This window comes from Hemicordylus capensis, chromosome 1 (genome assembly GCF_027244095.1).
Source record: "Hemicordylus capensis ecotype Gifberg chromosome 1, rHemCap1.1.pri, whole genome shotgun sequence".
Taxonomy (NCBI): Eukaryota; Metazoa; Chordata; class Lepidosauria; order Squamata; family Cordylidae; genus Hemicordylus; species Hemicordylus capensis.
In genome coordinates this window covers 28351212-28639569 of record NC_069657.1, presented here as the reverse complement: position 1 = coordinate 28639569, position 288358 = coordinate 28351212, and the positions used below count along the sequence as shown (strand labels likewise).

Sequence of the window (288358 nt, the reverse complement as noted above, 5' to 3'; positions counted from 1 at the left end):
AGTGGATAATGCAGAACTCATGGCTGGCCCTCATTAGGGGTGCCAAAGTCACTTTGAATTTCTTAATTTAGAAAAGATTTCTCCTTTTCTGTCCTTATGATAATTATGAGGAGGGCATAGAAGAGAGGGGATGTGAACACATCCTTCTCCAAATCCAGGGACAGTTATTTATGATCCACTGCTGGATCAGACTAAAGATCTGTTTAGTCCTGCTTTTACTTGTCATAGTGACCAACCAGGAGACTCTGTGAAGCTCTCAGACAACTAGAGCATGAGGCTCGGCCATCCTCTCTGATATTCAGAGGCATATGGCTGACATCTTGCTAATGAAACACTGTTCTGTGAGATGCACCAGTGCTGTGGAAAGGATCAACTAACTCAGAACCAGCACTTGCATGGGAAGGGGTGGTGAAATTGGATGACCTCCCCTTCAGCTGGAAGTTCTCCATGTCACCCAAAAATATGTCCCTGAGGGTGGAGCAGCTGCCAGAGACATATTTTGGGGTAACACAGGGCTTCCCGGAGAAGGGGAGGCCATTGAAATTCAACCAACCCCTACAAACGCCCGTGTTGTGTAACTCTGGAACACCTATGCAACATAGTGCATCTCACAAAAGCACTGGTGCTCTCTTAATTATTCTGTCAGCCACTGCCTCTGAACATGGAGTTTCCATTTGGCCATCTTGGGGAATGATTATTGACAGAACTATGTCCATGACATTGTTTAATCTCTTTTTAAAAGCCCTCTAAGCTAGTGGACATTGTCACATTGTGTACTGAATTCTGTTAAGCTAATGATATGTTGTAGGAAGTCATTTTTGCCTGTCCTAAACACCTGCCACCCAACTTCATTGGGTAACCCCACTTCCAAACATCATGAGAGAAGGAAAACATACTTTCTCATAGGGGAAAAAGGCATTTACACTATCTAATATGATCAGCATTGCCAATCCACACTGATCACCTATTAAACAGTAGAGAGGAAGAAGTGGCTGATGTACTCTTTCCAAACACTCCAACCCTTAATCCAGGGGTTCTCCAACTTGGCCCCCCATATCTTGTTGAACTATAACTCCCATCATCCATTCCAGCTGGGGATGATGGGAGTTGTAGTCAAACAACATCTGGGGACCCAGGTTGGAGAGCCCCGCCCTTCATCACTGTAGCTGCCCTTTCTGAAACTTCCAGATCAATTATCTGCTTTTAAAAATGGGGCAGGTTGTACAAGGCAGCAAGATAATACTGAGGATCCCCCTAGATGCAATCATTTCACTCGTGAGTTAAAAACACATTAGTCCATGTCATTCACAGCAGTTACTGCAGGTAGAGCAATTTTGTGCAGGTGGCCCAGTGCTGCAGGTGCCTGTATCCAGTGGAAGTTGTTAAAAAGTGCCATAGTAAGCTCTCCAGATGTAAAGATGCTTCCCATATTATATTCTTAAAATATGTGGATATATTCTCATGAGTCACTCCTGCATTTCATCATACATGCAAATGTAATAAATAGTGACATTGGATCAAAGGAGTATTGTACAAAACCTGGCCCTCTTCTGGCTTCCCAGACACTGGCGTCCCTTATTTAGGACATTGGTCCACAACACTAGAGATGTATTTTTTTGCAATTCAGAGCTGCATACCACATGTCGATTATTATCCACAGTTGGCTTAATTGAACATATATGTTCCCCACTCAGAAATGCAGCTAACTCTTCTATGCAGTAGAATGAACTACCATTATGCATTGCATGCATTTTGTTCTCAATGGTTGACTTAATTGCACATCCATTTGCGCATCCAGTCAGCCTTCTTCTTCAGATCCCACAATAATATTCTCAAGCCTGCTGCCTGCTTGAGACATTTATCCATAATAACAAATATGTTGTTTTTACATCAGAGGCAAAGACTCAGACATCTGATTCTTGCACTAAACCTGCATCAAACTCATTCAACGAGAACAGCCGTGAATACAGAACTCTGAAGAAGCTTCTCTACGACCTCAGTTGTAATTCTAGCAGCACATCTCTTGCTGGTAAGAACACATACAAGTTGCAACCACAGAATGCCCATATGAAGGTTCCAAAAGTAGATTTTTCTCTTCCTGTCAGTCAGTGAACTCATGCTCAGATCAGCATGCATGAACAGTTGTTCACGTATTTGGGTGAATGCAGGTACAGCAGTATACTTTCTGTCTGCATCCTACATTTCAGAGGAACATAGGAAGCTGCCATATACAGAGTCAGACCATTGGTCCATCTAGCTCATTGGCTACAAAGACTGGCAGCAGCTTCTCCCAGGTTGCAGGCAGGGATCTCTCTCAGCCCTATCTTGGAGATACCAGGGAGGAAACTTGGAACCTAGATGCGCTTCCCAGAGTGGCTCCATCCCCTAAGGAGAATATCTTACAGTGCTCATACATCAAGTCTCCCATTCACATGCAACCAGGGTGGACCCTGCTTAGCTAAGGGGACAAGTCATGCTTGCTACCACAAGACAAGCACTCTGTGGGTGCTGGGAATCTACCTTAGCATCCCTTCCCTTCTTGCTGCCATTCACCCAGACCTGTGTGTAGGCCACACTCAGGAGAATCAGCAAGTAGTACTGACCTGAAGAGCTCTCCTCATTTTCAGTGCCCTGTCCACAGGTCATGAACATGGGGGCAGGGCTGTTCCTCATTCTGGCAGTGAATATTCACACATTTTCTGTGGGTGGGTGGCTGGGGCCAGAATTACCAGTGATGGCACTGGTGACGTTTTTCTTAAACAATGTGATGGCATGGTTTTTCAGGCAATGCTGGAAGTGCTAGAAAACTTCCTGGTGGCCAGCTCCATTCTTTAACTCAGTATATAGTGGGGAAAGACCCTAAGTAGGAACATAACATCATTTCAGAGGGCATTCTGGGTAAAAGACATAGCAGCTGCAAGGAATTGGCCAGCAGAAAAACCTCCAGCACTTCCAGCTACTGTCTCTCCTTGTCACCTGATCCTATGGAGCTGGTGCATGTCCTGAATCGGGGGCTGGGGGCTGTGATAGGTTGGATGTGGGCTAATAAACTGAAACTGAGTCCAGACAAGATGGAGGTAATGTTGGTCAGTAGGACAGCCAGTCGGGATGAGGAGATCTTACCGGTTCTGGATGAGGTTGCACTCCTCTTGAAAGAGCAAGTACGCAGGTTGGGGGTATTGCTGGACCCGGCTCTGCTTTTGGAAGCTCAGGTGGTGGCGGTGGCAAGGGGTGCCTTTGCACAGCTTCAGCTAGTGTGCCAGCTGCATCCCTTTCTCGAGAAGGCAGATCTGGCCAAAGTTACCCATGTCTTAGTCATGTCATGGCTGAATTACTGTAATGCACTCTACGTGGGGCTGCTCTTGAAGAATATCCGGAAACTGCAGCTAGTGCAAAATGCAGCAGCTAGGGTTTTATCTGGAGCTGTCCAGTGGGAGCACATCACACTCATTTTGAAAGAGATGTACTGGCTACCAGTTTGTTTCCAGGTCCAATTCAAAGTGCTGTTTTTGACCTTTAAAGTCCTTAACAGTTTGGGCCTGGGATACCTGAGGGACTGCCTGCTCCCAAGGGTTACTGCCCACTTGACGAGGTCATCTGAAGGGGCTCTGCTCTGGGTGCCGACAATGAGGGAGGCTCGGTTGTCATGCATGCGGGACAGGGCCTTCTCTGTTGCTGCCCCCAGACTCTGGAATGCTCTCCCGGGGGCTATAAGCTCTTCAGTCTCCATCACAGCTTTTAGAAAGCATGTTAAATCATGGCTTTTCGCCCAGGTTTTTATTTGATTGTCTCTGCTGCTGCACTTTGTACTCTGTATTGCTTTTATGCTTTTTAAATTTTTAATCAGATTTGTTTTATATTTTTAGCTTAATATTTTAATTATGTCTTTTTTGAAATCTTGTTTTTAAATTTTTGCTGCAAACAGCCTTGGGATTGTTTTAATGAAAGGCGGCATATAAATTTAACAATAAATAAATAAACAAACAAACTACCACGCCACCAACTGAGCAAACAGCTGGGCATCAGAGGGCAGACTGATAGGTACAAGTCAGAAAAGCTAGAGCTCCAAAAAAGAAAGAAAGAAAGAAAGAAAAGAAAGGAAAGGAAACACATTGTAAGATCTTAACAAAATGCAAGGGCACACCTAGGTAATTGTGGTGCCCAGACCTGAAGGTCTTCATACGCCCCCCAAAAAAGAAAAAGGTTTTTAGAGCAAACCTTTGTCCTGGGGGCCCTCCTGCACTCTCGCCCTGCTGCTGCCTGTTCCCTCCGCTGTCCCAGCCACCATGCCTCTCCTTGTCATTTTCATGGCCATTTCACAGCTGCCATGTGCGCTGCTGCGGGGTGGGGCACGTAAGATGAGCAGACCTCGGCCTCACCTGTGTGGCAGTGGTTGCAGAGGCTAGTGGGTCCATCCGCCTGGGCCTTCAGTGCCTGCACAGTGGGACATCACGGGCTTGCGACTGTTCAATACTTCCACTGCACAGGGGCTAAGGCCCAGACGGACGGGCCCACCAGTTGACAGTTGGCACTGGCCAAAGACAGTCAAAATTTAAGCTTTTCTTTTCTTTTCTTTTTAAAAAGAAAGCTGGAAATCTGAAGAAAATGATAGGAAGAATCCAAATCTAGAATAGATTGGAAGTGAATCAGACACACAATTCGATTTGGACCCAAATCTAGTCAATGGACCACAGGGGTGATTTGTTCTGTCTCCAAATCACCTGAATCAGCTAGATTCAGATACAAATCGATTTGTACCCACATTGATTTGCACATCTCTAGCCATCACTGGCTCCCAGCCTTGCAATAAACAACACCACTCGAAGCCAATTTGTGCTCCGTTTACTCTTGCATTAAGGACCACAGCCTTTAATCCCAATTTTATGTGGTTTGTTTCTGATGTGAAAATTTGCAAAAAGAAATTTTTGTCAAAGTTATTTTTATGACTTGTTCCAGTCTATGCAAGTTAGTCATGTCTTGGAAGGAAATTCTTTCCTTTAAATAGTAGGTTGTTGACTTATTTGCTCCATATGTCTTCTCACAATTAAAAATAACTTCAATGCCATAATGTCCCAATTAAAATCAGAGGCAAAACCATGACTAACTTTCCTGGGAGTATTATTTGATCCTTTGATGCTACTTAACATGTTGCTATTGCCACTCAACCACTGGAACTAACTTGGTCTCCTTTAAAATATTATCTTAAGCCAAAATCCAAGTCACCTGTAGTGAGAATGGTGGAGTGAAAATGATTGAAGGAAGAAGTGCAGAGAAAGGCTAGCAAAATGATCAGGGGGTTGGAGCTAGCAAGATGATCAGGGGATTGGAGACATTGAAGACTACAATGTCTGAGCCTTTTTAGGACAGATAAGTGGGGGAGGAATAATAGAGCTGTATAAAATTATGCATGGTGTGGATAAAGTGGACAGAGAACGGTTTCCCTCTCTATCTCATAATATTAGAACCCAGGATCATCCATTGTAGATTAATGCTGGGAGATTTAGGACAGACAAAAGGTAGTGCTTCTTTACACAGTGTATTGTTAAACTGTGAGATTCACTGCTGCCGGATGTGGTGATGGCCACCAATCTAGATGGTTTTAATAGGGGATTAGACAAATTCTAATCTCCTAGGATTAGATAGGGCTATCAATGGCTACTAGCCTGGATAGCTGTATATTTCATCAGGATCAGAGGGGGCATGCCCCTAAACACCAGGTGCTAGGGAAGGAGCTAGGGAGGGAGTGGGTAGTTTCCCTCTTTCCCCCATTTGCGGGCTTCCCAAGTGCACCTGGTTGGCTGCTGCATGAGGCAGGATGCTGGACTGGATGGACCTCGGCCTGATCCAGCAGGGCTGTTCTTATGATCTTAAGGAAATTGTATCCTTCTGACTCCCTACTGCACTCTAATGGTCTACAGAGGATGATCAAATGACAGGCAGATGCAACAGTGATAACAATGGAACAAGCATGCTATGATTTATTTAACTTAGCTCTATGTATTCTGATAGTGGCTGGCTTACCAGATGCCTCAGCTTTAAGGCATTCCACAAGATAGACATTATAATAACCATATACAGTGGGTTGCATCCAGACAAGCTCTCAATCAGTGTCCGCACCTTCCATGGAGAAAAGCAGCATTACACTTGCCCAGGAACCCCTTGCTTGAGCACAACATTCCTTCTCTTCATGGAAGGAGCTCCCATTGACAGGCTATCAACCTGCAGAAGATACAGATGTCAATAAGGCCGGGTTCAGACATAATGTGAAAACAGAGTTAAATGGAACAGAGCTGGAACTCCAGTGTGTCCGAATTCGTGCAACCGCAGTTTCAGGCTGAAAGCGACCAGCAGAAGATATAGATGTCACACAGTGTACACAGTTACAATGCCACTGGGCACTTCCTACCCCCACGCTGGTGCCCTATGTAACAACTGTCCTCCCTGACCACAAGTACAGAATATGAGGTGCCAGCATTCCTAATATTGGAGAAGATGTCTCCCCAGGTACAGCATTAATTATTTCAGAGAGTTTTTGTTTTGTGTGTGTGCGTAATCCTTATTTCAGTTGTTTTGCTTTATTTATACATTAGCTCGGCCGGGTGCAGAGCATCTGTGCCTCTGGCCAGCCCACCCACCGCCCCTGCCTTTTTCTCCCACCCCCCGCCGGCCCGGCTAGCTGGCCTGCTTCTCCCCCCGCCTGCCAGCCCTCCACCTCCTCCTGCCTGCCCAACTCCCGGCAGAAGCCACCTTCTCCCACTGGCTGGGCCAGCCTACTGCTGCCTCCTGCTGGCTGGCCTGGCCTGCTGCCTCTTCCTCCTCCCAGCAGATAGGCTGGCCTGCTGCTGCCACCTTCTCCTGGTGGCCGGGCCACCACCTCCTGCCAGCCCGCCGCCACCACCACCTCCTGCAGCTGCCAGCCAGTATCCCTATTTGCCCTCTCGTCCCCGTCACTATACCATCCGCAGCTGCTCGTGAATTCTCATGAGAGCTGCCACACATGGGATTAGCAACTGGTACATCTAGGAGAATTAAATATATAGATATTTGAGTTATTTTTTCCAGCTCGCAACACCCATGACAGCACTCAAAGTGATATACAAAGATGAGAACATTACTACAGCCAACTGCTTGGACCTACAGAATTATGACGCTTTCTCCTCCAACTCTTTCTACTCAAACAGTGGGGCATTGTTGCCTCCCCATTTCTGCTGCTCTCTGACATGCCCCAACCCCCTGGCAAAGCTGCTCTTGAAGGTCAGAGACCTCCCAGAATGGCACAGAATGTGACATGGGAGAGCTGTGGCTAGAATTGGCAGAAACTGGTGAACCCCACCTTGCTCAAGTGCCTTCCATGCATGTAAAGAGCTCTGGATCCCACTCATTATTTAAAACATGAATGAAAGAAAACAAAGCAACATCAAGAAAACCATCTGGGAATGGTAGCTCAGTGGAAGAGCATTTGCTTTGCATGCAGAAGGTCTCAGGTTCAATCCCTGGCAGCATCTCCAGGTAGGGCTGGGAAAGCTCCTGCCCAAAACCTTGAAGAACTGCTGCCAGTCAGAGTAGACCAGGGGTAGGCAACCTTTGGCACTCTAGTTGTTGCTGAACAACAATCAATACATTGTGGCTGGGGATGATGGGAGTTGTAGTTCAACAATAACTGGAATGTCAAAGGTTGCCTACACTTGGTTAGGATTAGGATGGTACTGTCCAATTGTCATCCCTGTGTACACAATACTGAGCTATTTTTAATTTAATTTAATTTATTTATTTAACATATTGGTAAACAGCCCAAAATGCAAGTCTCTGGGTGGTTTACAACAAAACAACAAAAGCAAGTAAAAAGGTTAAAACATTACAACAATTTCAAACTTTTAAAACTATTAAAAATCATCAAACTATTAAAACAGTATCTAATGAAAAGCCTGGGTGAACAAATGTGTCTTGACTGCCTTTTTAAAAGTTGTATGAGATGGGGAGGCTAGATAGAGCAATGGTCTGACTCAGTGTTAGACAGCTTCATATGATTCTATGATTCTTCATCAATCATTTAGACCAGTGTTAGCATACACATTCTGGAATAATCTGCAAAGGTCTTTAAAGGTAAAGTAAAGTGTGCCGTCAAGTTGACTCCTGACACCCACAGAGCCCTGTGGTTTTCTTTAGCAGGATACAGGAGGGGTTTACCATTGCCTCCTTCCACACAGTATGAGATGATGCCTTTCAGCATCTTCCTATATCACTGCTGCCTGATATAGTACCAGCAGGGATTCAAACCGGCAACCTTCTGCTAATTAAGGATGTGCAGAAGTAAAGTAAAGTTGTGCCATCAAGTTGGTGTCAACTCCTGGCAACCACAGAGCCCTGTGGTTTTCTTTGGTAGAAAACAGGAGGGGTTTACCACTGCCATCTCCTGCAAGGTATGAGATGATGCCTTTCAGTATTTTCCTATATCACTACTGCCCAGTACAGGTGTTTCCCATAGTCTGGGAAGGAAACATACCAGCGGGGATTCAAACCAGCAACCTCTTGCTTCCTAGGCTAGTTACTTCCCCGCTGCGCCAGTAGGTGGCAGTCATTTAGACCAGTGTTAGCACACACATTCTGCAATACTCTGCAGAGGCCTACACAGTATAGAAATTAAGGATGTGCAGAAACCTCCTGGGAAACTTTTGTCTTATAGAAACTCATTTGGCTCCCCTTAACAAAATCCAAGGAATTTTCTTCAGATTTCACTTTGTGAGCAAAGCTGGTGCCAACCCTAATAAAAGGATTTTACTTCTGATGAAAAGCAGCTAAATGGTTTCTGTTGCCTATAAGGGCTGTCCTGTTGATTCCATATCCCTCTGCCGCAACAGGCATGCCCCCTCCACTGACGTGAATAAGGCAGATTGTTCATGCGAGAGGTTCAAGACACAGGCTATGGATGCAATGTACACACTGAAGAACAAACAAGGTTTTGGATCAGCTACAACTTTTAAAAAATCACTTTAAAGTGTAATTATTTCAGAATGACAGATTTTTAACCCCCAAGATAGCTGCATTTTACTGGAGGAAAAATCATTTGCATGTATCACTTATAATAATCTCCAACTACTAACTTTAAAATGCAGTATTTTGATAAAAGCTGTGTTTTGTCATTTTGGGGGAAAAATGGATACCTTGATTAGTTGCTCCCAGAGTGTGCAAGATTTTTAGTATTATTATGGCTCTGCAGCCTGATATTGTGCACGTTTCCTCAGGAGTAATTCCCATTATATTCAGTGGACCTTCCCATGCACACTGGTGAGTGTGCATAGGGTTGCAGATTTAGTTGTGTCAAATCTTCCTCATCGCACTGAGCTCTGTTATCTCCCAGGAGATTTGATGGCACATGAATCTGCATACATAAACCCCATCAGCCAAAATGCCATCTCACGTTCTTTGTCTGCAGTCCCATCTGACACCAGCTGCTACCAAGCTCCTAAATTCCTTTGCTGTGTTCTTCTGCTCCCTACCTTGCTTGAGCAACATAGGAAGGCCACATTTACATGTAATGTGGCGTTCAGTGGACCCACAGTTCAACTCCCCACCCTCGTTCTCCTGTCTGAATTTGGAGGTCACAGAGAGTGATCTAACTGCAGTAAGCGAGACTACAGAGGGGAGGGGAAATGGGCGGTGTGTGGACTTTCTTCCAGCATGAAGGACAGCCCACACAGCCAATCGGCCAAAGGGAGGGAGGAGCTTCCTCCCTGAACTCCAGCTACAGCAAATGCAACCTGCAGTTATGAATTTGGATAACATACAGGCTGCACTAAACCTCGGGTTGGGGACTACTACTACTACAACAACTATTTATATACCGCTCTTCAACCAAGTTCTCAAAGAGGATTACATAGATATAAATAAATAAATAAGATGGCACCCTGTTCCCAAAGGGCTCAAAATCCAAAAAGAAACATAGGATAGACACCAGCAACAACCACTGGAGGAATGCTGAGCTGGGGTTGGATAGGCCCATTTGCTCTTCCCCTGCTAAATAAAGAGAATCACCACTTTAAAAAAGGTGCTGCTTTGCTCAGTTAGCAGGGGAGACAAACTACAACCTGAAGGTTCACAATGGAGTAAAAAAAAGACAACTGAGGGTCGGTCACCGCACAGAACTGGAGTTGCCAGCATTAGGATGACACGATGAGGAAACTCCTGCCCCATAAAACTCCAGTTCCACCTTACATGTGAATGGGCCTATGTCTAATGGAGAGGGCACAGACCCTGACACACAGGATCTGCAAACTGGAGCAGCATTGTTATGTTCAGTGACAATGAGTGTGCAGTGTTCACTTGTACAGATCTGTACACACATTATGTCCAATGCAGATGCAACAATACAATTCCTATCTGTACTATGGTGTATTTTAAAAATAAATGCAGGTACAAGTCATTCACACAAAAACATGTAAATACAGCATTGTAGTCCCGTTCAGATATGAAAGCAAGCAAGCAAGCAAGCAAGCAAGCAAGCAAGCAAGAAAGAAAGCAAGAAAGCAAGAAAGAAAGAAAGAAAGAAAGAAAGAAAGAAAGAAAGAGACGCTGTACAGCATCCCAAGGGTGTGTGAGTAAGCCCTGCCCTGGTATTAGTGCACTGAGAAACCTCACACCACTACACTCTCCACACTTATGGCATCTGAAGTGGCAAATGCCATAACCATGATGGCAGTTATATTATGTTATGTTATTCAAGTCTGGCCATAAGCATCACTGCATAATAGGGCTCGTCACACATTACAGTGTATGCATGGAAAGGTATCTGTGGCTCTCGCTCTGCGGTAGGGTTTGTAGAATCTCAAAATGTTAGAGCTGGAAGGCACCTTGAAGGTCCTCAAGTCCAACCCTCTGTTCAGTGCAGGAAACTGCTGCAGCATCCTTGACTGTTGGCTGTCCAGCCTCTGTTTGAAAACCTCCAGTGAAGGAGAGCCTACGATTGCATGAGGCAGACTGTTCTACTGGCTTGCTTTGCACACAGAAGGTCCCATGTTCAGTCCCTGGCATCTCCAGGTACAACTGGGGAAATCCCTGGTCTGAAATCCTGTAGGGCTGCTGCAGTCAGCAGATGGACCAATGGCAGTAGAAGGCAGATTTATATGTTCACAAAAATAGAGGGACCGACTGAAACTGGATCACGCAAATGGCCAGTGAGCATACATGGTGCTCGCAGAGGGCCGAAACTCTGCAGAAGGGTTTCTCTGCAGAGGGCCAAAGCTGAACTTGCCTAGGGAGCTTTCAGCAGTGGTAAATAATTACCTATTCTAATCAGTTTTACTACCATTGCCACCCTTGAATTGGGCCCAAACTGGCCGCTCCTGGTTTAGTTCGACCTCGAACCAAACCAGGACCGGCTCAGGTCGAGGTTGAGCATTCAAGCTGAGCCGGTTCAAGCTCGAGTCAGCTCACACACACACCCTTACTGAGCAACGGCCCCATCCCCCCAAATGACATACATGTCCCAAGTGTGGCACTGACCACATCAAGATCTGCTTAACTTTAGCAAGCTGGCTGTGTCATGTGCCCTTATCCCATGCTCTGGCACCCATCTGGGATCATGCAAATGGTGGCAAATATAATCACATTGACCTATATTATGCGTGGCCACCTTAAGTGGTGCAGTGGGGAAATGCTTGACTAACAAGCAGAAGGTTGCTGGTTCGAATCCCCAATGGTACTATACCAGGTAGCAATGCTATAGGAAGATGCTGAAAGGCATAATTTCATACTGCATGGGAGGAGGCAATGGTAACACCCCCCACTATATTCTATCAAAGAAAACCACAGGGCTCTGTGGGCTCCAAGAGTTGAAATCGACTCAATGGCTAGGTGGCCAGATTTGGCTTTAAAAAAGCCAAATTCTGGCTTATGGCCCATTTGACCCACGAGTATACCCCTTAGGTTCTGGCAACTCTGCTCAATGGCACACTTTACCTTTATATTCTGCACTGGTGCCTTGTCCTGGGCCAGCATAGCAATGATAACTCTTCTTCCTGTACATTGCTAGAATCCATAGGATTCAACAACAAAGCCAGCTTGTCTTTTTAGATGCTCCTGCAGCATGTAGGAACATCAGAAGCTCAGATTTCCTTTTCCCTTTTGCAAATTCCACATTATGTCTACATGTAACTTCTTTCAATAACCCTTTTTATAGGGACTGCACTTCCTGATGCCGCGTGTGTGTGGCGGGGAGTGGGTGTGTAGATATGTAGGTGCTGTACAGAAGGGAATGCTCAGTGCTCCCACACCATGCATACTTCACCAAGCAGATGTCTGTCAGTTCTGATGGCACCAGTCACTTGTGTGAGGAGAACTGAATTCAGGCATTCCTTCGTCCCCACCAAGAAGTTCTCCCTGTTGTCAAAACGTATAGCACTACACTCATTTAGTGGTGTTGGGGAAGTATATCCTTCTTGTATAACAGCAAGTTTGTAGCTTGCAAAGTTCTCCTGGATAGGGACCATTCTCCCTCCATATGTGGCTTTCTGACGGTTTGTGCATACATCTTTCATGCTCATTGTTTAGATGCTGTTATGAGGCACATGCTTTAGTAACAAGGGATCCCAGCTGTTACAACATGTCTCCTGAGGTAAATCCCAGCCCTGTGAAGAAACAAGTCATGTGGTATGGAGTTCTTGTCAGGGAAGTAGTTATCTGCAAAGGCAATTTTTTCTCCCCACCCCAGAAAGTACCATTTAATAACCTCTTCTGCATAGAAATGGTGCCACTCTGGAGAAACATGTTTTTACTAAGAGTCTCAGAGGTCTCGAACGAAAAGCTTGAGATCATTACTAGAAACTTCATGTTTTCTAGGCACACAGGCTTTTCTTCCTCAAAAGAGTTTCTGCTGCTTTTGCACCTGTTGAACTTAAAACCCACTCACCAGCTGTGCTGACGTCAGATTCACATGATGACAACAAATCAAGGCGTGCTGCGTTCATGAACTGCAGGATTTTAGTGCGAATTATCTGAAGGTTGATAATTCCATGCAAAAAATTATTTCCCCCAAATTGTGCCAATGTTCACATTAGCTTCAAGCAAATTAATTTTTGATTTCATTTTCAAAACAGGCAGAAGAATGTATGCTTGCCTCTTGCCTCTTCTAAAAATGCCTTCCCTAGTACGCCTTCTTTACACTGATGTTTAAACTTTAAGCTGTCTGATTTTTCAGGTCTTTTTAAAAAAGCATCCAGGGGGAGCTAGGGAGTAACAGATTTGCTTTTTCTAACGATGAATAAGGAAATATGGATATAGATAAGAATGAAAGGCACTGGTAGTTTTTGTTTTATTTTCACCCCTGCCATAGGAACTTTTTAAAAATTAGAAATTGGTCAGACATTCTCAGAGTGGCAGAGAGCTTGCCAAGGTCACTGCCAAGGACAAAGGAATCAATTAGTATGCAGATCAGAACCAAGGAGTTCAAAGGTATTGTTCAGATTCAATCACATTAGCCAGGCCAGTAATGAACAAACGGCATGACCTTAATCATGGAGTCTAAACCACTCATTGGAAGAAAGTGTGTGTGTGAGAGAGGGGGGGACGGATTTAGCAAAGGGGGAGAAATCTTTTTTTAAAGAGATTTTTGTGCAATTAGCCATCACTCAAAAAAAACTTATTTTATGGGAGTGTTTTATTTGAAAGGTCCAGTTTCCTAAGTTGAACTCGTACTTTCAGAAGGAGCGTCCCCATTATAGTCAGGTGATTTGGCTCTTTTAATGATTGTGCACATATGTTTGCTAATAAAGAGTATGCTGGAGGATGCAGAGCTAACCTCTTGCGTTTTGTGACTGAAAAGCGTCTTTCTGAGTGCAGCTCGTTTTCCTTGAAAGTGATGCAGCAGGAGCGTATTTTCAGTTTCGTTGCCCTCCTTCTTTGCGTTTCCTCTTCCTTTGTGTTTTCACTCCTTGCTGTCTTCTCAGATGAATGATTTGTGGTCATATGAGAGCATCCTGTAAATATAAACATGGATAGAGTCGTACTCAGAGAATGTGGGTTAAGTACCGAGCAACCAAATTCTTTGCCAGATTTCTTAAGTATAGTTATGTGTGCGAATATAACAAATCTACAACCAAAGGGGGGTATGTTTGCATTCATATGTGCTGGCATCAACAATCAAGCAGTTAGCACTGTACTGAAATTTTGACTCAGGCTATGGCTAGAATATGCTACGGTTTCTTACATTAATGATGGGTTTTCTTCTTCCCCTATGATAGTGTCTTTTCTCAGGTGAAGTCTGAGTTTTCTGTACCTCCATATTTCCAGTCCATAAGTATTTGTGATATGTGAAAATACAAATCAATGTTTTGCATCCCACTCAGCATTTCTGCTGAGAAAATATGAGTGACACCTTTCTTTAGCAAGACAGATCCTACAAGTTGTTGTGTTTATTAGTATATGCAATAACATGTACATTCTCTGATGATCTCCTGCTAACATTATGTTAGCAATTACTTTCTAGAATAGATTATTGAGGAAAGCTGCCATTTTTGTTGGGGAAAGGTCTGTAGACATCATTTCATTGCTCTGTAAATGAAACGTGATATATGAGTAAGGGGTTTCACTTTTTAAAAATCTAGGTTTATTTCCCCCCCTCCTGTTATTTATTTATTTATTTATTTATTTAGGAGGTAGTTCATCCTATCTTACTAAATGTGTGATGTATAATTTAAAAAAGAAAGTATTCTAGGCTAGAATGCACCCGGGGGGTTTGTGAATGTTGGGGGAGGAACACTTATTATACAGTACACTAACATATTGAGACAGTATTTCAGATTTTATACTTAGGTATCATCAAAATACAGGATATCTCACCCATGAAGGGTGATTATCTCTCATGAAAAGAGGAAATGAGTTATTAAGGTATTTTTCAGGAGTAAAACAAAGATAATCTTCATTAGCGTAAGGAGCAATCTCTCCCCCATCCCACATGGAATACTGTTTCGTTTTAAAGAAGGACCCTAATGTGGTTAAAGGATTCCTCTTTGAAACTTTGAGACAATTATAAAACATCGATTTGATGTTATTTTTGTTTAAATAACCACAATAATAGTAACATTAGCAATAATTATGATGATAACGATGGCGATTATGTAACTAGCAATCCCCAAAAGAACAAGAAAAACTATATGATGCTTTTTAAGAGAAATACTTTATAAAAGTGAAAAAGATTCCCCCCTCCTATTTAAATCAACACATGCTACTGATGCTGAATTTCTATACAATTATTCAGCTAGTCAATAGGTCTTCTTTGATCACATTATGATGATGCTTCTGGTGGATTTCAGAGTAAGACAGGCTTCCCCTCTCTTTCTCTCTCCCCCCACCCACCCACACTAAACAAGGTCATCTTTCTCCCCCCCCCACTTTTTTTTAAAAACGAGGACTAGAAGTTCCTAGTACAAGATTAAGTTCTAACCGTGTTATAAAAGTAAGTGCTTTTCTCTATAATAAAAGGTGTTTAAAAGGTTCGCTACAGCTTTAAACAGAATTACAATTTACTTCTTTTCAAGTGTCCAGGCCATAAATTCTTCTCAATTCCCTCTCTCTCTCCTTGTCGGAATTAATGAGATCAGATTTGATCAGGGCAGTGATGTGTTCAGAGCCAAATCACACAACAGCGCGCGTGCGGTAATGGAATTTGCATCTAATGCATACATAAATCAAACATCTTTCTGGACATTTTCATATGCATAATGTCATTTCATCCAGTTCTCTCTGTGCGGGGGGGGGGATATTTCTCTCTCTCTCTCTCTTTCTGAGAGAATGACTTTCTTTAATGCTTTCATTTTATTTTCGCTGACTACAATTCCAGAGAACGCGCTCAGTCGGAGAATCTTTCGGGGTGCGGTTGACAGTTCCTTTTCCAAGAGGGGTCCTTCACATTTATCATGCCTCTTCCTTGGGGGCTTTGTTATGCAAATGTGGCTGAAATTGATAATTCCAAAGTGCTTCATTTCGGGTTCCTTGGCGGTTGGAGATGGTAGATAAAAAGAAACTGACAAGACACACTGATTGCCCTCAATGCTTGTAACTCTCTTGCTAACAAGGCTCGATATTGTTAAAAATTCCTATTGTTATCAGGGTGGCAGTTCCATTATGCAGCCCTTGCAAATTTCTGATTTGAATATTAACCCTTTAATCACCCCTCTCCCCTCCCCCAACCCTGAAACCGCTTGCTATATATAAAAGACAAAAAAATTTTCCTTAACTAAAACAAGACATATTATTATTCTCTTATTGGTGAACATATGTGCTACATTATCCCTTCCCTTTAATCGCTCCCACCCTATCCAAGATAAGCCTGAATATTTCATAACTAAACATTTTTTAAAGAATTGGAAAGGGACCTATGCATCTAAGAAACCAGAATGTATAGCAGCAATAGACTGAATATCCTCTACTGTGAATATTACAAGGTTTGGGGAATAGAGGGAGACTTTCCATAGAAGGATACAGTTGGAAAAATAAATGAAGAGATAAATAAATAAATTTAAACACTTGTAAGGGAACAGATAGATAACTCCTGTTATTATTAATTGAGTGTACAATTGCACTTTCTTTTCTTTTTCAATTTTGGTTAACTGCAGCAAGGTGATGCTGCAAATCTCTCTTTACTTTGGATGATGAGATATTTTTACACGGTATTTAGTAACAAATCTAAGACTTGAGCCCAGCAAGTAAGCCACAATTGTAGTTGTTTCTAAATCGAATTCTGATGAGGAATACACAGTGAGACGTACACTTTTATAAATCAGTACTACTTGTCAGTTGGTATATTATACAAACTTTTAAAAAAGTATCCTACAGAGCTCAAGATTTCTGGAGAGGCAATCCGGCACATGTTGCTATCTGTGTTATCGTTTTGTCAGTGTTTTTAAATGGGTGTTGTTTTTTGCATGATACCTAGAAAATCCAGTAAAGGTCTGTATAGTTCCAGTCCGCATTAACACTGGCAGGCACTACAGATGGTTGATCTCGAAGAATGACGTATTGGAGTAAGGAAACCAAAACACAAGTAACCGTTGAGAACGAAGAGGCACCTTCTAAAAACCCAAACAGTCTTTTTACATATTTGCTGTTATGTTTCCAAATAAGTTGAATCCCGCCCCCCACCCCGGTTTTCCCAAATGCACATCAGCCATGTGTCTTTGAAATTATCTTAGTGAATTTTGATTTATCATCATTTTTTTCTGGAAAAAAAAGAACCCACAATGGTTAGCGTTACAAAGCATTACTAGAAATGTTGGTGAGGTTTATTGTGCCTCTGCAAAACAAAATACAAAACAGACAGTATGTAGATTATTGCTAACATCAGGCAATTGGAACCATCTAACGTCTCTGTGCAGTTACCAGGATGATGCAGCCCCACAGGCGCCTGTCAAAAGCACATCAACGTTTTCCCACCTTCTTCATTCTAAAGTCTCACAGAGCTGTGCCTGCCAAATTACAGTAAATAAAAAGCCACTTGCTTAACAATCCCTTCTTTGCGACTGAACCGAGGCTCTCTCTCTGTCTGCCCTTATTAGAAGAGCTCTTGTGATATTGGACTAACTCTTGGGTAGCTCAGGATCATGTTTTACTTTCATTTCTAGGTATGTTAGCAGATTAAACATTTGTCACCATGCCCACTGTACATTTGTTCAGTTTCCTGTGTTGGTTTTGTTTTTACCTTATTGGAAAACAGACTGTTAAATTTTAATGCTCTTGTACTCTCATTCTGCTCACAAAATGGATATCTTTCTCTCAACCACCCCCCAGCCCTACCACCCTTTCCTTAGTTCAGAAATAGATTCCGCTACAACTGTTTGCTGAAGATTCATCATTTGGTTCTATCATTTATCCTGTCCATTAGACTCACCACTGTTGGTGCATTTTCCCATTGATTTACATATTTATGTCAAGTACTGTTATTTATGCTCTGTGATATTAACATCACTACTTGTACCATTAAGATCATTAGCAATGCTAGCTAGACTCAGCTACTCGGCTAGTAATAGGAGTTAGTAGGTCTCGCCTGTACAAGGATTATAGCAGCGCTCAGTAGTGAATCAAGATGAGTTTTAGTGTCAATAATTATTTAAATGAAATCATCCTAACCACTTTGCCAAAAGGATCAAACGTGTCTGATGTTTTCCCCTGCTAAAAGTTCTTCTTATTCCTTCCCAATAAAAGAAAAATCTTACCTCTTGACAATATAAGAATGATCTATTCGCAGATAGCCAAAGTATGATAAAGATGGGAAAATTGGAGTTTTTCATCTTTTCACTCAGAGTTACATGGATGAACAACATCCTAATAGCTAATTGGTAGACATTTCCAAAACTATGTTCATAAGTACTCATATTCCTTTCAAAAAGAAAATTCGAAATCTCAGCCATGCTTTGCATTGCTAAACCAAATTTGTGACACTGTACAGGAGCATATATAAGAATTATTATATATAATTCTTGCCATGACAAAATCAACAATGACATTGATTTAGCAATTCCTTCTATTTCTAAGATGAAGAAAAGAATTTTTCTGTGAGAATAAAGTATTAACATGTTTGCAGATGGCCCAATATCCAAATTATGGCAATTGTGGGATTTTTGCTTTTTAGTATTGACATGTTTTCAGTGGCAACAGCATGGCATCCCAAAATGTACAGCATGTTTGTTAGTATGTAAGTACACATGAGTTGTTTGTGCAGTTAATCAGTGCTTACATTATTATATAGTAGAGGCTGCATGATTTTCCCTCCCATATCTTTTCTGAGTTAAGCATTCATGGACAGTATAGGCAATGTACCCTAGAATCTTCAAGGCCATCAGACTTCGCACCTGATAGTATTCTATTATTGAAGAACATTATTGAAGGCTGCATTTATGATGTACTTATTCTAAAACAACAACAACAACAAAAACACAAAGTACTTTCTGCATACTTGGTAGACCACCTTTTTATATATAGTGAAAAATTATTTGCATATGGATACCAGAGCTCATTGAGAGGGGAGGGAGCCCTCATGATTGCCGGCTCCAAGATGGAGCCGGTGGGGGCTGGGGAGTTCGGGGGCCACGCGGCCCCCAGAAGCCCCAGTATGCCCTGTGTGAGTGTGCAGGACATATTGGGGAGACCCCAGGAGCTGGGAGGCAGCTTTTCACCTCCCCTCTGGGGGTCTACTCGTGAGTAGGCACAGCACGAAGGGGTTTGGAGGCAGGGGTTCTTGAGTGGGTTACCCGATTTTTTCCTAGCCCGATTTTTCCCGTTTGTGGGAATAGCCCCAAGGATTCAGAGGTCAGGAAATAGGTGCCAAACTCTGCACTGTTTCCTGAGAGAATTGGACTACATGTAGCCCAAATCTTTGGGCTGACTTAATGTATAAGTTTAATGTCACAGCACCAAAAGGAGTTATTATTATTTGCATTTTTCAGTGTCCAAAGCACTTCATACATGTTGTTCAGTCATTACTATAATAATCCTGTAAAGTAAGTCATACTATCATCCTATATTGGAGACGGGGAACTGAGACTGAGAGATGGCAGCTTCCCTAACCTGCTTAGTGAATTCATGGCTAAGGTGTAAGCAGAGTCTTTTTGTGCACAGCTCGGTCTCTTAAAACTGGAATAGACATAGCAGTGTATGACTGCTGATGAAAACAACCTTTTCCCTTTCTTCCTTCAAACCATTTGGTAGGGGTCGCCTCATATCATGCTATTATGATGTTCTGCATTCCCCCATATTAGAGATGTGCACTAAACCAACTCTTCCAATTCTTCCAAATTCGAATCAAATTCCAAAAATTCATTTTGAATTTGTATCAAATTCGAATCTGGTCCGAAAATTCAATTTGAATTCAAATTGATTTGGCCTGTTTTGGCACTTTTTTTAACCAATCATTTGGATGGGTTTTTTTTTAAAGGTGCCAAACAGCTCTAGAACTGAAGTAGAATTGAATTTCAAAAATTTGATTTCAATGTGAATCAAATTTAAGAGGCGATTTGATTCTAATTTGAATCACTCAAATCACTCAGATCACTCAAATCACTCAGATTTGAGTCAAATTGGTTCAAAATTGACTCAATTTGCACATCCCTAACCACTGGTAGCCAGTGTCATGGAGAATGAGGGGAGGATATGGAACATCATGACATGAGGCAAATGAAAGGGAAGAGGGGAATTAGAAGACATGTCTAGTTTGGCACTTAGTTACTATGTTCACGGATGGAGCTGGGATTTTTGGCACCCTAGGCAAAGTTGGATCCCTCCCACCCAGCTGAGAAATGTGGAGCCCTGGCTTTAATTTGAGCCGCATAGGCTGCTCATTCACTGGGATGGGAGACAGTTTGAGATGGGAGAGAGAGCAGAGCAAAGTAATGCAAGGTTGGCTTTCCTTACTCAATGGTTTTCCCCACCACCCCCCACTTCAGCTCTGGGGAAGACAGAGAGTGGGCAGTCCCATTCCACTAGGAATGGGAGTTCTACTTGTTGAACCTCTTCCAGCAAGTCAGACATGTCTGTGGTTCCTTGGAGAGGGAAAGGGAGGAATGCAGTGCCCCCCACCCAAGAATTGGTGTCCTGGGTGACTACCTAGGTTTGCCTAGTGGATGGCCCAGCCCTGACCATACACATTTGCTCTCGTGTTAATAGACCAATATATCAATACCTCAGCATAGTTAAATATAAACAGTGATATGTTCTGTACAAGTTAGTTGTAAATGAAACTTGAAAGTTTCATATCAGTTTCATTTCATGAGAAATTATCAACTACATCTGCGTTCAGTAGACATGATCTATACTAAGTTAGTCATGACCAATTTCCATTGGGTGACTTCCTAATAGCTTTTTCTAACAAAAGCACATGCATATCACTCGTGCCAGTGCATCTGAAGCACAGGTGCTCCTGTGCAAGAGTGAGAAAAATTTCACTGTGTTCCCCTTGCTTTAGAAGCCCTTTTTGATCTGTGGAACCATGTCCCTGAGGGCTGTGGAATTTAGATTGTGACCCCTTTGGGAACAGTGAACCATCAAATCTATATGTCTGTCTATCTATCTATCTATCTATCTATCTAAATTGCGTTGAGAACTTTTGTGGAAAAGTGGTATATAAATATTCATAATAGTTTCCCATGTCAAAAGGCACTTCTGGAGCAAGGGGAATATGGGAAAAATAGTTGTGCTCTTGCACAAGTGCACCTGTGCTTTGGAAACACAGGGGCTAGCACTGAGTGTGTGCTTTTGTTGGCAGCACATATTGAGGCTATTCTCACGAGCAGCCAAGTATAGGCTTAAGCAGCCAAGCCTGGGCTTGGCTGCTTGTGAGAACTGCTGGGGTTGACGCAGATCCCAGTGGTGCTGCGGTGCTAAGCCCAGCACTGAAGCCCAGTTCTTGGCCGAGGTTAAGTGTGCAAATGCGGCCATAACCAGGCTCGTGCTGACACAGAGATGGGCCCCTAGAGCACCCCCCCCAAAAAAATCCCCCAGTGCACTTCACTTGATGTGCAGTGCACTGTGGGATTCTTGGGATGAGTCCCAGCCTCTGTTTACTTGCATTGCCAGGAGCAGTGCAGATAGTTACCCGTGTTGCTCCCAGCAGCACTGGTTGTGTGGGAGTGCAGCGCCGGCTTGCGTACCACAAGGGCTCAGAGTGGTCATCTGTGGGAAGTTAGGTTGAACCCTGCCTTCCTCCCTACAGCCGTGTGAAAAGCTCCGATCGCTTTACCTAGGATGCCAGCCACTGAAATTAATAGGATGCAAGTTAATCATGTCTAAGTGGTCTCATTTATTTCAATGCTGTGTAATCATGATTAATTTAATCTTGATCCTGCCCACTGTTTGTCTGGTATAGAAGTTCATAAGGATATATTTCTAGAATTATATTTCACCAATAATGAAGTATTCAAAAATTGGGATCGCTGCTCATTTTGCAAACCAAGGGTTATCTTTTACATAAATAGGCCGGGAACTATAATCTCATTCAGCTAGTTCTGTGCACCAAAGTGTATGGGCTTGTGTTGCTTGTGTTGTACATGTTGCTTCCAGGTGGTCATCCCTCCAGGCACTGACCAGGCCTAGACCTGCTTAGCTTTTAAACTCTGGATGGACTATGTGCTCTTAGAACATATAGTGCATTTTTCTCTTCTTTGGACCATATAATTTATATTTCCCTTCCCTTGTTCACTTCTTTTAAAAGTGTATTGTTGGGATATTGTTTTATTTTATTCATTTAGTGAGTGCAGTTATATATCACCCTATACAAAATGTCCTTGGACAGTTCCCAATATAAAAACCATTAAAACATTAACATAATTAAAGCAATTTAAAATGCAATAAAAACTCTAAAAAATGAAACTTTTAAACTATAAACGAAAAGCCTGATTAAACAGGTATGTTTTTAGTTCCTTCTTAAAAACATTCAGCGAAGGGGAAACTCTAATTTCATTAGGAAGCTGGTTCCAGAGTCCTGGGGCAGCTCTAGAAAAGGCCTGGTTTTGAGTCGCCACCAACCAAGCTGGTGGCAACTTCAACCAGACCTCCCCAGATTATCTTGATAGGCGGTGGGGTTCACAAAGAAGAAGGCGTTCTCTTAAATACCTCTGACCCAAGCCGTTAAGGGTTTTATAGGTAATAACCAGCACTTTGTATTCCTCCAAGAAACTTATTGGCAGCCAGTGTAGTTCTTTCAGAATGGGTATAATATGATTTCTTGGCTGCTGCATTCTGTACTAACTCTCAGTATTCAGAACAGGGGCGTAGCAAGGTTGGAGTGGGCCCAGAGACGAGATTTTAAAATGCCCCCCCCCCTCAAAGTCCAGGGCCTCCGCACAGCCCAGGCCCCCAAGGGTTTAAGTCTGATATTCCAAAATAAGTATGCTGCCTGGAAATACATTTCTCTGAATACACACACGCACATGTCACAATATATAGTGATATACATTGAGTACTATACATTTGTTTTACTTTTAATGCCTAGAACACACTAGAAAGATGAATGATTAAAATGGCCCCCTCGGTGCAGATTAGCAAAGGAGACTTTCAACCATGCAGGGTGAGCCTATGTTTGTTTTCTCAGAATTCTGAACAAATTCAGTCAAGTTCGATTCCAGGAGGTTTTTCTCAGGAGGCTTTTAAAGCCCTTTAACACACACCTCCTCTGGAATGGAGGTGCTGCATTCACATGTTGGCCAGATTTACCCTGAAGTCCCTGCAAGTTATTGGGGAGCAGTTCACACACAAGAAAAATAAAATAAAAGCACCACACATGCTTCACAGTTCTCACTCAGACCTTCTGGGTTGCAAAACAACTTGAACATAAGTGCATTTATAAATGAATGAATGAATGAATAAAATAAATATAATACTGTTTCTTCCAGAAGTTTTTGTAATTTTCTGCCATGAAACAAGCCACTTATAGGACTTTTTAGATAGTTTTTTTTAAGCCAGCAAATTTCCCAAGCTGTTTAAAAATAAATATTCAGAGACTTCTCAGTCCCTCCCCCCCACCCCCCATATCAAAGCCCTATGGCAAGCAGATGCCTATATATCCAGGGGGGGGGGGAGGTAACCACAAAAAGGAGTTCACACTCTACCTGGCAAATGCTGGGTTGGGCAGGGCAGCAAGGGGTCTTCTGCTGCAGAGAGCAGTGGTGGCCACTCTGGCTGCCTCCTCCTTCCTGGCTGGCTTGGGCCCTACTGGAGTTCAGGCTTCACAGAGGCCTATACCAGACCTCCGTGGAAGCCCCGCCCACCCGCCGATCAGCTGAGAGGCGGGAGAAAAAGAGCTCTTTGCAGCTTGTCTGCTGCCTCCATTGCTGGCCAGGAGAACAAGCAGGAGAGACGGTGAACAGGGCAAGTGGCTGAGGGGCCTTGGGGCTGGGCAGGGGGCAATGGGGAGTCATGTGAGGTGCCTCTGGGGGGCCCCTCCAGGCAGTGGGGCCCCCAGACAACTGTCTCCCCTTGCCCGATAGTTGTTACGCGCCTGATTCAGAATTCTGCCAAGGAGTCACTGGCCAGCATCCTGACTAATGAAGCACCAGTGTAGCAGTGTTATGTGCCAGATGAAGGTTACTGCAGAGCATGCAGCCAGTGGGGGCGGGGGAGATCTCCCCTTCCTTCTGCAGCTGCCTGAATCACCTGAAAATATGTCCAAGAGGCCCAATGACATCATTTTGAGTAGCAGGGCTGTCCTTAGGGTACGGCAAGCAGGGCGACCGCCGCAGGCCCCGCTCTTTTAACCCCCATTAGAATTAACTGTACGGGGGCCACACACTCACTGATTTGCCCCAGGCCCCGCACCCTGCCAGGGCTCTCTAAGGACAGCTTTGTATGGGTAGAACAGGAAGTTGTGGAAGGAAGGGGAGCCTGCTTGCCCACTCAACCCACATGTGCTTCCACAGTCTTCGTCTTCGCTAGGGATGTGCACAAACTGCTCAGGCAGCCTCAAGTGGGGGTGGGGATCAGTTCCTTTAAGAACCAGGTAAGCAGGTCCTTACCTGCTCCTCCGCCAGCTTTTCCAGGTGTGGTGCTCGCTTTTCAAAAGGCTGCAGCAGCCTGCACATGGTGTTGGCATGTACCTGTGCTTGCTTGACCCTTGCCCTTCATGGCTTATTAAATCTGGTAGGGATGAAATTTTTATCTGGGTTCAGCAGGTTCTAAATGCCTCATTGAGAGAGGGAGTGGTCCAAGCTCTATTGAAGAAAGCTATTATTCAACCATTCCTAAAGAAACCCAGTCTGGATCCAGAGGATGTAAACAACTATTGGCCTGTGGTCAATATTCCCTTCCTGGGCAAGGTGCTTGGGTGTGTTGTGGCTGACCAGCTCCAGACATGGCTCCATTTCAATCAGGCTTTAGGCCCAGCTTTGAAACAGAAACAGAAACTGCTTTGGTCATCCTGTGGGATGATCTGTGTAGAGAGAGACGGGGGAGTGCAACCCTATTAATTCTCTTGGACCTCTCAGCAGATTTTGATACCATCGAACATGGTATGCTTTTGGATAGACTAGCCAAGTTGGGTGTGGGAGGCACTGTTTGGAGGTAGTTTTGCTCCTACCTTGAGGCCCATTCCCAAAAGGTGGTGTTAGGGGACTACTGCTCAACCCCTTGGCAGTTATGCTATGGGGTCCAACAGGTTTCCATTCTTTCCCCTGTGCTGTTTAGCATCTACATGAAACTGCTTGGAGAGGTTATCCAGACATTTGGCCTGAGGTATCATCAATATGCAGGTGACACTCGGTTGTATCTCTCTATTTCATCAGACACAGGTGAGGCAGTGACTATCCTGAATTGATACTTGGATGCAGTAATGGATTGGATAAGGGTGAATAAGCTGAGACTCAATCCAGATGAGACAGAAGTACTGTTGGTAGGTGGTTCCTCTGCTTGGGGGAATGATGTTCAGCCTGTTCTAGATGGGGTTGTACTCCCCCTGTAGGAGCAGGTTCACAGTCTGGGGGTGCTAATTGATCCAGCATTCTTACTAGAGGCTCAAGTGGCTTCTGTGGCTTGGAGTGCCTTTTATGAGCTTCAGCTGATACACCAACCATGACCGATAGAGATAGCTTGGCCACAGTTTTTCATACTCTGGTTAATCTTAACTTTTCTCTTTAAAATCACTGCAATGTTTTATATGTGGGGCTGCCTTTGAAAACAGTCCAGAAACTGCAGCTGGTACAAAACAGGGCTGCAAGATTATTAACTGGGACTGGATGTTTTGAACATATTACGAAGTAAGGCAGGTGGAGGATACTAGGGAAAGGGGCTTTCCGGTGGTTGCACCTCATTTATGGTACAGCCTCCCCAGTGAGGTTCACCTGGCACCATCACTTTGTCCTTTTAGATGCCAGGTGAAGACCTTTCTGTTCACTCAGGCTTTTAAAAACTGATTTTTAAAAACCAAGTTTTTAAATTGTGTTATTTTTTGGGAGGGGTGTTGTGATTTGATGTGTTTTATTTGTTTTTATTGGATATTTAATATTGTGTTGTGAGCTGCCCAGAGACCAATTTGTTATGGGAAGGCTAACAAATAAAGTTTATTATTATTTACTATTATTCTCCAGCCAGTCACCAATAGTCAGAGATTTGAGGAGCTCTAGGCCTGCATCTGCAGGAGGGCCAAAGTTATGCAGCTTTGCAGTAGACAAATATCTTCTGCACGAAGGAGCAGTAGCTCGGCTGGATAGCAAACGGGGGTCTTTTCCAGCCCTACCTGAAGATGCCAGGACCCCAGGTGCTCTGCTCTGAGCTGCTACCAATCCCTCAACCCAGAAAGAATGACTTTTGGTATTGTCGTGGCCAGAATACCTCTTTGAGCTTATTCTCAGCCACAGCAATAAAGAGCGAAGCTACCCTCTGCTTGCAGTGGCCTCATTTCTTGTGGGTGCAGACCTCATCCCACAGCAGCCTGACATGCGCACACAAAGCCCCCATTAGAGTGAAGCAGGCCTGTGATGTCCCTTCATGTGCAGCGTGTAAAGGTACATAAATGTCCCTGCTTGTTGGCATTTAATTTACCAGTTGCCTCTGTAGTGGAGCCCTGGCAGATTCAGCTTGAATCTGAAAGACAAGCTGTCATCCTGAGAGTCTGCTGCCTACTGCTGAAATTGAGAGACTTGGCAGATATGCAAACGGTAACTGGGTTTGAGTTGTTTTGATTACAAGTTAAACAGAAAATCATTGGCAGGGCCAATATAAATCTGCAGAGGGGTTTGTGGGGTTTTTTTGGCCATAATTTGCGGAGGCATTTTGATGGCTTCGGCAGGCCTCTGTAGTACCTTCTCGAGTGCATCTCCAAGAAGGTCCATCTTCATACCCAGTCTTAATATGAACATGATGTTAGGGACAGGAGCAAATGTTTGAAATGCTTTTATTTTCTGGGTTCACTAGCATAAATCACATTCACTGTTGTCAACACAATTTTGATGTATGAACTGTTTGTACATTAGAACCCCATGGGAACAAAACCAGAAATTCCCAATGAAGTAAAGTTCTTAGCTCTGTTCAGACATGTTGCACAAGTGTACAGATGTCCGTACATTCATACATGTTTTTTGTGTAAATGACTGTACCTGTGTTCATTTTAAAAGGGAACCTTGGTATAGTCCCCACAATTGTATGGTACAGATAGGAAGTGTGCTGCTGTACCTGTGATCAACATAATGTGTGAATAAGTGTACAGTCTGAACCTGTGTACACTATACACACATATGAGTGCTGAACATAACATGTTAATAGGACTCTTAAGATATATTAAACTGCTCTCAATTTTATATAAGCCCTGTTCACACAATGAGGCTGTTCCCACAATCACTGGAAAGCAGGCTAAGGGAGTTTTTGATCGTCTGCTTTTTGATCGCCTGCAAGGAGAGTGGGCTAAACCTGCTCCCTCAGCAGACCCGGAAGAATCTCTTCTCACGGATCATGAGAAGAGCTTCATTATGTTGTTCAAGTATACACAAGTCTATTCACAGGTACATGTTTCTGTATTAATGACTATACCTGTGTTCATTTTAAAGTACCCTCAGTTGCATGGTACAGACAGGAAGTGAATGACTGTACCTGTGTAGTGATTGTACCTGTATACGCTGTACACTTGTTATACAAGTGTTGAATATAACCAAGCCTATTCTCATGAGCACTCTAACCCGCACTGATCCCAGCGCTGCCCGCCCACCTAACCTACTTTTGACCCCGGCCTTTAGCGGAGGTTTAAGGGTTCAAGTGCACCCTTAACTCTGGTGCCAGGGGTGTGTGCGTGCGCTTGGGCTGCTTGAAGCCTGAGCATGCACAGAGCCAGGCACCTAGAGTGTCCAGCTCATGGGGGTATTCCTCAATGCAACATGCACACCACACAGTGCATTGTGCAATATATGGAGGCTGGGATGCATTGTTCTGGCCTCTGAAGATCTGCGCTCTCAGGAGCAGCATGGATTGTGTGGGTGTGTGGTGGTGCACTGAAGAATGGAACCATCTGGGAGAAGATAGGTTCATACATGCCTTCACCTGCATGCACCTTCCCACCCACCCTCCTGGTCATGTGAATAGCCCTAATAGGTGAATAAGGCTATAATCTGTCCACCACATGCCATTTCCCTAAATATGCAAGTGTTTATTATTCCCTCTGTAGTGTTTGTTGTGTCCCACTTGCTATATCCAAATAATATATTCCTGGCTGGTGGGACATGTCTACGAGTACCATTAGTCTGAACCTGAATTTCTCCCAAACTGACTTCAGGTGAGCAAACATTTGAGGTACACCTACAGTTAGCCATATTGCAACATTGCTGTATCCCTTACTTAGACTGTGCTATAGCAATTCTGTAGATCAGGGGTGGGTTCAGGGGAGAAAACAGAATGCATATTTGAGTCATTCCTATTTTTCCTGTCTAGCAGGTTTTAGGGGGGAAAAATGTTTGTAAAGCTGGCACTATAGAGCAAGAATATATTTATGTACAGAAGCCCCAATATCTGCAATAGGAAAGGCTACAGCCCCTTATTAGAATGCTGAAAATCTGCAGAACTAAAGTTCTTGGAAAGAACCCAGACGTAAGGGATGTATGGCTTCGTTCTCTGTACCCACTTATAGCTGCTGTTTCTGCTTTGAAAAGACAGATCTGAAGGCAGAACAAATGGAATTTCGCCAGTGCCCAGTATCTTTCCAAGTCAATCTGAAACAACTTTATTGCATCCAAGGTAATAAGTTTTGCAATTAGCACTAGCTCAATTACCTCCCCCCGCTCTTCTCCAGAAAAGTAAAACCATATAACAGTCAGGGGGGGAAATGTGGCTTTGTTTGAAAATTGGGCTGCTTTTTCTCAAGTAACCAGTGTCCTCATCCCTGTTCCAATAAGGATATATACTGACAGCAGCTATCTATATCAGCAGTGAAAACCTGTGTGTGATGTTGTACACCTCAATCCTGTTGATTTCTTTGGGCATTATGTGCATGCAAATGTGTGTGGGACCACAGCTATGAGAAATAAATAGTAAGATTTTTCATGAGTTTCCCCCCAAATAAGTTTCATTCACCCAGTTCCTTTTTGCCTTCATCCTCTATTTTGAATGCTTTCGTTCAGCTATGAAAATTGACTAAGGAATCCCCAAGCCATGTCTGCTACCTTTTATACATCTGCCCCTCTGCCTAGCAGGTTGATTGCAGTTTTTAGAGACCATTTACACATGCCAAATCTTGCTGGAAATAATATACTTTACTACTACTCCTTTCTCACAATGCAAATATTCCCATGCAATGCAGATCTTATTTTTCCAGATACACATGATGTTGATATATGGCCCAGAAGAGAAGATGGATTGTTAGATATAATATCCTAAGTGCTTAAAAGTCGTCCCCCCCCCCCGCCCCCCAGAGCGGATTTAACATGGGAAATTGTCAGGTAGATTAATTTTACAGGCTGCTTTTATGGGTGTAACATTTCAAGACGAGAAAGCCATGCTCCTGAATTTTAGTTTTGGCTGATTTCATAGGCATCTTTTTTATTACATTAAAGTTAAAATTTAATTATCTTTCCCCCTTTGATTCTTTATTTAGTTTTGGGATCTAATGGGTAGCAAAAATATATGTGCAATTTTTCATTGCATACATACACACATAACTAATTGATCCTTTATTAAAGTTGCTGTCACTTATGACAAGAATTCAAAAGTTCAGTTTTTGTCTGTTTCTTCAACTGGATCAGAGAGTTGAAGAACCCTACGTCAGCTGCTAACTTTCAACAAGATTTGCTTTAATTCACAAGATCTGGCTTCCACATACTTATTTGTGCCACATGCTGATCAAATAGTTCCTACAACAGCTTTCCTTATGTAGACAAGACTTCCAAGAGCAACATTTATAGGGGGCAGCGGGGGGACCTGTCTTTTCACAATGTATTGAGAGAGCAGTGTGTATGCTTATACTCTGGATGTCATAAAAAGAAGCATGTTTAGCTATGTTTCTGAATTATCCTTAATACAGATTCACAACACGCACTATAGGTACTGTGTGTGGTGAATGTCTATGAACAATAGTACATATTTGTGTATTATGCACTCTGCTGTATTTCTGAAACATTCTCTAGAATGCATAGCAGCTCCTTATGAAAAGTGGCTTTTATGCATGCATCAAGGTTGCTTTTTAAATCTCAGTGCTTCTGTCATTTGCAGTTTTGTTTTCTTCGACAGTACTGCATGAACCTAGCCCATACTATGGATTAATCACACACAAAATTGCTTGGTTAAAAAATGATTTTTTAAAAAAAAAATCAAAGTAAGTGGGGTTTTTTGGGGGGGGGGCACTTCAAAAACAGTCTTTTAAAAAATGTATATAGTGATGCCTGAAGAATAACATCACAAATAGATATGTCCAGCCTCTTATCTTCCTTTTTCCTGAGATTTATGTCTTTAAAAGCTTAGTCTTTGTGATCTAAATACTGAGAAAGTCTTGGATACTTCTTTGCTCTCTGTTATAATAAAGACATGATCTGGAACATAGTGACATGGCTAGGAAACTCTACCAAATAAGGACTTCCTAAACAGCAATAAGGTTGCATCAATTAGGCAAGCAAAAGTTTCTAGTGATTTATATCTCTTGGATCTTACAGAGGGGCGGGGGAATGGACTAAATAGAAGAATTAGGATATAAAAAGCAGACATTAACTAATGTCTTTTCTAAGGATCATTGTGTGCCATTAATAGACATTATTTTTGCTGTATTTTTCTTAGGAAGATATTATTAAGCATGCCGTTTTAATTTTAAAATATACATCCATTGTATTTCCCTTTCTCCCTATTGGTGCAGTTTTGTAGGAAGTGTTGGATTGATTAAGCATTTGAATATTTTTTAGCATCTTTAACTATTTATATGGTGCAAGAAAAAAGGTGTCAAAGCAAGGTAATCGAAAAATAGGAAAATGGCTATGACAAAAAGAAGTAATTGCTTTTTTCCACTGAAAGGATCCAGTGTGTGGCATTGTTTGAAGAAACAATCCAAATACTGTTTTGTTCGCTATGGATTTTTTAAAGCATTACAATTAGTTTCGATGCTGTGCCACTCATTAAGCTTTTATGTATACTATGTTGAGAGAATACTTAAAAAGCAATAAAGCATTCTGTTGCAAAATATACTTTTACCACTTGTCAAACATCATACAATCCATATTGGTGAGATCTCTTTTTGCTGGGGAATCCGATGATATCTTGCCAAATTATTAGAAACTAAATCAAGCCCCTTCCACCGCAATACTTCAATAATATCTTAGCTCTGATTAACACAGCTGTGCTCAAAAGTGGAGATTAGATATATAAACAACAATGTTATATTAGACATATTAACAACCCTTGCTAATTGAGCAACGAAGCACCTTTTAAAGTGGCGATTCTCTTATATTTAGCAGGGGAAGAGCAATTTGCCTTATCCGACCCCAGCACAGCATCCCTCCAGTGGCTGTTTCTGGTGTCTACCTTATGTTTCTTTTTAGATTGTAAGCTCTTTGGGGACAGGGGACCATCTTATTTGTGTATTGTTTATTTGTCTATGTAAACCACATTGAGAATTTTGGTTGAAGAGTGGTAGTAGTAGTAGTAGTAGTAATGTATATTTTTTCATGCAATGTGCTAAAGAGCATAAGAACATCCCTGCTGGATCAGGCCCAAGGGCTATCTAGTCCTGTTTCACACAGCATCCTGTTTCACACAATGGTTCACCAGTTGCCTCTGAGAAGCCCACAGGCAAGAGGTGAGGGCATGCCCTCTCTCCTGCTGTTGCTCCCCTGCAACTGCTATTTAGAGGCATCTTACCTCTTAGGCTGGAGCCACCAGACAAGTGGCCATTGATAGACTTGTTCTCCATGAATTTGTCTGCCCCTTTTAAAGCCATCCAAGCTAGTGGCCATCACCATATCCCATGGCAGATCATTCCATAGATTATTTATGTGCTGTGTGGATACTCCTTTTTGTTGGTCCTAAATTTGCCAGCCTTCATTTTCATGGGATGAGCTCTGGTTCCAGTGTTGTGAGAGAGGGAGAAAAATTTATCTCTGTCCACTCTTTCTACTCCATGCATAATTTTATACAACTCTATCATGTCTCCCCATAGTCACCTCATTTTCAAATTTAAAAGTTCCTAAAGAAGGAGCTCTCCTACTTATGCCCTCTTTTGCACCTTTTCCAGTTCAACCATGCCCTTCTTAAGATATGCTGTCATAATTGTATATAGTATTCCAAATGTGGCCGCAACATAGTTTTGTATAAGGGTATGATAATATTACTAGTATTTTTCAGCCCGTTATAATAACGGGCGCTAGATTCCCCCCCCCTTTATTCCTTCTTCCTCCGCCCCCTCGCCACCTGATTAAGGGCCAAATCGGCCGAAACAATTGCCACCGCTGCCGCCGACTGCCCGCCCTCCCAGCTTCCCGAGTCCTCCTCTCCGCCCCCCCCCCCCATGATTAAGGGCCAAATCGGCCCATACAATTGCCGCCACGGCCACCACCGCCGACCACCCGCCTGCCCTCTCAGCAGCCCGAGTCCTCCTCCCCCGCCGCCTCTTCCCTGGCTTCGCTTCTTCGCGGCGGCCGCTTCTGGCCGCCCAACATGGCCGCCTGGTGCTGGCGGTCGTATCTCCCTCGGCGTGTTCTGGGCATGCACTCCGCGCATGCCCAGAACAGCCAAGGGAGACACAGACACACGCCACGGACGGACACCAAGGCTTTTATTATAGAGGATCATTTTAATTTTCATTCTCCTTCCTACTCATCCCTAGCATGGAATTTGCCTTTTTCTCAGCTGCCGCGCAATGCGTCAACACTTTCAAAAAGCTGCCCACCACAACCTCAAGATCTTTCTGCTGGTCAGTCACCAACAGATCAGATCCAATCAGCCTATATGAGAAGTTGAGGTTTTTGTCCCAATATGCATCACTTTACACTTGCTTACATTGAACTGCATTTGCCATTTTGTCACCCACTTACCCAGTTTGGAGAGATCCTTTTGGAGCTCCTCACAATCCATTTTGGATTTCACTACCCTAAATAGTTTAGTGTCATCTGCAAATTTGGCCACTTCAATGGTTACCCCAACTTCTTGATCATTTATGAACAAGTTCAGTGATACCAGCACAGATCTTTGAGGGACCCCACTTCTTACTTCCCTCCATTATGAAAACTATCCATTTATTCCTACCCTCTGTTTCCTGTCCTTCAACCAGTTACCAATCCACACATGAACCTTTGGTGGGAAACTTTGTCAAAAGCTTTTTGGAAGTCCAAGTATACTCTGTCAACCAGTTCACCTTTATCCTCCTGCCTGTTGACATTCTCAAAGCATTCCAAAATGAAGTAAGTCTTGCTCTTACAGAAGCCATGCCAGTTCTCCTTCAGCAAGGCATGTTCTTGCTGAAGGAGAATCCCCCCGCTTCCCATCACTTTACCTGGCAGATCCCTTTCGTTTCCCAGATCCCCCCAGATCCCTGTTTGAAAATCAGAGTTACATTGGCTGCTTTTCAGTCCTGTGGTACAGAGCCTGATTGTAGGGATGTTACATATTTTTGCTAGGAGACCAGCAATTTCACATTTGAGTTTCTTTAGAACTCTTGGGTGGATGCCATCATGGCCCTGGCGATTAGTTAATTTTTAATTTTTCAATACAGTTTAGAAATCTTTTCTTGTCACCTCAAATTGGTCCAGTTCTTCAGCCTCCAAGCTTGAGAAACTCAGTTCCAGAGCAGATATATGGTCAGAATCCTCTGTTGTGAAAACAGATGCAAATAATTCATTCAGGTTATCTGCAATCTCCTTATCCTCCTTAATAATGCCCATCATGCTCTCATCATGTAAGGGGCCAAATGACTCCCTGGCAGGTTTTCTGATTCTGATATATTTAAATAGGTCTTTGTTATTCCTGGTTGTAAATCTGTTAGCTTGGCTCACCCAACAGAATTTACAACCCTCTTCAGCACTCCCCCTGTGAGTTAACAGAAAGTAGCAGCAAAGCTACACAAAGAAAAATAAAAGGCTCACAAAGAAAATAGTAAATGAATTAAGTCCCCCTGAACTGAACTATGTAACCCCCTCTAACAATAACTGAGTAATAACTGAAAAGAAAACACAGAGTGAATAATGAAAGAGCGAAGGACACCAGAAACAAGGAATTAACAGAACAAAGCAGGAAAGCATAAACAAGGGAAACTGGAATTCAGGAAAGTTAGGAATTCAGAATAGCACACGGACTGCGGTCAGTGACGTTGCTAACAGCATCTGAGCAATTGACAGACTGCTAAATATATATGGTTCAAGACAACCAGCAGCCAATCAGGCTTCCCTGAGTCAGGACTTCTGCTTCCTCTCTTGTTATCTCCTGCGCCTGCATGACTCCCACTGAGCTTGCCTCTTGAGACGTCTTCTCAAGACAGGTGAAATCCCAGGCTCCTCCTCATCAGAAATCATGTCTGGCAGCTGCTCCGAATCCTCAGCTCCAGAGTCTGGTCTCCCTGCCTAAACCTGTTGCTGTGCCTCTGAGCTCTCACTAGCAGGCAAATCCTCCTGCTCTGACTCTTCTGAGTCAGATGTTTGAGCCATGACATTCCCCTTGACACTTCTTGCTATATGCTCCCCAAACTCTCTTTTTGCATCCCTTATTGTCTCCTTGCATTTCTTTTGCCAGAGTTTATGCTCCTTTCTCTTCACTTCATTTGGGCAAGACTTCCATTTTCTGAAGGACTTCCATTTTCTTCATGGCTGACAAGATGACGAAGATTGCTCAGAGTAGTTCCACTGAAATTAAAATGGCCTGACTTGTCCTCTTAGTTTCAATGGGATTACTTTGAGTAATTTTCTTCAGCATGTCAGCCAAAATCTCTCATACAATCAGATTTACAGAGACACAAGTTTGGGGCAATAAAGAAATATGTTGAATAGATAATAATAAAATAAATAAATCACCTCTGCATAATGTATAGGCAGACAGGTAGATTCACACACATGATTTGGAGATGATGGTGTGAGATATTTTTGCATCAACACACACACACGCAAACACGTGTGTGTGTGTAAGTGAAAGAGAGGGAAAGAGAGATCCATGGGTGATGGAGGTCTCATAATCCAAATAACGATGAAACTCAAAGGAAATATAGATATTAAAAATTTAAGATAGGGCCAGGTTTTTTCTAGAGCAGCTCAGAGGCTCTGGAACAAACTCCCTGTTACTATAAGCACTTCCCCATCTCTGGCAGCTTTTAGAAGAGCACTCAAGACACAACTATTTCATCAAGCCTTTTGATAAGCTATAAGTTGGTTTTTATTGTTGTTCTGCTGTTCCTTTAAAAGGTTGTTTTAAATTTTTAACTATTTTAACATTCGGTTTTAATTCTGGTTCTATCGTTTATTTTGTAAACTGCAAGGAGACATCTGTATAAGATAGTATATAAGTGTAATAAAAAAAGATAGAGAGAGAGAGAGAGAGATATTTTTAAATTAATACATTAATTAAATATGTTTTTTTCTTGGTTAACAGCCCTCCATACTTGCCAGCAAATTGCTTTTGAAACTGAGTCAAAATGTGTTTTGTGATATAGCATGAGATTCAGCTATTTCAATGAAAGAAATGGCAACAATTCCATTTGGGTTGCCAGAAGTTCTTTGCATGAGCCAAGCAGCTCTTTGGAGCCTAACAATACAGCTAACGTACATGTCTGGAATGTGGCGGCTGTTGACATTCGCATGTGAAAAGTGGACAATTTCAGTTGAATCCTGTACATGTCCAAAAATGGATATATGTTTCCACCTTTTAGAGATACACTGGTATCTGCTGACACTCACATTTAAGTGACTGTCAACATTTGCTAGAGTATCTCTGAGTTTTCAGACATTTCCAAGGTTTGTTTGGGATCGTTAACACTTTTATGCAAAATTTATGACATGCAGTTTTATTTATTCATCCATTTATTTCATTTCATTTTTACAATAATATCCCACTCTTCCTCTGAGGAGCCCAGAGTGGTACACTTGGCTATGTTTATCCTCACAACAACCCTGTGAGGTAGGTTAGGCTGAGAAATAAGTTACTGGCCCGGAGTGATCCATTGGGTTTCATGGCTGAATGGGGATTTGAGATCACGTCTCCCCAGCAGTGTTCCTTCTAACAGGGATTCCCAGATGTTGTTGACTACAGCTCCCAGCATCCCCAGCTGTAATGGCCTTTGGCTGGGGATTATGGGAGTTGTAGTCAACAATATGTGGAAATCCCTGTTAGACTGCTCCCTATTCTTAGTCCAGCACTGTATTTCTGTATTTATTTATTTATTCAATTTCTATACTGCCCTTCCAAAAATGGCTCAGGGCGGTTTACACAGAGAAATAATAAATAAATAAGATGGCTCCCTGTCCCCAAAGGGCTCACAATCTAAAAAGAAACATAAGATAGACACCAGCAACAATCACTGGAGGTCCTGTGCTGGGGGTGGATAGGGCTAGTTACTCTCCCCCTGCTAAATAAAGAGAATCACCACGTTAAAAGGTGCCTCTTTGCCAAGTTAGCAGGGGTTATAGCAATAGCACTTACATTTATATACCGCTCTATAGCTGGAAGCTCTCTAAGCGGTTTACAATGATTTAGCATATTGCCCCCCAACATTCTGGGTACTCATTTTACCGACCTCGGAAGGATGGAAGGCTGAGTCAACCTTGAGCCCCTGGTCAGGATCGAACTTGTAACCTTCTGGTTACAGGGCGGCAGTTTTACCACTGCGCCACCAGGGGCTCATATGTACAGCATGTCCACATTACACACTATTAACTCTTGCACCTCATTTTGCCCCTAAGTTATTTCATTTGGTTTCATGTCAAGTACTAACGCCACCTAATTGCACAGTGGGAAATGACTAGCAAACATGAGGTTGCCAGTTCGAATCCCCGCTGGTATGTTTCGCAGACTATGGGAATCACCTATATCGGGCAGCAGTGATATAGGAAGATGCTGAAAGGCATCATCTCATACTGCGTGGGAGATGGCAATGGTAAACCCCTCCTATATTCTACCAAAAGAAAAACCACAGGGTTCTGTGGGCGCCAGGGGTCGACACCGACTCAGTGGCACACTTTACCTGACTTTTTAAAACAGACACTTCAACAAAAAACTAGGAAACTTTTGAATGTGTATGTATTAAGTATAAAACATTTTGGTTTTGCATTATCAGAAAAGCAGGAGGAGTATACTTTACCCAAAACGGGGAGGGGAAGAAACATCATCAAAGGATGCCATGTATTTATTTTATTTTCTTTTCTTCAAATGTGCTTATATACATAAATAGGGAAGTCTGAAAAATGAGCTAACATGCACTTAAATTCTGAACCTCTCCTGACTGGAATTATCCAGCACACAGTTAAATGTGCTTAAAGCCATTGAAATTAATACATTTAGCATGCTTAATTCCGTGCTGGAGTTTACTACTAATTTCATTAAGATTAACAATAATTCCTAGATAGTTTCCCCAATATCCCAATAGTGTGGTCATAGCCTAGCCTATTTCTTTCACCTATGACTGTTAGATGAGTACAAAATAAGTTGCTCTCCCCTCTGAAAGAGGAGACATGAAATACTTAAAAAGTAAATAAGCTTTAATTAAATGTCATTGTCTAGCATTAATCTTTATTGCTCTTTTCCCAATGGAAATAAGAGTGGGTATTCCATTTGTTTTGATTATGGATGCATTTTAACAGAATCTCTTTTTTCTGTATTGATGTGTTCTTCAAGAGAGGGGAGTATTTGAGTGAACCACTAACCATTAGGAAGATGACTGTACATTAATTTTGAAGATTTTTTATTTTTTTTTAAAAAAAAAATACTTTGTGTAGAACAAGGATGAACATTTTGGTACAGCTCAATATTATACACAAGGCTTAAAGAATAACCCTGCCATAGAGAGTAAAGTTATTTACTCCTAGATTTTTGAATATGTGTATTTTAAATAACACGTTTCCACAAGTAGCATTTGATAAGAGTTCAAATGCTGCCCTATACCATTTCCAGTCCATAATTAGAGAGCTGGTGTAGTGCAGTAGCTAAGAGACAGAGCCACAAATTAGGAAAACCTCAGATGAACTTTCACCTCTGCCATGAATTTACTAGGTGGAATTAGGCAAGCCACTTCCTCTCTCAGCTTCATCTCTCCAGTAGCAATGTGAGAGAAATAATAGTGGTTGACATCCAGACTAAGTAAGTGCTGGTGCTGTGTGAGAAGCTGTGGCACTCCTGATGAGTTCCTGACTTGTGCAGAACTGCCACTCACACAATAGCAAATTTTGATATTGACCTCCTCTTCCTCCAGAAATGTTCTATGCCACAAAAATATATCCCTGGGGGCTGTGTGACCACACAAAAATATGTCCCAGAGGACTGTGTGACCTTCAGGGACATATTTTTGTGTAGTAAAATAGCATTTCCAGGGGAGGTGAAGTACATCAAAATGTGTTCCCTCCCCATGGGCAATCACCACTGCTGAGATAGTCAAAGCCACTGGGAGCACCACTGCTTATCATGTACCACTAGTGTTTTTTTAGTCTGGATATCAGCCACTGATATGTATGCTGTAAAGAGTACATCACGATAATGCATGAGAAGCACTTGCACACTCAAAAACTCTGTCCAAATTATAATTTTGGGGTCCATTGGTCCTGAAAAGGGGAGCACAAAAAACTACATAAAGTCAACGATACGTTTGGCACAAAGTCAGGATTGTGAAAACTATGACGGGTTTGTATAGGGACACACAAACATATCCTTAGGGGACTCTTCATGCACCCCAGCAAGCCTAACATGTTTTGTATGAACCATACCTACATGCACATATCAATGGGTAAATCCCATCCAAGTGATCTCCACCCTTTTGCAGTAGAAAAATTGAGTGGGTTGGTGTCAGATGCTGCTGGAGCTAGCTCTGGGATTGACTCCCCTGTGCAGCGAGCTATAGGTTGGAGCATCTCCCTAGACAGGAAAGGGTTCCCTGCCAGTGGAATGAGGCAATTCACCCAGGAAGGCTCTCATCTATAGAAATATCTATAGTGTTTCCTGTTAAGGCTGAGGCTTAAGCAAAGTGTACAGCTTTCAGTCTGCCTCATGCAGTGGTGGGCTCTTCTTCTGAAGAGGTTTCAATTGATTGAATAGCCTTCTGTGGGGAAGGTAACCAGTGTGTGTGTGTGTGTGTGTGTGTGTGTGTGTGTGTGTGCAAGGCCATTCTACCTGCCTTGCCGGGACTTACCAACTGGCCCCTCTGCCTCCTGTGGAAATTCCAGCCCAGACAGGGAGCAGCCTGATTGTCTGTTTGTCTGTTGCCAAGTTCCAGCTGGCTGGCTGCCAGCCTCCCAGATTGTTGAACTGAACCACCTGTCGCTTGGCCTGGGAGCTGCTTGTGGGAGGATTGGCTTTTGGGGCTTGAAGGCTTAAAAACAAGGAGGCTCGCCAAAGGTGTAGCCATTGGCGTGGCCATTGGTCCACCTGTAGGCGGCCGTCAAAGCCAGCCACCAAAGGGGACCGGCCTTTGGGGCCGGGCCTTCGAGGGTGGGACTTGGGGGGGGGGGGTTGGGTTCAATTGTGCCAGGCCTTTCTGCAGGTATGTGTCTGGGCTCTCTTGAGTTGGATGGTGCTGGGGGTGTGCCTGACAGTTTGGGGGCAGCTATTACTGTAGTGGTGGGGAATAGAAGAATTGGTGCTGGCAGAGTAGCTGGCTATTACAGGGGAAGGGAAACCAGTAATTTAGTAACTGTTTCCACTTCCAGCTGCTTTGTCAACTCTCAGGCCTTGGAGAGCAGCTCCAACGACCCACAGAGTCTGGCCTTGCTCCTTTGCAATGCCAGGTCAGTTCAGAATAAGATCGAAATTGTCCACGAATTGATCATGAATGAGGGAGCTGACCTGGCATGTATAACTGAGACCTGGTTGGGGGAGGCAAGTGGTCCAGTGTGGGCTCAGCTTCTCCCTCCAGATTACTCTGTCATGGAGCAGGCTAGGGAAAGTGGGCGGGGAGTGGGTGGGTGGAGTGGCTGTGGTCCATAAGAATACCCTCTCTTTCACCAGAGCCCTTGTGAGACAGTTGACTTCTATTGAGTGCATATTTTTGAGGCTGGGAACAAGGGATAGATTGGGGATTCTGTTGGTATACTGTCCACCCTGCTGCCCAATTGACTTCCTAACTGAGCAGATGGAGCTGGTCATGGAGTTGGTGTTGGAATCTCCCAGACCTTTGGTGCTGGGGGACTTCAATATCCACTTTGGGGCTGGCTTGTCTGGTGCGGCTCGGGAGTTCATAGCGGCCATGACAACTATTGGCCTATCCCTATTATTATTATTATTAGTAGTAGTATTAGTATTATTACTACTACTAATTCAATTTCTATACTGTCCTTCCAAAAATGGCTCAAGACGGTTTACACAGAGAAATAATAAATAAGTAAGGTGGCTCCCTGTCCCAAAAGGCCTCATAATCTAAAAAGAAACACAAGACAGACACCAGCAACAGTCACTGGAAGTACTGTGCTGGAGGTGAATAGGGCCAGTTACTCTCCCCCTGCTAAATGAAGAGAATCACCACATTAGAAGGTGCCTCTTTGCCAAGTTAGCAAGGGACTGTTTCTGAACAGATTGGTTTTCTGTTTCTGAACATATTAGTTTCTGAACAAACTCATGTTGCCGGCCACACACTTGATTTGGCCTTTTGTTTGGATCAAGGGGGTGTTCCATGGGTGGGGGATCTGGTGGGTTCCCCATTGCCATGGATGGACCACTACCTGGTTAAGGTTGGATTCACAGCCACAATCCACCCCTGCAGGGGTGGTGGACCTATTAGGATGGTCCACCCAAAAAGGCTGCTGGACCCAGTAGGATTTCAAAAGGCCTTGGAGGATTTTGATGTTGGTGCGGCTGGTGATTCTGTTGCTGTCCTGGTGGGAACCTGGAACAGGGAACTCAACAGGGAAGTAGACATGACTGCTCCTAGCATCTCTTCCAACCTGCTTAAAAAATGGCCCCTTGGTATACTGAGGAGGTGGGGGCTGCAGCAGTTGGGTAGGCGACTAGAATGCAAGTGGAGGAGAACTCAGTTTGAATCTGACAGGATGCAGCATGTGACCCATTTCAAGATTTATGCAATAGCGGTGCATGCAGCAAAAATGTTATTTTGGTCTGCGCGCATTGCAACTGCAGGTTCGCGCTCAGCAGAGCTATCCTGGGTTGTGAAGAGTTTAGTCTCTGCTCCTTCTACTTCAAATCAGTCCCCAGGGTTGTTCTGCTGTGATGCTTTTAATAGGTTATTCGCGAAAAAAATCTCCTGTATTTGGGCCGACTTGGACTCCACTATTTCTGCAAGGTCAATGGAGGAGGTGACTAGCAGTCCCTCTTGCAGTATTAGATTGGATCAGTTTCAATCTGTGACTCCTGAGGATGTGAACAAGCTGCTTGAGGAGGTGTGGCCTACCACCTGTTCTCTGGTTCCTTGCCCGACTTGGCTGCTTCTATCTAGCAGGGAGATTGTTGGAGGTGGCATAGTTAATACCATAAATGTATTGCTGAGGGAGGGTAGGGTGCCTCCTTGTCTGAAGGAGGCAATGGTTAGACCACTCTTAAAGAAGCCTTCCCTGGACCCCTTAGTGATGGATAGTTACAGGCCAATCTCCAATCTCCCTTGGTTAAGCAAGGAGATTGAGAGGATAGTGGCCAACCAGCTCCAGGCAGTCTTGGAGGAAACTGATTATCTAGACCCATTTCAAACTGGCTTTAGAGCTGGCTATGGGGCTGAGACAGCCTTAGTCGGCCTGATGGATGACCTTAACTGGGGAACCAACAGAGGGAGTGTGACTCTGCTGGTTCTTCTTGGCAGCACTCAACCACTGGGTTGGTTTGGTTAGGAGGTTTGGTGCTGGGTGTTATCAGTTTGATGATGACACCCAAATCTACTTCTCCTTTTCATCTTCAGGAAATGGCACTCATTCTCTAAATGCCTGCCTACAGGCAGTAATGGGCTGGATGAGGGATAACAAACTGAAGCTGAATCCAAGCAAGACAGAGGTGCTCATTGTAGGGGCTCAGAATCTGAGTGGTAAGTTAGATCTTGCTGTGCTGGATGGGGTTACACTCCCACGGAAGGAGCAGGTGCGCAGCTTGGGAGTACTCCTGGACCCAGGCCTCACCCTGGTATCTCAGGTGGGGGCCATGGCCAGGAGTGCTTTCTATCAGCTTCAGCTGATTAGACACCTGTGCCCATTCCTTGAAGAGGATGACCTCAAAACAGTGGTGCATCAGCTTGTAACCTCCAGGCTTGACTATTGCAATGTGCTCTATGTGGGGCTGCCTTTGTACATAGTTCAGTAACTTAAGTTAGTTCAAAATGCGGTAGCCAGATTGGTCTCTGGGACAACCCGGAGAGACCATATTATGCCTGTCTTGAAACGGTTACATTGGCTGCTGATATGTTTCTGGGCAAAATACAAAGTGCTGGTTATAACCTTTAAAGCCCTGAACAGCTTAGGTCCGAATTATCTTAGAGAGCACCTTCTTCTGCATGATCCCCACCACATTTTAAGCTCATCTGAGGAGGTCCGTCTCCAGTTACCAGTTACAGTTTGGTGTCGACTCAGAGGTGGGCCTTCTCTGTAGCTGCTCCTAGGCTGTGGAATGCACTCCCAGCAGAAATCCGTAATTTTGAGTTCATTACTGTCTTTCAGGAGAGCATTAAAACCTATCTGTTTGGCCTGGCCTTCCAGGGTTTTCAAACTGTTGTAAACTATTTTAGATTGTTTTAAATGATTGCCCTGGTTTTCCAGGGTTTTTAACTGTTTGAAAGTTTAATTGGTTTTATTCTGTTTTTCTAGTTTTGATTTTAATTGTTTACTGGTTTTAATTGTTTTTATTCTGTTGTGAACCACCATGGACCATTTTTGGAAGAGCGGTATATAAATCAAATTAATAAATTAATAAATAAGAAATAAGAATCTGTTTCAATTTCCTGCACTGAGCAAAGGGATTCCCAAGATCCTTTCTGACTGCAATATTCTCTCCCTCCCTCCCTACCTCCCTTCATCACAGATAGCAATATTGATTGCCTGTCGGTACTGCAGTCGCCAGCTAGTTTAGAATCAGCATGACTTTGTCATCAGTTGTCAAATCTTATAATGACAGGGCAACGTAGAGTGCAAGGGTGCACTGGCGCAGTGAGAAAGTTAGAAAGTCCTAACAGAACTTCTCAAATAACTGCAACAGTGCAGTAGGGAAGCAGCAATTTTTGACACCCTCCCCTTCCCAGACTATGGGAAACACCTATATCGTGCAGCAGTGATATAGGAAGATGCTGAAAGGCATCATCTCATACTGTGTGGGAGATGGCAATGGTAAACTCCTCCAGTATTCTACCAAAAGACAACCACAGGGCTCTGTGGTCACCAGGAGTCGACACCAGCTCAAAGACACAGATTACCTTTACCCCTTCCCAAGGAAGCCCTCTGTACCACCCATAAGTATGTTTCTGAGAGTTGTACAATCCTCGGGGGGAATTTTTTTTTAAGTGGCACAGAAGGCTGCCTAGGGAAGGGGAGCCATCAAAAAATGCCCCTTCCCTCCAGTGCAGTTAGTTGGGAAGTTTTGTTAGGCTGCCCTCTCTCTGCATAGGTTCATCTTTGCTCTATACATCATCCAATGTGTGGAAATTGGGTGTACATGATTCTGCTTCCCTCTCCACATGTCAGAGCAGGACTCCTCTTGCAGCAGACATAAGGGAATTATACTCCCACCACCACGTCAGATTTGAAGCCCAGAAAATTCCCATACAAATATATCCTTCATCAGATGATACTTCTGTTGCTCACAGAAAGGGATCTTAGTAGCTACTGCTATTTCTGCCTAGAAAGATCTCTGGCTATACATTGCCTTTGTTTTCTCTTAAACTTGCCTTCCATCCTCCTAGATAGCATGATCAATTTGTTCTTGGACAGAAATGCTAAACCAGTTCAGCAAACTGAACAGAATGTTCTTTGTGCAAACAAATGAAGTGTTAATGCTACTTTTAGATATCGATTCTTCTTAGTGATTGTACTTTTTATCCCACTGCCATATAACATATCTGTCAGTCAAACACACATCTCTTCATCTCTTCTATCTTTATCTGATACAAAAAAATGCAATTGTTTCAGAGACAGATTCAAATAGAAATTTCACTGTACCTCAGATCGCTGTTACCACAACCCAGTAGTTAGAAGTGCTGCCATGCCACGGAAGCTGATTTTCACAGGGTAGAAACATAATGGCTGCTATCCAGCCTAATGCTGCACTAGTGCAACCATGTTGCACAAGTGCAAGGATGTTGCACTAGCTAGTTCATTTCATTCATCGGCCAGACAAAACTAGCTCAATACTGTCTACACAGACTAGCAGCAGCTTCTCGAAGGTTGCAGGCAGGAGTCTCTCTCAGACCGATCTGCAGAGGCGAATTAATGCATAGGCAAAGTAAGTACTTTGCAAAGTTATAGGAGTGGCACTGGTAAATCCTGATGGTTGGGGAAGGGCTGCTCTGCACTCTTCATTCTGCACTGCACAGCGGCTCTTTTAAAAAGGTAATTTTTAAAAAGACGAAGAACGCCCCACCCCCTGCATCCCTGCTGAAGGGGAATCCATCTCTGGGGACAGAGGGGGCCGCAAGTCTTTCATTGCCTAAGGGCGGCACAAAGCTTAATTCGCCCCTGCCTATCTGGAGATGCCAGGGAGGGAACTTGGGTCTTTCTGCATGCAAACATACATGCTCTTCTCAGAGTGGCCCCATCCCTTGAGGAATACCTTACAGTGCTCACAGGTAGTCTCCCATTCAAATGCAAGCCAGAGCAGACCCTGCTTAGCAAAGGGAACAATTCATGCTTGCTACCACAAGACCAGGTCTCCTCCCAGGGTGAGCTTGAGCAACCTGTGGCATGCTTTCTGCTGTGAAGTCTCTTCCTCAGTGCATTGATGTTGCAGGTAATGATGTTATATAATAATGATATCCTTGTTGCACAAGCGCCACACTCACGCAAGCTGGGTCATGACCCAGGCCACACAGGGTCCCACTGTGCCGGGAAATAGGCCCAGAAACAGCCAAAGGCACTTGATGGAGCGATTTTTTACAAGAAGGAAGGCTGGCAGGGGGAGGGGGGAACTCCATGTACCCCACTGGCACCTGGGAGAAGCCCCCTGGAGGGGGTAAGTTAAAAAGGGTTTTTTTAAAAAAAAGTTCAATGAACCCCCTTGAACTGAAGCAAAGCGGGGGGTTTCGATGGGAGGCAAAACCAAACTGGCCTGGTCCGGTTCAGTTCAGTTTGAACTCAAACTGAACCAGGCCAGGCAGGGGTGTATCTAGGGTAGGGCAAGCAGGGCACGTGCCCCGGGCCCCACTTGAAGGGGGACGCTATTTTGTAAAATTAAAAAAAAAATTAAATGGTTTTTCAAAAACAAAATGGCCACCACACATGCTCAAATGGTTGCTGCAAGGCTCTAGAGGCCAGTGGGGGGAGGGGAGACCTTTGCAGACACCCCCCCAAACAGCCTTTAGGAAGCCCCCCAAAGGGGCTACAGGTAAAAAAATTTTTTTAAAAAAATATATAAGACACTGTACACATATTCAGATTGGCACTATGTACAGAGAATCAGGGCTTGTGAATACTGAGCTGAAGCTTATGAGCTAGGATTGTATTCATTTGCTCTTACTTTGCTTCTTGTGATAAGTGAGTTAAATGTGATGTCTTGCTAATATGGCTGTTAATGGTGAGTTTGTCTTTGAATCAGTGTGAAATCTTTAGTATGAAGGCCCACTGGGAGTTTCTTGCTCTCTTTCTCTCATTTTAACTGTCTTTCTGAAAGACTAGAATATATTACAAGCTGTGACACAGTTTACTCTGCATATCCTTTCATTATTTTCAGACTATCTGGGAAAAGTCAAATTCTCCATTTGTTTTTAAAACTTATGTAATAGTGATGCTACAATGCATAGTAGAAAATTAGACAGGCACTTCTGTTTAGTTTTCCAAGTACAACTCCACATAGTATTTGGGTATTTCATGAGCCCCAGAATACTGAAATTTGTTGTTTTCCAGCATTTTTTGGTCTGGCTAAGTCCACTGCTAAATGGTTTTTGAAATATTAATAGATTAACGAGCCTGACTTGTATTTTTCAGCTGATATTATGGTAAAGTTATCTGAAAGATGAGTGTCATATGTTTGGACAGGGGGCGCAATTTCAGTGTTTGCCCTAGGCACTATTTTCCCTAGATACGCCTCTGAGTGGTGTTTTTTTGGACACCCCTACCTTCTTGCGTGGATGCATATTTGTTCAGTAGTGCCAGGCCTGCGCACAATCAAAATTTTTGGATCTGGTCAGATCAGACCTGACTTAGCCAAATTGTCAGGAGGGACTGACTTGATCCCCTCTGCCAAACTGTTGGATTAGGTCGAATTGGAAATCTAGCCATTTTTAGACATTCTAACTGAGAATGTTTGGCTTCTCTTTCACAGCTTCTCCTTCATGGGATTGCCTGTCCCAAAGATGTGTTTTCAAGGCTTTTTAAAAGGCTACCAAGAGTGTTAATCCTCTTATCTCTGCAGGGAGCATGTTCCAAAGCTCAGGCGTGGCTACAGAAAGTTTTCTTATCAGTATGCTCTTATTGTGAGGAAAAGAATTTGAGGACACTTTGGATGGCGAGATGGGCATGGCAAGATTTAAGGGTAAGCAATACCCAGACATCATTTTTGGGGGTTGCTGGCTATTTCAGTTATCCTTACTTTTAAAACACTTTTGGGGGTCATTCAAAGCTTTTTTTAAAGGTACAACAGCAAAGAAAAATTAATAAACCAAACAACAGTCAGTCATGCAAGAATATGGCATGGACAGTTTTATAGAACCAAATTTATTGTCTTTTATGACAATGATAAATTGTGCATGCAGCTCATGCATCAAAGCTGAAAAGGAGGCTGAAATGCAATATAAAATAAGGTATTCGAAAGCTGACTAAATGGAAAGATGCTGAAGACGTTCCTTACCTAGGGTACCATTTGGGCTTGGCCAATGCCAATGGAATCACTGGCAAAGGAACTCTGAAAAACAGAGTTAGTGGATAGGGATGTGCAAAATGTTTCAAGATTGAAAGAAAGGGACTGTTTCAAACTCAGCACAAAACAACCTCATTCTGAGGTCACCTGCTTGCCCATTTCTTTTGTGGGTTGGGTGGTACGTAGGTAGGTAAAGTTTTGTTCTGTCAAAGCAACTGTGTCTACCATTGTTTTGATGAAACGTTTTGGCCATCTGTATTTCGTTACAAGCTGTATACATGATTCTGAGCTCTCTGAAGGAGAGCTGAGCTATACACATTAGATAGATAGATAGGCAGGTAGGTAGGTAGGTAGACCCTGTTCACACAACAGTGCTCATCCTCAGTACCTGCTGCTGCAATTCAGTTTTCACAACAGACTAGATCTCACTTTTTCAAACGTTAAATACAAGTTTTATTGCAAAAATAAACACCTCAATGTCAGGAGCTGCTGATACCATCAGCCTTTTTGCAGTTCATACACCCACAGAGAAGACCAAGATGCTGAATTAAGACGTAACAGGAAACCTTCACCTCTGGTTTCCTTGGTTGCACGTCTGAATTCCGGAAGCCAGAGTTTAATGCGAGAAGGGACCCATGGTTTCCCTCCCTGAACTCCACTCTGAATCTTCAGTTAAGAGTGAAGTTCGAGTGCCTCCAACTCAAGTTCTGTGGCACCAGAGTTATATCTGAATTCTGGCACCACAGTGACCCGGAGTTGAGGGAGGAAACTCCTCCCTCACTCCAGCCTGATTGGCTGTGCGGGCTGTCCTTCTGTCAAGAAAGAAGCCCGCACAGCGAGATCCCCTGCCTCTCTGCAGTCTCACTGACTGCAGAGAGGCAGCTCTCCTGCATGTCCTAAAGCGGATGGGAGAGTGGAGGGAGGGGCGCAGAACCACAGGTCCATTGGACCTGCAGTTCCGTGTTATGTCTGAAGGGGGCCCAAGAGTTCTTCCCAGACTCCTCTGATTTATAAACCCCAGCTTTCATTGTTAGTCTTTCACTCCCCACAGCACTGTTAGATGCACTTTATTTCATGTACAATTAATGGGCATACAGTGGAAGGTGAGGAGTGGCAGGCTCCACCTCCTGTTGTACACACATCCATTTCATTCATGGAGGACAAGCCTGTCATCTGATAAACAGGAGATAAACTCTAGATAAGCAGACCCACATCCACAGTTGTACTTCATTGATTATATCCTACAATAGTTTCTCCTCTGTACTGAGTGCATTCTTTGGGGAGGGGACAAGCAGAGAGCAGCAGAAAAAGCCCATAGATACTAACTGTGTGGAAAATTTGTTACAGACAAATATCAATTAAAGTTCACAGATCCAATCTCTTGAACAATGGCTACATAGCTGGGATGGGTTGTATTATGGCTGTGATTTGTAAGTGTCCAGCAATTTTCCAAAAGAGTGTGCTTCATGGAGCTGAAAGAAATGATTTGCCTAAAAAATTATGAATACTCCTTCTTGCCTGCAGAACCCCTTAATTCCCGTTACACATGTCAGCATATTATGACTATGTGCTGTCAAATTCTAATGATGAAAATTTCATTTTTCTACCTTTTCACGCTGAGTTTGAGAACTATAGTTTGGAAATAATTCCCCAACTAAATTCCTTCTCCAGATGCTAAACACAGATATTCTGGTCTCTCTTTTTCTCTCTGTCCCTCTCCACCCCCCCCCCACCCAAGTTGTGAATATATATTTATTATATTCTTGAATATTTTGGTTCTCACTCTAAAATGAGTGGTAAGGGAGTTGGGGACACCTTTCCCCCCCGAATTGCCGGTCATTTCTTAAAGACATGAACTGATTTGACAACAGATATATTTTATCATGAATATCTACAGATATCTTATTTATTTATTTGATTTCTATACTGCCCTATCCATCCAAAGGCTCTGGGCAATATATTAGAGCTATCTGTTGATTAAAATATTTTAGACGATCATTCATCAAGCAGTTACTTGATTAATTAAAGTTTATTAATTTAGTTCAAGAAATTTTCATCTCATCCAAACATCATCATAGGGGTATCTTTTTGAAGAACACATGAGATAGCACAATTTAATAAACAAAAGCTAACACTCTTTGTTAGAGGGGAAGGCCATGAATGTTTTCTTCTTTTACTCCCCACTACATTATCACACAGAAAGTCCCATCCAGCAGCCTTGTGCTGGGGGGTGGGTCTTTGTCCCACCCCTCTCACCTGACTACCATAAGTGCAGCCCTTATTGGGCAAAGTTGCTTGGGAGTCATGGCTGGTGAGCTGTTAGTGTCTGCCACGCCTCCTCTCCTCAGTTTGTTTCCTGGCGGCTTCTAGGAAGGAGCTCCTATGAGTGGCTTCTTCCTTGCCTTGGGCTTGAGGCCCAAACCAACCAGGGAACGAGCAGGGCAGCAGAGAGGGAGATGTAACGTCATCGGGGGACAGAGTGGAGGAACAGCGATGTGCAGCTCGACTACAGTTGCAGCCAAGAGCGGCTTTCGGCAGCAGCATTGCTGCTGGATCTGAGCATGGGCCGTTGGCTCTTACGGAGTGGGGTTGGAATCGTCAGCACCAGCTGGGAGGGGAGGCCAGGATCCCAGCGGCTTTAGCTGCATGCTGTCCGGTCTTCTGGCCCACTGTTTGAGGCTTTCTTTGTGACTCTCTGGGAGGAGGTGACCTTGAGTGGCCTGTTTTTGCTGCCACTGTGGCAGGCCTGGTGTTTGTGGCTGTGGGGCCGAGGAGGGGCCTGTGCAGCTGCAGGGACGTAGGCCACACCGTTTACATGCTCGCTGCCCCCTTCTCCCCCCTCTTATATTTTTCCAGCCTGGTGGGCTATTTTAGAGGGGCCTAATGAGGTTGCTGGCATAGTTGGGTGGTTTGGGGCTTCTGGCCCTGGCCTTGCCTTATATCATTGGGGTAGTTTTGTGATTTTCAGCCTGTTCATTCTCTTTGGTTTTGGTGGCTTTGGATTGTAGCTATGCCACCTAAGAAAGTCACCAGCAAAAAGAAGGGTCAGCCCATCAAACCCCCCAGGAGATCTACTCCTCAGTCATCTTCCTCTGATGAGGATGGCATTGATATGAGCCAAATTTGTCCACTGATTCAGCAAATGGAAGCCCTTGAGAGGCTGAAGAAGGCCCCACTGGGGCAGAAGGCTGGGGCAGAAGGTGGGTATCCTATGTGTGTGGTTCCTTCACTACAGTACTCACTCTATCATCTACTGCCAGCCACCAAACATAAAATACTCAGGAGGGAATATGTGGACATATTTAGTGTGCTATTTCGGGATCCCGAACCAAAGACAAAGGGGAGGTGATTCGGCGAAGGAGCAGGAGGTACTCAAGTGCAAGCCAGTCGAGAGGATGTGGAACAACTGGCTTTCTGGGTTCACTATCTACATGGGGGTGGTTCTCCATGAGCAGCCAGCCAGGCGCTTCACGCTAGTAATATATTTAGACATCATCCATCGCGTGGCCATAGATTTTGCAGGCATCTCCTGGGCCCACTACGATAAGAATTTCAACATGAGACCCCATCCTTCCGTGGGATGCCCCCTTACATGAGCTATGGCTGCTGATTATGTCCCTGTCCCAGCCAGTGGGTGGTGATTGGGCCAATAGCAGCCACCTTCTGTCAAAGGCATGTGGTTCCTCCAGTGCTTCTGGTGCTGGCCAGCAGTGGGTTCAACCCCACCTGGTATACTGGGAATTCCAGAATGCACGTGTGTGTGTGTGTGTGTGTGTGTGTGTGTGTGTGTGTGTGTGTGTGCGCTGTTCCAGGTCCCCCGGCCGCTTCTGCCACACATGTGGCTGCTGTGGCACCAAAAACCCCAGCTCTACCTTTAACAGGGCAAAGGGCTGGACTTCTGGGTTCCAAGGTCACCGATCCAAGCAGAAGAAGGGCAACCCTCCTTCCCCGTCTCCAGGAAAAGGGTCCCAGCCCAATTAAGGTGGATGTGCTGGCCAGGCTACTGGCAAGTTATGCTGGTTATCCTGATTACCCGGCAGCTAGTTATTTGTTACATGGTTTCAGGGAGCATTTTAGGATTCCTTCGTCTTCAAGGCATGAGCCCTTTGTGTGCAACCTGCGGTCTGTAGTAGGTATGGAGGAGGTGGTACGTAGAAGGATTGCTAAGGAGGAGTCAGCTGGTAGGGTGCTGGGGCTCTTCGACTCCTTCCCAATCTTCACTTGTGTGTGTCACCACTGGGGGTAGTGCTGAAGAAGGCACTGGGTGGGTTTCGCCAGATCCATCAACTGTCTTATCCCAAGGGATCCTCATTAAACAACAGTATCCCAGAGTACCTTGGCTCTGTGCATTATATACATCCTTTGACGAGGCAGTGAGGATAGTAGGCAGGGTGTGGTCCCAGGGCTCTGCTTGCAAAGTGTGACATAGAGTCCACCTTTTGTCTGCTGCCAGTCCTGTCCATCCCCTCGAGTTTGAGCTTCTTGGCTTTGCCTTCAAGGGTAAGTTTTACCTTGACAGGGCACATCCTATAGGGTGCTCTGTCTCCTGTGCTGCTTTCAAGGTTTTTAGCATGTTTTTAGAATGGGCACTCAGGAGAAAGGCAGGCTAAATATTCACAGCACATTTCTTAGATGATTTTCTTTTCATTGGGCCCCAAGCACCTGGTCTACAGTATGTCATCAGCTTCTTAGTACCTTCATTCTGTTGACAGAGGAGTTAGGCATTCTGCTGGCCAAAGGTAAGACTGAGAGACCTGACACCTGTCTGTCCTTTTGGGGCATCGAACTGGACACTGCGACAGGATACATCAGTCTCCCCGAGGGTACGCTTCAGGTACTTAGAGAGCTTATTGGGACCCTGGTTGCTGTCAGGAAGACCACACTCAGGGAGCTTCAGGTAGTTATTGGACATCTTAACTTTGCATGCAGGGTGGTAGCCCTGGGAGAGCCTTCTTGAGGCACCTCTGCGATGCAGTCGCTGGAGTCTCTCTCCCCCATCATAGGGTTTGGGTCACTGAGGGCATGTGCTGACCTGGCTGTGTGGGCATCATTTTTGAAGGGCTTTAATGGGGTTTCATCCAGGAGAGGCCCTCTTTGCCCACTGGAGATTGTTGAAGAGAAGGGCTTGTGCATATCAGAAGGGAGCTGATACTGGGGACTAAAGACCCTCCTAAGATTACTCAGGGAGGCTGAGCCCTCAAAGATAATTATGCATAGCTAATTAAATAAATAGGTAAGCTTGCCTCAACCAGTGCTGGATAATTGATGTTGTCTGGGAAGCAAAGTAGTTTCTAATATAGTAGTAACACATATGTGCATGCACACACACACGAACACACACATACCCTAAACAAAAACTAAACTCCAAGTGGTTAAATTGTCATCTGATGGTCCAGTAATAAATAAAGAAATTTAGAATACCATATTTTGTTTTGTTCTCCTCTTCCTTTTCTGGAGCAAATAATATGGGTTAGCTTTATCATACTGGTCCAACTCCAGAAAAGAGACTGTTCCAGAATTGTGTTCTATAACTGTGCTTTCATTTTTACTTTGATCAATTACATGTTTTTAGATTTCTTCCCTTTTTTATTCAATGGTATGTACAATTGTAATAAACTCATTCTAAGAATATTGATTGTGAGCCTGCTTTCTTCATAAAATAAGCAGATGTAAACATGGACCTGAAAAGTAGACAGCAATCATAATCTCTGACCGCCTTGAGCCCTCGCACCTTAAAATAACATTTTGGGGGTCCCTGGGCTTGTGTTGAACAAAGCGAAGACAAATGGAAATGTTCCTGTTCTTTCAAGTGGGGAAGATAACCTTGCCACTGGAAACTATTTTTTTCCATCCTCCTTGAAAGGGGAATTTGTTAACACAACATTCAATAATAACAGCCCAGCACTAATATTAGGACACTGCAAATACTTTCCCAAAGAAAATATTATTGATCCACCTGCTATTATGCTAGATGCTGAAACACTGTATGTAAAGCAAAGGAAACTAGATTCCAATTTAAGTCATTAATAGATTGGTTTCAAAATTTATGTTACACGTGTCCAACAAGTCAAGAATAAAAGCATGTAAAAGGCTCGGTAGTCTGTATTGAATTACTCATTCTTGCCACAGTAAAAGCCGTTAGCTAGAGATTGGCCAAAGCATTTTAAATATCTCATTATATATATGTCATTGTTCAAAGTGTCCCTAAATGGGATTAAACAATAGTCACTCAAGAATTTCCTGCAATGTCTGTTTCCAACCTCACCTTGACTTAAATTAAGGCTAATGATATGTTTTCAGTGTAAGGTAAAAGAAGGATTTTCCTTGAATGACTTTCCAACATTTTGAAATCTAATTCATTAGAAGCACTTCTGTCAAATGATTACTTATTCTATCTCATTGTCTTAGAGGATTTAACTCTAAAACACACATGTTTGATATGAACTTAATGACCATTTTATAAACGAAACCCAAGTGAGCCAGTGATCGCTGGCAAATTCCTGTTTGTGCTTGGAATTAAAAATAATGCCAAGTGGGGCTTTTCAAAGAGAGCTGCTTGCGCTCACTGTTATTTTTAGTTCTCCTACATCTGTACATATTCATTTGCCTTTAAGACTCATGGGTAGAATAAAGATGGTATCATCAGGGGAGGCGGGGAAGAGCCTCCACTTTCCCCACAGTTGTGCAATGTGATTAAATTCATTAGAACTGTGCATTTGGAAAAACATGGTCAATTTCCAGAGCCACTTCTATTTAAATAATAATAATTTACAAGTAGAAAAGCCATATTATTTATTTATTATTTATTTATTACATTTATAAACCTCCCCATCCAGAGGTTCTGGGTGGTGTACAACTAGTTAAAAAAAAACCATAAAAACAAACATCATTTAAAACACACTAATTAAAACAATATAAAAATAATTTCAACACAATTTAAAACCAATTAAAATACTTTAAAACAATTTTAAAACCTTGGAAGCCCAGGCCAAAGAAGTAAGTCTTTAGGGCTCTCTTAAAGACCAACAGCTAGCCTAAACTGTGGATATCTGCTGGGAGTGCATCCATAGGCCAGGAGCAGGTACAGATAAGGCCTGGTTCTGAGTCGCCATCAGATGTACTGGTGGTAAGTGGAGATGGACTTGTGGCGGGGGGGGGACTTGTGGCGGGGGGGGACTTGCCCTCATTCTGTATTTTTCTTGCCTTCTGGGAATTTTTGGGGGATGTCTTTTACCAATGTTGTTAGTCACCTCATACATCTACACGTGTGCACACCCTTTAGGTTTTAGGGCATAAACCCTTTAGGTTTTAGGGGCATAGCAAGGTTGGCAGGGGCCCCAGGGCAAAAGGTGTAGGTGGGACCCTCATCCCTCCCACCACCCCACCTTCTTCTTCAGAAAGGCAGGACAGGGAGAAAAAAGAGCAAGCTGCCGCTCAGATGGTGGGCTCCCTCTCCCTCAGGGGCCATTTGCTCCCCCTGCCCCGCAATTCAATTATAGCAATGCTGCTGGAACCAGTTCAGATTAGATGCTGGCCAGAATTCGTGACCAGGATGGGATCACGTTGAGAGGTTCAAACAGAGTTTTGGAGCATATGTAGATAAATACCTACAAATGTGATTAAGAGCTGCCCCAACACCACGTCGGGACACCCTCCAGTGACATCAGGGTAGACATGTTTTCAATGCAACCCTATCCTGATCATGTGTTGCATGTGGAATCTCATCAGAACCAGCCCTGTGCCCTCCTTTGGTCTCTAAAAGTCACATCTCACAGCTGGGAGGATGTGGTTGATGGGGGTTGTTGCATTTTATGCTAAGTGAATTGATATGCAAATGCATATGGAGTTCAAATGCTTGTGTACACCTTCCCTTCCATGTGCCCAAATAATCTGTTCAAGATAGTCAATATTGCTGGCTCTGTTTGAGCTGGGGTATTCTACACTGGGTTGGTTTGGATGATACTTTTGCATCCAGATGATGAGGGATGATGACTTCAGGTGAGTGTAACTGAGGGTTACCTTGTCGTCCGAACTGGGCCTTAGAGTCAATGAGGTCATTACAGTCCAAGGGAACCTTCCTATTCCAGGTCTGCTCAGGCTGTAAGATGTTGTTTTGGGTATTCCTCCTTTCTCGACTCCAATGGTGCATGGTGATCACCAATGACAACAATGATACTCCATCTCTCAAATCTTCCTGCTGTGACCTACTGATGTGAGGAAAAGACTTAGGTCATATTAAACCAGTTCTGAAATTCAACCAATGCATCAATGGAGAATAGGTGGAAAGGCTCCCCTCCCTTTCCACCAGTTTAGGATGAGAAAAAAATATTGTCCTTGGTCTTACTGGTGACTAGTGAATCCTTCATTGCCAGAAATCGTGAGTTGGCAGGGTCCCATCACAGTGTGGGGGTCATATGCTGACTAGTGTCACGCTCATGGAAGGACATTTCACTCATACTTTGAGGGAAAGGATTATTCTTGTTGATCCCCTGTTCCCTTTGCTGACCCCTGAAAATATGGCCCTAAGGGTTGAAGGAACTTCAGGGACATATTTTCTGGGGGCATCAGAGGGAAGAGGAGATTGGTGAAAATTGCCCCTCCCCTCCATGCACAAGTGAAATGTCCTTCTACACATGACACTTGTCAGTATGGAGCAGCAGCTTGGGAAACTGGAACTGTAGTTTGGGGGAGCGCTGTCCCCTTAAGTGGGCACAGCCATGCCTGCCACTGATTGTTTGTGATTCCAAAACAATGCAGCCAGCCTGCCTCTCCTCATGCTTCCTCTCATCTAAGAGGTGAAGGGATATTCTCCCCCATCTTGAGGCAGCTGAAGAGCATTATTTGTGCATTGTGATGTTGCATGCATGGACTACACACTGTCCTGACTTTCTAAGTTTGGTTACAGTGAAACTCTTCTGAGCTGAAGAAAAGAAGTTTATATTGTTTATTTTAGAATCCAGAGATACTGAACATAATGTGCTTCTGTGTTGGCTCAGTCACCTGAAATGTTCCTTGCATGACAGGCTTATGATAGATGGATGTCAGAAATTCCCTTATCTGGATCTCTCATTTGACAGCATGGCAGATTCTGCTACTTTGGGGTCTTTGAAGAAATGTCTTGCTCTGGAAGGCTAGCAGAAGATTACTGTTGTAGCTGTGTACTGAATCTCCAGTAGTGCCAGAAGGTCACTCAAAACGACCAATGCTCCCACTTTGTCTCTGAAGTGTGAATGGTGTAACTTACACACAGATTCATGACAGAACATCTCTCATGTGTGCACTAGCTGCATTTAAGGCTCAACTGCAAGAAATTACTTAAGGTTGTATTTGTGTGTGTGTGTGAGTGTCCCATTTTGGGTGTTTTTCCATACAGTACTTGTGAGCATATATGTGTATTTTTCGATTATTTTGTTGATAATATCACACTAGCTGTATTTAAGACTCAACTGCAAGAAATTACTTCAGGTTATATTTAATGATGTTGTTCATTCATCAACTTTGGCGCATCTTTGTTCATTCGTCATCTCCTTTGGTGCAAAATGATGAATGAACTTAGAAAGAGTCCACTCTCATTTCCCACCAAAGAATCTACTCTCAAAACACCTCAAACATTGAAAACAACAAAATTCAAAATTCAACAACAAGTACCCCATGGACGTGGTTTGGGGGGTGATTGGCAACCTATGTGCACTACACCACAACCTGCTCTGGGCCACTCTGGTGCCCCCCAAGTGGAGTTATGGGGCTGCTGAAATCACCATTATTACCTATGGGGGAAAAGCTTAAAGACGTGTGAACTTCATTTTTTTTTTAACCACCAGTTTCACCAATTTCTTTGAAATCTGGGTGGTAGCTGGCACCCATTGGGGCACTACCACCTGACCCACTCTTCTGGCCCCGGAACCCCTTTTCTGTCCCAAATCTGCCACCAAGACACACCAACTTCAAAAAAATTGTTAAAAACCAGCCCTTTGCCCAATTTCTTTGAAATCTACCACCCACCATAATCCACTCTTGGCCACCCTGGTGCCCTCCATGTGGAGTTATAAGGCTGCTGAAATCCCCATTATTCCCTATGGGGAAAAGCTTAAAGGTGTGTGAATTTCAAAAAATTGTTAAGCATCACCCCTTTGTCTAATTTCTTTGAAATTTGGATGGTAGCTTCCACCCATTGGGCACTATCACCCACCCCATTATTTTGCTCCTGAAACCCATTTTTTTTGCCCCAAATCTATTTGGATTCATATTCAGAAAATTTGGGTACAAATAGAATCTGGGGTGATTGGGGGGGCAAATTCGGACCCAAAACAAATCAGGGGTGATTTGGTCTGGGTACAAATTGAATTTAAAAAAATTGATTCATGCAAATCATGGTTATCAGCTGACATGCTCTGGTGTTCTGCCATTTTAAAAGTTTCTTTCTGTAGCTCAGCCTAAGTTCTGGTCAATAGAATATTTATAATTTGGAAGAAAAATGTATATATTATCTACATGAATATTGAAAACCGAAACATCCTGGAAGCCCAGAGGATTTTGCGGTTTTTACTGCACAGGTTTAGTCATCCTTCCTTGGTGATGATGACCAGACTTTGGTATGTCAGTATAGCCTTATATTTGATGGTACTATTTTGGCAGGCTCTGACTCATTCTAATTATCACCTGTTCTCTTTTGCCCACAACAGTTGGAACATTACAAGATGTTTTGCAAGTCTAAAATGTAATTGGGATTTATTTTGGAGGAAGGAGTGGGAACAAGATTGTCAGTAAAAGGTCACATGTAGTCTTCACTGTTAATGTCCATAAGCTATCAAGCAGGTGACAGTTCCCTTTTATGAGTCAGCATTACATATCGAAAGCTCACTGGACCCGTCTGCCATTGAGATTAGAATTACTTCAGTCTTTTAAAAGCATATGCATGATTACAATGGAAAAGTCTGACAATATAAAGAACCAATTGTGCATAAATAAGGGGGTTTGGCTGGCTGTAGATTTTGAGCAAATGTTATCTCTGTGCATATTTCAATATTGGGATTAGTGTGGTTAGAAAGTCAGACTACAAGTGGAGAGACCTGGACTCAGATCCACACCTAGTCATGAGTTAGCATCTAGCTACCTCATAGTGGATACTGAGCATATAACTGTCCCTGAATTGAGCTTCTCAGGGTAAAAAACTGTGTCAGATAGAGGTGATGAGAGATGATGTCTGAAAAAATAAAAACTGTCTGAAAAAATAAAATATTTACAAATCAGCAGGATCAGATGGCATCCACCCGAGAATATCTAAACAATTCAAATATGAAATTGCCAACCTCTTTGCAAAAACAAACGAACAAAAAACAACAACTTATCCCTACAATCAGGCTCTGCACCAGGGGACTGGAAAGTAGCCAATGTAACACCAATTTTCAAAAAGGGATCCAGGGTCAAGCGCGGAAATTATAGGCCAGTTAGCTTAACCTTTGTTCCAGACAAATTGATGGAAAGCATTCTCAAAGATAAAATTGTTACGCATATAGAAGAACAAGCCCTGCTGAAGGAGAACCAGCATGGCTTCTGCAAAGATAAATTTTGCCTCACCAAACTTTTGGAGTTCTTTGAGAGTGTCAACAGGCATGTGGATAGAGGTGATCCACTTGACATAATATACCTGGATTTTTAAAAAGCTTTTGACAAAGTTCCTCTCCAAAGACTCTTGAGAAAACTTAGCAGTCATGGGATAAAGGAACAGGTTCATGTGTGGATTGGTAACTGGTTGAAGGACAAGAAACAAAGGGTAGGTATAAATGGAAAGTTTCACAATGGAGTAAGAAGTGTGGTTCCCCAAGGTTCCATACTGGGACCAGTGCTCTTTAATTTGTTCATAAATAATCTAGAAGTTGGGATAAGCAGTGAAGAGGCCTAATCTGCAGATGACACTAAACTGAAATCCAAAGCAGATTGTGAGGGGCTCCAAAAAGATCTCTCTAAACTGGGGGAGTGGGGGACAAAATGGCAAATGCGGTTCAAAGTTAGCAAGTGTAAAGTGATGCATTTTGGGGCAAAAAAAAACCAACCACATATACCCTGATGGGGTCTAAGCAGTTGGTGACTGACCAGGAGAGAGATATTGGTGTCGTGGCCAATGGCTTGTTCAAAGTATCAACACAATGTGCGGCAGCTGTGAAAAAGGCCAATTCCATGCTTGGAATAAGAAAATAATTGGAATAATTAGAAAATAAAACTGCTAATATAATGCCATTATACAAATCTATGGTATGGCCACATTTTGAGTACTGTGTACAGTTCTGGTCACCATACCTCAAAAAGGATGTTATAGAACTGGAGAAGTTGCAAGAGGGTTACCAAGATGATCAGGGTCCCAGAGCACCTTCCTTATGAGGTCAAGCTATACTCGGGGCTTTTTAGTTTAGAAGGAGGATGACTGAGGGGTGACATGATGAAGGTGTATAAAATTATGCATGTTGTGAAGAGAGTGGAGAGAGAGAGAATTTTCCTTCCTCTTGCCTAACTCCAGAACCAAGGGTCAACCCATGAAACTGATTGCCAAGAACATTAGGACCAACAAAAGGAAGTACTTTTTCACACAACACATAATTAACCTATGGAATTCTCTTCCACAAGGTGTGGTGACAGCCACTAGCCTGGATGGCTTTAATAAAGGCTCAGATAAATTCATGGAAGACAAGTCTATCAGTGGCTTCTAGTCTCAATAGCTATAGGCCACGTTCAGGCTCAGAGGCAAGATGCCTCCAAATACCAGTTGCGGGGGAGCAACAGCAGGAGAGAAGGCCTGACCTCTGCTCTTGCCTGTGGGCTCCCCAGAGGCATCTGGTGGCCACTGTGAAACAGGATGCTGGACTAGATGGGCCTTAGGCCTGATCCAGCAAGGTTGTTCTTATGTCATGGACTGATCACTACTTGGAAGGATTAATTTTACCCAAAAAGGATTCTATGAACATAAGAAGCACCCTGCTTGATCAGGCCAAGACCAGCATCCAGTTTCCCACAGTGGCCCCCATGATAAGAACATAAAAACAGCCCTGCTGGATCAGGCCCAAGGCCCATCTAGTCCAGCATCCTGTTTCACACAGAGGCCCACCAGATCCCGCTGGAAGCCTACAGGCAGGAGTTGAGGGCATGCCCTCTCTCCTGCTGTTACTCCCCTGCAACTAGTACTCAGAGGCATCCTGCCTTTGAGTCTGGAGGTGGCCTGTAGCCCTCCAACTAGTAGCCAATGATAGACCTCTCCTCCATGAAGTTATCCAAACCCATCTTAAAGCCATCCAGATTGTTGGCTCTCACCACATCTCGTGGCAGATAATTCCACAAGGTGCTTATGCACTGTGTGAAAAAGTACTTCCGTTTGTTGGTCCTAGATTTCCTGGCAATCAATTTCATGGGATGACCCCTGGTTCTAGTGTTATGGGAGAGGGAGAAGAATTTCTCTCTATCCACTTTCTCCACACCTTGCATGATTTTATAGACCTCTATCATGTCTCCCAGGTGTTGTAGCCTTGCCTCATAAGAAGGTGCTCTAGGCCCCTGATCATCTTGGTTGCCCTCTTCTGCACCTTTCCCAGTTCTGCAATGTCCTTTTCAGATGATGCCTCTGGAAAGCACCCAAGCAGGAGATGAAAGCATGTCCACTTTCCTGATGTTCCTCTGCAACTACTATTCAGAGGCATCCTACTGGAATTTCAGTAAAATGCAAGAGTGAAGAAGACTTTATAATATCTTAGAGAGTGCTGCCTTCTGCATGATCCTCACCGTACATTAAGGTCATCTGAGGAGGTCCATTTCCAGTTACCACGGGTTCATCTGGTGGCAACTCAGAGGCGGGCCTTCTCTGTAGCTGCTCCTGGGCTATGGAGTGCACTCCTGGCATAAATCTGTAATTTGAGTTCATTATTGTCTTTCAGGAGAGCCCTTAAAACCTGGCCTGGCCTTCCAGGGTTTTTCAATTGTAAATTGTTGTAAATTGTTTTAATTGTTTGCCTTGGTCTTCCAGGGTTTTTAACCGTTTGAATGTTTAATTGGTTTTATTCTGTTTTTCTAGTTTTGATTTTAATTGTTAACTGGTTTTAATTGTTTTATTTTGTTGTGAACTGCCCTGAGCCATTTTTGGAAGGGCAGTATATAAATTGAATAAACAAACTAACTAACAATGGTCTGTCCTTAGAGGTTTATGGTTTGGGATGGTTTCCTGGAGGCGCTGGGTGGCTTTTTGATACCTTAGGCTGGTAATCATATAAAATTAGCCTTGGACCATATCGCTGGGCTGAGTTAGGCTATGAGGTTAAAAATATGTTATTGATTATTGCCCCACAGTTCTAGAATTTTTCCTGGAGCCTCACCAAAGCTTGAAGATTTGAAGCCTTTTTCTTTTCAGTTTAATAGCCAGCATTAAGCCAGCTTGGGAGTGGGGGGTGGGATACAAGTATACTGCTTGTGTTTTGGGTATTTTATTTAGAGGGTGGATATGCGCAAATAAATATATTCCAAAGGGCTTTGCATGGTGTGAAAGAGGGCTTATTTATTCCTGTAGTTCCGGAATTAAATCTCATTTTTTTATACATGGTATAGTAGGTAGTTTGTTGGACTCTACCAACTATACCAGGCCTGCTCAACTTCGGCCCTCCTGCAGATGTTGGCCTACAACTCCCATAATCCATGGCTATTGGCCCCTGTGGCTGGGGCTTATGGGAGTTGTAGTCCAAAAACAGCTGGGGGGCCTAAGCTGAGCAGGCCTGCACTATACCATGGATAAAAATCTCCATTCAGTCATCAAACTCACTGGCTCGGTCTGGGTCAGTTACTTATCTCTCAGCCTAACCTACCTCACAGGCTGCTTGTGGGGGTAAATATAACCATGTGCACTGCTCTTGTTTCCTTGGAGGAAAAACGCATAAATAAATATTCCACAAAGCAACTAACAAAATTATTTTTAAAAAAACACTCAGCAAAATAATAGCAGCAACTAAAAATAAACAATGAGTAGAACAGCAGATTAAAAGGACAAAAGGCTGATGAGTATGCAACCTTAAAACAGCAATTTTCCAGTTAAAGTGGCAGGGGGAGGCAGAGATCATAAGACACCATTAGATGCCATTAAAACCCTGAGAGAACAGATCAGACTTCTCCTGGCACATCTGTCTTTGGGTGCCACCACTTCATCTGGTGGCGACCTGGGATCAGGCCTTCTCTGTTGTTGCCCCCACTTGTGGAGTGTGTACCCCATGAATATAAGAGGATTGTCTTCTCTAGAGATCTTCAAGAGAGCCTTAAAAACCCATCTTTTTAGCCTGGCTTTTAATGATATTTAGTTTTAATTGTAATTTTAATCTGCTTTTAATTGGTTTGTTATTTTAATTGTTAGGTATTTCTGGTTTTAGTGTAAACCTATTGTGGCCACTTTGGGAAGAGTGGTATATAAATCAAATGAATGAATGAATGAATGAATGATAGCAAGAAAGACACCAAGTGAACATGCTTAGGGATAGGGGTGTGCACAAAACTGGTTCACCTGGTTTGGTTCGAGTCCAAACCAAACTGGACTCAAACCGAACCAGGCATGTTCAGCTTTGTGCCCCTGAACAAACCCAACTTGGCTCAGCTCGAATTTGAGCTGGATCAGGAGTACTAAAGGTTGGTTTTTTAACAATTAGACACTCGCTGCTGGGTCCGGAGGCCCTGGGGGGTGCTGCCACAGCCATGGCGGGTTGCAGATCTCTACCATTTACCTCTTCCCTCACCAGCCTTCCCCCGATATATCTAGATCTAAATCTATTAAAAAGTTTAGAAGCCCCGAATTGACCCCAAGGTAGTTCGAGGGGTTTAGCTTGGCCTCGAGCCGAACCAAGCCCAGTCCACCATCAAACCTGTTCAATGGTGAACTGACTCGACCTCGAGTCGGTTCTCACATCCCTACTTAGGGAGGGTGGAAAACCCTCTCTCTAGTAGTCACCCACAAAAAGTCATCATTGAAAGGCCCCTGAGGAATATCTTAGCTGATGGGCAGGTTCACGCTTGATAAAACAGTTCTTTAGATACCAGTTTCAAAGGCCAAAACTAGCAATTTGAATTGAGCCCAGGGTCAGACAGACAGGCACTGGAGATCTTTTAACACTAGCCGGGAATTTCCTGGACCTTCTTTCATGGCACTCCCAATAGTCTCCTGTAAAATCCCCAGCCAAGTCTTCACCTACTTGGTTTAAGCATCTCCCCAGCTTTGGGTGCTCCAAAGCACCATCCACTTGATGTTGCAGTCATCAAGTGAGGGTGATATTGGAAAATTGAGAAATCAACCTCAATTTTCACAAGCAGTCAGGTACCACATGCTTCCTGGCTTGAAAACATTTCACAGCGTGCCTCATTCTCTTTCCATAATGATCTGACCAAGCATTTCTTTCCTTAACATTTCACCACAATGGTTTTATGATGAACTATCTATTAATGCTCAAGAAAAAACACATTTGAAGAAAATATGTGCATGTTTCCTGTGGCAAATCATCCACTTAGGCATTATAGATTATGCCAAATGATTTGAGAATGAACCACCCAAAATATTTTGTGCATAGCTGATCATGAAGCCAGTTGATCACATCCCCAATTAACCTAAACAGACCTGCATATGATGCATCCCATAATGGGATGATTCTCACAATCAACAAAAATCGGGCTAGCAGAGGCTAGCCTGATTTTTGTTGACCATAAGAACCACCGGGTTCGCAGCTGAGCCTGGTGGTTCTTGAGCGGGTAACCCACTCGAGAACCCCGCTAAAAAGCAGGTTTGTGGAGCGAGCGCTCCAGCAAACCTGCTTTTTAGGATCGTGAGTAGCCGTGGCGCGCCTCCGTGCCGTGCCTACTCATGGGTAGACCCCCGGCCGGAAGGCGAAAAGCTGCCTCCTGGCTCCGGGGGTCTCCCCAGTATGCCCTGCATGCTCGCGCAGGGCATACTGGGGCTTGTGGGGGCCGCGTGGCCCCTGCTCCACCCACCCACCACCGACTCCGTCACAGAGCCAGCCATCGTGTGGGTGGTCAATCCAGTCGCCCAGGGCTCCCTGCCTGCTCGTGAGCGGGGAGAACGGGCTTAGCCCGCTCTTCCCGCTCACTGCCCCAAACCGGGTCTCATTGATTGTGATACCCGGTCCAATATCTTTTACTACTGAACCAGAGGCTATTCTCTTGTTGCAGAACAATAACATAATACTTGCCCACTGCACGTAGTTACATGAATCAGCCTTTTTAGGGTAATCTTTTATTTTCTTTTGTTTTATTTATATGTTTAGGTGACTCAAGAACAAAATCCAACTCTTTGTTAGATTTTGGCTGCAAGCTAGTTACATTATATTAAAAATGAATAGACCAAGATTTCAATGGCCCAGTAGGAGCTGCACATGGTACAACCTATATGCAGCCCTTTGAACCCTGTACACAGGTTGACTCTTACCTCTCAGCCTAACCTACCTCCCAAGGTCATGAAAATAAACATAACCATATATCTGGGCTTCTTGGATGAAGAGTGGGATGTAAATGAAAAAATAAAATAAAAATAAAATAAACTGGCCCTATCCAACCACAGCACAACATCCCTCCAGTGGTCGTTGCTGATGTCTACTTTATGTTTCTTTTTAGCCCGTGAGCCCTTTTTGACAAGGAACCATCTTGTTCATTGTTTATTTATTTTCTTTGTAAACCCCTTTGAAACCTACTTTTGTTGAAAAGCGGTATATAAATAGTTGTAGTAGTGGTAGCAGTAGTTCTTGCCAGAGGAACCAATGACGCTGAATAGAATTGAAGGAGGGAAGTACAGTCTATGTCAGGGCTTCTTAACCTTGGGCCCCCAGCTGTTGTCGGACTACAACTCCCAGAATCCTCAGCTACAATGGCTTTTGCTTGGAGATTATGGGAGTTGTAGTCCAATAACATCTGGGGGCCCAAGGTTAAGAAACCCTGGTCTAAGTCATTTCAAGAGAGGCTTCTTGGAAATGGAACTTCAGGAGCATTGACTCTTGGCATCTTTTATCCTAATGACCACTAGGGCATTAGGAGCAGTGACAGTGAGGAAAGGTCTTCCTCTTTGTTTCACTCTCATTGTCTCTTTGTCTGAACTGGCTTTCTATGATTGGTGGTCTGATATTCTCAAGGCCTGTTACTCCGTCCTTCTTACTCCCAGACTGCTTCTTCCTCTCTGCTCTGCTGTGGACTCCATTAGCCATGTGGCTTCTTTCTCTCTGTCTCTCTCCTCTCTACTATGAAGACAGAAAGCTCAGACACACAGCCTTTTCTATCCACGAATGTAACTTCCCCGATAAATACTTGTGTTTGGATCTTAATTCCACCTAATGGCACAGAGGGAAATGGCTTGACTACCAAGCCAGAGGTTGCCGGTCTGAATTCCTGCTGGTATGTTCCCCAAATTATGGGAAACACCTATATCGGGCAGCTGAAAGGTGCTGAAAGGCATAATCTCATACTGTACGGGAGGAATCAATGGTAAACCGCTCCTGTATTCTACCAAAAGACAACCACAGTGCTCTGTGGTTTCCAGAAGTTGACAGCAACTTAATAGCAACTCAACAGAACACTTTACTTTACTTTGGATCTTAAACAACTGTCTCAAGCGACTCTTTAATGAGTTCAACTTTTACTGCTCACACTGGCTCTATTATAATTGGGGTTAGTCAACACGCCTCCTCCAACAGCTTCTACCCCACCAAAACCTCTAGCTTTGATCCAAATATCAAAACTGGAGAATATTCAGTGGAGCCCTGTTTACAATTTTTGTTTTGTTTTGCGTGCATCCATCTCCCAACTTTATGTAAGAATCAATAAAGCTAACTCCATAAATTGTTGACGCTCACCCTTTCTTGAGCAAAAGCTTTCCCTGTATCCAGCCATTCATATTCTCTGCGACTCTTTGCAATGCTGCAAGAAACTCCTCTTCATCATGGCTGCAATTATCATTATGACTTCAAACCACTAGTACAGGAAGTCATATTATGGCCCTTGAGAATAGAAAGCTATAGCCTTTGGCATGTTGTTCCAGTCCACTGGCAACCTAACTAGACAGTTTTAATTTCCGCATAAAATCCATATTCCAAATCTTATGGAGAGGCAAGGCAAATTTTATTTCTTAAAGTCGTCTTCCTCCCATGGAAAGCATTAAAGAATGTGTCTTTTCAGTTGTCCCTTTTTCCCTTCCTTCACATCTGTGATTTTTTTTAATGTCTATGTTAAAAAAAGGCCTTGTTAATTCTATTGTGGCAATATGCACTGAAGGAACTAACCCATCATGATCTCCAAAGTGAAGAAGGCAATTCAAATGAGATCTGATAAAGAGTTAGAGAGGTAAACTCAGCACAGCACCCTTCTGAGCTTTAAACATTGTTTCTTCGAAGGAATAAATTTGCTTTGCAAGGTCTGGTATTTCTCAATCGTCCGCTACATGGTGACAAAACCTAAAGAGGGAGTCAGATGTGTGCAGATACAGTGCTGGAGAATTTAAGTTAAATCTGTAATTTTCTTCTCCCCCCCCCCCCAACCACATTTCCTCAGAGAAATTAGCTATTCTATTCACTGCATAAATTTTCAGGTTTTGCTAGCACGACACTGAGGGTGTTGAATTTTTTATGACAAAAATGCTGTAATAATTGTTGAACAGATGTAAGTGTTGAAGAGTGGGCTCTGGCAGACCTCATGAAACCTCTATTAGCAATTTAACCCTGTCGACACAACAGTGCAAGAGGGAAGGGAAAGGAGGTGTTTCATTCAGGTGCCAAGGAGGACAAGCGAAGGGCTCTTCCAGGTAGAGAAAACAAGTTTTCGTTCTTCGTTCTTTGTGAGAATAAATTTTACGGAGATGAGAGAAGAATGTGAGACTGTGGTAGACAGAAGATGCTTCTGTTACAATTATTTGGACTTGAATGGTAGAGTGTTGGAGGTAGTAAAGCATTTTTCACAAGTCGCACTAAGAATATCTTTTGATCGGGAATGCATCACTTATGCGTATTGCTAATGCAGCTACTTTAATGCAGCTAGAAAAAGGCAGAGACCCACTTTTAAAATCAAATGAACATTTTAATCAGTGTGGGCTTTAAAGTCTATTTACTAGGGCTGTGCATCATGTCGGCTCCGATGAGCATGTTAAATCTGATTGTCAGGCATTACTGGATGAAGTTCCACCATGACAGCCAGAGCCCCAACGGTCAGAACTCCAACAAGACAGCTACTGTTGGACCATGCCTGTTGCATCCCACTTCCCCTGCCCTCTTTCCCACTCCTTTACATGAAATCAGGTGGCGGGCAGGAGACAATATTTGTGATGTCCTCTTCCTTGCCTTCCAGTGCAGCTTATGTGTAAAAGGCATGGGTTTATTTCGTTTAAATTCCTCTTAGCTCCTGCAAGTAGTGCTGGGGATTATGGGAATTCCAGGGTTTTTGGAGATTCATAGGTTAAAAACAAAATATAACTATGCATCTTACAATCCCCAGTGCACAGGTTCAGCACCACGGGGAGCAGAGCAGTGAGTGGGATCTTTTCCTTTCCTTTTTTCAAAAGGGGAGCAGGTCCTTACCTGCTCTCCAGTGCTGTATGCAGCTTCTTGCTGTGGCAGCCCAAGAACCCATGCACGGTGCCATTTGCACGGTCAGCAACACCACGGTGCCAGTGTATGTGCGGATGCCATGTGCGTGCTGGTGCTGTGCACGGGTACTTGGGACAAGCGCTGCCACAGCAGGAAGCTGCATGCGGCTCCTTTTTAAAAAAAAAAAAATGATCTCACTCTCTGCTCCCCTCCCTGTGGTGCTAAACTGGTGTGGACCTCGTCTGAACCGATTCAGCAATTCAGCACCAAACCTGTGTATCAACCGAGGATCATGCACATCCCTACTGCTTAGCTTCAGCAACGTGGCTGTATCATGTGCCCTTAGATCATGCTCTGAACCATGCTGATCAGGAAGCCACAGCCAAACATGCCCTCTCCAATTATGTGTACCTGTATGATGTATTTGTTTATAAAAACATGGTTGTCACATTCAGTGAATCTCTAAACAAAAATCTAGATGTACACCTAAAAATGTAATGCTTGAAGAGGCTCAGTTGGATTCCAACAGGTGGTTTGCTGCAGCAATTGGTCCCTGAAATTATCATACAAATTATGCCCATGCCCAACAAATACATAAAAACACCCATACATTCATCCAAATCTACCTTGTGTCTGGGCTGCCACAGGAAACCTGGAAATGAGGGAACTGAATGTGGCATCTTGTAGCAGCATCTGGTTCTTTTCAGGAAGAAACATTATTAGACCCATGACTATAGATGGCTGAAAAGGTCACTTAGAGGCAGCTAAGTCTATTTTGCCAGTTCCAAAGGAATTGGCATCTCCATTACTAGTCTTGGTAGCTGTAAATTTCAATCAGGATCAGAGGTAGCATGTCTCTAAACACCAGGTACCATGTCCCTAAACAGCAACAGGAAGGGCTGGTTGCTCTCTTCCCCTCACTTGTGGATTTCCCAGGTGCACCTGGTTGGCCAGGGCATGAGACAGGATGCTGGACTGGAATGGCCTTTGGCCTGATCCAGGAGGGCTTTTCTTATGTTCTGATGACCTCAAAAGCCAGGAGACTGAATATGTAAGCATATTGACATGGCATACTTTTATTGGTTGTATCCCAGTGTAAGTATTATGGCTTTCCCCAAAGAATCTGAGGAGCTGTAATTTGTTGGAGATGCTGAGAAGCCTTTATAAGAACCACTCTTTTAAAGAACCTCTTCACCTCTGACAAAATAATAGTTCCCAAGTAATAACTATTAAACCAGTTAAAGGCTGTAACACAGATACATTCTTTGTTTCAGGTATTAAATAGACCATTTTGTTACAATTCTTAACTGAAACATGCATACAACTTCCAGGTCATGGATTTTTATGTAAATGTATAAAAAATAACATTCAAAGTAGCCCTCAGAAATGCCAGATTATATGTCAGAGGGCCAAGAAGAAGGAAAATAATATATGAACTTGGTAGAATGCGGATTGTATACCTTTTTGGTCTTGATCTCCACACCTGCCAAAGTGAAATGATGACTTCTGGAATGGTGTAGACATACATGGATCCTAGATTTGCATCTCAAAGACATAGACACATAGGGAAACTTCTCTTTATTTAGTGCCTACAGAGAAATATGCCATCAGGGATTTGCATGGTGGTTGCATGTCCACCAAATGATGAAAGTGTGCCAATTCCTCAGAATCAAACAATGAAAAGGAAAGGAAAAAGAAAAATGGCATCCAATAAGAAAGGTGGTAGTGACAGCCCATCAGCAACAGACCTAGTGGCAACTCCAAAGCTGCCAAGAGAACTGCCTGAGGAGTCTGCTACAGAGACAGATGTCATTGCTAGAAGAAAATCTTCCATAGCTTTGTTTGCAATGAGTGAAAGAGAAGGAAGAAAAAAACAATACTTTGAATATATTTTTAAATAAAACTTGGGTCTAGCTGTATTTTTAAATAGAGTAATTGAATTAGGAGAGCTTTTTCTCAAAAATAAAAGAAGAAAAAAGAACCACTCTTTTGATAAACTGATGCTTGTACAGTTCAGCCCAGTCCTTTCTCATATGTTTCATGAACTTGACTTAATGTGGATGCAGTTGGTTTGGTCTTGAAAGATGGCACCATTTTTTGAAACATGGCACTTTAGGCTTCTGCCTGTGAAATGTGCTATCATATGCCAGGTATTCCATGAGTGGGGACTCTTGTTATTTCCCCATTGTCATGGACACACCACCATCTGGTAGGGATGTACACAAGCCAGTTGGGCGCCTCCTTTGGGACATGCTGAACTTGCTCAGGTGCTTGCAGCTCAACCAGTTTGGCAGGGCAGGGTGCGATTTGCTTAAGAGGCAGGCAAGCAGGTCCTTACCTGCTCCATAGGTGCCCTGCCACTTTTCTGAGCATGGCACTCATGCTCAGGGGCATAGCAAGGCTGGAGTGGGCCCAGAGACAAGATTTTAAAATGGGCTCCCTCCTCACTGAAGCTCAGCTCATGAAGTAAAGAAATCTTAAATGAGGCTGAATAGTGGTAACAAAAAGCATAGTAAATTTTTTATACACACACACACACACACACACACACACACACACACACACACTCATAAACCTATGTGCCACAATAGAACATCATCCTAAATTATTTTTAAAAAGGTTTTGTAAATTGTGGACGATGCAAGTCATTTAATGTCATTTAAGTCCAGGGCCTCCACACCTCCTGGGGCTCCCCAAATCCTCTTTAGTGTGTCCTGGGTGGTGTGGTTTGTGCCCTCAAGAAATTATGTGGTAAAAAAATGATGCTTAACTTGCAGTGTGTGTGTGGGGGGGGTGTCCTCCAAAGGCCTTTAGGTCCAGTCTCCAAAATTACCCAGGTGCACCTCTGCCTGCAGCATTCCTTCCTGCAGCCCCTATTGGCATCAGCACTCACATGGTCAGTGCACACGTGCACCCCCTCCCCCCATGCTGCCCCAGGGAGTGAACAAAGTGTTTGTGCACATCCCTACCGGTTACCCACTGTGATTCTTTTCATTATTATTTTTCTTGACATAATTTCTCATATTTGAGCTGAACTGGATTTCAGCCCAGTTAGGGCAGAGTCTCTTATGGAGGTATCCAGCAATTCCTTTTATGTAGTTAGACTGGATCACTTTCAGTTTGTGACTCCTGAGGATGTGAACAAGCTGCTTTGGACTGTGCATTCTGTCACCTTTTCTCTTGACCCTTACCCAACTTGGCTTATTTTATCTAACAATTCAGATTTTCAGAGAAAGTCTGGTAAACATAATAAATGCTTCTCTTTAGGAGGAAAGGGTGCCTCCTTGTCTTAAGGAGACAGTCATTCAACCATACTTAGTGGTGGGGGGACTACATTGGACCCCCCAGAGTTAGGCACCTATAGGCCCATCTCTAATCTCCCATGGTTGGGCAAAGTAATGGTGGCCTCAGCTCCAGGCAGACTTGGAGGGAACTCATTATCTAGACCCATTTCAAATTGGCTTTCAAGAAGGCTATGTGATTGTGACTGCCATGGTTGGCCTGATGAATGATCTCCAATTAGGTATTGACAGAGAGCGTGTGACGCTGTTGATCTTTTTGGATCTCTCGGCAGCTTTCAATACTATCAACCATGATATCCATCTGGGTAGCTTGAGGGAAGTGGGATTAGGCAGTATTGAGGTTTACAGAGGTTCCATCCCTAACTCTCAGGTAGATTCCAGATGGTGTCACTTGGAGACTGTTGCTCTGTAAAATGAGAGTTACTGTATGGAGTTCCACAAGGCACCATACTGTCGCCAATGCTTTTTAACATCTACATGAAACTGCTGGGGGCAGAGGCGTAACTATAGGGGAGGGCAGGGGGGCACGTGCCCCGGGCGCCATCTTTTCTGGTCACGTGGGGGGCCATGACTAATTTTTTTTTAATTTTTAAAAATTTTTTGTTAATACAAATGTTTCCTGCTCAGTGCAGCAGTGCTACAGCAGTCAAGGGAGCGCGTCGGTGCCCCCTTCCCCATGAGCGGTCCCTTCCGTGCCGCTTGCGCCCCCCCCCCCGCATTGCTTTGCTGGTGCCTGGAGGCCAGTCAGTGGCCTGGCTTGGCAGCGGCGGCGGGCGCTTGTGAGGAAAAACCTAAGTATAATGCAGTATGGGGGGGGCGGTGGGACGCGGTGGGGGGGCGCCATTTCAGTGCTTGCCCCGGGCGCCGATTTCCCTAGTTACGCCTCTGGCTGGGGGAGTTCGTCAGGAGATCTGGTGCAGGGTGTTCTCAATATGCTGATGACAAGCAAATCTATTTCTCCCTGTCAACTACATCAGGAAATGGCATAACTTCCCTAAATGCCTGCTTAGAGGAAGTAATGGGCTGGATGAGGGATAACAAACTGAGGCTGAAAACGGAGGCACTGATTGTAGGGGGTCAGAACTTGAGAGATGGTTTAGATCTGTCTACTCTGGGTGGGGTTACACACACACACCCTAAAAGAAAAAGTACATAGCTTGGGAGTGCTTCTGGATTCAAAACTCCCTCTAGTTTCTCAAGTTGAGGCAATGGCCAGGAGCTCTTTTTATCATTTGTAGCCAACTACACTCATTTCTGGAGGTAAATGGCCTTAAAACTATGGTACATATGCTGGTAACCTCCAGGCTTGACTACTGTAATATATACTCTATGTGGGTCTGCCTTTGTACATGGTCTGGAAAGTACAATTGATACAGAATGCAGCAGCCAGACTGGTCTGTGGGACAACCCGACGAGACCGTATTACCCTTATTTTAAAAGAACTACACAGGTTGCCGATATGTTTCCAAGCAAAATACAAAGTGCTGGTTATTAGCTATAAAGCCCTCAACAAGTTGGGTCCAGGGTATTTAAGAGAGCACCTTCTTTGTCATGAGCCTTTTCGGAAGGGCGGTATAAAAATCAAATAAATAAATAAATAAATAAATAAATAAATTAACCCTGTCGCCTATTAAGATCATATGGAGAGGTTGGTTATGGTTGCCACCAGCTCATCTGGTGGCGGCTCAGGATTGGGCCTTCTGTATAGCTCCCTCATGGTTTTGGAATGCACCCCCTGTCAAAACAAGATCTTCCCCATCTTTGATTGCTTTTTAAAAGACCCTCAAGAAAAACCTGTTTTCTCAGGCTATTAATTGAAATTAATTCCACACTGTTTAATTGTTTTAATCTTTTGAAATTTTCTTAACTGTTTTACTCTGAGAAATTGTTTTAATTGTTTTTATTCTGTGAAAGTGTTTTAATTGTTCTTATTTTGTTTTATATTGTATCTGGGTTTATCTACACTGTCAAGAGATATATCAGACGGTATATAAATATAATAAACAAGTTATATAATAAGCCTGTACTGAAATTTCTTTTTTTTACTTTTCTTTTACTTTCTTTTGAAAAGGTGGCACCACATTTTCGTTGCATTTTATGTGATTTTCTCAAGATATTCAGCAATTTTGAATCCTTTTTACATGTTCCCCCATCCCCACTTTCAACTTGGAAGATGTACAGACAATTTCTTGAACTAAGTACATATTCAACATCCCAATGCAATTTGAACTATAAAGTCCTTCTCTAGGGGAAGACTGTGAAACAATGATAAAGCACTAGTTAAACTTGTTACAAATGGCTACCAATACACACGTGCCCCATTTGCACATAAATCATTTGCCCCCATTACTAATTGACTTTATCGGCTTCTGTGACCCATGTGGTTTTTTTAAAATGGGTGTCCATGAAGTCATTGCTTCTGATGCAGCATCAACAAATGTCATCAACAAATCCTGTAGATTACTACAGCCAGTTAGGTAAACTAGTTGTAAAGGCAAATGATATTGACAACACTGAGGGCAAAGGAAAAGGAAAGGATGCCAAGAAGAGCAGCATTGAAGCAAAGCAAATATGTTTGCAACAAATGCTAAAGTTCATTTTAAAAAATCATTTATTTATTTATTTATTTATTTCTATACTGCCCAAAACGCAAGTTCTCTGGGCGGTTTACAAAACAATAAAAACAGCCAATAAAAGATTCAAACATTTCAACAATTAAAATTAAAAAGTTAAAACTATTAAAACAGGTGCTGAGCGGGGAGAGCAGGCTAAGCCTGCTCTCCCCACACACAAGCATGACTGGAGCCCTGGGCGGCTGGATCAGCCTCCCACATGATTGCCAGCTCTGTGACAGAGCCGGCAGGGGCTGGGGAGAGCAGGGGCCTATCGGCCCCCGCAAGCTCCAGCATGCCCTGCACAAGCACGTAGGGCATGCTGGCGAGACCCCCAGTTCCAGGAGACGGCTTTTCGCCTCCCCTCCGGGGGTTTCCTCATAACTAGGCACGGAGCTGCACTGCGGCTACTCACAATCTTCCAAACCGTTCTCTCCGCAAACCTGGTTTTAGGGCAGGGGTTCTTGAGTGGGTTACCTGCTCTAGAACCACCGGGCTCACAGCCGAGCCCGGTGGTTCTCACGATCACAGAAAATGATCAGGAGGCTAGCCTGATTTTCTGCAATTGTGAGAATAGCCCCAGTATCTAATTAAAAGCCTGGGTGAACAAATGCGTCTTGACTGACCTTTTAAAAGTTTTATGAGATGGGGAGGCTCTTATTTCAGCAGGAAGTGTCTTCCAAAGCCTCAGGGCTGCAATGGAGAAGGCCTGTCCTCCATTGCTGTAATTGGTGATTTGGAAGGATATGATGGTCGGTGGTATCAAAGAGTCACTGAGAAGTCCAGGAAAATTAAAAAAGAGAAAAGGTAGTTAGCAACTCCTCTTGAAATGTTAAGGAATTACCCCCACAATCACCCGGATTTGTTTTAAAACCCTTCAGAAACTTCAAATTTTGCTCTAACTTCTTTTAAGAGAATGTTCAGATCAACATTTTATTGGGGGTTTTTTTTAGGGATGTGCAAAAAATTTCGGGCACAGAACAATCTGTGCCCGAAATGAACAATTTCGGGTGATTCGGGGCCGAACCGAATCACCCCCGATGTCCCCCGATATTTTTCGGGCACAAGCCGAATCACCCGAATTTCGGACCTGAAAAATTCGGGTGATTCAGGTCATGGTTGATTTTTGGTGATTTTTTTGAAGTTTTAGTTACTTTGGGGCAATTTGGGGGCATAGCATGGGATCTGGGCAAAAGGAGTGGGGTGGGGTGGTAGTGCCTAATGGGTGCAGGCTACCACCCCAATTTCAGGGGGATTGGGCAAAGGGCTGATTTTTGGTAAATTTCTGAAATTTTCATGTCTTTGGGGCAGATTGGGGCAGAAAGTGGGGCCTGGGGCAGAATAGTGGGGTGGAGTGGTAGTGCCTAATGGGTGGAGGCTACCACCCCAATTTCAGGGGGTTTGGACAAAGCAGTGATTTTTTGAGATTTTTTGAAGTTTTAGTGACTTTGGGGCAGTTTGGGGGCAGAAAGTGGATCTGCCCCAAAAGAGTGGGGTGGGGTGGTAGTGCCTAATGGGTGGAGGCTACCACCCCAATTTCAGGGGGATTGGGCAGAGGGCTGATTTTTTGGGAATATTTGAAGTTTGGGTGTCTTTGGGGCAGATTGGGGGCAGAAAGTGGATCTGCCCCAAAGGAGTGGGGTGGGCTGGTAGATAGTGCCTAATGGGTGGAGGCTATCACCCATCCCCAATTTAAGAGTGATTGGGCAGAGGGGTGAATTTTGGTGAATTTATTTCTATGAGGTTTGTCTTCATAAGGTGAAGTGTGCTAAATTGATTACTTCCTCATATTATTCATAGTAATAGAGAGTGTGAAAAAGTAAAAGTGGGGTCATGAGAGTTGTTTAATTGAAAAAAAAATCTCATTTGCTATGATAGAATGAGAATTCACACCTCAGAGAAAACTTCTGAGGTGTGAATTCTCATTGTATCATAGCAAATGAGATTTTTTTTCAATTAGACAACTCTCATGACCCCACTTTCACTTTTTCACACTCTCTATTACTATGAATAATATGAGGAAGTAATCAATTTAGCACACTTCACCTTATGAAGACAAACCTCATAGAAATAAATTCACCAAAATTCACCCCTCTGCCCAATCATTCTTAAATTGGGGATGGGTGGTAGCCTCCAGCCATTAGGCACTATCTACCAGCCCACCCCACTCCTTTGGGGCAGATCCACTTTCTGCCCCCAATCTGCCCCAAAGACACCCAAACTTCAAATATTCCCAAAAAATCAGCCCTCTGCCCAATCCCCCTGAAATTGGGGTGGTAGCCTCCACCCATTAGGCACTACCACCCCACCCCACTCTTTTGGGGCAGATCCACTTTCTGCCCCCAAACTGCCCCAAAGTCACTAAAACTTCAAAAAATCTCAAAAAATCACTGCTTTGTCCAAACCCCCTGAAATTGGGGTGGTAGCCTCCACCCATTAGGCACTACCACTCCACCCCACTATTCTGCCCCAGGCCCCACTTTCTGCCCCAATCTGCCCCAAAGACATGAAAATTTCAGAAATTTACCAAAAATCAGCCCTTTGCCCAATCCCCCTGAAATTGGGGTGGTAGCCTGCACCCATTAGGCACTACCACCCCACCCCACTCCTTTTGCCCAGATTCCATGCTATGCCCCCGAACTGCCCCAAAGTCACTAAAACTTCAAAAATTCACCAAAAATCAGGACTTTGCCCAATCCCCCTGAAATTGGGGTGGTATACTCTACCCATTGGGCACTACCACCCCACCCCAAAACTTTGCCCCTGGGATCCTTTTTACCCCCCAAATCGATTCAGATTCAGATTCGGATTAAATCCGAATCCGAACCGAATCAAGGGTGATTCGGGTGACCCAGATTCGGGCACAAAACAGAACAGGGGTGATTCGGTTCGGGTCCGAGCCAAATCACCCAAAACCCCAAATTGCACACCCCTAGTTTTTTTAGCGACAGTGGGTTTGGGTTTTTTAAGATTTGTGTTATTTTTAGATTGGTATTCTGTCTTTTGCCTTACGCCCCAAGGAGGCTAATAAGGTGCATTAAAATTCAAAGCAATAGAAAAACGGTAAGACACCATAAAAATCAGCACAGCACCAACAGAGACCATAAAAACCACACAAAGATGCAAACTAAAAGGCAGTCGCAGTCTGCCCTCAAAGTCCCACCCTTGCATCATTGGCCTAATGAACCTTATGGGTCTTTAGTAGACCCATAACAGTAACAGTTGACAGTAATTTATTATTTTTATTAATTGATGCATTTTTATTTTCATATTGTTAGCCATGTCAGATGTGATAACGCAGGATATAAATTCGTATTGTTAGCCATGTCAGATTTTTGTATTGTTAGCCATGTCAGATCTGATAAGGCGGGATATACATTCCTATAATAAATAAATAAAAACACCTGTGTGTTTCCCTTTAAGTGTTGCAAGATACACCTCAGGAGTGGGGAGTGGCAATCTACCCTTTGCATGGAACTAGGCTGAATCATAACTCTCAGATGAGGAGTGAAAACTGGTTATGTTTTGTTGATTTGTTATTTCAACAAATCAATAATATGCTCTTGAATTGTTAAAACTAGCTTCCTGTACCTTAAGCTAAATAATAACAATATACATTTCTATTGTGTTTTCCCTATGCCCTCATGTACATTGCAAGTGTTTATTAAGGCTGTTCACACACGCAACCAAGACTGGGCTAAGAAAGCCAACTCCGATCTTGGCTGCATGTGAGAACCTCCTGCCTGCAGAGCCAGCCTCCTATATGAGGTTAAGGGAGCAAACACTCCCTTAGCTCCATCTGATCGTGTGCAGCACTAGCTGCTTTCAGCTGATGCTGCAACGCTGACAGGTGTCCACCCATTGCTGGGGGCATTCTTACAATGCACCACATACTCATGCGATGCATTGTGAACATTGTGGGGGGGGGGGGGCTGGGATGACGCATCCCTACCCCTGTACCTCTGTGCTGTAGTGGGAAGCTATAGAGCATCTGGGTGTGCAGGATTGTGCACCCCAACACTTCCAGAACCGGCATCAACTGCAGGAAAGGCAAACTTCTGCTGCCTGCCCTACTGCTCGCCCAGATGCCTTCTCACACGATCATGAGAAAGGGCTCATAGTGTGATAATGAGGTCATTCGCACAACCAAAACCTGGGTTCTACCCAGGTTTGGAAGCTTTGTGTGCTCTCAATGTTTGGTTGTGTGGAAGTAAAGTAGGAACCTGGGTAGAAGTGATTGTGCACAAGCAAGGTGGGAGAAAAACTGGAGTAGAAATGACCGTGTGGAAGCAAGGTAGGAGGAAAAGCTACCCAGGTTTTCTTCTTACCTTGCTTCCACACAACCAAAAATTGGGAGCGCACACAGCTCCCATACCAGGGTAGAACATAATTTTTGATTAATTAATTAATTTATTTAACATATTTTTATACCGCCCAAAACTCACGTGTCTAGGCGGTTTACAACAAAATAAAAACAGAAAGTAAAACATTAGTTAAAAACACAAACAAGAAATTTAAAACACAACAATTTAAAAATTTTAAAACAATATTTTAAAACAACATTAAAACCATTAAAACCATTTTAATTAAAAGCCTGGGTGAACAGATGCGTACTTAAAGACCTTTTAAAAGGTGTCAGAGATAGAAAGTTTCTTATTTCACTAGGGAGCGCATTCCAAAGCCTCGGGGCAGCAGCGGAGAAGGCCCGTCCCTAAGGGGCTACCAGACGAGCCAGTGGCAACCACAGATGACCCTCTCCAGAGGATCTTAACAGGCAATGCGGCTCATGGTGAAGAAGACATTCTCTTAAATATCCAGGGCCCAAGCTGTTTAGGGCTTTATAGGTTATAACCAACACCTTGTATTTTGCCTGGAAACATATCGGCAGCCAGTGTAGCTCCTTCAATACAGGAGTAATATGGTCTCTCCGAGATGACCCAGAGACCAGCCTGGCTGCCGCATTCTGGACCAGCTGTAGTTTCTGGACTATGTACAAGGGCAGCCCCACATAGAGTGCATTGCAGTAATCCAGTCTGGAGGTTACCAGCTGATGTACCACTGTTTTGAGGTCATTCATCTCAAGAAACGGACGCAGCTTGTGTATCAGCCGAAGCTGATAGAAGGCACTTGTGTGAATGACCTCAGTGTGTATTGAAATAATGGGTCTTGCATTATTCTATTTCTCTGTTTCATCCCAATATTATCTGTTGAATTATGCTGGGTTATTTCACCCCCCCCCGAGTGTTTGTGGGTTACATACTGCACAGTGAACCGCTCATCTAAGCAACAGGCATGCTTACTGCTCCTGATCCCCTTTAAACCCTGCCGGTGCTGCTTCAAAGTCAGAGGGGCTCTGTGGCTGCTTCTAATGGTATCCCCACTGGAAGTGATGGGAGCACCATTGGGACTGTGATGACACTCTGCTTAATAGCCACAGAACCTTCTGATACTTGGAAGCAGCATCAGTGGGGTTTAGAGGGGCCCAGAAGGATCGAGTGAGCCTATCGCTTAGAGTGAGCCTATCACTTACATTCTGCACAGAATGTAAACCATCAATATTTAATCCTTGGAACTTGGAAACTGTAGAATTCCTTCCCCATGGGTGTTCACTAGGGATGTGCAAATTGATTTGATTTGAATCTGGGTGATTCAAGTGATTCAAATTCGAATTTAATCACACCCTAAAAGGGAAATTTGATTCTAATTCAAATAGAATTTTTGGAATTCGATTTATATTTGATTTGAGAGCCATTTGGCACTTTAAAAAAGCCATTCAGGCCTCCCTGATTGAGTCAAAAAGGCACCAAAACAGGGTCAATTCAAAATTGATTTGAATTTGAAATGAATTTTCAGAATTATATTCTAATTAAAATGAATCAAAAAATTTGTTCCATGCACATTTCTAGCGTTCATCCAGTCCTTATATTTTGTTCCAGGCATTACTTTTGTTCAAGGCAATAATATTTGTGTTCTCCTAGGTTTTTTATTTTAGTTTTAGATGATCCACTAAATCTCTAAATAATATTAGAGGGTGATAGATATAGATATAGATATAGATATAGATATAGATATATGGCACAGCAATGTGGTGTGCATTTTGCAAATTTTGCAGATTTTCAACAGACAATCCAATGTCCATTGGATAAACTGATCCGATCCAATCCAATCCAATCTAAAGTCTAAGATTCACCCTTGAATCATATCAGGGTGTATCGGGGGAGCATTCTTGATAGCTAAGAAGCATTACTGAGCTAGATAGACCAATGGTCTGACCCGTTATAAGGCAACTCCCAGTGTTCAAATGTCCAAGGTGTCTAACAACTCAAATAACTGAATCAAATATTCAAAGGCACATTCAAATAAAATAAAATAAGTACAATAATCAAATATTAAAATTAAGTATTAAAGTACAGCAAACAAGTACAGCAGATAAAACTCATTTTTAGACAAGCCAGGGGGAGTAGACTAAATAAGAACCAACCATGCCATAAACCTGCCAGAACAAGGTTTGTACCTGTTGTCTAAATGTCATTAGGTCAGTGGTTCTCCCTGGGCAAGGAATTCCATAGATGATATATCACACACACACATACACCTCTCTCTCTCTCTCTCGCGCTCTCTCTCTCTCACACACACACACACTGAAATACTCTGAAAAATATTCATGTATGACATTCTCAGTAGCAATTATTTTTTGCACAATGCAAAGTTCGAGCCACTCAAGCCTTAGCCACAAAAGCAGAGTACCAAACAAGAAGCTAGTTCGGAATGACATTCAGTTTACTGATTAATTGCATTCTGATCTGATGCCCTGTAAAACACAGATCTAAAAATGGTGTGTCAAACTTTTTTTTTAAAAAAAAAAATTTAACCTAATAGAATAATCAAATTATTGTTTTGACCTGTAATTCTGCATCAGATTGAGTTTTCAATATATTGTAATTGGTGTATTTTCTCCCCTCTAGCACTGGCTTTGTACCTGTCACATGGTTTTCAGTGTTCTTAATGAGCTGTTAACAAGTTGTCAATTACCTATGCAAATTAGGAAGCAGCAGCAGAGATGTAGGGTTCACTATACCTGGAGTTAAAGTCTGCTACCTTGTAATGCTAAGAAATAAATCATTTCAGTTTTAATAGGTATCTGTGCCTACATATTTCCTATCATGGCACCATCACCTTATTTATTTCTTAATGAAATGTTAAAAGGGGCACTGGCAACAAGAGGGGTTCATTCAGCATTGCCCGTGACCTTCTAATGACATACAGCTCACCTGTATGGTTGGCTAGAATGTATTCATCCTTTCCACATGATCTCAAAAGAGGATTAACAACTAGGTTGATGGAAGAACTAATATCTTAATTAAAGAAATCAGGGTCCTAGCTGGCACAGGAATTGAATCACTCCCCAATCCTCCTGCTGGAGCTGTATCATTGGATTGGGGCCTGATTTACCTAAAGTAGGCCCCACACATTTTCTTTGGATTTAAAAGTTTAGGAGCCAGACTCATTTTCCAGTCTTCAGGGTTTCAGATGTGTAGATAGCAGGCACTTTTTGAAGTGATGACTTGCCCAAATCCACCCAATGACCACCCTAGTTTTTATATTTGGTTTTGGGGGCACCAATTCCTGCAGGGTACTCATGGGTTGAAAATCATGTTGAAATTAATTAGGAACTCACTGGGTGACTCTGGGCCAGTCACTTATCTCAATCTAACCTACCTCGCAGGGTTGTTGTGAGGATAAACATAACATTGTACGCTGCTCGTAGCTCTTTGGAGGAACAGCGGGATATAAATGTAATAAATAAATAAATAAATAAATAAAAATGTACATATAAATGTACACAAGGAAGTGGTATGGCAAAGAATGATGAAAGAGACATGGTTCTATCACTACCTACTAGGGATGCATTTTTAAAATCCCTATCTGAATTTATGCCCAGTTTGGGTGATGTCAAGTGACAGGAACTTGTTTCCAGCATGGCACTAACGAATTAACAAACCATCATGTCCCCATTTTGGTTTCCAGACTTTGCCTAGACCACTGCGGAGTGCCTTGTCACAGTTTTTAGTCCAATCTTTTTTTCTTACAGCTTGCCAATGGACACCAGAGCAGATGTGCTTCGATTAGAGTAACCCGTCCCTTCTTGTTCACTGATTAAATCACAGCACAAAATGGAAGCCTGATGAGATTGTGTGATCACATCAAGATGCCTGTTGCACTGATCTAATCATTGCACATATACACTGGTGTGCATCAGTCACCTGTACAAAAAAGAAGATGCAAATATTCTGAAATTCATGTTAGAAAGTCTCCATGTTAAACCAGAAGTCTGGCATAGCAGAGAGTGGACAGGGACCTGGGAACAATAATAGAATAGAAAGGGGGAAATCACCATTCCTAGTCAATTCAAACAGAGCTATAACAGGATTACACCCCTTCCTTCTAGGAACAGTGGAGGGAAAAAATCCTTGAAGATATTTATTTTCTTGAAATATTTATATCCCCTCTTTTTGCTGTATGAAGGCCCTTAAGGAGGCTAACAGCAATACATTTGAAATAAACTATAGAAACAATAAACAATGGTTGACATGTTCTGCAGTTTTAGGAGGGCAGAGCAATAGCTGTGCCCTTGCAGAAAGACTGCTGTGGAGCTCAGTTGAAGCCTTGAACCACAGCTGAGCATGCATGAAGGTGGCGGCAATGTTTGCTGCTCTTCCCTCCCTCCAAAATTTTATTACTTCCAGGAATATGTCCCTGAGGGCTGTATGACTTGACCAAATCCACCCAATGACCACCCTAGTTTTTATATTTGTTTTTTGGGGCACCAAGGAAAACAAGTTATCCTGCAAGGTACTCATGGGTTGAAAATCATGTTGAAATTAATTAGGAACTCACTGGGTGACTCTGGGCCAGTCACTTATCTCAGTCTAACCTACCTCGCAGGGTTGTTGTGAGGATAAACATAATATTGTGCACTGCTCTTAGCTCTTTGGAGGCCCACCTCCCCCTGTGGGACAAATCTTTAGCTGAGATCCATGGCAGCCTTTCTGCGAGGATGCAGCCCCTGCTTTGCCCTCCTAATGCTGTAGAACAATAAAAACAACTTGGGATTTGGGTGTCAATAAAAACAACTTGGGTGTTATCATAATAATGAAAAGGCTGTAAAGATTATTTTATAAAATAAATACATAAAGCGAACAAATACCATAGACAGCTAATACCTCCCCCCACCCACATAGATTTATAAATTGTCTTTCAGTAAAAGCTCCTAGGGTGGTATACATTTTTTTTTTTTTAAAAAAGTCTGAATTGTCCAATTAGGGACATAATTTTAAATTAGAATGGCTTCTCAGTAAACTCTGGTTGTAGAAGGCTTTCGTGCTGCAATTGATGTATGTTTGTATCTCTTGACATTTGTTAGTATCACTCTTGGTGGTTTTCTTAGATTGATTCAGGACTGGACTAAGAGGAGTTTGCCCATCTGTTCTGAAGGTGTTCTAGCCCTTGAGGGTGACCTAAGGTAAATATATCACCCCAGTGACCCCACAGGGTTCCTGGGGGAAAGACCATTTTCACACATCCCAGCAAGTCTATGGCAAATATTTCTACTTTCTAGTTGAAATGTCACCTACCGTTTTTCAGAATTTGGACCCTTCCTTATTCTACTGGCAGGAATAGTTTGAAATAAATCTCTAAATGCCTCTTTACATTGGCAGGTAAAGTGTATAAGGGTCGTTTGTAGCACTTTTGTTTATTGTTCCCCTCAATCCAGAATTCTCTCACCTCCATTGAAGTCTAAGCCAAGAAAATGCTGCCGTTAAATTCTCTCCCTCTCCTTCCCTGGCTTACGATTGATAGTACTCACTGTAAAGCATTTTGTGATAGTTTGTATGAAAGATGTTATATAAAATGAAATGGTATTGTATTTATGGCCAGCACTATAATAACGGTCTATCAGCATTTCCATTATAAACCCTCTATTGTTGAAGGTTTTAAAACTCGCCCATAAAAATTCACTTCGGACTGCAGCCCAGTGCACAAAAGCATAAACAAATGTGTTTCCCCATTTTTGAGTTACTGTAGTGCACAAGAATGAATGTTAGGTACTTAAGGCCATTCTTTGGCTTGGGGTGTTTGTAAGTGGCATTTTTAGAATATTCAAAGTCCTGTTTTCAAAATGGGGTACCCGCGCTTACACACTCAGTGGGTGATTGCACACCCCAACGACCATTTGCACACACAATTAACCAGTCTGATTGTATCTGCCAATGTTGTCTGCTGGAATGTCTTAGTGCCGGGAAAGTATTGAAAACAGCATTTGAGCTCTTACATCTTCCCAAACCAAAAGAAAGCTCTGACTTGACATTGACGATCCACAGTCCCCAGATTTCTGAAAGTTAGACAACTGTCAATTTGAAATTGCATCAAAAGACGAAACTGGAATACATTAAAAATAGCTTTCTGAAGTAAGGGGGCATCCATCAAGAACAGGTGAGAGAGGAATTTATACCTAAACTCTCCTATTTGCTGATCAACCTGATCATTTCCTGGTCAAAACATCAGCACTGAAGGGTCCCCCCTCCCTTCTTCTGTTGCTATGTCGGATAATCCTTTTGTTCCATCTGCAAACACTAGGGGGTAAATTTTTAGCACAATGCTCAGGGATTTAGCCATAGGACTCCCATTAACGTTAATGGGAATCACGTAGCTCAAGTGCTCTGCATTGCAATGAATATTTACCCCTTCGTTCAGAGCACTCAGTGGTTGAATTTTTAATTATATTTACAGATAAATTCCATAACCAAATAGCAGCTTCTGGTGCAGATTGTTTTATAAAAAGGAGCAGATCTCATTCTAATGGGCAACCTAGAGTGATTAGGTTTTCAATTCTTGATGGGATTTTAAAAAAATCCACTTCATTTAATTTTTTGAAGGAAGAGGGCTCATTTAAGTTTGACAGTTTCCAGTGATTTCCAGATCATATGCAGGCCTCCATGCACACACAGAGGAAAAGGGCATGGATTGATTTCTATCATGGAAATCAATTAGACTTACCATCCAATCCTACCCTAGTATATTTGGACTTGAGTCCCTAGATTATCTGGGATAATAAGAACACACAATATTGTACTTTGCACATTTTACTATGCCTATCCATGAAATAATAGAGCCACACACACAAATTAGCTACTCTTAACTACTACAGGCTTTGAGCTCACTTTTAGTGCTAATAAATATTTTCTTTCTTAAATATGAATCTAAATTTTAATGTGTTTATCTAGTATGATTTTTACCTTTTTATGAATTTTAAATGTCTTATATTTTATATTATGTTAATTCTGTTCACCACCTAGAGGTTTCAGTATTAGGCGGTATATAAATTAAATAAATAAATAAATAAATAAATGACAAATATTTATATACTGCTTTTCAACAAAAGTTGCCAAAGTGGTATACACAGATATAAATAAATAAACAAACAAACAAACAAACAAACAAACAAACAAATAAATAAATAGATAGATAGATAGATAGCTCCATATCAAAGGGCTCACAATCTTAAAAAGAAACATGATAGACACTGGCAACGGCCACTGGAGGGATGCTATGCTGGGGATGGATTGGGCCAGTTGCTCTCCTCCTGCAAAATAAAGAGAATCACCACTTTTAAAAGGTCTCATTTATTCAGTTAGCAATTTCTCTTTCAATATTCCAGTAGGCAGGGGAGTGAGGGGATAGGGGGGCAAACAGCCTCATGGCCTCATAAGGCTTAGGACCCCACAATGTTGGTTTGTGTTGACAGCACTGAGAGTGTTTTATGTTGACAGCATTAGGGGTGTTGTGTAGGAGGACGGCCCCAGGTTACCTCTCTGCAGCTCCGCCAGTAAGACCAAGTAACTGAGCACAAGTTACAACCTGAAGATTAAGTGCACAAAAGTCCACTGAAGTATGGAACCCCATAAAATGTTTTCTAGATGTGAACATCACAGAGTGATGCTGCTTACAAATGTTCCTCACCCACATTTCTCAGTGGTTTAGGGGTTTCTAAATTATCTTGTAAAGTGACACCAACACGAGAGCTTTCCGCTATTGGATACGTTTCAACAAATGGTTCCTGTCTTTAGCTATCTTGTCCTTCAGGGTGGGTTAATGTTCTTCTTCTTTACTTTTTTTTTTTTAACATTTCTATACCACCCCATCCCAAGGCTCTGGGTGGTGCACAAGTAAAAGACAAGAACAAACACCATTTAAAACAAACAGGTTAAAACAATATAAAAACAAATGTAAAACAGTTCAGAGCCATTTAAAACCGTTAAAGGATACTTAAAAACAATTTAAAAGTCTTAGTAGGCCAGGCCAAACAAGTAAGTCTTTAGGGCTCTCTTAAAGGCCAACAATGAGCCCAAACTATGGATATCTGCTGAGAGTGCAGTCCATAGGCCAGGAGTAGCTATAGAGAAGGCCCGGTTCCGAGTCTCCACCAGACGTGCTGGTGGTAACTGGAGACAGAGCTCTCTGGATGACCTCAACATGTGATGGGGATCATACAGGAGAAGGTGCTCTCTCAGGTATCCCAGTCCTAGGCCATTTAGGGCTTTAAAGGTGATAACCAGCAGTTTGTACTTTGCTTGGGAACATATCTGCAGACAATGCAACTGTTTGAGAACAAGCATAATATGGTCTCTCCAGATTACCCCAGAGACCAGCCTGGCTGCTGCTCTTTAAATTAACTGAAATTTCCAAACTATGTACAGAAGCAACCCCATGTAGAGTGCATTGAAATAATCAAGCATGAAGGTTGCCAACTGATGCACCACTGTTTTGAGATCATTTTCTTGAAAGAATGGGCACAGCTGTCAGCGTATCTAAAGGTTATAGAAAGTGCTCCTGGCCATAGCCTCCACCAGGGTGAAGCCTGGATCCAAGAGCACTCCCAAGCTGAAAACCTAGTTCCTTCTAGGGGACTGTAACCCCATCTAGCACAGGAAGATCTAACTCATCTCTCAAATTCCGATCCCACATAATGAACACCTCCATCTTGTTTGGATTCAGCTTCAATTTGTTATCCCTCATCCAGCCAATTACTGCCTGTAGGCAGGCATTTAGAGAATGGGTGCCATTTCCTGAAGATGAAAAGGAGAAGTAGCTTTGGGTGTCATCAGCATACTGATAACACCCTACACCAAATCTCCTGATGACCTCACCCAGCAGTTTCATGTAGACATTAAAAAACACTGAGGAACAACAGATACTAGCTCCCATTTCGAAGAGCAACTGTCACCAAGCTCCACCAACTGGAATCTGCCTAAGAGATGGGAGAGAAAGCACTGCAAAACAGTGCCTCTCATCCCCAACTCCCTCAGGCAATCCAGAAGGATACCATAATCAATGATATCGAATGCCAATGAGAGATCCAAGAGAATCAGCAGAGTCACATTTCTTTTGTCAATTCCCTGGTAGAGGTCATCCATCAGGCCACCCAAGGTTGTCTCAATCCCATAGCCTTTTCTAAAGCAAGTCTGAAATGGGTCTAGTGGTCTATCGCTAAGGTCTCACCAAGGGAGTGAGGTGTAAACCTCTCCCTGGTGCCTCAGGTTAAGGTTGAGTAATGACATTACTCCTGTACTGAAAGAACTACACTGGTTACCAATACATTTCTGGGCAAAATATAAGGTGCTGGTTATAACCTATAAAGCCCTAAACAGCTTAGGCCCTTGGTATTTAAGAGAATGCATTCTCTGCCTTGAGCCCCACCTCCCATTGAGATCCTCTGGAGAGGTTCATCTGCAGTTGCCACTGGCTCCTCTGGTGGTTACACAGGGATGGGCCTTCTCTGTTGCCACCCCAGGACTTCTTCCTGCTGAAATAAGAGTCTCCCCATCTCTGACAACTTTTAGAAGCCTTTAGAGACACATTTTTTCACTCAAGCTTTTTAACTTTGGTTGAAAGTTAACTTGGCTTTAAATAATTTAAAGGTTATTATGTCTGTTTTAATTTGTTTTATGTTGTTGTAAACCGGCCAGAGATGGAAGTTTAGGGTGGTGTACAAATATAACAAACAAACAAATAAATATCACCAACCCAAGGTCAGAAAGCTAAGAAGTCACGTCTACATAGGAGTAACATGAAGCAGGTCCAGTAACAAGACCAGGTCAAAAAGCCAAGAGGTCAGGTCTACAGGGGAGCAGCGTGAAGCACAAGGAGCAGGCTGGGAGCTTGGCAACAGTGTCGCTTCAGCAAAGTTCCAGTGCTTCTGAAGGGGACGTGGCCATGCCCACTTGTATGTACTGCTGCAGGAATAAAGTACCCCTTCCTTATTCTGTAATTTTTGGTTGTGGCAGAGCCAAAGCATTGGTGCTGGGACTGGTGTGGCTTCCATCTCCTCTTCTGAACTAGAAGAGGAAGAAGAGGGCAGTGGGGCATTTTCAGGTCAAAGGGGAGGTGCAGGAGATATTGGGTCCTCTGAGTCTTGAGGGCATCCTCAGGCTGAAGAGGGGGTTCAAGGACTATTGGATTCCCTGGGACCTGGAGTTGGAGGACCTTGCAGATGACCTCCTCCTCCTGCATCATTGGACTCTGTCTCAGGGTCTGCCTCAGACGAAGAGGGGTCAGACCCAGTGTTCCCTGTAACAGGGGTCCTCAAATGTTGTTGACTACAACTCCCAGCATCCTCAACAGTAGTGGCCTTTGACTGGGGATTATGGGAGTTGTAGTCAACAACACCTGGGAATCCCTCTTACAGGGAACACTGGTCAGACCCATGGATCATGACACCTCCAAGGGGAAAAAGAAGAATCCGTGAAATTACAAACCAATCATCTTTATGCCAATATCTGGCAAGTTCCTAGATTATTAAGCAGTCAGTCTGTGAGCACTTTAAAAGGAATGTGTTGATTAATAGGGGCCACCATGGATTTGTCAAGAACAAGTCATACTGGACTAACCTTATCTCCTTTTGTGATAGTTACCACCAATTTTTACCCAAATAGAAGAGGAGTCTCAATTTTTTATTTTTTATCGATCAGATTTTTATACCTCCCAAAATGCGTGTTCTCTGATGACACCCTTAAAAACTAGAGGTTAAATACTGGTTATGCCTGTAAGCACCCAAAAAGAATAGGGCTATGAATTAGAAGACGAACCCTAAAACCAAACTTAGAAACATAGAAAAAAAATCTAGTCTTGGATTCAGAAAAATACAGTAGATCATGTGAATCCAGTATTATCTGAATCCATTCAGACGTAAACCTCACTCAGACAGTAAAAAAACATACCACTGTAATCATGGACAGCAGAGCAAACTGGTCAAAAGTCCCGCCCTGACCTGTCAATCATGATTGGTCCCCGCTGCTAGCAGGGCTTGTCTGAATAAGGATGACGGGCACTTCCATGATTGTGAGGCCGGCGAAATCTGCTCCCCTGTTTCACCTTATTGGGGGATAGTAACTGAGAAATTCACTTCACAGTACACTCTGTGTGAAATTTTGGTGCCAAGCCTACTGTGAAATCAGTGTATTATTATCAACCAATATTTCTTACTGCTAGCAAATCATAATGGAACTGTCTCCAGCAGTTTGTCTATTCACAAATTGTGCATGTGTGTGTTTATGTGTGTGAGACAGAGAAAGAGAGAAAGAACTTGTATCTTCTAAATATAACTGAAAATACATACAAGATATTTGTGTTCCTCCCTTATTACTCTTCCAACCATCTCTAATGCTTCTTTTGTTTCAAAAAAGGTAAACCCCTGTTACTTCTCAGTAGCAGATAACACAAAGGAAACGTTATGATATATATTATATTCACAAAGCATTTTGCACTAGCTTGCAATCACTTTTTTAAAAAAACATTTGTGTTATTTCATCTTCCACCTTTCATGAATTTCTGAGATAATCAATGAAGTTCCTGTGTAGAGAATAAATTGTGCTGGAATGGCTCCTCTTAAACTGTACAATCAAAGAAAGGAGGGTTTTTTGCTGATGATTTTGATATTGAGTTTAGCGTTTTTCCCTACTGGGCCATGAACCCTGTGGAACAGAAGTCAGTCTTGTCATATCCTTCTTAAAGGTACCTCTTCTGAAGTGCCATGCAAGAGTACATGTTCCTAAATACCTTATCTACATTGAAAACAAAGATATATGTACTGTACTAGCATATACTCATCAAAATTAGTAGGCACTGATAGACTTGTCCTCTGCTAACTTATCTGATCTCCACTCTATCTATCTATCTATCTATCTGTCTATCTATCTATCTATCTGACATGTGTTTCTATACTACCCCATTTACAAATCTCTGGGTATTATTATTATTGTTGTTGTTGTTGTTGTTATTATTATTATTAATTTTATTCATTCATTCATTTATTAGCCTCATAACAAATTGGTTTGTAGCTATGTGAACTACGAACACTCAGCAGTGATCTTGCCACAGAAGAAGTGTGTGTGTGTGTGTGTGTGTGTGTGTGTGTGTGTAAAAACTCTAAAAAGTGAATTTTAAACTCACAGTTTTAATTGACATACCTGTCTCAGGTATCTCAGTTTGAAGCAGTGACCAGGAGGTATACAATGTGAACCAAAGAGTCACATGAGAGGGTAGACTCCCTTTAGAGTGGGCAAACACACTACTAACTCCACACAGTCAAAATACATAAAAGGTATAGGGTCAGTGTAGGATTACAAGTGCACGAGAAACGTGTAGGATCAAGTGTAGGCATACAGGATTAGCATCAGGAGTAAAGTGAAAAAACCCAGGAATATAAGAAAGCAGAAACATGCAAGCCGTGCAGGCCTAATTTGCAGGAACACATACAGGTTATAGTCATAGGAACATAGGAAGCTGCCATATACTGAGTCAGAGCATTGGCCTATCTAGCTCCGTATTGTCGTCACAGACTGGCAGCGGCTTCTCCAAGGTTGCAGGCAGGAATCTCACTCAGCCCTATCTTGGAGAAGCCAGGGAGGGAACTTGGAACCTTCTGCTCTTCCCAGAGCGGCTCCATCCCCTGGGGGAAGATCTTACAGTGCTCACACTTCTAGTCTCCCTTTCATATGCAACCAGGGTGGACCCTGCTTAACTAAGGGGACAAGTCGTGCTTGCTACCACAAGACCAGCTCTCCTACCCTTTCAAGGCCAGCTGAACACTGCAGTTCACCAGAAGAAGAGAGACATGTGACATCAAACCAGCATGGAGTACACCCTTACAGCCAATAGGAGACAACGTGCTCAGATTCAGAGCTAGGAACACCTTTGGCAGGGGATCAACCCCATTGGTGGTTTAATTGATGGACAAGCCCCTGGAGTGTCTGGATCTACCACTTAACATCCTCAAACAAAAGAGTTGAAAGGAAGGACATCACTCACTGGCTCTGGCAAACAAGAGCTGAAAGCCTGAAAGAAAGAAAAACAATGGTAACTAAAAGGTTGAGGTTGGTAGTATACATGCAGTACCAGAAACCGTTGTGGCTATGCCTATGCTGATCTAGCATATAAGCCCAGCCCATCTCCCATGTTTGCTGACTTTGGGCCTTTGACCCTCATCTGCCCGCTTTGACTTTGCTCTGCCTCAGAGACTCAGAGCAGAAGGTCTCCCCCTTTCTCACTGGCTGCCCAAGGTCTTCCCAAATGGTGGGATAAAAATTCTGTAAATAGTTGTGCAAATTCAAAATGGGGAAATATTACCAGATATCAAATTCTGCAAATTTGGTTTTTTGGAAATTCTTATTTCAGCGGGATATGTTCAGCAGCAGCTGTCAATTACAGGCATATCCCCTGGAATGCATAGTGGAGGTTAATTATAACTGATTCCTGTCAAAGGATTTTCTTTACATGCTTTCTGAGTGTTTGGGGCCAATTATCAGAAGAAGAAAAAGACGAGGGCAGTCTGTTATTCAAAATATGCTATTAGTTCTGGTCATTTCCATACAACTTCATCCATAAAGTTTTTCTCTTCCTCTGCATCCGCATCTGGTGTGACTGCTCATTCTAAAATGTAAATAAGCATCCCGCCCCTTTCATAAATTAAATGCAAACTGTCTAGCTCAGAAAATGAACATTTCAATACCTTCACACACACAATGACATCATATCAATATTTAAAATCATTTTATGCATGTATTCCAGGTTGTCCAACTTCATTAGGGGCATTCATCAACCCTCCGGCTAGAGTATATTCCCACTAGAGTTGTAGGCCTCAGGCCCTACCAAACAGAAATTTAAACTAACTTGCCTTTTTAATTCACATTATTCTCAAATATTCCCTTTTTTTTAACCCCCTGCCATGACTAAGGCATTTAGACCTAGCTAAGATTGCAAGCATGGCAACATTTAACCGGCAAACTCCTCCTAATTATGTCAGATTGTGTGTACATGTATATAATACAGATTCTGACTTTCCTTTTCTCTTTGATTCTTTCTCCTGTGCACCCAACTTTTCTTTCATTTTAAAATAATCTTCTTTTGCTAAATAATAAAGTAATTATTTCAGGCCTTCCTTGGAATGTGTGGTTGTTGTTTGGTCTTTAAAAATGTATCAGCACTGCAATACAATTACATTTCGTCTTTTTTTACATGCCTCCTTTCTCATTTCCAAAACAAACCTCTTGATCTATTTTTTATACAGCCACGACCCATGGTATGACTATACTTAACATGGAAAAAACCATTTCCCCCCATTTTAAAAACCATTTTTATGTTTTATCTTACCAAAAAACAGCACTGTCTCTGCAGACAGTGGCTGCAGCAGCACTTCAAGCATTGCTGGTCTTCTTGGCGGCTCCTTCCCATCATCCCCCACCCAACAGGATGCACCAGAGATGCCCAGTGCATTCTAGGGGGAAATGGTGAGCGACCATTGCTGTTAAGGCCAGCAGTGCTGCAGCAGCTGCTGGTAAGAGATGGTACCATTCTTCTGTAAAAGAAAAAAAGAAAAAGAAGGGGGGGGATGCCATTGGTAAGCCTTTCAAACCTTGAAACTCTTTTTGTTACTTCTTTTAGGTGTTATTTATTAAAGTGTGCCGTCGAGTCGGTGTCGACTCCTGTTGACCACAGAGCCCTATGGTTGTCTTTGGTAGAATACAGGAAGGGTTTACCATTGCCAGATGATGCCTTTCAGCATCTTTCCTGTATCGCTGCTGCCTGATATGGGAAACATACCCATGGGGATTCGAACCGGCAACCTCTGGCTTGCTAATCAAGTCATTTCCCTGCTGTGCATTTATTAGGTGTGTGCAAAAACCGTTCAATCCCAAACCAGTTCACATCAGACTGGGCCATTTTGACAGTTCAATCAGGAACCGGACCAGAGGCAGTCTGTCCGTGATAGAACCAAATCTAGCCCTGTCTGTGGAGGACTGGTTCAGGTTCGAGGGACTACGTTTGTAAAGAGTAGTGATGGACCTTTCCCCCCCATGTTTGCAGCCAGCAGAAGCAGCCAGGTTTTTTTCTAGTCATGCAGATACAGTGATAGGCTAGTCAAATAAGGTCCAAATTGATTCAATTTCCCCCTCAAATGTTGGTTCTCAAGTTAAAGCAGGTCAAATATGTAAGACCTTTATCAGTAGGAACTATAGCTCCATCACGGAGTTGATAGGGGCAGCGGGGGATCAGGGGCCACCCAGCCCCTAGAAGTCCCAGGATGACCCACATGAGTGAGCGGGGAGCCTCCCGGTTGGGGGTCAACTCACGTGTCACCGCAGTATGGCGGCATGGTGGCACACAATCAACAAAACAAGGTCAACGAAGTGCTCGCTCTGTTAACCTCAATTAAGGGGAGGGGTTGGTATGTGGGCTGGCTGCCGGGGAACCAGCGGGCTTGCCCATGAGCCCGGTGGTTCTCACGATGGGGGGGGGGGAACCTGGCTGGGCTCCCTTAGCCCGGTTTCCCCACCTTGTGAGAATAGCCTGAAGTAATCTGCCAGGCTGTGAGTTCCAGTCCTCAACTCCATTCAGAGGCCTCAAGATTTGAAGAGAGCTGGTCTTGTGGTAGCAAGCATGAACTGCCCCCCTAAGCAGGGTCCACCTTGTTTTTGTTTGAATGGGAGACTACATTAAAGCCAGCTTGGATGGCTTTAAAAGAGGCTTAGACAGATTCATGGTGGACAAGTCTATCAATCAATGGCTACTAGTCTGGTGGCTGTGGGCCATCTCCATCCTCAGAGGCAGGATGCCTCTCAATACCAGTTGCAGGGGAGCAACAGCAGGAGAGAGGGCATGCACATACCACTTGCCTGTGGGCTCATAAGAGGCATCTGGTGGGCCACTGTGTGAAACAGGATGCTGGACTAGATGGGCCTTGGGCCTGATCCAGCAGGCCTGTTCTTATATTCTTAGGTACATGTGAGCACTGTAAGTTATTCCCCTTAGAGGATGGGGCTGCTCTGGGAAGAGCACCTGCTTGCTTGCATGCAGAAGTTCCAAGTTTGCTCTCTGGCATTTCCAAGAAAGGGCTGAAGGAGACACCTGACTGCAACCTTGGAGAAGCCGGGGCCAGTCTGTGTAGGCAATACTGAGCTAGATGGATCAATGGTCTGACTCAGTATAAGGCAGCTTCCTATGTTCCTTTATAAGTTTGGAGTGAGTCCTGGGACACAAAGTGATGATGGTCCCCTGCTCCCCATCTCCTCGCCTTCTTCATAGAGGCAGGAGAGGGAGAGCAAACAGCAAGCTCTTGGGCCCCCTCTCCCTCAGAGGCCCATGGACATCCCCCCCTTCAATTATAGGTACATCCCTGACTCCGGTCAACACTGGCCCATTCGCCCACTCCACAGTGGGAGATACTGGTATGGCCCTGTCTATGTTTTACCCACTACAAGTGCTATTATTTTAAATAATAATAATAATACAACATCAGTGACTAACAAGGTGAGAAGTAGGAGAAGATGAGGGCTGAGAATTCTTCAGTCAATTCCTTGCCAATGGTGCATTATTGAGGAAAAACAAAGGGAGGGGCCGGCCTTTCCCCACAGTCATAGTCCCACCTGCTGTTACCATGAGTTGCCCATGGCCCTTGAGAATAAGATAAAGCTCCCAAGACAGAAGCTGCAATTGGGATGATGGAGTTGTGTTGGGATGTTCTTTCCCCCTTCTGAGAATAGCTTCTAACTTTTGGAAGAAAGGAGCTTCAGAAGCATATTGTCCTTCTCCTATCTTCAGAAGAGGCATGACCTTGCCCCCTATTACCTTTCAGTGGTGGGTGAACTACCAAGAGTTAAGGAAACCAAGAGTTAAGGACAGTGGGCACAGTTGACAAAAGCAGTAGGGTTATGCATTTTGTGAGTCCCAGATACTGTTTCAGTTTATGTTGTCTACTTAGGGTCCAGGTAGTGAAAACAGTCGAAACCAGTCACCCAAAAATTGGAAATAGTTGTTTCTGTTCACCAAAAAAGTCTCTAAAAAGTTTCCACTTTGCATTAAAAAATTGCATACCTATGCTAATAAATATAATATATTCATGCTTTGCTGAAAACAGGATAAGTTGAAAATAAATACAACTCACACTCCCCTTTCCCCACACACTTTGAACAGCTGACAGATTAGAAGAGATGTGCTGGATCTGTTTGGATCTCATTCCTTAGTCATGCTAGCATGTGAAGGAACACTGAGAAGTGTTTGGAGAGTGTGACCAATGGAATCTTGGAACTCAAAGGACCGGTTTGCACGAACATGGCCCCCTACACACAATGAAGGGTGGTGTTTAAACAGGGTTTTGTAAAGAGGTGGTTCAGTTTTGTAAAGAGGCGGTTCAGATATGTGATTAAAGGATATATCAAGAATGCATTGGCACATCCTTTACTGCCATTGTCAGGGAAGGAGCGTTCTGACCCTTAATTACTGATTAATCAATCAGTATTTTTATGTGGTCTTTCAGAGAATATTTTGGATCCTTGAACCTTTCTTTTCCAGACCAGAACTGTTTGCTCACGAACATTGAGCTGAGCCCTAATAAATATTTAGATGGTGTTACGTTTTGAAATGTTTCTAGTGTTTAACTGTAAAATGCTGTTGGAGTCAGATCCAAAATGAATTGCTTTATCATATTAAAAAATGAGGTAGAGGACTGACGGGTTGAAGTGCTCTAGTAATTCTAAATTGTTCTGTGTGGCATGTGCCCAGAAGGCTGATCCTTTCCAAATGCAGTGCTTCACATTTTTAAGAGCACTCCATTTGGGAAGTAAGTGGGGAGTTCCGGCCATGTGCCCTGTAGGCCAATTTAGATTTCATAGATTGCCTCAACAGTTTGAAGAGTACTCCAGTAATTTTTAATGATTCTTCACCATATATGCCTGCAATTCCATTTGTTTCCAAATGGCAGCTATTTTATTGTTATATTGAGGGCTGACTTTGCTGTACAATTGTATAGTAGAATCTGCTGTACAATTGTACCTAATCATTTGCCTCTAATTTGATCTTTTGAATAATATAGATTTGCTTAGGCATTTGAATTAACACATAAAGGGGATCGTGCCCCCTCTCCCTGCTCCTGACCTCCACATGCTCAGCCCAAGAGCTGAACAAAGCCTGTACACATATACTTATTTTGATCCACAATAATTGCGCAAATCACAGCAGCCACAGATATGGTCCATATGTAAAAGCACTAGTTTTCACAAGTTACATTCATCAGCAGTGAACCTCAGCTGCTGAAAAGTAAAACATGCACATTAATGCTTGTTAGATCTATTTATAATATTTTCTTCCTTTCCCCACTAAACAGCAATTTTAATGAACACCAAAGCAAAGACACACACATACACACCATTACTACAATTTCAGAGAATGAGAGGATGGCTTATACCACCTTAGAATCCTTTGTGGAATGTAACTCCCTTAATTTTCACCACCCCTTTATTCTCCTCTGACTTACTCTAGGGAATATATGAAATCAGTACCTGGCCCATGTTTTCATTCAGGATCTCATGTGTAAAGGTAGTATTTTGCTAATGAGATGATGTATTATCATTCATCCTTGTACCTGTCCAGTTAGCCATGGATGGGCTCATCCAAGCATAAGATATAGCGTAGGAAGAATTCCATTCTGCAAGATTAAATCTTCAGTTAAATGAACCTAAAGTGGCTTAGGGTGGGTCTGTGAGGAGATCCTGTTGGGAGTATGTTAAAAAAAAACCCACCTGTAAGTATATTTTCATATGAATATATCTACATCCTAGTGAGAATTTGACTCATTCTGTCATTCTTTCCTTAGTAAAGTGGCAATCCCTCTGAGATTCAGAGGGAATTACAGAGATTAGTAATAATAACCACAATGAATTCATTAGCAGTGTGGTTCCAAGGGGAAGACAACTGGGCAAATAGGATGCATTCAGCAAGGGTGTAAGCTCCCTTGGGGGTAGCACAGAATAGAATTCAAAAGTACTTTTCTGCCACCACCTTCCAGTGTTTAAGCACACGTGCACACACAATAAATATTACACTGACATACATTGTGGTTTTTCTGGAACAATCCTATGAATGAGAAGTAGGATCACAATTGTTTTTGACAGATCTTCTCAGAATCCATGTTGGTGATCAAAATGCACATTTTTTGCATGAATTGTTTGGAAAGTCATCTCTGAGATTGCTTATCAAGTTATATGCTTTGCAACTCATGGTGCTGATGTGTTGAGAGAGGGGGGGATCTATCTATCTATCTATCTATCTATCTATCTATCTATCTATCTATCTATCTATCTATCTATCTATCTATCTGATTTATACACCACCCCAAACTTTTGTCTCTGGGCTGTTAACAATAGCATAAAACAAGTTAAAAACTTATACAAAACTTAAAACAATTTAACAATTTAAAAATCATCCACAGATTAAAACAGATCCACACCTCTCCTTGGTTTCTCAGGTTGAGGCAGTGGCCAGGGGTGCTTTCTATCAGAAAGCATACCCTGATTTCTGATTTAGAAATTTAAAATTTCTAAAAATTTTAAAAAGCTGAAAAAGGTTGGGTGAAGAGGTGGATTTTCAAATACATTTTTAAAATTGTCAGAGATGGGGAGGATCGTATCTCAGTAGGGAGCACGTTCCACAGTCTCGGGGCAGCAACTGAGAAGGCCTGACTTCATGTGGCCGCCAGTCAAGCTCGTGGCAACTGGAGACGGACCTCTCCAGATGACCTCAATGGGCGGTGGGGCTCATAATGAAGAAGACGTTCTCTTAAATACCCAGGGCCTAAGCCATTTAGGGCTTTATAATTTATAACCAGCACTTTGTATTTTGCCCAGAAACCCATTGGCAGCCAGTATAAATCTATCAGCAAAGGAGTGATGTGGCCTCTCCGAGATGACCCAGAGACCAACCTGGCCGCCGCGTTCTGTACCAACTGAAGCTTCCGGACTACGTACAAAGGCAGCCCCACATAGAGTGCATTGCAAAACTCAAGTCTGGAGGCTACCAAAATATGTACCACTGTTTTGAGGTCATTCATCTCAAGAAATGGACGCAGCTGGCATATCAGCCGAAGCTGATAGAAAGCACCCCTGGCCACCGCCTCAACCTGAGAAACCAGGGAGAGGTGTGGATCCAGAAGTACTCCCAGACTGCGAACCTGTTCCTTTTGGGGAAGTGTGACCCCATGCAGAACAGGGAGATCAAAGTCGTCTCTAGAGTTCTGACCTTGCACAATAAGTACCTCCGTCTTATCTGGATTCAGTTTCAGTTTATTCTCCCTCATCCAGCCCATTACTGCTTCCAGCCAGGCAGGCATTTAGGGAAGTTATACTATCTCCTGAAGAAGTTGACATGGAGATGTAGATCTGGGTGTCATCAGCGTACTGATTACACCCTGCTCCAAATCCTCTGATGATCTCTCCCAGTGGTTTCATGTAGATGTTAAAGAGCATTGGAGACAGTATGGAGCCTTGAGGGACATCATACTTACGCTCAGATTTTGAAGAGCAACAATCTCCAGTCGACACCATCTGGAATCTGTCCAAGAGGAACCACTGTAAAACAGTGCCTCCCACTCCAAATACTCTCAGACATTCCAGAAGGATACAATGGTCAATAGTATTGAAAGCCACTGAGAGGGCCAAAAGGACCAACAGCGTCACACTTCCTCTGTCCATTCCCAATTGGAGATCATCCATGAGGCCGACTAAGGCAGTCTCCACCCCATAGCCTGCCTGGAAGCCAGTTTGAAATGGGTCTAGATAATCAGTTTCCTCCAAGATTACCTGGATCTGGGAGGCCACCACCCTCTCAATTACCTTGCCCAGCCATGAGAGGTTGGAAACAGGCCTATAGTTGCTCAACTCTGAGGGATCTAATGCAGGCTTCTTTAGAAAATATCTAATAATTGCCTCCTTAAGACAAGGAGGCATCTTGCCCTCTCTTAGAGAAGCATTTATGATTTCTTCCAGGCCTCCTACAACAGCCTCCCTGCTAGATAGAACAAGCCATGTTGGACAAGGGTCAAGAGAACAAGTGGTAGGCCTCACTGCTCCAAGCAGCTTGTGCACATCCTCAGGAGTCACAAACTGAAACTGATCCAGTCAAACCACATAAGAAGAGTTGCTGGACACCTCCAATTCAGACATCGAATTAATTGTGGAATCTCCATCTAAGCTGGCCTGAATCAGAGAGATTTTATCTGCAAAAAAAAATATTTAAACACATCACAGTGGGTGACTGGTGGTTCCAAATTCTGATTCAAGGAGGGGGGCGCATACTAGCCCCCTCACAACCCTGAACAACTCCGCTGGCTGTGAACTCACGGATGCAAAATGGGCAGAAAAGAACTACTTCTTTGCTGCACATATTGCCTAAGCATAAAACTTTAAATGTGCTTTATATCGTAATCTGTCGGATTCGAGTTGAATCTTTCTCCACTTGCGCTCCAGTTGCCTACTTTGCCGCTTCTGCCCCCACAGATCTTCCATATACCAAGGGGCCAGTTTTGAAGCAGGTCAGAGGGGACGCTTAGGAGCAATCATGTCTACTGCCCTGGTGAGCATGCTGTTCCAGTTCTCCACCAGGGCATCAACAGGATCACCAGCAAAGCCAACATTAAACCCCTCCAAGGCTTCTTGGAATCCTATTTGGTCCAATAACCTCTTCACGTGGATCATTCTAATGGGCCCCTCGCCCTGCCGAGGTGGAAAGTGGTTGTAAGCCTAACCTTAACCAGATAGTCGTCCGTCCATGACAATGGGGAAATTACAGGAGTCCCCACCCACAGAACACTGCTCTGATCAGAGTAAAAGACCAAATCAAGCATGTGACCTGCAATATGCATCGGTCCAGAGATCACTTGGGATAGGCCCATAGTTGTCATGGCCGCTATGAACTCCTGAGCTGCCCTGAACAAATTGGTCCCGAAATGAACATTGAAGTCCCCCAGCACCAAACATTTGGGAGACTACAATGAGAGTTCTGCAACCAAGTCCATGAGCTCAGTAAGGGATTCCATTGGGCAGCGGGGCGATCGATACACCAACAGAAGTCCCAATCTATCCCTGGTCCCCAAACTTAAATACACACATTCAATATGGTCTGATACCCTAACAGGGACCCTGGTAAGGGAGATGTTATCCTTATAGACCACAGCCACTCCACCTTCCCACCCACATCCACTCACCTGCTCCTCTACAAAATACCCTGGAGGAAGAAGCTGGGACCAGATTGGACCACTAGCCTCCCCCAACAAAGTCTCAGTGATACACACCAGGTTGGCCCCTTCATCTATAATCAAATCATGGATGATTTCGGGTTTATTTTGGACCGACCTGGCATTGCAGAGGAGCAAGATAAGGCTATGTCGGTTGTTGGCAGTGCTCCCCGAGGTCACAGAGCTGGAAGGACAGCCACAGGGGGAGACAGCTATTAAATTTCTGACTACCCTTTCCCTGGAATGGCCTGCTGACCTGCCAAGGTTGGAAGATTTATGGAGTAAGATCTAAGACTGGAAGATTCATGGAGTAAGTCCAGCAGTTCTCCTTCTGACCCCAAAGGATAATCAGGACTTCCCTAGGAGCAGCACTGGCATATAACTGATCTGTTAGCTGATCTAGGCATTATCCTCACTGCAAAGATCAGCATCCCTGGGACAAGTCAGCATGGTTAACAAGTAGAGTCAGGGAAGCTATAAAAGGGGAGAAGACTCCCTTCAGAAAATGGAAGTCCTGCCCAAATGAAGAGAACAGGATGGAACATAAACTCTTGCAAAAGAAACACAAGGACACAATAAGGGATGCAAAAAGAGAGTTTGAGGAGCACATAGCTAGAAGTGCCAGGGGGAATAACAAAAAAATATATCAGAAGTAGAAAATCTGCCAGGGAGGTGGTTTGACCAGGCGCGGCTTGTGAACTCTTCTCTGGGGGGGCTGGCTTCTTCAAGGTAAACGGAGCTGGTGCTCCGTGCTGCCCAGCAGCCCTCCGCCACTCACCTGGCCGTTGTCAGGGGCTTGCCTCCGCGGGAGCCAGGTGAGTGGCAGAGGCAATTCCCTGCCGTGGGGGCTGCTGGGTGGTACGGAGCACCGGCTCTGTTTACCTTAAAGAAGCCGCCTGCTGCCCCCCCCCAGAGGCGCATTCATGAGCTGCGCCTGGGTTGGACTCTTAGATGATGAGGGTGTGAAAGGGATTATTAAGGAGGATAAGAAGACTGCAGAGAAGTTGAATGGGTTCTTTGCATCCGTCTTCATGGATGACCATATACCCTCTCCAGAACTGAGCTTTTCAAGTTTAGTGGCTGAAGAACTGGGACAATTTGAGGTGACAAGGGAAGATGTTCAAACTGTCTTGAAAAACTAAAAGCTAACAAATCACCAGGGCTGGATGGCATCCACCTAAGAGTTCTGAAGGAATTCAAATGTGGAATTGCTGATCTCCTAGCAAAAATATGTAAATTGTCCCTACCATCAGGCTTTGTACCAGAGGACTGGAAAGTAGCCAATGTAACTCTGGTTTTCAAAAAGGAATCCAGGGGGCATCCGGGAAGTTACAGGATGGTCAGCTTAACTTCGGTGCTGGGTAAATTAATGGAAAGTTGATGGAATTGATGGAAAGCATACTTAAGGACAAAATTGTTAAACATATAGAAGAAACGGCCTTGCTGAAGGAGAACCAGCATGGCTTCTGCAAGGGCAAGGGCAAGGGCAAGAGCAAGTCTTGCCTCACTAAACCTTTCGAGTTCTTTGAGAGTGTCAACAGTCATATGGATAAAGGTGATCCAGTTGACATGGTATACTTGGACTTCCAAAAGCTTTTTGATGAAGTTCCCCACTACAGGCCCTTGAGTAAACTTAGCAATCATGGGATAAGGGGGCAGGTTCATATGTGGATTGGTAACTGGTTGAAGCACAGGAAACAGAGGGTAGGAATAAATGGGCAGTTTTCACAATGGAGGTATGTGGGAAGTCCCCCCCCCCCACCGCCCGGGATCGGTACTGGAACCAATGCTCTTTAACTTGTTCATAAATGATCTAGAAGTTGGGGTAAGCAGTGAAGTGGCCAAATCTGCAGATGACACCAAACTATTTAGGGTAGTAACATCCAGAACAGATTGTGAGGAGTAGCAAAAAGATCTCCCCAAACTGGGGGAGTGGGTGACAAAATGGCAAATGTGGTTCAGTGTAAGCAAATGTAAAGTGATGCATATTGGTGAAAAAACTCCAAAATGAAACCCAACTTCACATATATGCTGATGGGATCTGAACTGTTGGTTACTGACCAGGAGAGAGACGTTGGGGTTGTGGTGGACAACTCATTGAAAGTGTCAACTCAGTGCATGGCAGCTGTGAAAAAGGCTAATTCCATGCTAGGAATCATTAGGAAGGGGATTGAAAATAAAAATGCTAATATTATAATGTCTTTATACAAATCTATGGTGCGGCCCACATTTGGAGTACTGCATAGAGCTTTGGTCACTGTATCTTAAGAAGGATGTTGTAGCTGGAAAAGGTACAGAAGAGGGCAACCAAGATTATCAGGGCCCTGGAGCACCTTTCTTATGAGGCTCTTTACCTTGGAAAAGAGGCGACTAAGGGGAGACATGATCAAGGTGTATAAAATTATGCATGGAGTGTAGATGGTAGACAGAGAGAAATTTTTCTCCCTCACTCACAACACTAGAACCAGGGGTCACCCCATGAAACTGAAGGTTGGGAAATTTAGGACCGACAAGATAAAGTACTTTTTCACACTGTGCATAATTAATCTATGGAATTATTTGCCACGGGATGTGGTGATGGCTACCAGCTTGGTTGGCTTTAAAAGGGGCTTGGACAAATTAATGGAGGACAGGACTATCAATGGCTACTAGTCTGATAGCTGTGGGCCATCTCCGATGCCTCTCAATACCAGTTGCAGGGGAGCCACAGCAGGAGAGAGGGCTTACACATACCTCTTGCCTGTGGGCTCCCCAGAGGCATCTAGTGGGTCACTATGTAAATAAGGATGCTGGACTAGATAGTCCTTGTGCCTGATCCAGCAGGGCTCTTCTTATGTTTTTATGTTCTTAAGTTTCTCATCCTGATGAAGTCATTGAGAACAACTAATCACATGTGCTAAAGCCACATTCAGGGGTGTAGCAACAAAGTGCTTGCTGACTGGGAGTGTAAACTATACCCCTTTCCTGCCCAGCCGGAACTTTGTTCCAGTGCTGGATAAATAGGGACTTCTTTCCCTGCCTTTCTCCCAGTGAGGCAGAGAAAGAAAGCCCCAGACAGTCAGCGCCAGAATGAACTACTGGCTGGTGGACACACCCCTGACACCCATTTAGGATAGTCCGCCCTTGGAGGCTTATGGATCTGAATGGATTACTGATGGCTCTGGGGGGATTTTCCTGCTGAGATAGTGGACGATTCTGTTATAGAGTGGACAAGAGAGTGGATGATCCTGGTCTCCCTCTGGAATGAGGAGATGGGTTGGGCAATTGACACGGTCATGCCTAGGCGTCCTCTCCTAACCTGCTAAGTCCAAGCAACTCCTTGGTATACAGGTGAGTTGCGGACAATGAAACAGGATGGTTGATGGCTTAAGTGTCATTGGCGGAAAGAATGAATGTGACCATAGGCAGGCTAGAGCCCATATTAAGGCCTATTCTATGGTGGTAATGGTGGTGAAGAAATCCAAATTTTCTGCCACCATTGCAACTGCTCGATGTCATTGAGTGGAGTTTTTTCTAGTAGTTTGGGGCCTCCTGTGTGAAGAGGTATCTATTTTATTAGGCCTGGGGACTCGGGATAGATTCAGGATTCTATTGGTATACCAAGCACCCTGTTGCCCAATGGAGTCCCTTACTGAGCTGATGGAGCTCGTTGCGGAATTGGTGCTGGAGTTGCCCAGGCTTTTTATGTTGGGTGACTTCAATGTTCACTTTGGGACGGGCTTGTCTGCCTGCCTATAGGCAGTAATGGAATGGATGAGGGATAATAAATTGAAGCTGAATGCAAACAAAACGGAGGTACTCATGGTAAGGGGTCATACTTTGAGGGATGTGATAGATCCTCCTGTTCTGGATGGGGTTGCACTTCTCCCGAAGGATCAGGTATGTAGTTTGGGAGTGGACCTAGGCTTTGCTCTGATTTCCCAGGTTGAGGCTATGGCCAGGAGTACTTTCTTTCAACTTTGGTTGATACGACAGCTGCATCCGTTCCTTGAAGATAGTGATCTCAGAACTTTGGTGCACTCTCTGGTGACCTCTAGGCTTGACTACTGCAATGCACTCTAAATGGGGCTGCCTTTGTATGTGGTTTGAAAACTTCAGTTGGTTCAAAATGCATCAGCTAGATTGGTCTCTGAGGTGTCTTGGAGAAACCATATTATGCCTGTTTTTACAGTAATTGCATTGACTACCAATAGGTTTCCAGGCAAAATACAAAGTTCTGGTGGTTACCTTTAAGCCCCAAATGGCTTGGGACCTGGTTACCTAGGAGAGCACCTTCTTCTGCATGATCCCCACCGCACATTGAGATCATCGAGGAAGGTCTGTCTCCGTATGCCGCCGGGTCATCTGGTGGTGACTTGGGGGTGGGCCTTCTCTGTAGTCGCTCCTGGGCTGTGGAATGTGCTCCCTATAGATATTTGTGGTTTAACAGCTTTGCCAGCCTTCGAAACAGCCCTTAAAAGACATTTTTTGAGCCAGGCTTTTAGTAACCTATGAGTGTTTTAAATTTTTAAATTGCTGTTTTTAATAGCTGGTTATATTTGGGTTTTTTTTTTAAACGTTTGTTTTTGTGAACTGCCTAAAGCCTTTGGAGTCAGGCGGTATATAAATAAAATAAATAAATAAAATAATTAATAGATAAATAATAAATATTGATTTTGTGAGCCTCCCTGAGCAGTAGTTTACTGGAGGGGTGGAATATAACTATTTTAGATAGATAGATAGATAGATAGATAGATAGATAGATAGATAGATAGATAGATAATCAATGGTTGATATGGATGACATGCAGTGCAGCACACTTGATAAATATGAGGTCACAACGAGAGTCCACCCACCATAACATCAGCAGAGTACATCCTGATGCACTCCTAGCTAGGGGTGTGCAAGCTGGCTCTGCTCGATTTGGGCTTGACATTGAGCTGGCTTGACTTGACAGGTTTGGGATTGAACTGGATCGGCTGAACTCGAACCAAGCCAGGCCCAGTTCAAACTGAGCTTGCTCAGAGCTCTACTGGTAAAGTGCAATCCAATGAGGTTTTCCCTTTAGCAGTAAAAGGGGGGCAGGGGTTACCTAAGGGTTAGAGCAGGCAGGAGGGAGGTAAATAACCACTTAACAGTCCCAATGCCCATGGCTGCAGAGGGGTGACTGGAGAGCAGAAGCTCCCACCCACCCCTTCCAGCCTTCCCTAGAGTAGGCCAGGCCAGTGACGACCCGGTTTGGGCATTCTTCAGCTGGGTTCAGGGGTCACTAAAATGGCCACTGTGCATGCGCAGAGGCCCAAATCGGGTTGGGGAAGGCCTGAACAGGCTGGCGGAGGGTGAGGGGAGCTGCTGCCAACCCTACTGCCCACCATTGCTGATGCAGCTGGTGGCAGCACTGGTAAGCAGTTATTTACTCTCCTCCTGCCCGCTCTACACTTAGGGACACCCCCCCTGCCCCTTTACTGGTAAAGGGGAATCCTCACTGGATTATCCTTTACAAGTAGAGCTCCAAGTCGGTCAAATTAGCTTGGTTCAAACTTGAACAGGGCCCAGTTCGACCAGGCACAAAACTGAGATGAGAAGGGTCATATCGAATCCGCTCCGGATTTGAGCCAAACCGGCAAAACCAGTTTTGTGCACATCCTGGCATATCCCTTTATTGCATTAGGGTGATGTTCATTTGAATTGCCCTCCTATAGGCACTCCAAAGGTCACAGGTACCTGGTGCACATGTATAGAGGTGATTCAGATGAACAGTTCCATCATGATATAAAGAGATTTTCTAGGAGTGTATTTGGCTATCCTACACTGACGTCATGGCAGGCACACCCTTGTTGTCACATGTTTTGGGTTGTCTATCTTTTGGACTGGCACATAGCTATAAACATAACTTCTATAAATATGTCTGTATTCCAATGGACCCATAGTTCCATGCCACCTCCCACTGCTCTCCCATCCAAATTCAGATGACAGGGATAGCTCCCTCTTTGCAGTCAGCAAGACTGCAGAGTGGAGTGGGAACTGGCTGCGTGGACTTCCTTCTTGACTGAAGGACGGCCGGTGCAGTCAATCACGCCATAGTTGAGGGAGGAGCTTCCTCTCTGAACTCCAGAGCCAGGGGATGCATCCTGCCATTCCACATTCGGATATACCACAGGCTGTGTTGAACCTCGGGTTGTGGTGACTAAACTCATTACAACCTGAGGGTTCAGATCGGAATTCCAAATCTGAACGCTCGGTTTTGTCACTGCACCAAACCCCATTTGCCCGCATTCAGATGCAATATCCATGGAACCGCTGGCCCATTCAACTGCGGTTCTGTATTATGTGCGAATGTAGCCTATGTCTATAATCACAGCAGGCTGATTCTCATGAAGAATGGTCATATGAATGGCCCCAATATGTAATAACTGTGTATTTTATTTGGTGCAGAGTGTGTATGCCCTTTAAGGAGCAGGAAGCAGTTTTACATATTGGGCCCATTCACATGACCGGGTGGGTGGGGTGGGGAGGTGGGCATTGGAGAAGACTGCTCAAACTCATCTCCCTCCCCCACAGACAAGCACAAAAATGCTGCTGGGAGCACCGACTGCTCTCCCAGATGATCCATGATGTGTCCCGGCCTCTGAATATCCCACAATGCACCATGCCACAAGCGCGGTGCATTGCCAGGATCCCCTGTTAGATGGGTGCTCTAAGCACCCATCTCTGTGTCTCCTCGAGGAGACACATTATCCCGGCAAGTGAGTTAAGGTAGTGCTTGCTCCCTTCACCTCAGCTAAGACCTGGGCTTGGGAGTGGGGTTAGGCTGGGCAGGAGCACCAGGATCTGCATGGATCCTGGTGCTCCACATCAGCAGCCTAGCCCAGGTGTACATTCTTACACCACTGTGCAGTACTTCAAGGCTATGATACATGAGGGAGAGAAATTGGCAGCGCTATATTCTGGCACTGTTATGAGCTCCCCCAGAATTAGTGTTCCAGGTGACTGCCTAGGTCTGCCTAGTGGATGAATTGGCCCTGATGTCATCATGGGAGATTCATTGCTGGAGCGATGATGCTGTGCTTAAGAGCCACTGAGGTCCGGCATGTTTGCAAGCAGATACAGAGTGTTTTTCAATAGAACTATGTGGATATCTTGCTTTAAAGGATGGTAGACTGTGCCGTATGTGAGCTGCCTACATCAAGGATCCAAGTGTGGCTTCTGTTCCAGCCTTAAGAAAGTGGGAATAGTGTATCCAGGTACCATAAGAATGGGAGTGTGTGTGCCTCACTCCCTATTCTTTCTGAAATTAGCACAGGTCTCTAGGGGCAAGTACTGAACTCAGAGTTTCTCTTCAGCTTTCCAAATCTTATAGAGAAATGGTCCCTGGGTCCACCTGGAGGAGTGATTGATAATATCATCAATTTTGTAAATATATATGTTGTGCTGTACACTATTTGGGGGCTGCCCAGCAAAAAGCAGCGTATAAATAAACAAACCTCACAACAACCCTATAAGGCAGAGTAAGCTGAGAGATGATGGCTGACCCCAAGTCACCCAGTGAGTGTTGTGGCTGAGTGGGGATCTGAACCTGGATTACCATGCTTCTAATTCTGCACTCTAAGAATACCACCACACTGACTCTCAGCCATGGATCAAAAGAAGCTGTTGCACATTTTATGACCCTAGGAAAGAAACTGCTGTGTAATTTGAATAGCTGGCATGTGATTTTGCAGTATTGTGTTCTATATATATCTGTAAAAAATCTGCTGCATTGCTATTGCAGAAAATTCCATCCTTCGTTTTTTGAAGTCCTCCAAATAAGACTAAACAAGCTATATTTATAGCCTTTATATTCTCTGTGTGTTTGATCTTCAATCAGAGGAGAATTCAGTGCAATATCTGAAACCCTTTGCCCAGGATCAGGGGGTCCCGAACCGGCGGGTGCCAGATGTTGTTGGAAGGCCATTATGGCCGGGGATGATGGCAGCTATAGTTCAACACTATCTGGAGACCCAAAGTCGAGGACTCCTGACCTAGACAGATAGTGAATGAGCTTTTTCTAACATTTGTCTTGGGCAGAGAGGTGGATCTTATGTGCTCTATCTTCCTTTTCTCATTTATTTATTTCAAACACATGCAAGGAGGCACTGTACTGTTCCTTCAGTTCCACCAGTCTTATTAGCTTTCATAACAAGAAGTCCAAGTCAAGATAAAGGACTTGTAGGGGACTGGGCAGCGAGGTGTGTGGGACCCCTGCCTTTAACTTAGAGCCTTGCTTTTTATTCTTTGATTAAAGACTTTTTCCCTTTACTTACATCCTCCATTAAGATGTCTCAGTGTCATTTAGGGTGTTAATTGAGAGGCGGTTTAAGCTCATCAAGGCGATTATAAGTGATAGTTAAAAATTTCTATATATGGCCTATGCTGGAATCAGCACAGTAGGATGCCATTTTTCTTTTATCTAACTGACATTGGTAATAATAGATGAAATTATTACTAAAATCGCAGCTGCAGAGATGATATCATGATTTTTTTTGTGTCTGTAATCTTTGATGAAAAATTAATTTTTTGAGAGGGATAATTTAAAATGATTTAAATAGTATTATACTGAAGTCCTTACTGGTAATTAACACCAATCTCATCAGAAGTGAATCCACTTTTGCAGCTGTTTCTAAAGATACCTAGGGTATTTGTAACTTTTTCTCCTCTCTCTGGGTAAAATTATAGTGTTTGGACTTTATTTTTACTGCACAAGGACCATTAAAAGAAAAGTCAGCTAATAGAAGTCTTTGTTCTCTGGAGGGGCCAAAATCCCATCTTGAATTTGAAGAACCTCTCCGCATGTGAGTATAATTAGCCATTCGCTGTGCAGGAACCAATGTTTGAATATAAAAGTATGACCACTGTATGTGTGTGTGTTTGTGGGCCATGCGTGTGCATCCACATGTCTCATACACACACACATACATGCATATGTTCTGTATGTATGTATATGCAAATCTATGTTAGGCACATATATTCACACACACTCTCTCTCTCTCTCTCTCTCTCTCTCTCTTACACACACACACAACTTTATCTAGTGGGGGTTTAATTGGTTGAACAGATGGCTGATCAGAAATGCTTCTTCATCTTCATCAATGACTCCTCTTTCTTTGCATCAGCTTTAATCACAGTGGCAAAAAATGTGGCAAAAAAGTGCTTTAACGAGAAACAGCTGAAAATAGATATCTCCCCCTCCCTTTGGGCACTTTCATCATGCTTTAAATGACAGAAGTGGATTTTTTGTCCTATATATAAAGACCTACAGGAGAAAGTTTTCTTTTCCTTTCTTTTTTTAAAGAAAGGAAACATAGTGAAATCTAAATAGAAAAGAAATTTGAATAAGAATATGGGAGAGCCTGAGATTATGCCTCTCATCTTTGTATTTTACTTTCTTCTCCTTCTTTTTAAAGTACGCACTGATTTTTGACAAGATATATAGTCATGGTTATTCGCTCAAGCTGTAGAAGCTGCCAATCAGTATTTCTTTTCCTCGGGTTTGGTGCAGAAAAAGGGGGAGGCAGGGATGGGAAGTTGAAAGACGACGCGGCAGCTCAGAGGACTGGTGCTTTGGATATCTGTTCATTAAAACTGCAGTTGCATGGCCATTTTCTGCTGTTTCGGCACTTTTTATTATGCCCAAATCAAAGGGTGGTTTTCTGTATTATTTAAAGAAGGAAAATGGGTGCCTTATAAACAGAGAGCCAGGTTCTGGAAAGGCTTCCATTAGAACTCACTGCAAGAGAGCAGGCACAAATGGATCGCCTGATTTTGACCTGTAGTGCAGGAACAGACAGTGCAACAGGCTGGGGATGGCCGCATTGTGGCTAAGGAGGCACATGGAGCCCACTAAGAGTTCCTACACAGATGTTATGCAGCTTATATCCAGTGGTGTCGTGCGGCAGGGACGGGCAGGGACACAATCCTGTTACTTCCCCCCTCCAGGTTCTCAGCTGGGATGCGAAGCCCTTGGCTTTCTACATGGAAATAATGTGCCACTCTGGCTATTCCAAATGTTTATTGCCATTCTTCCTGTCGTAGGAACATAGGAAGCTGCCATTTACGGCATCAGATTCTTGGTCCGTCTAGCTCAGTATTGTTTACTCTGACTGGCAGCAGCTCTCCATGGTTTTAGGCAGGAGTCTTTCTCAGCCCTTCCTGGAAATGCTGGCAGGGATTGAACCTGGGACTGTCAGCATGGAAGCCCTATGGACTCGTATCAGGATATCCTAAAACAAATGACAGGGAATGCCCACTGAAATGCACTGATTACTTGCAAATGAGAATTTCCGAATTTCCAAATTTCCGAAATGCCATGCATTCCTATAGCCATTTGGAAGGAACCAGTGCATTTCAGAGGTCATTCCCTGTCATTCATTCTAGTACATTCCCTAGAGTCTACTAGGGGTGTTAATGGAACCAGCTAGCCTGGTTCGGTTCAGGTGCAGTTCGGGCCAGTTTGGTCCAGCACCTCCCGAACCCCCCGCCGTTCAGTTCAGTCACGGGTGTGTGTGTGTGTGTGTGTGTGTGTATATATATATATATATATATATACACATACATACACACACACACACACATATAAATTACCTGTAGCCCCTTCGGGGGGCTTCCTAAAGGCTGTGGGGAAGTTTGCAAAGGTCCCTCCTCCCCTCCACCGGCCTCTTAATTTACCACCACGGCCTGTCCAGGGCTGATTTTCTGTCCCGTTCGGGTCTGCAAAGATCGGTGCGGTGGCCATTTTGGAGGCTGCAGCACATGCTCGAATGGCCTCTGTGATGCCTGGCATGGCCTAGGGCCTCGCAGAGACCATTTGAGCATGTGTGGCAGCCATTTTTTAAAATTAAAAAAATTAAAAATGGCCACCAAAAACAAAATGGCCACCACGCATACTCAAATGGTCCCTGTGAGGCCCTAAGCCATGCCATGCCTCGCAGAGGCCATTCAAGCATGTGTGGTGGCCTCCAAAATGGCCACTATGCCTATCTTTGCAGGCCCAAACAGGCCAGAAAATCAGCCCAGGATGGGCTGCGGCGGTGAATTAAGAGGCTGGCAGGGAGAAGGGGGAACCTTTGCAGACCCCCCCCCCCAGTCTTTAGGAAGCCACCCAAAGGGGCTACAGGTTAAAATTATTTTAAAAAATAAAATAAATTGGCAAACTGTGGAGGGGGGTTCGGTTTGGTTCGGTCCAGCCGGACTGGGGTTTGTGTGTTCAGTTTTAACCCGAGCCCTGAAACCCCAAATCCTGAACCCCCCAAACCAGTCCGCATGTCCCTAGAGTCTACATGATGCTTGACTTATTGTAACAGAACCCACCCAAATTACAGCATCTATCTAAATGAGGGGTGTGGCCATGGGGGTATGGCTGTCAGGATGGGTGTGACTATGGGGGCTCTCATGGAGAGCGCTTGCACTTTTGAATTTTCTTCTATTCTGCTATCCCCTGGTATTGCTATGTCGATTAATTTAACTTGTTTTTCTTTCTTCTCGACTGCAGTTATATCTGGTGTACTGTGTGGCAGATGTTTGTCTGTTTGTAGTCGGAAGTCCCATAATATATTTACATCTTCATTTTCGACAACTTTTTCAATTTTATGGTCCCACCAATTTTTGGCTACAGGTAGCTTGTATTTTTTGCAGATATTATTATTATCATTATTATTATTATTATTATTAAAATTACATTTATTTATCACCACATGCAAAAAAGTCCCCGGGCGGTTCACAATCTAAAAATAACCATAACTAAAAATAAAACCTTAATGCAATCAAACCAATTTAAAATACAAATAAAAAAACTCTAAAACCTGAAGCTTTAAAACTATCAACTAAAAGCCTGGCTAAACAGGTATGTTTTCAGGTCCTTATTAAAAACGTTCAGAAAAGAGGAAACACTAATTTCATAAGGAAGCGCATTCTAGATTCCTGGGGCAACTCTAGAAAAGCTGCCCTATGACTGCATAAAGATTATTTTTATGTAGTTTCACTTAAAAATATGATGCCTATTCCCCCTCCTCCACCCTAAATGATGTTTGAAAAAATTTAAAAAGGCAAGAGATAAACAGTGCCAAAAACAAAGGGATAAAATTTATGTGATTATGCCTGTGGATTGAAGGGTTGTGACTGAGTGTCTGTCATTACCAGGACCGGGATAGTTACAGGACCAGGTCGTTTTTTGCCAGTAATGCACCAGGAAAAAGATGCAACATCATGACATTGCTTCCTTTCCTGGTGCATTGTAAAATGTTGCTTATTGGGCCTGTGTGTGTGTTTGGAAATCACAAATGTCAAAAATCAAAGTTTTGTGATATACTGGGGAAAGAATTCGGAAACAATAATATCTATTTTTTTAAAAAGAAGACAATAAGAACAGTTTGGGCTCAATAGAGAAATGCCAGTGAATGCATGAAAAAATATTAGTAAACATATTAGAGAAGAGCTTTTACACCCTCCCTTGAACAGCTGAAGTAAGAAAACTGTTTGCCGTGTGTCTTTCTTAGATTTTCAGAAGATTTCCTGTAAAACCAAACTCTAAAAAGCAGAAGAGGAAAATAGCCCTTCAGTAAATGGCTACCTTCATACATCTTTCAAAAGGAAGCACAAATGCCAGCCCAATTTTTAACACTCTTTTGGAGGGTAACTTTTAAAAATATGCTCCAAATACAAAAATATGGAATCTGAAATAAAAGGAAGTAAATGGAGTTTAGATTCGTATGCTAATGAGACACTTTACATTTGAAAATGTGTTCCCCATTGGCTTTAAGAGTGAGGGAAATGTTTCAGTAGAGAATGAAGTATAAATTGATCCACAACATTTTCAGGAGAACTCAAATTTAACTGAAACTGGGAATAAAAAAATGACGGGGGGGGAGAGAAGCTTTGGCAGGCTTCAAATGTTATGCCATTCAGTACAGAATGGTTTCAAATTAATGGGAAGAATAATTTTGCATTCAAGTGCTGCACTTTGGGAAGTAAGTAATAGAGGTTTAACAAGTTTATTTAAGACACAGTGAATAACTGAACAGCTACCTTTTAGGAAACCTAAGGCTGAGAAGGTAATATCAAAGCTGGAGTTACCTGTTTGTCTAACCATCCACCCAGACATCACACCATCCCATTAATTTCTCTGTTTTTCCTGCTAGGGTGACCAGAGGGGAAAAAAGATGGGGTGGCGGGGAAGACAGGGCTTCTACCTCCTGTGAGTTGCTTAGAATCATCAATGCTGAGCTGTGGACATCCTTTAAATGGGAACCAGAAGTCAGAGCTAGGAAAGACTGGCTGACATGTTGCAAAATGGCACATCAACTTAGGAAATGTAATTTCAAAGAGTAGGCCTATTGGAAATACTGGGCTTACTCTTGTGTAACATTCTTTGCACAATTTTTGCATTTACACAACATAATTTTTCTCATTATATTAGGATGATGTAGCATTGCACAGTATGTCAGCCTGTGAAGGGGAATCCTTTGCAACACTTCCTGTTGAACGGAGCCAGTGACCATCCTGTGTGGGCGGAGTCACTCCAGTGCCTGGAATTTCTAGCCCTGGTGGCACCTGACAAGAAAATGGGATTCGGGCAGGTGCAACTTGTCTTAAAGGGTGAGAAACTCTTTGGATGGCAAACTGCACTTGCTCAAATTATCTGCACAAACATGAAAGATGCACAAACTTTATCTTTCTGTAAATGCCTTCTGATAAGAGAGAGTGGGCTCTTGTGCCCTTGATGGTCGAGGCTGCTGACTATCCAAGATCACACAGCGTAAGTGGTGAGAGCAGCCCTTATGGGACTTCCTGGGCAGTCTGATCCAGAGGATGGCCGTATGTGTCATGTCCTGCCTGCAACCTTCTTAGGGACATCTGACTGGTCATCATTTGGGACAGGGTGCTGGACTAGATGGACCCCTAGGGGACTTTGGTTGGGTGTGGAGCATAGGAAGCATACTGAGTCAGACCACTGGTCCATCTACTCAGTATTGTTGACCCTGTCTGAGAGTGGCTTCTTCAAGGTTTCTGGTAGGAGTCTTTGTCTTCCTGGAGATGCTGCCAAGGATTGAACCCAGGACCTTCTGTGTGCAAAGCAGATGCCCTACCACTAAGAGCTGGTCTTGTGGTAGCAAGCATGACTTGTCCCCATAGCTAAGCAGGGTCTGCCCTGGTTGAATATGAACGGGAGACTTGATGTGTGAGCACTGCAAGATATTCCCTTCAGGGGATGAAGCCGCTCTGGGAAGAGCAGAAGGTTTCAAGTTCCCTCCCTGGCTTCTCCACGATAGGGCTGAGAGAGATTCCTGCCTGCAACCTTGGAGAAGCCGCTGCCAGTCTGTGAAGACAATACTGAGCAAGATAGACCAATGGTCTGACTCAGTATATGGCAGTTTCCTATGTTCCTATGTTCCTAAGCTATGGCCCCACCCCCAGATTTGGTCATCTGGGTTTACAATTTAATTTGTTGCAAATGTCACAGGTTAGTGGTATCCCTTCTGATTGAGAAAACTCTCCCAGTGACTAGAGTTGGGGGCTCTCCTACAATTCTCTACTGTGAAAAAAACCCTTGACATCATTGTGGAGACCCATAGACTTATGGAGTTAAAGATATGCAAATTTTGTCCTCTTCAGGTGCACTGGTCTTGCTAATCATACCACTTATTTATATTTTATTACTTCCACACCTAATATTTTTTTTCTTACATATCAATTACTTCCTGGAAAATCATGTGTGTTCACTGCCTTTCTAGTTTTGTGTCTAGTCCAAAGTATATTCTGGGCCTCATACTTTGAGCTGGTAGACCCCACTAACTTTTTCCTGCTACTGTATGCACTGCAACAACATGTTGGCTCCAGGTTCTCTGTAGCCTATCTGTCACCATGCATTGGCAACCACTCCACAGGAAGTTTGTGCTGTTATTTTTGTACTTCTTTATGAATATCTTTAGGGTTTTTATATGTATATCCATTAGGGATGTAAGAGCCGGCTTGTTTTGAGCTGTGCTCGACATCAAGCTGGCCCGGTTCAGGTGATCCAAGTTAGAACCCGACCGGCCCCCAAAGGGGAGGTGCAAGTCTGAGTTCAAACTCAACTGACCCCCAGTGAGACAAATGACCTCTGTGCACATGTGGAGGTCACTCTAATGGCCTCTGTGCATGCACAGAGGGCAGAACGGGCTGCAGCTGGCCCGGGCTATGATTTGGGAGGATGGGGGGGGGTTGGAGGACCCCCCACCCCCACCTCAGATGTCTTGACCACCACCGTGGCCGCTGCCGTAGCTGCCCGCCACCCATGTCATCTTAATTGTAAAGGTAAAATCTACCTTTTCTCTCCCCACCAAGGCCTACTCTGTGGCTGCTCTGGGGCTTTGGAATGTGCTCAGTAGGGATGTGCAAAATGTTTCAGGTACAGAACGATCTGTACCTGAAACAGCCAATATTGGGTGATTCAGATCCGAACCGAATCACCCTTCTGGCCCTCCGAAATTTTTCGTAGCCGAACCGAATCACCTCCGTTTCGGCTCCGAATATTCGGATTTTTGGATTTTGACGTCTATTTGAATTTCCCGCCTTTTTGCCTCCCATTGACTTCAATGCAAAAAGGTCTGAAATTCTTCTACTCAAATTTTGGGTCCCAGGGGCAAAATAGTGGGGTGGGGTGGTAGTGCCTAATGGGTGGAGGCTGCCACCCCAAATGCAGAGGGATTGGGCAAAGGGCTGATTTTTGGTGAGTTTTTGAAGTTTTAGTGTCTTTGGGGCAGATTGGGGGCATAACGTGGGATCTGGGCCAAAGGAGTGGGGTGGGGTGGTAGTGCCTAATGGGTGGAGGCTACCACCCCAATTGCAGAGTGATTGGGCAGAGGGCTGATTTTTGGTGAATTGTTGAAGTTTATGCATCTTTAAGGTTTCCCCCCATTAGGTATATTGGAGGGTGTATCGCTTCACGTCGGGGGGAAAGGGGTGTCCTAGAGCGGTGTGGGGTTTGCGGTAGTGCCGGGAAGGGGCAAGGAAGCTGTTCTGAGTGTGGATTCTATGATAGCAAATAAGAGTGGATTCATGGTGTCTCATTGAAAATCTCATTTGCTATCATAGAATCCACACTCAGAAAACCTCAGAAACAACAGAACCCTGTACACCATGGGTTAGCAACCCATGGGGGTGGTTGGCACCCTATGTGCACTACACCACCACTCGCTCTGGGCCACCCCAGCACCCCCCAAGTGCACTTATGGAGCTGCTGAAAGCTCCATTATATTATAACTTATGAGGAAAAACCTTAAAGACACGTAAACTTCAACAATTAACCAAAAATCAGCCCTCTGCCCAAATCCTTTGAAAAAATTCAGGTAGCTTCCTTGCCCCTACCCGGCACTACCATCAACCCCACACCGCTCTAGGCCACCCCTTTCCCCCCGACGTGAAGCGATACACCCTCCATTATACCTAATGGGGAAAAACTTTAAAAACGCGTAAACTCCAGAAATTCACCAAAAATCAGCCCTTTGTCCAATCCCCCTGAAATTTGGGTGGTACCCTCCACCCATTGGGCACTACCACCCCACCCCACTATTTTGCCCCTGGGACCCGTTTTTTAATCCAAATCGATTCGGATTTGGATTCAGATTAATTCAGATCCGAATCGAATCAGGGGTGATTCGGATGGGCCATATTCGGATACAGAACAGGGGTGTTTCAGTTCGGATCCTAATCGAAACACCAAAAATCCGAATTGCACACCCCTAGTGCTCAGTGTTCCCTCTAAGGATGTGCACATGTGCATGCTCTCATGTTTTTTGATGTCCACTCAGTTAATTTTAGATCTCGCTCAAGTTGAATCAGGAATGCCCCACTCTGAATGCATGTGCGTACACAGTGCCTTGAGACTGCCACCCAGAACAAAATTCATTCCACACACAAATGAATAAAATTAGAGAAAACACTGAATGTGCTCCCTGCTGAAACAAGAGCATCTCTTTCTCTGTTTTTTGCTTTTAGGAGGATCCTGAAGACGTTTGCCTGTTTTCCCAGGCTTTTAAAATTGAAATTTAAATCTTAATGTGTTTTTATTTATTGCACCAGGTGGTATAGAAATGCAACAACAACCAAAAAAACCCAATAACAACAACAACAATAAATATACTGTAGGGAATGCCCTTTACTTGAAAAGAGGAATCCTCACAAGATTCCCCTTTACAAGTACACACCCTGAGCCAGCCTGCAAGCTGAACCAGCAAAACCAGTTCTGTGCACATCCCTAATACCCATAAGGACTCTGCTTTCTCATATAACCTAAGGCCTTTTCACACTTTATGTTCAACACTCATACAACGAGTATACATTGTACAGATCTGTACACATGCAGATCTGCACGAGTATACAAGATACAGATCTGTATGTACACAGGTACAGTCATTCACATGTTATGTTGAACGCAGGTACAGCAATACACTTCCTATCTTTACCACCCATTTGAAGGGTCTGTATCCAGGTTCACTTTTAAAATGAACACAGGTACAGTCATTCACACAAACACCTGTACAAGCATACAGACATCGGTACACTCGTACAGCATAATTTCTGAATTTGGCTTCAAAGTGGCTTACAATTTAGAATTATTGGGGGGAAATACCATAATGACAAATAACGAATATCGACGCAGTCATCAATAATAATAAAAATGGTAGCAATAAAATAATGAAACCTGCAATAGGTTACAAAATTACACACCCTCACACAGAGAGAGCCTCGTGAAGCCATCTTTTTGATTGCATTGTATTTGTACTTAAATGTGTTTTATTCTTAGTCTCCTTTTAAACAGGAAAGCTAGGATCTCAATCATTAAAATACACACATGCATGCATGCATACATACATACTTGGCCACGATGCAGTAGTACATTATTTATTAGCCTATCGATGTACTAAAATCCTCCACCAAGCTGCATGTAAATATGTCTCCTCCAAGCAACTAGGGAATGTTGCTCCAGTACTTCAGGAGATGGGAAGAAGTCCTAAGGATGTCCTTATTGTATGAATTAGTCTTGGGGTGAAATATTGTCCAAACTGGCTCATTATTATTGCGGGGGGGGGGGAGGGAATTAGGCAGGTCCTTGGAATGGATATACATACATACATACAATCTTTATTGGTACGGTCACAAATCAGCAAATGACAGTACAGTTCAGAGAAAGGGGGAGCAGTTAGACATAATTCAGGAAGACACAAACCATGCTATATCCTAACCTTCTATGCAGAATACATGCCAGACTTTACTGGCAATCCGGTAGAGCTTGCTGACGTTTAGGGATGTCTCATCTTTCTGGTCTAACAAAAAACTTAGATAAAAGAAATCCGAATGACCTGGGGAGATAGTTAAAAGCGTGGAAATATAAAACTGGTGAGAATCCCTATACAGCTCACAGTATAGTAAGGCATGAGCCGTAGTTTCAATAGCGCCTGATGTGCAGGGGCAAAATCTTTGAGCATATGGAATTTTCTTAATACAGAACTACATACAATACAATAACTGTGTTTTACAAAATTGGGCTAATCTGTCAATGCTTTTTAAAAAATATCTGTGTTGCTTTTATTTCTAGTATTTAGACACGCTCTTTTCCAAACTATGTTACACTTTTTATATTTTGATCCTATATTCCTGAATGTATATATTTTTACAACAGTGTTGAGTTTCTTTTTTTTACATAGTGCTGCATAAATTGCTTGCATTTTAAAACACAAAATATCACAAAGACCCTTATTTAGTCCAATCCACATGAAACAGCTGCAAATATACGGCATGATAGGTGGCTTAGAATGGTACAAATCTTCATCAGATGCTTTCTGAAATACTGCTGTTCGTGCATTTTATTGTTTCCTTCACACAGTAATGGGAAATGACTGCAAAATAAAAGAAAAAGAAAAATATCTGATTCATAGACAAAAATTGTAAGATCCCTGCAATTTCTAGTGTGAAAGCATATACAAATAATATGGTAATTTGAAATACCTAAGAGTGCTGGTTTATGTTCTCGCTACAAACAAAATACTAAAAACAGAGGATTTGACGAGTTGCGTTACATTTTACATTTAATGCTCCTTCAATATGAAAATCATGCAGGATATTCGGAAAGTGAACCTGACACCTGAAATGGAACACTGTGAAATCTCCGAAAAGAAAGAGAAGGTGACTAAACTTTTCAGTGCAGCAAGATCTCCTCAAACGGCAGCCCACGGACTAGTCAACATATTGGTACTACATTTATCAATGGTCCTGAGGTTTTTTTCTTTCAGAAGTTATGTATTGCAATTACATCCAGCTATACTGTAAGTCAGCGATAAAAATGTTGAAGAATACAAGTCCCAGAACAGAACCCTTTGGCACCCCTCTCAAAATCTCCCCGCAATCCGAGAAGAAGCCATTGATGAGTATTGTTTGAGTACAGGAGAACCATGATGTTTGCGGATCCTCCATCTGTGGAGTTGCTTATCCATGGTTGTGTAATGGACACCTGACCTCGGTATACATGGTAAAAACTTTGAGGTGGGGAGGGTTAAACCTGCATATCTGCAGGTCTAAATAAATTTGGTAAATAAATAACAATAAGATCCCCGACAAACATGAAATGAAAAGCAAGCTATAACTTAATCCAGTGTCATTCTATAACTGCCAGTATTTGCAGTCTAAGACAAGATGAAACATAAGTGATTGGAAAACATATCAATGAAATTAAATATGTGGCCCTGGAGAGTTGGTAAAGTCCCTAGTGTGGAGAGTGATGAAAAACAAAACAAATGAATCCACATATCCACAGTGGTGACCCAATGACCTCCATTTTGCTGTAGGTCTTTCTCAAGTGGCATATGGTCTTCAACAAGTAATGCTAGTCCACATGCTCCAAAGTCCAATGATGTTTACAGCCACGTCTACTATATCTGGAGAATTCACTCAAAGAACCAAGTTCTTGTAAGGTACATAGGAACATAGGAATCTGCCATATACAGAGTCAGACCATTGATCCATCTAGCTCAGTATTGTCTATACAGACTGGCAGCGGCTTCTCCACAGTTGCAGGCAGGCATCTCTCTCAGCCTTATCTTGGAGATGCCAAGGAGGGAACTTGGAACCTAGATGCTCTTCCCAGAGCAGCTCCATTCCGTAAGGGGAATATCTTACAGTGCTCACATGTAGTCTCCCATTCATATGCAATCAGGATGGACTCTGCTTAGCCAAGGGGACAGATCATGCTTGCTAACACAAGGCCACCTCTCCTCCAGCTACTTTACATCACTCGCCACACGGTGGACTTTACCAACTCTCCAATGCCACATATCGAGTTTTATTGATATGTTTCCCAATCACTGAACTGGGTACACAGCATTTGGGTACAAGGGAATGGGAACGTGCTCAAGAAGCAAGCGTTCATGTTGGAGATGGAGTCCTGTGTTTGGGCTGCCTGCCTCCTCCCGCTGTGGACTTTCTCTCCTTTGCGCAGCAGCAGTGGCAGCTTCTGTGGTGAAGGAGCCCATGATAGGCTGCCCTGTGCTCACCACTCAGCTGGCCGCACAGCAGAAGAGAAAGGGAGCCATGCTAGATCCAATGAGCTCCTGGCAGCAACCCCTCCCTCATGCAGCAGCGACTGTTGCCTCCCTAATGAAAGAGCCTGGGGTAGGCTGCCTTATCCCTGCTGCTCAGTGCCATGGCCAGTGAGCAGTGGGGTCAGGGGGCCTCACCGAGGCTGCTTATCAGGGAGGCTGCTGCCACATGCAGCAGGACAGAAGGGGTGCTGCATGGAGGAGTGGGCATCAAAGGGTGACCGTCATGGTGAGCATGGCGGCATAGGAAGCTGCCATATACTGAGTCCAACCATTGGTCTCTCTAGCTCAGTACTGTATTGTCTCAGACTGGCAGCGGCTTCTCCAAGGTTGCAGGCACGAATCTCTCTCAGCCCTATCTTGGAAAAGGAACTCGAAACCTTCTGCTCTTCCCAGAGCAGCTCCATCCCCTGAGAGGAATAACTTACAGTGCTCACATGTCTAGTCTCCCATTCAAATGCAACCAGGGCAGACCCTGCTTAGCTAAAGTGGACAAGTCATGCTTGCTACCACAAGACCAGCTCTTCTCCCTTAGAACTGGCGGTGGCTCCGGCAGCAGCTGCGCATGGGTTCTTGGAACCCATGTGCACAATTACCGTTCCTCCCCGGCGCCGTTTTTGAATGTCTGAAGTGGCTTGCTATCTCAGTAGAAGGGCTGAGATGAAGTGATGCCTCTTTTCCTGCCCCATTTGAAGACAGTGAAAATGAAGTGATAATTTATAGAGGTGGGAGGGTCACAAAACTCACCAGTATTTACACCTAGTTGTCAGCCCCCATTTAAACTTCTATAGAATGCTAGAATGAAGCGATGTTATGATACATGTGATCGTTATATAAGGTCTGTCTTTAGCTGTCATTCTGGATGGAGTGTCATTTCCTGTTGGGACACTGTGGGGCTGAAGTGCTACAAACCCCATGATCCCCTGTAAATGATGCAAAGTGTATCATTTCTTGCTGGAGATCAACGGGCTTTTCTGGCTTTGGGAAAGGGGTTAGGGAATGGCAGGCAATGGGGGAGTGATTAATTAATTAATCAATTATTAATTGGGCTTTTCTTCTTCTTTTTTAAAGTTGGGGTAGTTGGTATCATCTGTGGGGACAAATCCCCATTGTGATTTGTTTTCCCTAGTGATGGAAAATAGGTGATCACATTTTAATAATTTCATCTTTCCGTGTATTGTCATGCTTTTATTGTCCTGACCATCAGGCCCACAGGAACCAAATTTGGAATGGTGCATTTAAGTTTTTAAAACAGATTTTAAAAGTTTTTAACATGGACGGGGGGGGAGGCTACTATAAAGTTTTATCAGTGTTTCAGTGGAATGGAAATGATAATTCCACAGGTGGAAAGTGGGTGATAGCATTGTGGTACTTAAAGCTTTCTCTGTGTTGGTGTTGTTGGTGTTATTTCTATACCGCCCTTCCAAAAATGACTCAGGGCGATTTACACAGAGAAATAAATAAATAAAATGGACCCCTGTCCCCAAAGGGCTCACAATCTAAAAAGAAACATAAGCTAGACACCAGCAACAGTCACTGGAGGTACTGTGCTGGGGGTGGATAGGGCCAGTTGCTCTCCCTCTGCTAAATAAAGAGAATCACCACGTTAAAAGGTGCCTCTTTGCCAAGTTGCCACCACTTTTAACATGGTGGTTCTCTTTATTTAGCAGGGGGAGAGTAACTGGCCATATTATGAGCCCTTTTTAGATTATGAGCCCTTTGGAGACAGGGAGCCATCTTATTTATTTATTATTTCTTTGTATAAACCGCCCTGAGTCATTTTTGGAAGGGCGGTATAGAAATAACACCAACAACACCAACACAGAGAAAGCTTTAAGTACCACAATGCTATCACCCACTTTCCACCTGTGGTGGCAGCGGGGTGGGGGGTGGGGGGATGGATGTGCCAAAATCACTATGAGCATTCATCTCCTGAGATGGTATCCTGAGATGGTTAGCAGTTCCCCACTGCTAACTGAGCAAAAAGGCACCTTTTTAACATGGTGGTTCTCTTTATTTAGCAGGGAGAGAGTAACTGGCCATATCCACCCACAGCACAGTACCTCCAGTTACTGTTGTTGGTGTTTATCTTATGTTTCTTTTTAGATTGTAAGTCCTTTGGGGATAGGGATCCATCTCATTCATTCACTCACTGATTAATTGATTAATTGATTGATTCATTCATTCATTATTTCTCTGTGTAAACCACTTTGGAAACTTTTGCTGAAAAGCAGTAGATAAATATTTGTTGTTGTTTTTGTTGTTGTTAGTAGTAGTAGTAGTAGTAGATGGTACAGGTGACCAAAATTTGTGGCCCTAGCTAATGGACTGCTCATATAAAATGACTGGAGAGAGAGAAACTCCTTGACATGTTTCAAGTGTTTGCCAGGGACACTCAGAAAGATCTGTGTGAACTGGAGGGAGCTATTTCCTTCATGGATTCCTACCATTCCCTTCATGGACCAGAGCAGCTTTACTGAAGGTTTTTGGAAAAATGAGCTCTTTGACTAGTGTCATGCTGGATCGTGCCCTAAATTCTGTCATCCAGTGTTAGCATAGAGGGGGAAATCATTATTACTGCTGCACATTATGGTGTTTTGGCATTAGGCCACACTGCACACACATGCCAAGATGCTTTTACAAAACTCTGTTAAAAACCCTGCTTTAATTAGTTATTTTGTAGAACTGGAATCCTGAAGGTTGGAAGTATTAGTGAAGCAATTTGACCAGAAAAGCACGTTATGCAAGGAAGTCTATAAGCAGCAATATTGAGCAGTGGAAGAAAATATACTTGACCCTGCAATTCCTGTAACAAGAAATGGCATGCTCTGTTAGTCTGTTTGTGCTGGTGGTTGATAAATCTGTTTCTTGTATACCATACACAGTCACAACACAGCAAAATATCGAAAATGTAGCAAAAACAGCCCATAGATCTTACAGCAAAAAGTGGGAAGAGGGGAGCCAAAGGGGACACCCTCCACCGCCTCCAAAATTCCTTTTCTCCTCTATTATTTATTAATTAAGTTTTGATTCCACTGTTCCTCCAAGGAGTCAGGATGGTCTCTCCCCCTTGTGTCCTCAGCTGTGTGGTTGGATCTGAAATGCCCCTCCCATTTTCTCCACCATATGAGCTCATATCCAAAATTCTGTCCCATTATTTTTACCATATCCACAGTAGCCAAAATGTGTGGGGTGGGGGGGTGGGGAGAGACAATTTCAGCAATTTCTAAGGTGGGCCTGAGAAACTCTGAGACAGTTTCTAGCCGACTAATCGCTGCCACTTTCCCCCCAGAATCCACCTCAGAATAACACCATATAACAAGTACTGCCCACTTCCAGAGAAGCTTTTTCAGACTGCAACTTTACCACGACTTTACTTTGGGAGGGTGGGTGTGTGTTCAAAAATATCGGCCAGATTTACCCCAAAGTCGATGTGATATTTCAGAGTGCACTTCACACACGATTCGGGTTTTTCCCTCCGTATTGGAACCAAACCTGATTTATATCCGGGGTTAAAAAAAAATCTTCTCTTTGCATTGGAGTATCCATTATGCCCTGAACTTGCAGTAAAGCCTCATGGTAAAGCCTGATGCCTGGAAAGCCTCCTGTGGAGGCTTGGTGTGAACTTAAAAAGAAAAAAGATGCCCACTGTCGCCATGACCAAACAGTAGTAAGCGATCCCCCTCAAAAGTTTTTTAAAAGTTATTTTCCCCAAATCTCCCTATTCATTCCCAAACCCTTCTCATCATTCTGAAACCCTTTCAGATCCTTTGTATTTCACTTAACTGCTTAGAGTTCACCTCTAACTGATACACATATATCTCCATCTGCACTATGTGTACCAGATGCAAAAAATAAAAATAAAAAATAAAAAATAGCCCATGCATACTATATAAATATGGGATGTACACATATAAATTAATACTTTGATGTATTTCATATTTTCAGCTAATTATACCTCTCAGTCTCATGTTAATTCCCATTTGAAACATTTGGCTGTATGCCTCCTAATTCATTTATATTAATGAGGGGAGGATCCTCTGAGCAATAATCAGTTAAAAATCATGACAAGCTTTGTTAATAAATACCAGATTGGTATATGATACTGTGTTGGCTGCTTGTCCTTAATTAGAAGGCTCTGAAAGAAGTACCAAGAGGGAAATACTCATAAATTTTTCTTTTAAAGTCTAACTGCTCTCTTTCTGGTATTTGCATCTTTGAAATGGAGAGAAAAATTGAGACTTTGAAATGCATTATTCCCCCCCCCCACTTAAAACAGCTTATCATTAATTAAGATATAGATCTGATCACTGAAATTTTTTTTGACCAAGCTTGTAAGTAGCAAAAACTCCAGCGAAACCATATGAATAGTGCTAAGCAGGAGGTAATTGAAATGCTTAATTTAAATGGGGGTGGGGAGGGGGATTAATGGAAGAGCTCATGCTTTGCATGCAGAGATTCCTAAATTCAATCCCCAGCATCTTCCGATAGGGCTGGGAAAGATTCGTCTCTGGAACCCTGGAGAGCCACAGCCAATCAGAGTAGGCAATGCTGAGCTAGATGGACCAATGAGTCAGCTTTAGACGTTAAATATAGGTTATACTCTTTAACCCTCAAAGAAGAGGACCCTGAATTTAAGATGACCCCCCTCCCCAATTTCTAACATTAAAGAACTTTGGTGCGGATCTAGTTTTGGGTTCAGGTAAATAAAGTATTTGACTTCCAGAAATATGTCCCTGAGGCCAATGTGAAGGCAGGAAGAGGAAGGAATGCTTCCTTCCCTCACTCTGGAATCTTCTGACATTGTGGGAAAATGGTACCCACCAGCTGTGGGGAGACAGATCTGCCACCAGTAAGCTTTTCCCTGCCCCCTACAGTTGCTGAAATGCCCCTCAGCTTCAAAGTCTGTGGTGAATTTGGAGGGAGATTTTAGCTCAGCACTATTTATAAGAGCTTAATTGTTCCTGGACGATGCCCTAATGGTTTATTGTGATCAATGAAGGGCTTGTTTTTTTTAAGTGATATTTTTAAAATGAATTTGACAGTTTCTTCCATAACAAAATGACTGCTGGTGTCTACCAAATAGCTGGTGTCTACCTTTTTGTTACAGGTAAGCAGCTATTGAAAACTGCAGTTTGTGGCTGCTTTTGATGGCAGAGCAGTTGTGTATAGTGATATTTAATAATGCATTCAAGCACCTGTTTGGAGAGGCTACATTCCACTACAGTCCAAAATGAAAATAGGCCTATTGCTCAGGATCTCATTCATAATTCTTCTATCGAGCACTGATTAGAGTACACATTGAACTCCAGAAGAGCATTCCCTAAGATGCACCAAGGTAAATGTGCTGCAAAAACCCGGCACAAGCCACAAAGCTGCCTTTAACTTGCGCAAAACAGTAAGCATGGATTGATGAAAATGTGCATTGCCCTAATATAATGGCTGGTCTCAGTATAGAAATTAATTAATGCTAATAGTTCAAAATCAAAACTGCCTTAACAACAACAACAAAACCAACCACTGTCTACAGGCATTAAATAAAAAGCTCCTCTTTTTAATGCGTTTGACTGAACTACTGAGACTAAAAGCTTTGCTTTTTCCATGCAAATGTAGAAGGGTGGGGTGCAGATAATAGTCTGTATTTCCAAGTGGTTATTTTATTGCAAATTCCCAGAGCCATTTGCTTTTGGATTCCTTGTTAACCTGAGCTTGGTCCCAGTGCCATGTGCGAGGTTGTACTATTAGTTACTACAGATTGAGGTGGCAGCCTGGGGAATCGAGGCCAATAACATATGCAGATTGAGCCGCAGAGCAGGGAAAGAGATAACTAAATAAAAAAGGGGGAAAGGGCACTACATTCAAAGAGGTAGTGCTGATATTTCCTGGACTTACTGTTCCTCATAGCTCAGAACCCAAAGTGCACGTTTCAAGTCTTCTAATTAGGTGTCACCAATAATATTTCCTATTATTTCTTATAGCATTTCTCCAACTTCTCCCTTTTTCCCCCTTCAAGATAGTGGGAAGAGATAAAGAGCACAGGGCAGGCTCAAGATATTTCATGTCTGAAGTAGGGCGATATATGTTATACACTAGGAGGAGAGCTGGTCTTGTGGTAGCAAGCATGACGTGTCCACTTAGCTAAGCAGGGTCCGCCCTGGTTACATTTGAATGGGAGACTACATTGTGAACACTGTAAAATACAATGGAGCCGCTCTGGGAAAAGCACCTGCATGCTTGCATGCAGAGGGTTCCAAGTTCCCTCCCTGGCATTTCCAAGATAGGGCTGAGAGAGACTCCTATCTGCAACCTTGGAGAAGCCGCTGCCAGTGTGTGAAGACAATACTGAGCTAGATAGACCAATGGTCTGACTCAGTATATGGCAGCTTCCTATGTTCCTATGCTGTTCTCCATTGGGCCCACAAGGACACTTGTCCCTTGTCCCCTTAGCTGGCTGTTCCTGTCACCCACCTCTGCTCTTTGCTGCTGCATTGGTTGTGAGTGAGAATGCTTCTGTATCCAGCTGTAGTGGCAGCCATGGAGGAAGGAAAGGAAACGGAAGAGGGAGGAAACGGAAGAGGGAGGGAAACGGAAGAGGAAGGAAAGGAAATGGAAGAGAGACATAGAGGGATTTCCATCCATAGTGTTGTGCTGGAGTAGTGCCACTTATAGAGTTGGATAGGCTAGAGTCGTGCCCGCAGCTCTGCTTTGCCACACCCAGCAAAAATGAGTGAGCCAGGAAAATGGCTCTAAATTTGCTGCTTGCCCAGATTCACTGCATAAAGTAACTCCTTTCACCCTGCTGCATGGCAGAGCAGGGCAGATCCTGTAAGTATGTGCTTCCCTATCTCTTATGGATGCATTGCAAACATTTCCAGTGTATACACAGAGTTATCTTCCATTCAGTGGAAGCTTGCTCTATTCATATCAGCAAGGGAAGGAAAACTGCATCCACATCCACATATCTGCTCTGCCATTGAAATAAATGAAGAGACCAATAAATGATGAGAGCTTTTTATGTATATTCGAGTGCAGGCAGAGTTCCGGGTTTGAACTAATGGATGCAAATATGTTGGGTTGTGGTTTTGGGGTTTTTTTTTTTGGAAGGGATACAGCATTGCCTCTTGTTGAGAGGAAATAAACATGGTTTGAAAGACACGAAACAAAAATATTTGCAGCCAGGGATAGAACAGGCCACCTAATGGCGCAGTGGGGAAATGATTTGACTAGCAATCCAGAGGTTGCTGGTTTGAATCCCTGCTGGTATGTTTCCCAGACTATGGGAAACACCTATATTGGGCAGCAGCGATATAGGAAGATGCTGAAAGGCATCATTTCATACTGCGTGGGAGATGGCAATGGTAAACACCTCCTGTATTCTACCAAAGACAACCACAGGGCTCTGTGGTCACCAGGAGTCAACACTGATTCAACGCCACTTTACTTAACTTTAGGGATAGAATACAGCACTACACAGCAGATCATTAGCCTGCTTAAGGCAAACTTCAAATAGTGACACCTTGTGGCAGAATCCAGTACTAGCCATCCTCAACACAAAACTATGTGAGAAATCTGAGATTAGAATATTATTTTTTTTAAAAACCATTTAGGAAACATACTCCAGGAAAAAGAAGGTTAAATCTTTTCCTCCCATGCCTTTTCCCTGATTTAAATTTCCCTCCTGTGGTAGGAAGTTCCACATTTTGAATAAAATGGGGGGGGGCATATTCAGCAGGCTGATGATTGCTTCATTTTATGCATTGTTTTAAAGACTGGTCATAGTAGCTGTTGGAGGAGAGCTGGTCTTGTGGTAGGAAGCATGACTTGTCCCCTTAGCTAAGCAGGGTCTGCCTGGTTGCATATGAATGGGAGACTTGTGTGAGCACTGTAAGATATTCACCTCAGGAGATGGAGCCACTCTGGGGAAAGCAGAAGGCTCCACGTTCCCTCCCTGGCATTTCCAAGATAGAGCTGAGAGAGATTCCTGCCTGCAACCTTGGAGAAGCCACTGCCGGTCTGGGAAGATAATCCTGAGCTAGATGGACCTATGGTCTTATTCAGTATATGGCAGCTTCCTATGTTCCTAGCTTATTTGTGGTGCAGATAAATATATATTTTATGTAAGAAAATAAGTTAACTGGGTGAGAATCAAATGTGTATGGAGGAATACTATTCCTTTTCCTATAAACGGTCTCTTTTTCTTTCTCTTAATAATATAATTAAATGATTTTTCTTCCTACTCTAATGTGCTAGGTATATACACTTAGCTTTTCCAAGTGATCTAATTGGAAAAAAAGCATGTCACTTTCAAAAGTGAGATTTCAGGAAACATTCAATTTATTACTCCCTGAAAGAACTGAAGAATGTATAGTGCTCTGAATAACCTTACAGTTCTCAAATGATAACATATTATACCATTTGTTAGGACTGAGTTGAAACTGCTCACAATTTTTGTGAACATTTTGATAGCACCACTGATTTTTCAGCAGTTCTTGTCAACATGTTCACTTATTTATTTAATTGCTCTCTTAATTGTATTCACTTATGGGCAGTGATGTCATCATACAACAAATCTTGTCACAGTGTAACAATATCCCATTTACTGTGTGATCCTTGATTGGCTGGGAATACCCATGCGATTAATCGGAGGAGGAGGAGGAGGAGGAGGAAATATGTTACTGATATGGTACTCAAACAAACAATGATGTCAAACCTTTTTAAAAATAAGTGAATATTTGCAAATGTTTGGAGAATGATAAGGTTCTTTTTTCACAAAATTGCTAATTTTTTTAACTCGGCTATCAAACTGGAGAACATTTGGGACCACCTCTTTATTCACTGAGAGCAAATACAATGATGTGGCTAGTAGGGATGTTGAAATGTTTTGGCTCGAAATGGGCCATTTTGAGCAGTGTTCCCTCTAAGTGGGATTCCCAGTTGTTGACTACAACTCCCATAATCCCCCAGCAAAAGCCACTGATGCTGGGGATTCTGGGAGTTGTAGTCAACAACATCTGGGAATCCTTCTTTGAGGGAACAGTGGTTTTGAGTGTCTCGAGCTCGAAGCAAAATGCCCTTTAAATAAAGGATAGGGATGTGCCAAAACCCAATTCAGGGTCCAAACTGCTGGTACAACCCCTTTAAAAATGAGGGCTTCCACAGCCCCTTTAACAAGGAAGAGAGCAGGCCGATACTAGGGGTTTGCACAAAACTGGCTTGCCCAGTTTGGTTTGAGTCCGAACTGAAGCGAGGCATGTTTGGTTTTGTGGCACCAAACCCCCGGCTTGGCTCAAATTCGAGCCAGTTTGGGGGTTCTAAACTTAAATAGTTACATCTTTTCCTTGAAGATAATGACTGTGGTGCACTCTTTGGTAACTTTTAGGCTTGACTACTGCAATGATATCTTTTAGGCTTGACTACTCCCAGATATCTTTGTGACACTGGCACGCAAATGGCCACCACACATGCATGGAGGCCTTGTGTGTGCCAGCATCACACTCAGTAGCACCTGCCGGTGCACGAAGATATATGAACAGCAGCATCTTATGAGATAATCCACTGGAAGATAACATCATCTACTGCTGAGCTCCTCCGCATGAGGGAGGGGAACCTAGTGATCTTAGGAAGTTGCGTAGTGCTGGAGCAGGTATGAAGGCTGCTGAATAGTCGGATTACCCATTTCAGACACAAACCACCACAGTAGCACTGCTAGCCATCCATATGCCCTATGCACATGTTATGTTCAACACACATATGATCTTTGTACAGTGTATGCATGTACAATTCTGTAGGCTCATTCACACGATAAAAAAAGGGGGAGGACATGTATCCTACACAAGAACAGGAACGGTGCACACTCCCATTTTGTGACTGTGTGTGAGGGGAAACCAGGGTAGGAGGCACTGGCAGTGATCATCAGCTAGCCTCCCACTGGGTAGGGAAGCTCTGTCCCTACCCAGCGGCTGAATGAAGTAGGAGTGAAAGCTAGTAGTCCTCCAGGGCTTCGCAGAAGAGTATTTCCAAGCTGTACTTTCAAAGACCACAGAATGAACCTGGAATCTTCTGTATGCAAAACATGTAATTTACCAATGAGCTCCACTGCCTCCCCCAAGTACCTGTAATGGATACTAGTAATGAATTCTGTCAATACAGGTCTACGGGAGACTCACATTTACTTTTTGTTGACCTTTGAACATACCTGTACATTCATTCGTTTCTGTACACCTCATCTGTGTTCAAAGATGCAAAATATATTTCTCTTTTTACAAAAACTCCATGATTTGCCTACTTTCCAGTAGGCTTAGGAGAACACCCGGCATTCTGTGTGTCCGTCCGTGTGTCCCCCACTATCAACTCCACAACCAATATGAACCAAACTGGGCACAGTTGTCGGGACACATAGGGACACCTCAGTGGTGTAGTTTGTGATGATGTTGAATACCTCCATCCAAGTTGATGGACACCTAAACTTTTGAGGCGCAACTGGGCTAACTTGTGAACCGCCTAACTGATTTGAACCAAATTTGCTATAGCTGTAGGGAAAAATAGGGATGCACAAATGGTGTGGTGTGTGATGATATCATCCACTCCAATTCAAGACGGCGGTCGCATGAACATCTGAGGTGCAAACAGGCTAATCTGAGGACTGTCTAACACATTTGAACCAAATTGGGTACAGTTGTGGTGAGTGACACACAGGGTGAGTGACACTCAATGGCATGGTTTGTGATGATGTCATCCACACTGATTCAAGATGATGGATGTGTACACTTTGGAGGTGCAAGTGGGCTGACTTGTGAACCGCTTAAGCAATTTGAACCAAATTTGCTACAGCTGCAGGGACACATAGGGATGCCCCAATGGTGTAGTTTGTGATGATATCATCCACCCCAATCCAAGATGGTGGATGTGTGAACTATTGAGGTGCAAGTGCACTAACTTGAGGACCGTCTAACCGATTTGAACCAAATTCAGTACAGTTGTAGTGAGTGACACACAGGGACACCTCAATGGTGTAGTTTGTAATGATGTCATCCACCCCGATCCAAGATGGCAGATGCATGAACAATTGAGGTGCAGGAGATTGAACTTGTGGACCTCTATTTGAACCAATTTAGTCTAGTTGTAGAGACAGGGAAAGGAAAGTAGGCTGACTAGTTATTATTATTATTATTATTATTATTATTATTATTATTATTATTAATATTAATATTAATATTATTAATTAATTAATAGTTGAGGTTTAGGGGTGGGTGCTCCCTAAATCCAGGCTACTTGCTAGTGTGCAAGCTGGGCGCCTAGAGTACCAGTCTCTTGGCGGAATCCCCCAATGCATCACTCATGTCGCATGGTGCATTGTAGGATTCCCGGAAGCCAGGATGAGTTTCAGCCACTGTATACCCATTCTTCTGGGAGCAGCTCACATATTCATCTGCATTGCTCCTGGCAGTTCTGGTTGTGTGGGCACAGGGCTTGCACCCCTTTAGAGCTGAAAGTGGTCATCTGGGGGAAGGTAGGTTAAACCCTGTCTCCCCAACACATACACTTGCCCGACCGCACACACATGTGTGTCCGTGTTCATAGCCCCATATTCTAACCAAAAATATGTTTAAAAGTGCAAGTAAGTCTAGGAGCAAATCCATGATCAGATGAAGGTAAGTTTCCTGAGAGCACTCTGGTCCGTTTTCGCACAGGAACTAGTGAGTTGTGTGGCTGCCAGTGGGCCTGCCAGTAAGCTCCTGTGTTAGCAAAGCCCATGGGAGAAGTGGGAATTCAATGTCGGGAGTCAGATTATCAGTGGATTGGTAGCTCTCAACTGAGGAGGGAGGTCTTCAGAAACTGCCCCCTAGGCATGGCAGCAGAAGCTCAGAGGCCTCTGGGCCATCAGCCTTGTTATCGCTTTCCTTCAGGTTTGTTCATTTTGTAAAACAGATTTATTAAAGAGGAAAATCTTTTAAAACAGAAAATAGAACTTTTTCAACTTGGAGAAAACACAAGAACCTTGTTGATCCAGCCGAGCCCTATCTAGTTCAACATTTTCCTACAGTGTTTTCCACAGTGACCCACCAGATGCCCCTGGAGAGTCCACAAACAAGGAGATAGAGGCATCCCCCCTCTCCTGCAGTTGCTCCCCTGCAACTGTCATTTAGAGCCAGAGGCACACTGCCCCTGAATGTGGAAGAAGTAGATAGTCATCGAGAATAGTAGCCACTGAGACTTCTCTCCTGTGAATTTGTCTTACTTTCTTTTAAATCCATCCACATTGATGGCCATATCCTATCACAACAGCATATTTGTTAGAAACAAATTCCATCGGAAAATTATGTGCTGCATGGGAAAGTACTTCCTTTTGTTTGTCCTGCATTGCCTGCCAATCATTTTCATTGAATGGCCCCTGATTCTAGTGCTATGCAAGAGGAAGAAAAACATCTCTCTCTCCACTGTCTCCACACCATGCATAATTTTATAGACCTCTATCATGTCGACCCTTCGCCATCTTTTTCTAAACTACAAGATAACGTATATGTTTAATTGTAAAAATACAGCAAGTGTTGTAACAATAAAAGTAAGAACCAAGTGAAAAACAGTCTTCTTCCCAACAGGCTAGCTCTTTCCTTGGAGACAATTTTGATGTGGGGAAAATGACCAGATAAAGGATACTGTATTTACCCGAATAGAAGACGGGCCTGAATTTAAGATGACTCCCTTTAAAAATAGAGGTTAAATACAGGTTAGACCTGTATTTACCCAAGAGGAACAGCACCCTGAATTTAAGGTAAAGTGTGCTCAAACTATCATACTTTGGACACATTATACAAAGACCCATCTCCCTTGAGAAGTCCATAATGCTGGGGAAAGTGGAGGGAAAGAGAAGAAGAGGACGACCAGGAGCAAAGTGGATGAACTCGATTACTTCAGCAATGAATGCACCACTGAGAGACCTTAAAGGCCAAGTTGAAGACAGATCATCCTGGAGAGAATCTATCTATGTGGTTGCTAAGAGTCGACACTGACTTGACGACACTTAATCAATCAATCAAAGTGTGGCGTCAAGTCGATTTCGACTCCTGGTGCCCACAGAGGCCTGTGGTTTTCTTTGGTAGAATACAGGAGGGGTTTACCATTGCCTCCTTCCATGCAGTATGAGATGATGCCTTTCAGCATCTCCCTATATCGTTGCTGCCCAATATAGTACCAGCGGAGATCTGAACCGGCAACCTTCTGCTTGTTAGTCAAGCATTTCCCCGCTGCGCCACTTATGATGACCCTGAATTTTAGACAACCCTGCAATTTCTATCAAAAAATAAATTGGGGAAAAATTAGTCGGGTAAACACAGTAACCAATGGGAATTCTGCAGTGGTATGGACTCATGAGTCGCCTATCCAGATTTCTTCTCTGTGTGAATCAGCTTCAAGGCATGGTTTCTGGGGAAGAATAAAGTTCCATGAATCCTGATAAAGGACCATTTAAACCATGTTGATTGGTCGGCTTTAAGTATCAGTGCTGGAATGACCGTGTCTGATGCTTTAAACCGAGGCAGGTCATTGGTCTGTCTAGCTCAATACGGCCTACTCCGACGGGCAGACTCTGACTTGTCGACTCTAGAGTCTCAGGCACTGATGATACTCATTGCCTGCTATCTGATCCTTTAACGGAAGATGTCAGAGATTGAAATGGGGACTTTCTTCATGCAAAGCATGTGCTCTACCAGTGAGATGCAGCCCCTCCTCAAAATAAGTAATAAGTAATGGCTTCAAAATTCATATAGTAAGATATTTCCAATGATATATAGATTTGAACTGTTATTAGCTTCAGGACAGATTGTTCTGCTACCTTCCGTCACTGAAGCCAAGCAACTGTAATGGAGGCCACGAAGCAGGCAAAATGGGAGAAAGCTAAAAAACTAGAAGGTGGCAAGAGCATGTCAAAAAATCTCCTAAAGACTATATGTGAAACTGCTCACGTACATACAAATAGGTGAAAATTCCCTTTCGGCTTTATTTACCTGAGAATGAATTTCAGTTTGAAGAGGCCTTTATGTCGTTTCAGGCAAAGCACCTAAGATATAAGCAATTTTCAACAAGAGTACTACACATTTGTCTTTATAACAATTTGTACGTAACAGCTTTTATGCAAATGACACTAAAGTGGCACCTTTTTTTCTAAATTGGACATTTTTATGGTTATAATTTTCTTCTGTAATAACAGCAAAAAATGGCTGTCCCAGTGGAGTTGAGCGTTTCATCTCTAGTGCTGTTTTGTGAAGTTGGAATGACAAGTTTCTTTCATCTGCACACAGGATGGCAAAAGGAATATGGTGGGGGTTCCCCCCCCCCTTTTCCATTTTTGTCATTGCCGTCTGAGCTAGTAGAGATAGTTAGACTTAGAAGTTTCGGAGTCCCCTGGCACCAACCTTTCTTCTTGCAGTAATTTCACATCCCCCCACCCCACCCTTCACCCTGAAAGAATCATAAATTATGTCGTTAGTTTCTATCAGCTGTCATTTACACTAGTCTTTGGTATTCATGTCCACTTGTTCTGAAGATATTAAATGGCCGTGACAGACACTGTGGGGGTGGTCTAGTGGGCCACAATACGGTAAAATGTATCCATTCCGAGCCCTTGCACAAAACACTAGGGCAGTGAACTTCACTACAGGAGAACCCGTCCCCTTTATCGGTGGAGGTTCTGTTCCATGGGGGGGGGGCGTGGATAGTGAAATGGTGGCTAATGGGGCATTAGGACAATGGGAACTGGGGGGATTAGATTCTTGAGGCAGTGGGGCAAAAGGGTGGAAATGTTGCAAAGGGGCTGGTGAAAATGGTGCAGAAGGGCTGTTGAAAATGGGATGAAAAACTGACTGAAAGTGGGGAAAATGGGGGGGGTGCCCTATCATGCTCTGTGTGCCCCCAGCTGTCTTGCAATGCCCCCAAAAGAAAATGAAACGATGGTTTCCCCTGACAAAAAATTGTATTTTCTCTTTCCTTTTTTAAAACCAAAAGGAGCCACAAAATGGCTCCTGCCATCAAAAAGGTGGACGGAAATGTTCTCTGAGATCATTTCTGCCCATCCCTGACCCTCTGAAACGTGAGTGTTAACTTTTTAAATGCCTAATTTTGTTGCAAATACCAACGTTGGGTGGCAATTATCCGACTGCGGATACACAAAGCTGCAGATGCCAGATCTGCTATTAACAAGGTTCTCCTGTATTTTTCAAGCAGGGGATCACTTGGGCAAAAAAATTAAATTAAATTAAATTAAATTAAAATTAAAGCTGAGAGCCATTTCTCACTGTGCTGGCCTCTGCAAGTGCTGTGCTTTCCCCAGGACCGGGTGGGTGGGGGTTGCGTTTTAAGAGAAACAGAGCCCTGTTAAGCCCCGGCTCCATTTCAGAAGTTGTGCCTGTACTGCTGGGAAGTGCGGTCCTTCCCAGCACTTTTACCACAGACCTCTATAGGGAAAGCTTTGAGAATGACTACACTTTCCATTGCTTTATGTGCTAGGGATCAAGATGGCTCTGTTTGCCTCAAAGGAGATCGCTACCACCACTGGGGGAAATGCAGCACTGTGCAGTGGGTATGGTAGCCTTTGCACGGTGCCAAGGCAGGTGTGCAGAGTATTTGGCTTTGGCTGAAGCTTTGCCTTTTCCTTCCTAATATGTATGTAGAGCACGGCTGCTCAACTTTGGTCCTGCAGATGTTGGCCTACAACTCCCATGATCCCTGGCTATTTTTATTTAATGGATTTATTTAATGGATTTAATGGGCACAGTGACTGGACTAGGGGTGGAGCCACCATTGGGCGACAGGGTTCAAAGAACGTGGGCCACCACCCCTCAGGGGCCACACCTCATGGCCCTGTTTGGGAGTTAGATCATCAGCGCTGGATTCACAGTACGGCCAGGAGCGGCTCTCCCTGCTTTAGCACGGGCTGCTGCTGGCCTCCCTCTGCCATTGGGCTGGACATTATGGGAGTTGTAGTCCAAAAACAGCTGGAGGGCTGATGTTGAGCACTCCCTAGAGCATCTGGGGGACTACCTCTTGTCATATGAATCTTCCCCCTTGTTTAAGAGCTACATCAGTAGGGTTTTGTTTTTTACACCAGGCAAAGACAACTTTATTCTTCCAAGCTGTTAATGAAAGATTTATTTTATTGCTCCTATTTCTTCATTTTTATTGTGGCTTTTGAAATTGTTTTTCTTTCTGATTTGTGCTTTTTAATATGCTATTGTTTTCAAGTTAGTGCTAAATTTAGGATCGGCCCTTCCATGAAGGAGGTACAGGGCGATACAGCTTGCTTCAGGCAACCAATATGGGGGCATTGATCACACTTGCTTGCTTACTTATTTGTAAGTTAACTTGCTTAGCATTCTCACATGCATCCCTAGAAAGAAAGAAATAGACGGCCTTAATTCTACTCCCTTGAGCTGATCCAAAGAAAGGGATGATATAATAGGGAATGAAGGACAAGGAGAGACTTGAAAGAGGGAACACAGTGGGTGCAGTGATTTTAGTAGAAAGAAAGAGAAAAGGAGAGGGAAGGAAGGGACATCATTTATTGGTTGTCTTCAAGCAGCAAAATGCCTGGGGCTGGTACTGGCTAAACATTTTTTTTAAAAGTTAGCTGCCTTAAAGTTTTCTGCTGAAAGGTGGGGAAATTTCTTTTCAAATAAACAAAGTAAATTAGTGTTCCTTTTATCCACCACTCTTTCTTGTCCTTCTATTTATTTTTTTAATCCTTTCTTTTCATAAAAGAATGCCCAAGCGGGATAATGACAAAACAACAACAACAACAACAACGCAGAATATTTTACTGGGAACAGCCTATATTCTGCGATGATATCTATAACAGCAACAAAATCGATAATAAAATTCAGCCATCCCAGGTCCTTGGGAAGGACTCGATGTCTGGATAAAACAAACCAGTCAATAACACCTGTCTGGCTGTGTAAATAAATTATTATTATTATTATTATTATTATTGATAATAATAATAAGAAGAACAAATGCAATAAGAGCAAAAGTCAAAAAATCAACAACAAACCGCAAGTGTCACATTTGTAAAGGAACAGATGAAACAATGGACCACCTAATCAGCTGTTGTAAAAAGATCGCACAGACTGACTACAAAAAAGACATGACAAGGTAGCACGGATGATACAATGGAACATCTGCAAAAAATACAAGCTACCTGTAGCCAAACATTGGTGGGACCAAAAAATTAAACAAGTTGTAGAAAATGAAGATGCAAAAATATTATAGGACTTCCGACTACAAACAGACAAACATCTGCTATACAATATACCAGATATAACTGTAGTCAAGAAGAAAGAAAAACAAGTTAAAATAATTGACATAGCAATACTAGGGGATAGCAGAACAGAAGAAAAAGAAATAGAAAAAATCACAAAATACAAAGATCTACAAATTGAAACTGAAAGGCTGTGACAGAAAAAGACCAAAATAATCCCAGTGGTAATTGGCGCCCTGAGTGCAGTTCCAAAAGACCTTGAAGAGCACCTCAACACCATAGGGGCCACAGAAATCACCATCAGCCAATTAAAAAAAGCAACTTTACTGGGAACAGCCTATATTCTGCGACGATATCTATAATAATAACAGCAACAATATTGATAATAAAATTCAGCCATCCCAGGTCCTTGGGAAGGACTCGATGTCTGGATAAAACAAACCAGTCATTAACACCAGTCTGTGTAAACAACAACAACAACACAATAAAAACACATCACTGACACCTTTTACTCTAAGCAACTCAGCCATGACCCTAGTGACTGTAAGCCCCTACTACCAGAATGACATCACAGTATCTGACCAATGTCTAAAGCATGTGTCTTATAGTACTGTTCAGTTGTGCAGAGTATACAGTGTCATCTGAGCTCCAGCTTCCATGTCAATTGCAGGTCAAAGGATTTCCACTAATTGCAGGTCGAGGGGTTTCTACAAGGAGCAGGGCCTTTTCTGCGGTGGCCCCAGTGTAAAATGCCCTCCCTTAGGAAGCTATATACCCCTTCACTGTACATTTTCAGACACCAGGCCCACACCTGACTTTTAAACAGCCATTTAAATTTGACTAATTTGACTATCTGTTAGATTACACTTTTTGTTTTCTGCTGTGGCTTTTTGTGTGTGTACCTTTTCTTAATTATTATTTGGGGCTGCTGCTGGAGTTTTAGTGGTGTTTGTTTTCTTGTTTTCAAGTTGCATGGCTTTTGCACAATTGGTGTCAATAAGAGCTCCCCCTCCCTACCAGAGGAAATAGAAGTTGCAGGGCACCTGATTTGGACTAGGACCATAGCAAGGGCATAGAGTCAAAGACTCCCTCCCCCACACGATGGTCCTGATCTGGATCAGTGCCTCCTACATTTGACTTCAGGTTTTTCTTCCTGTTTTTCCCCCATACCTAAACCACACCACTTAGCTCTTTGCTCTGCTTCAACAGCACAGTTTGTATCTAACGGCTTATTTGGCTTACCATCCCTTTGGGATCTATAATTAGAGAGCTATGTATTATACGTTAATTCAAATAATACCTTTTAATCAAACATACAGTAAGCCCACGCTAGTAAATGTCTGCATGTGTTCTCCCTGAAGTGTTGTGATGGAGAGAACTGACAGAAAGCCTATGTGGTAGCACAGAGAGAATTTCACCCAGAAAATATCATTTTCATTTTCACTCTTCCGAGAGCCTATTGGGATGTAATATGAGTTGTAAGCAGATCTTGATGTGGTTTACCTGGAAAAAAGTGTGAGGTGAGATTCAGAAACACAAGGATCTCATCATCCAGATCCGTGGAATGACTTGGTGCAATCCACAGTACAATCTAGTGTATCTGAGATTATAGTCATTTCCATGTATGCATGTATAGTTATTCCTGCTGACTTAGCAACGAGTTGCCAGAAGCCTTGCAGGGAGGAGGAGGCTTTAACATCTGCTTCCCAGAGACAGTGGCTGCCAAGTGGTGAGAGCCTGTGTGGTTGCTGTCTGCTGTTGTCAGCTTGCCAGCCTGTCTGGTCCACCTAGGTTTTCTACCTTGTTAGATTTTATTCCTTCCTTAACATACAGTGCTACTCCACCTCCAAGGCACCCCTCCCTGTCCTTTCTATAGAGTTTATATCCAGGAATAACAGTGTCCCACTGGTTCTCACTGTTCCACCATGTTTCTGTTATGCCCACTATATCTATTTCTGTGTTAGCAACCAAGCACTAAAGCTCACCCATCTTGGCCTGGAGGCTTCTGGGATTGGCATAGAAGCACCTAAACACTGAATCTCTTATCTGGTTTATGCTATCTTTCTTTGGACCCTTTGACCAGCTGGCACAGCCTTCTGTCTGCTCTTTATGTGGTTCTTCTCTGTCCCCATCTGTTTTATCTCAATCCTTTGCACCCTCACACCGGATGGTTTTTGCCAAACTGGATACAGTCCAGCTCCTGTCGGCTATTCCCTGGGCATCATTTTAAAAGCTGCTCTGCAACCTTTTTGATTTTATGAGCCAGCAGTCTGGTTCCATCTTGGTTCAAGTGCAGCCCGTCCCTTTTGTACAGGCCTTTTTGTATAGGTTAAAACATCATTCTCAATACTCTATCTCAAACAGCTGGAAACTCTTGAGATTAAATACAAAAACTGAAATGAAATAACTAATCCAAGAACAGGGGACGGGGAAGGAGGTGATGACACTACAGAACAATTTTTAACCCTTTTATAGACCAATGAATTGGTTTTTCACAGGGGCTGTTGAACAGTTGAGCTGTTGAACAGCTGAGCTTCTGAACAGTCCAACTGCTGCTGTAGAGCATCCAGCCTCAGAGACAAAATTCCTCTAAATCAGGGGTTCTCAGCCTTGGGTCCCCAGATGTTGTTGGACCAACTCCCATAATCCCCATCCAAAGGCCTTTGGGGCTGGGGATTATGGGAGTTGAAGTCCAACAACATCTGGGGACCCAACGCTGAGAATGCCTGCTCTTAATACCAGTTGCAGGGGAGCAACAGCAAGAGAGAGGACATGCCCTCACCTGTGGGCTTCCCCGAGGCATCTGGTGAGCCACTATGTGAAACAGGATGCCAGACTAGCTGGGCCTTGGACCTGATCCAGCAGGGCTGTTCTCATGTTGTGTATTTTTGTTTGGAAATGGGAGTGCTCACGATCTATTTTTGCTTAGCTGTTGTCTAAATACTTCTTCCTTGACACTTTGCTGTTTCTGTCATCCTGGTGAACATTGTCCTCAGTTAATTCTGAAAGTCACATGGTGACTGCAAATTCTATGTGCCAAAGTACACAGAACAAATGTGTGCACACATGCACGTAGAAGCAATTAGAGTGTGGCACAGCTCCTTTTGGGATCCTTGAAAAGCCAGCTCCTAATTTTCCTAACAATTTTACTGCCCAGCTACATTTGTTTTCTATTTCCAGCATTTCAGCCAGAAGGAGAGGATGCATAACCCATTTCAAACACTTTTCACTTCAACAGCACATTAATGGCTAAATTGTAAATCTTACTGCTTCAGCAAATAACTTTAAGCTGGGACATACTGACCACAAGCTGACATAATTTAAGAAATTATGACCTTGCGATGACATTTTATCGACATTACTCCAGTATTACCGGCAGATATTCTAGCACAAATCTTTAGGATGTTAAATGATGTATAGGCCTTATAGTGTTGAACTTCATAATAATCCTATGAGTTGGGCCAATATTTTGTTTATTGTATCAATGGCAAAATTGTGGGAGAGAAGAGAGAGGTTAAAGTTGTAACTGGATTTTGCCTATACTGGTACTCTAAATTATCATGAATTTGAAAATGTGAATTTACATATGCAAAAAGGAGACTTTCCCACTCCAATTCAGCTTGAATATAGAAATCTGTAATGCTGTACCAATAATAGGGGTGTGCAAGCATTCTTCCTTTGCCAACCATCATGTTAATGCTTGAGGATTTCTACACATTCCATATGAATGTGAGGAGTGAATAAGCTGTGAAAGCACCTGCTTCTGGATCCTACTATCTTTCCCCACCTTGAGAGCACTCAGAAACCACCTTAGGAAAGGCGGAAGTGATGTTAGCAGAGGCAGGAGCTGTGGGTGCTCCAAGCCCCCTCTGCCACCACTAGCTCCTCTTCCCCCTTTCTCAAGGTGCCCAGAAGCTCACTTCAGGGCACAGGTGTTGGTAATGAAAAAGTTGGTGGTGGTCATTAACGTCCCCCAGAATGATGCCCTTTTCTCTCCAAGGACTGACTGGGATTATGGGTCCCAGCATCTCCTGCAGGATGTGCCCATCAAGAGAACAACGTCATTTCACAGCTGGAAAATCTCACAGCAATTTTTGATCCAGGACTGGATGATGGAGCTGCCGTTCCCAGGAACCCTGTCAATGAATGTCCATGTGGATTGGCTGTGTCTATGGTCTCCCAGAAGTTTTATCAAATGTGGGCACAGGATGGTCATGGGAGGACCCAGAAATGGGCAGTTCGCCCAGGCTAGGTTGCCTGAAGACTGACAGCAGGAAGGAAAGCAGAAGATGAAAACAAGCAGGAAGAAGGAAGGGTAAGCTTTGATCAGTGGTGTGGAGAGTTGGAGCGAGAGAGGGGGGAGACGAGAGGAGCATAAAGAAGGAAGGAAGAGGCTGAAGGGCAATGCTTTGTAGAACTGCAGATGATCATCAGGAGGTAACATTGATAGTTAGCTGGCCTCCAGCCCAATGTCCACACATATTTCTCTGGAAAAGAGAAAACACTGCCATTGCTCCTACCAGAGCCAGAGGAGGAGGCAGGAGTTCCCTGGGGGTGAATCCTTGTCTGTAAGGGATTTACAGGAGGCTGCCACTATCCACTTTATTTTGATGTGGGAAAACCCACTCTCCATATAAAATTCCTGGAAGGGTAAAGTGGCAAAACCTTCCTTAGAAGCGCTGAGCAGTCCTGGGTCTCCAAAGGCATGTGACTAAGGCAGACCCACAATGAAGAGTATCACACTTCACCAACAAGGGTTTATTATTACATTAAATGAAAAAAAGCAAGAGTATGCAATAAGAACAATTGTCTCTTCATAAAGCAGATTGTATGAGAGAGAGTTTCATTAACCAGGCAACTCAAATGCAGGCAATACAATAGAGGAATAGGGATGAGCCCGGAGCATTTCAGCACCTCTTTGGAGAGGCACCAAAATGCTTCAGCTCCCTGGCGCCAAAACATTTCAACATGGGGCGATGGATTCCTTCCTGCCCATCCCCCAAGCTCCCACTGCCCTGCCACAGAGCTGTTGAAACAGAAATACCTCCGTGCAAGTGGCAATGTGGGCCGTTTGCTCGTTTAAAACGCTGCACCCCGCGATGGGATGCGTCCCCCGGCATCCCTTGTGCGGTGCTGGCTTCACAAATGGCGTTTGACACATGCATCGATGCCGCTTATGTACTGACGCCACATGAGGGATGCCGGGGGATGCATCCCATCGCTGCAGCGTGGCATTTTAAAGGAGCAAGCGGCACAAGCTGCCACTTGCATGGAGGTATCTCAATTTTGACAGCAGGGCGGTGGGGGCTTGGAGGACATGCAGGTAGGTCCTGCCCGCCTCCTCTTAAGGGAACCCCTTGCCGCCTTTGGATGTGCACCGAAGCAACTGGGTGCACATCCCTATAAGGAAAATAACTTCCCTCACGCATCTAACTGAACTGGTCCCTGTTCTTCTACTACTCACTGGCAGGGGCCTTCCTGATGTTTCCAGCCTCCCAGTTCCCCAGCAGCTTCACAGCCTGCTGCTTTCCCAGGGCACTCTTGGGACAGACTAAACAAAGAACAAAGCATTTTCTTCCTCTGCTCATGGCTGTGTGTGTAGATCCCTCCCAGTCCTCTGGATTGGTCCTTCTGTTTTGATTTTCCCAGGCTTTCCCCCTTATTAGGAAAGGCCCACCTGCCCAGCAGTTGCTCTAAGTAGAGGCCTAGTCCTTCCCTAAAGCCGTACCATCACTACAGAGACATAACTTTGGGCGGGGTATAAATTAAATAAATAAATAAATAAATAAATACAGACACTCATAACCCTACCCCCTAAAAGAGCAGGAGACCTCCTTTATTTATTTATTTATTTTTAATTTTATTTATTGTTACATTTATATACTGCCTTTCATTAAAACAATCCCAAGGCGGTTTACAGCAGAATTTAAAAACAAGATTGTAAAAAAAAAAAAAAAAAGACAATTAAAATATTAAGCTAAAAACATTAAAAAAAACTGATTAAAAATTTAAAACACAAGCATAAGAACAGTACAAAATACAAAGAGCAACAGCGGAGACAATCGTATAAAAGCCTGGGTAAAAAAAGCCAGGTTTTAACATGCTTTCTAAAATGATAGATAGAGCCCCTGATGTAACACACCCTAATGACACTTGATAGGCCAGTAGTAGTGCCCCACCATATTAGCCAAGGTCATGATGTGTTCAGGAGTTAATTAACATACTGAATGAATGACCTGTTTTGATAAATTATTTCGAAAGGGATCGTTTATTCATTACATTTATATACTGATTTTTCTTATGGCAGTTTACAACACACTCAGGACGAATATTGAAAAGTAAGATGAATAACCAGGAAGTCAAGGTGCCCACTGCCCTTGCCGTGTGAACCGGTGACACAAACCTTTTAAACATCCTTTCACATTCCTAAGGGCACTTTCCAGATTAGACCCTGCAACAGGGTCACGTCATATCTCGGAAGTGTGTTTCCACACTTCCTGTGTTGTGACACCGCAGTTCCTACGCGGACAGCAGGGCGCCATTCACATTTCCAATGCCTTGTTTCAAATTTAATCACTGTGAACTAGGACGTCGTATATCCGGCATAAGAAAGTTGCAGTTTTGAGGAGTTGTTAGTTTCCCTGAGAAACTAACAACCCCCTGCTGTTTACGTTTCGAATACGACTTCCCTGAACAGAGGTTGGAAAGTGCCCAGATGTGACAATTAGGTCTACAAATTTGCCTCTGCTTTTGTGGCATCTTGGAGATATTTCAGCCAGTGTAGCCCCTGAACAGCTACATATATCAGCTCAAATATGCAGGACTGAATATTTAAGTCCTGTGGGGTGTTCCAGGGGGGACTGAGCATAGCTGAAAACGAAGTATTTTTGTGGAGAGCGAAAGAAAGTACCTCAAAAGGTTTGAGGTGCAGGCGGAATGGGGGAGGAGCTTACCAAGTGATATATTTTTGCTTGAGAAAGTTTTTGCTTGAGGAAAGTGCACCATGGTGAGTAGCTGTTCATGAGCTCTCCTTTGCAGATGCTGGATCCATCAGCCACCACTGATTTTCTCCCCAAAAAATGTGCTGAGTAATGACGAGCATCATGATGTCATTGCAGGCAATGCATTGCAGGCATTGTGATGTCTCTCATTCCTTGGCACAGTTGTGGAAAAAACCAGTGGTGGCCAACAAGGATGGGGCTATAGCTGGTAGAGCATCTGCTTTGCATGCAGAAGGTTCCAGGTCCCAGGTATCTCCAGATAGGGCTGGGAAAGGCTCCTGCCTGAAACCTTGGAGAGCCACTACCAGTCAGTGCGGACAATACTGAGCTAGAGGGACCAATGGTCTGACTCAGTAAAAGGCAGCTTCCTATGTTCCAAGGAATCTGCTGCCTCAAAGAGCTCCTGCTACCTCTACCACCACTCACCAAGTCATGACTTTGACAAGCCCCCCTGCCATGTCTCTCTCAACTTGAAATTTTAAGATGCTTAAGAAGATAACAACACAAGAAAAGCCCTACTGGATCAGGCCAAAGGCCCATCTAGTCCAGCATCTTGTTCCATGCAGGGGCCAACCAGAAGCATCTTGCAAACACACAAGTGGGGGAAAGACGGCAAGTGCCCCCTCCCATTGGAATCCACTAGCTCTTGGTGTTCAGGGGCATGCCCCCGTCTCATCAATCCTGATCCTGATGGAAATATACAGTTCCCAAGGCTAGTAGCCATTGATAACCCTATCCTCCATGAATTTGTCTAATCCTTTTAAAGAATTGTCTTGATTGGTAGCCATCATCAAGTGGCAGTGATGAGTCCCATAGTTTAACTATATATTGGGTGAATAAATACTTCCTTTTGATTGCCTTGAAGCTCCCAGCATTCAGCATCAATGGATAACCCTAGTTTCCCCACAAAATTACCTCAAACCCTTCCCCCATTTTTGCAGCCATCGAAGTATTGACAAAAATGGAAGGGGCATTTTGCACCAGCACTGCTTCCACCCTCTGAAACATTTCACTGTTTTCAGTCTTCCTCTGAAATCCTCCAGATGTTTCACTTGAGCAAGATTCTCCAGATTAAAAGCAAAACTAAAAAAAATGCAGTGCCATTTTTCTAGTTCCTAGTTCTCCTAGTTCCTAGCACATGGCAGAGCTCCTGTTCCTTTAAAAGATGTGTGACAGGTGGAAATCCAAATGGTGAAGCATATCCTCTCCTCCGATAATTGTGTATGTGTGTGCTGTTTTTTTAAAAATAAAAAAAAATTGGATGGACCTGTCATGCAAGATTCAAATTGTGTGACCTAACTTGTAGCTGCTTCTGCACCAAAGATATCATTTGCTGTTGAGTATATTTTACAGTGCAGCTATAGATCTCTTCACTCAACCAGCTGTCTCATACATTGAAAAGTCTTTCATCTTGTCAAGCCCTTCTATCCTCCTTTCTGCCACTTTCTCAGCCAACATGTACAAACTTAATCAATCTAACTCCACTGTCTTGAGGTGTTAAAACCAAGAGGCACTGCCCAGCCTTCTTCCTCAAAGAAGCAGCCAACCTTTTCCAGCCAAACCATAGTAATCTGGCCTTATCAATCAAAACATGGAAAATGACACCACCCTGAGAAACATTTACATCAAGGACTGTTGAGGAGATGTCATACAATCTCCTTCACTGCTCTTTAGACCAAGAATAGGGGAGTGGACTTTGCACAAAAAGAGGGTCATGTGAATAAGGGGTGATGAGCTAGATGGCCGCATATATGTCTTTTGGCATGATTTGTATACCCTTGCCAGGGATGTAGCAAGATTGGAATAGGCCCTTTGGACAAGTGAAGATGGACCTCTGGATCCCCCACTTCTTCCTCCCCCAGGTCTTTGGGGCAGATGAACTGTAAAGACTTGGTGAAAAAACATTCTCAGCACGCCCTTTCTCTCACTCCTCTAATATGACCCACTCCCCAAGCACACTTTCAGAAACATCTTTAACACATATGCCTACTACACTCGCCTGAGATATTCACATAACATCAAGAAAACTTGGGGGAGAGTGAAGAGCAAGCTGTCACCCAGCTCTTGGGGCCCCCAGCATCAGGGGCCTGGGGCCATTTGTCCCCCCACCCATTGTTCAATTATAGCTATGCCCTTGATCCTTGGCATGGATAATGCTATTCCACTGTTGGCAAATATTTAATTGTCTGTGCCATCCTAGATATGCCCATGCAGCGGGAAAGGAGGGCTATGCCTTTAGGGAGGGGCCATCGCTCAATGGCAGAATGCACAGTTTGCATGCAAAATGTCCTAGGTTCAGTCCCTGGTATCTCTAGCAGAGGTGTTCTTACCCCTGGACTTCCGGGCCAAAGTCCAGGGCCTCCACACACCCTGCCCCCTCCCAAATCCTTTCTAGTCAGTCCTGGGTGCTGTGGGACAGAAGTTACATGTAGAAATGTTTCTGCTAATGCATATCTGCATACCTGTTTTATATTCTTACATTCTTGTGAGTTCAGTTGCTGTATGTTCCCTCAGGAACCCATGTATGTATGTATTGTATGTATGTATTTAAATTATCTTATATACTGCCTCCTCCAAAGACTCTAGGTGGTGAACAACAATACCAATAACAATTAATTGAAATGATAATAATGAGGAGGAGGAGGAGCCTGGCGAAACAGGTGGGTCTTAAGAAAGGCCTTAAAAGCAGCCAGGAAGGGGGCTGAATGAATCTGGGGAATTTGGGGGGGGGGGAGTGTTCCAAAGAAGAGAGGTGGCCACAGGGAAGGCCCTCCTATGGGCCCAGGCACCACACACTATACCAGGGCCTGGGACACTAAGGAGGGCCAGCTGAGAAGACCTCACAGGCCAGGGTACAACTGACTGAGAGAGGCAATCCCAGAGATATACAGGTGCTAAGGCCATAAGGATTTTGTAGGTGAGAACCAGCACTTTGAATTGGACCAGGAAGATAGGAGAGCTCTTATCAGTCAATGTAGACATCTTGAGCTAGAGCAGGCCTGCTCAACTTAGGCCCCCCCCCAGAAGTTTTTGAACTACAATTCCCATAATCCCCAGCCACAGTGGCCAATAGCCAGGGTGTATGGGAATTGTAGGCCAACATCTGCAGGATGGCCGAAGTTGAGCAGCCCTGAACTAGAGGGAGACCAACAGCCCAACTCATTGTAACACAGCTTCATATTCTAGCATTTTTATCTTTAAAAGGTAGAATACCTCAAATCCGCCCTCCAAACACAAAGAAATGGGCAAGGCTGGAAATGTAAAAATGTATTGCTGCTTCAATTTGCTCACTCCACTAGAGGTCCATTACTCTATATGTCAGTTTATAAGTCCTCTAACCCATCTACAGCGCACCACATGAACATGAAAGGAAACTCTGACCTTGGCTTCCTCTCGCAGGCAATCAAGTATCGGGAGCACGCACAGTGTCTGATTAGGGTAGGAGGCACCCCCTACCCTAGAAATTATCCTGTGAACCTGCCTATTGTGATTAACGCACAATATTATTCAGCCCTCATATGTCTTACTTGAATTGGCCTGTTGATAGAGCCAAGAACTGGACTGTCCATATTTTGCCTAGTTAAAAAATGGCAACCTAAATGGTTGACCTGAAGGGAGAAGAAGGTCTCTCTTGAATGAGGGAGAACCTGAAAATTAGCCGTTTCCAAAGCATCGTTATTCATGATATGACTAAAGGCTGTTTCTGCTTTCACTTTCATGCTGTTTTTTCTTTCCCACTACCCTTGCAAACAGAATCACAATTAGTAGACTAAGACATAGACCATCTGAAAGATGGATGAGACCTTGCAACCATTCACACAGCCGGGCAGCCGGCAGGTGGGGAGGATGGCTGCACCAAACTTATCTTCCCCTCAGATGAACCTGGGAACGTTGCTTGGAGCACAGACCATACTCCCAGATGGTCCGCTGCTGCGCCAGGCAGCACAGGGCTTCAAGTGCTGTTAACTCAGGCTAACAGTGAGGTCAAAAAGCTGGGCGAGGGGGCACGGTTCTGTCAGGAATGGGCCCGATCCCGGCAGTTCTCACATGTAGCCTAATCCAGGCTGAGCTTCTGAGAACAGCTTCCTTGTCATGGAACTGCAGTTAGCTGACACCTAGAGCATCTCTTTTCCTATAAATCACCACATAAAGGAGCCGCGCCGCAGCAACTCACGATTAGAAAAAGGGGGTTTGTGGAGCGCTTTCTCCACAAACCCAGTTTAAGGGGAGGGGTAGTTTAGTGGGTTAACCACCTGGAAGCCCCTTCTAGCCCGATTTTGCCTGATCGTGGGAATAGCCCCCTGGTCTTTTTTTGCTCTACATCCATAACAGTATTGCTAGAGGAAGGGAGTGGCCCACCAACTACCTATGCCCGGTTTGGACAACAAGCTCATTCTTTGCACACACAATGATTAAGCTTATGGTGGGAAGCAGCAGACTCCACCCCTTCCATATATGCACACACTTCAATGTGTGTTGACAGAGTTCCTTGCAACTGGGAGCCCTCAGTTAGCATCCCCTGCTAACTGAGAAAAGAGGCATCTTTTAACAGCGGTGATTTTGTTTATTTAGCAGGGGGAGAACAACTGGCCCTATCCATCCCCAGCGCAGCATTCCTCCACTGGAATGTTTATGTAATGTTTCTTTTTTTAGATTGTGAGCCCTTTGGGGACAGGGATGTTTATTTCTTTATATCTGTGTAAACCGCTTTGGAAACTTTATTTGAAAAGCAGTCTATAAATATTCGTTGTATTCATTGCATTGTATTGCTTTTTTGGAGTTCCTGATTGCATGAAGCCTTGCCTATATGCATACGAGACGAGTGTATGTGCATGGCATGTTGCAGATGTACATTTGACTGTGTGTCATCTGAGAACAGACCTGCCATATCCTGGTGTCCATGTTCACTGTACACATGGAAAATGAGCCCTGTTGTATGAATCTACAACAGGGCAATTTGTCTAGACAAACTGAGAAGGAGGGAAATCCCTTCCCCACAGTATACCCTATTTCTGTAGATAATGTTGGAGATGTGACTCTGTCGACATCAGCAGTCAGCACCAACAACTGCTATTTGACCACTAGGGACATTAGGAGTAGAGGTAAAGAATGTAGGACTGCCCCCTTGTTTCTTTACTGTCAATCTCTGCCCTAAGTCTCTTCCTATTGGTAGACTGATGCTCTTAGGATACACCCTTCTTCTTTGTTCTCTCTTCTTCCTTCCACCATGAGGTAGCTAGTGCAGGGTGCAGGCTTTTCTGTCTAAATTTGTAAGTTCTTCAAATAAACCTTCACTTGTTTTAGACCTTCAGGTCTCCTCCCTGAGCTATGTTTTCAACAAAATGGGTTTCTCTGCTAAATAAGGGAGTGACTCAAATTCTTTCCTACAGGGTGGAATGGATAAATAGTTGCCATTCTCCTTGGCACAACAGATCACTCATGGTTAGGACAATATCGACACCACAGAAGACTATGAAGTGACATTGGGCTGGTTTGGACAAGGCTTGGCCCAACTGGCCTACCAGACGTGACTAAGATGTGAGTGTTCGTGTCTCCCACAGTGCATGTGTGGGATAGTTCATCCAAACCACTCCTCTACTCATGGGCATGTATAAACAGGCACTTCAGATGAATTGCACTCTGCCCACCCCGCAAAGAGGAGCATACTGGTAGGGCGGTGATGTGCATGCTCATGTCTTATCTTGTGGAGTGGGCCAGCTGGGCAAAGCATCACCTAAACCAGCCTTCTCTTTTTTCACTTGCATATTCTCCCTCATATGTTCTTTGTTGCCCGTATATTTGCTGCCCACAGGTTTGACACAGATTACTTGGATACAAGTTGGAAAAGAGCTCTCCAAAAGAAACTGCTGCCCTACGGATTGATATTGGTTGCTTTACTAGTATTGGTTTTTACCTGGGCCAAAACAGCACTCAGACAACAGATTGTAGACACGGAAAGGCAAATAGAGCAGTCCCTCACACCTAGAGATGTCTTTTTGGGTAACCAATCCTTTAGCCAGATATCTAAGCCAAATCACGGTGTTGAAGCACTGAAGGGCATTAACATTCGCTCATTTTAATATTTTACCCATGACTGTTTTTGAAGGAAGATTTAAGAATTTCTTATACAGATCACCTTTGCCTGTGTGGCATGGGTGCCGTCAAAACAATGGCTCATGTTTTATCATATTATGATTTTTATGAACTATCTGTGCCCAGTATATATCACCTTTATTAATTAATTTTGCAGGCTATACGGCTCTTTTCTATTTTCAATATTTACCCTGTGATCAAAACGATGTAATTTCTTCTAACATTGCCAAATTTGGCTTGTCTGCTTGTAGAACTCAGCATCAGCTGACCGCTCTTCCATAATGATTATTGGCTGTTTGTACTGTAATCTCTCTGGTCTGTGACTGTAATAAAGATTGATCGATTGCTGCCCACAGCGGGAATAACTACTGTTTGTTTGTTGGTTTGTTGTTACATTTATATACCACTTTTCATAAAATATCTTGAGGACATTTACAGCAGAAATAGTAAAACAATAATTCAATCAATAGTCATTTGATTGTAAACAACACACAGTACTAAAACCATAAAATACAGCTCAGAAAGCAGCACCAGGAATAAAAACAGCACTTGCAGAGGGCAAAGACCTGACTAAATGGCTTCTCAAAGGTAGTGAGGGAGACCAAGAAAGGGATGTTCATTGGGAGGGTATTCCAAAGCCTGGGGCAATGACGAAGAAGGCCCTGTTTCACAATCATGACAATTGAGCCTCTCTCAGTGTGAGCATACACAGCAGCACCCGCTCTGATGGTCTTGTCAAGCGGGCAGAAACGTTCAGGAACAGGAGATCCTTCCAGTCTCCAGGGCCCAAAGCATTAAAAGATTCAACCAGCACCTTGAACTAAATGTGGAAATAAATCAGCAGCCAATACAGCTCTTTCAAAATGGACCTAATATGCTCCAGACAAAATCCTAGCGGCTGCATCTTGCACTAGTATTCTTGACATTTTTTTTGCACTACTATGCCTGCCAAATTTGTGTTGCACAACATAGCCCTAAATCCTTTGTATTTGTGTGTGAGAGTGGAGAAGGCCTCACGCAGAGGCTCTTGAGTCTGGTATATGCAGGAGAATTCTCACACGTCTGACAACACAGCTTTCATTTCTCCCGGTGACCTTTCTATTAGACTAAACACACATAGATGCATGCACAAACAATTCACCACATTGTTTGCCTAGGCATCAGTTCCACATGTAATCGAGTGCTCAGTACAAGAAGGTAGAGGAGGCTTGTGTTTTAAGCTTGGTGTTTTTGCCATCCTTGAATTGCTGTGGATGGAGGGAGGTAAAGACACTTCAACCTTTAAGCCCCTTTGACATTCACAAAGTGCTAAAAAGTCAGCTGGGGTCTCGGCTCTGACAAATTTGCATCTCTTTGAATATGATGCTTGAAAAGCCAAGCCGCTAGATTAAATTTTGCCATGGAGAAAATGAGAACGGCTCCCATCACTCGAGTCTACTGGGAGGATCTTTATGGTTGATTTACTTTTTAAAAATAAATGTTTCTTTATGTCTTTCCTCTAGTTTGTGTCCAGCCTTCCTCTATCATGCATGCTGTAACTTCTGCCAGTTATATCAGCCCCCACAGTAAGTCAACCTGGGCAGAGTACAAGGTGAAAGGATATTTCAATCTAATCCACATACCCCTTCTGTGTTTTCTGATTAAAATTTGCAAGCAAACCTTGGAATAAACGACACCTGACATGACTTCAGAAATAATTTACATGGTTTCATAGGCTTGGAGGGTGAATCCTACACATCTTTACTTGCGAGAGTAGCCTAAATCCATTTGTAAGCATGCTGGTTACTGGGGTGAGTTCAGGGTTGCAGAAACTGACAGTCCATGGTATGGATCTTGCACTGCAGATTCAGACATAACCAATGGTGATAAGGATTAACTTGCATTGTCCCACAGCGCAAACTGTGCTGCAGTCTGAAATGTTGATCATTTTTGCTCTTGACCAAATTCTTTTACAATAGAGCAGAAAAATTATAGATCACGTACGTATCGCTCCTTTGTTTGCTCAGTTATTCAGCTCGAAAGGGTTGGGGTGAATCAAAAATCATTTTAAAGTCCAACTATATGATCAATACTTTTATTTATTTATCCCTGACTTCCTTTCATTGTGGAACTCAAGAAGCATACTTGGGGTTCTTATTTATTTATTTATTTATTTATTTATTTATTTATTTATTTATTTATTACATTTGCACACCACCCCAAACTTTCATCTCTGGGCGGTTTACAATAGTATAAAACAAGTTAAAATATATACAAAAACTTGAAACAATTTAACAATTTGAAGTTTAACAAATTTCTTAGGAAGTTTCCCATCTAGTCACTGACCATATCCAATTCTGCTTAGCTTTAGTAAAGTCATAGTATCATGTGTCCTCAGACCAAAACTTCAGGTACACCTAAAGTTTCTGGCAAAAAACACCATAAAATTCCTCATGGTTAGAACCCTGGTTTAACAAACACAATAGAATTAGTTTAACCCACCTAGGAAAGCTAGACCCAACTGTGGAGCGCCTGCAGACGACCATGCCCGGAACCCTGGATGGCCGGATTGGCCGCCCACATGACTACCGGCTCCATCACGGAACTGGTGGGGGCTGCAAGGATCATGGAGCTGGTGGCGGCTGCAAGGATCCCCCGGGAGTCCCAGGATGCCCCGCACGAGTGTGTGGGGCATCCTGGGGGGACCCCTGAGACTGGCATTTTGGGTGGGCCCCCCAAAGTGGCACATGAGCAATAAAAGGGGGAGGGGAGGGTGGATTAGGTGGGCTAGCCACCTGGGAACCACCGGGCCCGCCTGGGAGCCTGGTGTTTCCCACGATCAGTAGAAAGTGGGCTTGGCTCCCTTGGCCCGCTTTCTACTGATCGTGGGAATAGCTTCATTGAAGTGGTGGATAGCTTCTGCCTTTTAGGATCGACCATCAACAGTAAATTATCCAGCAGTCAAGAAATATCCCGCAGACTAGCTCTTGGTAGGGTTCCAGTGAAGGCCTTGGGGAGGATATTTAGATGTTGTGACATGTCTATACGTACAAAGATTAGAATTGTTTGGACAATGGTTTCCCCCATGACACTCAATGGATGAGAAAGCTAGACTTTGAAGAGGCAAGATAGAGAAAGTATCTACACTTTTAAAATTTGGTGCTGGAGAAGACTTTTGAGGATACCATGGACAGCCAGGAATACAAACAATAGATCATAGAACAAATCAATATAGAATTTTCACTCAAGGCACAAATGACCAGGCTCAAACTAACATACTTAAGACACATTATGCGAAGACCCAGCTCCCTTGAGAAGTCCATAATGCTGGGGAAAGTTGAAGGAAAGAGAAGAAGAGGACGACCAGCAGCAAGGTGGATGGACTTGATTACAACAGCAATGAATGTACTACTGAGAGACCTCAAGGGCCAAGTTGATGATGGATCATCCTGGAGAGAATCTATCTATGTGGTCACTAAGAGTCGATGCCGACTTGACGGCACTTCATCAATCAATCAATCAATCAATCAATCAATCAATGTCCCTTATGACAGTACTTTCAGAAAACAAAGAAGTGTGTGGATTCTTCTGTTCCTTCATCAGAACTCACTTTTTCTGTAAAGCCTTTCACAAACCCTTTGTCCTCATACCCTATTGTAGTGAAGTGTAAGTACATACATGTAACTGAAATAATATGTTCCTTCTGTTCATTGCTGCCTTCACTGTTAAACTCATCAGGACTTGACCTCTCATAAGAACATAAGAACAGCCCTGCTGGATCGGGCCCAAGGCCCATCTAGTCCAGCATCCTGTTTCACACAGTGGCCCACCAGGTGCCACTGGAAGCCTACAGCAGGAGTTGAGGGCATGCCATCTCTCCTGCTGTTACTTCCCTGCAACTGGTACTCAGAGGCATCCTGCCTTTGAGGCTGGAGGTCGCCCTCCGACTAGTAACTGTTGATAGATCTTTCCTCCATGAAGTTATCCAAGTCCCTCTTAAAGCCATCCAGGTTGTTGGCTATCACCACATCTTGTGGCAGAGGATTCCACCAGTTGATTATGCATTGTCTGAAAAAATTCTTCTGTTTGCTGGTCCTAAATCTCCTGTCAATCAATTTCATGGGCTGACCCCTGGTTCTAGTATTATGTGAGAGGGAGAAGGATTTCTCTCTATCCATTTTCTCCACTCCATGCATGATTTTATAGACATTATAGTCGTCTTTTTTCTAAACTAAATAGCCCCAGGTGTTGTAGCCTTGCCTCATAAGAAAGGTGCTCTAGGCCCTTGATCATCTTGGTTGCCCTCTTCTGCACCTTTTTCAGTTCTACAATGTCATTTTTGAGATGTGACCAGAATTGTATGCAGTACTCCAGGTGTGGCCACACCATAGTTTTGTATAAGGGCATTATAATCTTAGCAGTTTTATTTTCAATCCCCTTCCTAATGATCCCTAGCATGGAATTGGCCTATGGGAAAATTCATTAATGTCCCAGAAAATCCAAAAACCCCTTTCCCATTGAAACGCATGGAACCCTTTCTCATGAGCAGTGAGAAAGGGTTACAGAGTTTGCGGGGAGGAAGCCCCAAAAGCTTGCCTCCTTGCAGACAGTCAATCCACCTTCCCTGGGCAGGCAGATCACCTGCCCAGATGAGCACTGGCTGCTGCCGGCAGCTCCTAGAGTTGGGGTGCCAGGATGCGTTGCCCCACATCACCCTGCTCCTTGAAGCTCCAATAATGCACCACATGCGTGTGCGTTGCATTATGGAGATCCCCCTCCCCTCCCCAAGACTGCTAGCCATGGCTGGTTGCAGCCACAGCTGACAGACAATCATTAAATCTAGTTTTAAAGGGAGGCTTCATAGGTGGGTTTACTGCCATGGTACCGCCAGGATAGGCCCAATCCCGGAGGTACCCATGTGCGTGCAAAACTGTTCTGGGCTCCCTTAGCCCAGTTTTGCACATGTGTGTGAATAGCCTCACTGGGAATGAGAACTCATAGAGCTAAAAAAAAAAAAAGACTAGAGTCACCACGAGCTAAGATGTTCATATGCTTGCGGATTACAAGCCTTCACTGACTGACTCACTGCCTTCCTGCTATTAAATTCCCACACCAAACCATGAAAAGCAGGGGCCACCTTTGGACATAATGCCTATCCAGAGGCAAGCATACCAGAGGTTCAGGTCTGTGGTTGTCCAAATGCATGAACTGACAGTTTCATCACTGAACTGTGGGTTGGTTTTTGACCCTACACCCGAATTGGAACCTTTGGTTCCACTTGAGTTTCACCCCTGAAACCTGGGGTCTGGAGCTGCATCATGTTGTCTGGATTCTGCCTCTGTGTAAAGCTGGAGTTGAGGGTAGGAAGCTCCTCCCTCTCCTTCCTGATAGGCTGGAGCAGCTTTCTGTCATGCAAAGGAGGATGCCCATGCAACCAATTCCTCCTCCCTTGCAGTCTTCCAGACTGCAGATCAGCATTGTCTGGGAGTGCTGGTTGGGGGCAGGGGGAGAACGGGGAGAAACTGTGGGTCTGTTGGACCTGTGGTTTACCGTTATGTGCAAAGGTGGCCAGAAACATGCCATTTTTGCAGATAGGTTCCAGACCTTGGCAGCACTACCACAACAATAAAAAACCCTGGAAAAATCCATTAATGTCTTTAAAAAAAAAAAAAAGCATGGGGAATGATACCTCATAAACAGAGAAAAGGACTAGAGGGATAAGAAGTTCATATGCTTGTAAACTGCAAGTCCTTTTTTTGGATAGAGATAGCAATAGAGATGGGATTTTCTATGAAAATAATTATTCAGTTCTCATTATTCAATTCTACAGGGCTCATTCATATATGAGACATTTACCCTACATAGACAGATACCGAATGAAATTTTTTTAAGCAGTTTGTACAAGTACTTAACATTTATTTATGACAATACCTGGGTTGTGACTCTCTATAAAGCTCATAACATCTTTTAAAATCAAAATTTTCATTGTGTAACTTTTTTTAATGGAGTTAGCGACAAGCACAAATTACTGGTTTTATGTTAAATTGCTATTAAATCAGAGTATTCTCTACAGCACCTTGACCTTCTATAAAGCACCAGTCCCTCGTTAGCATTGCGAATATTGATAAATGCAAACGTCCTAATTTCTTCAAGAATTTTGCCACAGAATCAAGCTTTATTTTCTTTCAAAAAAGGAAGATGTTCTTGGGTTTTTTTGCACCAGCTGGATTTCTTGATTTTCCTCTCCTTCACTCCCTTCCTTTCTTCAGTAAATGTGAATCATGTATCAATTGGAGTTCATACTTGGTGTCACTAGGAGATGTTGTGCGTACGGCAAGGGTTTCTCTTTTTTTTCACCTACATAAAAATCGTCTGTAAGCTCTGTGAGCAGCATAACTTATGGACAATCAAATGTAGCCAGCTTTTTCTTCCCAAGTTCTTATAATTTTCTGGCATATCACATTGCATTAGAATCCATTCTCGTCTGCAGTTGGGATTTAGTGAAGCATACAGCATTCTTCCTTCAGTCACTGAGTCTCAGGCTCGTGTTTTTTCAAAACAACGAATGGAGAAAACAAGGGGGACATAAGTCACTGCAAAAGCTGTAAGATTAAAATAAAATAATAAAAAAGACCTTTGGAAGCTATTTGATATTAAAATAAGAGGTGCACAGGAAGGTTAGATATCTCAGTAACATTCAGGCACCTGAAGAAGTGGGTCTTTCAAAATGAAAGAGGAGAGTATTCAGTCAGATTGGGGTAGACATACACTGGCTGACATGCCATGCAAGGGCATGTCAGCCCAGGAGCATTATGTTCACACAAATGGCAAAAATCCAAAAATGGTGCAAAAATCAGAGCCTTCCCATCTCTGCTCATTTTTGAGAAATGGCTGAAGATGTACCTTTTTAATCAGGCCTTTTGGTTAACAAGTGAGCAAATTTATATTGAAATTTATGTTGTATTATTACAGTGCTCTTGAAGGTGAAGGTGCAAAAGAAAGTGGGCCACATACAGACAGAAGAAGGAATGTAGGTACATAGTACGCTGCCTTATACCAATTCAGGCCATGAGTCCATCTAGCTCAGTACACTGACTGGCAGTGGCTCTCCAAGGTTTCCAGCAGGAGTCTCTCCCAGCCCTACCTGGAGATGCCAAGGAGCAAACCTGGAACCTTCTGCATGCAAGGAGAGGCTCTACCACTGAGCTAGTGCACCATACCCCAAGGAGGAATATCTTACAGCAGACGGCGCTCACATGTAGTCACCCATCCAAATGCAAACCCAGGCAGACCATGCTTAGCACAGGTCACTTGCCCGCTACTACAAGACTGGCTGTCCATCCCAATTCACAGGAAGGTTCGCAGCCATGGGGAGTCTTGTGAGGTGAGGCTCAGGTATTATTGTCCCCTTGACTGTTGAGAAGGGGTTTAGAAAAGAGACAGAATGGCTTGTTTTCATTTTGTTTCTTCAGGATGCATCTAGAATTTCATTACCTTGTTAACAGTGACAAGCAATTCTGGATGACGGATTCATTTAAAGAGGTGGACAAGACCAGCTAACTGTGACTGGGAAAGTGCCCAAAGTTCTCCAGTGGCCCTCCTAGGGAATCCTCTGAGGGCTGCACGGTGACTATGAAGGAGGCATCTGGTCTGTTTTTTAATTTATGTTTGGCATTGTTTCATGGAAAAGTGGAATATAGTATTGGTAAACAAATGAATATTGGTCCTAATGGAAGAGTGACAAGGCGGGCCATGAAGAGTGACAAGGTCTATTCATGACTCACATCCTTGTGAATGTATAAGGCTCTCACACGAGCAGTGTGGAGAGCCTGAATGGGGCCCTGGAAGCAAAGGGTCAAGAATGAATGTGGGCATACTGAGATAAGTGGGCATACTGAGCATTTGTAGGGCTGCACTGCCCTGTCAATTCCCACCATTTGATAACCACATTTATTTATGCCTGCGAGTGGCTAGTAAGCTTGGTGGCTTCCCAGAAGCTACTGGACTGTCCCTTTCTGGTGGACACAGCCCAGGCCCATCACAGCCCAGACCCATCCATCCCAATGGGATCTCTAACATTAGCTTCTGTGGGAGGTGGACTTCACCAACGAACATGCATATTTAATTCACATGCATGCAAACATATGCAGTCGGCAGAGGCAAGCATACATATGCATTCCACCCACTGGACGATTAATAATGCAACATACAAGCATCGGTATTAAAGCAGCAGCCTGCTCATTGTGCATCCTCATTTTTATAAGTCAAAGGAAGCCTATATGTGCTTCAATTAAGGCCCTCCAAATAACCCAAATGATAACAACGAGGCCGCCATTAACATTGCACGCTCACATCTAAATGGACACGTATACGGTGCCTTTCGCCTGCCTCTTCCCTCTTTCTCTCTTTACCTTCCCAACGGCACTATTTCATTTCAGAAGAAAACTTATGAAAATTGTTGAAACATACACTACAAAGCATTTTTCTCCCCCTTACTTTTTTTTATTGCAGTAGATAGCCCCCAAAAAAGGCAGAGATGTCAAAGGCTTCCAGTCCCCCCTTTGACATTCACGCAGTGCTGAGAGTCAGCCGGGGTCTCAGCTCTGACAAATTTGCATCTCTTTGAATGTGACGCTTGAAAAAAGCCCGAGCTGCTAGATTAAATTTTTTTTTTCCGTCGAGAAAATGAGAAAAGCCTCTATCTCTCCGCCAAGTCTACTGGGAAGATCTTTATTCTGATTCTTGTTAGAATTGTTTATCACCCTGACAGACCAGACTCGGACGAGATAAAGGCGCTGCTCCATCACGGGGCCTGACAGTGGTAGGACATGCAGAGAAATGAAAGGAGCAGGGGAAAATATTATTAATAGATGCCGACTTGATTTGCCTCTATGGCACGTCAAGGAAGGGAGGTGTGTGTGGGGGGAGAGAGCCATGGCTTGATTGCAAGCCTATGAAGTTCTGTCCAAAAAAGAAGCTATTTTTCATTAAGTGATAGAAGGGCTTTTTTCATGTTCTTTCCTGAGGAGCTGATAACTTATGCAGTTTATTCTAACCCTGCTGATTTCTGTCAGGGAGAGAAAACTCCTGAAAAATGGCTCCGGCTCGTCCTTTTCGGGAAAAGGTGGATGCCTTGTCAGAAGCGCTAGCAAAGCATCTGAGCCCCGGCCTTGACTCCTGCAAGGTCCCTTGGTTCTTGGTTTGGGGCAGGGGGTTGCTAATATGTGTGCCAGATATATTTCATTTGCCTCTGAATAATAAACAGCGCACATTATATGTGTGCATGAGTCTCTCCCTCCCTCCTCCCCCTTTCTCTCTCCCCGCCTAGCTGCATACTAGGGTCCTTACCTGCTTCTCCGCCACCACCACATTTCCTTGTGCGGTGCTCCGAAGTTTGCATGCGGCCGTGTCCATGTGTGTCCCACATGGCACAGCAGTGGGACGCACATGGCCACCACCCATGCACTGTGGCTATGTGTTTCCTGCCGCCACACACAGGCTGCTGGGTGCAGTGTGGCAGCTCCATGTGGACTTCTGAGCGGAGCAACAACGCAGCAAGAAATGTGGCGGGGGGGAAGCAGAGGAGCTGGTAAGGACTGGCTTTACTCATGCTTAAAGGCACGTGCTTAAAGGTATGCACATATTGTTGTTGTTTATTTACAATCTTAGATCAAATATCAATATACACAGAATATACACAATAAAAAGAGAAAACAATAATGGAAATAAAATCTAAAATGTCATGTATCGCTTCTCAGCCTTTTGGCTAAGATCAAGTGTAGTGGTTAAAGGTACTGCTCCCCACCCTGCTGAAACAATTTGGTGGGCTGCGTCGAAGCTATTCAGTGCGTCCCTTTGGATGCATCGAATTGATTTGTGCACATCCCTAATACATATGTATATTTTCCTGCGATATAACACTTGATTGTTTGGTGCTTCACAACCAGCCTGTTCGAAGCGACATGGTTGGGGGGCATTCCAGCAAACTGGAGAGGCACAAACAGGGACAAGCTATGGGATGGTGCATGATGAGCATGCTATGGTGCCATGTTTTTTACCCTTGATACTATGGTGCCATGTTTTTTACCCTTGATACTCTAGTGTGTGTGAGCAGGAACATAGGAAGCTGCCTTACACCAATTCAGACCGTTGTTTATACTCTCCAAGGTCTCAGGCAAGAGTCTTTCAAGCCCTACCTGGAGATGCCAGGGAGTGAACCTGGGACATTCTGCATGCAAGCAGATGCTCTAACACTGAGCTACCAACCAACATACATCTTTAATTCACTGAGCTACTACCCCATCCCCTAAGGTAGGGGTTCCCAACCTATGGTTAGGGTTGTGCACAAAACTGCTTTGCCCAGTTTGGTTCAAATCCAGGCGGGACTTGAACCGGACTGGGCATGTTCGGTTCTGGAACCCCCTCAAGCTGGGACTGGTTCGGTTCAAATTTAAGCAAGTTTGGGCCTCATTCGAGGGTGGTGGTGGGTAAAATTGAGTTTAAAAAGTAATGACTTACCACCACCGAGGGCTGTGACAGCCTCAGGGGGAGCTGTGGTGGCCATGGGGGGGGGTCACTGGTGGCTCTCCCTCCCCCCACCAGCCTCCCCCAAATCCTGTTTGGGGGGCCTTTTGGGTTGTCTCTGTGTGTACGGCAGCCATGCAAATACACTGGCCATTTGTGTGACCTGGGTCATGCAAATGGGCCAGTTTGCATGCATGTTAGCCCCCCCCACCAAAAAAATGGCCACACCCGCAGATGGCCCAAACAGCCATAAAACAGTCCAGGGGAGGCCAGCAGCGGAGGAGGAGCTGTTGGAGACCCCACCCCCGTGGCTGCCGAAGCAACCCGTCCTCAAACCGGGCCTGAACTGGCTTGGCTGTTTCAGCTTAACCTCAGACTGAACTAGGCCTAACTTGGCTCCAGGACAATAGTAACTGAGCAAAGAGGTACCTTTTAAAAGTGGCGATTCTCTTTACTGAGCAGGGGGAGAGCAACTGGCCCTATCCAGCCCCAGCACAGTATCCCTCCAGTGGCTGTTGCTGGTGTCTATCTTAAGTTTCTTTTTAGATTGTGAGCCCTTTGAGGACAGGGATCCATCTTTATTTGTTTTTTATTTCTATTTGTAAACCGCTTTGGGAACTTGTGTTGAAAAGCAGTATATAAATAACGTTGTCGGTGTTGTTTGAGCGGAGCTGGCTCAATTTCAAGCTGGCTCAATTTCTAACCGGCTCGCATACCTCTACCTGTGGTACTCCAGATGTTGCTGAACTACAGCTCCCATCATCCCCAGGCACAATATGTTGTAGCTGAGGATGATGGGAGTTGTAGTTCAACAACATCAGAAGTGTCACAGGTTGGGAACTCCTGTCCGAAAGGGAATACTTTATGGAAGTCAGTGCACATGTGGACGCCCCGATTGGCAAAGAGGACAATTCTAGCTATCTACTGCAAGACCCTCTCCACTCTCATTTTGTCAGCCTGATTTAGCTTTATGATGTCATGTGATAGCACAAGCCAAGTCAGATTTAGGGAAGTATCTTTCAATCATCTCGTGTAAAATCCTGATTTACACAATGCTTCTTCACAATAGAGGAAAGTTGTTGTGTGCACAATTGAGTGTCTGATGGAGTGCCTGCATCATATGTAAAGATGGTGTCACTTTCTACATGGGTTTGTGAAAGGATAAGCCCGATCCTCTAGCTCATAAAGGCTATTGATGTCTGAGTAAGTGTTTGAATTGTATATTATTTATTTATTTATTTACACAGTCAGACAGGTGTTATTGACTGGTTTGTTTTATCCAGACATTGAGTCCTTCCCAAGGACCTGGGATGGCTGAATTTTGTTATCAATATTGTTCTTGTTGTTATTATAGATATCGTCGCAGAATATAGGCTGTTCTCAGTAAAGTTGCTTTTTGTAATTCAATGATGGTGATTTCTGTGGCCCCTATGGTGTTGAGGTGCTCTTCAAGTTGTTTTGGAATTGCACCTAGGGCGACAATTACCACTGAGATAATTTGGGTCTTCTTCTGCCACAGCCTTTCCATTTCAATTTGTAGATCTTTGTATTTTGTTATTTTTTCTATTTCTTTTTATTTTATTCTGCTATCACCCTGTATTTTATTATTATCTCTTGTTTACACAGTCAGACAGGTGTTATTGACTGGTTTGTTTTATCCAGACATCGAGTCCTTCCCAAGGACCTGGGATGGCTGAATCTTATTGTCAGTGCTGTTGCTGTTATAGATATTGTCGCAGTATATAGGATGTTCCCAGTAAAGCTGCTTTTTGTAATTGGCTGATGGTGATTTCGGTGGCCCCTATGGTGTTGAGGTGCTCTTCAAGGTCTTTTGGAACTGCACCCAGGGCGCCAATTACCACTGGGATTATTTTGGTCTTTTTCTGCCACAGCCTTTCAATTTCAATTTGTATATCTTTATATTTTGTGATTTTTCTATTTCTTTTTCTTCTCTTCTGCTATCCACTGATATTGCTATGTCAATTATTATTATTATTATTATTATTATTATTATTATTATTAAATTTCTATACCGCCCTTCCAAAAATGGCTCAAGGCGGTTTACACAGAGAAATAATAAATAAATAAGATGGCTCCCTGTCCCCAAAGGGCTCACATTCTAAAATGAAACATAGTATAACACAGATGGAAATTTGGCAAGCTCCTTAAACCACCAGGAAAGGAATAGAAACTACTGGGTGCGGGAAGCCAAAGCATTGTTGGTCTAGGATTCTTGTATTTTGCATTACTAGACATGTTAATGTTATATTCATGCTGTTGTATTTCATTTCCTTGCTTTTCTTCACACAGCAAGGGGAGAGGGGCTAATGGGCTTTTAATAGCATTCTCATTTCATTACTTTCACTAAGCATTTGGAATTCGTATGTGTGTGTGTGTTTGTGTATATACTAAAATAAAGGCTTGATCCTAGGCAAGAGCACTGAAGAAACGAATAAGGTATCTGACTTCTGCTTTATATTTGAACCAAGTTCTGAGTACTGCTGGGATAAATCCCTTCCCAGTTAATCTTGGGAAATGGAACTATGGTCCCTCAACTGAAAATTTGTCTCGAAATCGTTTTGGTGAAATTCAGCTGAAGGAAGGAGAAATGAAATAAGAGAAATTTCATGGGTGGGCAAAGAATTTGAGAAATTCTTCTAAAACTTCTAGGAAGGTGGCTGACTGTTGTTTGGTGGCGGCAACAGTGGCTTTTCTTTTTCTTTTCCATTCATACTGTGCCTTTGTAGACAGCAGCAGAAGCAGTGCTGGATGTTCTTGAACTCTTCCTGGGAGCCATATTAATCTGGCTGCCATTTTGTTGCAGGAATACCCTTGAAATAATGCTACATCACAATGCAGCAATATTTCAAGGAGATTGCCAAGGCAAGACAGACAGCTGGGTGGTGCTGAGCACTGGGAAGAAAGTCTAGCCCTTCCAGTACTATATTTGCTACCACCTGGGTGTTTTCCAGATTACCCTCTGTTCAGAGGGTAGTTCACATTGGCTTGGCAGAACCGTTTGAAAATCGTTTTGAAAATGTAAATAGAGGTCATTGCACAAAGCCACCAGCAGGGGGAGCAGTCTTTTATAACTTTCTGAACCTCCATGCAATGGGAAAATACCGCTATTGTTATGTTCTATCTGGATTTGGGAGCTGTGTATGCTCCCAATTTTCAGATGTGTGGAAGCAAGGTAAGAAGAAAACCTGAGTAGAAGTGATTGTGTGGAAGCAAGGTAAGAGGGAAAGCTACCAGGATTTCCTCATACCTTGTTTCCACACAATCTAAAATTGGGAGCACACACAGCTCTCAAACCCGGATAGAACAGTTTTTGATTGTGTGAATGATGTCCTAGTGTTATACAACTTATCATGAAGAATTGAAGAATTCATGGAGAGAGAAGTCTATTTAAATATATTTTTTAATTTATTTACTTGATTTCTATACCAGCCTTCCAAAAATGGTTCAGTGCAGTTTACATTAAAACAAAACTAAAATCAATTAAAATCACAAACTATAAAAACAACATAAAGCCATTATTAAAACAATTAAAACAGTTTGTAAAACCCTGGAAAATCAGGCCAAACCTTTACAGTTTAAAAACAGTTTAAATACCCTGGAAGGCCAGGCCAAACAGATAGGTCTTAAGGGCTCTCCAGAAGGCCAATAATGAACTCAGATTATGGATTTTTGCTGGGAGTGCATTCCATAGCCCAGGAGCAGCTACAGAGAAGGCCCGCCTCTGAGTCACCACCAGACAAACCGGTAGTAACTGAAGATGGACCTCCTCAGATGACCTTAACGTGTGATGGGGATTGTGCAGAAGAAGGCACTCTCTAAGATAATCAAATATACAGGACACTTCTCCTCCTCCAAAATATTTCATTGATGCTGTAAGTCTGCAGGGCCTAGAGACGTTTACTTGGAATTTGCCCCTTTAACATCAATGTGACTTACTTTTGAGATACCATCTGACATCCTGACTAATGAAGCACCAGTGCAGCAGTGCTGTGTTCCACACTAATGGTTCAGTGGCACACACAGAGAAGGGGCATGATCTCCCCTTCCTTCTGCAGAAGCCTGCACCACCCAAAAATATAGAGCTGCCAAAGGAAGGAGAGATTGTTTCCCTCCCTGTCACACCCTTTGTCCTGATTCCAACACGACAACACAACTTTAAACAAACACTTCCACATTTTAAAACTATGAAATCAGTTGGACTCGCTTAACTTCCTTTCATGAAAACATCTGAGTAACCCTGACTCTGGAAGATCACCACAGCCTTGCAAGTATTTCTACTCCAGTAAGCTCCCTTGTACTTGGGGCCAAACTGGATAATGCCTCTCTTGTGTGGCTGGGGCCAATATGTATTTTTGTTTCATGTAAATAGCATCCCAATGAAGCCCTGATATGGATTGGAACCACAATGGCAAAGAAGCGGATTTAAGTATTTTACTGCCTGTGGTTCTGATCCAGATTCGACCCCCATGGTTATTTGACACAGGAGGACATTTTGTTTGTTTGTTTGTTTGTTTATGTGTTGCATTTTTGTACTGCTTTTCGTCTTGACAAAGACACCCAAAGCAGTTTACAATATTAAATGGAAACACAAGATTTACGAAGTGTTATCTCCTCAGACTATTGATGAACTTTTAAAGAGCTGAGGACAAGAGCTCAGACTACTGGGCACCTCCTTTCTTGGGGTCCCTCCTTTCAGAGCACCCAAATCTATCAGTTCTTCTGAGGAAGTGGGGGAGGGGCAGCTCCAACAGTCCTCACAGACCAGTACTGGTCTCTATGGGAGCTGAGGTTAAGCTCTCCCCTGGTCTAGGTGCCTCCTTTCTGGTCATCCTTTCAGGACACACAGGTCTTTCAGTACTCCCCGGAAGGTGGATGAGGGGCTGCCTCGACAGTCCTCAGTGCCCATTGGTGCCAAAAGTCCCACCACTGCTGTCCTAATCCACGTGGAGACTCTGTCTGCTCTTTACATTTTAAAGAGAGAACCCAATTACACAATAGAGGCATCATTCCATGTTTTTCGGGGAGACTCAGGCTGCAAACATGCACAGAACATAAGAATGTAAGAACAGCCCTGCTGGATCAGGCCCAAGGCCCATCTAGTCCAGCATCCTGTTTCACACAGTAGCCCACCAGATGCCACTGGGAGCCTACAGTCAGGAGATGAGGGCATGCCCTCTCTCCTGCTGTTACTCCCCTGCAACTGGTACTCAAAGGCATCCTGCCTTTGAGGCTGGAGGTGGCCTTTAGCCCTCCAACTAGTATCCAATGATAGATCATGAAGTTCTCCTCCATGAAGTTACAGGAGTAGTCTTGTTCAGCCATGAAGCTTACTTGGGTGACTTTAGGTCAATCATATGTTTTCAACCTAAACTACCTCACAGGGTCATTGTGATGGAAAAGAAAGGTGGATGCCTTATACAGGAGAGCCTCATTTTCTGTGGGTTCTCCTATCATGGTTTCCACTATTTGTTTAACTATTTAGCTATCACATTTCCATACCACCTGATATGTACATCTCTAGGCAGTGTACATTTATTTGTGGTCAAGCCATAGGGAACCAGTTTCCATTTTTGTGAGGGCGAAAATAGGTTATTTTCATTTATAAGTGGTCCTTTGGAGAACAATGTACTGTGTGCTGAACTCCTCTTATTTCTCTCTCCCCTCCCCACTTTTTTGGCAATTTTAGCACACTTAAGCACCTTTTAGCACACTTTTAGCACACTTAAGCACCTAACCCTTCACAGAGTTAAGGTTTCTTTCTTGGTGGTTTCTGTATTTGCAAATATAGGTGAGAACAGAACTCCCGTGAAGAACAAGAGCCTCCTGTACATTTCGCTGACGTCCTTGGAAGAATGGTGAGATAACAATGGCTGACATCCTGACTTGTAAAACTCTTGTGAAAGCGTGTTGTGCTAATGTAAAGCTGTTGCACTAGCTATTTGCCCTGTCTGGAGTTTGCATTCCAAATTAGTGTTGCACAACTGCAAATACACTTGTGCAAGTGCAGCAATTGCACATCCTGATTTGTTTCCAAGGTCACTTTTGCATAACTATGACATATCTTTGCACTGGCACAACTTTGCCTGTTATGCACTGGGTTCATTAGTCAGGATTAGGGATGTGCTTTCAATCATTTCGGCACCTCTGTGGAGAGGTGGCAAAACGATTCAGCCTCCTGCAGCTGAAATGTTTTAGAATGGGGAAAGGAATACTGTAAAAGGTTGCAGGCAGGTCAAACCAGCTCCTCCGTTGAGCTGCCACTGCTCCCTCATAGCGCTGTCATTCTTTAAATCTAATTTGAAAGTAGCAGCTGTGCTGCTGCCCCCTTTAAACTACTTCTGACCACAGAAATGGCATCAGAACATGCGTCAAATTGATAACAAACTGAGGCTGAATCCAGAGGAGACGGAGGTACTTATTGTGCTGGGTCAGGTGTGCTTCGGGATCCGAACCTCTCCCTGGTGTCCCAGGTTGAGGCAGTGGCTAGAGGTGCCTTTTATCAGCTTTGGCTGATATGCCAGCTGCGTCCATTTCTTGAGATGAACGACCTCAGAACTGTGGTACATCTGCTGGTAACCTCCAGGCTGGACTACTTAATGCGCTCTATGTGGGGCTGCCTTTGTACAGAGTCTGGAAACTGCAGTTAGTGCAGAATGTGGTGGCCAGGTTGGTCTCTGGATCATTAAGAGAGACCATATTACTCTTGTGCTGAAAGAGCGACACTGGCTGCCGATACATTTCCGGGCAAAATACAAGGTGCTGGTTATAACCTATAAAGCCCTAAACAGCTTAGGCCCTGGTTATTTAAGAGAATGTCTTCTTCACCATGAGCTCCATCGCCCATTAAGATTGTCTGGAGAGGTCCATCTGTGGTTGTCACCGGCTCATCTGGTGGCTACTCAGGGAAGAGCCTACTCCATTGCTGCCCCTGGGCTTTGGAATGCTCTCCCTGCTGAAAAAAGAGCCTCCCCATCTCTGGCAAATTTTAAAAAGGCTCTGAAGACCTATTTATTCACTCAGGCTTTTAATTAGATTTATAGTTTTAATACATTTTAATGCTGGGTTTTAACTGATTTTGATGTTAATGGTTTTAATTTTAAAATGATTTTAATTATTTAATTTAATGTGTAAATTATTTTAATTGTAAACCGCCCACAGTAGTTTGGGGCAGTATAGAAATATGTTAAATAAATGAATGAATGAACAAACAATCAAATAAATAAATAATGTGTGTGCTGCTGACGCCACATGAGGGGAGCAGCATCTCATCAGCATGGGACAGCAGTCTCAAGGGGATAGCAGCACAGCTGTGGAGAGGAGAGCTGGTCTTGTGGTAGCAAGCATGACTTGTCCCCATAGCTAAGCAGGGTCTGCCCTGGTTGCATCTGAATGGGAGACTTGATGTGTGAGCACTGCAAGATATTCCCCTCAGGGGATGAAGCCACTCTGGGAAGAGCAGAAGGTCTCAAGTTCCCTCCCTGGCAGTATCTCCAAGATAGGGCTGAGAGAGATTCCTGCCTTCAACCTTGGAGAAGCCACTGCCAGTCTGTGAAGACAATACTGAGCTAGATAGACCAATGGTCTGACTCAGTATATGGCAGTTTCCTATGTTACCTATGTTAGCTGCTGCTTTCAAGTTAGATTTAAAGAACGACAGCGCCATGATGAGGCGGGGCGGGGCAGGGCAGGCGGTGCGAGGCGGGGCAGGGTGGTGGCAGCTCAGTGGAGGAGCTGGAACAACCTGCCTGTCTCCTTTTAAAGCTACACCTCCCCGCCCCCTGGGATATGCACAAAGCATTTCGTGCACACCCCTAGTCAGAATATCAGCCAATATTCCTTTGTGGGACAACAGTCAGTCTTGCTAGAACTGTTGGAAGAAGCAATATCTCACTCCAAAAACTTTTACCCACTTCTTTGTTTCTTTGTTTCCATGCCTGACATATTTAAATATTTGCTTCTGTTGCTCTGTTGACAACAGTGGGTTAATGCTACTGTAGGTTAATGCGATTTTTGAGAGTCAAAGCTGAGTTATGCATCCCTGAAGGCCTCAATTTGCATATTTTTAGAAAGTGGATATACTTGGCAAGCTTCCGCTTTATTCAGCTCCGGTTTTGGCACATGCCGAAATGCAGAGGGCATCGAGCAGCAATTTAACCTCCGAAAACAAATTGGGTTTGGTACCACTGGTGTCATTTTAAAACTCATACATTTTAATGTTGGTACCTTAGCAAGTCCAACGCTTCACAAGTGTCATCAAAAATTATTTTTGGCTTTGTTCTCTTAAAATGATGCAGGTTCATTTTGCTTTTGTGGATAATTATCAGATTAGGATTTGGTTTTATTTCATCCCATCTTCAGTATAACAAACATGTCCCCCCCCCCCAATATTTATGTAAAGAAACGTTGTGATTTTCACAAAGAAAAGATGTACCAGTGCTTTCTCCTATAGACTGGTATAGGAGTTTTTCAGTACTATTAATATTGAAAATGAATTGTTATAGTGATTATAATTCCATATATATATGAGCAAAAATCTATATGTATATAGATTCTAGTCCTCAAGAATCACTTGTTACTATCACCCTTGGAAATGGAGCGCAGTGCATATGGAGGGTGAGGTATGCAGACAAATAGATAAGAATATGCAAATAGGTGGAGAGAGCTGGTCTTGTGGAGGCAAGCATGAATTTCCTCCTTTGCTAAGTAGGGCCTGCCCTGGTTTGCATTTGAATGGGAGACTACATGTGTGAGCACTATAAGATATTCCACTTAGTGGGTGGGGCCGCTCTGGGAAGAGCACCTGCATGCTTGCCTGCACAAGGTTCCAAGTTCCCTCCTTGGCTTCTTCAAGACAGGACTGAGAGAGATTCCTGCCTGCAACCTTGGAGAAGCCACTGCCAGTCTGTGTAGACAATACTGAGTATGATGGACCAATGGTTTGATGTGGTAAAAGGCAGCTCCCTATGTTCCTAAATAGGGTTTGACACTGGTCTCATTGGCTCTGATGGAGATATATTGAATATACTGTATGGTTGCCACCAACATATAAAATAAAATGAAACTTGATACTAAATTCAGGGTTCTTCAAAAAGAGAAATGCCTGAGAATTTTCAGAGGAGCCAAATGAGTTTCTATAAGAGAAATGACGTTTTGCCAGAGGTTTCTGCACAGTTGGCACTGAAATTTCCAAACAGTGAAAACTGAAACAAACCCCAAGGTTCTATGAGAAAGCTGAGAAAGTTCAAGGGAAGACAAATTAGTAGGGATGTGCAAATCGATTTGGGTACAAATTGATTTGTATCCCAATCTAGCTGATCTGCGTAATTGGGAGAGAGAACAAATCACCCCTGTGGTCCATTGGCTAGATTTTTTCTAAATGGAAGGTGGGAAACACATTTTAAAAATAAATAAATATTTGATAGTTGTTTATTGACTAATTCATTATCACTAATGCTGGCACTGATAATCTTTATTGTAGATAAACTTATTTATAAAACATTCATAATAAAGGTATCCATAGCTGGTGGTAGCTTCCTCTCATGGCAGCTAAATGAGAGTCAGCTTTCAGAAGCTGACTTGATAGCTAGCCCTCTAGAGTAGCAACAACGGTACATAAAATGCAAGCAAGATCAACAGAAGGCCTATAGGACATCCGAACCGGTTCGGATCCGGTTCGGATCCGGAACGTTTTGGATCCGAAACGTTTCGGATTTGGTTCAGGTCCGAACCGCCGAACCGGCCCAGTTCGGATCCGAACCGAATTGCACATCCCTAATCAACAACCTTCTTGATGACATACCAACGTTACTACTACTACAGGAAAATAGGAAGCTGCCTTATACCAAATCAGACCATTGGTCCATATCAGTATTGTCTACACAGACTGGCAGTGGCTTCTCCAAGGTTGCAGGCAGGAGTCTCTCCCAGTCCTCTCTGGAGATGCCAGGGAGGGAATTTGGAACCTTCCACATGAAAGCATGCAGGTGCTCTTCCCCACCCCCTGAAGAGAATATCTTACAGTGCTCACACATGTAGTCTCCCATTCAAATGCAAACCAGGGTGGACCCTGCTTAGCAAAGGGGACAATTCATACTTACATAGGAACATAGGAAGCTGCCATATACTGAGTCAGACCATTGGTCTATCTAGCTCAGTATTGTCTTCACAGACTGGCAGCGGCTTCTCCAAGGTTGCAGGCAGGAATCTCTCTCAGCCCTATCTTGGAGAAGCCAGGGAGGGAACTTGAGACCTTATGCTCTTCCCAGAGCGGCTTCATCCCCTGAGGGGAATGTCTTGCAGTGCTCACACATCAATTCTCCCATTCATATGCAACCAGGGCAGACCCTGCTTAGCTATGGGGGACAAGTCATGCTTGCTACCACAAGACCAGCTCTCCTCTCTTGCTACCAAAAGACCACAAGACCAGCTTTCTTCCCATACCACTCTCTCTCTCTCTCTCTCTCTCTCTCTCTCTCTCTCTCTCTCTCTCACACACACACACACACACACACACACACACACAGCTCCCTGTCCCCAGAGAACTCACAATCTACAAAGAAACGTAAGTTAGATACCAGCAACAATCAGTGGAGGGATGGTGTGCTGGAGATGGATAGGGCCAGTTGCTGGTGGGCCACTGTGGGAAATGGGATGCTGGACTAGATGGGCTTCCTTGGGTCTGATCCCGCAGGGCTGTTCTTAAGTTCTTAGGATCAGTGATATGAAGGAAGCTCTCACAGTGGCACTGGAGAGCAGCAGGAGCAAGCAAGAGGACTTCCGGAGAAGCGCCTGCTCCCACCCTGAGATCACGGCTAGCCCTGATGTGCTTCGGCAACACTGCCCATGCAGCAGTGGCCACAGAGCCTTCTAATGGCTCTTGCAGTTATCTGAATTGTAGCCTCTGTGCAGAGGGGATAGAGTTGAGATATGAAATGCAAATTGGTTTCGTTTTGTCCTTTGCCATTTTTATGAATATTAAACATACAGATAAAACAATTTGGAACACTTTTGGAAAGGATCTTTAAACTCTCCGTTTCAACCCAATAAAGGTTTTATTCTGGTGCAGCAAAGAGAAATAAAATTAAAATATATAGGTGGATATTGGCCTAAATGTAAGGAGTGTAATTGGAAATCTGCATTTTGACAGCACTTCTGAGTGGAATTTTATGGTCACATCAAAAAGCTGAGTGCTGTTAAAATACAGAAAAAAAGTATTATCAGTCAAAATGGCATAAGGGCCCATTCTGTGGATTACTGTGCCTATAAAAAAAGTAGGGTGGGGTGCAAAGCCTGTGCACCAGTGCAAGACACATAACTTGTGTTGCTTTACCAGCAAGTAAAGGGCAACACCCAGATATAATTTGTGGAAATATCCTATCTGCCAACATGTCCTTATTTCCCCATTCACCTGAATGGGGAAATAGGGATATGTTGGAAGGTATGCAATATTCTTCGTCAAGGTGTCCACAGATGTAAAAGGCAGAAGTCTTCCAGCATATGTTAAAAAGACAGTTGTTCTTCAGTCCAGCTTCGGTTTCACACCAAAATTTCATAATTTTTTAATTGTTAAATTTATACCCCAACTTTCATTAAGAAAATCCCAAGTCAGCTCACAATAACATTTAAAAACAAGATTATAAAAAAAGACACATTAAAACATTGAGCTAAAAATATAAAGACAAATCTGATTTTTTAAAAAAATTAAAACACAAGCATAAAAAAACAGTACAAAATACAAGAAGCAGCAGTGGAGACAATCATATAAATGCCTGAGTAAAAAGCCACAATTTGACATGTTTTCTAAAAACTGTGATGGAGACTGAGGAGCAGATACCTACCAGGAGAGCATTCCAGAGTCTGGGGGCAGCAACAGAGAAGGCCCTGTCCCAAGTGCACAACAACCTAGCCTCCCTCATAGTTGGCACCCGGAGCAGAGCCCCTCAGACGACCTCATCAAGCGGGCAGCAACCTTTGGGAGCAGGCGGTCCCTCAGGTACCCTGGGCCCAAACCATTAAGGGCTTTAACGGTCAAAGCCAGCACCTTGAATTGGACCCGGAAGCGAACTGGCAGCCAGTGCAACTCTTTCAGAATGGGTGTTAAATGCAAAATCTGAAAAGAATGGCAGGGTTCATCTCAGGGGTGGCCCTTCCATAAAGCACGGTGAGGCGATCATCTGAGGCAGCAGGTTATTGGGGTGCCAGAGAGGCAGCAAGATGCATTCCTGCCCCTCTCCCATGCTTCAGTAATTATTTTATGTATTTATTTACAATATTCATGCCCTGCCTCTCCAGTACAATACTGCTTGGGGTAGCTCACAAAATTAATGAAATGATAAAATGATTTAAAAATATATAAAATTAGCAACACTACTAAACGCAGGAACTCATTAAAGGTTCATCTTAAAAGGTTAAAAACCCACCAGATATGAGATGCAAGTAAGTTTAAAATGCCACTCTAAAAAGATGGGTTTCCAGCTGTTTTCTAAAGACCCTAAAGGAGGTAGCATGGCAAAGCTCTTCTGGGTGGGGGTGTTCCAGGATCAGGGGGGCCACAACCGAAAAGGCCCTGTTTCCATCAACTGTGGAGGACCATTAGCAGGGCTTGAGATGCTGAACAGAGGGCCCTGGAAGGTTGCAGTCTAACAGATAGCCCAGCCCTCAGCCATGTAGGGCTTTAAAAGTCAAGACCAGCACTTTGAATAAAACCCAGAAGCTAACTGGTAGCCCCCGAAGCAGCCTCAGGATGGATGTAATACTTGTGAAGTGACTCACAGCCACCGGCATCCTTGAAGCAGCATTCTGGACCAGCTAAAGCTTCTAAAAAGCGTGGGGAGGTTTTTTAAAAAGGAAAGTGTGGGAGGAAGGTGCACACAAGGCGGGGAGCATTTCCTGCTTAAGGCACACAGAAGTCTTGATCCACCACTAGCTCCTCCCAAGGAGAACTACCAGAGAATATTCAAGGGACGCGGAACACATTTATATAAGGCAAGTGAGATTCATTAAAGGGTTTCTGCACCACTCAGCTCAGCTAGGCTCGCTAAATTGTTACATAAGTTACATAAATTGTTACATAAGTTCACACAGTTAATATAGTACACAATGGTGAATACTATACACAAAAACGGGGCTTAGCAATGGGAAATTGGCTGGCCCCTCTGTTAGCTATAAGCTATATGAATTATTTAGAGATTTATTGATGATATTCCAATTATTACAGAGACTACAGAACATATGGATCCTGTGCATAGGGAGCTGAATAGATCGGGGAGTGTAAAATTGACCAGGGAACAACCAAATGATCAAGGCTGACTAACCATTCCCGGATACAGAAATATGACTTAAAGGGGGTTGTACTGAAACCAGATGGTACAGGAAACCAGCTAAGAAAGAGCTAATAATGAACAGTAAGTCAGCACATCCTTTATATATGTAAACTGATGAAGCTAAAACAGGTTTTGGCTGGTCCTGGCCTGTGCATATTGGAAGTTGGCAATAAATGGATGTACTGTAATGAAAGTGATAACCATGTTTGGGTTATTCCTTTTGCACACGGTTAATATGCTGCTTTATTCAATGAAACTGTGAACTAGTTCTCTGATTGGCCACTAATGCTATGCTCTGTGATTGGACTAAACTACCTCTCGATATGTTGTTTTCCTAATGACATCAATATTACCATATTAGCCTCGTAGCTTTCTTTTCCGGTGTGACTCCATTTAGAGGGCTCCCAACATGTCGTTAAATAAAGTTCTCTGAATTCCCAGCAAATGGTGCAAAGGCCTCCACTCATTAAACAGATATCTAGTGGATTTTCCCACTTCAAAACCAATTTGGGAACTTTTGTTGAAAAGTGGTATATAAATATCCATCGTAGTTGTATTTGTAGAATTTAAACTGAATATGGTACATATGCAGACATGTAGAAAGCTTGGCAACTCTAGCACCCAGCTATATGTGTTGAAGCAATGTTAACCAGTTTCTTGCTTTGGCAGATTTCTGATGGGCTGTGGGTGAGCAGTCAAAAAATCACCTCTCAGACCAGTGGCTGTTTATGTGCTTTCATACACAATGTGGCAAGTTTAAAGGCAACACTCCCACAGTATATAGTAACCTCGTTCTACCCCAGGAAGTTGCTGTGGCCATGTCAGTGTAAGACAACTTGCTGTACTTTGAAAATCATGCGTATTTTTGAGGACTGGGGCTTCAGTGTGCTTCGGCAATGTCAAAGGGGGGGGGGGACTAGTGATGGGTGAACTCCCCTCAACTTGGATTGGAATTGGTTCAGTAATCATGTGTTTTCTTGGAGATACCTTTTTGTTCCGTTTTCAAGGCTTCTCTCCTAGCTCACGATATTGGTGCATATGCACTGAGTGTACACATATAGCATATTACTTTCTGGGAACTGAAGTTTCAGCATCAGCCCCAAGTAGACAAAATTATGCATGGTGTAGTAGAGAACATGGATGGGGGCTTTCCCTCTCTCTCATAACACTAGAACTTGGAGCTCTGTTTGGCAGAAACCACAGGCGTAGCCCGTGTTCACCCCTCTCTCCGGAGGCCGCTCAGAGAGAGGAGATAATGAAGAAAATAGGGAAGGGTGGAGCTGAGGACCCTCAGGAGCTGGGAGGCGGGGGCCAGGTTCCTTGAACCCATCTGCTCAATTATAGCTACACTCCTGGCAGGAACTGAAAGTGATTGGTAGGAAATTCAGGATAGACAAAAAGAAGTACTTATTTTATTTTTTATTTTTGCATTTTATATCCCGCTCTTCCTCCAAGGAGCCCAGAGCGGTGTACTACATACTTGAGTTTCTCTTTCACAACAACCCTGTGAAGTAGGTTAGGCTGAGAGAGAAGTGACTGGCCCAGGGTCACCCAGCAAGTATCATGGCTGAATGGGGATTTGAACTCGGGTCTCCCCCATCCTAGTCCAGCACTCTAGCCACCACACCACGCTGGCTCACACAGCACATCATTTAGCATATAAATAATTTGTGGAATTTATTTTAATTTCAGCTATTTTCACTGGCTCCAGAAGTGCCCTGTGGTACCTGCGGGGGGAAAGAGTCCCTGACAGTCATGCACTTCCCAGGGACATATATTTGCATGACACAGGGCACTCCTAGGGCCAGAGCAAATACTCAAAACTAGCTGGGCTGGGTGCAGAGCATCTGCGCCTCTAATTGCCGCAGCCATTTTCTCTCACCCACCCCTGCTTATTTTCCTGGCTGGCTGGCCAGCCAGCCACCCACCCACCCACCTACCCACTCTCCCACCGGCCGCCTTGGCTTGCCAACCCTCCACCTCCACCAGCCAGCCGGCCCCGCACCACCCACATCATCTTGCCCACCTGGACGCACTTACTCTCACCGGGTGGTCGGCGGGCCCACTGTTTTCTCCTGCCGGCCGGCTGCACTTACTCTCGCTGTCCAGCTGGTGGGCAGCCACCGGCCACCATCACTGTTTTCTCCCTCCATCCCCATCGCTAACCCCCTGGCAGCTGCTTGCAAACTCTCGCAAGAGCTGCCAAGCATGGGATTAGCAATGAGTACGTTTAAGAGAATTATATATAAAGATTAGTTTCCCCCAAGCCGTGTGACCACATCTGTAGTGAGGAAGCTCTTTGTGATGTGGGTGTGGCATCCAGGCAGGCTGCTCTGAATGTCAGCCTACATTTCCTTGGGTGGTTTGTGCCCACAGTGCTGCTCCTACCTAGTGAATGCCTTGGCGGCAGGAGGCCCTCTGTGCTGCCACCCCCAGGAACGTGGGGGGAAAGAGAACTGGGCTAAGGGAGGTTGGTGAGGAGTTTGGGTAGGGAGCTCATATGAAACTGCCTTCTGCTGAGTCAGACCATAGGTCCATCTTGCTCATTATTGGTCCATCTCCATAGGTCCATCTCGCTCATAGGTCCATCTCCATAGGTCCATCTCCATAGGTCCATCTCGCTCATTATACCAGGGATTCTCAACGTTGAGCCCCCAGATATTATTGGACTTCAACTCCCATAATCTCCAGCCCCAGTGGCCTTTGGTTGGGGATGATGCGAGTTGAAGTCCAATAACATCTGGGGACCCAACGTTGAGAATCCCTGGTCTATATCAGGGTTGCACAACTTTGCCCCGCCAGCTATTGTTGGATTTCAGCTCCCATCATCCCCAAGTGATGCTGGCCAGGAGTCAGAGATGATGGGAGTGGTAGTCCAAAGACAGCTCGAAGGCCAAAGTTGTGCAGCCCCAGTCTTTAATGACTGGCAGAAGGTCTCCAGGCTTTCAGAGAAGAATCTTCCCCAGCCCTATCTAGAGTTGTTAGGGTCTGGGACCTCCTTGACGTAAAGCATGTGCCGTATGACTGAGCTAGAACCTTAAGGTCTCCTGAGTTCATCATGTTGCCCAGTGAAGGGGATTTATAAGAAATTGAAGTAAAAAACGGCTTCATGTTTCATTGACATAATCATGAAAATAACAGGACCTGAAGCTCAGAATGGCCTAAGTTTAAAGGGGGAAAGGCAAATCCAGTGGTGGCAAATCCAGTGGTGGCAAATCCAGCTTTGTCCTGGCAGAATGTGTGAAATTAATTCTCATTATTCTTTCCTGTTATTCTTTGAGAATTGCTTTTGTTAAGAAGTGGTACAGGTGACTCTTGTCATACGGGTCCTGGCATTGCAGCCAGGGCAATGGAGACCCGACCTCGTTATTCGTAGATGCAAAAAGGGTTAAAATGTGCCTATCTGTGGTTCCTGGGTGGCCAGAAATGGTCATTGTTGGGCACCATTTTGCTTAAGGTTGGTCTCTGAGTGATCGTATTACTCCTGTGTTGAAGGAACTACACTGGCTGCCGATACATTTCTGGGCAAAATACAAGGTGCTGGTTATTACCTATAAAGCCCTAAAAAGCTTAGGCCCTGGGTATTTAAGAGAACGTCTTCTTCGTCATGAGCCCCATTGCCCATTAAAATCATCTGGAGAGATTTGACTGCGGTTGCCACCAGCTTGTCTGGCAGCTACTTGGGGACGGGCCTTCTCCGTTGCTGCCCCTGGGCTTTGGAATGCTCTCCCTGTTGAAATAAGAGCCTCCCCATCTCTGGCAACATTTAAAAAGGCTCTGAAGACATATTTATTCACCCAGGCTTTTAATTAGGTTTATAGTTTTGATATGTTTTATATTGGGTTTTCAATGTCTTCAATGTTTTCAATGATTTTAATTGTTAATTGATTTGATATTTTAAACGATTTTAATTGTAAACCACCCAGAGACACACAAGTTTTGGGTGGTATAGAAAATTTTTCAATGAATGAATGAATGAATGAATGAATGAATGAATAAATAAGCAAGCCATTTTGTGGCTGTTAGTTTAAAAAACAATTGCCATGCTCCCCCCCCCCCAAAGGCAGTATTCAGCTTTGTGGGGGCATTGCTGGACACCTGGATACCTGGAGAGCATAACATGGTATTTTATTTAATTTATTTCTGCTTTTTAATTGCTTTTTTTTTTGGCATTACAGGAACCTAACCCCCCAATTGCCATCGATTTAAGGTCTCTTTTTCCGCAGTTTTGTTATCTGCGGTTGTAGCTGAGAATGGAACCCCCACAGATAATGAGGACCCCCTACATATAGATAATACCAATGGCAGTAATAGAAATTGCCCAAGCAGTGCGAAACACCTCTTCAGAAACCAAGGCTAGGTTAATTGAATGACACATCATATTCAAAATACTGCAGTGAGACCAAAAGCCTAGTAATCATGTTTTCTTTAACATGCAGCTTAAGCAGAAGGAAGACCTTTTAACATTTCGGGGCCTTGCCAACCCAAGTTTTTCTAGATATGACATCTGCACTTTTAGTTCCTAACCAAAATAGTTCTTCAGAGTGAGATGAAAAATTCTGGTCTGAGTGCTATTACGGTCTCTTGCTGTGCCTGAATGTGGAGTTGCTCATTTAATTTAATAGCAGGTTACTTAGTTGAGAAGCTACAGATCCGAGGCCCTTGATCTTGCTTGTTTAGGTTTTTATTCAAATAATGACCTGATTTACATTCTTTTGCACTGCAGAGCATCTCTGAGTTGATTAGTTCGACATGAATTCTTCATCACTGTTGAGGAGCTCAGATCTTTAGGATATCGTAGGATGACTTTCTTCAAGCCTGCCAAATAAAGAAGGCAACCTTCATTACTGGCATTGCACTGACTCAGCAGTTAAGGAGAGAGGGATAATGGGCTGACAACTAGACTGAGTTACTCACAAGTACTTCTCAGGAGGTACTACTACTACCACAAATATTTATATACTGCTCTTCAGCCAAAGTTCACAAGCTGTTTACATAGAGAAACTAATAATACCTAAATAAGGTGGTCCCCTGTCCCCAAAGGGGGCTCACAATCACAATCTAAAAAGAAACATAAGACAGATACCAGCAACAGCCACTGGAGAGATGCTCGGCTGGGGTTGGATAGGATAGGGCCAGCTGCTCTCCCCTGATAAATATAAGGGAATCACCATTTTTAAAAAGTGTCTCTTTGCTCAGTTAGCAGTTACTCTACAGAACTACTTTATTTCAACAGGACTTCCACTGAGTAATTCAGTCAGGATGTCAACAAAATATTCACATCCTTCTCCAAAAGCTCTGCTAAATAAAACAATATTTAAAATATCTATAAATAGTAGGACAGCTATAGCAGGAAAGAAATGTTTGTGTGTCTCCCTGGGTAGGGACTGAGGTCCAGAAACTATAGTACAACTACACGGAAGGCAAGGGCGCAAAGGCTAGGAGTGTGCACGGAACTGGGAAGCCCGGTTCAGTTCGAATCGAACTAGGCTTTCAAACTGAACCGTACCCAAGTTTGGTTCCATGCATCTTGAGCCACGTCCCAGATCAGCAAAAGGCATAACTGGTTCAAGCCCGGCTCGAGCGGGGTGTGTGTGTGTGTGCTCTATAATTGTGATTTAAAAATAAAAAACACACTTACAGCCAGGCCCAGTGGCCTCTGGGGGGTGCTGTCATAGCTGTGGTTTGTGTCTCCGAAGATTTCCCCCCCCCCTGCTCCCCCCGGTCTTCTTTGGGCCAGTTTGACCCATTTTCGGGCCTTGTTGGCCCTCTCCTGGCTCACGGTGGCCATTTTAAAGGTTGCCACACATGCGCACTGGCTATTTGTGTGTCCGGGTCCTGGGCACTCAAATAGCCAGTGTGCATGCGCGACAGCCTTCAAAATGGCCACTGCGAGCTGGGAGAGGGCTGACAAGGCCTGGAAATGGGCTAAATTGGGGGAGGCCATTGGGGGACAGGAAACCTTCGGAGACACCCCCGCGGCAGCACACACACACCCCACTCTGAGGCTGCTGGCTGTAAGTTTTCGGTTTTTTTAACTTATAGAATCCCTGAGCCGGCCCAGGTGGTTCGGCTCAAAGTTGAACCAAACCAAAGTAAACCAGACCCTGTTTGGCTCAAGGGTCAGCAATCAATCAGGCCAAGTTTCATGGCAAACCAACTTAACCTCGAGCTGGTTCACAAATCCTTAGTGCCAACATGATTACCTGGGCACGGTCCATTGTATGGGGGATTGCAGTCCACACCCACATGGTGTTGGCAACGGTGCTGTTGCCCTGCCCCCAGACCCAGCACATATAGTGGGCTGAACAGCTTGCTATGCTTCCCCCCCGCCAACACCCTGCCCCAGACCTCTTTCCCATGCTGCTATTTACACCCCCCAGCCCAGATTGCTTTCCTGCCTGCCCACCCTCTCTTCTCAGTGGGGACTGACGACCTTCTGTAGCAGCATCCACTCCCTCTGTTCCTGCTTCTTACTCTTTCTTTAAAAAGGAGCACTGGAGCAGAAGCTAGATGGACCACTAGTACAAGGCAGCTTTCTGTGTTCCTATGGCATAAACAGAAAAAGGCACTCCACTGTTGCCATCTGAGACTACAGAAGCAGCACTGGATCCAGGAGTCTCCCCGAATTATGATCCTGTCCACATTCAGGACAATCCTAACATCTGCATACTGATCACCTGGTCAAGCCACCATTACAACTCTTATCTGGATATTCTAGCTGCGCTAAGCATTAGCTCAAACATACGCTCTCACACATGATCAAAAAGCATAAGATAGGATCTTTCTCCTAGATTTTATAGCGCAGGACATTTTTAATGTCCACAGAGGGATGAATATTATTCATGTGGATGGAGAATTTAGAAGTATGTATAACAAGAGACTCTGGCATGTAAGTCTGGTTATTATTATTTCTTGTATTAAAAATGCATTTCAAAAGCTTATATATTTTCAAAAGCCTGTATGTGTAGTAGAGGAATTTTGATTCTCTTGTCATTAGAAACCAGATCCTTTCAGTCAAGAAAGCAATGCTCATGTTATTGTCCATGAGAAGGGGGAATCTTCTTCAGCGTAACTCACAAATTTCTACAAGTGAACAAAAATCTGGTGGTGGTGGGGAGTTGCCAATTGAAACCTAGAGGCAGAAAAAATGAGAAAGTGCTCTGGATGTAATGAAATTCATGTTCTTTTTGTCTCCCTTCTTTCCCTCTGCACCTACTATGAGGTGAGAACTTTAAGTACAAAAAAAGAAGCTGATAAAAAAAAGTCAAGCAGTGATTCTGTGTGTACGTCTGACTTTGTCATCAAGAGTTGGAGAAAACTGCAGAGAGGTTGCTTTCATCTTGACAAAAAGGCTCCCTATATCTCTGCAGCCACAGGGATAATTATATATGTATGAATACATATATTGCTTTGAATTCCAGATCTACAGTAGGTGTTGTGTAGGTGGAGACATAAAGCTTCTCATTTTTGACTGTATTGCCAAGGGTATCATATGCACTGTCCAGGAACTGAGTCCTTCATCCCCTTAGGAAAAAAGAGACCAAATTTTAATGGTGTATTAACTGTTTTCTTTTTGGCTCACCCCATTTACCTTTCCTTCAACTAACCTTACAAACATCAACCGTTCTTGTGTGAATTTGAATGAAAATGCCAAAGAAAGATTATTATGCTTCACTATGGTGGTTGAACCAATTTTCTGGTGCAGCTGCTGCAGAGCAAGAAAAGCAGAGCTATCGGATTCTGCCCCAAATTCCATTTGGGGCAGAATAGGGGGAGATGCTAACATAGAAGGCCCCTTCTAAAGTCATTCCCATGTGCAGAGAGGGTGCTTGAATTATGGAGGGAAGGCCCAAAACGAAACCACACATTTCCATACCCTGACTCCCTTTTTATCTGGATCATGGACCCCTATAGCCTCCTAAAAGCACTAGCCAGAGTACTGTCACAAAAGGTAAGGAGGCTGGGTTGCTTCTGCCCACTGCCCTGTAATATGAACACTGGGTAGAGTAAATGTGGGTAGAGGAAGCAGGATTACATAGAAACATAGGAAGCTACCATATACTGAGCCGGGTCTCACGATCAGTGAGACCCGGTTTGGTGAGTTGAGCGGGGAGAGCGGGCTAAGCCACAGACGATCACGGCATGAGCCCTGGGCGGCCAGATTGGCCGCCCACATGATTGCTGGATCCATGACAGAGCTGGCGAGGGCTGGGGGGAGCGGGGACTGATCGGCCACCAGAAGCTCCAGCATGCCCTGCACAAGCACGCAGGGCATGCTGACGAGACCCCCGGAGCCGGGAGGCGGAGCACTCGCTCTGCAAACTCGGGTTTAGGGGAGGGGTTCTTGAGCGGGTTACCCGCTCTAGAACAACTGGGCTCGCAGCCGAGCCTGGTGGTTCACACAATTGCTGAAAATCTAGCCCGATTTTCTGCAGTCGTGTGAATAGCCTCAGTGAGTCAGACCATTGGTCCATCTAGCTCAGTATTGTCTACACAGATTGTCAGTGGCTTCTCCAAGGTTGCAGGCAGGAATTTCTCTCAGCCCTATCTTGGAGAAGCCAGGGAGGGAACTTGGAACCTTCTGCTCTTCCCAGAGCGGCTCCATCCCCTGAGGGGAATAACTTGCAGTGCTCACACATCATCTCCCTTTCATATGCAACCAGGGTGGACCCTGCTTAGCTAAGGGGACAAGTCATGCTTGCTACCACAAGACCAGCTCTCCTCTCCTTGTCAGATTGTGGAGGTCAGATTGTGCTCTGACCTCCATGCATTCACTAGCATTGGTCACTGACTTCCACTTCTTGGATTGTGTCATGCTCCAAGGGGAAAGGAGGTGTATTCCTGGCCATTTTTGACTCCACAATCTGGCGGCGAGAACAGTCAATGCCAGCCTCAGAGTAAGCCAGGGGAGGAGGTTACTTCATCACCTTAGTCTCCTCCTGGCTTGCTCCATCCAGCCAGTTTCTTCTCCAGGGGAACTCTGGCTCCCACGCTCAAGAGCAGCCCTCATCATCAGCTGCCTTGGCTTTAAATGCCCTAGTACAAAGCTGATAAAGCTTAAAGCCTACTCTCAGCCCTGCCTCCTCCCTGGTCTCACTTCCTGCTTCCTGCCTCTCCCAACATGGCAGCTCCACCAGAGCTTTTCGCTGCAGCTCTCCCAGCCTCACCTGCTCAACCACACTGGGACCCAACAGGCCTGAAACCATCTCTCCCAACCCCACACCCTTTGGGGGAAGACAGAAGCCCACATACCCCGCCGGACTCCACAGAGCCATGCAGGTAACCAGATAACGCGGCACCCTGACAGACTGACTGTACAAGCTTTCGGTGCATATGAGCCATTTTGGAAGGGTGGTATAGAAATTGGACCGGGTCTCACGATCAGTGAGACCCGGTTTAGGGCGCTGAGCGGGAAGGGAGCCCTGGGCGTCCAGATTGGCCGCCCACACGATGGTCGGCCCCGAGACGGAGCCAGCAGGGGCTGGGGAGTTCAGGGGCCGCGTGGCCCCCGGAAGCCCCAGTATGCCCTTCATGAGCATCCAGGGCATACTGGAAAGACCCCCAAGCTGGGAGGCTGCTTTTAAGCCTCCCGGCTGGGGGTCTACTCATGAGTAGCCATGGCACGGAGCCACACTGCGGCTACTCACAAGCAGATAGCCCAGGTTTGCTGAGCGCTCGCTCCGCAAACCCAGGCTAAGGGGCGGGCTACAGGAGCGGGTTAGCCGCTCTAGAAGCACCGGATTCGGCTGTGAGCCCGGTGGTTCTTACAATCACAAAAATCGGGCTAGGATTTTCCTAGCTCGATTTTTGTGATCGTAAGAATAGCCCCATTGAATAAATAATAAATAATATAACTATAGCCCTATTCTGACATTATATTAGGCCCATTTGCCTGTTCTGTTCAACAGTTGCACAAGTGTGCAGTGTACACAGGTACAGATCTATACATAGGCACAGTTATTCACATGTTATGCGGAATGCAGATACAGAAGTACACTTCCGATCTGTACTATGCAATTGAGGGACCTATATCCAGGTTCACTTTTTAAATGAACACAGGTGCAGTCATTCACACAAACCATGTGTACGAGTGTACATACATCTGTACACTTGTACAGCATAACATCTGAACCAAGCTATTGAACACTTGGACAATGCGTGTACAGTCTACACAGGTACAGATCTGTACACAGGTACAGTTATTCACATGTTACATTGGAACAGGTAGAGCAGTATACTATCTATCTGTGCCATACATTCAACAGGCCTGTGCACGGAATCACTTTTTAAAGTGAACACAGGTACAGTCATTCACACAAAAACATGCACAAGACATCTGTACACTTGTACAGCATGATGGTTGAACAGGGCCTGTATTGTGCAGGTGTGGGGGTCGGATGAAAGAAGGGAGACCCAGATTCACTTTCCAGAGGCATTTGATGGATTATTTTGTTATCCTCTTTTTAGCACAAGAGGTGTCAAAAGTATACATCACCTTTAACTGGAAAATAGCACCTTTTTGTTCTGACATATACAGGAGAACCTCATTACTCACAGGGGTTCTATTCCATGCCTACTGCTGCAAGTAATGGAATCATGAGTAATGAGTCATTATTGCTATGGGGGAAAGCGGGATTAGGTTCTGAAATGGAGGGGAAATGCAAAACAACAAAAAAAGGCAAACAATGGCAAAATAACTTTAAAAAAAAACACACAACTTACTGTGGCATGCTCCATGGGGTCTTTGTGTGGCCAGGAATCCCCCCATGTGACCAGGAATGCCCCAAAATGCCCTTTCATATATACGGATACTGAAAATGGGTATCAATGAGACACCCTGCGGATACATGCAACAGCAAATAGCAGTTCCACGAATAATGAGGTTCTCCTGTATGTGTGCATATATATGCATATGGTTTTCGTCTCAGATATGCACTCTGTGCAGATGGCCAAACTGTGTAGAAAGGCACTCATTAAAGAAAGGAACAAGATCATGTTTGTTGGCTCTAATGCCAACCTGTCTGCTTCTGCTGCAATTTGGGACCAGTTGCTTACACATGAACACCCCAATGCAGGTAAGTTCCGAAGCTGTGATCTTGATTCTCCATTTACTTATTTACTTATTACATTTATAGCCCGCTCTTCCTCCGAGGAGCCCAGGGTGGTGTACATGGTTATCTTTATCCTTGTAACAACCCTGTGAGGTAGGTTAGGCTGAGAGATACATGATGACTGGCCCAGAGTCACCCACTGAATTTCATGGTTGACTGAGGATTTGAACTCAGGTCTTCCCGGCCCTAGTCCAACACTCTAACCACCATGCTATGCTGTTTTAGACTACAGACCATGAATGCAGAGCCATTGTACATGAGGGTTTAGATGTGCACAGGCCGTTTTGCACTGGTTCCAATCAACAAAGAGTGGCCAGAGATGGGACCAACAGAGACAATCCCATTCCCCTCTTCCAAGTGCTCATTTCTTCAAGGTTTGACCTTCTGCCCAGGGCTCTTATCTTTCTAATACAGAATGCTAATTCTATACAATCCGCATGTGAGGAAATGGAAGAAGCCACAGGGAAACAATTTGTTTGGTGTTTGAATCTATTATTCAAATGTACAAGAGAGCTGTTGAGCGAAAGAGCTTCAGGAAACATGCCAAGGGAAAGAGACACAAGGAGGCCATCGTCAGGGGCAAAGGGGAGAGGTCCAAGCCTCATTTGTATGCAGCTTGGCTTGCTTAATTTAATAATAATTTATTTATTATAATAAATATGAAGTAAATATAACATATACAATAAATATAATTTATTATTATTAAATCAATACTAATACTAATAATACTAATAACAGTATTTCCCTCTCTGACTCTCAAGGTACTAAAGAATTGACTCCTGATGGAGATGCATTTTAAGAATGTATCTCATTTGTGTTCCCTTGGTTATGTTTATGCAGTGCACTTCTATCTCCCGGAGTTTCAAGATTTATTTGCTTACAGTCCACTTACTGTTCCTTCGCAACTATCATTGGTTCCTTCAACAATTACCTTGATTTTTTTAAAAACATAACAAGGCAAAGAAACCATTTGCTGAACTGAGATTACATTTTCACAAAATTCATGGGAAGGTGAAAAGCAGGCGAGTGTGACATACACATCAGGAGAACGTTCTTTCTGTTTGCAGTATGTTTTCAAGCCCTATTAAGACATTGAGGTCATTCACACAGACAAAAACTGTGTACTACCCAGGTTTGGGAGCTGTGTGTGCTCCCAGTTTTCGGTTGTGTGGAAGCATATTAAGAGGAAAAACCTGGGTAGCTTTTCCTTCTACCTTGCTTCCACACCACCACCCAGGTTTTCCTCCTACCTTGCTTCCAGCCAGCCAAAACCTGGGAGCACACAGAGCTGACAAACCTGGGTAGAACACAGTTTTTGATTGTGTGAATCACCTCATTGAGGCGGGTCTCACGATCCATGAGTCCCGCTTTCGCTGGAACTGCGGGGAGAGCAGGATAAGCCCACTCTCCCCGCAGACGACCGGGCAGGGAGCCCTGGGCGGCCGGATCGGCCACCCACACGATTGCCGGCTCTGTGACGGAGCCAGCGGGGGCTGGGGGGAGTGGGGGCCACGTGGCCCCTGGAAGCCCCAGTATACCCTGCATGAGCATACTGGGGAGACCCCCAGAGCCGGGATGCGGCTTTTCACATCCCGGTCGGGGGTCTACTCGCAAGCAGAAAGCCTGAGTTTGCAGAGCACTCGTTCCGCAAACCCGGGCTAAGGGGCGGGCTACTTGAGTGGGTTAGCCGCTCAAGAACCACCGGGCTCGCTTGCGAGCCCGGTGGTTCTTACGATTAACAAAAATCGGGCTAGGCTCTCCTAGCCCAATTTTTGTTAACTGTGAGAATAGCCCCATTATGTTAAATATTCATACAAGGAGTGTACAGCATATCTGTAGCAGCTCACCTTAATGAGCTGGGTGCAGTGGTGGGTTAAAGGAAAGGCAGAGTAGGCATTTGCCTACGGTGGCAAAATTTGAGGAGCAGCAAATTTTGCCCCTCCTCAAATTTTGCCGCCCCTCTCTATGGGTAGCGGCAGCTGGAGCAAGGGTGGAGTGGGTGAGGACAAAGTCCCCACCTTTTACCTTATTACCAGAAAAGGCAACCCTATTTTGTTTAAGGTAAAAGGGTGGCAAAAGCATTTTTGCCTATGGGCAGCAGCCCTTGTTCTGTGTGTGTGTGTGTGTGTGTGTGTGTGTGTGTGTGTGTGTGTGTGTGTGTACACCATACGAGCCACAGCTTCTTCCAGTTCCCAGCAACTCCATTGCACTTCTCTCTCCCGTTCTGCCTCGCCGCCTCGGTAATAACGAGATCTGTGCTGCCTGTAGACTGGCAGTTCCTCAGGTAGAGCTCCATGAGCTGGTTAATCTGCACAGCTCTACCTGATGAATGACCAGCCTGCAGGTCACACAACTCTCATTCATGCCGGAGTTGGACAGAGTGGTAGAGAGAGGCGCAATGGAGATGCCGGCAGCCAGAAGCAACTGTGCCTCATTGGGCACTTCCTGGCTCATTAAGGCGAGCCTCCTATGGAGACACCGTACATTGTTGTACAAAGAGGCAGCTGTGCTTCATTCAGCAACCCCAGCCCCACTTGTTAAGGTGAGCTGCTACTGCACTGTGCACAGGTAAAGATCTGTACACAGGTACAGCTATTCACATGTTCAGTTGAACACATAAAGATAAAGTAGTGCTCTTCCTGTCTACACCATGCATTTGAGGGACCTTTGCCTAGTTTCATTTTTAAAATGAAGGAAAGTCTAGGCATTCACACAAAAACATGTACGAGTGTTTAAACATCTGTACACCTGTACAACCTAATGTCTGAATAGGGCTTCTGTGAGTGCACTAAAGGTGAAGACAGATCGAACAAGAGTAGTGGAGATGGTCTGATAGTTGTTTTGCTGCTCAGTAAACTGATTCACTAGTTTTCTCCAGGGGAGTGATGCAGAGTGATGTCACCAACATTTGACTGACTTCTTTCCTGGGAAGCGATATGGCCCAGGATTCCTGGCCCATGGCTTGCAGCTGTAGCCATCTGCCAAGACTCAGAGACAAACCTGACTCCTTTGCCCCATTCTGCTGATGATGACGGAGCATCAAACCATGTAAGGGAGTGGCTACAGGGCAAGGGGTTGGATGGAGGTGGACAGGGACTGTAGGTGGGTGGGTAGAAGAAGGGCTGGAGGCTTGCTGAGTGGGGCTGAGGAGGAATCAAATGATGTCATGTTCCCAACGGCATCAGTTGGGGCAAGAGGGGGTATGATTTGGCTTAGAATCGGAGTCAGAATAAACCAATCTATTTTCTGAGTTTTGACATAAATATTTTGGGTTTTCCGAGCCCCGTTCAGAGCCTGAATAGGAGAGTTCACCCTGTTCCTAGGTAGCCTGGTAACCTACTTACCTATCCTCAGCACTATTTTCATCATATTTCAGCTTCCATATGCTGATGCAATCTATATGCATGCTCATTTCCCTGATTTTCAGTATTCTACCACTATAGATAAAACTCTTTAACACTCTCATTGTGTTTCTTAGTAAATGGGGCGGGGGGATCAGGTGGAGAGTGCTTATAGGGTAGTGTGTGTGATGTCTTCTTCCTCAAATCCCAGAATAGTGTTGCAACTGTTTTTTAAAATGTTTATGATTTCTTGGGGTAAAGTGAATAATGGACATATCAATGAACAAATGTACTTGTTCCAGTATTTTTTTTAAAAAAAATCAATAATAAAACAAATGAAAGACTCTCTCATCCATAAGGGGAGGAGTGAGAATGAGGATTGACATGGGGATTCAGCATCTTTCCCTTCCTGAGAGCTGTGATGCTGGGCTAAAACTACAGGTGATGAAGCTGCTGGAGGACTCTTAAAATACAAGTGGACCTCGGTATTTGCTGGGGTTCCAGTCTCCACACTTACCACGGATAGCAAAACAGTGAATACCAAGTCATTTAAGTATATGGGATTGTGGGGGTTAAATTCCTGGAGGCTTGAAAATCTTGCAAAAAAACCAGCAAAATTGGGCAAAAAATGCAAAGTAAAGTGCTCTATCATGCTCCATGGGCCTCCAGCAATGCCCACCAGAAGTCCAAATTTTGCCATTTTGCAGAAAGAAAGGTTTTAAAAAACTAAACAAGCAACAAAATTGCTCCCCCGCTCAAAATGGCGGCTGGAAATTACCTCCAAGCTCATTTTTAGCCACTCCCTGACCTACAGATATGTGAATTTAACCCTTTCCCCTACCCCCTGCATATGTTGAGGTTGGGTATCCATTCCCTGACCATAGATACATGAAACCGCGGATGCTGGATCCACAGGTAACAAGGTCTGCCTGTATCATAAAAGATTGTCCCTTATTTGACTCCTCAGAAAAAAATAATTTCTTCAGAAACACAGAAATTCTGAAATGGATGGTTTAATCCTCACGATCAAATTCAGTTCAAACCTTTGAAGCCTGCACTCAAAGCTGGGAATAATACTGTGAAATGCACAGGCCTGTAACAAGTTCATAATGTGCCCTGGTTGAATAACAGTCCATCTACCAGAAGAAGAGTGGGAGGAAGAGTCACTTGTGACTTGTAGAAGAAAGATCAAGAACTCCAGTACAATGTGGGCTGTTGAAAACAAACTGAGGGAAATGATATTTTTGGGTTGGTTCTGAGAATTCATGGCTTATTTCACCTTTGCTCTTCTACAGCAAGGCCAATCTCGGCTACTTCTTCTGCCGCTCTCCTTGTTTCTCCTTGTCACTTTATTTCAGCGTGATGCTCTCGCTGTCCAAATACATTTTCACAGTGGTTAAATATTCTGATCTCCGCTCCCTTTCTTAGCTGATTACAATGGTGCCCTTTGGAAGGTATGGAGTGCCCTGACTCCCACATCAAATGAATTGCTGGTAGTGTGTTTAACCACCATCTGTCCTTGCAGCTACTTGCTGAAGGCATTAACTTAATTTTGTTAAAAATACTTTCACTGGAGAAAAGGAAGAAAACAAATAGTTTTGATGGGAAGCTAAGCTCCGGCTTGAATCCAAAGGGACATTCACACCTACAGATGTGCAAGAATGCCCTTCCTACTGCAGCTTTCTAAGACAGCCCAAAACTAACTTCTGACACTCGCAGGCTTTATAGATGGGTGAGCCAGTCGCAGCCTGTATGGGTGGGCGGGGAGGGGCAGTAAATGAGCCATTGTTCTTGCTCTCCTCTACCCAGCTGGGCCATCTTGCCCTGCCTTGTGTTACCTGCCACCACATCAACCCTAGGCACACAGGCAGGTTATTTTTCCTGGTTGGGATTAATGTGACAATGGGCAAAATGAAGCAGAGCAAGGCAGGGGAGATGGGGAGAAGAGAGCGGGGGCAAGTCATATCTGTGGCTCATTCACCCCACCCCCCCGCCCTGTCCCGCCTTTACGAACTTTAGGTGAGTTCTCCCCCTACTCAATCCATACTGACTTGGAAATTATCGGAGTTCTGCCCTCCAAAATGAGGAAAAGGTTCGATCGTGTTCTGAATCACGTTGGAAAAAACTGTTTCGAAAACGGACCCCAACATTCCTCTCAACTCTCCTGACCCCAAAGCATTCCCCTCCAGCATCTCCTCACCCCTTAAAACACCCCTCCTCACCCCTTAAAAGACAAAAGAGGGAAGAGGGTTGGTTTTGTGGTAGCAAGCATGAATTGTCTCCTTTGCCAAGCAGGGTCTGCCCTGGTTGGCATTTGAATGGGAGATCACATGTGTGAGCACTGTAAAAGATTTGCCTTAGGGGTCAGGGCCACTTTGGGAAGACAATCTGCATGCTTGCATGCAGAAGATAGGAACATAGGAACATGGGAAACTGCCATATACTGAGTCAGACCATTGGTCTATCTAGCTCAGTATTGTCTTCACAGACTGGCAGTGGCTTCTCCAAGGTTTCAGGCAGGAATCTCTCTCAGCCCTATCTTGGAGAAGCCAGGGAGGGAACTTGTAACCTTCTGCTCTTCCCAGAGCGGCTTCATCCCTTGAGGGGAATCTTTTGCAGTGCTCACACATCAAGTCTCCCATTCATATGCAACCAGGGCAGACCCTGCTTAGCTATGGGGACAAGTCATGCTTGCTACCACAAAACCAGCTCTCCTCTCCAAGACCAGCTCTCCTCTCAGGTTCCCGCTCTGGTTCCCAGGTTCCCGCTCCCAGGTTCCCGCTCTGAGATCTCCAAGAAAGGCTGAAGGACTCCTGCCTGCAACCTTGGAGAAGACACTGCCAGTCTGTGTAGACAATACTGAGCTAAATGGAGCAATGGTCTGACTCGGTATATAGCAGCATCCTATGTCCCTATGTCCCTTGCCCCTTTCCCTTTACTTAATTACAAAAGGAGCTGCTGCAGCAACATATGAGAAGGAGTTCCCCCCTCCCCCTTCCTTCTATTGCCATGACATGCTGTGCTGCAGCACGTAGGGATGCTAGCCTAGGGATGCATGAGGGGTATAGTTCTTCCAAGAGCTCCAGTAGCCCTTGAGAGAGCTGAAATTCTCATGGGCGTGAACACACTGCCACCCAGCACTCCAGGGCAACAGAAAAGGAGTGTAACAAGAATGTAGAAAGGTGAGAGGTAAAGTAATAAGCTAACTTGTATTGAAAATACATTTTTTTAAAGTCTGCTCCCCAGTTAATCCAGGGCATCTTTTTGTCGGTCTTTGTGGTTTAATTGATGAATCAAACTGTTTAATCAACTGAACATTACAACCCTCTTTCTCACCTATGGCATACCAGCTGCACAGTAGTATGCCACACATATCATGTATAGGATGGCCTGGAACACAAGATCTTTAGTTCTTTCCTTTTTTTGAACTGCGGCCTCTGCCGAGCTTCTCCATATGTTCGTTTGCATCTCATCTGCACATTACATAATGTCTTTAATCGCCATAATCTACTATTCATCTCTTGCCTCTTTTATCATCAAATGTCATTATAAATCATTTACAAATTATAATGTTATTATCCACATCTATTGCTTATTCAGCCACTTCCCTGCCAAGTCACATTACTAACTCAAGCCCCTCATTCCATTTCTTTTTAAAAACGAGACAAGCAGATTTTCAATCTATGTTTGGTATTATAGGGCTAGAGAGTGAGGCAGATCTAATATGGTTTTCCCTAAAGAGAGTTTGCTTGGGATTAACAATGTCTTAGGTACTAGGGATGTGTTTTCTGGCTAATGCTTGACCTTGATAAGCGGTGGAGGGTTTTTTGTTGTTGTTTTTTAAATTGGTGCTGTTTTTTCTTGATCTGAAAATTTCAGACCATTGGCCCATCTAACTCAGTATTGTCTACACTGACTGGCAATGGATCTCTAGGGGTGTGCACAAACCCGGGTTTCCTGGTACGGTCTGAGTCCATGACCTAGCCACACAGAGGCCCATTGGCATGCATGGCAGCCTCCAAAATGGCTGCTGCCACAAGGATGAGGTCCGGAACGGGCCAAAGACTGCCAGAATTGGGTGAGTTGGCAAATAATGGAGGCCAGCAGGAGGAGGGGGAACTTCTGGAGACACCCCCCTATGACCTCGGAGAAGCCCCCAAGTGAGTGAGTTCTATTTCAAATATATATATATATATAAATAAATTTTAACTTGCGAACCCCTTGAACAGGCCGGGGTGTTCAGCTCAATAATTAACTCAACCGGGTGTATGTTTGTGTGTTTTGGTCTGATATCGAGCTATCAAACTGAACTGGTCCGATGTCGAACAGGTTCGTTTCTGAACTTGTTCTCACATCCCTATGGATCTCCAAGATTTCAGATAGGAGTCTCTTGCAGCCCTATCTGTATATACCAGAGAATGAACCTGCGATCTTCTGCGTGCAAAGCAGAAGCTCTACCAATGCACTAAGGCCCAGATAGATAGATAGATAGATAGATAGATAGATAGATAGATAGATAGATAGATAGATAGACAGCCAAGGGGAGGGCCCATTGTTCAATAGTAGAGCACATTAATTGCATGCAGAAGGTCCTAGATTCAATCCTTGGCAGGCAGGGCTAGAGAAAATGCCTAGAGGGCTGCTGGCAGTCAGTGTAGCCAATATTGAACAAGGTGGATCAATGATCTAATTCTGAATAAGACAGCCTCATATGTTCATAAACACACACTTTGAGACACTGGAGCGATTCTCTTGATCACTAAGAGCAGGTGGGCAAGGAAGGCTCCAAAGAACTTACCTTCCCCACAGATGATCCAAGGATTGGTGGCGGGAGCACGCTCCCCGCTCTGACACGAGCAGCCCTGCTCCATGAATCAAGGAGCAGGTCGGAGAGATCTGGGGCCGGGACTTGTTGTTACAGCTTTTGGGGATCCCACAATGCACTGCACAGTGGGGATCCCCCAGCGACAGGTGGTGCCCATCAGTGCTTCAGTGCCAGCTGAAAGCAGCCAGCACTGGCACGTGATCAGGCAAATGGGGTTATGGGAACACTCATTCCCTTAACCTCATTTAAGAGGCGGGCTCCCCGAGACGCCACCGGAAAACGCTCAGCTCCCGACAGTTTTCTCAGCAGCCAAGCCTGGTTACTCATCATGTTAGCCTTCTTTAAACTTGCTTTGCATTCTTACAAATTGCCATTGTTATTTCTCCCATGCAGGAGGATGTTTGGGTGAAATTTGGTGGCAACTTTGCTACCAGATTTAACCAGCTTTCTCCTCTCCACAGAATTTCTCTCTGTGTGACTTGACACTGAGTTAACAGCCCCAGACCTCAACTGGCCAAGACAGGGAGAGGCAGATGGCAGTATACTACAGCTTGGCTAACCACCTGAATTAATGTTTTCTGTAGATTTCAGCAACGATATGCAGACATTCAGCAAACATATGCAGGAGACTCCTGAGAAATTTCACTACTTATCAAAACCCACTTCCTTCAAGGTTCCTCAGATAGTCCTCCTGAGTAGGAATCTTCAAATTCACATCAAATTTCTCTGTAAGCAAAAATCTTGGCAATTTTACTCTTCTGAGCCCTATTATATTTGCCTATTTCAGAGAGAGTTTCTTTACCAACCTTAGATTCCCATTCCCAACAAGGGCAGTCAGTGCTGGTGGTGACAGATGGGAGATACCCCATAGCATGACCCACCTGTAGCATGAACCCATGTTAATGTTTAATGTCAGTCTTATGGGAATGTGTGGAATCCCCATCAGTTTTGTTACTTTTTGCTCACCTTAAAATTATTCAGATTTTTTTCCCTGAACAGAAACCTTCAAATTCAGCTTGACATAAAGTTGTCAATATGAATGTTTAACATTCACCTTAACAGATTGTCCCATATCAATTCTAGGGACAATTGTTAGGACACTAGAAAACTTTTGAGATCACAGGCACTGTAGTTTTACTTTATTAAGTAATAAAGTATTGTTTCATAATTAAGACTGTAAAGTTGTTATATCAAGGTTTTTATCTCTCTGTTCTTCACCCATCAATCCCATCTACACAAAGTAAGAGTTCAAAAGTGTTTCAGCAACACCTTGATGTTCTTTGGTCCATCAGGGGACACTGTATTTCTCCACAGAACTGTGAACTTCACTCATAAATGATAAGATCTCTATTAGCGTTTATCTGATAATTTTAATCCTGTCGAGTTTCAAGAGCACCTGGTCTTGATAGCAATTTCAGTTTACTGGGACCTTTGAGTCATCCCTCATCCCCAACTGTAAACAAATCCAATGTCCAAATGAATTCAGAGATACTTATCCCACAGTCATTGGTCAAATTATGAACAGGCTCTAGACGTCTCATTGGAATCTTGGGAATTAATCTGCAGTGGAACCCAGTGTGTTGCAGAGGACTCTGGGACAATCTCTTGGCCATTCTAGACACCTGCTTCTATTGTTCTCACCACAGATTTACATCAGCAAGGCTCTTTAAATCTTCACACCCAATACATTTTCCCAGCCTCTTGCTGATGGTGTAAAAGTGCATGATAGATTACAGTTATGTCCTGTGGTTTCTAACCACAGGACAGTGCTGTTTGTTTTGCTCATTGACTTAACTTTACCATCTTCACAATTACAAGGTTGTGCATGATCATGATCTCTCTACCTTTCCCATAATTGCCCAAAGTGTCCTGTAGCACTATTGGGGTGTCTTAGACCAGAAGAAACAACATGATATAGGACTGGTGGAAAGGGGTTTCCAACTATCTAAATTCTAACACCAAGAGCATTTATGAATCTGAGGGTGAAGGAAATATTCATGTGAGCCTGGCTCCATTTGTGTGCTTGTGCGAATTGATACATGTGTATACATCTTTCCATACAAATACATTATGCATATAGATGTATGTAAGTTTGAGCACTTTGAGTAGAATGACAGTATGATAATCGATGTGAAGTCTACAGTCATAACAGGAAATCATGCTATTTCTGCAGAAAGACTTTGTTTTAAAAGACAGTGTGCATATCATTGACCTACATTCCATTTTCGCTCGCATCCTCTGCACTATACCTGCCAAAACCTTCCTGCCAAAGAGATGTAGTAGATATAGATGAAGGCAATGTATGTTGGTGCAACATCCTATTAAACATCCTTTAGACCCCCAAAAAACACATTTTGTCTCTCAATCTTGATTTCCTAACTCTGCAGCGGGTGATCAGCCAGTAAATAGGTCACCACGGCGGGCCTCCGAAATGGTGATGTCAACACAGACACTGTGTTTATTCGGCTGTTGAAAATGTCAGATGGATACTTGTCAAATTAATCCTTCTCCTTCACTGAAAGTAATGTCCATCCTGTTTTGGAAGATCCCTAGAAGTCCCAAATCGTCATGAAATAGGAAGGAAATGAACTAGCATGAGTTGGTGTAGCTGTTTTCAAACTGAGGACACCCAAGTTCCATTGGAAGCTTATTAAGAGTTCCACAGAGAGAAGGTCAGTTATAGAGGACTTGGTTCCCTGAAAGACAGGGGCATCATCCACCTGTATCTGCTTCCCCCTGTGATCTCTAGACTTGCAAGGCAGCATTGGGAGTGTTCAAGGATGGATTCTCAATTTAAATGGGTAATGGTGATGCCCAGTGGTGTAGCTACAAATTCAAAAGTGCAGGTGCTTTTAAAGCTGGCTGGGTTCCATAGTGGATGATTGAATTTCTTCAGCAGATGGGCAACATGGAAAAAATAACTATAAAATAGTTATTTTAATTTGTTTTATATGATTTAAGGTTTTAAATGTTGTGTTTCAATTTATAAACCACCCAGAAATTTTGAATGGGGCAACATATACATGCGATTAAATAAATAAATAAATACATATAAAATTTTGAAAAGTCTCCCTGAAAGTTTGACAGCCAATGCAATCCAGGCTTCTATCACTTCTACAATGAGTAGTTATTCCAGATTTTATGCCTAGGATTGTTGTCTTTTCCCATGGACACCATACATTGTCCTTTCACAAACACACACACACACACACACGCGTCCTACAGGGGATAAAACCCGAAGGGGCTAAAGATAAAAAATAGTTTGTTTTTTTAAAAAAATTTAAATGTGCAACAACCACCCCCCCCGGACCAGTCCAAATCGGGGTGGGGGTGGGTGGGGGTTCGAGGGGGTGCTGGACCAAACAGGTCCAGTCAAGTTTGAGTCCAGTTCAGACTCGAACCGAACCGGGCCAGCAAGTTCTGTGCACATCCCTAGTTTAATATCTATATGAAACCACTGGGAGAGATCAGGAGATTTGGTGCAGGGTGTTATCAATATGCTGATGACACTCAAATCTATTTCTCCGTGTCAACATTATCAGGAGAAGGTATAACCTCCCTAAATGCCTGCCATGAGGCAGTAATGGGCTGGATGAGGGATAACAAACTGAGACTGAATCCAGATAAGACAGGTGTACTTATTGTTCGGGGTCGGAACGCAGGAGATGATTTTGATCTCTGGGTTCTGAATGGGGTCACACACTCCCCCAGAGGATACTGAGCATATACCTGTTCCTGAACCAGGCTTTTTAGGGATGGAGGCTAGAGAGCTGAGTCAGATAGAAGTGACAAGAGATGATGTACTAAACTGTCTGGAAAAGCTGAAAGCTAACAAATCACCAGGGCCGGATGGCATCCATCCAAGAGTCCTCAAAGAACTCAAACGTGAAATTGCCTACCTCCTTGCTAAAATTTTCAACATGCCTGAAATCGGGCTCTGTACCAGAGGACAGGAGAGTAGCATATGTAGCAAAAAGGGACCCGGGGCGATCCAGGAAATTACAGGCCAGTTAGCCTAACGTCCGTTCCAGGCAAATTGATGGAAAGCATCCTCAAGGATAAAATTGTAAAGCACCTAGAAGAACAGGGCCTGCTGGGAGTGAGCCAGCATGGCTTCCGCAAAGGTAAATCTTGCCTCACCAAACTTTTGGACTTCTTTGAGGGTGTCAACGAGTGTGTGGATCAAGGTGATCCAGTTGACATAGTCTACCTGGACTTCCAAAAAGCTTTTGACAAAGTTCCTCATCAAAGACTCCTGAGGAAACTTAGCAGTCATGGGATAAGGGGACACGTACATGTATGGATTGCTAACTGGTTGAAAGACAGAAAACAGAGGGTAGGTATAAATGGAGAGTTTTCACAATGGAGGGAAGTAAGAAGTGGGGTCCCCCAGGGATTTGTACTGGGACCGGTGCTTTTTAATTTATTGATAAATGATCTAGAAGCGGGGTAAGCAGCGATGTGGCCAGATTTGCAGATGATACCAAACTCTTCCGGGTAGTGAAATCCAAAATGGATGGTGAGGAGCTCCAAAAGGATCTCTCCAAACTGGGGGAGTGGGTGACAAAATGGCAAATGCAGTTCAATGTTAGCAAGTGTAAAGTGATGCACATTGGGACGAAAAACCCCAACTTCAAGTATATGCTGATGGGATCCAAGCTGTCGGTGACGGACCAGGAGAGGGATCTTGGGGTCATGGTGGACAGCTCGTTGAAAGTGTTGACTCAATGTGCGGCAGCTGTAAAAAAGGCAAATTCAATGCTAGGGATCATTAGAAAGGGGATTGAAAATAAAACGGCTAATATTATAATGTCCTTATACAAAACTATGGTGCGACCACACTTGGAGTACTGCGTACAATTCTGGTCACCACATCTTAAAAGGGACATTGTAGAACTGGAAAAGGTGCAGAAGAGGGCAACCAAGATGATCAGGGGCCTAGAGCACCTTTCTTATGAGGCAATACTACAACACCTGGGGCTTTTTAGCTTAGAAAAAAGACGACTGCGGGGAGACCTGATAGAGGTCTATAAAATCATGCATGGTTTGGAGAATTTGGAGAAAGAGAAATTCTTTTCCCTCTCACACAACACTAGAACTAGGGGTCACTCCATGAAATTGATTGCCAGGAGGTCTAGGACCAACAAACGGAAGTATTTTTTCATACAACGTGTGATGCAGTTGTGGAACTCTCTGCCACAGGATGTAGTGACAGCCAACAACCTGGATGGCTTTAAGAGGGGTTTGGATAACTTCATGGAGGAGAGGTCCATCAATGGCTACCAGTCGGAGGGCTGTGGGCCACCTCCAGTCTCAAAAGGCAGGATGGCTCTGAGAACCAGTTGCAGGGGAGTAATGTCAGGAGAGAGGGCATGCCCTCAACTCCTGTCTGTGGCTTCCAGCGGCATCTGGTTGGCCACTGTGCGAAACAGGATGCTGGACTAGATGGGCCTTGGGCCTGATCCAGCAGGGCTGTTCTTATGTTCTTAAAGAGGCACCTTTTACGTGGTGATTCTCTTTTATTTAGCAGGGGGAGAGTAACTGGCCAGTGACTGTTGTTGGTGTCTAACTTATGTTTCTTTTTAGATTGTGAGCCCTTTGGGGACAGGGATCCATCTTATTTATTTATTATTTCTCTGTGTAAACTGCCCTGAGCCATTTGTGGAAGGGTGCTATAGAAATCAATCAATCAATCAATCAAATAAATAAATAAATACTGCTGCTGAGGGCTTCAGTGGCTTCGGGGGTACTGCTGTGGCCACAGGGGCACTCTAGCAGATGCCCCTCCCCCTGCTGGCCTCCCCCTGGTCTCCTATGGGCCTGATCAGCCCATTTGGGGGGCATTTCAGTCCTCTGGGAGTGCACATTTGCCATTTTTGAGGCTGTCTGGCCACACAAATGCCCTGCATGCATGTGGGGCATCCTCAAATATGGCTGTTGAGAACTCTCAGAGGGCCAAAATGGCCCCCAAATGGGCCAAACTGGCCCACTGGAGACTGGAGGGAGGAGGGTAACCACCAGAGGTACCCCTGCGTCTGCAGCAGCAACCCTGAGGCTGCTGAAGCCCTCAATGTTGTTACGTCTGCTTAAAAAAACACACAAATTTTAACATGGATGGCACCCACAAACCAGGCCAGATCCGGTCGGGGTGGTGGTTTGGCCCGACCTTGAACCAAGCTGGTTTGAGCTCAAGCCAGCTCAGGGTCAACCTGGCTCACACATCCCGACAAGCAGGCACCCAGCTTCTCCCTTTGCCAATCTGAGATCCAGCACAACCTGGTAGTGACTGGTGTGGGCATCACCAGGGGGGTGGTGAGAGGCACCTTTAAATGTAAATTAATAGGTGCTTACCTCCACCACCACTGCACCTGAACACTGCTTCAAGAAGCAGCATGTCACCGAGCACCCCCTGCAGCTGGGGATTGCTTCTGCCACTCACCTGGCCTCTGCAGAGCTGATCCACTGCCGGCAGCCAGGTGAGTAGCGGAGGCCATCCTCAGCCGCAGGGGGTGCTGGACAGCACACTGCCACTCGAAGCAGTGTTCAGATGCAGTGATAACAGAGGTAAGCACCTATTAATTTACACTTAAAGGTTCCTCTTGCTGCCCCCCAGTGGCACCCACACCAGCCGCTATTTTCAAAACTTGATGGTTAATAATATAGCAGCAATTGCACAACATATTATACACAGTGCTGAGAAAAGAAAACCACAAAATCAAACCTTCCTTGATTCCTCCCTCCCTCCTCGCCTTATGTATCCTCTTCAAAGGCACATGAAGGGCTTTCTCTGCTTCCCCTCCCTAGGCTCTCTGAAAACATTTTAAATTCCCTCTTTTTTGTTCCCACTCCCTCCTCCCTACCCCCAGCCAATGAGGGCACAGTTGCCCATGACAACACTTGATTTGTATGATAACAAGCCAACCAAGACTCAAGGAGTTCTCAAGCCAATTGGAAACCAGTGCCAGAAAAATTAGGAACAGAGGAAAGCCCACCAGAATGACATTCCAATAACTCGGTTCAAAATCGGTTCAAGCTCAGATCAGGGTCATTTCGATTCTAACTCAAATCCGGCCCTTTATTTTAGGGGCATTTTGTTCAAACCACTCAAAATGGCCTGATTTAAGCTTGAATCGATTTGAACTCAAATTGATTTGCACATCTCTGCACATCTTCCACATCCAGTGCTGCTGGCTGAGGGAGTACACAGATGGTTCAGGGATCTCCCCAAATTCACTTCCTGAAGCAACTTATTTCACCCTACATAGGAACATTATACCTTTGTATATAGTCAGACCATTGGTCCATCTAGTTCAGTATTGTCTAAACATACTGTCAACGGCTTCTCTAAGGTTGCAGACAGGAGTCTCTCTCAGGCCTATCTTGGAGAGGCCAGGGAGGGAATTTGGAATGCTTTTCCCAGAGTGGCCTCATCTCCTAAAGAGAATATCTTACAGTGCTCACATATGTAGTCTCCCGTTCCAATAAGAATCAGGTTGGGCCCTGCTTAGCAAAGGGGACAATTCATGCTTGCTACACAAGATCAGCTCTCCTTCCCCCTCTCCTCCTACTGCATGGAAGGGCCTCTCCTGTTCCTTAGCCCAAGGTAAAATGACAAGAGGGATGGCAGATGTATTCCACAGATAAGACATCGATTCAGGTGCATGGCAATATATTTAGAGTTCCTCCATGGAGTTTCACCCATCCCCAAAATCTAGCTCAAAAGGAGGTTTGCTTGTATATGTTGAAAAATATTCTAATTGCAAATCTACTGAGTGAATAGGAGAGCTTCCATGAACTAAAGAGAAACATGCTTGATGGTTTTAGCCAAAATGCGAAGCAAGGAGTGACTAATTTTGGTGCACATGTTATAGTTATAAAATAGTAGAGGTAATAGTTAGGATTTGCAGAATTAGGAAACTGTCAAAACAAGATATAAAATAGAGTGTTCTTTATAAATGGATGGTGTTCTACTAGATCCTAAATTATTCCATATAATTGGACTGGAGATCACAAAGGCTGCACATTTACAAGATAAATTGAAAATTAATGTACAAATAATATAGTAATTACCCAGTCCCTATTATTTGAAGAATATACACACTATGGGGTCTATTCCTTCCTTGATGAGCAAGTGAGACTCCCATTAATTTTAATGGGAGTTAAGTGTGTACATCAAGAGGAGAATTAACTCATGAGTTAAAGTTGACGACTAGGATTAAGACCTGCACTTGTGGCTTTGATTTGAAAACATAGCATATCTTTTGATATTTATCACTTTTTAATTGTGTATTTGTAGTTGAAGCAATTTGGAAATCATTGTTATCCCTATCACTACAAGGCGAAGATAAATTGAATTATATAGCCCACTTCCTGGACTCCTTGATGTGCTTTGCTGATTAAACTGAACTGTAACAGCAGTATCATAATTAATAATCTATGCTGATCAAGTCGGTTGTACTAAAGTCTAGTGGTATCAGATTGTAATGAAAAATTATTGTTTCAAGGTGTGCAGTTTGTCTCCCACCCCCCACCCCCACCAGCCACTAGTGTGAAGCATGCACAATGAATTACAATGATGCGCTGAGTGTATTTAAAGTTTGAAGGCACAACATTCATTTGGATTGCATATATACCTCTCAAAAAAAGAAAGAAAGAAAATCAGTGGGTCTTTGTAACTGGAGCTCAGCATGGGCACTAGGTTTCTCCTGAGCCACATATCTCTTAAGGCATCCAGCACATTCATCAAATCCATGAAAATTCCAGCTTTCTGCTGCCATTTTTATTTTAAGTAAGGCTGCAAATCTATGCAGATGTACCTGGTTGTGAGCCCCACTGAATGCAGTGACTGGCATGAGTAAGCTTACTCAGAGTAGTCTGAGCTGGGTCCTCCAGTATCCCACAATGCACCACATGAGCAGCAAAAAGGCAGCCCTCAGTACTGCATCAGCCCCACTCTGCCTGGCCCGGCTGGCCAAAAGACTTTTTGTTAAACATGGCTGCCTGCTCCTGGGAACAGTTTAAAACATGGCGACCGCACAGACAATCAAAACAAAAAGTAGGATGACTAAATTTTCATCCTACCTCACTTTTAACCTGGGTAGCAGATCTGGGCTACCCAGGTTTGGAACTTATATGTTGGGAAGACTCCTGGTGCCCCAGATGACCACAGATTCCTGGTTTAACCCCCCCCCCCCCGCCTAGGAATCTATGGTCATGAGAACAGGCACAATATAATGGATGCTGCCTGGCTGGAGTGGATGCTGTTATTATTATTTATTATTTATTCGGTTTCTATACCGCCCTTCCAAAAGTAGCTCAGGGCGGTTTACACAGAGAAATAATAAACAAATAAGATGGAGTCCTCCTGTTCAGCCCCACTTGATGCTCAACTTGTATATTTGTAAATAAACCAAATGTTACAAAGGCACCATAAATCTCCAGTGATATCTCCTCCAAAGGAAGTCAAAGCCAGGGCCATGCGGCCCCTGGAACTTCTCACTCACAGAAAAGTGGGGAGATGTAACCATACTAGTACTTTTTAGGGCTGTTCTCACGTTCGGCATTAGGATAGGGGAAGCTGCCTGTCCTAATCTGGGAGCCATGAGTGATAAGCCCAGAATTTGTATCTAGCCCTAGAGTGAGGGTGGAGGGAAAGCACTCTCTGTGCCTCCTGCCTCTGTGGCCAGCATCCAATCATTTCCCCCTCTTCCTACCTTGCTTGTAGAATTCTCACAATGGCCAGTCATGATTGGTTCCTGAATAAGGGAGGCGGTTTCTCCTACCCTAATGCTGATTGTGAGAATGCACTATGGTCTGGTAACCAGCTTGTCTGATGGCTACTCAGGAACACGCCTTCTCCGTTGCTGCCCCAAAGTTTTGGAATGTGCTCCCTTCTGAAATAAGAGCCTCCCCATCTCTGACAACCTTTTAGAAGGCAGTTAAGACACATTTGTTCACCCAGGCTTTTAATTATAAATAGTTTTTAACAGTTTATAACATTGTGTTAAATTTTAAATTATTTTAATGGTCTAATGTTTTAATTTTGTTTTAATTTGTATTTTACTGTAAATTGCCCAGAGACAAATGTTTTGGGTGGTATATAAATATGCTAAACAAATAAACAAACAACTAATATACCACTTTTCAACAAATGTTTCCAAAGCGGTTTACATAGAGAAACAACAAACAAACAAACAAACAAATAAGATGGATCCCTGTCCCCAAAGGGCTCACAATCTAAAAAGAAACGTAAGACACCAGCAACAGTCACTGGAGGTACTGTGCTGGGGGTGGACAGGGCCAGTTACTCTCCCCCTGCTAAATAAAGAGAATCACCATGTTAAAAAGGTGTTTCTCTGCCCAGTTAGCAGCGGTTTGGCTACTTATCCAAAGATGTCTAATTGAGTTCAGGGTCAGAACCAGTTCAAATGTCGGCAAGGATTTCATATTAAAGGACCAGGCCTGCCCATCCCTTCTGTTAACCTAGCATTTACTTCTTTCTTAATAGCAAAGTCATTTTATTTTCTGAGCCTCTTGGACACAAGTTCTATTGAAATCAGTGGATTTTATTTCCAGGGAAATGCATTTGTTATCAGAGCACTAATCCGTCTTCCCTCAAAAATATTAATACAGGTTAAAAATATAGATGGTATAAGCTACTGTAAGCACCTTGCAATGTTCTGTTAGTCTGCTGATCAGCTGACAAGTCTATAGAAGATGAGATTGTTTTGAGTAATATCTGAAGTAGCAGTTGAATGTGGCAGAATATGAAAATGCTGAGAAATATGAACATTTCTGATGGAGTATTTACAGGAGGGAGGGGGAAAATGCAGGGATATCAAAATCAGGGCTTGATGTGCCAATAAAAAAGATCATAAAAAGGCTCCTAATGCAACCACTGTATATTAATCATTCTGGAGAAGACAGTCCAAGATGTACGATAGCTATAGTGGTGACTGTACTTGTATATTCAGTTAAGATACAGTATTGGAAAGAAGATTGATATTAAATCTTCAGGCTAGCAGGCACCTGCTTTAGTAGAGAGCTGCTTGTATCCTTCCCCTTTAGCTAGGGATGAAATGTGGTTAAATAAAAAGGGGAGCAGTGTGTTCCAGAAATGGCTTCCTATGAAGAGTTTGCTTCCACTAGGTTTGGGAGCCTTCCTGCAAGTCTTCGAGCAATTTCTATCGGTGTGGTAAAGACGTGACAGTTGACATGCAGCTTCTGCTGAAAAATTGTAATGGTGCATTAAGTTACTCCATTCGCCTTCATACCTTGGAGTAGAACGTACCTCACGTAGTGACATCACAACATTCTATATTTCACCACCCTCTCCATGTTGTTGGCTGCTGATGGTGGAGCAGAAAGCGGGAAGTGGAACACCATGATATCACAACAGGAAGTACATTCTACTATATATTAGGGAGGGCAGAGGGATTCCCTGTTGGTGTTTTCAAGGCCAGCTGCACCTTTTTTGTCACGTGGTTGTGTTCTGTCCAGTTTTCTTTTGTTGTTTGGATGTTTGTCCCAGTGGGGATCCTGCAGAGAGTGTGGGGGGTGGAATCAGAAAGAAAAAAGGAGAGAAAGAAGAAGGAGGAACAATGGAATTGCTTCTGAACAAAACCTTAGTTAAACTAGCATGATATTTCTTGGTATTTACAAGAGAAGTAGCTATTAAAACTAAAACATTTGGCAATGAGATTTTGAACCAAATATGCGTTTGAGCCTGCAAAGCTTGTGAAAGTTCCTGCATCTTATTTTCATTGCATTACTGGGCCTACCTTCCTGAACCAGTGCATTCTCCTTGAAAGGACAGGGAAGGGTGTCTTGGAGGAAACACTGTATGTCAAGGAAGGGATAGAATCTAACAATCTAGAAAACCTAGGTGGACCGGAGTCCTCCACAGAAACCCTGTGGGTGACAATACAAGGCCTGAAAGGAAATGTGCTGCTGGGGGCGTGCTATCGCCCTCCGAATCAAAACTCTGGCAGTGACTGGGAGTTGCAGAAGCAAATCAGGGAGGCGTCAAGGAGAGGCAGGGCAGTAAAAACAGTGACTTCAATTACCCACACATAGACTGGGTAAATTCATAGTCAGGTAATGCCAAAGAGGTCAAATTTCTAGATACACCGAATAATTGTGCCCTAGAACAGTTGGTCTTGGAAACAACCAAAGAGAAGGAGACCTTGGACTTAATCCTAAGTGGCACCCAGGACCTGGTGTGTGATGTCAGTGTCATTGACCCTTTAGGGAACAGTGACCACAGTGCGATCAAATTCAGCAGACACGCGGGAAGATAATCAGCAAAGAAGTCTAACTCAGACATTTTGCATTTCAGAAGAGGAAACTTCTCCAAAATGAGGAGTATGGTGAAACGAAAACTGAAAAGGAAAATCAAGAGAGTCACTTCACTCCAGAATGCATGGAGTTTACTCAAAACCACAATACTAGAAGCCCAGTTAGAATGTATACCAAAAAGGAGGAAAGATATCACTAAGTCCAGGAGGATGCCAGCATGGCTAACAGGTAAAGTCAAGGAAACCATAAAGGAGAAGACGACTATATCGCTGCTGCCCAATATAGTACCAGCAGGGATTCAAACCGGCAACCTTCTGCTTGTTAGTTAAGCATTTCCCTGCTGTGCCACTTATGGTGACCCTTAAGTGACCCCTTTATTTACTCCTTTAAGTGACCCCTTTAAGGTGACCCCTTTCGGGTAGTGAAATCCAAAACAAATTGCAAGGAGCTCCAAAAGGAACTCTCCAAACTGGTTGAGTGGGCGACAAAATGGCAAATGCAGTTCAACATTGGCAAGTGTAAAGTGATACACATAGGGACAAAAAACCCCAACTTCCAAGTATACGCTGATGGGATCTGAGCTGTCAGAGACAGACAAGGAGAGGGATCTTGGGGTCATGGTAGACAGCTTGTTGAAAATGTCAGCTCAATGTGCAGCAGCTGTGAAAAAGGCCAATTCCATGCTAGGGATCATTAGGAAGGAGATTGAAAATAAAACGGCTAATCTATATATTTAATTCTCTTGGGACCTGCGTGCCCAAGATTTGGTGGCGGAACTCTCGCGACACACTGCAAGAGTTCCGAAGTGAGGACTGAGGAGGAGAGGGTGAAGAAAGTGCCGGTGGTGGCCGGCTGGTGGGTGGAGAAGGGGGGAGAGAAAAGCGGCAGCGGGCAGTGGGTGGGGGGAGAAAAAGGCGGCAGGCAGTGGGCAGGAGGAGAGAAAGGCAGCAGCGGCGGGAGGGTGGAGGGGAGGAGAGAAGAGCCATGGTGGCAGCAGGTGGACGGGAGGGAGAAAAAACGGTGGCGGCGGGGCCCACGGCTCTGTGTGTGGGGAGGAATGGGAGGGGAGGAGGGTTGGAAAGCGTGGCCGGAGTGAAGGGGAAGAGAGGAGAGACCGGGGCAGGAGGAAGAGGGAGGGGGAAACAGCCGGCCCCAAAGCGCCGCCCAGATGCTCTGTGTGGGGTCAGCTAGTATATTATAAAGCCCATATACAAAACTATAGTGCAGCCACACTTGGAGTACTGCGTACAATTCTGGTCACCACATCTAAGGAAGGACATTGTAGAACCAGTAAAGGTGCAGAAGAGGTCAGCCAAGGTGATCAGGGGCCTAGAGCACCTTTCTTATGAGGCAAGACTACAATACCTGGGGCTTTTTAGTTTAGAAAAAAGGCGACTGCAGGGAGATATGATAGATGTCTATAAAATCATGCATGGTGTGGAGAAACTGGATAGAGAGAAATTTTCTTCCCTTGCACGTAACACTAGAACCAGGGGTCATCCCATGAAATTGATTGCCAGGAAATTTAGGACCAACAAACGGAAGTACTTTTTCACACAACGCATAATCAACTTGTGGAATTCTCTGCCACAAAATGTGGTGACAGCCAACCACCTGGATGGCTTTAAGAGGGGTTTGGATAACTTCATGGAGGAGAGGTCTATCAATGGCTACTAGTCGGAGAGCTATAGGCCACCTCCATTCCCAAAGGCAGGATGCCTCAGAGTACCAGTTGCAGGGGAGTAACAGCAGGAGAGAGGGCATGCCGTGAACTCCTGCCTGTAGGCTTCCAGTGGCATCTGGTGGGCCACTGTGTGAAACAGGGTGCTGAACTAGATGGGCCTTGGGTCTGATCCAGCAGGGCTGTTCTTATGTTCTTATTCTGTTATTGCTGCTTCTGCTGCTGATTGTTTCTCCAGCTTCCTGACCTAAGGGTACCTTTTCCTTATGAGTCCTGCACTCTGTTGTTCACTGGATGCCTAGGGGTGCAGCTAGGAAATTTTAGAACCTGGCCTTATGGGGTGGACCTTCACTCCCTGGTAATTTCAGCCCACTGGTTCTAGAAACATGTCTGTTCCTTCTTCTGTACACATGTGCGCGCACACACAAACACTGATGTGTGTGTACATTCTTGTTGCATCATGCCAATGAATTCAACAATTAAAACTACAACACATGCCTCTTGCTTCACAGTTCTCACGCAGACCTTCTGGAACACAAATCAACTTGAATATAGTGCATTGGTGGGGGGAAATTGTTGTTTGTTTATTTGGCTGTTAATAGTTAGGTCCACTTTCACTAGGTGTAAAGTACACTATACAAAGAGATAACACTTTCTGGCAGCTTTACTGCAGCAGCGGGAAATTTCAATAAAAAACACAGGATTGACCAATTTATTTTAAATAAAAAACACAAGTGTCCGACTCCTACCATCCTGTCTGTCATCTGTGCTCAGTTTGAAAGCCCTAGGCCCAGCCATTCCAGGAGATCTAAAGGTGGGGGCAGAAAATGGAGTCCTTTACCCTTTTCTAAGAAGGCAAAGGGTAGGTTTCTCCACATGGGGGTGGAAGGATGGTTTACAGAAGTTATTGGAATTTTCTGTCATGAAATAAGCCACTTATAGAACTTTTAAAAAGTTTTATTTCAAAAATCATTAGAAACCAACTGATTGACCGATCCGGTTCAAAATAAATACACAGAGTCATAAGACATCCTGTCTTACATATGTGCCCAGTTTCAAAGACCTATGCCAAGCCATTCCTGGAGAACTAAAGTGCTGGGCATAAAAGTGGGAGCTTTACACTTAATGAAGGCAAAGGGTAGATTCTGTCAGAAAGGGGTGGAATGATGGTCCAAAGAATGGGGTGGGGGTGGAGCTTCAGTTCCAGAATTTTTGCTAATTTTGTGCCCTTAAACAAGCCGGTTCTAGGACTTCTTTGAAGTTTTTTTTAAATTCAAAAAAATTTAAAAATTTAAAAACCAGAAAATGGACCAATCCACTTCAAATCCAATACAGCAAGTCCTGCTGCTCTGCCCTATATTTGTGCTCATTTTCAAAGCCCTATGCCAAGCCATTCTGGAGATATACAAAGGGGGAATAAACCACACAAGCCCCATAGTCCCCCAGACTTGCCTTCTCCAGGGCTTCATGGCTCTTCATCAAGCAGGCACAGACCACCAAGGATGCAGCAGCAGGGCAGAAGGTGTGCACTGGGCAGCACAGGCCTCTCTGACTTCAGCTCTGCTGCTGGAGGGCTACCCATGGAGTCAGGGAGAGAGCACAGTGCTCCACCTCTGGAAGCCCCACTGACCCACCCACCAAACAGCTGATGGTTGTGTAAGGCAAGGAGCAGTAGCCTGTTGCAGGCCCTGGAGAGCCCCCCTGGGCTGCTGGAGTGGAGGAGGCAGTGTGCCAGGGAGGAATCTCTGTTGTGGGAAGGAGATTCCTGGCACTGGTGGGGCCCTCCAGGACAGTGGGGCAGAAATGGACTTTTCCCCAAGGTCCATGAGGAATGGCGCCTTGGTGGATGCCCACAGCAGCATGGCTCAAATCCCACCACCATCTTTTTTCTTGTCCTCTCTAGGAGAATCTGCTCTTCCCTGGGAACAATGGAGGTCCTGTTTCTGCAATTACCTCCTCACCATACTGGCCCCTGATTTTACTCCAGCAAAGCAGAAGGCTATATTGCTTCACTGCCTGGGTCCTGAAGGCCAAGGAATATATAATCATTTGCCCTTTCCAACCAACTCAGAAGGGGATGCCAACCCTTTTGAAACTTCCAGAATACTTACTGCATCAGATAAGATGTATTATATCATTGAAAAAGAAGCGCTAGCATGTTTCTGGGTGGTGAGGCACTTCAGGACCTACTTGTGGGGTAGAACATTCACTTTATGGTTAGACCATAAGCCCCTATCTGCTTATCTACTACTCAGGGATCAAGCTGAGCAACCCCAAGAATAGCCAAATGAATCACCATATGTATGGACCATGATTTCCAGGTGGAATATCTTCCAGGTCTTTGGAATACAACTGCAGATTCTTTACAAGGGAAGCAGTTATAAAACACATCTAGTCTGACTCTCTTTTAGCCTCCCTTAGTTTGACTTTGCTTTTTAGTCTAACCTGTTCTAGGGGATTCCTCAACTCTCAGGATTGGATTAACACATGAAGAGAGCTTGAGGCCTAAATACATACAGTCCATGGTAGCTAACTAGTCCATTGGACTAGTGCAGGCAAACAGAGCTGTTTCATGTGGTGAAAACATTGCTCCACACATCCCCCCGGACAATGGGGGAGGAGTCATCTACGGCTCTTTGTGATCGGTTTGCCTGTCACTTTGCAGATAAAGTCGCTTGCATCCGTGCTGACCTGGACTCCAGAGTTTTGGCAGTTCCAGCAGACGTGCCTCTGGTACCATCTGGTCCCGTTGTTTTGGATTCTTTTCAGTTGGTGCAGCCTGAGGATGTGGACAAGATCCTGGGCAGTGTGCGGGCGACTTCGTGCGCTCTTGACCCTTGCCCTTCATGGGCCATGGCTAATAAAAGCTGCCAGGGAGGGGACAGGCAGATGGCTGGAGGTGATCGTTAATGCTTCATTAAGGGAGGGCAGGATGCCATCGTGCCTTAAGGAGGCGGTGGTAAGACCTCTATTAAAAAAGCCCTCCCTTGATCCCTCCAACTTGGACAATTATAGACCTGTGTCTAACCTTCCCTTCTTGGGCAAGGTGATGGAGCGTGTGGTGGCGTCCCAGCTGCAGAGGGTCTTGGATGATACGGATTATCTAGACCCTTTTCAATCTGGCTTCCGCCCTGGGTATGGGACTGAGACTGCCTTGGTCGCTCTAGTGGATGACCTACGCTGGGAACTAGACAGGGGGAGTGCGTCCCTGTTGGTTCTGCTGGACCTCTCGGCGGCGTTCGATACCATTGACTATGGTATCCTTCTGGGCCGCCTCTCAAGTATGGGAATCGGAGGCACTGCGTTGCAGTGGTTCTGGTCCTTTCTTGAGGGGAGGGTCCAGAAGGTGGTGCTGGGGGACTACTGCTCGGGCCCGTGGCCGTTGGCCTGTGGGGTCCTGCAGGGTTCGGTCTTGTCCCCCATGCTGTTTAACATCTACATGAAGCCGCTGGGAGAGGTCATCCGGGGATTTGGACTGAGTTGTCAGCAATATGCGGATGACACTCAGCTCTATCTCTCCTTGTCATCTGATCCTAGGGAGGCGGTGCTCTCCCGGTGGCCATTCGTTCCTCGGACTCCATCACAGCTTTTAGAAAGCTTTTAAAGACTTGGCTTTTTACCCAGGCTTTTACATAATCGTCTTTTACTGCTGTTCTTGTGTGTTTTTATCTGTTGTCTTGTTTTTATGCTTGTTTTTAGCTTGATGTTTTTACTGCTTTTTGCTGTATGTTTTTAATTTTTGTAAACCGCCTTGGGGTTTTCTTTTAACAAAAGTCGGTATAAAAATGTAAAAATAAATAATTAATAAATAAAATTGGTCCATCTAGCTCAGTATTGTCTACATAGAAATGGCAACAGTTTCTCCAAGGTTGCAGACAGGAGACTCTTTCAGTCCTGTCTGGAGAAGCCAGGGAGGGAACTTGGAACCTTCTGTATGCAAGCATGTGGGTGTTCTTCCCAGAGTGGCCCCATCCCCTAAAGGGAATATCTTACAGTGGTCTCCCATTCAAATGCACACCAGGGCAGACCTTGCTTAGCAAAAGGGACAATTCATGTTTGCTACCACAAGACGAGCTCTCCTATGTCTGCATCAGACCATGCAAATTCTTAATTCAAGTCTGAAAGTCTCTGAAAATGAGCAGAGAATGGATAACATCCAGACTAGTCTCATGCTAACATAAACCCTGTTGCACTGTGAGGACAAGGCACACAGCTGTTGTGTGAAGAAATCCCCCTCTGTTCCAGACTACTTGCATTAGTGTGATTTCTTGCACAGCCTCTTGCACAAATCCAAAAATGTGAAGCACTCCAAGTTGCACTCTGGGCCCGAGAGGACTGCAAGACAGCAGCCTCTGAAAGCCTTGTTATCTGGCTGCGAAGAGTGTGGTTGAGTCGGGAAGCACCTAGGACTGCCAGACACTCAGTGGCACCCAACGGCCTTTAGTTGAGACTTAAACAGCCAGCTCCAAAAGATAAAGTATCTTCCCCACCCCTTACAGTAGGTTGGTATTTAGGCCACAAATTTATAGGAACAAGATGACAGCAGACAACAGCCAATATTTTACTTATTTGGAAATTTAATTTGAACAGGATCCATTTTATGATGCAGTTATTTTCCACAGATACAGCTTCGACTTGCACATGCAGTATATCAGGGACCAGGGGAAGTGTCCTCAGAACATGAGAAGATTCCTGTATGATTGGCATGTTCTTTTGTTTACTATTTCATAGCAAATCCAAGGACAGATGATTAAGTGAGGTGACGTTTTACAGAAGAAACTACTTGTGCAACATGCATCTTGGCTCTCAGTAGTGCAACTTTGTGAAGCCCCACAACCATAAAAAGTCATCCTGCCAGTACCACTTTGGTGGCTACCCATAGGTTTAAATAGTACAATATTCTTCATTGGCATACGTCACAGTTGTACTGCTGTAAACAATTGTGATGTGGCAAGTGACCCTTAAACTGTCCTTGAAAAGCATCAAAACACTTTAGATTATAGACTGATGATGCAGCGACCATCATTCTTTAGTCCAAGGACTTCTGGGGAAAGCATATTAGGGAATGGTTTGACATCAGGGAAGACTGTTTGCCATTTGCCTGAGGCAATCTCTTTGTTTTTAATTATCTCAAAAAACTTTGTGGTATACTCAGGTCAGAAGGAGAAGGTTTACCTTCAAAGACCCAATAAATGTTGATCACATTCATGTGAGTTTCCTGGATTAAGGACACAGTCATCACCAAAGAAAATCTTTCTTTTCATCATCTCAAAGGGGTAGGGAAAGGTGGTGGGTGGGATGCCTGTGTGAAACCACAAAACCCTACAGCTAATGGATCGGCAAGCATTCAGTCCATTTCTTGTTGTTGTTGATAAAGTTAATGATTAACATAAGTAGATTTTGAAGACCTTATGGTGTGATATGACCGCAGCCAAATTTTAACAAACCCTTACTGAGAACAGGCAATTTGTGAGATAGGCCATAAACTCCTTGCTGAGTTGCCACAGTGCTCCTCACTGCCACCCAGTGGGCAAAAAGAAAAAGGGGGGAAAGGAACCAATATGTACTCTTTCCCTTCAAGATGGTGGCCATAATGTTAAGGATAAGAAACGTAAGGCTCTGAAGTCAGTGCATGGTGCAGAGATGTGGATGTAATTTGCAGGGCTTGCCTTTCAGAGCACTGAATATGGTTCACCAGTGCTTTCTTGCAAGATTGTGGAAGGTGGGGGAGTGGGGCAGGCTGGCTCTATTATGATTGATGGCATAATGTCAATTATTTGGGGGGATGGAAAATTAACTGTGTTGCCATGTACCACTGAGAGACCTTAAAGGCCAAGCTGAAGACAGATCATCCTGGAGAGAATCTATCTATGTGTTCACTAAGAGTCGACGCTGACTTGATGGCACTTAATCATCAATCAATCAATAATGTACTGATATTCTGAAGGGTCAAAAGAACCAATACCGATATCTATCCTATCATACCAGATTGGATTGGATCTGATATTTCCAATGAAGCACAGGCCTAGTAAGTAAGTTTCTTTGGGGCAAAAAACCACAACTTCACATATCAATACCTTTCTTTTTTTTTTAAAAGAAAGCCACTTGGAAGAGAAAAGTCTTAGCTACCCATCAAAAACTGAGCAAGGATGAGGCCACTTGGAATTTCCTTTCTTGGGAGGGCATTCAATTTTTTATATCACAAAAAGGCTCTGTAAGGTCATTCTCATGACCAAATTGGCTGGGGCTACCTGCCTTCTCCCACTTCACCCGAGCCCGAAGAGGACTCTGCTGCAACCGGACCCAGACAAGCAGTGCAGGGGACGGAGGAAAGTTAGCTGGGCCGGCAGATATCCTACAATGCACCTAGCGAGCAGCACAGTGCATTGGGATATCTCCCTGCTGCTGGGACTCTCCTTCTCCCATCCTCTATGGCCAAGATGGCTGCCAGCAGCCCGGGAGGAGCTGCCGGCAGCTCAAGTGCCCTCACTAACCAACAGCGAGGTAGGAGGTGTGCATCCGCCTACCTCCCTTTTAGCCCCTGTTTAAAACCATGGCTACCCAGGGGTGGAGCACCAGGATCAGGAGCAATCCCAATGCTGCACACAACCACCTGGGGTAACACCTTACCTGGGGTAACCCTGTTCTACCCGTGTAGGGACAACCATATGAACAACCTCTGTTTCTTGTACCCACCCATTTTATTGCTGATGTGGAGGGACCTAGAACTCAGAGATAGATTTTAATGTTCAGGGAAATTCTTATGAGAGGGCATCTTTCTTAGCACAACAAAGGTGTATGTGGGGAGGTTGTTTTTGTTTTTTGTAAGCAACATTCTGAATAGAGCCTGGAAACAAGTTGTAAGCCACGTAGATAGTGTCATATCAGAGTAATTTGTTCTGACCTACATGCTCCAGTTAAAACCTTGGATTTTGGATCAATGCTTCTGAGGTATCTTCAAACACAGTCCAACACAGCCTACATTACAGTAATTTAGAGTGGAAGTGATGAAAGCTTGAATGACTGGAATCAGAAAAAGTATATAAGGATGGCTTGTCACTGGGAGTAGAGGTCCCTTTTTGTTTTCTACTTCCTTCACCCAGTTAGCAAAGGTGCCAGAGAGACCTGTCTTCTCAAGTTTGTCCTTGTTGCAGTTAAATCTGGTCTGAGGGCACATGATACAGCCACATTGGAGGACAAGTCTATCAATGGCTACTAGTCTGAGGGCTATAGGCCACCTCCAGCATCAGAGGCAAGATGCTTCTAAATACCAGTTGGAGGGGAGCAACAGCAGAAGAGAGGGCATGCCCTTGCCTCTTGCCTGTGGGTTTTCCAGAGGCATCTGCTGGGCCACTGTGTGGAAAAGCATGCTGGCCTAGATAGGCCTTGGGCCTGATCCAGCAGGGCTGTTCTTATGTACACATTGCTGAAGCTAAGCAGGTCTATATCTGGTAAGTGTTTGGATGGATGACCATCTGGGAACCACATCTACCTTGAGTTTTATTATCCAAGAAAGGCAGGATACAGATATAATCAGTCAATCAATCAATCAATCAATCAATCATGTTAATTCTGATTCTCCTGATCCAACATGCTCACATCACTATATCCAAAAGAGGACAAAAAGTGCCCAGTTCCCTCGCTTTGCAGAGCAGAAAACCATCAGCGTGACAATAATTTTTTAAAAATAAAATAAATCAAGGTTTGATTTGTTTTACTGCATCTTATCACCGCAGATTAGTTATTACAAATGTATCACAGTTTGTTTGTTTGTTTCCCTGTTATAGGAGCTCTTTCCCCCCTTCCTAAATGGTATGTTCAAGCCATCAAAAACATAGAGTTCAAATATCACCACCAAACTGCATCTGATGATAAAATATTGAATGTACAGCAATAAAAGCAGAGAAGTGATTACCTAACTCTTTACGTTAAACATGACCCACTTAAACAAATAGCTTGGCAGCAGGGGTAGGGGTGGGGAGATCTCAATAGCTTTTGAATCAGTGCATATATTCCTATCAGGTTGATTTATAGAGGTTTAAATTAATTGCAGAATCCAACAATATGTGTTTAAACAGTTAATGATGTAGATACATTTAAATAAATCTCAGATAAAGGGACAATACCGGTCACGGATAAGAAAAAACCTTAAAGCACAATGGGCCATATACTCAACTCCATTAAACTTAATTGAAATACTCTTGTAAATTTCAAGGGGAACAGGTATTAGCTCTATCTCCAAAATAAGAATGATCAGGTATCCACAATGAAGAGAGCTATTAAGAAGCAAATGCCATCACGAAGACTCTGGCTATATGGGATTCATCTTAATGAGAATAGTGCCACACAGCAGTGGAATAGCACATGTATTTCACGAGCACATCAGCCCTCCCAATAGTCTGATTCATCCTGCTCTTATGGAAATCTGCATGGCGTACAGAACTCCAGGCCATTAAGTATTTATTTCCTCATATTGAACTTTATGAATTGCATATTCAATCAATACAGCTATCCCAGTTTTCTGTACATGAGGCAGGATCTGGCCTGAGGTGTTTCCAGATTATTATTTTAAAAGTGCCTTTTTAACCGAGTGCCTTACTAGCAATAGTTTCTGCCACATAATGGAGGATGATGGGGTTAACATGCTCAGAGAAGTTGTTCCCAGTTGTGGGAACATTTAAAATCCCAATAGCCTGAACAGCAGGAGGGAATGATCATATATTCTATACACTATGGTAGGTTCACATTGTGGGCCAATCAGAAATTGTGTGTGCGTGGTGGGGTGCAAGGGTTTTTATGTGCATCACTGCATATGTGACATGATGTATATGCATTTGGTATACATGACATCTGAATCCAATGTGTGTTCGATCCCCACTAGCTTTTCCCTCCATTTTTATTAGATGGAAGTACTGTGGGTGGAAATCAGGCTTCAGAGGGAGATAAGCATATACTGTGCCAGAGATGGGCAGTATCTAAAATACAAGTATTTAAAATATGTATTTTCAATTCTTTTGTATTTTGTATCGAAAGTACATTTGCTCAGGTATTTGGTATCTAAAATACTTTTTAGAAGTATTTTGCCCATCTCTGGCCAGTGCACAGCTGAAAATGTCAGATTCCGACAAGACCCAACCCAACAGTATCACTGCTGGGAGCAGAGATGTACCTAGGTAATTATGGAGCCTGAATCTAAAGGCCTTTTGTCATGCCCAACCCCATCACCACCGTCATCACCACCACCACTGCCAGATAAGCTGTAATGTACTATTTTTTTACACCAGCACATACTCAGAGAAAGGTAGAAACTTTTTAATTTCATTTTTAGAAAAGAATCTGAATAAGATACTTCCCACTGATTTGCAGAAAGATATCATATTTTGCAAGTTCAGAATTTGAAGGGCCCCCCCCGCCAGCATTTGACGGTCCCCCAGGCATGCGGGGGACTGGACTTCTGCCCAGAAGTCCAGTCTACAGAGCACCACTGGTTGGGAGAAGCCATGTTGGCCCCTCTCATCTGTCGCATTGAATCTTCTCATTGCAGAACTCCAACATTCTGTTGGAACCCGTCTCCTCCTCCTCCTGCTCCTCCTCCCCATCTTCAACTAGAACTGGAAGCAGTAATAGGCTGAATGAGGGAGAATAAACTGAAGCTGAATCCAGATAAGACAGAGGTACTTATTGTGCAGGATCAGAACTCTGGAGACTATTTTTATCTACCTGTTCTAGACGGGGTCACACTTCCCTAAAAAGAACAGGTTCGCAGTCCGGGAGTACTTCTGGATTCACACCTCTCCCTGTTTTCTCAGGTTGAGGTGGTGGCCAGGGGTGCTTTCTATCAGCTCTGGCTGATACTCCAGCTGTGCCCGTTTCTCAAGATCAATGACCTCAAAACTGTGGTACATCTTTTGGTAACTTCCAGACTCGACTTCTGTAATGTGCTCTACGTGGGGCTGCCTTTGTACATAGTCCGGAAACTTCAGTTTGTTCAGAATGCTGCAGCCAGGTTGGTCTCTGGATCATCTTGGAGAAACCACGTTACTCTTTTACTGATGGAGCTACACTGGCTGCCAATAGCCTTTTGGACAAAATACAAAGTGCTAGTTATAACTTACAAAGCCCTAAATGGCTTAGGCCCGGGGTATTTGAGAAAGCGTCTTCTTCATTACAAGCCCCACTGGCTCATCTGAGGAAGTCCATATCCAGTTACTGCCAGCTCGTTTGGTGGCTACACAGAGACATGCCTTCTCAGTCACTGCCCCAAGATTGTGGAATGTGCTCCCTGCTGAGATACGATCCTCCCCATCTCTGGCAATTTTCAAAAAAACACCTGAAAACCAATCTTTTCGCCCAAGCTTTCTCAGCTTCCTAAAAAAAAAATAAAAATTAGATTTTAATTTCTGGTTTATTTTTAAATTGTTAAATTGTTTTAAGTTTTTTGTATATGTTTTTAACTGGTTTTATGCTATTGTTAACAAAAGTTTGGGGCAGTGTACAAATTTAGAAAAATAATAAAAATGAATAAAAATAAATAACTAGGTGGGTACAGGAGACAGGGCTGCCTCACTTCCTCTTCAACTCTGGAGGGAGGACTTATGCAGCTGCCTTGCCAGCTTGAGGCTCGATTGTAAAAGTGGATTTTCCTTGCCTTTAATTGTCCTTCTAGGTGTCTGAGTGGTCTGGGTTGTCTTGGAAGCAGCTGGGCTGCTCAAGCACCTGGTAGGACAATCTTTCTTTTAGGATCCTGAGTGAATCTGAGTAGGACCTCTGAGGGGCCTAGGAAAAAAGCTGCCCCAAAACAGTTACAGGGAAAGGAGGGGAAGGAGAGGGCATTGGTTGGATCAAATCCAATCAAAAAGCATATGTCCCATCCACAAGTAACTATAGCCCTGTTCAAGCATTATGTTGAGCACTCAAACAATCTGTGTACAGGTACAGATCTGTATGCAGGTACAGTTATTCACATATAATGTTGAATGCAGGTACAGTAGTACACTTGCTATCTGTATCCTGCATTTCAGGAGGCCTGTACCTAAGTTGACTTTTAAAATGTGTGCAGGTACAGTCATTCAGACGAAAGCATGTATGTTTCTACAGTCACTTGAATGCAGATCCAGCATGACATTTTAATAGGGGTTATACGTCATAATATTTTAATAGGGGTTTAACATGATAAATGCCTGTCCCCTTAGTAAATAAACACCAAGAGTCATACCAAGTGTCCTGTGGCCCAGTAGATAAAAAGGTGGGAGAGGGCAATCAAGATGCTCAAGGGTCTACAGCACCTTCCTACAAGGCAAGGCTATAACCCCTGAGGCTTTCTAGTTTAGAAAACAGTAGCTAAGGGGGGGGACATGATAGAGGTCTATAAAGTTATGCATGGTGTGGAGAGAGTGGAGAGAGAACAATTTGTTATGAGGTGGCTAACAAAGTTTTTAAAATTATCATTATGATTATTATCATCTGTATATTTAATTATCTAAGGCATACCCATGGCTGGCGAAGAAAATAGTGGCCGGCCAGCCAGAAAGCGGCGGGCAGGTGGTGAGAGGTGGGTGGAGAAGAAGCATGTCAGCTGGGCTGGCCAGACAGCCAAAAAGTGGGTGGGGGAGAGAAGAAGCAGGCTGGCCAGTCGGAAAGCAAAAAGCCCAACCGGCCAGGTGGGTGGGGGGGAAAGAAGCGGGCTGGTTGGCTGGCCCACCAGCCAGACAGTGGCTTGGTGGGCGGAGAAAAGGGCAGGGTGGGGGGAGAAGAAGCAAGACAGACGGATGGCCAGAAAGCCGCGGGGGGTGGGGGGGAGGAAAAGATGGCGGCGGGTGGATGAGTGGGCCGGCCGGAGACGCACATGCTCTGTGCCCGGCCCAGCTCGTTGTTGTTGTTATTATTGTTGTTGTTAAGCTATTTACACACAGTCTACCAGATGCTATTGACTGGATTTGGTACTTTAATTATTGGGCCCTTTCCAAGGGTGTAGGATAACTAAAGAAAAGTTAAAGATATCATCGTAGTAGTGTGGCCTTCCCGAGTTGTGCGGCTTTCTGTAGTTGGTGTGTTGTAATTTTATTGATGCCCAAGATGTCAAGATGGTGTTCAAGTGCTTTTGATACAGCACCAAGGGCACCACCACCACCAACAACAACTACTACTACTACTACTATTATTATTATTATTAAATTTTCTCCTTCTCTCATAACCCTAGAACCAGGGGCCATCCCACAAAACGGATTTCCAGGAAATTTAGGACTGGGAAAAGAAAGCACTTTTTCACACAGCACATAATTAATCTCTGAAACTCTCTGCCACCAGCCTGGATGGCTTTAAGCAGTTTTTAGATAAATTCATGGAAGACAAGTCTAACAATGACTAATAGTCTGAGGGCCATAGGCCATAGGCAAGATGGCTTTAAGCCTCAGAGGCAAGACCCCTCCTGCTGTTGTAGGGGAGCAACAGCAGGAGAGAGGGCATGCCCTCATTTCCTGCCTGTGGGCTCCCCAGAGGCATCTGATAGGCCACTGTGTGAAACAGTATGCTGGACTAGATGGGCCTTGGGCCTGTTCCAGCAGGGTTGTTCTTATGTTTTTATGAGATCAGTGACTAACACCCAGACGAATGCTACACTTGCATGTCAGGGCTTTCTGTTCTGTATGTGTGGGCGGGGGTTAGCAATTGTGCGGTGGGGGGTGGATTTTCTGCAATTTTCTCTTCCTTCTGCAGCCATCTGCGCCTCCCCAAATGATGTCCCTGAGGTTCCTCTCAACCCTAAGGAACACGGGTTCAGGAGAAACAGGCAACTGTAGATGGGTGGGGGGAACACCATATATCACATCCTCACTGAAGCTATTCTCACAACCAGGAGAAATCGGGCAAAGGGAGCCTAGCCCGATTTCTCCTGGTCATCTGCTGCCACGGGAGTCACGTGGCTCCTGGCAGCAAACTAACAAAAGTACCCCTCCCCTTAAATGAGGTTAGCGGAGGGAGAGCTCCACTAACCCTGTTTGGTTGATCGTGTGCTGCCATGGTGCGGCTCCGCAACACATGAGGATACCCCTGCCAGGAGGCTAAAACAAGCCTACTGGCCCCGGGGGTCTCTCCAGAATGCCAAGCGCACTCTCACAGGGCATCCTGGAACTTCTGGTAGCCAGCTGGCCTCCGATCCCTGCCGCCCATCCCTTCAGCCCATCCCCGCCACCTATCCCTGCTGCCCATCCCCGCCAGTTGCAGGGGAGTAACAGCAGGAGAGAGGGCATGCCCTCAACTCCTGCCTGTGGCTTCCAGCGGCATCTGATGGGCCACTGTGCGAAACAGGATGCTGGACTAGATGGGCCTTGGGCCTGATCCAGCAGGGCTGTTCTTATATCCTTATGTTCTTATGCCCCTGCCGGCTCCAGGATGGAGCTGGCAAGCATCTGGGCGGCCGATCCAGCCACCCAGGGACAGCTTCCTGCCCGTGTGCGGGGAGAGCAGGCTTAGCCCTGAACTAACCCTAATTGTGCTTCACACCAATCGTCTGAAGCACTTCATTGTGTGACAGAAAACTCTGTTGTGTCAGCACAGGATTTGTCTGGATGTAGATTAGCAAGTGGTCCTTTGGATTTGTATAAAAGGTAACGGAGAATCAGATCAGGGTCATGGTGCTAGAGAGTTTATAGCAGCTTTGGTGAGTCAATTCAGTTTGAGAAAATGACAGAGGGGGATAGCCTGCCTATATCTGTCTAGTGAGATCATGCATGTATTAAGGATGCTCCTTCTAGTTTATTTCTAAGAGTGTGAGCTAGGAAGACCAATCTTAACGTGCATTATTTCACTAAACAGACATAGGAAGGCCAGTATTCTTCTAGTCTGCTTCCCCCATCCGCAATATGGGAATAAATAATACTGGTGTAACTTTCAAGTTCATTTTACAGAGCACTGAGATAGTAGATGTGAAGCACTTTTGAGCAAAGTGGAACGTAGGAACACAGGAAGCAGCCTTCAACCGAGTCAGCCCATTGGTCCATCTAGTTCAGCATTGTCCACACAGACTGGCAGCGGCTTCCCCAAGGTTGCAGGCAGGAGTCTCTCTCAGCCCTATCTTGGAGATGCCAGGGAGGGAACTTGGAACCTTCTGCATACAAGTATACAGGTGCTCTTTCCAGAATGGCCCATCCCCTGAGGAGAATACCTTACAGTGCTCACATGTAGTCTCCCATTCAAATGCAAACCAGGGGCAGACTCTGCTTAGGAAAGAGGACAATTAATGCTTGCTACTACTAGACCAGCTCTTCTCCTCACAAGTGCTATATAAATGCTGCAATATTACTGTTCACAGTCAAGTCTCAAGATGCAGAAGCAATATTCCTCATCCATTCACAACCTTTCAGAAGCCCCACCCCCACTCGCTTTACAGTGAATGCACCATATTTTTTGTTTCTTCAACTCACAGTTGCAATCTGTCCTGACAAAATTTACGCATTTACACATTTTACAGTGCAAAGCGTGGCCGTGCAGTTTGCAATTCAAAAAAACATAAGCACAGGAGACTCCGCACACTAGATTAGCAAAGCATATGATCGAGTTTTGCCAATATGATATCAAAGGCACACATTTGATTTGAATGTGTGTCAAAATGTACCTGCTGCTCTTCATTTCCAAGCGGAAATGTGCTGATGTGTTAGCCTCCACGAACACACATACGATTTGCAATGCGGGGAATTGTAAGGGTGGACCATTGGCCATTATTAAATATGTTGTCTTCCAACAATTTTTTCAAGTCTGCTGAACTTCATATCACCCAATACAATAAAATCCTCCTTGTACCAACTAAAGTGTACAAAATCTTTATCAAATCAACCAAATGGAAGCAATTATTACGGGCTTTGAATCTGACAACTTAACAAGTTTTCCTCTCCCCGCTTTAATTATTATCTTGCTAGTCCAGACAAATAAATATAATTATCTAAATAAACAATCAAGACACAAAAAAAGAGAATAAATAGTTTTGATTTCCAGTGTTCAACTTTTAACTTCATACTAGGCCTGGGAGTGGCCAAGCCATGGGCCCCAGATTACCCTATAGGTCAGATTTTTTAAAAAATATTTTGTTCATTTATGGACCCCTCAGATTCTCAAGAATTACCCATGGATCCCCACCCTGTTTATATAATATATTTTTCATCAGGCTCCAGAAAAAATATAGACAAATCAATACTCAAGATAGTTATTTTCAAGAATTTTACCCTGGCTTACCAAATTAGATCCAGTGCAGCAAAGATTTTCCACAGACCATCGGGACCCACCTCTTAAGACCCCAAGTTAACAACCCCTGCCATAAGAAGAAGCAGCATAGCACATTCTATGCATGCAGAAATGCTCTCAGACTCAATCCCCATTCAGAAAGATTTCAGGAAATCGGACTGGCAAATATCTTGTTCCTTTCCTGAGCAGAAGTGACTCTAAAAATACTAGTTTGGGGGAACAAAGGGTTGGCAAAAAACATTATTAGGGGAACAGGAATTTTCCATTACATTAAATGCTTATAGAGGTAAGGTAATTCATATGTTGATTTATTTACCTTATTAATGAAGCGTGTTTGACATTTTCAAACTTATTCAGAAAATGGGCCGGATTTCTCTTAGGAAACGCTGTCTTTTTTGGATTAGGCCAAACCTCCAGTCTGCTTCCCAGGCTATTCCTCCACCCCCCACCCATATGTCCAAAACCATGTGGGAGGGAAGACTGCGGTGGAGAGAGAGATCAGTACCGGAGCAGCTGAAATCTGTAGGGGAGATGACTCTGTACCCCGCTGCACATGGCATCCCCCTGCATGGTTCCTGGCCAGGAAGTAAGCTAAGGGGTGGCCTGGCTCCTGAGAGGCTGGAGGAGTTTCCTACCCACCTGGCTGTGCTGACTTCCGCTGCTGGTTCAGCGGCACAGGAGTGAGTGAGTACGTGAGTGAATTGTTCTTTAAATAACAGAGGCGTTTTAAAAATAATTTGAAACAAATCGAAAAATTCATTACATGCACATGTCTACCGGCAGCTACCAGCTTAGCGCCAGGAATTAGTGTCTCTCAGCAGGTGACACATGTAATTTCCCATCCATGCTTGCTACCACAGACCAGCTCTCCTCCCCATATCTACCAGTCCATGTAGGCCAGAATGGCCTATGCTGACTTACAGTTCCGTAGCTCTCTGGACTTGAGCCAGATCGGGCCCAGCTGTAGTGTGCACTGAACCGGATCTGGTTCAGTTTGGTTCTACTCGAACCAAACTGGGTTTTCCAGTTTTGTGCACACCCCTAGTGATTAGGGATGTGCAAACAGTTCAAGCGGGGTTTGGTTCTATGTTGAACCGGTTCGGTTCAATGGTTCCGGGATTGAACCAACCCCCCCCCCGCCCTGTTTGGTCCAACCTTGGTCCGAAACACACACCCACACCCCAATGGTTCTGGGGGGTTGCAATTAAAAAAACCCAAAAAACCCAAAAACCTTTAGCCCCTTCAGGGGGCTTCCTCTAGGCCAGGCTTCCCCAAACTGCGGCCCTCCAGATGTTGCTGAACGACAACTTCCAGTATACCCAGCCACAAAAAATAGTGTCTAGGGATGCTGGGAGTTGTAGTTCAGCAACATCTGGAGGGCCATAGTTTGGGGAAGCCTGCTCTAGGCCATTGGGGGTGGGTACACGAAGGTTCCCCCTCCCCTCACTGGGGTCAGTCAGCACCGCCATGGCCCATTTTACCGGCTTATTCAGCCTGTTTGGGCCTCCATGTGTCGGCTTGGCTGCCATTTTCTCTGCCGCCATGCATGCATAAATGGCCTCTGTGAGGCCCTGGGCCATGCCAGGCCTTGCAGAGGCCATTTGTGCATGCACGGTGGCAGAGAAAATGGCTGCCACACCGACATACAGAGGCCAAATCAAATTGATTAATTTTTAAAAAATATTCTTTCTTCCATACCTTAAAACAAACTGAGGTCATTCACACAATCAAAAACTGTGTTCTACCCGGGTTTGGGAGCTGTGTGTACTCCCAATTTTCAGTTGTGTGGAAGCAAGGTGGGAGGAAAACCTGGGTAGCTTTCCTCCTGCCTTGCTTCCACACAAGCACTTCTAACCAGGTTTTCCTCTTAACTTGCTTCCACAAAAATCAAAAATTGAGAGGACACACAGCTCCCAAACCTGGGTAGAGCACAGTTTTCGCTTGTGTGAATGACCTCACTGTCTTTTTCAGAGAAGGCATGACTCTACCTCCCCTGCTGAAAGACACTAATTCCTGGTGTTAAGCTGGTAACTTCTGGTCACTGATTTGCAAAAAGTTGCAGATTAACTTTTCATTGGCAAATGAAGCCACTGCGTGAGAATTATCCAGAGAACATTCTAAGGATAATTGGAAGTTCAGCAGGATATTCTTGGAATTTCCCATCTCACATATTTGCCACAAGAATCATTCGAGAATACTTTCTGGCATATTCTTCCCAAGTCTATTCTTAACTGGAGATGGCCCAAAAATCATGAACTCATGACATGCTCCGTTGGGGTGGGTGCACTGTTGGAATCTCAGATTCCTACCTAATATTAGACTGATTGTGAGAACCGGCTCTCAGAGAGAGAGAGAGAGAGAGAGAGAGAGAGAAGGGCACTGCTCCACTACAGTAGGTCTCCAAGCAGGAGCTTTCTACTTCCTGCTTGTACATCACCATTGCTGGATCAGATCAAATTCATTTTAGCCTCTGAATTTTTTTTTTTTTTGAAAGTTAAAGGCATTTAAATTCTCCAACTAATCATTGCTTTATTGAGTTACCTTGCCAGTCCTATTATTTCTTTTAAATAGAGATTTAATGGGCATGAACTAGAGGTGAGTGCGAGGTGATCACTACGGTGAAGGACAAATCAATAGAAGACCTCTGCACTCTTCTTGGCTATATGTACAGGTCAAACAATAATGAGCAAAAACGTCTTCAAGGTCCTCTCATGCAATTACTTTAATATGGAGGATAATTAAATGCCTGCAATATTAAATGTAGATTATGATTTTTCCCCCTTTTCAACCCCCCATTAAGTTTCCAGAATGGCTTGGCCTAGAGTTCTGAAATTGGGCACATATGTAGGATAGGTTAGCAGGAGACTGTGTATTGAGCTTGAAGCAGATTGATGAATCCGTTGTTACATGTGTCTCCCCCTTGGACTATCATTCCAGGTCAATGTGGAGGATTCTGCCCTTTGCCTTCATAAAAAGTGCAACATGCCCCCTCCCCTTTTGCCCAATCCTTTACATTTCCAGAACGGCTGGTCTTAGAGTTCTGATATTTGGCACACGGGTCGTCTAAGATGGCAGCACTCTGTTGCCTTATTTCAAGGAAATCAGTCAATCCTGTGATTTTTAATTATTTCCCCCCTACTGCAGTAAAACTGCCAGAAAGAATTATCTTTATCTGTAGAGTACTTCACAGCTAGTGAAAGTGGAACTAAGAGGCTATTCCCATGATCACTGGAAAGTGGGCTAAGGGAGCTTAGCCTGCTTTCCAGTGCTCACGGGAACCACCGGAGCCAGCAATCGTGTGGGCAGCCGATCCAGCCGCCCAGGGCTCTGGGCAGGATCGTCTGCGGGGAGAGCAGGCTAAGCCAGCTCTTCCCACAGACCCGACAGGAGCTCTTCTCATAGATCATGAGAAGAACTTCTAAGTGTTGCATCTGAATAAACAGAAAATAATTGTTTACAAATGTACCATGCTCAAGTTTGTGATCCAAAAGGTCTGCATGAGAAATGTGAAGCAAGGGGCATGTGTTGTGGCTTTAATGTATTTTCCTTATGAATGCACTATCTGTCCAAGTGGGTTTTGTGATTGAACTGTGGAGCAAGGGACACATGTTTTGTTTCCGTTAGTTTGCAAATGGTCAAGAAGCTGTGTGAATCCACTGGGGCTTGCATGGCCTTTCCAAACAATCTTTTTGCAAATGCACTCTGGCCCAGATCTGTGGGTTTGTGGTGAATGATCAAGAAGGTGTATGGTTGTGTAGTACTCTTTCTTTCTTTCTTTCTTTCTTTCTTTCTTTCTTTCTTTCTTTCTTTCTTTCTTTCTTTCTTTCTTTCTTTCCCAAATGCCCTCTGGCCCAGTCCTGTGGGTCTATGGTGGGTTTGGTCTGAGGTTTTTTTTTGGGGGGGGGGGGGCTTAAACTCATTAGGCCAAGGGTCCAAAATTACCTAGTTGCCCCTCTGTTTGGGCTGCTAGGGCACTGGATAGTACAGTCCTTGCCCCGTACTTTGTAGGATGGAGTGAGTTATGTGGATACTCAGCCTCATATCCCCTATGGGAATATACAACATAAGTGTTGATGACATAGTCCTGAGCTAGAAGCCTCATCCAGATTTATATGGGAGGGTTCCGGTTTAAACAGCAATATATAAAAATAGAGGGTTAATGGAATTTTAAGTGGGCTGATAAAAAAATTCCATCTTATTTGTTTCACTCCATATGTATCTAAGCACTATGGGAGGAAAGAATCCAAAGCATGGACTCTGTAATGAGTGGGAGCATTACCTGAGAATGCCTCACTTTCATGTTGCTGTACTTGATTTGGTACGATTGTGTCAGACTGCACCGAGTTCTGTTAAATACCTCAGTGGACATTTAAAACTAGCTGAGATTGATTGCACTATTTATTGATCTCATTTATATTGTCTTGGAGATTTCACACCCTAATGTTAATCTGATGAAGTACAGACAAAGCCAAACGGGGTATTTAGGAACTGTGGATCTTATTGCACAGACCTGTTAAAAGACAATTTTAACTGGAAGGAGACCTGAATGAACCAGCAAACAACTATCCGGTCCGAATGAGAACACAAGCGTCTAAACCCAATTAGATGGCATAACAGGAATAAAACTGCTAAACTCCATCTTCAGAAACGTTCGTATTTCCATTCGTGCATTCTATTTGTCATTCTTTAAAAATGTATATATTTATTTAAGACTCAAACTGTCACTGTTTGCATGCCTGTTGATACTGTACATATATTTAGAGCAAGCATGAATTAAATTCACAGTATTGTCCCTTGTATTTATTATTGCATTCATGGATTGACTTATTCTGAGCAGTCCAAACAGCAAACTAGGCATTGGAAATGAAAGAAAGACCACCACAGTTCAACATCTGTGCCCAGCAAGACATAGGAACACAGGAAGCTGCCATATACTGAGTCAGACCATTGGTCTATCTAGCTCAGTATTGTCTTCACAGACTGGCAGCGGCTTCTCCAAGGTTATAAATGCAAATGTATTTGAAAATAGCAACAGGAAGGTCCCAATAGTTCGGATACACTCTTGGAATTCTAGGACTTTTCTATCCTAGAGAGTATTTACATGAATATTTTATTTGCCTGTTTCTATATTTATATTCCACACTTTCTTCAAGGAGCCCAGAGTAGTGTACATGATTATGTTTATCCCCACAACAAACCTGTGAGGTAGGTTAGGCTGAGAGATAAGTGATTGGACTGGAGTCTCCCAGTAGGTTTCATGGCTGAATAGGGATTTGAACTTGGCTCTCCCCTGTCCTAGTCCAACACTATGCTGGCTCTCATTTATATTTACCAGACGTTCCATAGTTAGATCTCCTGATATTGACAGAGAGAGGCTATTGTGATGATACTAGGGTATTCATTTATTTCCTCCCATTTCTTGATTAAAATCCACCAAGGTTGTTGCATCAGAGTTTCCCATCGCATGAGGGAAATATGATTTTTAGCAGTCCACCTTCCCTCTGCAGCTGCTTGTGCATCCACAAAATATGTCCCTGATGGTCTCTATGGCATGTTTTTGGGAGGCAAAAGCAGTTGCAGAGGCAAGGGGGAATCACTAAAAATCTGCCCCCGCTATGTTTCAGCACGGAATTAGGCTAGATATCAGCCACTATTTTTCTTTTCTTGCAAAACAAACGTGTGCATGTGTGTGTGTAGGATTCTGATCAGTAAAATAATCAAAAAGTAAAGAGTTGAACCTCAAAAAATCCATCATGGATTTACTGTGCAATGTGAACTTTGGCTCCAGTTCTGAAATCCATATTCAAAATTCTTCTAAAACCTGTTGAAATATTATGCGCAATGCACATACAATCTGTGCATGCACGTACAGCTATGCATGTACACATCATTACACACTGAGGTCATTCACACAATCAAAAACTGAGGCTATTCACACGATGGGAGGAAATTGGACTAGCGGAGGCTTCCCATCATGAGAACCACCGGGCTCAGCTGCGAGCCCGGTGGTTCTTAAGCAGGGCACTTACTTAAATAGCCCGGCAGTTAAACCTGTTTTTTCTGCTCAGCAACTCACGAGGAGACCCCAGATCGGGAGGCTGAAAAGCAGCCTCCCAGCTCAGGGGTCTCTCCAGCATGCCCTGCACACTCACACAGGGCCCCTGAACTCCCCAGCCCCCGCCGGTTCCATGACAGAGCTGGCAGTCGTGTGGGCAGCCGCTGCGGCCACCCAGAGCAGACTGTCTGCTCATGTGCAGATCGTGGGAACCACCTCACTGTGTTCTCCCTGGGTTTGGGAGATATGTGTGCTCTCAATTTCCGGTTGTGTGGAAGCAACATTCCTCCTACCTTGCTTCCACACAACCAAAAATTGGAAGCACACCCAGCTCCCAAACCCGGATAGAACACAGTTTTTGGGCCCTTTCTCATGAGCAGTGAGAAAAGGCAAAAGGGTTAGTGGGGAGGAATCTCTAAAGAGCTTACCTCCCCACTGATGAGTGACAGTGAAGCTCTCCTCACGATCTGTGAGAAGAGCTTCTGTTGGGCTTGTGAGGAGAGCTGGCTTAGCACCCTCTCCCCACAGACGAACAGCCGTTCGTAGCTGGGTGGCCGGATTGGCCGCCCACACGGCTGCCAGCTCTGTCACGGAGCTGGTGAGGGTTGCAGGGATCGGGGACCGTGTGGCCCCTGGAAGTTCCAAGTTGCCCCACACGAGCACATGGGGCATCTTGGAGAGACCCCCAAGCCCGGGAGGCTGCCTGCAGCCTCCCTTTCGGGGGTCTACTCGTGTGTCACCACGTGCTACTCCTGCGCTCGCTCTCCTAACCTCATTTTGGAGGGTGGCTGACTAGGTGGATCAAGCCCGATTCTGGCTGTGCACACACACACACACACACACACACACACACACACACAGAGGCAAAACTGAGCTGGGCTTCCTTAGCCCACTTTTCCCTGCGTGTGTGAATAGCTTCATTGGTTGTGCCAGCCACCCTCATTATGTCCAGCATTATGTTCAACCCTCATAATGTTCAGCATTGAGGATGTTCTCTCAACCCTGTTTTTATGCTCATCTGACAGCCCAGACTAGGCTGGCAGACAGCGGGCCTCCCGGCCAGCTTCAGGGAGGAGAGTGAGGATCCCCTCATTGCACTTGTGCGGTGCATTATGGGAATTTCAGGGGCGGGGCAATGTGGGGCAGCCGGTAATCGTCTGGGTGGGCAATCTGCCCACCAAACATGCAGAAATGGATCATCTGCAGGAAAATAAGCTTTTAAAAACTTCCTCCCCACTGACCATGTAGCCCTTTCTCACCAATCGTGAGAAAGAGCTCACTATGTTCAAGCCGCATTATGTTCAGGCACCTCATTATCTTTAGCATACATCCAGTAATATACATTCTGTCTTCAAAAAACCCCTTTCATTTGAGGGGGCCTGTCAAATGAACACAGGTACAGTAATTCACACACAAACATGTACATGGATACACAGTGGGACACAGAACCCATAACAATAAAGGAACTGATAAGGAACCCCTAGATTCACAAACTTGGAATGGGAGACTATGTTACCGTAGAAATGTGATTGTGACAACCTTTGACAGGAACAACCAGATTTACATAACTTGTAGAGAGAGAGACGGAAGTGAACTTCCCATGTGGCATCGATTTTCAGTGGCACAACTTTGGCACACAAGTAAGGAAGTTTGCTAAAGTCCTCTGCCAGTCCTCCTTGTGTGGTTTTAGTGCCTTCTGAACTGCCCTGGGAACTCACCCTCCCCACAAGATCTCTTGCTCAGCCCCTTCATCTGTAACCTTTCTGCGAGTAAATGCTAATTGAAAAAGAAGAAACACCACTAATCTTGGAATTTAAATGCATTTAACAAAACCAATCTCAATCTAAATTGTTGTTTCGCCATTCCCTTTTCCCCAACAGATGTCGAGAAACTGCAATTCCTATTAAGAACACTTGACTGTTTACTCAGCAAGAGAACTCCAGGCTCTGACTGCATCAATCTAAATGCGTTTCAAGACGTCAGGCATTGAGAAGTCATGACTGTTACTTGGTTATTTTTAAATGAAATCTTTCCATAAAAGAATCGAGCAGGTTCTTTTTGGTGGTTTGTTTCCTTTACACTTTGTCATCCTTCCCTATACCACCAGTGTATTTATTATTAAATAGTGGCACCACACACTTAGAAGTCATGCCCAATACAGCCCCTACTCCTCCAATTAAGTATATATTCCCTTTCTGCATATTGATGCACAAAAAAATTAGTTTTATTTGTTCTACTTCAATTAGTTCTGTTCTGAACAATCCCCTGGTTTCCCCTTCTCATTCACAGGTTGTGAATGTGGGCAGCTACTTTCAGTGACTTCAGGTTGATGGGGTGTAACTTCTTTCCAAGCTATGGAGGGGTGGCTTCACTTGCCACTGGTTTGTGGTGACAGGTAACCTGTCCCCCTTCCCCTCTTTTTAACTTCATTTAATACTGTATGTATGTATGTACGTATGTATGTATTTATAACTTCATAACCTACTTTTCCTCTGAGGAGCTCAGAGTGGTGCACATGGTCTTGTGGTAGCAAGCATGAATGGTCTCCTTTGCTAAGCAGGATCCACCCTGGTTTGCATTTGAATGGGAGACTACATGTGAGCATGGTAAGATATTCCCCTTAGGAGATGGGGCCACTCTGGGAAGAGTGTCTGTATGCTTTCAGGCAGACGGTTCCAAGTTCCCTCCCTGGGATCTCCAAGATAGGGCTGAGAGAGACTCCTGTCTGCAACCTTGCAGAAGTCGCTGCTAGTCTGTGTAGACAATATTGAGATAGATGGACCGATGGTCTGATACTGAGGCTATTCCCACGATCAGGCGAAATCGGGCTAGGGGAACCTAACCCAATTCTGCCTGACTGTGAGAACCACTGGGCTTGCAGGCGGGCCCGGTGGCCTCCAGGCAGTTAACCCGCCAAACTACCCCTCCCCTTAAACTGGGTTTGCGGAGCAAGTGCTCCGCAAACTCGTTTTTTAAAGATCGTGAGTTAAAACTCTCCCCAGGCTCTTCTCACGGATCGTGAGAAGTGCCTCCCTGTATAAGGTAGCTTCCTATGTTCCTATATCATGTTTGTCCTCAAAACAATGGGAGGTAGGCTAGGCTGAGAGGTAAGTGACTGGCCCAGGAACTCCCTGGTCCTAGTCCAACTCTCTAACCACTATACCACTCTGGTTGATTGTGTGTGGAGGACAGCAGTGCAGGAAGCACCAGCACACTTCCTGGTGGCCAACTTTGAACAATTGCCATCCACCACCACCCCGCCCCTGAAGTCCCTGGAATTAGGCTTCAACATAATGGAATTTCGTTCTGAGGGGGCTCCTAAGAAAAAAAAGAATAGATTGCCATTCTGATGTAGCATCATTCCCAGAGCATCCCAGGGCAGGGTGGGGGGTGGGGGGATGGCCACTTGTCAGAGTTGGCCATGAGGAAGAATTCCAGCCCTTCCCACAGTGCTGCTGTGGCTGTCATCACCCATAGAAGCATGGCAAAAGATAAATTAATTTAAAAATAATAATAATTAAACAAATAAGGAGGAATGAATGAATTTCATCCAGTCTATAACCAGTTATAATATATATATGTTCAAACCATAATCCACAAATACTATATGCCAAACTACCTTACGCTCTGTTCCTTGAGGCTATTCTCACGAGCAGCTGAAACTGGGCTTAGGGAGCCAAGCCAGGTTTCAGCTGCTCGTGTCCTGCAACTGGAGCCATGCGGCCTCTTAAATGCCTCCCCCTTAAACAAGGTTAGCAGAGCACACTCTCTGCTAACCCCATTTTCTTGGCCATGTGCCACCGTGATGCAGCTCTGCACTGCAGTGACTCACAAGTAGACCCCCAATGGGGAGGCTACAACAAGCCTCCGGGCATTGGGGGGGGCTCCCCAGAATGCCCTGTGCACCCATGCGGGGCATTCTGGTACTTCTGGGGGGCGGGAGGCCCCTGATCCCTGCTGCCCCAACTGGCTCTGTATTGGAGCTGGTAATTGTGTGGGCAGGCGATCCAGCTGCCTACAGCAAGCTGCCAGCTCATGTGTGGGGAGAGTAGGTCAAGCCCGCTCCCTGCCGCAAACCCCCTTACAGCGCTTCACACTGCTCATGTGAAGTGCCTCTTTGATGGATTACAAGGTAATGCCCACAACTGTTTTGGGTAGGGCTGGGGAAGATGTGGGTGGAAGGCAGGGCCCCATCTACCTCCCCCCACATGATCATCACAGCTCTGGGATCACACACCCACACGACCGGTGCACAAGTGAGCCATGTGCAGCACTGGGGCAGAGGGGCAGCAGGCTGTGACCTCCCACATCCCACAATGCACCACACAAGGGGCAGTACATTGGGGGATTTCCCCACTGCTGGACACTCCTGCCTCTTGACTCTGTGGATGCTTGGGCTGCAGGCAGTCCAAGCAGCCCCATGAGCAGTAAGATAGAAGGGTCTGCTCGCACCCTTCCATGTTACTATTAGCCCAGGTATAAAACCCAAGCTACCTCGGTGCAGACCGCCAGGATTGGAACTGATCCCATTGATCCAAATGACCGGCCCTACCTGGGTAGGTCGCTACATCTGTACATTTAACTTTATGAGTCTATTCTCACGATCGGCCAGAAGCGGGCTAAGGGAGCTTAGCCCACTTTGGGGCGAGTGTGAGAACCACCAGGCTCGTAGGCAAGCCCGGTTTCCTCAAAGCGGGTAACCTACTAAGTAGCCCTCGCCTTAGCGAGCACTCTGCCAAGCCCGTCTATTTGATCATGTATTGCCGTGGTGTGGCTCTGTGCCATGGCAACACACAAGGAGACCCCCGCCGGGAGTCTGAAACAAGCCTCCCACCCATGGGGGTCTCTCCAGGATGCCCTGTGCACTTACGTGGGGCATCCTGGAACTTCCGGGGGCCGCGTGGTCTCCGATCCCCGCAGCCCCCACCAGCTCCGTGATGGAGCCGGAAGTCGTGTAGCAGCCGATCCGGCTGCCCAGGACTGTCAGCGTGCTCATCTGTGCTCGCTAACCCCATTCAGGCTCTTCCCACTGCTCGTGAGAACTGCCTCTATATCTTATTTTACAAACTTTACATCTTATTTTACAAACAGCAGCACAAAATTTAGACACTGCAAACGTTAGATCTGTTTTTTGGCCTGCCGACAATTACATTACATAAAAATTCTAAACAACCTGGTAGAGATGACAATGGTAAGGATGACAATGGTAAAGATGACAATAAATATACTTTGATTTCTTTTATATAATTTTTTTGGGGGTGGGGGGAATAAGGGAAATACAAGACAGCCTCTTCCATAAGTCAGAGATGTGATCCTATGAAATGTTTATTGAATTTCCTGCCTCACCCCTCAAATCGTCACTGTTTTATCCCTCCCTGCCACACACACTGAGTTCTGTCTTTCCCATCAATTGAGTTGAAAATTCTTTTTAAAATAATGTTCAGCTCATCTCTAAGGAATTCAAAATGGGGTTTTTAACCTCACAACAGCCTTGCAAAGTATGACAGGCCAAGAAAGTTAGTTGCCAAGGTGAGCTTCATGAGGAGGCATCTTCATGAGGAGGCATCTGAACCTGATTTATCATGCACATGCCCTACAGAGTGATGAAATGGTAGACACTTCATCACACTGGCTCTTATTAATATTACCAAGATTAATTAAGATTATGGCCCTATCCAGCCCCAGCACAGCATCCCTCAGGTGGCTGTTGCTAGTGTCTTATGTTTATTTTTAGATTATGAGCCCTTTGGGGACAGGGATCCATCTTTATTTATTTTCTTATGGGGCTATTCTCATGATCGGGGGAAATTGGGCTAGGAAAGCCTAGCCCGATTTTTCCCGATCGTGGGAACCACCGGGCTCGGCTGCGAGACCAGTGGTTCCTAGGCGGGTAACCCGCCTAAGTGCCCCTGCCCCTTGCCCGGGTCTGCGGAGCAAGCACTCCGTAAAACCGGGCTCCCTGATCATGAGTAACGGTGGTGCAGCTCCGCACCATGGCTACTCGTGAGTAGACCCCCGACCAGGAGGTAAAAAGCCACATCCCGGCTCCGGGGGTCTCCCCAGTATGCCCTGCACACTCGCGCAGGGCATACTGGCGCTTCCAGGGTGTGTGTGGCCCCTGAGCTCCCCAGCCCCCACCGGCTCCGTCACAGAGCCAGCAATCGTGTGGGCAGCCAATATAGCCGCCCAGGGCTTTTGCAGAGATTGTCTGTGGGGAGAATGGGCTTAGCCTGCTCTCCCCGCAATTTCAGCAAAAGCGGGTCTCACGGATCATGAGACCCGCCTCTATTTCTCTAAACCACTTTGGGAACTTTTGTTGAAAAGTGGTATATAAGTTTTTGTAGAAGTAGTAGTAGTAGTAGTAACCCAGGTTATTGAGAAAAATGGCAGATACTGACCTGGTTCACACAGTTCAAATCTAGGTTTAACATGTGATTACATTACACATTAGTGTGATTGTGTGAACCCATGCCAAGGTGGGAATCCCAGATTCATCTTGGGCCACCTTTGCCTGGGTCCACACAATCATGCTAATGCTGGTAACCCACATTAAACCTAGATTCAAATGATTGTATGAACTAGGCCATTGAAGCTATTTACACGATGGGAGAAAATCGGGTGGAGGCTAGCCCATCGTGGGTCCCATCTTGGGTCACCTGCTTAAGTACCCCTGCCCTAAGCCCAGGTTAGCGGAGCAAGCATTCCGCTAACCCGGGCTTTCCAATTGTGAGTTGCCACGACGCAGCTCCATGGCGTGGCAACTCACGAGTAGACCCCTGACCGGGAGGCTGAAAAGCAGCCTCCTGGCTCGGGGGTCTCTGCAGCATGCCCTGCGCACTCACGTAGGGCATGCTGAAGCTTCTGTGGGCCGCGCTGCCCCCAATCCCCCAGCCTCCTCCGGCTCCATCTGACTGCTTGTCTGTGGGGAGAGTGGGCTTAGCCCGTTCTCCCCACAAACCCCATTCAGGCTCTTCTCACTAATCGTGAGAAGAGCCTCATTGTGTAATTAAAAAAAGAGATCATTCTTTTTCTCTCAATGCTTTAACTTAACTTTTCCACTATCTTCTCCCCACCCCTGCCCCCTTGCCTAGGTGTGAGTCTGAAACATTTCTTTGTTTTCTGATTTCTCTGATTTTTACTGTATTTTAAAAACAACATAGGATCCAGCTACAGAGATTAACATGCACAATAGCAATGGAAGAGTTCTCATCAACTCAGTTCAGAAATGGCTTTATTACTATACGTTTTCTCACTGAGATTTGGAAAAACAACTCATCTGTTTTCCAAGAGTTCACGTGATGTTAGCACATGCATGCTGACAGTGCTGTGTATATATGCCGTATCATTTTGCTGCCTGGAATCTCTAGTTCTCTTCACCAGCCATAGTGGACAGTGTTCAGAAATTCAACTCTCCCACGCCCAAACATATCCGGAAGCCAGAGGGTTTTCAATCTAGATGGGAGAACAACAACCACGTAAAATGTTTGCAAGAAACAGTTGGGAAACAGTAGCATGATGAAAACACCATTGGCTGATATCCTGACCTAGGTCCAAGTATCGCTCCATTCCATGGAAGAAAGCTACATACATACTTAGCAGCTACAAAAAGCCTGAATGGCTTCACTGACATCTGCCAAATATGTAGTCTAAAAGCAAACTACTCCTCTTTTAGATTGCGTGTGACTCTGTGAATCTAGAAGAAGAAGCAGTCCTCACGATCGTTGCAGGAGGCTACTGCTTTCTGCGGGGAGGAAGCCCGAAAGTGCCTACCTCCCCACAGACGATCACTGCCTCTTCTCTGGGCAGCCTCATCGCTCCATTAACCTTGATTATTTGCTCGTGTGTCACCCTGGCACATGGCAACACATGAGTAGACCCCTGGCTGGGAGGTTGCAAACAGCCTCCCAGGTTTGGGTCTCTCCAGGTTGCCCCACACGCTCACGTGGGGCATCCTGGAACTTCCGGGGGCTGCACAGCCCCCAATGCCCATAGCCCCTGCCAGCTCCATTACAGATCCGGCAACCATGTGGGTGGCTAATCTGGCTACCTAGCTACAAGAGGCTGTTCCTCTGCGGGGAGAGTGGGCTAAGCCCGCTTTCCCCACAGAACCCCGTCAGGCGCTTCACATGTGTCATTTTTGCTTGTATAAATGACCTCATTAGGGCAGTTCACACAATCATCATCAGGATAGGAGTAGCCTTTTATCCTCATTCTGGAACTGGGTGTGCTCCCAATTTTCAATTGTGTGTGAGATAAAAACAAGGCTGGAGGCAAGGAGCTTGACTGACAGTCAAGCCCCAGCTGGGTAGGACAATTTTCCTGCAGGCAACAAAATCAAAAGCTGTTCAAAAGCCGGCGACAGAATCTCTGCATGGTGCACTTGTCCTACCCAGCTGGGGCTTGACTGACGATCAAGCTCCATCAAGTTCCTGGCCTCCAACCTTGTCTTTCTCTTATATATGATTAGAAATTGAGATCGCGCCCAGCTCCCAATTTACAGCAGGAGATTTATCCTACCCTAATAACAATAGTATGGACTATTGTTGACTAACTGGACAGCTGAAAAATGAACTGTGTCTTAAATCATAAGACTTTGTGTTCATAGTTTTGTGAGAGTATTTGATCTTGGGGTGGAGTGGGAAATTGGAATATTAAGGAGTTGTTTTGCAGTCTCCACTCAAAGCGAGCTTGCACTGGAAACCAACACAAGCTTCATTGAAACAAATAGATATTGCACAACAGCTTTGCTTAGTGGATCATACTCCACCTTCACTGCATTGGTCCAACCAAGCAAATCATTTTCTTTCCTAATCTTGAAGGCAGCCAGAGCTTAAGAGTGCTGTGTACACCTGTAATAAACATTACAGTTTTACAATAAGTTTACTACTGACATCAGTAATAAAGTTGCTGACATATCAGCTAACAATGCAGCCACACTGTGGAAACAAGTGCTCATACTACTGGAGGCTTCCCAACTACCACAGCAGCAGCAATAGTGTGTGTGTGTGTGTGTGTGTGTGTGTGTGTGTGTGTGTGAGAATTGTGCCTCTCTCTCTTTCCCTGGGAGTGCTCTGTGCCATCTGAAAATATGTCCCCGAGGGCTCTGCAACCCTCTGGGACATAGTTTTTGGTAGCACCAGGTGCTTTTAGGGAAAGGAGAGATGGGTGAAATTTGCCCCCTCCCTGTGTGATTGACAAGGACATAGCTGAGCTAGACAAAGCTTCCAGTAGCATGGGCATATCTCATATAGTGTGGGCACATCATTAGTCAGGATGCTAGTGTCTAGAATGGGTATTTATACGATCAAAGGGAGGAGTAGCCAACTTCTGTTGGAGGAACCACAGGAGTTTGTGTCCAATGTCCTCTGGCTTGGTAGAGAACTGGGACAAATGATCTGTCTGCCATTGTTACTGTGAAACTCTACCCATTTTTCTTGATGAAAGGGCATAATAGAATTCTGAAGTGGTGCTTGCCACTAAAACTATGTGGGGTTCTGCCAAATGCTTACTAGGCATCATTTAATTGGAGGGCCACACCCAGTATGCATATGAGCGCAATCCCAAGAGCTATGAAAATGAAGTTACATAGCTGTTTCTCGCAACCTGCAAGGATGTCAGACTGAAGGCCAGTTCAGATGATACTTCCCTCACCAAACTGGTCCATGTGGTTAAGAAGGTGGATAGTCCAAAAGTATGCCCATCCTGATAGCTTTCCCTGATGTCCTGATATTCTTCCTGTGTGATCCCTTATGGCTTGGGGAGGGACAGTTCATCTGAACTGCCTCTCTACACACAACCCAAATATAGTATTTGGATTATGTGTAGAGCAGCAGATCAGATTAATAACCCCCTCTGGGTGGTAAAAGGAGTACACTGGGATGATACCTGGGAAAAACATAAGGATGAGAGTGCTCCCTCCTTCTTAATCACGTGGGCCAGTTCGGCATTGTGGGGAGTATAATCCGATCCAGCTTTGAATTGATATTCAAAAGAGTAATGGAGATAGAATGGAAGGGTCCATTCCTAATGAATGACTGCAAATGTCTCATACAAGATCAGTACAGGAAACACATATTTATATAAAGGGCAGCGGTGGCATTGTCCTGTGACAGAGCTATTCCTACCCACCTTTTCCACTATTGGCTATTCCCATCTTTTCCACTACTGGAGGTTTGAGCTTCTTTTGAAAGTTGCGAAGTTGAAACCCTACGGGAAGGTTTGTTCCTGAGTGCCTTGAGGTTCTAAAGGCCAGCAAAACATAGCACACCAAAAGAATTCTCTCAGTTAATATGCCACAAAGAAGTGTAGAACTTTCTGGCATAGAGAGTGACCACATCCTCAGCTTAGAGTAGCCAGCAGAAACTTTTCAGGGAAAGTGGTGTAGTGGTTAGAGTGCTGGACTAGGACCGGGGAGACCCGTGTTCAAATCCCCATTCAGCTATGATACTTGCTGGGTGACTCTGGGCCAGTCACTTCCCTCTCAGCCCAACCTACTTTACAGGGTTGTTTTGAGGAGAAACTTAAGTATGTAGTACACTGCTCTGGGCTCCTTGGAGGAAATGCAGGATATAACATGTATAAAATAAAATAAAATGGGAAAAGATGACGAGAAAGAAATTGTTGCCTGCCTCCCATCAAATTGCTTCTGCTGTCACACAATTTTCGCATCACTGAAGTGTCTGTATAGTCCAGGCCTGCACATTTTGGGACCATCCAAGCCAAGTGCTGCCCTCTGGTCATGGTTTTGTGACCACATCCCCCCAACCACCATTTCTCTGTCTGAGGTAAGCAGCAAAACTCACAGCTTTATCAAGCCCATGGTAAGCCACCATGAAAGGAAAGGAAAGGTTGTGCTGTCGAGTCAGTGTTGACTCTTGGCGACCACAGAGCCATGTGGTTTTCTTGGTAGAAATACAGGAGTGGTTTACCATTACCTTCTCCCACGCAGATGAGATGATTCCTTTCAGCACCTTCCTATATCACTGCTGCCTGATATAGGAGTTTCCCATATTCTGGGAAAGACACCAGCGAGGATTTGAACCAACAGCCTCCTGCTTGCTAGTACAATTCTGAAGTCGTCATTCTGATGTCTCACCTGTTGTCTTGGGTGAGGCCTCCTATTTTCTTCTACCACAAATCTCACTGGAGATAGGAAAGAATAAACTACACTTTCTATGCCCCTTTTCTCCCATGCGGGAGCAAGGAAGCGTAGTTGATGTATCAGAGGTGTCTCACATGATGGGTTTTATTTTGTGACTAGGAAATACTGGGACTGAGAGAGTTTCTTTCTGCATGCAAATATCCTGATTCTCTAACATAAAAGGACCATAGAAGTTGTAAGTACATGTTTTGTGAATCAAGTCCCAAATAATCCTCTCTCGATCTGAACTGAAACCTTTAGTGAACACTTAATGTTAAGCATCATCAGCCAATGATCAAGCACTTTATGGCTTGGGGAAAAAAAGAGTTATATGATTGTGGGGGGGATCAACAAGGGGGAAACAAGTGTATTTTGTTATTTCACAAGTGCATTTTTAACATTTCAGATTACCCAGCAGCATGAAGTACTTAAGTACTAAATATTCTTTAAGTACAGAATATAAATATTGTTTAGATATACGTATTTCTTGAGCATGCATATTTGATCAAATTTGTTAGAATGCAAACATCATGAGATCTAAAGAATATTTATTACTGAAAAGTCTGAAAACATCACAACAACTTCCTGGTTTTTTTAAAAATAGACACATGACAGAGTAATCAAAGAAGACTGGCCACCAGAATTACTGATATTCTGAATTAATAGTCAAGTTAGAAGCAGGCTGGTTATGGAAATCTCTTTTCCGCTTCAGTGCTTTGATATCTTTGTTAACCATCATTTGGCTGTTTTATATCTGGTGTGATTATTTTGTCAAAGGTTACAGGGAATTTTTTTTTATCCCTTTGAAAAAGTTAGTTTACAGCTTATTAACTTAGATTGCCATGAACAGCTCCTGTGGGTTTTTCGGCTGCAACAAGGAGCAGGATAACTGATTTCTCAAGACCAATCTGGAAGACTTTAAAACACATTAATAGCTATCAGTGAAACAGCAGGAGGAGGAATAGTCGATTGCTGTTTTTTCTTTTTAAAAAAACACCATTTGCTTTTTGAACTCTTTCTGTTCTTATTCATTGATTTACTTACTAACATTTCTCCCCAGTCTTTGGTTACCTTTCCAGTCAAGAAGTGATATGCAACACCATTTAAAAAGCAATAGGATTTTAAAATCCTATTGTTTGTCAGCTATACCAGCTCCCAATCCATTTCCGGGCCCAATTCAAAGTGCTGTTTTTAACCTTTAAAGCCCTGAATGGCTTGGGATCAGGTTATCTGAGAGAGAGCCTTGGCTCAAATGTCCTGAATCAGACCTTAACATCTGATTCGAAGGCCCTGGTCTGAGTGCTCCTGCCAAATGAGGTGAGGCGGGTGGCAGCTAGGGAGAGAGCCTTTTTAGTGGTGGCACCCCATCTATGGAATCGCCTCTCTAGTGAGGCTCTTCAGGCATTGTCACTTTCTTCTTTTAGATGCCAGGTGAAGACCTTTCTGTTCACTCGGGCTTTTTAAAATTGATTAAGTTTTGTTTTTGTTGCAAGCTTTTCAAGGAGTGTGAAAGACATTGTGGCTATTCACATGACTGCTCAAAAGCGGGCTAAGGGAGCCCAGCCCGCTTTTGAGCAGCCATGAGAACCACCAGGAGCAGTGTGTCTCCCGGCGGTTAGCCCGCTTAATCCTCGCCCCTTAAACGAAGTTAGCAGAGTGAGTGCTCCGCTAACCTCGTTTTGGCGATCATGAGGCTCCAAGGCGTGGCTCCACACCATGGCAACTCACAAAGAAACCCCCAACCAGGAGGCTCCAACAAGCCTTCCAGCCTCAGGGGTTCCCCCAGAATGCCCCACACACTTGCACACCATCCTGGGACTTCTGGGGGAAGGGCAGCCCCCGATCCCCTCCGCCCCTACTGGCTCCTTGACGGAGCCAGTAGTCATGTGGCCAGCTGTTCCAGCTGCCCAAGGAAGGCTCCCTGTTCGTGTGCGGGAAGAGCGGGCTAAGCCCACTCTCCCCACATACCACCTCTAGGCACTTCACTTTGATCGTATGAAGCGCCTCATTGCTTGCAAAGCTTGCAGTGGTCAGAGTGGTCTCCAAGAGCTACTCTGATGGTGGCAGTGGCAGCATCATACCTCCCTGCTGTTGCCTGAGGCAGTCTCACCTCATGAACAGGCCTCCCCTGTAGATCACCATGATATTAATCTTGTCAGAATCCACATTTGATTTACCCCCCAATTCAGTTCATAACATAACAAATCTTCTGAGGAGGGCCCAGCATGACCTCAAAAAGGTGCACATGGCAGTCCTTAAGGCCCTTATCTATTTGTAACCCTGTCAGAAATCTTACATATATGATGGAGTATGAGAAACTGCCGTGAATGATTTTTATTTTTATTTTTGGCCAGTTTTGAATCCCTCCTTTTTTGTGAAGAAGCCTAAGTGAAAGCAGCTTGGATGTATGACAGAGACTATGGTAATGGAACTGCATCTTTTTCTGTGTCATTGGCATTTCAAGAAGGATGGAACTTTGCCTTGAAAGGAGGACAGTGATCTTTTTCATAAGCACCGTCCTTTGTCCTGAGGCACACAAAATCCCCAAATCCCTCAAATATTTCATCTAAAGATAAGATAATTTTTCACCAGCCCATGCTTGAAGCGGGAAATATATATGTATATATCTCTATCAGATACAGCTGGGAAAGTCCTGTTGCTCTGGGAGAAGGTAAATTAAAGGTTCCTATCTTATCTCTATTTCAATTAAAATTTTATTTTTTGGTCCCTGGCAGTGCCGACAGTTGAAGTCTTGGAAAGCAGAAACATAGTCATAGGTGTATGAAAAAGGAATCTTTAATGGTGGAGATGTATACATTTGATCTGTGCAGCTTTTCATGTTGGGTATACATGACATTTAAATAAAAATGTGGAATCTTAGGAGGGGGGCCATCAGTATGAATTCACTTGCTTGAGGGTTTTCCCCCTCCCCTATATGTAATGACCCAATTTAGATATCAGCAATCTGCCTGGCATAGTCTTCCAGTCAGTGTCAGCTATAATCAGCTATGTTTATTTTTAAAAAACACAACACCCTGCACAGCAGTAAGTTATCAAGGGTTTGATCTGGTGCCCGCCAAAGTCAAAAACAGAACTTCTTCAGAAGTCAGCCCTAGCCTTGTTACATGCACCCCAGCCCTCATGGCCATCTCAACTGTTATAACTTTTCTTTACTCATATTCAGTTTGGATACAAGCACTGTTAGCAGTGAAGAAGGAATTTGCACCATGGGTACTGAGTATCAGACTTGCTGAAAGACCCATGTGTGGCCTTGCTGATTGTAACTGTGGCTCTGAAAGCTAGACTAGTAGAATCCCAAGTCCCATTTTAGTTACATGTATATATTAAGGCTTTAGCTTAGAAGAGGATGAGCACAAAGCTGTAACTTTTGTATTTCTGATATTTGTTTGTTTGTTTGTTTATTACATTTGTACACTGCCCCAAACTTTCGATATATGCTGTTGTTTTTGCTCTAGGATATATGCTGTTGTTTTCCCTCTAGGTACCTGACATGCTCATCCTTTGTGGGAAAATAGCCCCATTGTGACCCTACCCCTCCCTTCCTCAGTCCCTACTTTGTAGTGCAAATAAGAGACTTGATGGCCAAAGATTCAGGAAGAAAAGCAATAGTTGTTTGGCAGTTGGTGCTTATCCATCAAGGCCAAAGACCAGAGTGGGAAATAGAGAATGGCAACAACGCTTCTGAAACATCCTGTACCAAGCCATGGAGGGCAGGAGATAAGGACTATTATGTGGACATTTTGGAGGCCACCACACCTGTGCAATGGGCCTCTGCATGGCCTGGGTCATGACAGGCCATGCAGATGTCCATTGTGCAGGCGTGGTGGCCTCCCATATGGCCACCACACTGGGGGGATAGGCCCAAATGGGCCGAAGAATAGGCAAACAGGTGGGTTTCGAAAGCAAGGGTGGCTGTAGGGGGTGGGGAAACCTCCGTGGACCCCTGCTGCCTCAGAGAACCCCCTTCAGTTTAAATTTAAGTTTAATTTTTAAAAGGTTTTTACAAAAAAAGTTTGGGAACCCTTCCCTGAACCGAACCTTGTGTCGGACCGAACCAGTGTTGGACTGAACTGGCCCAGTCTGGTTCAGGTCTGTTTGAGACTCGAACCAAACTGGACCAGCCGGTTCCATGCACACTCTTATTTCTCACACCCCAGCTTCGTGCACCCCATCTTTTCTTCAAACCCTTCATCTTCAGTGAATGGTAGAAACCATGAACTAGCCAATCATTGGTTTCCCTGCCCCTTTGGTAATGAACTCTTCCCCCTTCCCATGCCCTCTCTCCCCTCCTTCCCCTTCCCCTCCTCCATGTTACATAGACTTGCTTGTATCTAGGTTAGAAAGAATAGCCTTTGCTTGCCAGGACCCAATACCAAATGTAATTCCATAATTCAATTCATTCATATACATATATATTCCTATATATTTCGTTAAGTAAAATTTTTAAAAAAGTCATCCCTGGTTTGATTCCTTGTGTCTCCTCACACATCATCCGCAGCCATTGAGGATTCAGCCATTGTGGCTGGGGATGATGGGAGCTGTAGTCCAACAATATCTGGGGATCCAAGGTTGGGAATCCCTTCTGTGACTGCCCAACATCCAGACTTACAAGCTTACAAGCTTATTTCCAACAGCTGTCCATCATGCAACTCCCTTTGCACAGTGTTTGCATTTGCACAAATAACATTCATGCGCAGCTGAGGAGAGGTCCAGTTGCAGTTGCTGCCAGTTCAACTGGCGGCTACTCAGGGACAGATTTCTCTGTTGTCACCAGGAGACTTTGGAATGTGCTCCCTGTTGAAATAAGAGCCTCCCCATCCCTGACACAACCTTTTAAAAGTCTCCAAAGACACATTTATTCACCCACACTTTTTTTAACTAGAATTAAAATTGTTTGCAATTTTTTACATGTTTAATTATTCATTTTCATTTGTTTTATGTTGTTATGAACTGCCAGAGATGCAAATATAACAAACAAACAAACAACATACACATTCTTTTAAAATGCTCATTGAACGTTGTGCAGTATGTGAGCCAGTATATTCTTAGTCTCACTTGGAAAAGTGACCTCCCCTTACTTCTAATTTTTGCCTAATATCTTATCCATCTCTGAGTCACATGCAGATTTGTGCTATGGAATCTTCGCATCAGTCACAGACATGTCAAAGGCATGAACAATTCCACGAAACGTTGGATCCTAAAATTCACAATTTCGTTGGGAATAAAAGGTGTATTTGCATATGACACTGTTAGAATTCAAAACGAATTTTGCTAGGACTGTACCAGATGAGTGTTTTAGGGTCTGGTCATAGAGAAAGGCCTTCAGCAGCCCCTGGAATTCAGTGATGAATGAATTCTGGGTTTTATTACATTTGAAAAGTAGCAGGAAACCATCTAATAGATCTTCTACTCTTTAGTGAACAGGACTCCCATTAGGTAATGGCAGCAGAAAGCATTAAAGACAATTGTATATGATGTAGCGTTTGGTCAAATTCATTCACAGTGTCTAGTCATTTCCAAATGGCATTCCGTGTTCTTTGTTCTGTAGCAGATTCTAATATTTCTAAACATTTTTAGGCTCCCTGACACCTTAATGGTATACAATAACAGTATGCATCCCTCTTAGAAAAATGGATACTCTCATTTTTCTAAACATTGTGCCTTTACCTTTAACCATTTCCATTTAAATGCAAATTTCAATCATGTCCACCTCTCTGTATTCTGTCGCTCTATGTGTATATATAGAGGAGGGGGGGGAGAATACATGTTAAATCCGAATTCCGCCCCCCCGCCACAAAGGAAACCTTCAGGTGTGTAATGCCACGTTCATCTGCATCGCATCTCATTTTCCATCCTGTCACAGAGATAAGTTGAAAGTGCAAATTTTGTTATTAACAAAATCTTACCTCTTTGTTTTTCTTGAACACCGGCACAGTTTACATTTGATGTCAGGAAAATGCACATTAGTAGGTCCCATAATTTGGTATTGGATCTCCCTGACCTTACCTTCCTTGGACTGAACTATTCCATTTTTCAGGTCTTAGAATTATTACAAATCATTGCAGATGTTTATACAATTAAAAGGCGATAATTTTCTTAGGAGCTGCTGATAAATTAAGTGAATTCCCCCCTTAAATTGTAGGCATAGATTAATCATATAATTATCATTCCTCTTTAAAGCAAATAATTGAATTTCAGGGTTAAGGATAAAAGAAAATGTAATGAAATGTATATAATGTCAGGACAAACTATTCTGCATGCTTGTTTGATAGCATTTAACTCTACTTTAAGGTGTTGCCAGACAGTGGTTCCTCAGTTTGAATCTAGTGTGAAAAAGACACAGAGGTGATTCTCACAATGGGCCAAAACTGAGCTAAGGGAGCTTAGCCCGATTGCGGCTGAGCGTGAGAACCATGGGGCTCGCAGCTGAGCCTGGTTTCTCCAAAGCGGGTGACCCGCTTGAATACCCCTCCCCTCAGATGAGGTTAGCAGAGCAAGTGCTCTGCTAACCCCATTTTCCCGCTTGTGAACTGCCATGGCGTGGCTCCGCGCCATGACGACTCTTGAGGAGACCCTCACCGGGAGGCTAAAATGAGCTAAAATGAGCCTCCCAGTGTCAGGGGTCTCCCCAGGATGCCCTGCACACTTGTGCATCCTGGGACTTCTGGGGGGCCAGGCAGCCCCTGATCCCTGCAGCCCCTACCAGCTCTGTGACGGAGCCCGTAGTCGTGTGGGCAGCTGATCCGGTTGTTTGAAAACCCTCCCAGGCTCTACACACGGATCGTGTGTGTAGAGCCTCCCTCTCTGCCCCTCCCCATTGCCATGGGAATGGATTCCGAAGTTCAGGTTCCCAAGCAAGGAAGGAAGCAGCTCCCTTTTTGCTGCCATCATTACTGAACGGAACCACTAGCTCAAAACCCAACCCGGCAGCAGCGGGGAAGGGCAGTTGCACAGCCAGGAGTGAGGCAACACCCTGGCAATTTGGACAGGGTGAGATGCCCACACTTGCTGCCCCATTGTGGAGGCAATGCCGGAGGTCATCAGGGCTGTCCCGTGGGGGTTGCAGGGCTGGGGGCGAGCGGCATTCCCCCTCAGCCATGCTCCTCCTTTGCCGCCGCCCCTTGCCTCCCACCCTGCTGGATACTCAGCAGGTCACGCCCCCACACTCCCCATCAGTCGGTGTACCTCGCCCCCCTCTCCCTGTTCAGGGAAATGAAATGAAAGGAGTGCTTCTGTAGAGGAAAATCCCCTAGTAGCTTTAGGGTTAACCTAGTGCTTAGCGCTAAAGAGTTCCATTACCTCCTTTCTCCTTCAAGCAGAGAGAGATGAGACTGAAGCTCCCAGCCCCGTGCAAGCTGGATACTAAATGAGAGGCCCTCATGTGCCCTGCTTAAGCATGAGAGTGCATGCATGCCTCTCATTTAGTATCCAGCTTGCATGGCACTGGGAACTTCAGTTGCCACTCTCCTCGCTGGAATGAGGAGGGAGGCAATCGAACTCCTTAATGTTGCGCTACTGAGTATCCAGCACTTGTAGCACTAAGGAGTTTGATCACCTCTCTCCTCATTCCAGTGAGGAGGGTGGCAGCCAAACTTCCCATCACCACATGAGCTGGATACTAAATGAGAGGTGAACGTGTCCCCTGATGCTTAATCAGGGCGCATGCAGGCCTCTCATTTAGTATCCTGCTCTCATGGGACGAGGAAGTTTGCTCGCCTCTCTCTTTGCTTGAAGGAGAAAGGAGGTAATGGAACTCTTTAGCGCAAAGTGCTAAATTAACCCTAAGGCTACTAGGGAATTTTCCTCTACAGAAGTACTCCCTTCATTTCATGTCACTGAGCAGGGAGAGAGGGGGGCGAGGAACACCGACTGATGGGGAGTGTGGGGGCGGTTGGGCTGGGCCGCGGGGCATGGGAGAGTGCGGACCTGGGGGTGATCACCCTGCTCGCTCTTCCTAAAGGACAGGCCTGGAGGCCATTGTCTCTCCTCACCTCATTAACGAGTCACTCCTGTGGTAGGCCACTCGGTATATGTTTATGAAATTCGGAGAATAGCTACTATGCACTTAATAAGAGAAGGTGCTATGATAGCGTTCTAACAAGTGGCTATATTTGAATGCGCTTGCCTTCAGCTAAGAACAAACCAATAGTTAACCTCAGAATCAATCGAGTGTATTACAGCAGGGCAAATACTTCAATATGAGAATGTAGAAAAGACACTTTAACTAATTAGTGCCAATTACTGTGGGTGTTTTTTCCCTGGGAAATATTTGACTAGAGGGAAGAAAGCTTCCACACAAAGGCACAGGCACTTTATAGAAAGAGACAACCAGTTCAGACAGTTAAAGTCTCCTCTCTGCCATGCGCCCCAGGTGCTCCAGGGGGGACATTCATGTGATCTTTTCGGTCTTTCAAGTGCATCAAATGGATCTATGGGGTGGAGGTAGGATTGTGGTAGTAGGTTCCACCCACTAACCTATAAACATCTATGATAACAGGTATAGAGGAGTCATGCACATCCAGTTGTATGCCAAGAAGAATCTCCTCCTGCTCTCTCCCCTCCAGGGGCAGCTCCCACATGAGGCAAAATGAGGCAATTGCTCATTTGGGGGGCCTTTTGGGAGGCAGCAGATTGAGCCCCTATCCCCTCATCACTTTCCCCGCCAGTGTGCCCTGTAACTGGGATTCCCAGCTGTTGTTGACTACAACTCTTATCATCCCCAGTTGCAATGGCTTTGGCTGTGGATGATGGGAGTTGTAGTCAACAACATCTGGGAACCTCTGTTACAGGGAACAGTGTCCTCTGCTGCCTGCCTTAAATACAACAGTTCAGCTTGGAAGTTCAAATGTGAATGTTATATCAATTCATGTTGGCAGTATGGTTTTTCTCTTACTGCATATGACACTTCAGCAATTTTCTTATGGGACAACAACTTATTTCCTTTAGTTCAAATTGTTAATACTTTGATGAATCACAACCAAATCAAAAAGCAAAGAAGTTTTAAGAGATGTCAGTAGGAGGAAAGAACAAGGAAAAGTTCTGGCTTATAATTTGCATTGCAATACAAAGTACACCATATTAATTGCAGGCTTTTATTGATCTGAATCCACTTACTTTCAGGAAGACAGATAGTGAGTAATTCTCTTACATAACTTATCTCTAAGGTATGATAATGCATGAGCTGAAGATATTTCTCTACAAATGAAGCATGTCTACTCTATTGTATATTCATTTGGGAATGTATGCATAGTTCTCCTAAGGTGTGAAAATGTGCTCATCTAACCCTTTTAATTCACCCGTATCGAGCAATATGGTTGGCAGGCGTGCTCAGTTTTCATATGAATCAAGTTAAAGAAGCACTGGCTTCCTGCCATAAACAATATGTAGTTTAACGTCACCAAAGGCAAAGAGTACAGTGAGCAAAGACATCCCTTTGGACCTCATCACCTTTTTGGCAATTACTTTTAAAAGCCCACATTTCAAAGAGAAAGTAAAATAGTATCAAAGCTAGCAAGCATTAGGTGCATGTCTTCGAATGTGGGTCCAATCCATATGATCTGGTCAAAGACAGGCCTATGTTCAGGCACCAGATCAGGAAAATGAGGAGCAGAAAGGCCAGAGGTAGGATATATGGTCAGAGATGGGCTGGTGGTCAAGAACAGTGTTCCCTCTAAGGTGTGGGCATGTGTCCGCGCACACACACATTTTCAATCAGGAAGGCCCACTCTGAATGCACACAGGCACACACTGCCTTGATACTGCTGCCCAGAACAAAACTCATTCTGCACACAGATGTGGGGCGGGGAGAGAGGGAACACTAGTCAGGTATTGGATCAGACAAAATAAGAGTCCAATATGGCTTCCTGGTGTGATAAGCTCCTCAGACTAGTGATCAAAAACTAGAAAAGCTGTATATATATGGGGCTCTCGGGATCCCAGTGATCACTCAAAAATTGTGTGCATCATGCTTTGAAAAACCAAACCTGCAGAGGCTAATCCAAAGGGCAATCTTTTGAACTGAAAAAGACCCACTTGGGTAATGAACAATGGTCCCTCTAATTTTTTTTCATCTCTGTGCGGAATGAGTTTTGTTCTAGGTGTCAGTATCAAGGCAGTGTGTGCAAATCTGCAGTCAGAATGGGGCCTTCCTGATTCAACCTGAGCAGGATCTAAAATGAACTGAGCAGACATCCAAAATCTTGTGAGCTTGTGCACGTGCACACGCCTTAGAGGGAACAGTGGTAATGAAGGCTGTGTATTTGTGAGGACTTCTGAACAGAGGACTTTGATGACAGGCTAAAGACAAGTCCAAAGTTGTGAACATGGAGGCCTCTTCCAGAGTAAGCAGCATTTCATTCATACTGAGTAATGGATGACAATCCACTACCATATTGGAGTTCACATTTCTTAAATCTACACACTTTTGACATGTACCGTTTTATTTCCTCACAAGAACAATGGGAGAGACCCATTCTGATGAATCAAGAGGCTCTATTATGTTGGCATCTTGTAGTCTTAAGAGCTCCTCTCTAATGCTACAGGTATGTTCCTCACTTTGTGTTGTACAAAGATCGCATTTGCCTTCATCCCAGGCAGTGAAGCAATAAGCCTTTTGCTTAGCTTAGCTGGAGTCATAACAGGGGTCTGTATAGTGAGGAGGTAATTGCAGAAATAGGTCCTCCATTGTTTCCAGGGAAGAGCAGGTTCTCCTGGGGTGGACAAGAAAAAAAGTGGTGGTGGTATGTTCCCCAACCTTTCTGAATCCTCTTTGGGATGAGGCAGGGTTTTATAGATCCCCTTGTTACCCTAAATAAACTGAGATTGAAACCTAGACACTTTGAGCATTGTAATAACTCCATCTTTATATAAGAACATAAGAACAGCCCTGCTGGATCAGGCCCAAGGCCTATCTAGTACAGCATCCTATTTCACACAGTGGCCCACCAGATGCCCCTGGGGAGCCCACAGGCAGGAGTTGAGGGCATGCCCTCCCTCCTGCTGTTACTCCCCTGCAACTGTTATTGAGAGGCATTGTGCCTCTGAGGCTGGAGGTGGCCCACAGTCACCAGACTAGCAGTCATTGGTAGATCTGTCCTCCATGAATTTGTTTAGGCCCTTTTAAAGCCATCTAAGCTGATGGCCGTTGCTACATCCCATGGCAAGAAATTCCATATATTAATTATGTTCTGTGTAAAAAAAGTACTTCCTCTTGTTGGTCCTAAATTCCCAAAGCTTCAGTTTCATGGGATGACCTCTGGTTCTAGTATTGTGAGAAAGGGAGAAAAATGTCTCTGTCAACCCTCGCCACTCTATACATAATTTTATACACCTCTATAATGTTTCCCCTTAGTCTCCTCTTTTTCAAAGTAAAGAGCCCCAGATGCTGTAGCCTAGCCTCATAAGGAAGGTGCTCCAGGCCCATCTTTAAAAAGACTGCATCCTTTAAAAAAGAAGATTGTTTGTGAGGGGATTAGTTCATTTCTCAAAGAAGTTTGTCTGCTTTTTGTTCTTTTTGAGAAATCCTTGAGGGGCTTCCAAGGAATCCCAGGGTCCCCCAGAACATGGCTTGAAAACCAGTGGGGTGGGGACATAGTTCAGCTTTTCATCTGCATCTGCTTTTCATGCAGAAAGTCCCAGGTTCAATCCCTGGCATCTCCAAGTAGAGGCTGAGAAAAATCCCTGCATGGAGAGCTGCTGCTAGTCAGAGTAGACAACACTGAGCTAGATGGACCAGGGGTTGGACTTGTTCCAGCCCAGCAAAAGGACGTATCATAACAAGCCTTGAATGCCAGCTGAGGTGATTCTCTTGAAATATAAGTTGGGGTGGGTGGGTTCTGCAATCATTTGGATGTGGTGTTTTTTTTAAAAAAATAAATAGTATCTTGGGAACCCTTAAAATATGGCTGCCTGCTTCTTCATAGGCAAAGCAGAGAGAGGAGAGAGTGGGCTTCACATTTCCAATGCGACAGAGCACTTGTTCTTGTCTCTTTGTGACGAGTCACTGAGCGCTGAATTGTACAACGAGAAGGCCCATGGTGCATTATATCTGAAATGCAAAGACAGACCATTTTCTCCCTCCAAACGGTTGGTAATTATTACCTCATAAAAAAAGCAGGGATTTTTACCATCTCACCTATGGGTAGGAGCGAGCTGTAGATAATCCACTGTCAGGGCATTTCTAATTTTAACTAGTGAGAGCTTTTCTCAGATAAGTGAAGAAAGGTAGTCTAACTGTGCATTGATACAACCCAGACAATGAGCCTCTGGACCTACTGTAAGTGCTGATAATACAGACCCAATGCCATTCAATGTCTAAGTCATTTCAAACAGCCATATTTAATGAGATTTGAGTCTATAGCGCCCTGAGCGGAACACTAATACAGCATGAGGCACTGAACGACTTCCTTGCGCATCCCATTCACATTATGCAAAACGAATCTGAGCATAGCTCCAAATGACAGGTTGGCACTTCTTCTGTGATGGTTTTTTCCACAGCCAGAAAAGCCAAATACATAGCTGAGATGCAGCCGCCTTTACCTCCTGCAAAGTGGGGGTGTGTATGCTGATCTTCTATTGGTTGTTCAATATCTCCCAGGGATACAGCTATTCATACGTGTGGCTAACAGCAACAAGGGGAAATATTTGATGTATGAGGGACGGCTCCAGGATACACATCACCATCATCATCATCATCATCATCATCATCATCATCAATTCGATTTCTATACCGCCCTTCCAAAAATGGCTCAGGGCAGTTTACACAGAAAAATAATGAATGAATAAGATGGCTCCCGGTCCCCAAAGGGCTCATGATCTAAAAAGAAACACAAGATAGACACCAGCAACAGTCACTGGAGGTCCTGTGCTGGGGGTGGATAGGGCCAGTTACTCTCCCCCTGCTAAATTAAGAGAATCGCCACATTAAAAGGTGCCTCTTTGCCAAGTTAGCAGGGGCCTGGGGGCACAGCATAGTTGAAGTGGGCCCTGGGACAAGAAGTGATAAGAACATAAGAACAGCCCTGCTGGATCAGGCCCAAGGCTCATCTAATCCAGCATCCTGTTTCCCATAGTGGCCCACAAGATGCTTCTGGGAAGCCCACAGGCAAGAGCTGAGGACATGCCCTCTCTCTTGCTGTTGCTCCCCTGCAACTGGTATTTAGATGCAACTTGCCTCTGAGGCTGGAGGTGGCCTATAGCCACCTTTGATAGACCAGCCCTATAGCAGCCATTATTATTATTTTTATTATTATTTATTCGATTTCTATACCGCCCTTCCAAAAATGGCTCAGGGTGGTTTACACAGAGAAATAACAAACAAATAAGATGGCTCCCTGTCCCCAACGGGCTCACAATCTAAAAAGAAACATAAGATAGACACCAGCAACAGTCACTGTAGGTACTGTGCTGGGGGTGGATAGGGCCATTGATAGACCTGTCCACCATGAATTTGTCTAAGCCCCTTTTAAAGCCATCCAGGCTGGTGGCAGAGAATTCTATAGCTTAATTATGGGCTGTGTGAAAAAAGTTCTTTTTCTCGGCCCTAAACTTCCTGGCAATCAGTTTCAAAGGATGAACCCGGTTCTAGTGTTGTGAGAGATAGAGAAAAAATTCTCTCCTTCCACTCTCTCCACACCACACATACTTTTGTAGACTTCTATTATGTCTCCCCATAGTCATCTTTTTTCTAAAGTAAACAGCCCCAGATGCTGTGGCATTGCCTCACAAGGAAGGTGCTCTAGGCCCCTTATCATCTTGGTTTCCCTCTTCTGAACCTTTTCCAGCTCTATAATGTTCCCTTTGAGATATTGTGACAAGAACTGTACATGGTACTCTGAATGTGGCCACGCCATAAATCTGTATAAGGGCATTATAATACTAGCATTTTCATTTCCAATCCCTTTCCTAATGGTTCCGAATATGCAATTTGCTTTCCCCCACAGCTGCCGCACATTGAGTTGACACTTCCGACAAGCTGTCCACCAAAACCCCAAGATCCCTTTTTGTGTACAGCTGCTCACAGGCCTTGTGGCAACTGACATGAACAGAGAACATAGTCATTGAACTGTTTGCCATACAATGATTAAAAGAGTCATATGGAGTCCCAGCAAATAATAAATTGGTTTTGGTGGCAATGCTACCACCCAAGGGCAGTCCAAGGTATTGCAGTACCTGAGGTGAGGTGCAGAATATTACCTTGCCAAGCCCCATTCAAAACCAACAAATGCAAACTTTGAAAGTGCATGGGGAGCAGGGAGGAGGGAAAGTTACCAGCAGCTTCCACTTCCTCTTTTCTCCTCATTCCTCTTGTAAACTTGCAAGGAGTGTGAGGAGACATGCTCCTTGAGAAGTTTGCACGGGTCAGCTCAGAAGTTTGTACGGGTCAGAGCAGCACCCAAAGAGCTGCTCTTATGGCAATGGTTGCAGACTCCTTTCCACCCTGCCAATAATCTGCCACCTGAGGCGACTGCCGTACCATGCCTCAAGGGCTGTCCAGATACCAATCTTATCACGTATGTAATAGACTATCGCCAGTTTCGGATGTACTAGGAAACCAGAGGCCTCGCATGTCCAAAATACCGAAACCAGATTTAAGCGACCCATAGTTTCCCTTCCAAAACTCCACTCTGAACCTTCGGTCAGAGAGGAGTTCTGCTGCCCTTGCCTCCAGTTCTGCGGCACTAGCATTACACCTGAGCACTGGTTTTGCAGTTTTGGCTCCACGGAACCGGAGTTGAGGGAGGAAGCTCCTCCCTCACTATGGCCTAATTGGCTGTGTGGGCTGTCCTTCAGAAAAGAAGGTAGCCCACACAGCCAGCTTCCCTGCCTCTCTGCAGAGGCAGCTCTCTCTCAAAGCAGACGGGAGAGCAGGGGGAGGGGGGCATGGAACCACAGGCCCATTGGACCCACAATCCCACATTACATCTGAAGGTGGCCTTTCTGTGCATGTTACATGTAACGGAGCCCATTCAAGCTGGACCAAGTTATGTGATATCAACATGCTCAGAGTTTACCCACCCCTGCAAGTGGCAACCAATGAAGTGGAGCAGAAGAAAGGCAACTCACTACACAAGAATGTGCCATGCAGTTTCTTTTACAAGATATTACTGGCTAGGAAGAAGACCAAGGAACTGCTGTTTTCAGTGTTAACTGCCCATCCTTAGTAATGTCTACTTCTAACCTTATGTTCTGGAAACATTAGGTGCCAGCGATAATTGTTATTCATTAAACTGTTTTGAACCATTCTGACAAAAGAGGGCAAGTGCACTTAAAAAAAGGGGGGGGGATTTTCAAGTGTGTTTCAGCAAAAGGATGTTTAACTGATAGATGCAAGGAACAAAAATGCATTAAAGCAGAGCTTTCCCCACTCATTTTGCTGCAGAAGGAACACCCTGAGAGCTGGAGATCCCCCTTAACTAGATTCAGATGTGGGAGCTGCAGCGTATGTGACATTGTACACTTGGTAAAGCTTAAGGGCACTTTGGGAGAAAATCCACAAATCCTGAAAGTCCTGCCTTTCATCAGCTTTTACATTTGTCATGGTGTTTTAATTATAAGCACATATTTAAAAAAAGGTGGTCCATATAAAAAGAGGCTGATCTTATTTATTCCTTCATGACAATTTGTATAGAATTTCTATTTAAAAAGGCAAAGTGTGTGATTCTGATTTGCTTCTTATAATCTATTTCTCTTTCTTTTCTTCCTATTTGGAGGACCACATTTCAATTCACTTCAACTGTTCCTTCTGTCCATTTTTAAGAGCCACTTCACACATTACATTTTTGATGTATCCCTAAGATGAACTTTAGGACCAGCAAAAGGAAGTACCTTTTCACACAGTGCATAACTAACCTATGGAATTATCTGCCATTGGATCTGGTGATGGCCACTAGCTAGGCTTTAAAGGGGGCTTAGACAAATTCATGGATGACAGATCTACCAATAACTACTAGTCTTGATGACTATAGGCCACCTCCAGCCTCTAAATACTAGTTGCAGGGGAGGAACAGCAAGAGAGAGGGCATGCCTTCATCTTATGTTTCTTGGCTTCCCAGAGGCATCTAGTGGGTCACTGTAGGAAATAGGATGCAGGATTAGATAGACCTTGGGCCTGATCCAGCAAGCTCTTCTTGTGTTCTTATGTTTGAAGTGTATTCCAAAACATGAAATGTATACCTTAAGGAATCTGACCATTGTCAGGAATCCAGCCATTGTATACAAAGAGAATGCAGGATTGTCTTCTTTTTCATGAAGCTATGTTTGGAGATGATCTGCAAGCTTCAGCTGATGCAGAACATCACTGCCAGAATGCTTGTGAAAGAGCATATCATACCATCCATTCTGCTTACCCATGTACTTCTGAGTCCAATTCAAATGTTCAATGTTCAAGCCCTATAGGGCCAGGGATCAGAGCACCTTAAGGACCATTTGTGCCTGCATGAACTGCTGATGCTTTAAGATCAGCCTCATAGACCATGCTCTCTGACCTGCCATTATCACACTTGACACTAAGGCAGTTCACACAATTGTTAATTGGGTAGGACCCAGCTTCAGGGCTGTGCATGTACCCGATTTTCTGTCGTGTGCTAGTGAAAACCTAGGTAGGAGGAGGAAGGAGCATACCCAGCATTTTAATGAGGTAGGAGGAAAAACTGTGCTACGCAGCTCCTATTTCACAGATGATCATTCCTCCTCCTTCTACCAAGGCTTTTGCTAGCACATGACTGAAAATCAGGAGCATGCACAGCTTCTGAGGCTGGGTAGGATACTTGTCCTACCCAATTAAACATTGTGTGAACTGCTTTAGTGTTCTTGGTCACTGCCAAACAAGTCTGACAATGGCAGGTCAGAGGGCATGGTCTATGAGGCCTCCTTCTTTGTGGAGGAAACGCAACAGGTTCCCTTACTGGCAAGCTTTAAGAGAATTGATGAAACTGTTCTCACGAGCAGCCAAGACCATGCTTGGCTGCCTGTAAGAATCGCCAGTAGGCACGCAGCTCCCAGCGGCACCTTGGCGGCAAACCCACCTAGGGAGCTTGCCTCTTAAATGAGGTTAAGGGAGTGAGCACTCCCTCAGCCCCATTTACATGATCATGTGCCAGTGCTGGCTGCTTTCAGTTGTTGCTGAAGCACTGATGGACACCCACCCATAATGCACCTGTCATTCACATGGTTCATTGGGGGATCTCCAGGGCCTGGGACATGTCATCTTGGCCTCCAGAGCTCAGCGCTGAAGGCATGCAGCACTGCTCATTTGGTAGCATGGTTCATGCTCCCCAAAGAAGAACTTGGTCATTTGGGGGGAAGCTGAGTTAAAAGCAGCCTCCCCACCACTCCATCCCCACCTGCTCTCAGCAATTGTGAGAATCGCCCCTATAAGAATTCCCAGTTTTGCTCTGTTTTTGTTGAGATTCTTACTGATTTCACAGTGATGACTCTCTTGACTGCTGTTTTTAATGGTTTTTTATTCTGTTTTAGTAGGCTTTTGATTTGTTGGCTGTTAATTTTGTATTTGAAATTATTTTATTAACAGCAGCAACAACAACAACCACAACAACATGTAGAATATCATGAGTGATGTTCATTCACTATTCCTCACTCTCTTTTTAAGCTCTCTTATTTTCAAAACTGACAATTGCAAATTGCAACAGAATACACAGAATACGATCACGTTTGCACACGAAGAAGCCAAGGAAGCCTGCTTCTCCCAATGCCTGGTTGCAGTTAAGTCATTTCGAAATCAATAATCCCCTCACAATTCACAGTGCCACTTGATTGGACGTAGAGATGTAGACACCCTAGTAATTGAGTTTACATCCCACTGTGCTTGTAACCTTATATAATCTTCTCTTCCCTCTCAATATTTCACATTTGTCCTCCTGCCTCCAATATGCATATGGAAGTGAAATTAAGACAGCATGCAAAGTTGACTGGGCATACCTGATTATTTTGTATTCTGAAGGAGAACTCACAGAAGCACGTAGCATCCTTTCTAGGCTAGCTGTGGCTTACAGCCTCAAATGTTAGCATTCCCAATGGTTCTGGCAGACCTTTTTAATGGTTTGAACCCGAGGTTGTGAGGCAGGTCATTATTATTTCGGTTTTGCTGGTGAGAAAACTGAACTTTCAAAGATGGGACACAGTCAAGCTTGGACATAGGTCCACCATGAATGAAGTCTTCCAAATCTTTCTTGTTTGAGATTTTGCTTCCAGTGAACACAGACTCCCTGATCCCCTCCACACTGCTGTCCAGAAGTGGTTTTAAGTCATTCCACAGCTACCCTGTTGCGCTACACCAGGCCGGCACAACATAAGGTCCATGGGCTACATCTGGCCTTCAGGAAGGAATGTCCTGAAGCAACAGCAGGAGCCAAGAAGAGTTCTTGGCCTCTCTGGCTGACAAGCAGCCGTGGCTCAATGCAGTTGGCCGCTTGAGAACAGAGGCTCCCCGCCCATCTTATTGGCCCCACCCCTGGGCTAGAGACCGCTGACACCATCCCTCTTCCCCTTCTCATTCATTAATGTTTTAATTATTAATTTTAATTATTAATGTGCTGAAAATTGATCTCTGCCCTACACAACAAGTCAGGGTTGGTTCGGGCACGCCAGGGCATTTGAGTTGCACACACTCACCCCTGTGCTACACCATCAGGGCTGCCTTTCAGGTTGTGCAGCAGCCCCGGTGGGGCCCCCCCATCAACACAGGGCTGCCCGTCTTGTCAGCCGTCATCGTTAGGCTGCCTTGTAGCAAAGCAAAAAGCAGACAATCGCAATTCCTTCCTCTGCTAAGGAAGGGAGGAAAAGATTGAACAAACGGGTGAGTAGACCTCCAGTGTGGCAAAACATAAGGGCATCTGCCAGCCCCATGCGAAGTCCTTTTAGCTGCTGCAGCTGTTCATCCCATACACACACACACACACACACACACGGATGAAAGAAAAGTGGGGGGGGGACCTCAAACTAAAGGGGGTTTCTTGTTCATATCTTTTCAAGGTGGTGATTAAGTTGGGACCTTTCTCTCTTTCTTTCTTTCTTTCTTTCTTTCTTTCTTTCTTTCTTTCTTTCTTTCTTTCTTTCTTGCTGAAGATGAACTACAGTCCCACACTGCAGTGTTTTTTTCCCCTTTTAAACTTCTGCTGCCCACAGATTTTTTTTTAAAAAATATGTATATATCTGCAGCATATTATATATGTATGTATGTCTGTATATATGACTACAATGAGCTGATTTGCTTGACTTTATGAACCAGATGCCAGACCACATCTGAAGAACTGCTGAGCTTGCAGAGTGCCATACGCCCTCCCTTCCAGTCTCTCCCCCCCCCACTCCCCTCCCCACCGCCACCATTCACTCTCACTGTCTTGCTTTTAATTCTGATGCCTCTGGCCTTTCTGATGATTTTTTTTTTTAACCATCTCATTACCCACGTTCTGGCTTTACATGATTGATTCTTATTTCATGTTACATTTTCAGTCATTTCAGCAAGATAAGAATTGATTGGGAGATATTTCTGCAAGCTGTTTTAGATGGCTGTGCTGCATTTAGGTACTGGGACCTTTTCTCCAGGTGTGGAAAAAGTAGATAGAGAGAAATTGTTCTCTCTCTCACATAACACTAGAACCAGGGGTCATCCCATGAAATTGATTGGCAGGAAATCTAGGACCAGCAAACGGAAGTACATTTTCACACAATGTATAATCAACTTGTGGAATACGCTGCCACAAGATGTGGTGACAGCCAACAACCTGGATGGCTTGAAGAGGGGTTTGGCTAACTTCATGGAGGAGAGGTCTATCATCAGCTACTAGTCGGAGGGCTATAGGCCACCTCCAGCCTCAAAGGCAGGATGCCTGTGAGTACCAGTTGCAGGGGAGTAACAGCAGGAGAGAGGGCATGCCCTCAGTTGTTGCCTGTAGGCCTCCAGCGGCATCTGGTGGGCCACGGTGTGAAACAGGATGCTGGACTAAATGGGCCTTGGGCCTGATCCAGCAGGGCTGTTCTTATGTTCTTAATGGAGAACTTCACCCTCTATGGGTACACCAGAAGTCTGTAGGTCGTCTTTTTCATTTATGCTGAACATATGGCTGCTGGGGGGGACAAGTCAAGGGTCTTTGGGGGCTATCCTGCTCCCTCCTCCATTCATGTGGTACATGAGCAGCGAGGGAATCGACACATCCCTTAGATCAGGGTGGGCAAACCTGGCATGCCAGCTGTTGTTGAACTACAGCTCCCATCGTTCCCAGCCACAATTTATTGTGGCTGGGGATGATGAGAGTTGTAGTTGATACACAGGAACATAGGAAGCTGCCTTATACTGAGTCAGACCCTTGGTCCATCTAGCTCAGAATTGTCTACACAGACTGGCAGAGGCTTCTCCATGGTTACGGGTATGAGTCTCTCTTGGCCCTATCTTGGAGATGCCAGAGAGGGAACTTGGAACCTTCTGCATGCCAGCATGCAGATTGCTCTTCCCACTGTGGTCCCATCCCCTAAAGGGAATATCTTACGCGTGTGTGGACTCTCATTCAAATGTAAACCAGGGTGTATTCTGCTTAGCAAAGGGACAACTCATGCTTGAGCTACCACAAGATGAGCTCTCCTCCTGTTGAACAACAGCTGGAGGGCCAGGTTTGCCCACCCTTGCCTTAGATATATAGTAGCTGACATCCTGAGAAATGCGGCACTTGCACAACTAAGTTACACTAAAAGGGAAAAGACTGAAAGTGCAAGATCACTAGTGCAAGATCACATAGATGCAAAGCAGGCGAGGCACATCCGAAGTTGCGCAACACTTGTCTATGCCTAGTGGCCCCGACACGCCCCCCGCGTCTGATGTCTGATGTCAGATGTGAGAGTGAGGTTGGGGCTGGTTTAGCTCCCGGGTGGGGCCACGCGGCCCCGTTTGTTTGCAGCACAGCCAGGAGTGGCTCTCCCTCAGGGAGAGCTGCTTCTGGCCACGCTAGAAATACAGCGCGGGCCCAGATTTAGCTCCTGAAGGGGGCTGCGCGGCCCTGTTCGGGAACCAGACCACGCCCCCCAGCGTCTGATGTCAGACATGGGGGCGTGGCTAACCCCTGCGTTTGACGTCAGGTGTAGGGGCCCAGTGAGCGAGGCCGCCGTGGCTCCTGGACATGGGCCGCTGCTGGCCTGGCTCCGTGGGGCAGCAAGATGGGTGAGGGGAGGGTGGGACAGCACGGGCACCCTCCCATGGAGGTGGGTAGGGGAGGTGGGGGGAGGGTGGGCAGCACGATGCGCTTCACCATGTAGAAAGTGGGCAGCAACATTTGGCAACCTGCCTCGGGCACAGGCTTGTGCTGGGCTAGCCCTGGTGACTTTGAAGCAGCCTAACATGGCAAAACAAAAACAAAAAACTGCTGGTGGCAGAGCAAGAGAGGTGCATGATGGGGCCATAGCTCAGTAGAAGAGCATCTGCTTTGCATGCAGAAGGTCCCTGGTCCAATCCCCGGCTTCTCCAGGTAGGGTTGGGAAAGGCTCCTGTCTGAAACCTTGGAGAAGCTAGATGGGCCATCATCACCTGTTGTCCTGACCCGGCCTACATTGTGACCCTGAGGCCACAATGTAGCAGAAACAGTCTATAATGTGAAGGGCAGCTTCACTGGCGAGCTGTTCCTGGAGCAAGCATGAGTTGCCCCCTTTGCTAAGCAGGGTCCTCCTTGGTTTGCATTTGAAAGGGAGACTACTACATATATGAGCACTGAAAGATATTCCCCTCTGGGAAGAGCATCTGCAAGCATGTTTGCATGCAGAAGGTTCCATATTCCCTCCCTGGCATCTCCAAGATAGGGCTGAGAGAGATTCCTGCCCGCAACCTTGGAGAAGCCGCTGCCAGTCTGTGTAGACAATACTGAGCTAGATGGATGAATGGTCTGATTTCGTATAAGGCAGCTTCCTATATTCCTATCAGCCGTTATCTATAGTTTGTTTATTTATTTCTCATATTTGTATACCACCTGATATGTGGCACAGCGACAAAATGACTTGATTATCAAGCCAGAGGTTACTGGTTTGATTCCCCGCTGGTATTATGGGAAACACCTATATCAGGCAGCAATGATATAGGAAGATGCTGAAAGGCATCATCTCATACTGCACAGGAGGAGGAAATGGTAAACCCCTCTTATATTCTACCAAAGACAAGTTGAAACTGACTTGTCTGCACTTTACCTTACCTGATATGTGTATCTCTAGGTGGTGTAAGGGTAAAGTGTGCTGTTGAGTCGGTGTCGACTTCTGGCGCCCACAGAGCCCTGTAGTTTTCTTTGGGAGAATACAGGAGGGGTTTGCCATTGCCATCTCCCACACAATATGAGATGGTGCCTTTCAGCATCCTCCTATATCACTGCTGCCCGATATGGGTGTTTCTCATCATCTGGGAAATATACCAGAGGGGATTTGAACCAGCAACCTCTTGCTTCCTAGGGAAGTTACTTCCCTGCTGTGCCATTAGGTGGCATCTAGGTAGTGTACACAATTTAAAATTGAGTTGCCCCCATATTGTGCCAAAAGTGAAATATGAAGTTGGTTTGTAGGTTTTTGCTTAGGTTTAACCATCCAAGAAATGTTTCAACCATCCAAGGAATCGATCCAGAGGGAATTTGAGAAAATGGGTAGAGCTGATTGGCAGGAGCTTTAGGATAGTAAAAGGATAGCAACAGCTACTAGTTTTGATGGCTGTATGCTATTACGAGGTTGAGAGGCAGTATGCCTCTGAGTTTCATCTTCCAAGGGAGGAACAGCAAGAGAGAGGGCATGCCTTCACCCCCTGCTTGTGGGCTTCCCAGGGTGATCTGGTGGGCCACTGTGGGAAACAGAATGCTGGACTAGACAGGCCTTGGGCCTGATCCAGCATGGCTCTTCTTGTGTTCTTAATTTCTCTGGAGAATTTAGAACAGCCCTATCACTTCACAAGTTTCTTGGGATCATAGCCCTACTTTCCAAAGAGCAACTTGATGCTAGCGGTTGAAAGACACCCCTATCCATCTGCGATTCATTCTGCATGTTTGAACGGTTTTCTTTTTGTTATTCTTTTGTTCATTTGTATCTGTGGTCATTCTTAAATAAATTAAATAATTCTTTTCCATTGCACAGTTTGTGAACAATGGCTTCCTGTCACATATTTGCTACACATTTCTGAGCAGACAGTTGTGAATTACGGCGTGTTTGCATGTTATTCTGTCTCATTTCATAAGAATTATTAATAACCAGGGCCAGATGTTCCTCAAACAGCACATGTTTAAAATTACACATACGAGAAGCACCAATGAAATCAATAAGGCTGCTCATAATTTTTTTTATTTAATTGCTAAATTTATTTAAATGTATAATCTTCTAACCAAACCCATCCCAAAAGCAAAGGGCAAGTGACAGAAAGTTAAAAATAGTCCCATTTAAAATTTGATTTTTAAAAAACAAAAATCAGATGCACAGCATTACACAGAAGTAAGTCCCACTGAGTCCAATTGAACTTATTCCCTAGAGAAGCTGGAAGCCTGTTCAACACTTGATAGGCCACAGTGCATGGTTGGTGGTAGGCTACATTTGGCTTGCATGATAATCGGTATTCAGGCCAGCAACAAATGCTAAGAGATAATACCCCTATTCACACATTATGGCCAACACTCGTGCAACAAGTGCACAGCATACACAGGTACAGCTGTGTACACAGATACAGGCATTATGTTGTATGAGTATGTACAAATCTCTGTACATACGTTTGTGTGAATGACTGTATCTGCATTCACTTTTAAAGTGAATCTGGGTACAGACCCTTCAAATGCATCGTACAGACAGGGAGTGTACTGCTGTACCCATGTTCAGCATAACATAACATGGAAATAATTGTACCTGTGTACATTGTACACTCATTCAAATGTTGAACATAATGTGTGGACAGGGCTTCACATGTTATATTGAACACAGGTACAGCAGCACACTTAAGTCCTATTCACACATTATGTTTGTTTGACACTCATACAAGTGTACATTGTACACATCTGTACAGAGGTACGGTGATTCACACATTATGTTGGACACAGGTACAGCAATACCCTTCCTATTTATATTGTTGTTGTTGATTTACGATCTTAGATCAAACATACCCTTCCTATTTATATCATGCATTTGAGGGGCCTGTGCCCAGGTTCCATTTTAATAGTGCTATTGTTAACCGCCCAGAGACGAAAGTTTGGGGCAGTGTACAAATCTGATAAATAAATAAAATGAACACAGGTACAGTCATTCACACAAAAGCATGTACCTGTGTACAGACACTTGTACAGTATCATGTATCAGAATAGGGCTTTCCTATCTATACCATGCATTCAAGGGGCTTATACCCAGGTTCACTTTTAACATGGATGCAGGGGCAGTCATTCACACAAAAGCATGGACGAGTATATAGACACTCTTTTTTTAAAAAAAATTATTATTATTTATTTTATTACAAAGAAGAAAGAAATTCCATCTCTTGAAATCAAAGCATACAAAGTTTTATGCCAAGAATCAATTGTCAAGGTAAAGTAAAAAGAGAAATAAAAACATAACAAGAAAGACAGCTTCCACCAACTGGATTTCAATCACGAAATCGCAGATCACAGATCAAAACCAGTTCTCAGAAACAATGACCTTGCTGAACATTATATTTTATGAAAAGTCCCCAAGTTAATAAAAAGGATTCTGATGAAGAGTTAATCACATAATACACACTCATATATATGACCTCCTGGCCGCTGCTCTGGTGGGCTGTGGGGAAGGTAGGAGCTTGCCTGCCTTCCTGGCTGAGAAGTGGTAGCCATTCTTGCCTTCGCCGCACCACATGGCCACACAAGCAGCGGCATGGAGAAGGCAAAAGCCAGGAGTGGGGGACTTCCCCCTCCCAAATCCCAGGGTGCCCCATGCCACAAGCTGCACGCATTAGAGCAGCTGCCACACTCGATGCCACTGCTCCTCCTCTTCCCGCTGGGCTTGCTGCCGGAAATGGTGGCAGGCTGGGGAAAAGCTTTCTGACCCAGCAGCGATCGTGCCAAGATGTAGTGAACCTGAGGTCCATTTAACCTCGGTTAACAACCAGAGCAGAAATTTGGACTAGCAGGTGTGGAAGCACCAGGATTGGGACCAATCCCAGCACTCCGCACGAGCAGCCTAGCCCAGACTGGGCGGCCCTAGTAACTTGCTCAACTTCTATTTCACACTTCTGGTGTGACATTCAAGGAGGCAATCCACCATCTCCCTAACCATGAAGCGTACAAGCAAAATGTATATCTTGAATTCTCAGGTGTCTCCACAGAGGAGATATCCAGGTCATTGCGATATCCACGGACATTGCACGAGAAGTGCAAAGGAGAGTATACAAGTGGCCATTTCTGCACTGTTTGGCTGCCGTGATCTGCGATGGTGTGGAGCCACTGCACACCACATCGGAGCTGTTGTGGACTCCAAAGGCAGCCCCAAAGCTTCAAAGAATGAGCAGTTTGAGCAATCAGTAATATTGTAGTTACTCACATTCATTACATAGGAACATAGGAAGCTGCCATATACTGACTCAGACCATAGGTCCTTCTAGCTCAGTATTGTCTACACAGACTGGCAGCAGTTTCTCCAAGGCTGCAGGCAGGAATCTCTCTCAGTCCTATCTTGGAGATGCCAGGGAAGGAACTTGGAACCTTATGCTCTTCTCAGAGCGGATCCATCCCCTGAGGGGAATATCTTCCAGTGCTCACACTTCTAGTCTCCCATTCATATGCAACCAGGGCAGACTCTCCTCAGCTAAGGGGACAAGTCATGCTTACTACCACAAGACCAGCTCTCCTCTCTCCATTACAATGACCGAATTTGCATGTAATGCAGTACTGTGGGTCCAATAGACCTGTGGATCCACTCCCCACCCCCATCCCCACTCCTATTCCTGTCTGAATCAGGATGTTACAGAGAGCAGGGAGCATGCAGTCAGGGAGACTATAGAGTGGAGGGGAAACTTGCTGTATGGGCTTTCTTCTTGCATTAGGGACAGCCTGCACAGCCAATCACAGCTGGAGAGAGGGAGGAGCTTTTCCCTTTAACTTTGGTTACAGAAAATGCAGTCTCCAGTTCTGTATTCACATATAACTCTGGAGTGTGAGCAGTGAAAGTCACTACAAGCTGAGGGTTCAAATTGGAGTTTGTTGAACACAACCTTGGGTTGCTTTCAAAACAGGACTGGAGTTGCATGCATTCAGATGCACAGGTTTGGTAACCTCTGGCCCCTTTAACTCCAGTTTTCAGTTACGTGTGAATACGGCCTATGGGAGTAACTGCAGTAGTGCTGATTGCACCACCATTCATATTCTGCAGTGTCGAGGCTACCTTAGGAATCGCAATAGCCCTAACACAGTGCACAGTAATACTTCTGCACTATATATGCCTTCCTTTGCACTTCCTGTAATACCTCTCTCTTTGGTTACTTTTTAAGAAACCCTGAAAACCCTCCTTTTACAAGAGGCATTAAAAAAATACCCTAGCAATAAATGAGTGACCAGTTTAAATTCATTTTAAATCCTGACTGCTATTTTATCTTGCCTACTTGCTTCTTTAATTGCAGCTGCCTTCTATGGCATTTTTGTGTGTTGCATTGTGTTTTACCATGTTTGATTGTGGCTGGTTGTCTTTCATTGTTTTGATTGTGGGGTGGTTTTTGTTTTGTTTTGTTTTGGTATGTATTGTGTTTTCTTGTCAGCTACTCTGAGTAGCAGTGTACTGGAGGGGCAGGATAGAAATATTTTAAATGAAATAAAATAAAATTTGGAAACCCCCAGTGGCTGATTGGGCTATGGCAGTGGCCCCTTCCTCTCACTCCCCCTTTTATTCCTTACTGATTTGCCCCTGAGAAGCGAAATCTCAGCCCAGGAGAACAATACATTCCATCCTCCATAGATGTTTCCATCTCAATGACATTTGCTAACTCCTCTTTTTCTCCTTCAGAGGGCAGCAGCTCTTGCATCACTGAATCATTGCAGCAACATCTGGGACCTCAAAATGTTTCCAGCAACAGGCAAGACTGGAATTATTTTTCTAGTGGAAATCCAGAGGTCTGGCTATTTGAAAGCTGTTATTTAGTTCCTCTCTTTCTTTTTTAAAGAGTCTTCCATTAGGAGTGGCATGCTTTATTTTACTGGCAATGTTTTATTGTTATGACCACTAAATGCTTGGAGGTTGCTCTGTCCACAAACTTGATTCCCCACCCCCGGTCTCACGTAACCCATACATGCTACATCAATTCAGCTAGCTGTTTTCTGCAAGCTCATTTTACCCTGTTGGGTGTGGGTGGGTGTATACTGACCTCTTAAGGCTTGAACATATGAATTGAACATATGTAGCTGCCTTCTACTGAGTCAGACCACTGGTCCATCTAGACTTGTACAGTCTACACTCACTTGTAGTGTCTCTCCAGGGTTTCAGATTTCAGATAACTTCAGGTTTTCCAAACCACCCTGGAGAAACCAGGAGTGAACCAAGACCTTCTGCATGCAAAGCATATGCTCAACCAATGAGCTACCACATCAGATGGTCTTTGATTTAGTTGAGTAGCATACTTTGTCAGGATCACTGAGCTTCAACCAGGACGCTCATAAACTGAGCTGCATCCTGAGACATCACTACTCTTCTACTTCTGGACTCAGAGGTTTGAGCTCTGGGGGTCTTATATACTCCTCTCATATATAAAATTATGAGCCCCCGCCCAAAAAAAATTATGTTCTGGCTTGGATTTTAATTCAGGATGGTGGAGGGAATCCCTCAACCCCTTCCCAGTCAGTCAGCCAGCTACCAAACCCCTTTTCTTCTACCTATATACAAGTCTCTTTTCTGCTAAACTGTGACTGGGGATTATGGGAGTTGTAGTTCAGCAACAGCTGGAGGGCCAGGTTTTCCCTGGAAGTTAGGGGAGAATGTGTTGTCTCCCTTTTACCTCATGTGAGCTTCTGTAAAGTGGATTAGTAGGAAATAAGGAACTGTGCATATAACTAAGCTTTCATATCTGATTTCCAGATATATTGGACAGAGGATGGGATGGCTCTTTCAGTCATACTCTGTGGATATCCTAGGGGCCTATGGTTAGTGTCAGAAATGGAAGACAGAACTGAATGGACCTTTGGTTTGATTTAGGGAGGTAGTTCATATGCTTCCACAATCTTTAGCTGGATAATTTTCAGTTTAGCTACCTTTGCATTGTTGATGTGAGACCAAGAGATCACCCATGAGTGGACAGTACTCCCTCTAGTGGAAACCTATGTTTCATACATTCCATCATTTGGTTTCTGGCTTTCAGGAAATATCCTGAATAAATGATTAACATATTTGCTGATCTCATGTTGCTAGAGAGGTGGCTGGGCAAGATGTGGCATGTGATTAAGTCCATTGGTATGGCAATAGAGATAGCCAAGCTGTTGAGTTGGTGTCTCATTACAGTGGTGCCCTGACCCAAGAACCTTGAATATTGAATTAAATGTTGACTTGCCAACCAATCCTAAAATCCAGCTGGAGTGAAACGTCTATTAAATCACATGGGGAGTTCAAAGAATTTTGATGTGATTAGCGACATTTTCCAGAAGGTTTCACATGTTTCTAATTAGTAGACAAAATTTTGTGGGTAAACAGAGGTGGTCATTGTTAGATGTTCCTGTGCACTCTCTGAGGTTGGATCTCCTAGAGTCAAGGTTTCATGGCTGATTCAGTTGTGAAGTGATGCAACCTTTATACCAAGTTTGACCTGTCTCTAATCCAGATGATTTCTCAGACGTTCTGATTTCTATAGTTGTGGTTATTTCTAGGGATGTGCGAAACGTTTTGGATACAAAACGTTTTGTACCCAAAACAGCCTGTTTCGGGTGTTTTGTAGACAAAACAAAACACCATTTTCCAGATCCAAAAGTTTTATATACAAAACAAAACGTCCCTGTTTCGGCTACAAAACGTTTTGTTGTTTCGGACCTCCATTTTGTGGTGATTTCTGAGTCAGTCTCCATTTTGTGTTGGACATCTCTTTGAATTTCCCACCCTTCCAGCCTTCTGATCGGTGACCTAAATCATGGGCTGACCTGCTGACAATTCCCTCCTTGTTCCCCATTGGCTCTATTGCTTCTTGCCACTCTTTACTGACCCCACATTGGCTAGGGGAAGGGTTGCTAACCCATGGGGTGGTGGGTTCTGTTGTTCCTGTGGTGTTTTGAGTGTAGATTCTCTGGTAGCATATGAGAGTGGATTCTTGTTTTTCACTGAAAATCTCATATACTACCAGAGAATCTACAGTGAACACCTCAGAAACACAAAACCCAGTACCCCAAGGGCTTGTGGGTATGGAGGTGGTTGGCACCCTATGTGCACTACACAACCCCTTGCTCTGGGAAACCCCAGTGCCCCCCAAGTGGAATTATGGGGCTGCTTAAACCTCCATTATTCCCTATGGGAGAAATCTTAAAAGACACCTAAACTTCAACAAGTCACAAAAGATCAGCCCTTTGCCCAATGAAGAGGAGAACTGGTCTTGTGGTTGAGCATGACTTGTCTCCATAGCTAAGCAGGGTCTGCCCTGGTTGCATATGAATGGGAGACTTAAGAACATAAGAACATAAGAACAGCCCTGCTGGATCAGGCCCAAGGCCCATCTAGTCCAGCATCCTGTTTCGCACAATGGCCCACCAGATGCCATTGGGAGCCTACAGTCAGGAGTTGAGGGCATGCCCTCTCACCTGCCATTACTCCCCTGCAACTGGTACTCAGAGGCACCCTGCCCTTGAGGCAGGAGGTGGCCTACAGCCCTCTGATTAGTAGCCATTGATAGACTTCTGCTCCATGAAGTCATCCAAACCCCTCTTAAAGCCATCCAGGTTGTTGGCTGTCACCACATCCTGTGGCAGAGAGTTCCACAAGTGGATCACGCATGTGTGAGCACTGCAAGATATTCCCCTCAGGGGATGAAGCTGCTCTGGGAAGAGCAGAATGTTTCAAGTTCCCTCCCTGGCTTCTCCAAGATAGGGCTGAGAGAGATTCCTGCCTGCAACCTTGGAGAAGCCGCTGCCAGTCTGTGAAGATAATACTGAGCTAGATAGACCAATGGTCTGACTCAGTATATGGCAGTTTCCTATGTTTCTAATTCTTTTGAGATAATTCTGGAAGTTTCCTTGCCCCCATTGGGCACTACCACCCACCACACTCTGCTCTGGGTCATCCCTTTCCCCTTGATTTGAAGCGATACATTTGCTGGAATCCCCATTATTCCCTATGGGAAAATTCTTAAAGATGTGTAAAATTAAAAAATTCACAAAAAATCAGCCCTTTGCCTAATTCCTTTGAAATTTGGATGGTAGCTTCCACCCATTGGACACTACCACCACCACCCACTCCTTTTGCCCTGGGACCCTTTTTAAAAATCCAAATCGATTCGGATTCAGATTCAGAAAATTCGGCCACAAAACAAAACAGGGCTGATTCGGATTCAGAAAATTTGGGTACAAAACAAAACGGGAGTGTTTCAATTCGGATACAAATCGAAACAAGAAAATTCCAAAATGCACACCCCTAGTTATTTCACCCCTATACCATTTCCTTCAACCTGTCCCCATAATAAAAAATCCCCTTAATTAATATAATTCCCACGTCAAAGAACAATCCATAGGCCGTTCAGCAAGTCATACTGTCTACAGTATCCATTCTCAAGATTCGTATTTGAACCACATGCTCTGTGTACTTTACACACTCCACTATATTTCTCCTGCTGTAATTAGATGGCTTTAAGACTCAAATGAACAGAGGCTCACTTGGCTTGCAACTGCAATATAAGAAATATAAGTAGTATCACCCTTTCAGAATCTTTATCATCTTGAATTCTTCTATAGCCACACAGTGTAGGAAAGAGGCACATTAGTTGCCACTGAAGCTAATTATCGACAATGCTACAAGAGTAAAATAATATTGTTTTAACATTTGTACTCCGAGGCTGCCCATGCTTTTCAGTGTAAAGATGATTTCTTGGAAAAGTGATTAGAATATTAAATCTCAATAAAAGTAGGCATTAGCTGATGATCTCGTCATTATGTTGAGTACCCATCGATTCACCCCAGCACTCCTAGTGATTTCACAAAGGCTATTATCTCATGGTGATATCCCTATCTTTAGAGCTTATTACGTTAAATAAAAGATGTTAATAGTTTCTGAGAATCCCACGAGGCGCAGAGAATTTGTAAGTCAAAGGAGAGTCGCCTCCGAATTTCAAAGCTAGCATTAAACTTTCTGACAAATGCTTGAAACTCTCAGAGGATTCGTACTGAATCAAAGTAAATTTTAGGCTCACTTTGTCTTTCAGTAACCAGGTGGGCATGCTTTATTATTACTATTTATTAAATTAGGGGGTACTGATGGCCATGCAGCATGCTTGAGTGTATGGTCCACTGTTTCCATTCTGAATCTAAGTGGTGGCGAAGAGCCACCAGGTTGATGGGCACTTTTGAAACAGAAGGACAGAGAACTAGACAGATGCTATAATTAGGCCTGTCTAAAACATTCACACTGACAGTACAATAAGAAAAAGTCCCTAGTTCTTACTTGCATGCCAGAGCCAGTGAAGTTGCTGTCCCTGGACGAAAGCAAGGTTGGCTCTCCAGCTGCTGTTGAACTACAACCCCCATCACCCCCAGCCACAATTTATTGTGGCTAGGGATGATGGGAGTTGTAGTCCAAACGCTGCTGAATAACTAAGGTCACTACTCCTGTGCTATACTATGCATAGTTACTTGGATGTAAGGCCTACTGGGCTCAATGGAACTGACTTCCAAGAATACATGCAGAGGATTAGACTGTCACTTTTTACAATCCCATAGATCCCAGAATTCTTTGCTGGAACTCTTGCTTTCCATCTCCATGGAAAGGATTATCCCATGCCTGGAAACCTTGGCAGCAAATCTCTGGGGTAGATTTTCAGTGAGGAAATGGTTGAAGGGTCACTCTGGGACTCCAGTTCCAGATTCACCATCTCTGCATCTGAATTTGTTAAAAGAGAGGCTGGCTAAGTCTTTTATTTATTATTTTAAATATTATTATTTATAGTATTATTATTATTTATAATATTATTTTTAATATTTATTATTATAAATATTAATTGTTATTATTATAAGCCTTTTACATGAGCCAGCGTGGTGTAGTGGTTAGAGTGCTGGACTAGGACCGGGGAGACCTGAGTTCAAATCCCCATTCAGCCATGAAACTAGCTGGGTGACTCTGGGCCAGTCACTTCTCTCTCGACCTAACCTACTTCACAGGGTTGTTGTGAGGCGAAACTTAAGTATGTAGTACACTGTTCTGGGATCCTTGGAGGAAGAGTGGGATATAAAATGTAAAAAAATAAAATAAAAAATAAAATTTAACCTTGACCCTGTGTCATGAAATCCTACTCATTAGTAGGACTCCTTCCTTCCTAGTCACTTCCAATGGTTACATTAGATGTACCACAAATTTTACAGATCACAGAACCAACAGTAAGTCTATATTTCAGAGCAATGTTGGCTGGGTGCTCACTGAGGTGAGGGGGTGGTGAGGAAGGCAGAATGTGACTTTGAAAAACGCCAAAATTTCCCATCACCTAGCATCCCATGCACCCAGCCTGGCATCTCACATGCCTGACCCACCTCCTGCCCCCATCCCATCACTCAGCTGGCTGATGTGCATGAGCAGTGGCCATTTGAGAGGTCATAAGAACATAATAAGAACATAAGAACAGCCCTGCTGAATCAGGCTGAAGGCCTATCTAGTCCAGTATCCTTTTCCCCACAGGGCCCACCAGATGCCTCTGGGAAGCCCACAGGCAAGAGACAGAGGTGCACCTAGGTAATTTTGGAGCCTGGACCTAAAGGCCCTTGGAGGCCCCACTCCCCTAAAAATTAAGCATCATCATGCTTGGCCAGGTGACTATACCACCCGGGATACACTGAAGAGGATTTGGGGGGCCCCAGGGCCTATGGAGGCCCTGGACTTCAGCCCCAAAGTTCAGGGGTAAGAGCGTGTCTGGCAAGAGGTGAGGACCTGCCCTCTCGCCTGCCGCTGCTCCCCTACAACTGGTATTTAGAGGAATTTTGCCTCTGAGGCAGGAGTTGGCCTAGCTATCAAACTAGTAGCTGTTGATAGACCTGTCCTCCATGAATTGACTCCATGAGTTAGACCCTTGGTCTATTTAGCCCAGTATTGTCTTCACAGACTGGCAGTGGCTTCTCCAAGGTTGCAGGCAGGAATCTCTCTCAGCCCTATCTTGGAGAAGCCAGGGAGGGAACGTGAAACCTTCTGCTCTTCCCAGAGCGGCTCCATCCCCTGAGGAGAATATATTGCTGTCATATGCAACCAGGGTGGATCCTGCTTAGCTAGGGGGACAAGTCATGCTTGCTACCAGAAGACCAGCTCTCTTCACAGGGCTTTTAATTAGTAAACAAACAGTGTGAAGGTCTTAATCCTGCATCACTGTTGAGCCCTCAGTAATCTTTACCCCAATCCTGCCAGGTAGGAACAGAGAGGGTGACTTGTCAGTGGTTTCTTAGTTAAGCTGATGATCATTGAATCTGGACAGTCTTGCTTCTAACTTGTATATCTAACCACAATTGCTCTTGTGTGATTCCTGTGAAAAGCAGAAGATAGAATGAAAAATCTGGGTGAGATGAAAAGAGAAGCTTCCCTTAAGCAGCAATGCAGTCCAGCTTACTCAATTCAAGCCCTTAACTCAAGTTCCTGTTGGGACTTCACAGCGCAGTTGCTTTCTTTCATGCTAGATTTGTTTGAGTGACCTTATTATGAAAAGGGGGATTTTATATCACAGTGCCTATTACAGATTTTTTTTTTATTTGTCACAATGAAAACATTTCATTAAGGCCGTTATTGAATGGCTGAACATGAAACTTGAGATTGAATAAAATTCATTTATCCAATCAGCTTGAGCTGAAACTAAGAATGCATGGAGAGCGGCAGGAACTGTTAAATGCTGGGAGTACTGTGCTTGGAGGAAAGTGGCAAAATGGTGCACAATGTGATTCTCCTTCACTTCAAAAAGCATCAGCACCCTGACCCACGAGACAGTGTGGTGTAGTGGTTAAGGTGTCCGAACAGAACTGTGGAGACCTGGGTTCAAATCCTCCTTTGGTCATGAAGTTCACTGAATAATGGAGCTCACTTGGTGACTTTGGGTCAGTCACTCTTTCAAAATCTAGCCAATATTATGGAGCTGACTGTTATAAGGATAAAATAGGGAAGGGTGGGGGAAAACCATGCACACTGCCCTGAGCTGAAATATAAATGTAATCTTATATATATATATAATTCTCTAAGGCATAACCGTGGCTAATCCCATGTGTGGCAGCTCTCATGTGGGTTTGTGAGCAGAAGCACTGTGGTGGTCGGGCAGTGCAGATTCCATATGCAGATGGGGGGGAGGAGCCTGTGGCACTGTGGTGATTGGGCAGTGGGGATTCCATATGCAGATGGGGGGAGGAGCCTGTGATGCTTAAGGACAGTTGGAATGCAACTGTTACTGGTTGGAAGATAAAATGGAAAGGATTCTCACATGCCTGGAAACCTTGGCAGCAAATAGCAGCTCTGGGATGGATTTTCAGTGAGGAAATGGTGGAAGAGTTACTCTGGGACTCCAGTCCCAGATTCACCATCTCTGCATCTGAATTTGTTAAGGACTGTTGGAATGCAACTGTTACTGTTCGGAAGATGTTCTTGATTGTAGAGCAGAGGAATAGATAGACAGACAGACAGACAGATAGATAGATAGATAGATAGATAGATAGATAGATAGATAGATAGATAGATAGATAGATAGATAGTGGGCAGGGGTCTGTGAAGAGAGGGATCATGAGGGAGGAAAGAGCTCTTTCAGGAGGAGGAGGCTGCCATTGTGTGAATTAGATGAGATAACAAGATGAACAAGATCTGTTAACTCTGGAAAGGAAAGAGAAAAAGAGAGAAGGGGGAGGGGGGAAAGAACGACAGAGGGGAAGAGCAAGTGAAGGAGAGAGGAGGAGAGAAAAAGAAGGGAGGAGAAGAGAGAAGTAAGGAAGGGCGAAGGATGGCCCAAGCCTGTCAGAAGCCTAAGGGGAACAAGTGGCCATTGCAGTGCCTATTGGTAGCAAGGAAGGGCCCAGTCAACCACTGCTGCTGTTTGGGGTTACTGAGGCCATTGGCAGAGGGAGGGAGGCAGGTAAGGGACGGGCCGAGGCCTGTCAGTGGCCTGAGGGGAACGAGAAGCCATGGCAGCGGTGGCAGCGATGAAGGGCCCTGTCAACCACTGCTGCTTCTGTGGGGAGGAGTAGGAGCAGGGCTCGAATCAGGGGGTCTCTAGGAATAAGGGGCTGCAGCTTGGCTAACAGGTGCCAACAACGCTGCAGCTGCAACCAAGAGGGGTGAGGGGGGTTGGAAGCAACGGGATGGAGGAGCAGGAACAGGAGTGCAGCTCAGGTGAGGGTGGGGAGATCTTTTGAGGTGGGGGCTGTGGCAGGGGGTGAAGGGAGCAATAAAGCACTAGCTCACAGTTGCTCTGTGAGGGTTAAGCTAGTTTATAATAATAGGCATAGTTATCCATTGTAGGGATGTGCACAGAACTAGAGCAGGGAACTGCTGCTTTCCCCCTGCTGGCACTCCATTGTAAACCGGTCTGGCGGGGCGGAAGCGTACCTCCCTGCTGCCCCATCCCCTTTTCGGACTGGAAGTAAATGGAAGTACCCAGTGGGCATGCACATGTGTGGCTCACTCATACCCATGTCGGGAGCGTGTGTGATGTGTGTGGGCATGTGTCAGATGTGCACACACATGCCAAGTACGTCCGCTTACTTGCAGTCTGAGGAGTGGACAGGGCGGCAGGGAGGTATGCTGATTGGTTTGCAATGGAGCGCCGGCGGGGGGAAAGCGGAGGGAAGGGTAAATGCACCCTCCCCCACCCTTAAAGTCATTCCCCGCATTTGAACTTCCCCCACCTGGTTCCATGCACAACCCTAGTGAGAACAGTAAGATGCTCCCCTTAGGAGATGGGACCACTCTGAAAAGAGTGCTACATGCTTGCATGCAGAAGGTTCTGTTTTTATATTTGCTTCCCTCACAAACACAAAGTAATCTTATGTAAAATTAACCAAGATGTTATTCAGAGACAATTCCATTTTCTCCTTCTCTTTTCCTTCTCTTTTCCTTTCTGACTCCATCCCCCATATCTCTACAGGATCTCCTCTGGGACAACGATTACTGTAGAGAATACAACAGGTTCCAAGTTCCCTCCCTGGCAGCATCTCCAAGATAGGGCTGACAAACACTCCTGCCTGCAACCTTGGAGAATCCACTGCCAGTCTGTGTAGACAATACTGAGCTCAATGCCCCAACAGTCTGACTCAGTAAAGGGCAGCTTCCTATGTACCTATGTTGTGTAGACTATGTGGGACAAATCCATTATATTTTTTCAAGTTTGCACAAGCTGACAACTGCCCAGCTGAACAGAGGACACAGTTATATATACTGTAGTACCCCAGCAGTAGCCTTCTATTTTATCCTCACAATGACTCTGTGAGGTAGATTAGACTGTGAGAAAGTGACTGGTCCAAGGTGACTATAGAACCATAGAATTTTAGAGTTGGAAGGGATCTTGGAGGTGTGCAGGAACCAAAAATCACAGTTCGGCTCAAATTCAAATCAAATTTAAGTTGAACCATGTGCTGCCAAAACGGTTCAGTCAAACCAATCAGCCAGTCCAGTCTGTTTGACCGAACCGGTTTGGTGGTTCAGGAGACTAATACTTGTAAAGGGGAATCCAGTGAGGATTCCCCTCTACAAGTAAAGGGGTAGGGGTCTTGGCTTCTATTGCTTAAGGGGCGGTCGGGGGAGGTTGTGAGAGAGGTTGTCAAAGGGTCTTCTTACTCATCCGGTACGGTGGACAGGCCCAATGCAGCCCATAGCCCAAATGCACGCAATCCTGCCTCTTTTAGGAAGCTGCCTGCATGGCAGTGGCTCAGTTTCAGCTTCTGTGGATGCAGAGAGACTATTTGCCCCAGTTTTGGTCCACGATCGAGTCACTGAACCGGCCCAATTTGAGGCAAATCGGTTTGGCGTCGAACAGTTCATGCACACCCCTACTTGGAGACCTTCTCTTTCAACCTATTCCTCAGGGCAAGAAACTGGCACAACATTCTTACAGATGGCTGTTCAGCCTCTGTATGAAAATCTCCAGCAAAGAAGAGCCCACCACTGCCTGATGGAGACTGTTCAACTGAAATTCTTCCTAATCGTGTTCCTTGAAATGTCAACCCATGGGTTCTAGTGCTGTACTCAGGAGCAAAAGAGAACAAGTCTACTCTGTCTTTTATACTGCCTAACCCAGATAGTTCTAGGTAGTTCACGTACATAAAAACAAATAAAAACAAAATAAATAACCCATTAAAACAATTAGATAAAACAGTTAAAAACCCATTTAAAAGTCACTGAAGGCCAGATTTTTTAAAAAAAAGGTATTCAGATGAGCAGCCTAGCCTGGGCTTGTGTACAGCATTAGGAGGGAGGCAACTCCTGGTGCTGTCCTCCTTATGAACCCTGCTTTTTACTCCAGCCTTTAGCCCGGGGTAAGGACTTGAGCACGCCTTTAACCCTGGCACCAGGGTCCATGTGAACACAGGGATGGCTACCTAGAGCACCTGTCTCCCAGGGGAATCTCCCAATGCACCGTGCTCAATGCATAGTGCACTAAGGCATTCCTGGAATCTTATTGGAAGCAGCATGGATCATGTGGAAGTGTGGTTTGCACTCCCACCAACATTCAAAAATTTCCTGGGGGGAAGGTAAATTTTGTGCAGCCTTCCCCACCATACCACCCGCCCCTCCTCCAGTTGTGTGGATACCCTTAATATGTCTTTAGGTAAAGGTAAATGTGCCGTCGAGTCAGTGTAGACTCCTGGTAACCACAGAGCCCTAGATTACAGGAGGGGTTTACCATTGCCATCTCCCGTGCAGTATGAGATTATGCCTTTCAGCATCTTCCTATATTGCTGCTGCCCGATATAGGTGTTTCCCATATTCTAGAAAACATACCAGCAGGGATTCGAACCGTCAACTTTCTGCTTGTTAGTCAAGCATTTCCCTGCTGTGCCACTTAAGGGCTTTTAAAAAAACTGATGATGATCTTAAGCCTCAGATATCTATAGGGAGCACATTTAAATGTAAACCCTTCAAATACCTGAAGTTGGCAATCATATCTGCCCTTCTCTTCACCAGGTGAAAAATATCCAGCTCCTTCAGCCTGGATTTGAACCTGGATCCCCATAATCCAAATCCAGCATTCTAGCCAATATACCACACAAGATATTCATTTATTTTCATGGGGCTTGCAAGGACCAAACTCTTACAAAACCCCATTGGTGTCTTCTGAAGCACCAGTACTTGGTGAATTGCTCCCAATATTTATAATGAAAAACAAATAACTCTTCTTTTAAAAAATATTTTTATAGAGCTTGTGAATTTTTAAAACCCTTGAAGGGTTTTGAGTTGCAGAAAATGTGAGGGGCAATCTTATACAATATACATTTACAAAAAATAAAATAAAAAACCCTACACACACACACAAACTTATACATACACACTGTTCTGATGTTAAGGCTGCTGCTGATTAAATACACACACAAATGCAAGAGGCAATCACTCAAACAAATAACATTTGCTCCACTGCCAGAATATAAACCAAAATTATCAAGGGGGAAAAATGGAGAGAGTGATGCTGCTTGAATGGAAAGCATTGCTTTAGAGTACTTTAATATGATCAGGGCCTGAAACAAGCGCCAGATTAACAGATTTGAGACTAAACTCTTCAGCATATGCGGGACACATGTAAACGATTATGTTCACCACACAATGTACAAAAAGAATGCAGGAGAACTGAATTACCCAGACATTTCTGAGGTAGGAAGCTATCCCTGGGAGATTTCCTTTGTATATTCTTATTTATTTATTTATTTATTTATTTAAAATATTTGTATCTCACCCCTCCAGTCCAATACTGGTTGGGGTGGTTCACGAAGACAATAACCCAGATAAAACAATAGAAAAGTAATAAAATTCACTTAAAAACTAGACCCTTTTGCAAAATTATTCCTTGTAATTATTATTGGCTGAGTTCACACAATCAAAAGCATTCCTCTTAAAAAGTTAATTCGGATTAGTGAACCAAGTTGAGCTGATTGTGTGAATCCAGAATTTCAGAGCAATCCAAGTCAAACTCTTTTGGTTAACCACAGGGGCGTAGCAAGGTTGGAGTGGGCCCAGAGACGAGATTTTAAAATGCCCCCACCCTCACTGAAGCTCAGCTCATGAAGTAAAGAAATCTCAAATGAGGCTGAATAGTGGTAACAAAAAGCATAGTAAAATTGTGGCACAAATAACCTATGTGCCACAATAGAACATCATCCTAAATTATTTTTTTAAGGTTTTGTAAATTGTGGATGATGCAAGTCATTTAATGGTACTAGAGAAAGGCATGCTGTTCTGGTAGCTCCAGGTCTTAACATTCACATCAATTTTGGAGGATGAATACAACTGAAGGAAGCCCAGGCAGGTGCATGGCTGGGGGAGTCAGTCATGTGACTTGCCTCTGGGGCCCCCCAAGGCAGTGGGCCCCCAGACAACTGTCTCCCCTTGCCCTATCATAGTTACGCCCCTGGTTAACCAGCATTTAATCAGGATGGATAACCAGGATTGCCTGCACAGCTTGTATACTGGGAGGTTGATAAGTGTTCCCTTTCTGCGTATGGAAAAAGGACTACTGAATGAGAGTTGTCACACAGCAGCAGATCACAAAGCATAGCGGATGGCTTATCCTTTATTTTGATGGGCCACAAATTTTGCTTACATGATCAGTGTTGGCAGTGCTATCCTTATTATGTGGTAGTAAATAATGACAACTAATATTGTTAGATTTTTAAAAAAATATTAACATGGAAATGGATCCACACAAGTATGTATTTGGACCTTATAGAACTTGACACACTTCAGCCTTCTTCAAACATTAGGGTTGTTTAGACTTCCCATGATGCTGGGGCCCGGGAAGGCTGAGGGGAAAGGCAGTACACAACCTGCCTTCCCCCACATGAGATAGGGTTCAACTGGATGACAACATGCCGTGCACGCATATGATTGGCATGGCGATGATATGCTTAGGGAATTGGAGGAGGAAGTTCTCCAGTATCCCACAATTTATTTATTTATTTATTTTTACATTTTTATACCGCCTTTCGTTAAAAGAAAACCCCAATGCATTGCAAGGGCAGCAGAGATGATATGCCCATGTAAATGCAGCAGCTCATGGCTTTCTGGCCTTTCTATTGATTGATTGATTAAGTGCCGTCAAGTCGGTTTCGACTCTTAGCGACCACATAGATAGGTTCTCTCCAGGATGATCTGTCTTCAACTTGACCTTTATGTTCTCTCAGTGGTGCATGCATTGCTATCATAATGGGGTCCATCTACCTTGCTGCTGGTGGATTTATTGCTTTCCTTCAACTTTTCCCAGCATTATTTACTTCTCAAGTGAGCTGGGTTTTCTCATAATGTGTCCAAAGTATGATAGTTTGAGCCCAGCCATTTATGCCTCGAGTGAAAATTCTGGATTGATTTGTTCTATGATCCATTTGTTTGTTTTCCCGGCTGTCCATGGTATCCTCAAAAGTCTCCAGCACCAAAGTTCAAAAGTGTCAATTCTTTTTCTATCTTGCTTCTTCAAAGTCCAGCTTGTGCTTCCATAGAGTGTCATGGGAAAAACCATTGTCCGAATGATTCTAATCTTTGTAGGTATAGACATGTCACATCACCTAAATATCCTTTCCAAGGCCTTCATTGCGACCCTACCAAGTGCTAGTCTGCAGCGTATTTCTTGACTAGTGAATCCTTTACTGTTGATGGTCGATCCAGTCGATGTTGGATCCTTTACTGTTGATGGTCGATCCTAAAAGGCAGAAGCTATCCACCATTTCAATGTCTTCATTATCAATTCTGAGGCTGGCTGCTCTACCCATTGTCATGAGTTTAGTCTTCTTTACAGTTAGTTGTAGTCCCATTTTTTCACTGTGCTCCTTGAGTTTCCTTACTAGAGCTTGCAGATCATCTGCATTCTCAGCTATCAGAGTGGTGTCATCAGCGTAGCGCAGATTATTGATTGATTGATTGATTTGATTTGATTTGATTTCTATACTGCCCTTCCAAAAATTGCTCAGGGCAGTTTACACAGAGAAATAACAAATAAATAAGATGAATAATATGGATCCCTGTCCCCAAAGGGCTCATAATCTGAATAGAAACATAAGACAGACACCAGCAACAGTCACTAGAGGTTCTGTGATGGGGGTGGATAGGGCCAGTTACTCTCCCCCTGCTAAATAAAGAGAATCGCCATGTTAAAAGGTGCCTCTTTGCCACGTTAGCAGGTTGTTTCTTCCTCCAACTTAAAAACCATGCTCATCTTCTTCCAGTCCAGCTTCTCTCAGTATATGTTCAGCATATAAGATGAATAAATAAGGAGAAAATAATGGTGCAGAGCAAGCCGGTCTGCTAGGAGCTGCTTCATACAGCCCTGATCACCCAAACGATCAAGCTGTGCAGTAACTTCAGTGCTTGAGGCTTTAACCTTGGTTAAAGCCAAGGTAAGAAATTAAGGTAGCCCTTCTTTGAAGCAGCAAGGTAGGAGTGGAACCCATGCCCCCACACAAGCTACTGCTGATGGGAGCTGCTACATCCTCTACCCAGGTTTTCCCTCTCCTACCCTGCTTTGGCTGGTCATGAGAATGACCTTATTATGTTGTACAGGTGTGAAGGGAAATATATATGAGCCTAGGTACAGGACCCCTCAACTACAAGGCAAAGATCGGAAATGGACAGCATTGCATGCATCAAACATAATGTGTGGATGTCATATCAAATCAAATTTCCATTAACAGTCCGTAGGTAGTGTGTGAATACAGATCTGTACATGCATATACTGGCTCACATCTGGACTAACGCTGCGCTGTAGAACAATGAACAAAGATTCACACATATAGGAAGGCCGTGTAGCTGAGTGGGTGCTCAAAGATGTACAATCTGTTGTGGTCTTGGTTTGCTTGTTCAAGCATTATGCTTGTGCAACAAGGACAGTGGATAGCATCACATCATATAGGGACTGCAGAAGAGGCTTCACAGGAGCAGGCATGCCACAGGTTGCACTGTTGAAATACTCGTTCTGGAATGCACACTTTTCACTCAGTGGAACTAGCTAGTGAAACATCTTCACACTAGTGGAACATATTTGCACAAGTGCAGAATTAGGTTGTGTTGTGTACTGTGGGAAGTGTTAAAGACAATAGGCATCTTAAGACATTATTGCTGTAGCCATGAGTGGCAGGGCAAAGGGGGAGGAAGTCCCGCCCCCCCCACCCACCCCCCACCATGTCACTCATTCTCACACCCCATTGTTCAACTGTCTGACAGGGCTTGTCTGAAGCAGGAAAAGCCCTCTCTGTGATGGCGGGTCGACCTGTGATTGCACCATTGCTATCGTTGGTCCACCCGCCATAACAGAAAGAGTTTTTCCCACTTCAGAAAAGCCCCATCGGACCTGTGAGTGACAGGGCATGGGGATAAGTGACTCAGTGGGCGTGGGACTTCCTCTCCCTCCCCCCGCTGCTCACAGGTATTGTGATAATGTCTGAAGGAGCTTAGTGTTGGTTTAAGACAGGGTCTCAGCATGCGTTGCAGTAGTTACAGTGCTGGGAGGCGATTAAGGCTGTTGCTAGGCAGCGAGTTAGTCTGCTACTAGTTACAGGGCTGATGACTTGATAGCGAGGTCTGCCTCAGGTAAGTTCAGTTTAACATAATATTTTACTGGAAACATTAATAAATGTCTTTTCTATCCTGCTAACTTGTGTGCTCACAACACTAAAGTCTGGATGTCAGGCACTGTACACAATGGCCCCATTCGGACATAAGGCCAAACCGGGGCTAAACATGCCAGAGGTTTGAGTTTGTGACCAGCCAAGAGCATGAAGCTGCAGTTGTGTCACCCAACCGCACCTCCATTTTCGCTCCCAATCCTGGATTTGAACCATTGGTTTTTAGTGAGTTTTGCTGCTGAAACATGAGGTTAGGAGAGGGGAGCTAGTCTTGTGGTAGCAAGCATGACTTGACCCTTAGCTAAGCAGGGTCCGCCCTGGTTGCATATGAATGGGATACTTGATGTGTGAGTACTGTAAGATATTCCCCCTGTAATAATAATAATAATAATAATAATAATAAAGGGCTGGAATGGCACTGGGGAAAGAACGCTTTAAATAAAAGAAGGAGAATAGACACACGTGCAAGGAGCCCTTTAATTGGCCAAACACCTGATCTAGCCCCATTCCTGGGGCTCTCAGATTTTATCAGTGGAGTGTGGTTTCTTTGGTCTTAATGTACACAAAAGTGCGGGGGAAAGGAAACAGACCAAGGGATGTGCCCAAGAATACACCAGTTGCCGGATCATGGAAGGGCCAGGGCTGATTGTCTAATATTCCAGGAACAGATCTTATTGGCTTCCTAGGGGAGAATTTTTATTTTAAGGCAGGCTAAGGATCCTGGGGTTTGGTTCACGGTAACCAAGGGCACCACCAGGCTTGCAGCTCTCCGCTCTCTGCTCTCCATTCATCCGAATGCAGGTGGGAGAGCAGGGGAGGGGGGCATTATGTCCGAAGCTGGCGACTTTGTTTAATTAAGAGACAGAGCTTAACAGAGCTCAACTGATAATTGAACGTTCAAGATTTTGGTGCTGGAAATCATTGTTTGAAGCTCTCTGCTCTGCACATTGATTTGAAAAGAAGAGTCTAATGAGAACACACTCAAGGCTGACTTTTGGTTTAACACACATTCCTTTAATAATTTCATTGGCCTTTGGATATCTTTGGCCTAGGAGAGTTTACAGTGAGTTCATATTATCTAGAGAACTAGTTAGGTATCCCACTGTTTGAATCTCCAGAAAGACTGGATCCCTGATAATGGAATTCAAGTTCATAGGGGGGGAAAGACCATCCATACATTGGCTCTGTTCAGACATAGCATGAAACATCAGGTAGACGAAGCTATGGTTAATCTGTGAAGCCAAGAATCATGCCACAGAGGATTAACTAACCCCAGTTTGGCAACCTCCCACTTCTGGACAGAGGAACCCCTCCCTCTTCCTAGTCCACCCAGGCTACATGTTGTTTGCTCACGGTCACCTGTCTAATTATAATTGACGGGTGTCCCATCCCAGGGTGCCCTGCGGTGGCTGGCTTCGGGCCCACCCGGTACTGATTAGCCTGGGACAAAGGTTTCATCCCTGATCTCTCCTTGTCTGCCCACCCAACCTGGAACTGCTTGAACACACGAAGTGGCCCAGACTACTTTTAAGTCTGGAAGGGTTGGGTGCAAGGGGGAAGGTGCAGGGTATGAGTTCTATTGTCAACCAGTGGTGCCAGAAGCCCCACAACAGCAGGTGCCACTATAGTTGGAAGATCTACCTCATGGGTTCAGTCAAACAAGGAGCTGAAATACATGAGTGTTTCTGTTTTCTCCGATGGACTGGCACCGTCATGCGAAGGCTAATCCCTTTCCCCCACTGGCTGGCAAGCCGGCATGAGGACAAGAGTGTGTTGGCGCTTTCTGCCTGCTTTGGGGAGGGGGAACTGGGTGCCAGGGCTTCCTTTTTTAATGAAGGACAGCCCCGGCGGCCAATGACAGCTATAGTGAGGTAGAAGCTTCCTCCCTCAACTTCAATTCCATGAGGGCAAAACTGCGGTGCCAGTGTTTGTATGTAATGTTGGTGCTGCAGAAATGGAGTTTATGGTGGCAAAACTCCACTCTGAAACCAAAATTCAGATTGGAGTTTGGGGAGGGAAAGCACTAGTCCCTTTCTGCTGTAAACTCCGGTTGCCTGCATTCAGATGTATGGCTACAGAAACATGAGGTGAAGGGACCTCTGGTTTCCTGTTATGTCTGAATTGGGCCTATGTTATTTTAAAAATCTCTGTTTTAAAGATAAAACTTTAACCTCCAATAACATTCTGGCCACATTCGGATGAAGTGCAGAGTGTATTTTCACCTTACCGAAAAGAGCTTGCAGTAGAAAATTTTTCTGGGATAACGGCTGGCAATAAAAAATATTGTGATTTTCATTACACCGTGCTCATTTATCACAGGGAAAAATGCAAGGATGAGATCTTCCATGCAAGTTCAGACACATGCCCTTGAGAGCTGAAGAATGACTTTACTATGCAATTCCAAATGCTAATATCCGCACAGGAACGCAGTTCCAACAGAGGAACCAGCCACACTATACAGCCATCATATTCACGTCAGTGAGCGAACACCATGCATCAATGTGGCTGGAGAGGGTGATATGCTCCTTTTGAAGCTAACATGGCATAACAGACAACAAAGGAAACCGAAACTTTAAGCTTTGGGCCCTTCCCATTGCAAATGCAGAGAATTTCCAAAGTATTAATTAAACACTGTCTTACACATTCACATATAATTCTCATGTGTTAAACAGAAACCCAATGCAATTTCCACCGTCAGACAGCAACATCAAGCACTGGGCAGCTTATTAACTTCTGCTGAAAAGTCCTGTCCAGCCATTACAGAATCTGGGGATGCATACAGCATCTCTGAGACTATGTTTTGAAGCTCTCTGTGCTGATGCGCTGTGAAGCTCATAGGGACACAGGAACATAGGAAGCTGCCATATACTGAGTCAGAGCATTGGTCTATCTAGCTCAGTATTGTCTTCACAGACTGGTAGTGGCTTCTCCAAGGTTGCAGGCAGGAATCTCTCTCAGCCCTATCTTGGAGAAGCCAGGGAGGGAAATTGAAGCCTTCTGCTCTTCCCAGAGCAGCTCCATCCCCTGAGGGGAATATCTTACAGTGCTCACATGTGTTCTCCCATTCATATGCAACCAGGGTGGACCCTGCTTAGCTAAGGGTCATGCTTGCTACCACAAGACCAGTTCGACCCCTTCTGCGCTCCATGACTACTGTGTTTCTCTGCAGATACATTGATCTTGTGGAGAGAACATTCCTTGTGGAATGTTGGGGCAGCTCAGCGCTCGGATGATGGGAAGAATGTTTTCATAAGGACAGTATTTGTTTCTTCAGACAAACATTTCACCATGACGAGCAGGGGGCGGAGTTTCAGAGTGAATCAGTGTGGCGGCGGAGCTTCAAAGTGCCCACTCAGGAATGTCATCCATGAGAACAGCATCACTTGTATCCACAGTGACTGAACAGGACTTTAGTTGGTCACCAATTATAACCAGGGGCATGCAGATTAAACTGGCTGGAGATATCCTATGATGTGGAAACTGTTTTAGAATAGGAGAATCTATGGATTTGAGGTTCTGTACAAAACCCTACAATTTCGGGGTTGTGGTTGAAGTTCTAATTTTATATGTTTTATTATAAAGACTTCACATTTTAATGGATTATTCTATTTAATTATTACTTTTCTATACTGCCCAATCCAATAGCCCTAGGCAGCCTTCACTTTAACACCCAACATTTTAATTGATTATTTGGGGAGATTTTAATCAGTGTGAGCAAATGTTAATTGGTGGGGTTGATGATTAAGGGCACAGATGTTAATTTTTGAGGTTATTGTGGCTTTTCTGATATGTTATAGCAAATGGCAAAAGAAAAATAAAATCCTGAAGGTGGCCTTTATTTCCAGCAATGCATGGTAACGATTGTTCATAAAATTTCCATCGTTTTACATGCCCTTCAGTGTCTCAAGAATGGCAACTATATATTGGGGGTTTGGTACTATGCACATTTATGTGAATTTACCACACAGTCTTTTGTGTTTTTATTCAGAAGCACGTCCCATTGAATTCAATGGATTTTGCTATGATGCAAGTGTGCAATATGACTGCAGCCCTAATCAATTAATTAATCAGCTGGTTAAGAGGCAAATGATTAATCAACTAAAATTATTTAATCAGTTTAGAGCCCCAAGGGTATTTCACGTTGCTCCTGTTGTCTTTTATAGTCTGGTAAAAAGAAACTGAAAACTGAGGGAGAAACCACACGCAAAAAGAGCTGCTTGTTGCAGTATTTATTCACACGCTAAAGACCTGAGTGTCCTGATTTCCAAACAGCTTCCCTATACATGTAAGCCTCTTCAGCAGCTACACAATAATATCAGGGGGGGAAATCTGTCTTACAAATTGTTTTGAGACCAACAGGCGTTCAAAAGATATAACATTGGTTCAATTAATGCTGCAAGCGTTTTAGTTCTCCAAAAATTTCTGGGGCAGAGCGAAGTGGGAATACCACAACAAAGGATAGGCAGGCAGAACTCGGGCCTAACTCTAGGCTGTAAACACAGCATGTAAACCATAGGTGGCAGCAGAGAGAGGTGAGCAGAGAACGCAAGTGCTCCACAGACAAGTAGCATGTCCTCTACTCACCACTACAATTGGTGACCCCTGTGATTATCTGAAGGAAAGGCATTTTTCACATTCTAAGAGTGCCTTGCACCCCCATCTTTCCGGGATGGGGCCATAGCTCAGTGGCAGAGCATCTGCTTTGCATGCAGAAAGCCCCAGGTTCAATCCCTGGCATCTCCAGGTAGGACTGGGAAAGATCCTTGCCTGCCACTTTGGAGATCCACTGCCAGTCAATGTAGTG

At 44.2% G+C, this 288358-nt stretch overlaps 1 long non-coding RNA gene across 1 annotated transcript; it reads left to right on the top strand.

The window, feature by feature from the left end:
* Positions 1-66794: 66794 nt before the first annotated feature.
* On the top strand, positions 66795-231436 carry LOC128340568 (uncharacterized). The gene is made up of 3 exons (XR_008313804.1): positions 66795-66850; positions 227936-228076; positions 231363-231436. It is a non-coding gene; the product is annotated as an uncharacterized LOC128340568 (long non-coding RNA).
* The last annotated feature ends 56922 nt before the right edge of the window (positions 231437-288358 follow it).